The 288,358-nt window shown below is 43.1% G+C and overlaps 4 protein-coding genes, 5 long non-coding RNA genes and 1 pseudogene across 18 annotated transcripts; 7 read left to right on the forward strand and 3 right to left on the reverse strand.

Moving 5' to 3' along the window:
* Positions 1–17,865: 17,865 nt before the first annotated feature.
* LOC115206174 (alpha-2-macroglobulin) lies at positions 17,866–52,063 on the reverse strand. 2 transcript variants are annotated; one of them, XM_029772851.1, is made up of 36 exons: positions 51,860–52,063; positions 51,095–51,275; positions 50,610–50,766; positions 49,944–49,996; positions 49,009–49,029; positions 48,509–48,674; positions 48,305–48,389; positions 47,055–47,205; positions 46,806–46,926; positions 46,267–46,376; positions 45,956–46,126; positions 45,476–45,709; positions 45,195–45,261; positions 43,091–43,236; positions 41,958–42,107; positions 40,424–40,576; positions 40,128–40,215; positions 35,946–36,099; positions 30,752–30,977; positions 30,447–30,573; positions 30,201–30,322; positions 30,062–30,113; positions 29,900–29,983; positions 29,581–29,757; positions 28,579–28,654; positions 28,203–28,359; positions 27,977–28,051; positions 27,676–27,838; positions 24,416–24,606; positions 24,006–24,221; positions 23,718–23,842; positions 22,367–22,457; positions 22,148–22,216; positions 18,309–18,414; positions 18,150–18,203; positions 17,866–17,942 (listed from the first exon to the last, which is right to left on the reverse strand). In XM_029772851.1, exons 1-35 carry the CDS (start codon positions 51,943–51,945, stop codon positions 18,163–18,165), a joined length of 4,392 nt encoding a protein of 1,463 aa, XP_029628711.1. In that variant the 5' UTR covers positions 51,946–52,063; the 3' UTR covers positions 17,866–17,942; positions 18,150–18,162. The 2 variants fall into 2 exon arrangements, with proteins under 2 accessions (XP_029628711.1, XP_029628710.1); XM_029772850.1 differs by having other exon boundaries at positions 35,946–36,102.
* Positions 52,064–89,865: 37,802 nt separating this feature from the next.
* Positions 89,866–99,690, forward strand: LOC115206792 (uncharacterized; annotated as a pseudogene).
* A 1,861-nt stretch (positions 99,691–101,551) lies between these two features.
* Positions 101,552–102,372, forward strand: LOC115206196 (uncharacterized). Its single transcript, XR_003880755.1, has 3 exons — positions 101,552–101,835; positions 101,922–102,103; positions 102,284–102,372. It is a non-coding gene; the product is annotated as an uncharacterized LOC115206196 (long non-coding RNA).
* A 17,082-nt stretch (positions 102,373–119,454) lies between these two features.
* Positions 119,455–125,804, forward strand: LOC115206186 (upstream stimulatory factor 1). 6 transcript variants are annotated; one of them, XM_029772874.1, is made up of 11 exons: positions 119,455–119,609; positions 120,275–120,342; positions 120,527–120,576; positions 120,689–120,840; positions 121,018–121,131; positions 121,428–121,581; positions 122,193–122,280; positions 122,527–122,585; positions 122,729–122,841; positions 122,971–123,170; positions 125,277–125,804. In XM_029772874.1, the coding sequence occupies exons 2-10, from the start codon at positions 120,335–120,337 to the stop codon at positions 123,121–123,123; spliced, it is 891 nt and encodes a 296-aa protein (XP_029628734.1). In that variant the 5' UTR covers positions 119,455–119,609; positions 120,275–120,334; the 3' UTR covers positions 123,124–123,170; positions 125,277–125,804. The 6 variants fall into 6 exon arrangements, with proteins under 6 accessions (XP_029628734.1, XP_029628736.1, XP_029628730.1 ...); XM_029772876.1 differs by having other exon boundaries at positions 122,729–122,823; XM_029772870.1 differs by having other exon boundaries at positions 119,456–119,609; positions 123,042–123,170.
* An 896-nt stretch (positions 125,805–126,700) lies between these two features.
* Positions 126,701–141,007, forward strand: gkup (glucuronokinase with putative uridyl pyrophosphorylase). 2 transcript variants are annotated; one of them, XM_029772858.1, is made up of 23 exons: positions 126,701–126,905; positions 128,249–128,355; positions 129,919–129,963; positions 130,156–130,309; positions 130,427–130,498; positions 130,633–130,721; positions 130,866–131,022; positions 131,307–131,384; positions 134,201–134,292; positions 134,418–134,523; positions 134,658–134,737; positions 134,827–134,895; positions 135,039–135,099; positions 135,357–135,373; positions 135,566–135,623; positions 135,714–135,806; positions 135,949–136,009; positions 138,850–138,963; positions 139,230–139,287; positions 139,750–139,818; positions 140,119–140,182; positions 140,284–140,355; positions 140,681–141,007. In XM_029772858.1, the coding sequence occupies exons 1-23, from the start codon at positions 126,849–126,851 to the stop codon at positions 140,777–140,779; spliced, it is 1,872 nt and encodes a 623-aa protein (XP_029628718.1). In that variant the 5' UTR covers positions 126,701–126,848; the 3' UTR covers positions 140,780–141,007. The 2 variants fall into 2 exon arrangements, with proteins under 2 accessions (XP_029628718.1, XP_029628719.1); XM_029772859.1 differs by lacking the exon at positions 128,249–128,355 and having other exon boundaries at positions 126,829–126,905.
* A 176-nt stretch (positions 141,008–141,183) lies between these two features.
* Positions 141,184–185,488, forward strand: ubash3bb (ubiquitin associated and SH3 domain containing Bb). Of its 2 annotated transcripts, XM_029772856.1 has the most exons (14): positions 141,184–141,607; positions 161,758–161,811; positions 166,294–166,480; positions 167,081–167,279; positions 168,327–168,496; positions 168,824–169,032; positions 169,259–169,406; positions 173,875–173,998; positions 174,194–174,316; positions 174,431–174,523; positions 181,542–181,686; positions 182,831–182,937; positions 183,293–183,402; positions 183,637–185,488. In XM_029772856.1, exons 1-14 carry the CDS (start codon positions 141,480–141,482, stop codon positions 183,772–183,774), a joined length of 1,935 nt encoding a protein of 644 aa, XP_029628716.1. In that variant the 5' UTR covers positions 141,184–141,479; the 3' UTR covers positions 183,775–185,488. The 2 variants fall into 2 exon arrangements, with proteins under 2 accessions (XP_029628716.1, XP_029628717.1); XM_029772857.1 differs by lacking the exon at positions 161,758–161,811.
* On the reverse strand, positions 166,360–169,331 carry LOC115206200 (uncharacterized). The gene is made up of 3 exons (XR_003880760.1): positions 169,251–169,331; positions 169,098–169,162; positions 166,360–166,419 (listed from the first exon to the last, which is right to left on the reverse strand). It is a non-coding gene; the product is annotated as an uncharacterized LOC115206200 (long non-coding RNA).
* An 18,094-nt stretch (positions 185,489–203,582) lies between the features above and the next one.
* On the forward strand, positions 203,583–284,125 carry LOC115206197 (uncharacterized). Its single transcript, XR_003880756.1, has 4 exons — positions 203,583–203,987; positions 240,978–241,054; positions 264,185–264,244; positions 283,955–284,125. It is a non-coding gene; the product is annotated as an uncharacterized LOC115206197 (long non-coding RNA).
* On the forward strand, positions 276,117–280,793 carry LOC115206198 (uncharacterized). Of its 2 annotated transcripts, XR_003880758.1 has the most exons (3): positions 276,117–276,145; positions 276,197–276,661; positions 276,937–280,793. It is a non-coding gene; the product is annotated as an uncharacterized LOC115206198 (long non-coding RNA). The 2 variants fall into 2 exon arrangements; XR_003880757.1 differs by having other exon boundaries at positions 276,123–276,661.
* Positions 284,126–285,751: 1,626 nt separating the features above from the next.
* Positions 285,752–286,620, reverse strand: LOC115206201 (uncharacterized). The gene is made up of 2 exons (XR_003880761.1): positions 286,492–286,620; positions 285,752–285,901 (listed from the first exon to the last, which is right to left on the reverse strand). It is a non-coding gene; the product is annotated as an uncharacterized LOC115206201 (long non-coding RNA).
* Between the last annotated feature and the right edge of the window lie 1,738 nt (positions 286,621–288,358).

Here is a 288,358-nt window from a genome sequence, read left to right on the forward strand (position 1 = left end):
TATTCAGTGCATGTGACAAATAGAATTTGATTTGAAATAAATGCTTCACAGAGTTCAAGTAACAGACACATCTCAACATCAACTGTTCAGAGGAGACTGCGTGAATCAGGCCTTCATGGTCGAATTGCTGCAAAGAAACCACTACAAAAGAAACACGAGCAATGGACATTAGACCGGTAAAAATCTTTGATTTTGGCCTGGTGAGTCCAATGTATGTAAACGGATGATCTCCGCATGTGATGTTCCCACCGTGAAGCATGGAGTAGGAGGTGTGATGGTGTGGGGGTGCTTTGCCGGATGACACTGACTGTGATTTATTTAGAATTCAAGGCACACTTAACCAGCATGGCTACCATAGGATTGCAGCGATACGCCATCCGGTTTGGTTCTGGTTTTTGCTTAGTGGAACTATCATTTGTTTTTCAACAGGACAATGACTCAACACACATTCAGGCTGTGGAAGGGCTATTTGACCAAGAAGGAGAGTGATGGAGTGCTGCATCAGATGACCTAACCTCCACAATCACCTGAGCTCAACCCAATTGAGAGGGTTTGGGATGAGTTGGACCGCAGAGTAAACGAAAAGCAGCCAACAAGTGCTTAGGATGTGGGAACTCCTTCAAGACATTTGGAAAAGCATTCCAGGTGAAGCTGGTTGAGAGATTCCAAGAGTGTGTGACGCTGTCATCAAGGCAAAAGATGGCTACTTTGAAGAATCTCAAATATAAAATATATTTTGATTTGTTGAACACTTTTTTTTGGTTACATGATTCCATATGTGTTATTTCATATTTTTAATGTCTTCACTATTATTCTACATTTTAGAAAATAGTAAATATCAAGAAAAAGGAGTTTGTGTCCAAACTTTTGACTAGTACTGTAGTAAAATATGTGGTATAAAAAGTGCAATCTTAGGCGAGTACATGGGGAGCTATGTCTCTGAGGATGATCTGTCTACAGTATCTTGTCAAAATCACTGTTACAGGTCACTCTCTGGTGGTATGGGTCATTTGTTATTATGTCTATAGAGAAACATGGATAGGACCTTTATCGTCATCTATCTCATTACTATAAGATTGTACTATCTTCACCAGACAGCTAGCACGCACCTCAGGACTAGTAACAAACACTAACTCAGGTGATATCATTAGGACACGCTCTGTAGGGCGAATGTCGTGCCTAATACACCAACACACGGGCAGACGTGCCGCTCCGGCATCTCCGGGCAGACGGGCCGCTCCAGCATCTCCAGGCAGACGGGCCGCTCCGGCATCTCCGGGCAGACGGGCCGCTCCGGCGGCTCCTGACTGACGGGCAGCTCTGGCGGCTCCTGACTGACGGGCAGCTCCGGCGGCTCCTGACTGACGGGCAGCTCCGGCGACTCCTGACTGACGGGCAGCTCCGGCGACTCCTGACTGACGGGCAGCTCCGGCGACTCCTGACTGACGGGCAGCTCCGGCGACTCCTGACTGACGGGCAGCTCCGGCGACTCCTGACTGACGGGCAGCTCTGGCGACTCCTGACTGAGCCGACGCACTGGAAACCTGGTGCGTGGTGCTGGTACTGGGGTTATCAGCCTGGGAACGCGCACCTCCAGGCTAGTGCGGGGAGCGGGAACAGGACGAGTCGGACTGGGTTGACGCACTGGAAGCTTGATGCGTGGTGCTGGTACTGGAGGTATCAGCCTGGGAACACGCACCTCAGGGCTAGTGCGGGGAGCGGGAACAGGACATACCGGACTGGGCTGACGTGCTGGAAGCCAGGTGCGTGGTGCTGGTACTGGGGTTATCAGCCTGGGAACGCGCACCTCCAGGCTAGTGCGGGGAGCGGGAACAGGACGAGTCGGACTGGGTTAACGCACTGGAAGCCTGATGCGTGGTGCTGGTACTGGAGGTATCAGCCTGGGAACACGCACCTCAGGGCTAGTGCGGGGAGCAGGAACAGGACATACCGGACTGGGCTGACGTGCTGGAAGCCAGGTGCGTGGTGCTGGTACTTGACGTGCCAGACTGGGGTTTCGCACCTCCGGGCTAGTGCGGGGAGCGGGAACAGGACGAGTTGGACTGGGCTGACAAACTGGAGGCCTGGTGCGTGGTGCTGGTACTATCATCACCAGACAGCTAGCACGCACCTCAGGACTAGTAACAAACACTAACTCAGGTGATATCATTAGGACACGCTCTGTAGGGCGAATGTCGTGCCTAATACACCAACACAGTAGCTCTCTCATCCTTTTCTCCTCCAATTTTCCCATCAATTCCTTTATAGTCTCTGTTTCCTTCACCTCCCATTTTACCCCGACTAGCTCTGGTTCCATCCTCGGCTCCGCCGATCTGTCCGTGTGCCCCCCCAAAAAAAATTCTTGGGGCTGCCTCTCCGGTTTCCTCGCCAGTCGTGTACCCCGGTAGCGTTCCCGGTCCTCACCGAATTCCCCTTGCTCCTTACTCCGCTGCTTGGTCCATGCCGGAGCGGTCCGTCTTCCCGGAGATGCCGGAGCGGTCCGTCTGCCCGGAGATGCCGGATCGACCCGTCTGCCCGGAGATGCCGGAGCGACCCGTCTGCCCGGAGATGCCGGAGCGGCCCGTCTGCCTGGAGATGCCGGAGCGGCCCGTCTGCCCGGATCTGCCGGAGTGGCCTGTCTGCCAGGATCTGCCGGAGTGGCCCGCCGCGCTGGATCTGCCAGAGTGGCCCGTCTGCCCAGAGTCTGCCGATGACCCGAAACCAAGGGAGTCTAGCAGCAACCCTGAACTAAGTAAGCCTGACAATTTAAAACGAATTATGATTAACTGTATAACTAATAAGTCTGCCTATAGTGTGGAGTGGAGGAGGTCTACGTACAATCCGGAACAAGGGGAGTCTGCCTACGGCCCGAGGCTGATCGGGTCGGTCTGCATTCTGGAGGACAGTAGGCCGGAGCCTGAACCACCACCTGCATAGGTGGGTTGGGGAGGGGGGGTGTAGCACTAGTGCCGTCGGTGACGGCAGCCACCCTCCCTTCCCTCCCTTTAGTTTAGGGGGATTTTTTGTTGTTGTTGTTGTTTTGGGTTTTGTTCATTTAGGAGGTGCATCCGGGGTATGAACCTTTAGGGGGGGGGGGGGGGGGGGGGGGGTACTGTCACGTCCTGACCAGTATAAGGGTTAATTGTTATTGTAGTTTGGTCAGGACGTGGCAGAGGGTATTTGTTTTATGTGGTTCGGGGTGGTGGTTGATTTAGTAGGGCATTTGATTTATGTATTCCGGGGGTTTTGGGCACTGTGTTATGTTTATGTATTTCTATGTTTAGTCTAGTGAATCTGTTTCTATGTTTAGTTAATTGGGGTAGGGACTCTCAATTGAAGGCAGGTGTTGTCTATTTGCCTTTGATTGAGAGTCCTATATATTAGGGTGTGTTTGTAGTGGTGGGAGAATGTTTCTTGTTTAGCGTGTGTGAGCCTGACAAGACTGTTGTGTTGATCGTGAGTTCGTTGTGTTTATTATTTTGGTGTTCACTTTTGAATTTAATAAACGTCAAGATGAGCATCCACAATCCTGCTGCATTTTGGTCCTCCTTTCCCGACGACAACCGTGACATGGTGCCGGATTTGTTGACGCTCCAGTTCCGCCACCCATACAGACAGTCCGTACGTTCTTCCCTGAGAGATGGATATGGGATCTTGTGGAAGTTGGGTAAGAGCACTGCACAGTGAGGCTAACTTTGGGTGAAAGCCCTCTTAGCTCTTGCCTAATATCAACACATGCAGTAGTTGTGTAGATTAGGAACCTGTATCTCTTTAATTATTAAAGTGTATTACAGAGTAGGGGAGATTGGGGTAAGTTGAGCAATTTTTTTTACATTCATACATTTACATTTACATTTTAGTTAGCAGACGCTCTTATCCAGAGCGACTTACAGTAGTGAATGCATACATTTCATTTCATGCATTTTTTTTTTTGTACTGGCCCCCCATGGGAATCGAACCCACAACCCTGGCGTTGTACACACCATGCTCTATCAACTGAGCCTCAGTATTACTTCATCAAGGAAATTATAGTATTCTTTCTAACAAAGATGTACATATATTTCAGGATGTTGTGTATCCCTGGAAATAATCAGAATTCATGTAAACATTACAGTTTTGAAAACATAGCTTGTCCAAAAAAAGCGGTCTCTTGGCACAACTTACCCCCGGTATGTGGTAAATTGAGCCGCGTGACAGTGTAAGTTAAGTCGCCTACAAATGCCTGTACTGGATGAAATATTACCACTACCTTTCTAAAACCATGTCTATCTTTATTTCCCAAACTAAATTCAACACAATCACTTCTTTGTTAAGCATCTTTTAACACACACAACACCTAAAAAACACTTTGTACTCTTTTAATCTTACATCTAGATGTGCCGCTGGCGGAACGCCTTGCCAATATCCAATGATAACGCTGTTTAAAATCAATTTTTATGCAATTTTTCTCGTAAAATAGCGATAATATTCCGTACGGGAGACCTTGTTTTCGTTCAAACACTGAAAATAGTCTTCACATGCACGCGCACACCCGTGTCATTGTTCTCAGAATGACCACTTTCCAAAAGCCCTACTGTTTTTCGCCCAGGGACTGCAGAGTCATCATTCCCCGTTCTGGCACCTTCTGAGGGCCTATGGGAGCCTTAGAAAATGTCACGTTACAGCAGAGATCCTCTATTTTCGATAAAGAGGCTATAGAAGGCCAAGAAATGGTCAGGGAGGGCACTTCCTGGATGGAATCTTCTCAGGTTTTGGCCTGCCATATGAGTTCTTTTATACTCACAGACACCATTCAAACAGTTTTAGAAACTTTAGGGTGTTTTCTATCCAAATCAAACAATTATATGCATATTCTAGTTTCTGGGTAGGAGTAATAACCAGATTAAATCGGTTACGTTTTTTATCCGGCCGTGAAAATACTGCCCCCTATCCTAAACAGGTTAAACACTTTTACTATAGGCCAGGCCCTGTTATTACCTCATATTGTCAGGTAGCCTAGTGGTTAAGTGCATTGGCTCAGAAACTGAAAGGTTGCTGGTTTGAATCCCTGAGCTGACTAGGTGAAAAATAAGTTGATGTACCCTTGAGCAAGGCACTTAAAAGGATACTTTGAGATTTTCGCAGCAAAATTATATACTTCCACTGAGTCAGATGAACTTGTGAATACAATTTTATGTCTGTGTTCAAAATGAAGAAAGTTAGAGGTAGTTGGGTTTGTCTTTGGGTTTGTGCTAGCATGCAATACAGCTCTGGATAAGAGCGAATGCTAAAAGTAAATACATTTTTTTTTTACATTTGTTTAATGTAATATCCGAGGAATATTGCCTTGCATTATGCCTATGAAGCTGTCACGTCCTGACCAGTAAAACGGGTTATTTGTTATTGTAGTTTGGTCAGGGCGTGGCAGGGGGTGTTTGTTTTGTGTTTCGGGGTTTTGATGTATGTTCTATATTTTCTATTTCTATGTTCATTCTATGTTCCCTCTATGTTCCCTATCTATGTGTTGTATTTCTTTGTTTTGGCCTGGTATGGCTCGCAATCAGGGACAGCTGTACATCGTTGTCTCTGATTGGGAGCCATACTTAGGTAGCCCTTTTTCCACCTGTCTTTTGTGGGAAGTTGATTTTGCATTGCTGTTAGTAGCCTGCGAAACTGTTCGGTCGTTGTGTTGCTTCTTGTTTATTGTTTTTGCTTGTTCACCGTTTATATTAAAATGATGAACCCAACCCACGCTGCGCCTTGGTCTCACTCTAACGACGGACGTTACAGAAGCTCAATTTACCACATGGCGATCGACTCAACTTACCCCAAGACAAATATTTTGATTATATTTGCCCACACAGCCACAATGATGCACTTTCATGCTAGGTTTAGGACATCAAATTGAAGCTTATAGAGATCCCAACTGATGTATAGAACAATATTGCAATTATCTACTTTGGTTAAGATACAAGCATAGTGAAACCGCTAACACATTAATTTGACTTGGTGGAAATCTGTTTTATGGAACCAACTTTTTCCATATACACTGCGTTCACAATTATTAGGCAAATTGTATTCCTCGGGATTAATTTTATTGTTGAACAAACACAATGCTCTCAGTCAATCCAAAATGTTATTGAACCTCAAACCTGAATGTTTAACAAAGGAAAAGTGAGTTTTGTCTTTCTCAGGGAAATATATAAGTGTGCACAATTATTAGGCAACTGAATTACAAAAATAATTTCTCTCAAGTCACCTGTTTAATCTCAAATTTTAGAGTAAGTGTAACAGATAAGTAACACAAAATTACAATTATAACATTTTTGGCCTTTCAAAAATATTCAGTGACCAATATAGCCACCCTTATTTTCAATAACTGCCATGAGCCTCCCATCCATAGAGTCTGTCAGTTTCTTGATATGTTTCCGATCAATTTTCGCTGAAGCAGCAACCACAGCCTCCCAAATGCTGTTCAAAAAGGTGTATTGTCTTCCATCACTGTAAATCTCACGTTTGAGAAGGGCCCACAAGTTCTCAATAGGATTTAAGTCAGGTGAGGAAGGGGGCCAGGTCATTATTCAGGCATCTTTGAGGCCCTTGCTGGCTAGCCAAGCAGTGGAGTACTTGGATGCATGTGATGGAGCATTGTCCTGCATAAAGATCATGGCCTTCTAGAATGCTGAGGACTTCTTTCTGTACCACTGTTTGACGAAAGAATCTTCCAGAAACTGGCGGTAGGTTTGGGAGTTGAATTTCAGTCCATCTTCAACCCGAAAAGGTCCAACTACCTCATCCTCAATGATAGCAGCCCATACCAGTACCCATCCTTCACCTTGCTGACACCTGACTCAAAGTGGGGTCCTGTGTCCATTACTGATCCAGCCACGGGCCCATCCATTTGGTCCATCAAGAGTCACTTTCATTTCATCTGTCTATAAAACCTTTGAAAAATCTGTCTTCAGGTATTTCTTTGCCCAATCTTGACGCTTCAACTTGTGAATCTTATTCAGTGGTGGTCTTGTTTCAGTCTTCTTGACCTTGGCCATGTCTCTGAGCACTTGACACCTTGTACTTCTGAACACTCCAGGTAGGTTGCAGTTCTGGAATACGGTGGCACTGGAGGATAATGGGTTCCTGGTAGTTTGATGTTTAATTCTTCTCAAGTCTTTTGCAGTTAATTTGCGCCTTTTCTTCCCCATGCGATTTTTGCGCCCCAGTTGACTATTCACAACCAAACGTTTGAATGTCCGGTGGTCCCACTTTAATAGTTTAGCTATTTAAAGAGTGTCGCATCCGTCTGAAAGGCATTTTACATTTTTGGCTTTTCAGTGTCAGTTAAATTTATTTTTTGGCCCATTTTACCTGAGGACATGAGGCTGCCTAATAATTATGCACACCTTGATATAAGGTGTTATTCACTTTCGCCACACCCTCCCTCATTACACAAATACATATCACCTGAAAATGATTAAATCCAATAAGCATTCAAGTTTATATGGTTTGGAGTTCAAAAATGTGAATAGAAACAATGATAAGATCAGAATACTCACTTGCCTAATAATTGTGCATGCAGTGTAGTTTCTTCCTTCACAGACTCCATGAAATGATGTCCTCTTCCTAAAGATTTGGTCAAATGATTCATTTTGTGTATGGTTTCCTAGAAACAAGGGAGGCTCAACTTGGCCCACTTTTCCCTAGGCCAGATTTATCTTAGGGAAGAGGTCCTCTGACCTTAATGGTGCACGCTTAAATACATTTTTAAAAATCTAAAGAAACATTGTTCAAAGAATTAAGTCATACTCCATTGTTCTCTATGGGACACTTAGTGGCTTTCTGTTTGAACTCTGACCTCTGCATTACAGGGAGTCTGGATCAGCAGATGTGCCCCTTAAGGTTCCAGACACCATCACCCCCTGAGAGTCAGCGGCATTCTGCCTGGCCCCTGGCGGCTTCGGTCTGGCTCCTCCGGTGAAACTTACAGTTTTCCAGCCCTTCTTCCCGGAACTCCCCTTGCCTTACGCCATCATCCGTGGAGAGAACTTTGAGCTGAAGGCCACTGTGTTCAACTACCTGTCCAAGTGCCTCATGGCACGGCACTGCATCATGATCGTTTCTTGAGTTGTTTCTCGAGTTGTTTTGTTGCAGTTTGCCTAATCAGTGTTTATTTATATTTTATTACACCCAGTGTATCTGTCTTGGGTTTTCCATGTTATCATACAAGTGTTCCTCTTGGGCAGGTTTCTGTGACTCCGTTTCCCTCCTTAGACTACACTCTCACACCCCTGAATGATGTCCAGTATTCATCATGCTTGTGTGCCAATGGACGGAAGACCTTCAGTTGGACAATGGCACCCTCTGTCCTGGGTAAGTCACCAGTCTTTATTCAACTGTTCAAACAGCAGAATGGATGTTAACCTGAGTTGTGTACTCTCAGTCACCGTATTGGATGTTGTGTAACCTGTGCTGCACTCTGTCAATGTGTGTGTAGGGGATTTTAACGTCCAGAGCCTGTCCAGTCCCACGCTGTGTGTGACTGTTACGGATACAGGTATCTGTAGTGTGTATCCTGTGTGTGTATTTCTTTTCTCGCCTTCTCCCCTCACAGGTGGCAATCATCATTCCCCAATCAGTCATCAAATCAGAAGACACCTGCTCCTTTTCGCTAATCCAATCACATCCCCTTTCCCTTGGTTTAAAAACCCCTTCAGTTGTTTTCTCTACAGCTCAATCTCTCTGTCATTCAATCTATCTGTCTCAATCTCTCTGTCATTCAATCTATCTGTCATTCAATCTATCTGTCATTCAATCTCTCTGTCATTCAATCTATCTGTCATTCAATCTATCTGTCTCAATCTCTCGCTCTCTCTAGCTAGATCTCTTTTGTTTTTGTAACTACATGTCCCTTTGTCCCACCTGTAAGTATTGTATTGTTGTGGTGTTTGTTTGTTGGTGGGAAAAGGGGGTACCAAGACAAGTCGCCCATGGGCATACAATACCCGTATGAATACGTTGTCTAAGTACACTAGTTAGAACTGAGCGGACCACCCACTCTAATTTATTGGTTAGTGAGCTAGCTGTTGTTCAAGCAGGTAGACTAGCTTAGGGGTGTTTATGAATACTTATCTTTCCTTGGGTCCAGCTCAGCCCCTCTTCCCGCCCCCCTTTACCGTGTGTTTAAAAATAAACCTATAGTGTTTGACAGTAGATTTAAGTTGTCTGTGTTTTTTTGTTCTCACTGTTCCTGTTCACTATTATGATTTGTATGAGTTTTGTTAAGGGTCTCGTTTCCATCCCCCCCCCCTAGACTGCAGGGCCAAAGGGATTCGTAACAGTGACAATGAGAGTCTGAAAGTAAAGGAGAGAGGACGTATCTACACAGTCACACAGAGCCTGCTGGTGAAGGTATGTAGCCTATTGTTGTGGTGGAACTTACTGTTAGGTTGCACATACACAAAATGGTATAACTGCCAATGACTGAAAATTCTCCCTCTCTATTCATCTCCTCCAATTATCTCATTTCTCTCCTCTCTCTGTGCTCTATCACTCTCTCTTAGGCTGAGGGAACAGAGAAGACCGACACCTACAACTGGTTGCTGTGTCCAACTGGTCAGTAATGCATGAACGTTGAATGTTCACTGTGATTGAACTGATCATCTCCATTCATCTTATCATCTGTGTCCACAGGAGAAGCTCTGACAGAGGAGGTGGAACTGCAACTCCCCAAGAATGTGGTGGATGGATCTGATCGAATTTCTCTCTGTCCTGGGTAAAATAATCCCTTGTTAGAGAGACATAGTGAGTTTAGAGAGGCGTAGTGGTGAGATAAGCCATCAGGTCAAAGGAATTGTACGTACAGCTCCAAGACAGGATTGTGTCGAGGCAAAGATCTGGGGAAGGGTACCAAAAAATGTCTGCATTATTGAAGGTCCCCAAGAACACAGAGGCCTCCATCATTCTTAAATGGAAGATGCTTAGAACCACCAAGACTCTTCATAGAGCTGGCCGCCCGGGCCAAACTGAGCAATTGGGGTAGAAGGGCTTTGGTCAGGGAGGTGACCAAGAAACCGATGGTCACTCTGACAGAGCACCGGAGTTTGTCTGTGGAGATGGGAGAACCTTCCAGATTGACAACCATCTCTGCAACACTCCACCAATCAGGCTTTTATGGTAGAGTGGCCAAATGAAAGCCCCTCCTCAGTAAAAGGCACATGACAGCCCGCTTGGAGTTTGCCAAAAGGCACCGAAAGGACTCTCAGACCATGAGAAACAAGATTCTCTGGTCAGATAAAACTAATATTGAACTCTTTGGCCTGAATGCCAAGTGTCACGTCTGGAGGAAACCTGGCACCATCCTTACAGTGAAGCATGGTGGTGGCAGCATCATACTGTGGGGAAGTTTTTCAGCGGCAGGGACTGGGAGCCTAGTCAGGATGGAGGGAAAGATGAATGGAGAGATCCTTGATGAAAACATGCTCCAGAGCGCTCAGACCTCAGACTAGGGGAAGGTTCACCTTCTAACAGGACAATGACCCTAAGCACACAGCCAAGACGACGCAGGAGTGGCTTCGGGACAAGTCTCTGAGTCTCCTTCCTAACCTGGCAGAGATTGAGAGGATCTGCAGAGAAGAATGGGAGAAACTCACCAAATACAGGTGTGCCAAGTTTGCAGCGTCATACCCAAGAAGATTTGAGGTTGTAATCGCTGCCAAAGGTGCTTCAACAAAGTTCTGAGTAAAGGATCTGAATACTTATGTAAATGTAATATTTCAGTTTTTAATTTTAAAACATTTGCAAAAAAATTCTAAAAACCTGTTATTACTGGGCATTCTGTGTAGATTGATGAGGGGGAAAAAACATTTAATCAATTTTAGAATAAGGCTATAACGTAACAATGACAAATGTCAAGGGGTCTGAATACTTTTCGAATGCACTGTATACTCAGGGATGAAAGTAGATTTAATTTATTCCCAGTACGGGACCTCCTATGTGCACATGTGCTTATGGGCCTAATCAAATAATTACATTTAGAATCCCCATTAATTAAATAGGATCTTTGTGGGCCTATCCATAAAGATTTGTCATTTTACTTTTAAAATGTATTACCTTTTAATTGTGGCATAAACAGAACTTGTCATGATGTTTTCATATGATTGTCAAACAATCACTTCAAAGGGCTCCTTTACTAGGCTAGTGACGCACGTACATCAACTTGCAACATACAGTATTTCCAGCCACCTTAAAGGCTCTGCATGGTCAATCTGATGTCTGCAGTGGCCGTATAGCATTTACTGCGAAGTCAGAGCATTCATACACTACGTGACAAAAAGTATGTGGACACCTTCTCGTCGAACATCTCATTCTAAACTCCTAGGCATTAATATGGAGTTGGTCCCCCCTTTGCTGCTATAACAGCCTCCCCCATTCTGGGAAAGCTTTCCACTAGATGTTGGAACATTGCTGCGGGGACTTGCTTCCATTCAGCCTCAAGAGCCTAACTGAAGTCGGGCACTGATGTTGGGCGATTAGGCCCTGGCTCGCAGTCGGCGTTTCAATTCATCCCAAAAGTGTTCGATGGGGTTGAGGTCAGGGCTCTGTGCAGGTCAGTCTAGTCCTTCCACACCAATCTCAACAAACCATTTCTGTATAGACCTCGCTTTGTGCACGGGGGCATTGTCATGCCTTCCACAAACTGTTGCCACAAAGTTGGATGCACAGAATCGTCTACAATGTCATTGTATGCTGTAGCGTTAAGATTTCCCTTCACTGGAACTAATGGGCATAGCCCGAACCATGAAAAACAGCCCCAGACCATTATTCCTCCTCCTCAAAACTATATATATATATAGTGTAGTTCTTGCACTTTGCAGAGCGGAGATGTTGTCAAGGAAGTGAGTTTGTTTATACTGGACCTCACACCCCCACCTACTGTCAACCTATGATTAAGCACGTAACGTTCTGAATGACCAGTCAATCAGAGCCATTTCAGCTGATATTCTCGTGCACATTATTTCTTTGTTGGCCATTTTTAAATGTAACATTTGCATTTATTCACATGCGGTTGAATATGCCAAATATTTAATGTGCTTTGCGTTGTAGGTTACTTTGTGCATGACTTCTCTATTGTACTACATAATTGATACGGCATATACCTCCCCTACATTGATACGCATCAGTGGGGATTAAGAAATGAATATACGCAATGCCCACTACACCACTGTGTACTCCCCTGTAATCCCCAGTTTGTTGCAGTAAATGAGGATGTTTCATCAATCAATTTACCTGGTAAAATAAGTGTCAACCACATGGAATTATAGAGGCATCAGTTTATTTACGTAGCCTCTTTATAAGTCATTAATGCCTGACTAGGACATTTGATTGGATTAGGTCTAAAACTAGATCATCTGCATCTTGTACGTCAGGACTCGGCTTTTACAGATATGCTAAAGAAGATAATGACTTAGACACAACATTTGGAGAGAGTGGTGCAGAGGCCCAGACACTTTTCTTTTTTTTACATAGTGTAAAGCCGAGAGTCATTTTGACAGGTGGTTTGAGAGTACATGCACTGTACACTTGCACTTCTATCATCATGAGGATATGCCAGATTCCTAAGTGAACAAAATGCTTCCGACTATGCCTACAAGATCTAGTGGGGCTGATGGGGACCTAGTGGGGAAAACACACATATTTTATGGACCTGGGACAGAGAGACTAATTAAAGCCAGACCTGTATAAGTTTCTCCAACTTTCTAGAGACAAACTTGACACCGGTAACTTTTCCAGTGAAGTTAACTTCCCCAGTTACTTGAATCTTGGTCATGGACACGGTCTTGAATCTTGACTCCACCTTACTCTCCCCCTTTCAAAACACGGCTCTATGTAGGGAGAGAGGGGGCCTTACTCACACTGTACAAAAAGGCTGGAAGCCCAGAGCTATCCCTATAAGCCCCAAGCCCCCAGAAATCGTCTCCTTTAATTCTCTGTTCCCAACGCACTAGTTCCCAACGCATCAGTTCTTATTGCCTTTAGTCATACCCTTATCCTACTCCTCTTTTCCTCTGGTGATGTAGAGGTTAACCCAGGCCCTGTAGCCCCCAGTTCCACTACTATTCCCCAGGCGCTATTATTTGTTGACTTCTGTAACCGTAAAAGCGTTGGTTTCATGCATGTTATCAGAAGCCTCCTCCCTAAGTTTTGTTTTATTCACTGCTTTAGCACACTCTGCCAACCCTGATGTCCTAGCCGTGTCTGAATCCTGACTTAGGAAGGCCACCAAAAATTCTGAAATTTCCATCCCCAACTACAACATTTTCCATCAAGATAGAACTGCCAAAGGGGGTGGAGTCTAATCTACTGCAGAGAAAGTCTGCAGAGTTCTGTCATGCTATCCAGGTCTGTGCCAAACAGTTCGAGCTTCTACTTTTAAAAATCCACCTTTCCAGAAATAAGTCTCTCACCGTTGCCGCTTGTTATAGACCCCCCTCAGCCCCCAGCTGTGCCCTGGACACCATATGTGAATTAATTGCCCCCCCCCCCCCCCCCATTTATCTTCAGTTCATACTGTTAGGTGACCTAAACTGGGATATGCTTAACACCCCAGTCGTCCTACAATCTAAGCTAGATGCCCTCAATCTCTCACAAATTATCAAGGAACCTACCAGGTGCAACCCTAAATCCGTAAACACGGGCACCCTCATAGATATCATCCTGACCAACCTGCCCTCTAAATACACCTCTGCTGTCTTCAATCAGAATCTCAGCGATCACTGCCTCATTGCCTGCGTCCATAATGGGACGGCGGTCAAACAACCACACCTCTTCACTCTCAAACGCTCCCTAAAACACTTCAGCGAGCAGGCCTTACTAATTGAAGGATATTGACCTCATTCCATCAGTAGAGGATGACAGGTTATTCTTTAAAAGTCCTCACCATCTTAAATAAGCATGCCCCATTCAAAAAATTGAACTAAGAACAAATATAACCCTTGGTTCACACCAGACTTGACTGCCCTTGACCAGCACAAAAACATCCTGTGGCGTACTGCATTAGCATTGAATAGCCCCCGCAATACGCAACTTTTCAGGGAAGTCAGGAACCAATATACACAGGCAGTTAGGAAAGCAAAGGCTAGCTTTATCAAACAGAAATGTGCCTCCTGTTACTCTAAAAAGTTCTGGGACACTAAAATCCATGGAGAATAAGAGCACCGCCCTCCAGCTGCCCACTGCACTGAGGCTAAGAAACACTGTCACCACCGATAAATCTACAATAATCAAGAATTTCATTAAGCATTTTTCTACGGCTGGCCATGCTTTCCACCTGGCTACCCCTACCCCGGCCAACATCTCTGCACCCCCCACAACAACTTGCTGAAGCCTCCCCCACTTCTCCTTCACCCAAATCCAGATAGCTGATGTTCTGAAAGAGCTGCAAAATCTGGACCCCTACAAATCAGCTGGGCTAGACAATCTGGACCCTCTCTTTCTAAAATGATCAGCCGCAATTGTTGCAACCCCTATTACTAGCCTGTTCAACCACCCTTTCGTATCATCTGAGATCCCTAAAGATTGGAAAGCTGCTGCGGTCAGCCCCCTCTTCAAAGGGGGAGATACTCTATACCCAAACTGTTACAGACATATCTATCCTACCCTGCCTTTCTAAAGTCTTCGAAAGTCAAGTTAACAAATCCCACCGTACCTTCGAATCCCACCGTACCTTCGAATCCCACCGTATCTTCTCCGCTATGCAATCTGATTTCTGAGCTCGTCATGGGTGCACCTCAGCCATGCTCAAGGTCCTAAACGATATCATAACCGCCATCGATAAAAGACAGTACTGTGCAGCCGTCTTCATCTACCTGGCAAAGTATTTCGACTCTGTCAATCACCGCATTCTTAAATGACTGCTTCGCCCGGTTCACCAACTACTTCTCAGATAGAGTTCAGTGTGTCAAATCGGAGGGCCTGTTGTCTGGACCTCTGGCAGTCTCTATGGGGGTGCCACAGGGTTCAATTCTCGAAACCTCCAGACGAGCTTCAATGCCATACAACACTCCTTCCATGGCCTCCAACTGCTGTTAAATGCAAGTAAAACTAAATGCATGCTCTTCAACTGATCGCTGCCCACACCCTCCCGCCCGACTAGCATCACTACTCTGGACGTTCTGACCTAGGATATGTGGACAACTACAAATACCTAGGTGTCTGGTTAGACTGTAAACTCTCCTTCCAGACTCACATTAAGCATCTCCAATCCAAAATTAAATCTAGAATCGGCTTCCTATTTCACAACAAAGCCTCCTTCACTTATGCTGCTAAACATACCCTCGTAAAACTGACTATCCTACCGATCCTTGAGTTCGGCGATGTCATTTACAAAATAACCTCCAACACTACTCAGCAAATTGGATGTAGTTTATCACAGTGCCATCCGTTTTGTCACCAAACCCTCATATACTACCCACCACTGCAACCTGTATGCTCTCGTTGACTGGCCCTCGCTTCATATTCGTCGCCAAACCCACTGGCTCCAGGTCATCTATAAGTCTTTGCTAGGTAAAGCCCCGCCTTATCTCAGCTCACTGGTCACCATAGCAACACCCACCCGTAGCACGCGCTCCAGCAGGTATATTTCACTGGTCATCCCCAAAGCCAACTCCTGCTTTGGCCGCCTTTCCTTCCAGTTCTCTGCTGCCAATGACTGGAACGAATTGCAAAAATCACTGAAGCTGGAGACATCTCTCACTAACTTTAAGCATCAGCTGTCAGAGCAGCTTACCGATCATTTTACCTGTACACAGCCCATCTGTAAATAGCCCACCCAACTACCTCATCCCCATAGTTATTTTTGTTGTTGTTGCTCTTTGCACCCCAGTATCTCTACTTGCACATTATCTTCTGCACATCTATCACTCCAGTGTTAATGCTAAATTGTAATTATTTCACCACTATGGCCTATTTATTGCCTTACCTCCCTAATCTTACTATATTTGCACACACTGTATATAGATGTTTCTATTGTGTTATTGACTGTACGTTTGTTTATCCCATGTGTAACTCTGTTGTTTGCTTTGCTTTGCACTCACATACAAATGTTTAGAATATACATATACAGTACATCAGTCAACACTCACAATCTTGAGTAAAGAAATATACTTTTCACCAAACACATGCACCTGCTCCTATATCTCCACCGTACATGTGTACATAAATACAACGTATATGTACGTACAGTTGAAGTCGGAAGTTTAAATGTATTTGGCTAAGGTGTATGTAAATGCAGATTTTCACAATTCCTGACATTTAATCCTAGTAAAAATTCCCTGTCTTAGGTCAGTTAGGATCACCACTATTTTAAGAATGTGAAATGTCAGAATAATAGTAAAGTGATTTATTTCAGCTTTTATTTCTCCCATCACATTTCCAGTGGGTCAGAAGTTTACATACACTCAATTAGTATTTGGTAGCGTTGCCTTTAAATTGTTTAACTTGGGTAAAACGTTTCAGGTAGCCTTCCACAAGCTTCCCACAATAAGTTGTGTGAATTTTGGCCCATTCCTCCTGACAGAGCTGGTGTAACTGAGTCACGTTTGTAGGCCTCCTTGCTCAGTATGTAAACCACCTGGCCTACTTCAAACACGTACGTACATGTATGTGTACGTCAGTGGTGGTCAATGCCGTTTAAGTATGTATTTATTTATTTCTATTACAGCTTATTGGATGACTGTCATTCATATTCCATTCACCCAGTTCAATGTAACATCGATAGGGTTAGGCTACTACATGATACTCCAATTTTCCCTGTACCCATCATGAGGTTCCTACAACCTAGCCTATGAATGGAAGATTACAACATAGGTGCACACAGGTTGAGAGAAAATGAGATGACAGACAGTGACACATGGACAGACAATCATTAGTTTACCTTGACTTGGAAGAGTTCCAGTGTTGTGTTGGATAGTCATAGCCAGCTAGCTAACATAGCATCCCACTGAGGGTGTTTTGAGTAGGCTATACTAGCTAGCTGCATTTGCTTGCTAAGTAAGTGAACCTGAAAGTAAAAAAATATATACAAAATCTCTTACTTCTCCTTCATTTTTGATTAAATGAATTTCTTCGAAACTGTTCAACTATTGTCTTTCTCTCTCTTTAAGTCAACTATGCACCACATTTGAGGCACTGCAGTGCTAGCTAGCTGTAGTTTATGCTTTCAGTACTAGATTCATTCTCTTATCCTTTGGTTGGGTCGACAACACATGTCAGTTCCTGCTGCAAGAGCCCTGATAGGTTGGAGGACGTCATCCGGAAGTTGTCATAATTACGGTGTAAGTCTATGGAAGGGGGTGAAAAAAATGAGCCTCCAAGGTTTTGTATTGAAGTCAATGTACCCAGAGGAGGACGGAAGATAGCTGTCCTGTTGAGGCTACTGTGGACCTTCATTACAAAACAGTGTGTTTTAATACATTATTTGGTGACGTGAATATATTTCGTATAGTTTTATCTAAACAGGATAACTTTTGTAATGTTTTACCATTTTTATTTGTATGAAATTGCCCTTCCTCCTCCACTGGTTTACGTGACCTTTAACATTTAGGTCGTAAATCATGGTCATAAACCATTCATGTGTAGATTTTCTGTTACTACTACAGTGGTTCTAAACTTTTTTGGTTTTCCCTACTCCCAATCACATATTGCACTGCCCATGAGTCTTCCAAAGTACCCCCTGTGGATAGGCCAGGTACCCCCATGGGTACTAGTACCCCAGGATGAGACCCACTGTCTTACACAAAGCATTTCAATATTCACCTTGTCTCCTGAGCCTGCACTTTGGAACTCATTGCTTGCCACAGTGTGACAAAACTATCTGGAAAAAATGCTCAAAAATAGGGTTATAATGGAAAACTTTAATTCCAGTTACATTTGCAGGTGTGACCTCTGTTAATGTAATTTTCTTCTTACACCTGCAGAGGAGTGAATATATACTGTACATGTAAGAAATTAATGCTTTAACAAACTGACCAACGTTTTGGTAGAAGGAATATCATCATAGTTAAACTAAATAATGTATAGTACATGTATAGAGTATGCATGAATAGTATATGGGTCAGTTATATAAAAAAATCCAATAATTCATCATCATCAATAATTTCATATTTAAAATAGCTCACCAGTTTGTAACCCCTACTTGCAAGGGAAGACATATTCTGTTTCTGCCTGGTCACCTGAATGAAACCATAAGACAGATAAGTCTCGGTAAATTAATACAAGTAACCAAATGTTACTAAAAAGGAAAAATACATATTGGGGAAGGTTAGATATAAACTTACTTGGCTGGTAGTAGTCGTAGATCTTGACCACCGCTGGCTTTAGATTCTGTACTGGGAGCTCCTGTATGATGTCCAGGGTGTGGTTGAAAGGCAATAGTGATGGTAACTGTTGGGAGATTTAAAAAAAAACAAAAAAAACATATTGGTCACAATTATTGAAATGCTCTAAGCAGAAGTTTCCGTTTCAGTAACACTCTACTTGACTCCCAGCGTGTCAAGTAACAGTATTAACCATGTCATAATATGTCAGAACAGCTGACGTAACTTGTCATAACCTGTTATAATAACACTGTCATGACACATATTTAGACCTGTTGTGACATATATGTTGTTTAATGGCTGGTTATGACACCTACATAAGATTGTCAAAACCCACAAAACATACCACATATGGCAAAACATTCCATTACACTATAGCCTCCATGTTTATGTTATATACTATATACTTTTTAATTGACAGTATTATTGTAGTTGTAATTACTCTGTTGCTGATAGCTAGGATAAATGCAGGAGTAGGTTTCAGGAGCAAGTTATTTAAAATATGATGAAAGTGGCTGTAAAGAACTCATTACAACAACAACAAAGGATTTAACCTCACTAGGGTAGGGGGCAGCATTTGGAATTTTGGATGAAGAGCGTGCCCAAATTAAACTGACTGCTACTCTGGTCCAGAAGCTAGGACATGCATATAATTGGTGGATTTGGATAGAAAACACTCGAAAGTTTCAAGAAATGTTAAAATAAGGTCTGTGAGTATAACAGAACTGATATGGCAGGCGAAAACCTGAGGAAAATCTATCCAAGAAGTGCCTTTATTTTGAAATGCCTGTTTTTCCATTGAAAGCCTATCCACCATACAAAGACTTATGACGCAGTTCACGATCTCTATGCCTTCCACAACATGTGGCCAGTCTTTAGGCATTGTTTCAGCCTTTTCCTCTGAAAAATGAGGGAGAAACAGCACTTTCAATGAGTGGACAGTGGAAATTTCCAGACATGAAGCCAGCGTGTGACCGGGAGCGCCCCATTCTATTTACGAAGCTTTTGTCCGGTTGAAATATTATCGATTATTTATGACAAAAACAACTTGAGGATTGATTATAAACACCGTTTGACATGTTTCTACGAACCTTTCATCAGTCTTTTGCGACCTCACTTTGTTCCAATGGAATACTGAACAAAACGCATCAACAAAAATGAGGTTTTTGGACATAAAGAGGGACATTATCGAACAAAATGAACATTTATTGTGTAACATGGAGTCTTCGGAGTGTAACCATATGAAGATCAACCATATGAAGGGATACATTTTATCGGCATTTCTGACTTTTGTTACTCCTCTTCTTGGCTAACTGTTTGTAATGATTTGTCTGCTGGGCGCTGTTCTCAGATAATCGCATGGTTTGCTTTCGCCGTAAATCCTTTTAGAAATCTGACACAGCGGTTGGATTAACAAGAAATTTCTTTAAGCTGGTGTATAACATTTGTATCTTTTATGTATGTTTATTATGAGAATTTCTGTTTTGTTGAGTTAAGCTCTGCAATTTTACCGGATGTTGTTTGAGAGTGTTTTACTGAACAAAACGCGCTAACAAAACTGAGGTTTTGGATATAAAGAGGGACTTGATTGAACAAAACAAACATTTATTGGGTAACTGGGAGTTATGTGATTGTAACCATATGAAGATCAAAGGTAAGTGATTAATTTTATCGCTATTTCTGACTTTTGTTACTCGTCTACTTGGCTGGTTACTGTTTGTAATGATTTGTCTGCTGGGCGCTGTTCTCAGATAATTGCATGGTTATCTTTCGCCGTAAAGTCTTTTTGAAATCTGACACCGTGGTTGGATAAACAAGAAGTTCATCTTTAAAACGATGTATAACACTTCTATGTTTCATTAATTTTTATAATGAGTATTTCTGTTTTTGAATTTGGCGCTCTGCAATTTCACTGGATGTTGGCCAGGTGGGTCGGTAGCGTCCCCCCCAAGAGAGGTTATTAAGAAACAAACTTTAAAACAAAAGGAAACGTCTTGGCAGGGAAAACACTCATTTGAATAAATGTGTAAGTTTATTCAGACCCTTTACTCAGCACTTTGTTGAAGCACCTTTGACAGCGACTACTGCCTCGAGTCTTCTTGGGTATGGCGCTACAAGCTTGGCACACCTGTATTTGGGGAGTTTCTCCTGCTCCTCTCTGCAGATCCTCTCAAGCTATGTCAGGTTGGATGAGGGGCGTGGCTGCACAGCTATTACCAAGTCTCTCCAGATATGTTCAATCGCCTTCAAGTCCGGGCTCTGGCTGGGTCACTCAAGGACATTCAGAGACTTGTCTCAAAGCCACTCTTGCGTTGTCTTGGCTGTGTGCTTAGTGTCATTGTCCTGTTGGAAGGTGAACCTTCACCCCAGTCTGAGGTCCTGAGCACTCTGGAGCAGGTTTTAATCAAGGATCTCTCTGTACTTTGCTCCGTTCATCTTTCCCTCAATCCTGAATAGTCTCCCAGTTCCTGGCGCTTAAAAACATCCCCACAGCATGATGCTGTCACCACCATGCTTCACTGTAGGGATGGTGCCAGGTTTCCTCCAGACGTGATGCTTGGCATTCAGGCCAAAGAGTTAAATCTTGGTTTCATCAGACCAGAGAATCTTGTTTCTCATGGTCTGAGAGTCTTTAGGTGCCTTTTGGCAAACTGCAAGCGGGCTGTCATGTGCCTTTTACTGAGGAGTGGCTTCTGTCTGGCCACTACCATAAAAGCCTGATTGGTGGAGTGCTGCAGAGATGGTTGTCCTTCTAGAAGGTTCTCCCATCTCCACAGAGGAACTCTGGAGCTCTTTCAGAGTGACCATCGGTTTCTTGGTCACCTCCCTGACCAAGGCCCTTCTCCCCCGATTGCTCAGTTTGGCCGGGTGGCCAGCTCTAGGAAGGGTCTTGGTGGTTCCAAGCTTCTTCCATTTAAGAATGATGGAGGTCACTGTGTTCTTGGGGACCTTCAATGCTGCAGACATTTTTTGGTACCCTTCCCCAGATCTTTGCCTTGACACAATCCTGTCTCGGAGCTCTACGGAGAATTCCTTCGACCTCATGGCTTGGTTTTTTCTCTGACATTTACTGTCAACTGCGGAACCTACTATAGACAAGTGTGTGCCTTTCCAAATCATGTCCAATCAATTGAATTTACCACAAGTGGACTCCAATCAAGTTGTAGAAACATCTCAAGGATGATCAATAGAAACAGGATGCACCTGAGCAAAGGGAGCAAAGGGTCTGAATACTTACGTTAATAAGGTATTTCAGGTTTACATTTTTAATAAATTAGCAACATTTTCTGAAAACCTGTTTTCACTTTGTCATTATGGGGTTAAAAAAAGGCTGTAAACTGTGGAAAAAGTCAATACTTTCCAAATGCACTGTATGTCAAGTACATCAAAAGTACATCAAAATACATATACAGTCGCTAGTGAAAGTCTACACACTCCTTGCACATTCTTCACATTTTGCTGCCTTAAAATTAGTTTTTTTTCCTATCCTTGACAAATTTTCCAAGAGAGAGAACACATACACTAAAACAAAATGAATACATTAAACTTTTCGTGCAGGTTTAACCTCTGTTTCTTGCTCTGTATTTTCTTGCTTGAGAATCTGCTATTTTCTAAGAAGCAATTATTAAAAAAAATTGACCATTTTAATTGAAAACAATCACATTTCCAAAGTGAAAGAAAATTCAATGATTCCCAACCATATTTACTGATCTTGAGCAATTTTGACAAAAACAATGGACATATGTTGCCCTAAGAGTTGTGCAAAGTTGATAGAATGGATGATTTGCTTTTGGTCTCACCTCTGTCAAGTACATTAACACATGGTCATCTTCAGTATCAACCCGATCCACTTGAAGTGAACTCTTCAGCTGTAAAGACAAGCCATACATGTTATTCATCTTGCATTGACAACAAAGTTCATTTTCAGAAAGGTTCCCATGTGAAAGAGGCAAGAGCTACAATACATGGAAAAAGGCCACAGGTAACACCATAAAAGTATGTTATGACAAAGAACTTACCCTCCCCAAAGACTCTGGGTCTGGGGCAAACCCAGACAGCATTTTCAAATCCACTATAATCATATTGGTGGTCAGCTCCTTTCCATTGTATCTGTGAAAGAAAAGAGGCCCCTGACATCAAAGTTTGATTTTGACAAGTGCTTGTAATAATCAAATTAATGGATACTTTAATTTTCTTACTGTTAGGTACAAACTAGAAATGAAATAGCCTATACATATAGTGCCCTCTGTAATTATTGGGACAGTGAAGCCTTTTTTTATCAAACAATGACTATGAGGTTAAAGTGCAGACTGTGAGCTTTAATTTCAGTGTATTTGCATCCATACCAGGTAAACCGTTTGGAAATTACAGCACTTTTTGTACATAGTCCCCCCATTTTAGGGGACCAAAAGTAGGCTATTAGGAAAAATGTACTTATGTGTATTAAAGTAGTATAAAGTTAAGTATTTGGTCCCATATTCATAGCATATAATGACTACATCAACCTTGTGACTACAATGTGTTGGATTAATTTGCTGTTAGTTTTGGTTGTGTTCCAGATTATTTTGTGCCCAATAGAAATTAATGGAAAATTATGTATTGTGTCATTTTGGAGTAACTTTTATTGCAAATAAGAATATTTTTCTAAACACATCTATATTACAGACACAAGAGTTACAGATGCTAAAATATCACACACACACACCCCAAAAAATGCTAACGTCCCCTGTAATTGTAATGGTGAGAGGTTAGCATGTCTTGGGGGTAAGATATTTGTGCGTCTGTAACTGTCACACTCATCATTAATTCACTATTCATTCAGAATTATCCGTAATCATGGTAGCATCCATATTAATATACACGTTTTTAGAAAAATATTATATTCTTATTTACAATAAAAGTGACTCCAAAATGACAATACATTATTTACCATTCATTTCTATTGGGCACAAAATAATCTGAAACAAACAGAAAATGCATGAGTGAATATGGGACCAAGTACTTAATTTTTTATTACTTTAATACACATAAGTGAATTTGTCCCAATACTTTTGGTTCCCTAAAATAGGTGGACTCTGTACAAAAAGTGCTGTAATTTCTAAATGGGTCACCTGATATGGATGTAAATACCCTGACTTACCCTGTAAATACCCTGATTTCAAATCCACACTTTTGGATTATAGAGCCAAAATAAGAAAAACATGCTTCTTAGTCGCAATAATTACAGAGGGCACTGTAGGTATAAAAACACCAATAAAATTGGGTCAAAAACATTCTGTTAGACATGCTTCATAATAACACTTTGGAGTGTCATCAATGACCTGATTGAAATAATTCTTCAGTAAATGCAAATGTGTCATTCATTCTTACTGAGACTGGAGTTTCAGCGTGACTCTGGGTCTCAAAGAGTTGCTGTTGCAGTCCACCTCTGTCTTGACCTGGATACTGAGTGTTGTGCTGTCAGTAGGAGTAGGGATGTTGTAGTGGAGTGCCATCTGGGAAAGAGGGAAGAAGTAGTCAGGGGAACAGCTTGACATTTTTTTTTACTTTTCATAAACTAGATATCAAGCCAGACAAAGCTTCTTAAATGTTTGAACTTCACAGTAATATATAAATCAGATCTTGCAACATAGGATTGGGAGGAGTGTCTTCACTGACCTGCACTGAGGCACAAGCACTGCCCTTCACTTCCACCGTGTACTTCCCTTCTGTGTCCTGCAGCGCACTCTCCTGGTAGAGAAGCTTGTTGTTTTTGTTAACTTCAAAGAGGTGCTGTCCCCCGCTGGGAGACTGTACTGTCACTGTGCTGGTGCCCTCTCTACTGAACACCCTGGTGGAATAGAGAGCCAGGGCCTGGAGGGCCACCACTGTGTCCTAAACACAAACACCAACAGACCACAGACAAATCTGTTCAAAATGAATGGAGCTATCCCATTTTACAGAAAGGGTCATTTTACATTAGTAAAGTTCAAGAGCGGCTATTTCTTAATTCCATTCATTATCATTTATTGCCTCCATTTCAGCAGAAGTTAGTTTCATTTCGGACCAAATGTGTTTTGGAAGTATACCTGTGTGGAGGAGAAGCCTCCGTATGCGTTCTGCTGCCTCACCAGCCACCTGACGATGCGGGAGGCGTAGCCCAGGTCAGTGGCAGACAGAGGGGAGGCACTGAGGGAAGCCAGCAGAACGTAGGAGCTGATCTCCACTGCCAGGGAGGCTGAGGTCTCTGAGGAGGTCTGAGTCCAGTGCAGGAGAGCCCCTGAGGGACGAGGAACACACAGAGAGAGAGACACAGAGAGAGACACAGAGAGAGAGACAGAGAGAGAGACTAGCTTATTCATCATTATACAGAATATGACAGACACCTGAGTTCTTTGAAATACTAATTTAATTGAGACTAATGTGCCAGATGTGCAGAGGGTTTGCACTTTTGTGATTACTCCATTGCCCAGGTAAACTAAATCAAGGCAAGACAGCACAAACCTCTCTGGATTACAACCAAATTATGCGTACTATATTACATATTTGATCCCTAAAAAATACAACTTTTACATTACCATGTAGTTTACCAATAAAATGGTCTGACGATGATGTAGCCATACTCGGTATACATATCCAGAAAGAAAGAAATTCTCACTCCAATACATTCTTATAGAAAGTTAGCAAAAATAGATAAGATTTTGCTACAATGGAAAGGAAAATACCTGTCTATTTGTGGAAAAATCACCCTGATTAACTCTTTAGTTATATCCCAGTTAACCTATTTGCTTATGGTCTTGCCTATACCTAGTTACCATTCTTTAAAATTATTAGCAAAATAAATTCAATATTATTTGAAATGGCAAGCCAGACTTTGCCTTCGGAAAGTATTCAGACCCCTTGACTTTTTCCAAATTTTGTTACGTTACAGCCTTACTCTAAAATTGATCAAATAAAAAAATTCCTCAGCAATCTACACAAAATACCCCATAATGACAAAGCGAAAACAGGTTTAGACATTTTTGCAAATGTATTTCTGTTTTATTTTTAATACCTTATTTACATAAGTATTCAGACCCTTTGCTATGAGACTCGAAATTAAGCTCATGTGCATCCTGTTTCCATTGACCATACTTGAGATGTTTCTATAACTTGATTGGATTCCACCAGTGGTAAATTCAATTGATTGGACATGATTTGGAAAGGCATACACTTGTCGATAACAGGTTCCGCAGTTGACCGTGCATGTCAGAGCAAAAACCAAGCCATGATGTCGAAGGAATTGTCTGTAGAGCTCCAAGACAGGATTGTGTTGAGGCACCGATCTGGGGAAGGGTACCAAAAAATGTCTGCAGCATTGAAGGTCCCCAAGAACACGGTGGCCTCCATCATTCTTAAATGGAAGAAGCTTGGAACCACCAAGACCCTTCCTAGAGCTGGCCACCCGGCCAAACTGAGCAATCGGGGGAGAAGGGCCTTGGTCAGGGAGGTGACCAAGAAACCGATGGTCACTCTGAAAGAGCTCCAGAGTTCCTCTGTGAAGATGGGAGAACCTTCTAGAAGGACAACCATCTCTGCAGCATTGAATGTCCCCAAGAACACAGTGGTCTCCATCATTATTAAATGGAAGAATCAGGTTTTTATGGTAGAGTGGCCAGATGGAAGCCACTCCTCAGTAAAAGGCACATGACAGCCCGCTTGGAGTTTGCCAAAAGGCACCTAAAGACTCTCAGACCATGAGAAACAAGATTTTCTGGTCTGATGAAACCAAGAATGAACTCTTTGGCCTGAATGCCATGCGTCACGTCTGGAGGAAACCTGATACCATCCCTACGGTGAAGCATGGTGGTGACAGCATCATGCTGTGGGGATGTTTTTCAGCGGCAGGGACTGTGAGACTAGTCAGGATCGAGGCAAAGCTGAATGGAGCAAGGTACAGAGCGATCCTTAATGAAAACCTGCTCCAGAGTGCTCAGGACCTCAGACTGGGGTGAAGTTTCCCCTTGCAACAGGACAATGACCCTAAGCACACAGGAGTGGCATCGGGACAAGTCTCTGAATGTCCTTGAGTGACCCAGCCAGAGCCCGGACTTGAACCCGATCTAACATCTCTGGAGAGACCTGAAAATAGCCGTGCAGCGACGCTCCCCATCCACCCTGACAGAGCTTGAGAGGATCTGCAGAGAAGAATGTTAGAAACTCCCCAAATACAGATGTGCCAAGATTGTAACGTCATACCCAAGAATACTCTTGCCTGTACTCGCTGCCAAACGTGCTTCAACAAAGTACTGAGTAAAGGGTTTGAATACTTATGTAAACGTGATATTTAATTTATTTTTATTAGCAAAAATGTCAAAAAATCTGTTTTTGCTTTGTCATTATGGGGTATTGTGTGTAGATTGATGGGGGGGAATGATTTAATCAATTTTAGAATAAGACTGTAACCTTACAAACTGTGGAGAAAGTCAAGGGGTCTGAATACTTCCCGAAGGCACTGTATATAATGAATATGAATTTGGAGGGCAGAAATTAATAAATATCAAAGCATCAAACCTCTCATTAAAGGCGTGAGACATACAAAAGTAATACTTAAATCCGTACTGGCTCTCTATCAGATTAGTAAGGATGTCTCACCCCATGTTCAAGAATGGCATATTCCCTTTATTCAGATTACAACCTCTCACTTTTGGTTATTTGAAAATGAAATCATTCCAAAATATCGCTATTTTTAAAACAAGCCATAGAAAGTTGGTTGCAATTTCAGTTTAATCCACCAGAATAGACAGAACATATAATACAACAAATACTGTGGTTAAACTCAAATAAACCACACATTAAGGAAAGAAGTTCCACAAATGTACTTTTAACAAAGCACACCTGTAATTGAAATGCATTCCAGGTGATTACCTCATGAAGCTGTTTGAGAGAATGCCAAGTGTGCAAATCTGTCATCAAGGCAAAGGGTGGCTACTTTGAAGAATCTCAAATATAAAATGTTTAGATTTGTTTAACACTTTTGTGGTTACTACATGATTCCATATGTGTTATTTCATAGTTTTGATGTCTTCACTATTATTCTACATTCTACTTAGTATCAACACAATCCACTAGAAGTGAACTCCTCAGCTTTGAAGACGTCTTCACTATTATTGTACAATGTAGAAAATAACAAAAATAAAGAAAACCCCTTGAATGAGTAGGTGTGTCCAAACTTTTGACTGGTAATGTATATACTTACAAAAAAATATATGGGGGATTGGAAATAATGCAGACAATTAGATTGTAGCTTCCATCAATGTATCTATAAGCTGATCTACCCCCCCCCCCCTCCCCAAAAAGGATGTCTCACCCTCTTGTAATGCGACCGTGTCCAGGTGCTGTAGAAGTTGGGCCCGGGTCTCCATGTCCCCTGCCAGGGTAAAGGTGTAGGCCAGCAGAGCAGTAGTGTAGGTGTTGGACAAATCACTGGTGGAGTTCTTCAGGCAAGACAAACTGCCGTTCACAACAGGATCCTAGAGCACAAAATAACAGACCAGCACATTAAGAGACATGTTAGCCTGGTCTTAGATCTGCTAACGGTAACACCTATTCTTATGCTTATTTCTTTGACTATTTCCAGATAAAAAATATTTTGTGGAGATGCTACTTACCGACACTGATATGTTGAGCTCCAGCATTGAAGCAGTGATGTAGGCCGTCAGTGTGACTTCATCTGTCACCCCTCCCTACAAAACAATATGTCAAAATACTACAATGTGTATTAAACTACAATTCTGTTGAAAGCATCATTCACAACTTCATGACTGGTCTGATGAGACACACAGCTACATCTTCCATCTTCCTTCAGTTTATTATCAATTTGATATCAATAAGTACCTTCATTCTGTTATTAAAGAGTTTCCCCAATCTGACAAAACACCCATGTTTGTCTTGCTGACTTTCCAACCAAGTCGTGGACTCTTTCATTTTCGCCGGGTCAATATAAATGAAAGACTGTGCTTTGCCAAAGGATCTCAAGACAAAAGCAGTCAGCCTGAGGAAAGAGAACTAGATTTGAATGTCCCGTCATAATACCCACATAAGGTTGTCATAAACATGACTTAGAGCTTGACATTACATGCAATGACAGCTTATTTTAATTTATGTCACATCCATGGTCTGTCAGAGACAATGCCATTTGATTGGTCAATACTTAAATGAAACAAACACAGTTATAATGTGTTTACCAGTAGTTGAAAAACACTATACTCACCAAGTGTTCCCCGAGCCTTGTCCAAATGTGCTGTATGCACCATCAAAATGCTTGTAGTTCAGCTGCCTTTGGTAACCTGTCGGTGTGGTTTTAGAGTGAACAATAAAGTGACCAAGTGTTTTTTATAGTCACTGAGTGTATGCCCTAAATAGCACCCTATTCCGTATATAGTACACTACTTTTGCCAGGAAAAAATAAGTGCACTGTGTAGGGAATAGGCAGGGTAGATTACTTTCTAAAAGGTAATCAATTACAGTTACTAGTTACCTGTCCATAATTGTCATCAGTAACGTAAATTGTGGATTACCCAAACTCAGTAACGTAATCTGATTACTTTGTTACTTTGGATGACTTTCCCCTTAAGAAGCATAGAATAAGATAAAAAAAAGTATCCATCGAACACATTTGGTGACTTGTGGTCAGACATGCTCAGGTGGAACAAACTCAAACTTAAACAGCCTTTTTCAATGCTGAATTGAATGTCATTGAGGAAACAGAAAGGTGTCAATGTGTTTTTTTTTCAGCAAACATTCTTTCTGAATTTAAATTAGCAATAATCTAGATTTTGAAAAGTATCTGTAATCTGATTACAATATTTTAGCTGGTAGCTGATTACAGTGACTGTTTTTTTTTGTTAATCAGATTACATGGAACTGATTAGATGTAATCAGTTACTCCCCAACCCTGGGTGTGCCATTTGGGATGCATCCTTAATATTCTCGGATCAAATTATTTCAGTGGGAAAACATCCTGAAGTCCCTACATGTGTTGGGTCAGTGATGCACTGTTGATAAAACACTGATGTCATCTCTGCTGGAGCTCTATCATTTACATGATAGCAGGGTCGTAGTCATTAGGGTACACTGTGGTGAAATGTCAAAAAAGAATATTTAATGGAAAACAGAAAAAAAGGCTCTGATTGGACAAATCCAGCCCTGTTTCAGTCAGTTTTCTTCCGTTTGGTGTCTAATCAATACGATCTATATTTTGAGGGACTCTTACCACTAGTGAGGAACTTGTTAGCCTTGTTTCGAATTGCTGGAGTGAGCTGGTCTGTGTTCCTCAGGTACTCGAGTATGTAGATATTGGGGGCGAGGAGGGCCATATTCTGCTCTCCACACCCATACGGCATCTGCAACAGTCCATCCAGGTTCTTGAGAGCCCGACCCAGGACGTCCCCTACAGAGAAACATGGGACTTCTGTAAGACTGACCTCTTTAGCAAACAGGAGCAGCATTATCGCTGGAGAAGGGTTGCTTTTCCCACCACTATGCCTAAAAAAACTCACTACACCTCTCTAAATGATACAATGGTATATTACCCAGGACTGAGAGAGAAATTCGATCAGATCCATCCACCACATTCTTAGGGAGTTGCAGTTCCACCTCCTCTGTCAGAGCTTCTCCTGTGGACACAGATGATAAGATGAATGGAGATGATCAGTTCAATCACAGTGAACATTCAACGTTCATGCATTACTGACCAGTTGGACACAGCAACCAGTTGTAGGTGTCAGTCTTCTCTGTTCCCTCCGCCTGAGAGGAGAGGAGATTATTTTCAGTCAAAGGCACTAGATGGTATCTGTACATCAGTAAGTTCCATAACAGCAGTAGACTACATACCTTCACCAGCAGGCTCTTTGTAACTGTGTCGATTCGTCCTCTCTCTGGTACGTTCACAATCTCATTGTCACATGCAGCGTGGGACTGGACAGCCTCTGCACTAACGGACACATTCAAATCCCCTACACACACATTGACAGAGTGCAGCACAGGTTACACAACATCCAATACGGTGACTGAGAGTACACAACTCAGGTTAACATCCATTCTGCTGTTTGAACAGTTGAATAAAGACTGGTGACTTACCCAGGACAGAGGGTGCCATTGTCCAACTGAAGGTCTTCCGTCCATTGGCACACAAGCATGATGAATACTGGACATCATTCAGGGGTGTGAGAGTGTAGTCTAAGGAGGGAAACGGAGTCACAGAAACCTGCCCAAGAGGAAAACTTGTAAGATAACATGGAACACCCAAGACTGATACACTGGGTGTAATACTTTTTTTTTTTTTTTAAACCCTAACTAAGCAAACTGGAACAAAAAACAACATTTTATACAACTTGAGAAACTCATGAAACAACTCAAGAAACGATCATGATGCAGTTTCGTACCATGATGCACTTGGACAGGTAGTTGAACACAGTGGCCTTCAGCTCAAAATGCTCTCCACGGATGATGGAGTAGGGCAGGGTGAGCTCTAGGAAGAAAGGCTGGAAGACAGTGATCTCCACAGGAGGAGCCAGACCAAAGCCGCCAGGGGCCAGGCAGAATGCCTCTGTCTCCCAGGTGGTAATGGTGTCTGGGACTGTAAGGGGAATGTCTAGTGTTCCAGATTCCCTGTAATACAGAAGTCAGAGGTCAAACAGAAAGCCACTAAGTGAAAATAGAAACATTTAGCCAACGAGGTAAATTGAGCCACACTTGTTTCTAGGAAACCATACACAAAATGTATAATTTGACCAAATATTTAGTAAGAGGTCATCATTTGATGGAATCTGTAAAGGAAGAAACCACATGGAAAAAGTGGTAAGCAACTTACGTCCAAAAAACAGATATTTTACCAAGGCAAATTCATTTATTTAGGTTTCATGAGACTTGTATCTAAAGTGGATAATTAAGATTGTTCTATACATCATTTGGGGTCTCTATAAGCTACATTGGATAGATAGCACACTAGTTCCCAATACTCACGTTAATAAATAAAATAATGCTGTATTAGATTAACGTTTTTAAACATTTTAAAATAACTGGTGTTAGGGGTGAAAGTAATCCAAAAGTAATAAAATGCAATCGGATCACATTACTCATTTTGAGTAATCCATTACATTGCTGATGAATTTATTTTTCAAGTACTGTAACTACACTGCTCAAAAAAATAAAGGGAACACTTAAACAACACAATGTAACTCCAAGTCAATCACACTTCTGTGAAATCAAACTGTCCACTTAGGAAGCAACACTGATTGACAATAAATGTCACATGCTGTTGTGCAAATGGAATAGACAACAGGTGCAATTAGCAAGACACCCCCAATAAAGGAGTGGTTCTGCAGGTGGGGACCACAGACCACTTCTCAGTTCCTATGCTTCCTGGCTGATGTTTTGGTCACTTGAATGCTGGCGGTGCTTTCACTCTAGTGGTAGCATGAGACGGAGTCTACAACCCACACAAGTGGCTCAGATAGTGAAGCTCATCCAGGATGGCACATCAATGCGAGCTGTGGCAGGAAGGTTTGCTGTGTCTGTCAGCGTAGTGTCCAGAGCATGGAGGCACTACCAGGAGACAGGCCAGTACATCAGGAGACGTGGAGGAGGCCGTAGGAGGACAACAACCCAGCAGCAGGACCACTACCTCCGCCTTTGTGCAAGGAGGAGCAGGAGAAGCACTGCCAGAGCCCTGCAGGCCACAAATGTGCATGTGTCTGCTCAAACGGTCAGAAACAGACTCCATGAGGGTGATATGAGGGCCCGACGTCCACAGGTGGGGGTTGTGCTTACAGCCCAACACCGTGCAATACGTTTGGCATTTGCCAGAGAACACCAAGATTGGCAAATTCGCCACTGGCGCCCTGTGCTCTTCACAGATGAAAGCAGGTTCACACTGAGCACATGTGACAGACGTGACAGAGTCTGGAAACGCCGTGGAGAACGTTCTGCTGCCTGCAACATCCTCCAGCATGACCGGTTTGGCGGTGGGTCAGTCATGGTGTGGGGTGGCATTTCTTTGGGGGGCCGCACAGCCCTCCATGTGCTCGCCAGAGGTAGCCTGACTGCCATTAGGTACCGAGATTAGATCCTCAGACCCCTTGTGAGACCATATGCTGGTGCGGTTGGCCCTGGGTTCCTCCTAATGCAAGACAATGCTAGACCTCATGTGGCTAGAGTGTGTCAGCAGTTCCTGCAAGAGGAAGGCATTGATGCTATGGACTGGCCCGCCCGTTCCCCAGACCTGAATCCAATTGAGCACATCTGGGACATCATGTCTCGCTCCATCCACCAACGCCACGTTGCACCACAGACTGTCCAGGAGTTGGCGGATGCTTTAGTCCTGGTCTGGGAGGAGATCCCTCAGGAGACCATCCGCCACCTCATCAGGAGCATGCCCAGGCGTTGTAGGGAGGTCATACAGGCACGTGGAGGCCACACACACTACTGAGCCTCATTTTGACTTGTTTTAAGGACATTACATCAAAGTTGTATCAGCCTGTAGTGTGGTTTTCCACTTTAATTTTGAGTGTGACCAAATCCAGACCTCCATGGGTTGATAAATTGGATTTCCATTGATTATTTTTGTGTGATTTGTTGTCAGCACATTCAACTATGTAAAGAAAAAAGTATTTAATAAGATTATTTATTTCATTCAGATCTAGGATGTGTTGTTTAAGTGTTCCCTTTATTTTTTTTGAGCAGTAGATAATCAGTAACGGATTACATTTTTCAAGTCACCCGCCCAACCCTGCCCAGGCTTAATGCAAGGCGTTATCGCTGGGATATGATGTAACAGGCCTGGCCTGTGTTAAAAGTGTTTTTAAAAAAGTACAAAGCGTTTGTTAGGTTTTATACTTGTGTTACAAAATGCTTAAAACGCTTAAAAGACAAAAAAGCTGTTGTGTTTGTGTTGAATTGTGTTTCGGAAATAGAGACATGAACCAAGTTTCCATCCAACCGTTTTGCGAGCATAAAGTATGTCGGATAAACATTTTTATGGCCTGATGGAAACAGATAATTTGTCTGTAAAAATGTTCAATTCTTGACCCCCAAAAATATGCTAGACAAGGTGGGACCTTTTTGTGTCAATAAAACAAATAATGCGAGAAATGGCGGTAGAAACACTTTTATGCGCAAATATTGATACAATCAGGGGCGAAAATCTGATATCAACTTTGGAGGGGACAATTACATTAAATTTTCTCAAGAGCAATTCCTGAGGGGGACACCAAAAGTAGTGCGGTAACACATAGCCCATATTGTAATATGGTAAATGTATATTGAGGAACCAAAGAAATAAGGTGTTTGCCGTACTCCTAACTACCGGTACCCAAAACTACACAACTAATCACAACAGCAATACCATTGCCTTTAACAAATCTTAGTTCAGTCACCAGTTTAAGTTGAGAGTGGGGGTATCCATGGCATTTTTCAATTATGTTCCTATTTTACAAGTAAAAAAATGGAGAACCTTTCATAATGTTGCCAAACAAAGACTCAACAAAATTACCTGAGACTCCCTGTCTCTGCCAGTCTGTCCCTGCATATCTGTCCCCAACTCTGCTGTCTGTGTGCCATCTGTTGCCTGCTCTGCCTAATGACATTGTGAAACATTTCCATTATAATTTAATTTCTTTCTTATGAACATTTTATCAACTAGTCTTTGAGATATTAGGCTACTAGGGTTCTTACTTTGCGTTTTTGTACTGAAAAATACTCTGATGTCCGTCTTTTATTTTTCTGCCATTTTTCTACCTGGCTGGCTGGCTACACACACACAGTGTGTAGGTTATTTACAGTAGGAGATGGGCTTCTATCATCTTATCTTTTATCATTCTATTTGGGCTTCGATCTAAAAGGTAGCTAGAAAATGTGAAACGGATTAAAATGACAAGAGTTGACAGCTGTATGAGTTCACCATTTACACAACATATGCTGCAACCTTTTGTAATTTTAATAGTTTGTTTCATATTGGCTGGCTTCCAACAATAGCTGAATTTGCAAAGCTAGCGAGCACCAATTCCGTTTCAGTGGTGTTTGCTATAATCTTTGCTACCCGGGTTAAATAAAGGTGAAATAAAATAAATAAATAAAAGTTCCCATGCGACAATTTAGCTTTTGTACTGAGACCATTAAATATATTTAAGACAATGGTAGAAGAGAGTGTAGTTCTGTTCAGTTTTGACTTCAGTTTATCGCTAACCTTATCACAGGGACTTTGAAGCACTAATTTACAGTAGACACGACCCCTCTGTTACCTTGCCAACTAAGGAACTGGCAGTGGATCAAACCATTGTGAGGCAAAGGGTGGGGGGGGGGGTCGCAATCTTTTGAAACTTAAATACGCGCTATTAAGTGTCTATAATCAGCACAATTGCTTTCATTGCGTATTATTAATATTATTTAAATTACATAGTTATGTTTCAGTGATATATTGGGGGGGACAAATCATATTTTTCCCAGGATGGGGGGGTCGTGTCACCCCCGTCCCCCCCGGGATTTCCGCCCCTGGATATAATAACCATCATATCTAAGTAAAACTTGGAAATATGCGATGACATGTTGTGTGGTCCTCCCACTACGACTAGGAAAAGCATGCAGTTTATTAGGCTACAGATGAAATACATTTTGAAGAACTTCATAAGGTGGTGAAAGTGCAAGGTGATGAGGATGATGCTCCTTTCCAATAAATATTGAGGGTTTTATTCTGGTGACATGATGATCGATGCTTGGCCATCATTTGACAAATAATGTCCATAATAATCTCATCATATAGTCAATTTGATGGAAACATCTCTCCCCAATCGGATGGAAACCTAGCTATAGTTTTCAAAAGGTAGTGGTAATATTTCACTCAGTACAGAAATTTGTAGGCAGTTTACTTACCCTGTACCGTGGGGAAAGTTGTGCCAAGAGACCATTTTCTTTGGACAAGCTATGTTTTCAATACTCTAATGTTTACATTCATTCTGATTATTTCCAGGGATACACAACATCCTGAAATATATGTAGATATCTTTGTTAGAAAAAATACTATATTTCCCTTTGCGGAGTGATGTTGAATGTAAAAAATGTATACATTTACACCACGCACCCCTACTCTGTAATGCAGTTTAATGAGGTACAGGTTCCTAATCTGGACCACTAATGTATGTTTTAATATAGGCGGGTTGGTTGTTTTTCAACAAAACCGACACGTACGCAACTATGGGGCAAAATAGACGGGGTTGGCTTAGATTGTTGACAACAAGTAAACTATATTTTGCCTCCAAATGTTTATTGAAAACATAAATACATTTGTACAATGAGCACTTGCATCGTTACATTTGTTGGTTAGCTAGCTAGAGAATTTTTGCCATATTAGCATAGACATGACATGAGTCAAAACAAAACATGGTATCAATAACAAGATACAACGAGCTGAAATGAGCCACCGACTATTCCCCACATGGCAGCTTCTTGTCATTGTTACTATCTGACCGTTCCGAATCATAGCATCACACAGCCTTCTGCCTCAGCGATGCGCGCACATTATTTTTGTGACATTGTCAGCCAACCCATCTATAAGGCAACAGCCTCACTGTACAGTGCTCTTACCCAACTTCCACAAGATCCCATATCCATGTCTCGGGGAAGAACGTACGGACTGTCTGTATGGGTGGCAGAGGGGCTCCGGATATTCCAGGAAGTCCACCCTGACTCGTTAAAAGGCTGTCCATGGCTATAGGGTGGGCGTAGTGTCTGTAGGATACTACTAAAACAAAACATAGTCATTCTCGTGTTAGAATCAGCCTTGTCAAACCAGACTGAATGCTGCTTTCAACTGTGATGCATGCAGTGTTCAGACTGGTTTAATCAGGTGATGGGTTCTGACTTCTAAACGTGAAAATATGAAATATCCTTATTCATGTCACTGAGGGAGAGAGGGGAATGTAGAACATTTACATTCTGTCAGAATATGTTATTGTTAGACATCAGGGATCCTTTGGAAAGGAGAAGGGCCACAGTCTGGTACAAGTTAACAGGACAGCCGTGAGTTAGGGAGGAGTGAGGAAATTGGGCCGAGATCAGGTCAGATGAATTGAGTAAGAACAGAAATCACTAAAGTTCTGTCTAGCAACAGAGGTGTACTGGCTGTTCCGATGTGTAATGAGGAGACCCAGCATAGGAGGAAGGGTTAAATACCAGTGCTTGTGGTGCCGAAGAGGATGGCTGACGTTTTACATACCCTCAATCAGCCCGACTAACCGGTATCTGTATGTAGCCTCCCTACTTTTATTGTCTCGCTACTGTATATAGCCTCGCTACTATTATTTTTCACTGTCTTTTTACTGTTGTTTTTATTTCTTTACTTACCTATTGTTCACCTAATACCTTTTTTGCACAATTGGTTAGAGCCTGTAAGTAAGCATTTCACTGTTGTATTCGGCGCACGTGACAAATAAACTTTGATTTTATTGTGCTATTTCGTTCGTTTTTCGCGTTTGTAACTTATGTTTTAACTTATTTTGTACATAATGTTGCTGCTACCGTCTCTTATGACCAAAAATAACTTCTGTACATCAGAACTGGGATTACTCACCACAGACTGGAAGAAGCTTTTTCCTTTAACGAGTCCAACGAGAAAGATATACTGCTCTCCCGGGAACAGACCCAGATCCCCGTCATTTGCATGAAGAAAAGACGGAGGCTAAGAGGACGCAGATCATGTTGCCTTCTGAGAATCCGTAGGTGAGCGAGTAAACTCCCATTGCCATCAATTCTACTCGCTAACATGTAATCATTGGAAAATAAAAAAGGATGACCTATGATTACGATTATCCTACCAACGGGACATTAAGAATTGTAATATATTATGTTTCACTTCTGCACCGGCAGAACAGAGAAGCTACGTATGGTAAGACGAGGGGTAGGGGTGTGTGTCTTTTTGTCAATAACAGCTGGTGCTCGATGTCTAATATTAAAGTCTCAAGGTATTGCTCGCCTGAGGTAGAGTACCTTATGATAAGCTGTAGACCACACTATCTACCAAGAGAGTTCTCATCTGTATTATTCGTAGCCATCTATTTACCACCACAGACCGATTTTGGCACTAAGACCACACTCTATAAGGCCATAAGCAAACAAGAAAATGCTCACCCAGAAGCGGCGCTCCTAGTGGCCGGGGACTTTAATGCAGGCAAACTTAAATCAGTTTTACCAAATTTTTACCAGCATGTCACATGTGCAACCAGAGGGGGTAAAAAAAATTCTAGACTACCTTTACTCCACACACTGAGATGCATACAAAGCTCTCCCCCGCCCTCCATTTGCCATATCTGACCATAATTCTATCCTCCTGATTCCTGTTTACAAGCAAAAACTAAAGCAGGAAGTACCAGTGACTCGCTCAATATGGAAGTGGTCAGATGGCACGGATGCTACTCTACAGGACTGCAATGCTAGCACAGACTGGAATATGTTCTGGGATTCATCCAATGGCATTGAGGAGTATACCACCTCAGTCATCGGATTCATCAATAAGTCCATTGGCGACGTCGTCCCTACAGTGACCGTATGTAGATATCCTAACCAGAAGCCATGGATTAAAGGCAACATCCGCATCGAGCTAAAGGCTAGAGCTGCCGCTTTCAAGGAGCGGGACACTAATCTGGACGCCTATACTGCATGAAATCCTTCTATGCCCTCAGACGAACCATCAAACAAGCAAAGCGTCAATGCAGGATTAAGATTGAATCCTACTACACCGGCTCTGATGCTCGTCGGATGCGGCAAGGCTTGAAAACTATTACGGACTACAAAGGGAAACCCAGATGCGAGCTGCCCAGTGACGCGAGCCTACCAGACTAGCTGAATGTTGTTAATGCTCGCTTCGAGGCAAGTAACACTGAAGCATGCACGAGAGCACCAACTGTTCCGGATGACTGTGTGATAACGCTCTCAGTAGCCGATGTGAGCAAGACCTTTAAACAGGTCAACATTCACAAAGCAGCGGGTCCAGATGGACTACCAGAACGTGTACTCAAAGCATGCACTGACCAACTAGCAAGTGTCATCACTGACATTTTCAACCTCTCCCTAACTGAGTTTGTAATACCAACATGTTTCAAGCAGACCACCATAGTCCCTGTGCCCAAGGAAGCGAAGGTAAGCTGCCTAAATGATTACCACCTGTAGCACTCACGTCAGTGGCCATGAAGTGCTTTGAAAGGCTGGTCATGGCTCACATCAAGAGTATCCTCTCGGATACCCTAGACCCACTCCAATTCGCATACTGCCCCAACAGATCCAGATGAAGCAATCTCAATCGCACTCCACACTGCCCTTTCCCACCTGGAAAAAAAGGAACACCTATGTGACAAAGATGTTCATTGACTACAGCTCAGCGTTCAACACCATAGTGCCCACGAAAGCTCATCACTAAGCCAAGGACCCTGGGACTAAACACCTCCATCTGTAACTGGATCATGGATTTCCTGACGGGCCGCCCCCAGGTGGTAAGGGTAGGCAATAACACATCTGCCACGCTGATCCTCAACACTGGGGCCCCTCAGGGGGGTGTACTTAGTCCCCTCCTGTACTCCCTGTTCAGCCACGACTGTGTGGCCAAACACGATTCCAACACCATCATTAAGTTTGCTGATGACAGTGGTAGGCCTGATCACCGACAACCTCTCCCTCAATGTGAGCAAGACATAGGAGCTGATCGTGGACTACAGGAAAAGGGGGGGCGAACATGCCCCCATTAACATCAACGGGGCTGTAGTGGAGCAGGTCAAGAGTTTCAAGTTCCTTGGTGTCCACATCACCAACGATCGATCATGGTCCAAACACACCAAGACAGTCGTGAAGAGGGCACGACAAAACCTTTTCCCCCTCAGGAGACTGAAAAGATTGGGCATGGGTCCCCAGATCCTCAAAAAGTTCTACAGCTGCACCATCGAGAGCATCCTGACTGGTTGCATCATCGCCTGGTATGGCAACTTCTCGGCATCTGACCATAAGGTGCTACAGAGGGTAGTGTGAACGGCCCAGTATATCACTGGGGCCAAGCTTCCTGCAATCCAGGACCTATATAATAGGCGGTGTCAGAGGAAAGCCCATAAAATTGTCAGAGACTCCAGTCACCCAAGTCATAGACTGTTTTCTCTGCTACCGCACAGAAAGCGGTACCGGAGTGCCAAGTCTAGGACCAAAAGGCTCCTTAACAGCTTCTACCCCCAAGCCATAAGACTGCTGAACAATTAATCAATTGGCCACCGGACTATTACATTGACCACCCCCATCCCCCACCATTTCAATGGTACACTGCTGCTACTCGCTGCTTATTATCTATGCATAGTCACTTCACCCCTACCTACATGTACAAATTACCTCTAACCTGTACCCGCACACACTGACTCAGTACCGGTACCCTGTGTATATAGCCTCGTTAACGTTATGTTACTTTTTATAATTTTTTACTTTAGTTTATTTGGTAAATATTTTCTTAACTCTTCTTGAACTGCACTGTTGGTTAAGGGCTTGTAAGTAAGCATTTCATGGTAAGGTCTACACTTGTTGTATTCGGCGCATGTGATAAATAAAGTTTGATTTGATTTGTGTGACTATGTCTTTGTCTGTTCAGCTGTCTGACACATTGGGTGAATAAACTTGGCTTGAGCTTTTCATAGTTGTCCGTTTTTACTCTGTTATTTAGAACCTATCACAAGCTATGTTAGAATAACAAAACCCATACATTTCCCAAGATTCAAAGACGTGGTAAGGAGGACATCTCACCATAGGACTGATGGTACTCGTTCCCCTTGTAACTTAGGCAGGAAGGTACTCTTATAACCAGGTTAGTTGCCAGCTTCAGTCCCAGGTTCTAGAAATATCAGAATCACAAACAAGAGAGCTCAATATTAATGAATGTCTCAGTTTAATTTTTCTATTCTATATGCATTTTTTGCCTCAAAAGGCTACTTTAGAAATGTATAATTTAAGAAGATGAATGCATGGTAACAGAATAGTAACTGATTCTTACGAGAGAGGAAAACAGGCTTCAAGTTAAGTGAAAACAAGGCAGAAGTTACCTGAAAAACTTTCAAAGGTTCATTTTTTTGGTCAGTTGGTCCATCTGGGTATGGTATTACATATCTCCTTGGTCTTACACGTAAACATAACACTGGATCTTCAAGCTGGTAGGGAATGTATGTTGTCTCCTTGACTGGTAACAAATCAAATATCTGGAATGAGATGATAAGGAGACGTGAAATGACCTTGTTCATTGGGCACCAAACAGAAGGCAGTGACTACTTGGACTTGTCTAATAAGAAATACTCAATGTCAACAGTGAAGAGGCAACCCCCAGGATGCTGGCCTTCTAGGCAGAGTTGCAAAGAAAAAGCCATATCTCAGACTGGCCAATAAAAATAAAGTATTATGATGGGCAAAAGAATACAGACACTGGACAGAGGAACTCTGCCTAGAAGACCAGCATCCCGGAGTCGCATCTTCACTGTTGACGTTGAGACTGGTGTTTTGCGGGTAATATTTAATGAAGCTGCCAGTTGAGGACTTGTGATGCGTCTGTTTCTCAAACTAGACACTCTAATGTACTTGTCCTCTTGCTGTGCACCGGGGCCTCCCACTCCTCTTTCTATTCTGGTTAGAGCCAGTTTGCACTGTTCTGTGAAGGGAGTAGTACATAGCGTTGTACGAGATCTTCAGTTTCTTGGCAATTTCTCACATGGAATAGCTTTCATTACTCAGAACAAGAATAGACTGACGAGTTTCAGAAGAAAGGTCTTTGTTTCTGGTTATTTTGAGCCTGTAATCGAACCCACAAATGCTGATGCTCCAGATTCTCAACTAGCCTAAAGAAGACAAGTTTTATTGTTTCTTTAATCAGCACAACAGTTTTCAGCTGTGCAAATATAATTGCAAAAGGGTTTTCTAATGATCAATTAGCTAATCCAAGTTTATCATTTTAAAAGGCTAACACAACGTGCCATTGAAACACAGGAGTGATGGTTGCTGATAATGGGCCTCTGTACACCTATGTAGATATTCCATTAAAAAAATCTGCCGTTTGCAGCTACAAAAGTCATTTACAACATTAACAATGTCTACATTCTATTTCTGATCAATTTGATGTTTTTTTAAAGGACAAAAAAAAAGTGCTTTTCTGTCAAAAACAAGGACATTTCTAAATGACCCCAAACTTTTGAACGGTAGTGTATGCTGCTGGCTCATGTGAGTATAGTGTAGAGAATCATTGAACCATCTAAACCACTGTGAAATATATTTTCCATAATCCAAAATATTGGTGTTTCAGCTGTTTGAAGATGGTGTACAAAACCAAAAGTAAAATAGAAATAGCACACATAGAACAGATATATTGTTTCTTAGACTTGTATTCACGTAGATCTATAACTCACATTTCCACTTTAAGTACCAATAGGGATATGCTTTCCAGCACACCAATTGGCCCACTGTGAACAGACCCACTCCATATCTGCTGTAGTCACTTCTTATTCCCCTGAAGCTGGTTGTTGTGGCCAGCACCACAAAAGCTGTGTATATGGTGGTATGACTGTTGACATTCACTTCAGTGAGCTCTGTTACCTTGTCAGCATCCAGCCTCTTCCCTGGCTCCATGATGTGAACACTCTTGTCCACAGTACTGAGGCCACAGAGGGAGCCGGGCTGGGCGGAGAGCTGCAGGGTGTTCTCCTCCCCTGGGACTGCTTTTGAGGGTGAGAACTCCACCAACACCTGGCACACAGGACATACATACGTGTACATGATACACCTTTAGTGTCTGTTGTAAATATGTACCATTTGTGTTAAAGCGGTAGCTAGCTAGCTCGCGTACTCCCTTTAGCGTTAGCATTAGCATTGTCGTCGGGAATGCATTACTATTTAGCATGCTTATTAGCGATTAGCATCTGTTAGCTTTTGTCTGTGGTGCTAGGCTATTTTTGGTTGTAGGTCGCTCATGCTTATTATGTTTTATAATGTGTTGATCTTTCTACAATGCTCTATTGTTTATTTGTGCATCTAGCATGTGTTTGGGTCCACATAGCTTGTTTAGTTTGTTGACATGCAAATAGGCATATTTTTCCCATACTGTGCTATAGCCTAAGTTCTCCTATTATTTATTTTTTTACAGAACCACAATTAGTATCAGAGAGGGTGGTGTTGTATTTCTGTGTGTGGATCTTCATTAAACCCTTGAACTAGAACTACTGCTTCCTCGTGTTCTGAACGGGCACCTGTGGTGGTTGCTACCTGTGTCACATCCTGACCCTTGTAAGATGTAATTTTCTATAGTAGAGTAGGTCAGGGCGTGACGGGGTGTTTTTGGGTGGTTTTCTATGTTTTCTATGTTTAATTCTGGGGCTCAATTTCTATGTTTTTTTTGGGGGGGGTTGATCTCCAATTGGAGGCAGCTGGTCCTCATTGCCTCTAATTGGAGATCATATTTAAGTAGGGTTTTTTCCACCTGTGTTTGCGGGCAGTTGCATTCTGTTTAGTCTCTGTACCTGACAGAACTGTAAGTTGATCGGTTTCCGTTTGTTATTTTGTCTTTAGTGTTTTTTGAGTTAATAAATATCATAATGAGCACTCAACACGCTGCGCTTTGGTCCCCTCTCTACGACAGCCGTTACAACCAGCCTAAACTCCAGCACCTAAGTTTTTTATTGGTCCTTCGAATTCATAAACAACCCATATTTTTCACATGCATACACACACACCTTGTGTCTGAAACATTTCTCAGTGGGGAAATTCATGCTGTGGGCGATGACAGTCTCACTGGGTAGCATACTGTACACCAGGACCTGTACCAATGGTGCCATCTCTGGAACTACTGCCAACTTCAAGGTGACTTCACCCTCAGTTACTGCAAAGCAAGAGCATATGACACTGAGTACGTTTACATGCACCATAATAATTCGATAGTAAACTGATTATGGCTGAAAACAGATTATGCAATAGTCACCTTACTCTTTGTCTTAATTGGCGTAAAGCCAAAATCAAAGAAAGCATACATCGATTAAAACACCAGGGGCATATAAAACGTTGGGTATGCACAAAATATGCCCCTAAACATGCATGCCCAGTTTTCACTCAAAAGTTGGTGTTTATAAATTCTGAACTTGAAGTGAGAATGTGCTTATCCTCCTGTAAACTTCAGACCATGCGTACGCACAGTTTCTAGTGATTGAAGTACTGCATTGCAAGATGGCAAAAGTAGCATTGTGCAGGAATATGACACTCTTATTTATAACAAAAAACAGGTAGCTAAATACAATAATACTACTACTAATAATTTTCCCTTAGCGAGAAGAGCGAAAATCAATGTATTTTATCTTTGCATTCTAAAAGATGCTTATTTCTAATTATTCATTTCATTACCATGATCATTGCAGAATAAATCCTCACCTTTCTGGCTGTGATGGTTTCATAGGCTACCCCCGAAATAGCCTATAGGCCTACAGCAAGTTAGGATAGGCTACTTGAATTTCTCAAACATAATAGATATCATGCAGAATAAATTCCTCACATTTTCTGGTCATAATGAGTTCATATTCCCGAAGTAGCCATACAAGAAATTACCATGTGCATTGCTCATGTAATTGGGCCTATAAGATAGGCTATTATACTGTAATTTCATGTTTTTACTCATCGCATTGGACAGGGAGCGTGGTTTATAACATGCAGTATAATTTAACAGGTGAACAGCAGTTGATTGTTTGTATTGAAGTGTGTAGGCTACCACTGTAAGTAGGTATACTGTAGTTTTCATTTTAGACAATGTTTCAGAATTCGTGGGCAGTGCAGCATATTTATGTCTTGGAAAATAATTATGCAAAACATTATTGCATTCAAACTATATATTTTTATTTCACCTTTATTTAACCAGGTATGCCAGTTGAGAACAAGTTCTCATTTACAACTGCGACCTGCGATCTGTTTAGAGGTCCACAACAATTTTCAATTGGTTTTGTCTTTCAGAAATGGCCTGGTAGCCAACAGCAAATGTCACTGCAAAATAAATAATTCTGGCAACACCTCCAAAGACATTTGATAAAGTTCGCCATTACTATTTCCTGTCGTTACTGTCTTGGCCAAATTCCAATACCATAAAAGGTAAACGATGAGCGTTTTCTAGGCGGAGTTATAATGCTCGTTGATGCGCGCACAGTTTTATAACAGGTCTGATGTATAATCAGAAACATGCGTATGTATGGCATGCACCAAGTTTATGTATCTCAATATTTGTGTGTATGTGCAGTCTTTTCAGAAATGGTGAACGCAGATATTTAGTGTTAAATTTACGCAACGGTTATGAATGAGGCCCCCGGTTTTCTGTACAATCATTCAAATGATTAGTATTTGTAAAAACCTTATTCGGTGATGCAAACACCTTAATGGTGTTCCAGCAGTGTATTTGATCTGCTCATGTGCTAGCACCAGCCGAGCAATCTGCCTTCTTTAGCGCAAGGGAAGTGAGTTTGAATGTATGTGTTTTAGAAGTAGTTTTCACATACAAACTTTATATGTCCGAACTCAGAATCAAATATGCTTCCCAAAAATAGCATGGTCGCTGTGGTAAAATGTTTATTTTGAACTTGGCTGAACGTTTATTTATCAGTAGCCTGATTTCAGACTTCCATGTAAACAGGATTATTAGGGAAAGTGTTCTTCTTGCAAAGCATGTAAACGTTTTAATCTAAGTGTTATATTAATCTGCCTAGCCACAATAATCGCATTATTGTGCGCATGTAACTGTACACACTGTCATTGTCATCAAGCACCTCCCAGTACGTCCATAATTACTTAATAAAACTTCCTCACCAGGACTCCCCTGCTGTACAGTAACCTTCATATGTCCATGCTGAAGTATCGCCCCCCTGGATAAGGCCTGGAGGAGGGAAAAACAGTTTTCCCATCAAGTCAGGAATAAGGACATGATGAGAAATATTGGTGTTGTATAGGGACATCCTTCCTTTAAAGGTGAGAGGCTGGGACTATGTCTGAAATGACCCTGGTTAAAATAGTGCACTATGGTATAGGGTGCCATTTCGGACGCACCCTCGGTTTGCAGGTTGTCACAGCTTGTTTCTGGTTCTACTCACCAGGTAGACGACATCCACGGAGCCCTTTGGGACGGTCTCCCCTACGATAGCGTACTGGATGGCGATTGACACTTCCTCCCCACATGCCAGTGGTTTCTCCATCTTCTGAATAGCCAGAGAGCTGGACGTTTTACTGTGAGGGGAGGTGGGCTGGATCAGTGAGAGAGTGTGTTGCCCCCTGTTGAAATAGGGGACCATGTATCCAGTGTTCTCCGCTTCTGGTGTGTTGCTAACCTGGAAAGCAACAGAGGGAAGAGAGAGTATAACTAAAGGCCCAATCCCAAATCAACCCTTAGAGCTCCACCTCACCCTCTGATAGGCTAGGTGGAAGTTTCACCATATTGCTTATTATACCAATGGAATCTCCTCAGATCTCCACAAGAGCATGATAGACCTCAGGGTGTAGGGTCAATGGGGTGATTTGGGATTGAGCATAAAGAGTCTCGGAGTCTTTCAAAACCTAGAAGGAATCATACTTACTATGAGGTTAATATCCTCTTTGGGCATAGTGGTTGTGTTGAGGGAGAAACTGGCAATGCCACGACTGTCTGTGGTTAGGTTCTGGAGACGATGTGAGGACCAGCCTTTCTTCTCCAACAGGTAGACTAACATGTCAGAGATAGGTGTGTTGTTGAAGTGAACAACGTTTATCTGAGGAAAAAAGGAGGAATGTGATGCTACATGTGTCACTTACCTACCATTAGTAGTTAAGTAAACGGGAATGTCAAATAACAAATGGCATCCACAATTCAACAAAGTACAAGGAACAATAACACTGGATTTGGACTTACCTTGCCCTCGATAATTGATCCATGTTCATAGATTGTGGGTGTGTCGACAAATGTGAGTTTTCCAATCACATAGGAGAGTGCTATTTGTTTTACCTCTGACCGTGTAATACCTGTTAAAGGAAAACAAATGAGAATAGGATGGTTTATTTAACAAGAACACATGCCACCATGATGCACAATGACAGTTCACAATGCAGGAGCTCAATTGCAGTGCACCTTACACAAGATTTTGAAACATGATTAAGAACACATATACATATATATATATATATATATACACACACATATATATACACATATATATATATATATATACACACATATATATATATACATATATACACACATATACACACATATATATATACACATATATATATATATGTTTGACCGAAGGTCAAACACAGGTCTCCACAATCTAATTAAACATATTGACATCATGCCTTTCACTCTCAATAAAAAAATATGTTTTAATTTGACTGCAGGCAAATGTTGTCATCACTTTTCCCAACTCCAAATCTTTGTGATAAATGACTTGCCTGTCCCCTCCTCCTCTACTTTTGCATTAAAACTAAGCCTGTCTATGAGCATTTTCTGTCCGGCATTCTTTGTGAAAATGGACATGTTGAAGACATAAGAAGCACAGCCAGTTTGGTCCATCTGGGAAAAGCATGCAAAACCACACATTAAGAACTGATTTAAATGCATTTAACCACATCACATTTAAATGTAATATGTTGGTAAAAACAATTATACTGATGATAGTTTCTTCAGGAAAGCATACAGACCTCTATTGACTCTTTGTGGCAGGGGGCTGTATAATCAGGAACTCCTTGTTGAGTTTCCACATCAAATCTCATTGGTATAAGTACATCGTTCCTTAAAGGTCGGCACAACTCTACCTCTGCTTTTCCAGGTACAGGCTGTCCATACGTGTATCTGATTTTATTTCATAATGAAAAGCATAATAGATTTCCGACTTGGAGAGACAGTATATTATAAACCTCATATGAGACATTACAAAGGCTCATACACGCATGCTTACAACAAGTTAAAATACATTTACATTTTAGTAATTTTGCAGACGCTCCTATCCACAGCAACTTACAGTAGTGAATGCATACATTTCAAACTTTTTTTTTCTTCCCATACTGGTCCCCTGTGGGAATTGAACCCACAACCCTGGCATTGCAAACACCATTCTCTACCAACTGAGCCACACGGGACCATGCATTATTCCTGCATTTTTTTTTAAGTCAAGTACTTTCAACATTGTCAATGCATCAAGACCTGTATTGATAAAGCCTATGTGTATGAGTGCTGATCTAGGATCAGTGTAATCGTTTGGTCACATGTGCAGGGGGAGACCTGATCCTAGATCAGCAATCCTACTCTGAGATGCTTTATGACTAAAGGCCCAGCTGTTCATGTAAATGCCACTGTCCCAAACTTTTACATTTGCAGGGTACTCATAGATGCAATTTATAACATTGAGCAGTAGTAGCATTATAGGTCTTCAATTAGTATTTGTCATTAGCACAGATCTGGGTTCAAATACATGAATATTTAAGTATTTGTTTCCAAATACACTATTTCAAATACCCCTAGGAGCAAATAGACATGGGTTGAAATGTATGAAGTATTAAAATATTTGTATTTTAAATGTATTTCAGTATTTCCAAATACATTCCAATACTGAATTACTTGTATTTAAAAAAAAACATGTATTTATTCAACTTGGCAAGTCAGTTAAGAACAAATTATTATTTCCAATGACAGCCTACCCCAGCCAATTGTGCACCACAATTGGGACCAATCACAACCAGATGGGACCAATCACAGCCAGATGTGATGCAATCTAGATTTGAACCAGGTACTGCAGTGACACCTCTTACACTGAAATGCAGTGTCTTAGACCACTGCGCCACTCAGTAAATACTTACTTTTGCATTAGCGCAATGCGATTAATTAGACAGTGACATTAGTGGAGTTACACATAACAACAGTGCATTGCAAAACGGCGATAGTGTAGACTCACGTTGCACACACTTCTACTTTATACTCCTCTTGAACAATGCTGATCTCATCGGTGAGGTTCATTTTGATCTCAAACTTTGGCAAAACTAGATATAAAAGAACAGCAGTTAACTCATGAATGTTCCTGAATTGTGATTCATTGATTCAACTGCCATATCCATAATATTACCTAGCATGAAAGGTAAAATAAAGAAGCTCAACTTACCATATTTTTTTACCTTGAAGTGATGGTATATTTTGTTATCACCAATCCACACTACAATAGCATAGGATCCTATGGGTGCTTCAGAGTTCAGGGGGTGAGAAAGCTGCAGAATGTTGCCACTAGATGATGTATTGACCCACTGTCCAATCCTGTTCTGATGAATATCCTGTTTATTCATCAAAGAACAAGGGACACATTTAGCAGGGCACAACACTGTGGAACGTTCAGATACAAACATGTTATGTAGGCTAAACATGCCTGTCTGACATGTAGAATAAGGAGTCACGTCAGTTCTATTCATGGCATTTCTATCTGCAACGTTCTGAAGTTTGCTTACTGAAGGTGGCCCAGATGTGTTCACATAAAGCTGATATGGAGGCTTCTGGTAACTGCCATGTGGAAATGAATGATGACCTACCTAGCTGGTGGAGTCATTGTCTTATCATGTTGTAGTATTTAGTGACACTCATCATAAAGTAAATTACTAATAAAGGTCTTACCTCAAGTTCCACAACATTGTACTGTGAAGGGCAAGACAAAAGGTTGGTTAATGTTTAATGAATAACTCAAATTCCCCCAAAATAATCAGAGGAGCAAAGCTGTCTACAACTATAGGAATTAGGCAGGTGCTTGGGTTTGTCTCTTCAACTAAATATCACAAGTAGTATTTGCACTGGGACTTTAATATAAATTCAGTAGATTCATTCAATCTCAGGAAAAAAATCCCATACATTCCAATCTGACCTACAGTAAATGAATGGAAAATCTCATGTCCTGTGGTGAATGTTTGAGCACCCTAAAATCCACCCACACAGGTTTATTTAGAGAACCTCTGCAGAACCTTTGCACTGAGTGCTATGGGTCTCAAATGTTTGTGTAGCCTTATCAAACAGACATGGCCTAAAGAATTAGATTTTGCTCCATAGTTGTTCAAAACATTTCCCATTTCCAAAGTCTTATTGTTCATGGAGTACTAACGAGATGTGTATAACATGTTGTGGCTAGTTGATTACTGAATTAAAATAACCATTTACAGTATATTGTCCATAATAAGCCTTGTCCCTGTTCATAAGGCAGGAGCCTATGTCCTGTTTCTGTAGAGTGAAGGAGCCTGGACAGGACGCTTGTCTATTGCTGGGCATTAACCTCAATCCATCTCGTTAATGTTCAGTGCCAAGTAGAGAGGCATCTGATCCCATTCTTTGGTAAGGCTCGACACCCTAAACCTTCCATTCTCAAGGAAGACACTAACCACAAGGCCGCAGAGTTGAGTTGGTTGAACAATATCGTACATAGTGTTACATGATACCTGATTGCTACATCTATCAGACAGTAATGTGAAGTGCTCCTTGAGATTCTTCTGTATTTGTCTTTTTTTTAAGTAATTGAGATATATTGTTTTCAATATTCAATTATTCACATTTTCAAGACTCACCAGCTGATTGACAGGGCTAAAATTGGTATCCAAGGTGATCACTCTAAACTGCACTGTAAAAAGACAATGAAAAGACAAAGCGTCAATGAGAAATTTAGAAGCATAATTTAGCTAACTTTCCCATGTTTTCCAGAAATCCCTGTTGAAGGATTCCCAGATTCCAGGAATCTTTCAACCGGGATTTCTGTAAAACCTGGGATTTTTGGGAAAGTTACCAGAATTTGACAGCTACTCTGGATAGTATTTTACACTGTTGGTACTAAGGCCCCAATTCAATCAATTGCAGATGAAGGAAAACTGCACTGAGTTCACTGAAAATATTTACACTATCAATATAATTTGACTGAGAACACATTCTCATTTACAGCAATGACCTGGGGAAGAGTTACAGGGGAGAGTAGGAGTGATGAATGAGCCAATTGGAATCAACAGATAATGTCCAGGAGAAGAACAGTTTGTAACATGTGATATGTTGGCTCAATTGCCAGTGTACATATTCTGAGTGAACCCACAGCGGATTTTTTTCTTTATCTGCACCTGATGGTACTGTTTCAAGTGTCTCTGGGATGACAGAGCAAACCATCATAGAAACATGCTCCCACCTAATTGTCCTGTTTCTTAGCAAGGAGACTAATTGTGTAGGTTACTGGGTCTGTGTAAAATTACCTGTTTGTCCTGGGTTGTAGATTGGTTTATCCGTTTGGACGAATGTCATCGGGCTGTACGGTTTGATCATGACCTTTCTCTCCTCTGTCGACAGAAACGTTTCACCTCGAACCTCCACCTTAAAGTTTTGCACTTTGTCACTCTCCACATGAGGGGCCTGTCAGGGAGACAATGAACCAATAACACATGATCCAGTGTGGCTTAGTTGGTAAGAAGGTGCTGCAACAATGTCAAGGTTGTGAAGATTCAATCACTTCTCCTTTCATCAGTGTGTTTTCACAATTATTTTTCTTTAGTAGTTAATGTCATCTTTTTTATGTAAAATTTCAGCCAGAATTCCAGAAAAGTTATAGTAAGCCACCACATTTATATTTCCCATAAAATAACCTGGCATTGCACTAAAATGAAGAGATGCATCACAAAGCTAAAAAGTACTGTATACTCTTATTGGAATGGTTCTGGATGTCCACCAGTGCTGGGCTGACCTGAAACTGGAAGCAGCGGTGAAACTCTTGGTCAGAACTCTCTTGGAGAAGAATTTTGCTCTGCTCATCGGCAATCAGAGATATGGTCATGACCAGGGTCTCGTTGGGCTGCAGAAGACTAGCACAAAGCTTGGCTTCTGAGCCTGCCTGGATCACTGCAGGAATGGCTACCATGTAAACCCTAGAGAGAACATATGCATGCACAGCAGCAAACATACAGGAAAATCAGTACAAAATGAGAGTGCACCTCTAAACAAGAAACTACAGATGTAGGATCTTAATTTCACAAGTACTGTTATAGCAAAATAATCCTGCAGCAACACGATTTGAATGTTTTGTCCATAATGTTGCTTGATATGTGGTTCCGCAATTAGCTGGACAAAAGTAGGCTACAGGTTGCATGAAAGTGCAATACTTGTAAATATAACCATGTGTTAGTGCAGGTTTTCAATTAATTTATGTCAAACACAATGCTCGTCTGCATTTCCTGCGGCGCCATGCATGTAAAATGTGTGTAGAGAGTACATGTAAGAACAAAATAAAAAGCTGTAAAAACAAACGTTTATTTTGGGCCCCCCAAAAAATAAAATAATAATAATTAAGATAAAAAAAGAAAGATTCCTTTTTAAAAAGCCTATACTTATAGGTGAAATACACAGAACAAATATCTGCAGAAAGGGTAGATGAAAAACAGTTCTAAATTTGCTCAGGACGAGACGCCACGTCTGATTACTAAATTCTAACTGACTGTGCAGATTTACTTACGGTCTTGGAGTGTTTTGACAGACACAAAGCCAGTGAAAGCAGGCAAAGAATATCCATCTCCAAACGTGAAGCCCAGAAGGAACCATGACTCAATGAGAGAAATAAAAACACCAAGTCAACCTATGTCCCAGTATTCCTACTGGCAAGACCTCCCTACTGCACTGTGTAGAGTACAAGCAGACGAACTGGTGTAGCCAGGTTGAATGATTGAAGTTAAAGCCTTGTGAATGTTTGACCAATTTGTGTCAATAACAGTGATTTTCAGTGATTGGCAGATTCTCTGGCATGGAGACTACACATGCACCATCAATATACATACAGTACAGTGCAGGACATTGGCTTGCACTATGACCTGATTACATCTCAATAGTTTGCATGCAATGCCTGTTTTTTACTCTGTCCATATTAAAAATATATATTTAACTTGTCAAGTCAGTTAAGAACATCTTATTTACAATGATAGCCTATCAGGGAACAGTGGGTTAACTGCTTTGTTCATGGGGAAGAATGACAGATTTTTACCATATCAGCTCAGGGATTCAACCCTGCTACCTTTCAGTTACTGACCCAACGCTCTATCCACTAGGCTACCTGCCGCCCCTTGATAATATACAGTGGGGTCCAAAATTATTGGATCCTTTGATAAAGATGAGCAAAAAATACTATAAAATAAATAATACAAATACTGAGCTACAGTGGCAAGAAAAAGTATGTGAACCCTTTGGAATTACCTGGATTTCTGCATAAATTGGTCATAAAATTTGATCTGATCTTCATCTAAGCCATTCTGTTGATGATCTACTTCTGTGTTTTGGGTCGTTGTCCTGTTGCATCATTCAACTTCTGTTGAGCTTCAATTGGCGGACAGATAGCCTTACATTCTCCTGCAAAATGTCTTGATAAACTTGGGAATTCATTTTTCCGTCGATGATAGCAAGCTGTCCAGGCCCTGAGGAGGCAAAGCAGCCCCAAACCATGATGCTCCCTCCACCATAGTTTACAGTTGGGATGAGGTTTTGATGTTGGAGTGTTGTGTCTTTTTTCTCCACACATAGTGTTGTGTGTTCCTTCCAAACAATTCTACTTTAGTTTCATCTGTCCACAGAATATTTTGCCAGAAGCGCTGTGGAACATCTAAGTGCTCTTTTGCGAAATTCAGACGTGCAGCAATGTTTTTTTTGGACAGCAGTGGCTTCTTCCGTGGTGTCCTCCCATGAACACCATTCTTGTATAGTGTTTTACGTATCATAGACTCGTCAACAGAGATGTTAGCATGTTCCAAATATTTCTGTACGTTTTTAGCTGACACACTAGGATTCCTCTTATCCTCATTGAGCATTCTGCACTGTGCTCTTACAGTCATCTTTGCAGGACAGCCACTCCTAGGGAGCGTAGCAACAGTGCTGAACTTTCTCCATTTATAGACAATTTGTCTTACCATGTGTCGTGACGTTGTATTAGTTAATGTGACGACTGTTGCTCATCGAATGATTAACGGTTTATAATTACGTGATTAAATGAATTAAGCAATGAATCAAGCAATTATTAACTCATTAACCTGGGGCACCATGGGAACATTGTTTTGATTGAGTTTCTATTTCCCAAATTAACTCAAAGGATATCAGAATATCGATTACAACAGTCGCTAAATTAATCAGTTTCCTCTACAGTCTCATAATCTGAAAGTCGTATAATCCGGGAATCTGCACGGACCCGGGCTTTACCACTGAATTTACCACACCAATCTTAGTTGATTATTTATTTACTAGCAAGCTAAAATGATGATAAAAATGCACATACACAAAACACAGTCTAGCTATCGATTAGGACTTAGTATAACGGGCCAACACACTATGGCGCTTGTTACCCAAAATGGGGATTTTAAAGAGAGAGAAATAAAGGAAGTACACGAGAGAAATATACATTTGGGTTCATTTGTCAGCCATGCTTATTTAAAATTAGCCTTGCCCCGAACTGCCGCTCTTATGGGTCAGAATATAATGGTGTAATTACGTGTTGGAGTTCTCAGGTGGGAAGCTCCGCGTGGGTCGTTTAGGCTTCTAAATGACGAAGTTCTCCGGCGCAACTCTCTGGTTGTCCTCACGATGTCAGTGTCCTTCTTGGCTAAGTGGTCTGATCCTCACCCTTGATCGGAAAGGGGTCTTCTGAGGACAGACAGCTCTGTAGCTCAGAGCTCACAGCTTCGGCTCGAATGGTGTCGATACCACGATTCAATGGAGAGTGGAGGCTGGGTAGTTCGGCTTGAATTCACCCGCTTAGACACAGCTACTCGTCCGTAGCTCGTGTAGAAAAATATTTCTTTGTCTTCAACCTTGTGTTTCCTTTTGGGGTTCGTCGACTTTGTTAGACCTTGGCTGCAGCTTGGGGTCAATAGTCTTCTATGTTAATTCTTCACTCTCCTGTCTTATACCCTCGGGTCAGAAGTGGGTGTAACAGCCTTTAGGGCAATTCTCTGGGCGGACCAAGTAAAGGGGGCAAGGCTTAGATTTGGCTAAAAATCCGATTTTAGACACTAACTTCACATTTCATCTTTATCAAAACATTCTGTTTGATTTGGATATTTTCCAAACAGCGTACAATGTATAAACATCAGGCATATACTGGGAAAACTCTTAAAGGTACAATGTTTTCATAATAACGTCATCTCTTAACCTTTAAAAACAAATACAAAAGTTACATACATTTTAATATTCCACTTTTCGTCATAACCACCATTGTGGCTGACGGAAACCATTGTTCCAAAGTCCCTTTATTGCATGTTTAATGTTCTGAGGCCAGTTCTCCATTGTTAGGACAAAGGAATTTCTCTGTATTATGGGCATGAGGTGTCATAAAACCCCCACATCTTCAGACCCCTAGATCTCTCCTCCTCTGTTGGGGGTTTGGGAGATAATCTGTAGGGTGGTGGTCTCCTGTACCCTGACCTGATCAGGACAGTCATGACAGTCCCCCTCTGGTAGGTTCAACTTGGAATGATTCTGCATGTTGCAACCCACCATAAGAATGACCATCGGATGTCCTGGTCTGTGGATCATCAGAGCAGCCCCCCCCCTTTAGTGGTTCCCCCTGGTAGGCTTTCCGCAAGCTGTGGATCACCACCAGAATGGATCAAGGAGGTCTGGCAGTGGCTCTGTGTTCCGGCCCGTCGTCCGGTTATCCCGGTTAGTGGACCTAGGCAGTAACTTGGCAGACGTTAATAACGCACAACACTCAGGCAATACATCATTACATTTCCTCCCCAAACGAGCGGTGTCTTGGCTCTAAGGCTTCCTAAGTGTCAAAGGTAATGAAACGAAAAATTGGAATAAAAACATAAAAGTATACAAAATATGTCTACCACACCTTAATCATCTAATATGGACTATGTTCTATATATGTCCAAGGCCTTGGCTAAATAGCTCTATCATGGCATTGTCTCTAATGTCATGTCTAGGTTGATCCTACTTGCAGGTGGGTAGTTAATGCACTTGGAAAAACTTGGCCCCTGAAGGCCAAAGCTTACATTAGGGACATTACTGGGCTGACCTAGCGAGTTCGGGAGAGGAGGCTGGGACTGGGCCCTGTAAGAGGGTTTCCGGATCCATTGCCACCTTTCCAAAAATCGGGATCGCTTCCGTCCCACGGGTGATCCTAGTATAAGACCTCATTAGGTCTTCCATTGCACGTGTGCGCCTGTGTACGTAGTAGGTGCACACGCCAAGGGAAATGAGGCCAAGGATCATGGTAACAGTCCGGATACTGTCCGGCACCGTCCAAGAGCGGGCGACAGACCAATCTTTTGGTCTGTAGTCAGTCGGGTCGACTAACAGTGCCTCATCCAGTACGCTAAGATCGACAGTCATGGGTCCCTCGTACTGGATTTGGTATTGAAGGGCTTGTGGTAACTCAAGGGAACGTTTAGCAAAAGCGTCCGGCATTTCAATCTCTGTGTCTATCCGGTCGTCGGGAAGGTGGTATAGAGCGAGGTCGTCTACGTGAATAATCGCCCCCTCTGGTACCGTAACAAAAACAGTCTGGTTGGGGAGGTTTGATTGGGTGATGGAGTCATGGCGTTCGTAAGTCATAGTGGCGGACGCGAACGGTGTGTTGACCAACCATCAGTTCCCTACCACCTCCACTTGTGTGGTGGTGGCCCCATCCCTGGCTGTTAGTTTGGCTCTACAGCGTTCTTCGCTGGTGATAGCTTTAATACCACAAAGACGCTCAGTGTTATCCCTGACAAATGGTTTGCTAGGACAAAGGTAGTGGACATCTTTGGTTAGAGTACACATTAGCAGGTTAGGGGTGAGATAGAAATCTGGGTTGTTTTCCTGGTAAGCTACAACTGGGGGCGTGGCAATCTTTACGTGGGTACTGTCGCGCCAAAATCCTACATTGAGAACCGTTTTCAATCTATAGATATTCTCCAGTTCAACAACCGGCAGCGTCAGTAGAAAACCCACTTCATTACGATCAACATCAACGTGTATTGGGATGGCCGACCCCAGACTATAGGCCAAATGTGATTGTAACGGCCTTAGTGTGGTTGAAGTAGCTGAGGTCAATATGTCGTGCACCATTGAGAGGGGCACTAGATATGAGGGGATTCTATTCATGGCCAAGTGGTCCATAGAAGAGCTAACTTCACGGAGAAAATCCTCCAGTAACAACCGAACCAATTGGACATGGGCATAGTCATGGTTCATGACCTCTGCTAGCTTTCCTACAGACAGGATAGTTTTGTTCAGGAGAGTAGCGTGTGTGTTGACCACCAGAATAGTGTCCTGGAGAGACTTTCCCACATGTTGCAACCTAAGGGCCTGTGCCTTCATCTGCTGCTGGATAAGTGGCATCTCTTCAGTAATCTCCCTAACATTCCTCTTGACTGTGGCTAGACTGACTGCGTTGACGGCAGTGGTACCTAGGGCAAATAGTGACCCTACGGCTGCCCCTATCGATAGTAGCGCCCCGACGAATCGTTTTTCTCGCCTGGGCTCAGCTAGTTCTGACTGGGTTACTGTGAACTTTTGGAGTTGGGCCAACATATGGGCAGTGTCTAGCTGGGCGTGCTTAATTGCCTGGCTGGTCCAGTCAGCCCCGGCCCAACTCAAATGCGCCGCAGGTGGAATGTGTTGGCGGTACACATTCTCTGCATCTAGGCGGACATATACCCTCTGCGTGTGTACTCTGCAGTTAGTTATGAGGAGTCCTGGATCGTCGCGGAGAACGATTCCCGTAGGGGGTCCGTTCGTGATTACGTCTGCTGGGTTGGTTTTGACCAGGGCGCAGAGTGTCAGGATCATCCAAAGGAACTCCATCCTACAGAAACGCATAATCAGAGGTTGTTGGATTATTTCAGTTATTTGTATTCGTAAACAAAAATTGTTTTGACAACTATTTTTCTGTTTTTCTTATTTTTAATCAGTACAGCGCAGGACGATATCACTAGTGACAACAGATGTATATCTGGTAGCTGGGAAGAGAATAAAAGATATTAGGTGCAACGTACTGGTCTCCTGGAAGGGATCTGCTGAGGGTACTTAAGAATTTTCTTAATACCTCTGGTTTTTTTCCTAGGGTTTTTATCTATTCGGTGCTGGCTAGCACCCCTTCTATTCCCATGGGGGGAGTGTACAACTTGATTTGGTTCCGGTGGACCCACTTTAATGTGGCGTTTTGTCGACCTTTGCTGATTTTGATCTGGTAAGCTACAGGTGATAGCTTCACCACAATCTCGTGTGGCCCCGTCCAGTGGGGCAGGAACTTTGTTGCGACGCCCGCGGGTTTGGTGTATATGTAGTACCACACCTTATCTCCGACCTCGAACACCTGGTGTGAGGCTTTTTTGTCGTAATAGGTCTTGTCACCTTCTGCACTTCTTTCCAATTGTCCTTGAGCGTACGCAAAGGTAGTCTGGAGATGGTTCCGCAAGTCGGTCACGTATTGATGAGCCGTGTAGGCGGTGGCTGCGGCGACATCTCCCGGTTGGTACAGGAGATGCAGTGGAAGGGTCATTTGCCGGCCCGTCATCATCTCAAAGGGTGTCATTCCCGTAGACCTGTTGCGTGTGGCTCTGATTGCCATCAGTACCAATGGGAGTTTGAGGTCCCAATCTTTGTGGTTGGCTGCCACATATTTCCTCAAGATTCTGACAATTGATTGGTTGCTCCTTTCTACCCCCCCCGAGCTCCTAGGGTGGTACGCGATGTGGAGTTTAGCTTTGACTCCCAGGAGCTTCCACAGTTCGGTCATTACAGCTGCCGAAAAGTGGGTTCCTCTGTCGCTGTCCACGGTTTCTCCTGGCAGGCCGAAACGACTGAAAACGTGGTTTAGCAAAAGAACGGCAGTGGTTTCCGCTGTGTCATTAGTCGCCGGCAGGCACTCCACCCACTTTGTGAATGCGCAAGTCACTGTGAGGAGGTACTTGTTGCCTCTGGCAGACCTGGCAACTGGGCCGACCCAGTCGATCTGGATCGAGCTCCAGGGGTAAGACACACCCTTGCGTTGCAGGGGTGCTCTGTGAAGTGGCTTGGTGGGTTGAAACTGGCAGCAAACTAGACACCCCCTCACGTATCGTGCCACGTCTTGTTCCATGTGAGGCCAGTGGGCCACCTGTCGCAATGTTTCACATGTAGCCTTGACCCCCCTATGGCCTCCACATGGCTCGTCGTGGGCATGAGCTATCATTATCCCCCTCTGTGTTTTAGGAACCACCCACCTTCGAGCGGTGTCGGTTTCTGAAACATACACCAATAGGTCATCTACAAGTGTGAGGTGCTGTTTAGTTGCGTACAGCGAACGCAAGTCGTGTGAACCTGCCAAAGCCAGTTCGGACACTGGGTGGTTGACAGGATCCGACAGGAATGCCATCAAAGTGGCGAGGGACTCATCTTGGTGTTGCATTGCTACCAGGTCGCCATTCATGAATGAATGCGTTAGCAACACATTATGTTTGTGCGACGACGTTTTCCGTGGTGCTACATGGCTACGCGTTACCGCAGACACCATAGCTTCCTCAGTGGGTTTTTCGTCTCGAGCAGCAAACACCCAAGGGGTGCCGTGAATTGCACCAGATTTCGCCATGCTGTCAGCATGGTCGTTGCCAAGTTTGTCACGACCAGGTGATTTGGAGTGTCCCTTGACTTTCTTCCAATACACCTGTATGTCGTGTTTGGTGATGAGATCATCACAAGCTAGAATGAGCTCTTTGTTTTTCACCTCTTTACCACTTGAAGTAGTCATGTGCTTTTGTTTCCAAAACGGCAAGTGGCATAAGAAGGTGAGTCTCGCGTAGTTAGAGTCGGTGCAGATCGTCAGTTCTGCCAATTCGTGTTTCACCGCTGTTTGCAGGGTGATCAGCACGCCAGCCACTTCTGCAAACTGGCTGGTCTTGTTGCGAAGCTTAAATTGAAGTGGTTTGCACGGAATGTCGTTGTGCCATAACAATCCCACCCCAGCTTGCAAGTGGTCTAGATGGCGGTAAGAACAGCCATCTACAAATGCCATCGGCATGTCGAGACACACGTTCTCTTTGAAATAGTGATGGTTCGAAGGCAATGGCGGAGCGATGTCACGCGGGGGTGGTCCGGAGTCGGTTTCATCGTCACCACAGTGTTGACACACCGCCAAAGCACTGCCCAAAGGCAGGTTCTTTGCTTTTGCGTAGTTGATTACTACATCATGGCTCTGCAGCGTCATGAGCCAAGCCGCTATCCTGCTGTTGTGTACAGCACCCTCACGGATTCGTTGGCTTTTCAGAAAAGTCACAGGCTGGTGACATATTTCTATGATCACCTTTTGTCCGCCGACATAACTGGTGAAGTGTTTGATCGCCCAGACTGTCGACAGCAGCGCTTTTTCGCAGTCTGAGTATTTGTGTTCGGCGGGGTTGAGTGTTTTGCTCGCGTAAGCAACCACACGTTTGTCTTGGTCGTATTTTTGGTACAACCCAGCGCTAAGGCAGTGCTCTGAGAAACCGACTTCCAAAAAGAATGTCTTGTCTTTGTTGGGGTATACCAGGCAGGGTGCCTCGCAAAGCAGGTTTTTCAAGGAAGCCACCGCTTCGTTGTGAGTGACATCCCAAACGAATGGGGTGTCTTTCTGAAGAAGGTGAGTCAACGGTTTTGACAAGTCGGCGTAGTTTTCGATGAATTGACGGGAGTAATTACATACTCCCAAGAAGCTGCGCACCTCGTGAAGGTTTGTAGGTGTTTTGATGTTGCGGACTGCTTGGATTCGGTTAGACTGTGGCAGGATGCCCTCGGCACCCACCAGAAGCCCAACGTAGTTTACCTTGGTCCTGCACCATTGCCCTTTCATGATGGCCAACTTAGCCCCTGCAGTCCCGAGTTGGGTGAGAACGTGGTCCATTTCATTGAGGTGATGTGACCAAGTCTCACTTCTCATGAGAACGTCGTCCACGTAAATTATCGTCCCCCTAGAGGCTGCGTCTGGCATCGCCTTGTGCAGGAAGATGTTGAACTCTGAGGGGGAGTTCGCATACCCGAATGGGCAACGATTGAACGTGAAGAGCTTGTTCGAGAAAGAGAAAGCCAACTTGTGTTGGTCACGCGGGTCGACTGTCATGGTCCAGAAACCATTTGCCACGTCGACGGTGGAGAAGTACTTGGCGTTTGCCACCTTTGGCAACTCTTGGTCGAGCTGTGTCATTGGCCAACGAGACAACGGAACCAGTTTGTTGAGTTGTCTATAGTCAATGGTAAGACGCCATTTACCCGTTGGTTTCAGAACGGGCCACACGGGAGCACTGTACGTACTGTTACATTCCCTGATTATCCGTTTAGCTAATAAGGAATCGATAATCTCTTGTACTGCTGCGTATGCTGCGAGCGGGATTTTGTATTGTCTAACGAACGTAGGAGTTGCTCCGGGTGGCGTAGGAATACGCACCACATGGATACTCGTAACCCCGCAATCCAGCGAGTCTGTCGACCAGATCTCACTGTGTTTGTTAAACAATTCTCTCAACTGATGGCGTTCAGTGTCATTGACAAGTGCATCAGCCTCCGACAGTAGTTGTATTACCTGTGCATGGAAACCAGGATATGGTTCGGCGAAATTGTACAGGTCTTCATCGGGTGGTGACGGCATGTCACTTTTGGAAGAGTCATCGGTTGTTACCTCACAAGAGTGTACTTCGTATGCAGGAGGAGACGCAATATCATCCTCCGTGACGATGGAGTATATTAACTGGTTGCTGTCAGGATCGACATCCCGCCGGACTGCCGATGTGTCGTCCAGTGGCAATACAGGAGTTAGTGCTATTGCTTTTGACTGACAAGTAAACAGCGTCCCTCCCTCGCCATCTAGGTCTAGGGAGGACGGAAGAGGCCCAATCACAGGAACAACTAGTTCAAAATCATGGAAGGCGTAATCGATCAATGTTCCTAGCTGAGTGTGCCGAGGAATGGAAATATCCGCTTGAGTCAGATTTTGTACCAGGAGGTAAGTGGATCTAGCGGTTAGTTCCAACAGTGGGTTGCCATTGATAGTTAGCCCCAAGTCGAATAGTTTTGGAGAGGGTTGGAAGAAAGCAGTGGTGCCTTCCATCCGGTATCCGGGCGCCAGGTTCAGTCTTACAGAAACCTCTGTGGTTCTTGCCGGTATCAACATGGCGGACTCAGTTATCGTCTTGCAAGCTTCAGGAATAGTCTGCCCGGAAGCCATTCGCACCGGGTCGAAAGACAAGGCATGTTGGTTTGGCTGCGCCAAAGACCAAAGAACTTGGTGTATGGTATCAAGTTTAACACCCAATCTTACCAAAATGTCCACTCCCACATAGACTGTATGTGGGAGGTCCGCGACAACCAGTAGGTAGTGGGATAATTCCTTGGTTCCAATGCGGATCGATAGCGCACACACCCCTATTGCGGTGAGTGTTGTCTGGGGAGTCGTTCCCAGTGGAAATCTAAACGTTTTCGGCACAAGGGGATGGCAGTTAGCCGTTTTCGAAATTTCGTTGAACATTTCCAAACTGATTGCTGATTTTTCTGACCAGGTGGCCAGCCTGGTATCCTCAGCCATAGTGCCGTTTAGGCACACGCCCCCTATCAGAGGAGGGCGGTAAGTGTCGGCTGGTGAATCACCCAAGCCGCACAAGAAAACCACATGTTCGGTTAAGTTCCGAGTCGAACTCACATTGTCCTTTGCCACAAATGGCGGGCTCATGGCCAAGTTCACAGGGTTTGCGTCAGATGCTGACGTCGGACCCACGTCGTTGCACAATGTAAGGCAGGTCGCCTTGGAAGAATGCGGCGAAGTCAACGGAGTAGGCATAGGTATTTGTGACCAGATTTGATTGGTTTTCCAATCCATTAGTGGTACCAAACGGTCAATTAAATCACTCCCAATCAGCATTCGTTCGATTTCGATGCTAGTCACATACACGGGGTGTATCAGTGACACGCTTTCGAAGTTGAGTTTAAGTAGGAGACGTTTGGTTAGGGGCGAGGTAGCTTGAGTGAAACCTCGAAGATTCGTATCGCAATGTTCCGTTTTCAACCAACGTTTTGTTGGGTCCACTGCCCTTTTTAGTTCATCCAGCAAGGTTTCGGATATGAGGGAAATTGTTGAACCCGAATCTATCAGAGCGTGACAGGTCACACAGTCCTCCAGGACTGTTCTAAGGTATGGCCTGTTCGAGTTGGTTTTTCTCGTCATATCCCCAACAAAATGGAGTGGGTTGGGAGAACGGAGCGGTTTGTAATCTGCGTCGATTTCCAAGACAGATAAGTTACCTACGTGACCCAGTGGGTCCTCTATCGGAATGGTAGAGGAATCATCTGTTACAAAGCTGCTTATCTCGTGCATCTCCACCTCCGTGTCCAAGTCTGTAGACAAAACCTGCGGTCTTGTGTCTAGAACGGGCGGTACCTGGACAGGGATTCGAGTGGGGGCGGGGGTAATGGAAATGTTTGCGTCCTCTTGAATTGCATGAATTTCGGCGGACTCGGTTTCCAACGATTTTACGCCTAGTCATGAGGATTTATCCTTGTCCTCTTTCTCAAATTTCTTACGATGCAGTACATCTTTTATCAGAGCTTCTATATCATTTCGGTTAGCGTTTAAATCATTGTTGAACAATTTGTTGCCCTTGTTACGCTTATTACCCTTGTGTCCTGACCCTTTGTGAGAGTTAGGCGGAGGGGCATGTCGGCTAGGTTGATCTCTACGGGACCTGTTAGATTGGGGACGTTCATCGTAGCTATTGTTACGGCGGTGGTTGTCGGGGTGGTGGTTACTTGGTAGCCACCCCCTTTGATCGTCCTCTTTTACAGCATATGTCCCTGATGCCGCCCCTTCTAATTCGAGTGATGGTTCCCGCCTAAGCTCGAAAGTCGAGGTGTCCGGGCTCTTAGCCCGGCTTGCTTTTGATGCTTCAAAAGCGGTGCTTGCCAGCTCTCGGAGCGTCGAGATTGGCAACCCGACGTGGGCAGTAGGGCCCAAGTAGTTAATGAAGTTGGGAGACATGTTTGACAGAAAAAGTTGTTTGAACGGCAATAGGTCTTCCATTCCTGTTTCAGTGAGCATGCCAAAGTAAGCTGAACGAAGCCAGTGATAGTAGGCTTGTGGGTGTTCATTTCGAGCTTGTCTGATATTGTTAGCCAACGAACTATCGTGTTTGCGAGTCGCAGAACCACTGAATTCTATTTTCAAAACCGTGGCAAGTTTAGCATAGTCGTTTTGCACGTGTTGCTCTTGTAGACGGATGAACCTTGTCACGTGTCTGTTGGACGTTCGCTTCAAAAGATAGAGCCTGTCTGCATTCGTAGCGTTTGGGTAGCCATCCAAGGCGTCCTCTATGTCTGCTAAGAATGTCTCAGTGTCGTTTGGCTTTCCCGGAACGGGGTCGAAGAGGCGGAAGTTTTTGACGATTTTGTCAAGGCGATCCCCGCCAAGTGCGCGGGGAGCATCTGCACTCTCCCGTGGAGAATTGTCGGCCGAGAGGCCAAGAGGAAAAGTCAAGCTGTGGTTGTGTTGGCGAGGAGGCCCCAATTCACTGTGGGCCGAATGGCCAAGAGAAAGAGGCTGAAATCTCCTGTCATCTACATTCCCTCGTTCTCTTAGCTCCGGATGTGAGCTAGGTTGCTTGGTTTGGTTGTCCCGCGATAGCGCGTGACTGTTCTGGAGTTCCTCCAGATGATACCTAAGGGTGGTGTTATGCTGCATCGCAGAGTCCACCTGGGAGTTGAGGGTGTTTATTTTCGACACGTAGGTGTCGCCCTTTTTTCGCTCGGCCTCATACTTGTCTGTCATGGTTTGCAGGGAGAGGTCGCGAGTGTGGAGTGAGAGATCCAGTGATGCGATGTCCTCCTTTTGTTTAGAGGTCACATTTTCCAACTTTCTCACCTGGTCTTTCTCATCCTTCATTAAATCAGCGACTTCAATGAGTTCTGCTGTTTTGTCCTCCAACTTGGTCATTGTGTTCATTAACTGATCGTCTTTGGTCTGCAACTTTTGGAATAGAGCATTATTGCTTTGAGTGGTTTCATTCACAACTGTTTGTAGGGCATCAATTTGCTCGCCCCATTTTCTAGCTAGCTCGTCCGATTCATCTAGTTTCGCGTGGACTTCATCGTATTTAGTTTTGGCTAAGCCGAGTTGTTCTTTTAGAATACGGACTTGGTCAAGAGTTTGTTCGCGTTCTTTGTTATAAGTGTTAGACAGATCTTCCAATTTATCTGTTCTCACACACAGTTCCTCAGCTAGCAGTAGCTTATCTTTTTCGGCTTTCGATGCCAGCTCCCTGGTTCTCTCCACCTGTACCTTGAACTCCCCAGCTTCCTACTCGTGCCTCTGCTGGGCACTGAGGTACTGGTGCACTGTCCATCTCTGCTGGTGGGCATAGTTGAGGGCTAAACTGGAGAGAACCTTCACAAGGCCTCCGCCTGATGGCCTATTTTGAAGAGCGTCTGTCGCAATGTCTGCATTTTTCTCGCTTATGGCATTGAAATCTAACATTTTCAGCCACTCGGCATAGTTAGGATTTTCATCGTTGCTGAGGTCCACGATCAATCTTTCCGTGGGTGAAGGTCCACTGATTAGAGGGGAAATGGGTGGAAACCCATCTGATGGATTGCTCATTATTATGATTGTCAGTTATTTCAATTTACGTAATGTTTGGGGTTTTTAGTTGGAGGCTGCAAACACGATTTAACTCAGTTTGTAAACGTCAATGAATCATCAAGACTGGGTCAGTAATGTGAGTTGGTTATTACTGAACTTGCCAAAACAGGTTTAATTGATTAAATCGATTTTAATGATAAATCTAACCTGTATCGGCTATTTGGGAATTTTAATTTTAATTCACCTGAAAGAGTTGCTATCTCTAAGTTAACGTTGAAAAGTTTAACTATGTCTCATTGGTTAGTACACATTAGTTTGCGTATTATTCCAATAACCAACCTGGACGGTAGTGTAGCAATTTAATGTATATTAAATTGAACGAGACAATGTTATCCAATCAGTTGCGACTGGTTAGATATCGTACAGCATAACCTGAATTATTTTTTTTTTTTAAATTACTGGTGATTCTTCACCACCGGAGGTCACTGTTAACACAAGCTAAAATCGACAGGGTACCAGTGAAAATAGAATTTTACAATACTGTTAAAAAGTCTACCTAAACACCATTAAGCTGGTAAAACAGCTTTAATCTATTAATCAATTTGAATGATTAGTCAACCCCGTATAGCTAAAGGAATTAGCTTTAATTAACCTGAAGTAATTGCTATATCTAAGTTAACATTGAAAAGTTTAACTATGTCTCATTGGTTAGAACACATTAGTTTGCGTATTATTCCAATAACCAACCTGGACGGTAGTGTAGCAATTTAATGTATATTAAATTGAGCGAGACAATGATATCCAATCAGTTGAGACCGGTTAGATATCGTACAGCATAACCTGAATTATTTAAAAATAATTACTGGTGATTCTTCACCACCGGAGGTCACTGTTAACACAAGCTAAAATCGACAGGGTATCAGTGAAAATAGAATTTTACAAAACTGTTAAAAAGTCTACCTAAACACCATTAAGCTGGTAAAACAGCTTTAATCTATTAATCAATTTGAATGATTAGTCAACCCCGTATAGGCTAAAGGAATTAGCTTTAATTAACCTGAAATAGTTGCTATATCTAAGTTAACGTGGAACAGTTTAACCATGTCTCATTGGTTATGGCACATTCGTGTGTGTATTATTCCCATAACCAACCTGGAGAGGTAGTGTATCAATTTAATGTATGTATAAAATTGAACAAGACAATGATATCTAATCAGTTAAGACTGGTTTGATATCCTACAGCGTAACCTGACTTATTTCACGAAAAATGACTGGCGATTCTTCGCCAGAGGTTACGGATAGCCCAAGCTGAGGTCACACAGGATTCCCGTCTAACGCGGGAATTCACTATGAACAAAGAGGAAAACAAAAATGGCGGCTCCCCTTTGTTAGCTTAGCATCTGGCGCAAGGCTCAGCTTTCCTTGCGCGGGGTTTCCCCCTCGCCGCACAAGGGATGTTCCCTCCAACAAGGGAACGGGTTTACTTGGTGACGTCTCACGTTCAACCCTTAACCTCTCCCCGTTACACAACGCGAGAGGTAGAGAGATAATAACTTCGCTTCGGTCAAACGAATATATCTACTCTAATTTCCGTAATGGCTGGCTCATATGTCCTCTGCTCTAGGAATTACTTATGACCGAGTCAGATCACTCCTGAAAGCGATCGACAGAAATAACACTACGTTAGGCCCAACTAGTATTATTTCTCAGAATGCCTGCATCGGCTGGTACATATGCCCTAGCTCGTAGCATTCAGTAGACCCCCTTCACACTGGCTTTGGTCAGATATACAACAGGGGTCGTTCTCTCCCGACCAGTATCTGGGTCAAATGGAACGACACACACACACTTCTCTCCCGCACTAGTCCTGCCTATAGCTATTAATGGAATGTATATATATTGCTACACAATTGATATGGAATAACACAACAGTGCGGCCTAGTCCTATCTTAGATTCCTCACAGGGGGCACCATATGTCGTGACGTTGTATTAGTTAATGTGACGACTGTTGCTCATCGAATGATTAACGGTTTATAATTACGTGATTAAATGAATTAAGCAATGAATCAAGCAATTATTAACTCATTAACCTGGGGCACCATGGGAACATTGTTTTGATTGAGTTTCTATTTCCCAAATTAACTCAAAGGATATCAGAATATCGATTACAACAGTCGCTAAATTAATCAATTTCCTCTACAGTCTCATAATCTGAAAATCGTATAATCCGGGAATCTGCACGGACCCGGGCTTTACCACTGAATTTACCACACCAATCTTAGTTGATTATTTATTTACTAGCAAGCTAAAATGATGATAAAAATGCACATACACAAAACACAGTCTAGCTATTGATTAGGACTTAGTATAACGGGCCAACACACTATGGCGCTTGTTACCCAAAATGGGGATTTTAAAGAGAGAGAAAGAAAGGAAGTACACGAGAGAAATATACATTTGGGTTCATTTGGGTTCCCTACCACCTCCACTTGTGTGGTGGTGGCCCCATCCCTGGCTGTTAGTTTGGCTCTACAGCGTTCTTCGCTGGTGATAGCTTTAATACCACAAAGACGCTCAATTGCCTGGCTGGTCCAGTCAGCCCCGGCCCAACTCAAATGCGCCGCAGGTGGAATGTGTTGGCGGTACACATTCTCTGCATCTAGGCGGACATATACCCTCTGCGTGTGTACTCTGCAGTTAGTTATGAGGAGTCCTGGATCGTCGCGGAGAACGATTCCCGTAGGGGGTCTGTTCGTGATTACGTCTGCTGGGTTGGTTTTGACCAGGGCGCAGAGTGTCAGGATCATCCAAAGGAACTCCATCCTACAGAAACGCATAATCAGAGGTTGTTGGATTATTTCAGTTATTTGTATTCGTAAACAAAAATTGTTTTGACAACTATTTTTCTGTTTTTCTTATTTTTAATCAGTACAGCGCAGGACGATATCACTAGTGACAACAGATGTATATCTGGTAGCTGGGAAGAGAATAAAAGATATTAGGTGCAACGTACTGGTCTCCTGGAAGGGATCAGCTGAGGGTACTTAAGAATTTTCTTAATACCTCTGGTTTTTTTTCCTAGGGTTTTTATCTATTCGGTGCTGGCTAGCACCCCTTCTATTCCCATGGGGGGAGTGTACAACTTGATTTGGTTCCGGTGGACCCACTTTAATGTGGCGTTTTGTCGACCTTTGCTGATTTTGATCTGGTAAGCTACAGGTGATAGCTTCACCACAATCTCGTGTGGCCCCGTCCAGTGGGGCAGGAACTTTGTTGCGACGCCCGCGGGTTTGGTGTATATGTAGTACCACACCTTATCTCCGACCTCGAACACCTGGTGTGAGGCTTTTTTGTCGTAATAGGTCTTGTCACCTTCTGCACTTCTTTCCAATTGTCCTTGAGCGTACGCAAAGGTAGTCTGGAGATGGTTCCGCAAGTCGGTCACGTATTGATGAGCCGTGTAGGCGGTGGCTGCGGCGACATCTCCCGGTTGGTACAGGAGATGCAGTGGAAGGGTCATTTGCCGACCCGTCATCATCTCAAAGGGTGTCATTCCCGTAGACCTGTTGCGTGTGGCTCTGATTGCCATCAGTACCAATGGGAGTTTGAGGTCCCAATCTTTGTGGTTGGCTGCCACATATTTCCTCAAGATTCTGACAATTGATTGGTTGCTCCTTTCTACCCCCCCCGAGCTCCTAGGGTGGTACGCGATGTGGAGTTTAGCTTTGACTCCCAGGAGCTTCCACAGTTCGGTCATTACAGCTGCCGAAAAGTGGGTTCCTCTGTCGCTGTCCACGGTTTCTCCTGGCAGGCCGAAACGACTGAAAACGTGGTTTAGCAAAAGAACGGCAGTGGTTTCCGCTGTGTCATTAGTCGCCGGCAGGCACTCCACCCACTTTGTGAATGCGCAAGTCACTGTGAGGAGGTACTTGTTGCCTCTGGCAGACCTGGCAACTGGGCCGACCCAGTCGATCTGGATCGAGCTCCAGGGGTAAGACACACCCTTGCGTTGCAGGGGTGCTCTGTGAAGTGGCTTGGTGGGTTGAAACTGGCAGCAAACTAGACACCCCCTCACGTATCGTGCCACGTCTTGTTCCATGTGAGGCCAGTGGGCCACCTGTCGCAATGTTTCACATGTAGCCTTGACCCCCCTATGGCCTCCACATGGCTCGTCGTGGGCATGAGCTATCATTATCCCCCTCTGTGTTTTAGGAACCACCCACCTTCGAGCGGTGTCGGTTTCTGAAACATACGCCAATAGGTCATCTACAAGTGTGAGGTGCTGTTTAGTTGCGTACAGCGAACGCAAGTCGTGTGAACCTGCCAAAGCCAGTTCGGACACTGGGTGGTTGACAGGATCCGACAGGAATGCCATCAACGTGGCGAGGGACTCATCTTGGTGTTGCATTGCTACCAGGTCGCCATTCATGAATGAATGCGTTAGCAACACATTATGTTTGTGCGACGACGTTTTCCGTGGTGCTACATGGCTACGCGTTACCGCAGACACCATAGCTTCCTCAGTGGGTTTTTCGTCTCGAGCAGCAAACACCCAAGGGGTGCCGTGAATTGCACCAGATTTCGCCATGCTGTTAGCATGGTCGTTGCCAAGTTTGTCACGACCAGGTGATTTGGAGTGTCCCTTGACTTTCTTCCAATACACCTGTATGTCGTGTTTGGTGATGAGGTCATCACAAGCTAGAATGAGCTCTTTGTTTTTCACCTCTTTACCACTTGAAGTAGTCATGTGCTTTTGTTTCCAAAACGGCAAGTGGCATAAGAAGGTGAGTCTCGCGTAGTTAGAGTCGGTGCAGATCGCCAGTTCTGCCAATTCGTGTTTCACCGCTGTTTGCAGGGTGATCAGCACGCCAGCCACTTCTGCAAACTGGCTGGTCTTGTTGCCAAGCTGAAATTGAAGTAGTTTGCACGGAATGTCGTTGTGCCATACCAATCCCACCCCAGCTTGCAAGTGGTCTAGATGGCGGTAAGAACAGCCATCTACAAATGCCATCGGCATGTCGAGACACACGTTCTCTTTGAAATAGTGATGGTTCGAAGGCAATGGCGGAGCGATGTCACGCGGGGGTGGTCCGGAGTCGGTTTCATCGTCACCACAGTGTTGACACACCGCCAAAGCACTGCCCAAAGGCAGGTTCTTTGCTTTTGCGTAGTTGATTACTACATCATGGCTCTGCAGCGTCATGAGCCAAGCCGCTATCCTGCTGTTGTGTACAGCACCCTCACGGATTCGTTGGCTTTTCAGAAAAGTCACAGGCTGGTGACATGTTTCTATGATCACCTTTTGTCCGCCGACATAACTGGTGAAGTGTTTGATCGCCCAGACTGTCGACAGCAGCGCTTTTTCGCAGTCTGAGTATTTGTGTTCGGCGGGGTTGAGTGTTTTGCTCGCGTAAGCAACCACACGTTTGTCTTGGTCGTATTTTTGGTACAACCCAGCGCTAAGGCAGTGCTCTGAGAAACCGACTTCCAAAAAGAATGTCTTGTCTTTGTTGGGGTATACCAGGCAGGGTGCCTCGCAAAGCAGGTTTTTCAAGGAAGCCACCGCTTCGTTGTGAGTGACATCCCAAACAAATGGGGTGTCTTTCTGAAGAAGGTGAGTCAACGGTTTTGACAAGTCGGCGTAGTTTTCGATGAATTGACGGGAGTAATAACATACTCCCAAGAAGCTGCGCACCTCGTGAAGGTTTGTAGGTGTTTTGATGTTGCGGACTGCTTGGATTCGGTTAGACTGTGGCAGGATGCCCTCGGCACCCACCAGAAGCCCAACGTAGTTTACCTTGGTCCTGCACCATTGTCCTTTCATGATGGCCAACTTAGCCCCTGCAGTCCCGAGTTGGGTGAGAACGTGGTCCATTTCATTGAGGTGATGTGACCAAGTCTCACTTCTCATGAGAACGTCGTCCACGTAAATTATCGTCCCCCTAGAGGCTGCGTCTGGCATCGCCTTGTGCAGGAAGATGTTGAACTCTGAGGGGGAGTTCGCATACCCGAATGGGCAACGATTGAACGTGAAGAGCTTGTTCGAGAAAGCCAACTTGTGTTGGTCACGCGGGTCGACTGTCATGGTCCAGAAACCATTTGCCACGTCGACTGTGGAGAAGTACTTGGCGTTTGCCACCTTTGGCAACTCTTGGTCGAGCTGTGTCATTGGCCAACGAGACAACGGAACCAGTTTGTTGAGTTGTCTATAGTCAATGGTAAGACGCCATTTACCCGTTGGTTTCAGAACGGGCCACACGGGAGCGCTGTACGTACTGTTACATTCCCTGATTATCCGTTTAGCTAATAAGGAATCGATAATCTCTTGTACTGCTGCGTATGCTGCGAGCGGGATTTTGTATTGTCTAACGAACGTAGGAGTTGCTCCGGGTGGCGTAGGAATACGCACCACATGGATACCCGTAACCCCGCAATCCAGCGAGTCTGTCGACCAGATCTCACTGTGTTTGTTAAACAATTCTCTCAACTGATGGCGTTCAGTGTCATTGACAAGAGCATCAGCCTCCGACAGTAGTTGTATTACCTGTGCATGGAAACCAGGATATGGTTCGGCGACATTGTACAGGTCTTCATCGGGTGGTGACGGCATGTCACCTTTGGAAGAGTCATCGGTTGTTTTCTCACAAGAGTGTACTTCGCATGCAGGAGGAGACGCAAGATCATCCTCCGTGACGATGGAGTATATTAACAGGTTGCTGTCAGGATCGGCATCCAGCCGGAATGCCGATGTGTCGTCCAGTGGCAATACGGGAGTTAGTGCTATTGCTTTTGACTGACAAGTAAACAGCGTACCTCCCTCGCCATCTAGGTCTAGGGAGGACGGAAGAGGCCCAATCACAGGAACAACTAGTTCAAAATCATGGAAGGCGTAATCGATCAATGTTCCTAGCTGAGTGTGCCGAGGAATGGAAATATCCGCTTGAGTCAGATTTTGTACCAGGAGGTAAGTGGATCTAGCGGTTAGTTCCAACAGTGGGTTACCATTGATAGTTAGCCCCAAGTCTAATAGTTTTGGAGAGGGTTGGAAGAACGCAGTGGTGCCTTCCATCCGGTATCCGGGCGCCAGGTTCAGTCTTACAGAAACCTCTGTGGTTCTTGCCGGTATCAACATGGCGGACTCAGTTATCGTCTTGCAAGCTTCAGGAATAGTCTGCCCGGAAGCCATTCGCACCGGGTCGAAAGACAAGGCATGTTGGTTTGGCTGCGCCAAAGACCAAAGAACTTGGTGTATGGTATCAAGTTTAACACCCAATCTTACCAAAATGTCCGCTCCCACATAGACTGTATGTGGGAGGTCCGCGACAACCAGTAGGTAGTGGGATAATTCCTTGGTTCCAATGCGGATCGATAGCGCACACACCCCTATTGCGGTGAGTGTTGTCTGGGGAGTCGTTCCCAGTGGAAATCTAAACGTTTTCGGCACAAGGGGATGGCAGTTAGCCGTTTTCGAAATTTCGTTGAACATTTCCAAACTGATTGCTGATTTTTCAGACCAGGTGGCCAGCCTGGTATCCTCAGCCATAGTGCCGTTTAGGCACACGCCCCCTATCAGAGGAGGGCGGTAAGTGTCGGCTGGTGAATCACCCAAGCCGCACAAGAAAACCACATGTTCGGTTAAGTTCCGAGTCGAACTCACATTGTCCTTTGCCACAAATGGCGGGCTCATGGCCAAGTTCACAGGGTTTGCGTCAGATGCTGACGTCGGACCCACGTCGTTGCACAATGTAAGGCAGGTCGCCTTGGAAGAATGCGGCGAAGTCAACGGAGTAGGCATAGGTATTTGTGACCAGATTTGATTGGTTTTCCAATCCATTAGTGGTACCAAACGGTCAATTAAATCACTCCCAATCAGCATTCGTTCGATTTCGATGCTAGTCACATACACGGGGTGTATCAGTGACACGCTTTCGAAGTTGAGTTTAAGTAGGAGACGTTTGGTTAGGGGCGAGGTAGCTTGAGTGAAACCTCGAAGATTCGTATCGCAATGTTCCGTTTTCAACCAACGTTTTGTTGGGTCCACTGCCCTTTTTAGTTCATCCAGCAAGGTTTCGGATATGAGGGAAATTGTTGAACCCGAATCTATCAGAGCGTGACAGGTCACACAGTCCTCCAGGACTGTTCTAAGGTATGGCCTGTTCGAGTTGATTTTTCTCGTCATATCCCCAACAAAATGGAGTGGGTTGGGAGAACGGAGCGGTTTGTAATCTGCGTCGATTTCCAAGACAGATAAGTTACCTACGTGACCCAGTGGGTCCTCTATCGGAATGGTAGAGGAATCATCTGTTACAAAGCTGCTTATCTCGTGCATCTCCACCTCCGTGTCCAAGTCTGTAGACAAAACCTGCGGTCTTGTGTCTAGAACGGGCGGTACCTGGACAGGGATTCGAGTGGGGGCGGGGGTAATGGAAATGTTTGCGTCCCCTTGAATTGCATGAATTTCGGCGGACTCGGTTTCCAACGATTTTACGCCTAGTCATGAGGATTTATCCTTGTCCTCTTTCTCAAATTTCTTACGATGCAGTACATCTTTTATCAGAGCTTCTATATCATTTCGGTTAGCGTTTAAATCATTGTTGAACAATTTGTTGCCCTTGTTACGCTTATTACCCTTGTGTCCTGACCCTTTGTGAGAGTTAGGCAGAGGGGCATGTCGGCTAGGTTGATCTCTACGGGACCTGTTAGATTGGGGACGTTCATCGTAGCTATTGTTACGGCGGTGGTTGTCGGGGTGGTGGTTACTTGGTAGCCACCCCCTTTGATCGTCCTCTTTTACAGCATATGTCCCTGATGCAGCCCCTTCTAATTCGAGTGATGGTTCCCGCCTAAGCTCGAAAGTCGAGGTGTCCGGGCTCTTAGCCCGGCTTGCTTTTGATGCTTCAAAAGCGGTGCTTGCCAGCTCTCGGAGCGTCGAGATTGGCAACCCGACGTGGGCAGTAGGGCCCAAGTAGTTAATGAAGTTGGGAGACATGTTTGACAGAAAAAGTTGTTTGAACGGCAATAGGTCTTCCATTCCTGTTTCAGTGAGCATGCCAAAGTAAGCTGAACGAAGCCGGTGATAGTAGGCTTGTGGGTGTTCATTTCGAGCTTGTCTGATATTGTTAGCCAACGAACTATCGTGTTTGCGAGTCGCAGAACCACTGAATTCTATTTTCAAAACCGTGGCAAGTTTAGCATAGTCGTTTTGCACGTGTTGCTCTTGTAGACGGATGAACCTTGTCACGTGTCTGTTGGACGTTCGCTTCAAAAGATAGAGCCTGTCTGCATTCGTAGCGTTTGGGTAGCCATCCAAGGCGTCCTCTATGTCTGCTAAGAATGTCTCAGTGTCGTTTGGCTTTCCCGGAACGGGGTCGAAGAGGCGGAAGTTTTTGACGATTTTGTCAAGGCGATCCCCGCCAAGTGCGCGGGGAGCATCTGCACTCTCCCGTGGAGAATTGTCGGCCGAGAGGCCAAGAGGAAAAGTCAAGCTGTGGTTGTGTTGGCGAGGAGGCCCCAATTCACTGTGGGCCGAATGGCCAAGAGAAAGAGGCTGAAATCTCCTGTCATCTACATTCCCTCGTTCTCTTAGCTCCGGATGTGAGCTAGGTTGCTTGGTTTGGTTGTCCCGCGATAGCGCGTGACTGTTCTGGAGTTCCTCCAGATGATACCTAAGGGTGGTGTTATGCTGCATCGCAGAGTCCACCTGGGAGTTGAGGGTGTTTATTTTCGACACGTAGGTGTCACCCTTTTTTCGCTCGGCCTCATACTTATCTGTCATGGTTTGCAGGGAGAGGTCGCGAGTGTGGAGTGTTACGAACCGGCTCAGGGTTCGCAACAAAAGGGAGACAACGTGGAGACAAGGTGTATCAAAAATATATATTTATTAAATAAAGCAACTAAGAAGGTAACAATGGCATGTGTAATCAGTAATCAGTAGTGTAAGTGAGTGTGTTGCATACTTGAATGTAATAATGCAGAGTGTTGAAAGGTGCTAAAGCAAATAACCAAGAAAACCACAAAACTACACAACCAAAATCAACAAGGTGTCTGTGTGGAGAGAGTTTCCTCAATGAATGGGGAAGAGGTCCATTTATCCTGGGAAACACCTGAGCCCAGGTGTTTCCCATTTATCTGACGACCCTTCCAACTCCGCCCACCGGCCTCCTAATAAAGAAACAAGAACAAGAGAGAATACGGCAGACAGAGTGGGAGGGTCGTCACACCCCCCCCCATAAAACCGGGGACCAACAAGGACCCCGGAACAACGTATCAGCCTCTGCGTCCCAAATTTACAAGAGGTTACATGTTCATCTTCCACTTGCCCCAGCCAACCTCCTTCTCCCCAGACCTCAGCAACCTTTGTGTACAGGAAGCAACTTTTAAGAGGAAAGAAGAACACAAGACCAGGAGGGAACAGACAGGAAAGTTAGAACATGACAACCCAAACAATGATCACTCACATAACACTCAGGAACAGGGCACACAAAAGACCACATCAGCTACAAACGCAAACAACATTTCCCAACGATTCATAGTCACGCCAACGATTCATAGTCACTAAACTCATAACGAATACGAGTACAGACTAGAGGGTGTAATACAGGCAAAAATGTCATATGCCCTACTCGTCAGTGGCACCTGCCAATGGCACAATAATAGGTCAAATTTGCTCACAAACTTAGCTGCGCCGACTTGATCAACGCCATCCTCCATCTAAGGAAGAGGAAATTAATCCGGCTTAGTAACTCCGTTTACATTACGGTGGTCCGTTCCATCCGTTTTACTGACCAAGATACAGGGAGAAGCCCAACTAGAGAAAGAAGGCTCTGCTATCTTACTCTCCAGCATATAGCTGACCTCAGCATCCAGACAACGCAGTTTCTCTGCAGAAACTCTATAGTACCGCTGACGAATAGGGTCAGCATCTCCAATGTCAATATCATGCTCTATCAAGTTGGTACGTGTTGGTATATCAGAAAACAATTCTGGAAATTTCCGAATCAGATCAACCATCTCTTTTCGCTCATCAACAGGTAGATGGTTAAGAAGGTTGTCCAAAATATCCAGTGTCTCTGAATTTTTCAATCTACCTTGCAATATGCAATCGTCGGGACCAGGAACACCTTCCTCATCATGCACAGACCTAGCATGAGAAGAACCAAAGGATGTAACGGTATCAGCCAAAAGAACAGGTTTACCGTCCTCTTTAGACTCCCACTGTTCAGTCTCCGTTGAACGTGCATAATAGGGTTTTAACAAATTTACATGGCACAGTTGGTGTGCTTTTCTCCGTTCTGGAGTGGCAACTAGATAATTCTGCTCAGTGTACTGGCGCACCACTGTATATGGACCTTGAAACTTGGCTTGAAAAGGAGAACCAATAATTGGCAGCAGAGCAAGAACCTGGTCACCTGGACTAAAGTGACGAGGCTCAGTTCGACGATCAAATATGCCCTTCATCCTTTCCTGTGAAGATGATAGCTTTTCTTTCGCCATTTCACCAGCGGCATACAAGCGTCGCCGGAAATCACACACATACGATAACAAGGACTGAGGAGGCTCGGGAGACTTCCAATCATCCTGGAGAACAGATAAAAGTCCACGCACCCTATGTCCAAACACAAGGTCATTTGGACTGAAACCTGTGCTCTCCTGTGAAACCTCCCTAGCGGCTAACAGTAACCAAGGCAAACCCTCCTCCCAATCCTTATCCATCTCAGTACAATAAGCTCTCAACAAAGACTTAAGTGTTTGATGGAAACGTTCCAGTGCTCCCTGACTTTGCGCATGATAGGCGCTAGTCAAAATGTGTTTAATATGGAGCTGTTGTAAAACCTGACCAAAGAGATTAGAGGTGAAATTTGATCCTTGATCACTCTGAATGACCCTAGGGATTCCAAAAAGTGAGAAAAACTGAGTCAAAGCTTTTAACACAGACTTAGTCGTGATAGACCGGAGAGGATAAGCAGCCGGAAACCTAGTGGTCTGACACATCACAGTCAACAAGTAATTACTACCTTTTTTAGAACGAGGCAGAGGACCAACACAATCAATAATCAGGTACTCAAAAGGTTGGCTGAGTACCGGAATAGGAAACAGTGGTACCGGCTTAATAGCTTGATTAGGTTTACCAGTTAATTGACAGGTGTGACAAGTTTTGATAAACTCAGAAACATCTCTCTTCAATCCAGGCCAAAAGAAATGTCTTAATATACGATTGTAGGTTTTCCTCACACCCATATGTCCAGCAACATCATTGTGAGAAGTGGTCAAAACCAACTCACGAAGCTTAACTGGTACAACAACCTGACTAATCGCCTCCCCCAGAAAACAACTACCATGAGACATCCACTTTCTCATCAGGACATCCTCTTGGAGAAAATATCCATGTGCAACATCTCCCAACTGTTCCACAGGCACAATTTGGTCACGCAACTTCTCTAATGTGGGGTCAGTCCGTTGCGCATCGATTAGATCGGAGCGGGGTACAGTTAACGGAATAACGGGGAAAACAGTGATAGACGTCTTTGTGGTATTCTCATTTACCGACGCAGTAACTAGATCGCCATGGATCATAGAACGCGTCACTGCACACGCAGAGAACACCTCTGGGAAACTCTGCGCACTCTCATCAGGAATCCCTACAATTACCGGTGTAGTGGAAACCACTAGAGCTGGAGACACAACAGGCCACACACGCTCACCAGCCAAGTTATTCCCAAGGATAACGTCAATACCCTCAATAGGCAATGAAGGACGCACCCCCACAACAACCTCACCTTTCACCAGTCCACAATCCAACATTAATCTATGCAATGGAACTGACAGAGTGTTCAAACCTATTCCCCTAATTAGCACGCTATTCCCTGAATCAGTCTCAGCAGAGAAGGGTAACAGAGATTCCAACACAAATGATTCAGAGGCACCTGTGTCTCTTAGGATCTTCACTGGCACTAGGTTCTTACTTCCTAACAGAGACACAAAACCCTCCGTAATGAAAGGTAAATAGTCTGGATCAATATGGACTTTCACCTGCCCCTGGGCATGAGACAATGTGTCAGGAGTGAACTGATGTGGAACAGGCGCAGCTAACGCCGTAGGCTTAGATTTAACATAAGTACCTGTACTGAACTTATCCCTAGACCTAAGAACCGGACATTCGTTTTTCCAATGACCTGAGCTTTGACAGTAGTGACACTCTTGACCAAAGTCAGTTTTACCACGGGAGTCAGGCTCAACCCTAGTTGAATAAAACTCTGCCCGTGAACCAGAGTATCTCGGTGACCGAGGTCCAAATCTCTCCGAACGTCTCCACTCACTCCGTATACGGGGCTCTACAAAAACAGTTTTGTGAGTCAAAACATATTCATCTGCCAAAACCGCAGCTTCAGCGACAGTTTTAACTTTCCGTTCGTTAATATACGTGGCTATACGATCAGGGACTGTGTCCTTAAATTGCTCTAACATAATCAGCTCACACAGCCCTTGGAAAGTCATAACTGCAGAGGCGGAACACCAGCGATTAAACTGTGAAGATAATTGTCGCACAAACTCAACATGAGTTTGTTTATCATCCCTTTTTAAAGTTCTAAATCGTTGGCGGTAAGCCTCAGGAACCAATTCGTAAATCTGTAACACCGCCGTTTTAACCTTATCATAAATGACACTGTCGGCTACACTAAGAGCTGAATATGCTTCCTGCGCTTTACCAGTCAGCACACATTGCAACATCAAAGCGCGATCAGAATCAGGCCAACTCCTAGCGTTAGCAACACGCTCAAACAACAAAAAGAATGTCTCAGGATCCTTTTCATTAAACTGAGGCAACAACCGTAAATTCCCAACAATGTCAAATGTGTCCGGGGCACGACCAAAAGAGGAACGATTCCTAAGTAATTCTGGGTCACCTTCCCAGAGCAAACTCTCTCCTGAGAGCTTTCCTTCCCTAACCAACTCTAGTCGCTCTTGTTGCAGCTTGATTTTAGCACGCTCGATATCCTGTTTAAATTCCAACTCCTTTTCATATTTTAACTGATCAGCAGTCAATTCCTTTTCATGTTTTAACTGATCAGCAGCCAATTCCTTTTCATATTTCAACCGATCTGCACGCTCCATATCCTGTTTAAATTCCAATTCCTTTTCATATTTTAACTGATCAGCAGCCAATTCCTTTTCATATTTTACACGATCGTGCTCTTGCTGTAACAGAAGCAGCTCTTTCTGCTGTTCAAAAAGAAGATTACTAGGACTAACCGATGGGGCGGTAATTGTGACATATCGGGGAGACGGCGAGTCCTCAGCAGAGACTGCCCCAGTGGTAACGTCAAGAATACCACTCTCCATCAGATTGGCCTTCAATATTAACCTAATGGAATTTTTTAGACATTTATCACTAATTTCAATTTTGTAGTGTTCAGCAACCTTCAACAGCTGTTCTTTAGTACATAAGTCTAACAGTTCCTCTGATGGAAAGCGAATGAACTCGTCTACATTAGACGCCATAGTCAGATAGAGAGAAAAAAAAAAAAATCTCACTCAACCCCTCTGAGCACACCAGACCACAACAAGAGAAATAACAATCACACTGGTACCACAGAAAAGAGATGAGATATGGAGCTTCCCCAAAACCTACAATAACTCAACCCTAGTCTTCATGCAGATTTGCGGTGGGTAATTATGCACTTTAGCCCGCTGGCGAGGAAGTAACCCCCCAGCACGCTGGTAGATTCCACCAAGCCACGGATGTGCTCCCGAGACAACTGCTCAGTCCACAGACACCACACAAAAATAACAAACTTTAACAATGCCCAACATATTCCAACAATGAAACACGTCGCTAAGCCTATCAGGGGAAAAAGACTATAGCTCCAGGTAGTAAGTTTCACTACCCTAACCAAATCTCCCACCGAGGTACACAGCTGATTCTACTCACCTCAGACCAATGTTCCAACAGCGAGTACAACAAGTGTTTCCAGGCTGGGCAGAGTCCTGGAAACTAACCAATGTACTCTCTCCAACGCAGCACACAAACAAAACAACCAAAGGCAACCAGTACTGAGCACCAAACTCAAACTAACAAACAAAGCACCTCAAGTTAACATACCTCCACGTTTTCTCCCAAACACAAGTTCAAGATCCCGGATGAGCCCCCACTTGTTACGAACCGGCTCAGGGTTCGCAACAAAAGGGAGACAACGTGGAGACAAGGTGTATCAAAAATATATATTTATTAAATAAAGCAACTAAGAAGGTAACAATGGCATGTGTAATCAGTAATGTAAGTGAGTGTGTTGCATACTTGAATGTAATAATGCAGAGTGTTGAAAGGTGCTAAAGCAAATAACCAAGAAAACCACAAAACTACACAACCAAAATCAACAAGGTGTCTGTGTGGAGAGAGTTTCCTCAATGAATGGGGAAGAGGTCCATTTATCCTGGGAAACACCTGAGCCCAGGTGTTTCCCATTTATCTGACGACCCTTCCAACTCCGCCCACCGGCCTCCTAATAAAGAAACAAGAACAAGAGAGAATACGGCAGACAGAGTGGGAGGGTCGTCACAGGAGTGAGAGATCCAGTGATGCAATGTCCTCCTTTTGTTTAGAGGTCACATTTTCCAACTTTCTCACCTGGTCTTTCTCATCCTTCATTAAATCAGCGACTTCAATGAGTTCTGCTGTTTTGTCCTCCAACTTGGTCATTGTGTTCATTAACTGATCGTCTTTGGTCTGCAGCTTTTGGAATAGAGCATTATTGCTTTGAGTGGTTTCATTCACAACCGTTTGTAGGGCATCAATTTGCTCGCCCCGTTTTCTAACTAGCTCTTCCGATTCATCTAGTTTCGCGTGGACTTCATCGTATTTAGTTTTGGCTAAACCGAGTTGTTCTTTTAGAATACGGACTTGGTCAAGAGATTGTTCGCGTTCTTTGTTATAAGTGTTAGACAGATCTTCCAATTTATCTGTTCTCACACACAGTTCCTCAGCTAGCAGTAGCTTATCTTTTTCGGCTTTCGATGCCAGCTCCCTGGTTCTCTCCACCTGTACCTTGAACTCCCCAGCTTCCTGCTCGTGCCTCTGCTGGGCACTGAGGTACTGGTGCACTGTCCATCTCTGCTGGTGGGCATAGTTGAGGGCTAAACTGGAGAGAACCTTCACAAGGCCTCCGCCTGATGGTCTATTTTGAAGAGCGTCTGTCGCAATGTCTGCATTTTTCTCGCTTATGGCATTGAAATCTAACATTTTCAGCCCCTCGGCATAGTTAGGATTTGCATCGTTGCTGAGGTCCGCGATCAATCTTTCCGTGGGTGAAGGTCCACTGATTAGAGGGGAAATGGGTGGAAACCCATCTGATGGATTGCTCATTATTATGATTGTCAGTTATTTCAATTTACGTAATGTTTGGGGTTTTTAGTTGGAGGCTGCAAACACAATTTAACTCAGTTTGTAAACGTCAATGAATCATCAAGACTGGGTCCGTAATGTGAGTTGGTTATTACTGAACTTGCCAAAACAGGTTTAATTGATTAAATCGATTTTAATGATAAATCTAACCTGTATCGGCTATTTGGGAATTTTAATTCACCTGAAAGAGTTGCTATCTCTAAGTTAACGTTGAAAAGTTTAACTATGTCTCATTGGTTAGTACACATTAGTTTGCGTATTATTCCAATAACCAACCTGGACGGTAGTGTAGCAATTTAATGTGTATTAAATTGAACGAGACAATGATATCCAATCAGTTGAGACTGGTTAGATATCGTACAGCATAACCTGAATTATTTAAAAATAATTACTGGTGATTCTTCACCACCGGAGGTCACTGTTAACACAAGCTAAAATCGACAGGGTACCAGTGAAAATAGAATTTTACAATACTGTTAAAAAGTCTACCTAAACACCATTAAGCTGGTAAAACAGCTTTAATCTATTAATCAATTTGAATGATTAGTCAACCCCGTATAGCTAACGGAATTAGCTTTAATTAACCTGAAGTAATTGCTATATCTAAGTTAACATTGAAAAGTTTAACTATGTCTCATTGGTTAGAATACATTAGTTTGCGTATTATTCCAATAACCAACCTGGACGGTAGTGTAGCAATTTAATGTGTATTAAATTGAACGAGACAATGACATCCAATCAGTTGAGACCGGTTAGATATCGTACAGCATAACCTGAATTATTTAAAAATAATTACTGGTGATTCTTCACCACCGGAGGTCACTGTTAACACAAGCTAAAATTGACAGGGTATCAGTGAAAATAGAATTTTACAAAACTGTTAAAAAGTCTACCTAAACACCATTAAGCTGGTAAAACAGCTTTAATCTATTAATCAATTTGAATGATTAGTCAACCCCGTATAGGCTAAAGGGATTAGCTTTAATTAACCTGAAATAGTTGCTATATCTAAGTTAACGTGGAACAGTTTAACCATGTCTCATTGGTTATGGCACATTCGTGTGTGTATTATTCCCATAACCAACCTGGAGAGGTAGTGTATCAATTTAATGTATGTATAAAATTGAACAAGACAATGATATCTAATCAGTTAAGACTGGTTTGATATCCTACAGCGTAACCTGACTTATTTCACGAAAATTGACTGGCGATTCTTCGCCAGAGGTTACGGATAGCCCAAGCTGAGGTCACACAGGATTCCCGTCTAACGCGGGAATTCACTATGAACAAAGAGGAAAACAAAAATGGCGGCTCCCCTTTGTTAGCTTAGCATCTGGCGCAAGGCTCAGCTTTCCTTGCGCGGGGTTTCCCCCTCGCCGCACAAGGGATGTTCCCTCCAACAAGGGAACGGGTTTACTTGGTGACGTCTCACGTTCAACCCTTAACCTCTCCCCGTTACACAACGCGAGAGGTAGAGAGATAATAACTTCGCTTCGGTCAAACGAATATATCTACTCTAATTTCCGTAATGGCTGGCTCATATGTCCTCTGCTCTAGGAATTACTTATGACCGAGTCAGATCACTCCTGAAAGCGATCGACAGAAATAACACTACGTTAGGCCCAACTAGTATTATTTCTCAGAATGCCTGCATCGGCTGGTACATATGCCCTAGCTCGTAGCATTCAGTAGACCCCCTTCACACTGGCTTTGGTCAGATATACAACAGGGGTCGTTCTCTCCCGACCAGTATCTGGGTCAAATGGAACGACACACACACACTTCTCTCCCGCACTAGTCCTGCCTATAGCTATTAATGGAATGTATATATATTGCTACACAATTGATATGGAATAACACAACAGTGCGGCCTAGTCCTATCTTAGATTCCTCACAGGGGGCACCATATGTCGTGACGTTGTATTAGTTAATGTGACGACTGTTGCTCATCGAATGATTAACGGTTTATAATTACGTGATTAAATGAATTAAGCAATGAATCAAGCAATTATTAACTCATTAACCTGGGGCACCATGGGAACATTGTTTTGATTGAGTTTCTATTTCCCAAATTAACTCAAAGGATATCAGAATATCGATTACAACAGTCGCTAAATTAATCAGTTTCCTCTACAGTCTCATAATCTGAAAGTCGTATAATCCGGGAATCTGCACGGACCCGGGCTTTACCACTGAATTTACCACACCAATCTTAGTTGATTATTTATTTACTAGCAAGCTAAAATGATGATAAAAATGCACATACACAAAACACAGTCTAGCTATCGATTAGGACTTAGTATAACGGGCCAACACACTATGGCGCTTGTTACCCAAAATGGGGATTTTAAAGAGAGAGAAATAAAGGAAGTACACGAGAGAAATATACATTTGGGTTCATTTGTCAGCCATGCTTATTTAAAATTAGCCTTGCCCCGAACTGCCGCTCTTATGGGTCAGAATATAATGGTGTAATTACGTGTTGGAGTTCTCAGGTGGGAAGCTCCGCGTGGGTCGTTTAGGCTTCTAAATGACGAAGTTCTCCGGCGCAACTCTCTGGTTGTCCTCACGATGTCAGTGTCCTTCTTGGCTAAGTGGTCTGATCCTCACCCTTGATCGGAAAGGGGTCTTCTGAGGACAGACAGCTCTGTAGCTCAGAGCTCACAGCTTCGGCTCGAATGGTGTCGATACCACGATTCAATGGAGAGTGGAGGCTGGGTAGTTCGGCTTGAATTCACCCGCTTAGACACAGCTACTCGTCCGTAGCTCGTGTAGAAAAATATTTCTTTGTCTTCAACCTTGTGTTTCCTTTTGGGGTTCGTCGACTTTGTTAGACCTTGGCTGCAGCTTGGGGTCAATAGTCTTCTATGTTAATTCTTCACTCTCCTGTCTTATACCCTCGGGTCAGAAGTGGGTGTAACAGCCTTTAGGGCAATTCTCTGGGCGGACCAAGTAAAGGGGGCAAGGCTTAGATTTGGCTAAAAATCCGATTTTAGACACTAACTTCACATTTCATCTTTATCAAAACATTATGTTTGATTTGGATATTTTCCAAACAGCGTACAATGTATAAACATCAGGCATATACTGGGAAAACTCTTAAAGGTACAATGTTTTCATAATAACGTCATCTCTTAACCTTTAAAAACAAATACAAAAGTTACATACATTTTAATATTCCACTTTTCGTCATAACCACCATTGTGGCTGACGGAAACCATTGTTCCAAAGTCCCTTTATTGCATGTTTAATGTTCTGAGGCCAGTTCTCCATTGTTAGGACAAAGGAATTTCTCTGTATTATGGGCATGAGGTGTCATAAAACCCCCACATCTTCAGACCCCTAGATCTCTCCTCCTCTGTTGGGGGTTTGGGAGATAATCTGTAGGGTGGTGGTCTCCTGTACCCTGACCTGATCAGGACAGTCATGACACATGGACTGATGAACATCAAGGCTTTTAGAGATAATTGTGTAACCCTTTCCAGTTTTATGCAAGTCAACAATTCTTCTGAGATCTCTTTTGTTCGAGGCATGGTTCACATCAGGCAATGCTTCTTGTGAATAGAAAACTCAAATTTTGTGAGTTTTTTATAGCACAGGGCAGCTCTAACCAACATCTCCAATCTCTTCTCATTGATAGGACTCACATACCTTTTCCAACCTACACTGTGAATGTTTAAATTATGTACTCAATATAGACAAGAAAAATACAATAATTTGTGTGTTATTAGTTTAAGCACACTGTGTTTGTCTATTGTTGTGACTAAGATGAAGATCAGATCAAATTGTATGACTAATTTATGCAGAAATCCAGGTAATTCCAAAGGGTTCACATACTTTTTCTTGCCACTGTATATGGTATGCATTTTTTTTAAACAATTATATTATTTTCTACTAATACAATTGTTCAGAGAAATATATTTTCTATAACAAGTAATACCAAAAATCTCAAGGGTAAAAAGGATTGGATCCCCTGTTTTCAATAATCCAGCACCCTCACCTTATGAGATTGGAGAACACATTGGGAGGTATCTTAGACCATTCCTCCATACAGAATGTTTCCCGATTCTTGATATCCTTCATCTGCACTTATGGACTTTCCTCTTCAATTGAAACCACAGGTTTCTGGAGACGGAGATGGCCATTGCAAAATGTAGATTTTGTGGTCAATTAACCCTTTTTGGGGGATTTTGATTTGTACTTGGGGATATTGTCTTGCTGGAAGATTCACTTGAGGTTCATATGTGTACCAGTGAAGTGTACCTTTTGACTTTTTTGTACCTCAGGGAACAACACCGTACCCAGAGCCGACTCTACAAGGTGGCAAAGCCGGGCATGGACCCCCCCAGATAGAATTTGTGCCCCCCCAGTTTTGTTACCCCATAAACATAACAAATGTTATATGAATTACAGTGCACCTGATGACCTGTTGGACTTTGTTACATCTGCTCCTGCCACGCCCTCTACTTCTCATCCTGTGTCTCCCTAACCTGCCACCACTCCCCTAGTGCTCTCTCTCCCTCTCTCTCTGTGTGGGTGTATGTGATTGTGTGAATGGAGACAGGTGTGCTGGAGTCAGAGCAGAACCCCACCAGCTGCAACCTGTTCCATAGTCAAGACCTCTACAAATACTCAGCCCTGCCACTTCCACGCTGCCAGATTGTAGCCTCTGCTCAGTCAGTCTGCGGTTCAAGCCGTTTGTTCCTGCATAGATCTTGTTATCCTCTTGTGCCTGTTTCCCTAGCCTGATGCTGCTTTTCTCTCCGCTACAGTTCCATCTGCTCTGACTCTGGTCCCTGTCTCCAGTCCCTCGTCTCGTCAGTCCAGCTTCCCTGCCCTGGACCCCCACTCTACTGCTTCCTTGAATTCCGCTCCGGACCTGCTTACCATGCCCCTACTCCCCTTGCCCCAGCCTCAGTTTCTGGTTCCCTGCTACCCGCCCGAGCTTCCCCTGGCCTGCAACCGTATCTTACGGCAAAAAAGAGCTTCTGGATATCAGGACAGCGATCACTCACCTCGGATTAGACAAAGATTTTTTCTTCAACAAGCAGGAAGCACAGGACATTCTCCAAACATCTGACATGGCCAACATCCCGTTATTTGCAAGAGGTGGAGACGCAGGTATAGAGGACACAGAGCGGGATCCCTCGTGAGGACCCGCAGGAGGCGAGTGGGAAAGCTGCCATTACTGTCAATATTACTCACCAACGTGCAATCATTGGACAATAAATTAGACGAGGTACAATCACGAATATCCTACCAACGGGACATCAAAAACTGTAATATCCTATGTTTCACGGAATTGTGGTTGAATGACGACATGGATATTCAGGTAGTGGGATATACGCTGCACCGGCAAGATAGAACAGCACACTCCGGTAAGACGGGAGGGGGGGCAGTTTGTGCATATTTGTAAACAACAGCTGGTGCACTAAATCTAAGGAAGTCTCTAGATTTTGCTCACCTGAAGTAGAGTATATTGTTATAAATTGCAGGCCACACTACTTGCCTAGAGAGTTTTCAGCTATAATTTTTTGTGGCTGTTTATTTACCCCCACAGACAGATGCTGGCACTAAGACCACACTCAGTCAGCTGTATAAGGAAATAAGCAAACAGGAAACCACTCACCCAGAGGCGGCGCTCCTAGTGGCCAGAGGCTTTAATGCAGGGAAACTTAAATCAGTTCTACCAAATTTCTATCAACATGTTAAATGTGCAACCAGAGAGAAAATAATTCTAGATCACCTGTACTCCACACACAGAGACACGTACAAAGCTCTCCCTCGCCCTCCATTTGGTAAATCCGACCACAACTATATCCTCCTGATTCCTGCTTACAAGCAAAACTTAAAGCAGGAAGCACCAGTGACTCGGTCTATAAAAAAGTGGTCAGATGAAGCAGATGCTAAACTACAAGACTGTTTTGCTATCACAGACTGGAACATGTTCCGGGATTCTCCGATGGCATTGAGGAGTACACCACATCAGTCACTGGCTCTATCAATAAGTGCATCGAGGACGTCGTCCCCACAGTGACTGTAAGTACATACCCCAACCAGAAGCCATGGATTACAGGCTTCGCACTGAGCTAAAGGGTAGAGCTGCCGCTTTCTCTAACCTGGAAGCTTACAAGAAATCCTGCTATGCCCTGCGACGAACCATCAAACAGGCAAAGCGTCAATACAGGGCTAAGATTGAATCATTCTACACCGGCTCCGACGCTCGTCTTATGTGGCAGGGCTTGCAAACTATTACAGACTATAAAGGGAAGCACAGCCGCGAGCTACCCAGTGACACGACCCTACCAGATGAGCTAAATCACTTCTATGCTCGCTTCGAGGCAAGCAACACTGAGGCATGCATGAGAGCATCAGCTGTTCCGGACGACTGTGTGATCACGCTCTGCGTAGCTGACGTGAGTAAGACCTTTAAACAGGTCAACATACACAAGGCTGCGGGGCCAGACGGATTACCAGGATGTGTGTTCTGGGCATGTGCTGACTGGCAGGTGTCTTCACTGACATTTTCAACATGTCCCTGATTGAGTCTGTAAAACCAACATGTTTCAGGCAGACCACCATAGTCCCTGTGCACAAGAACACAAAGGCAACCTGCCTAAATGACTACAGACCCGTAGCACTCACGTCCGTAGTCATGAAGTGCTTTGAAAAGCTGGTAATGGCTCACATCAACACCATTATCCCAGAAACCCTAGACCCACTCCAATTTGCATACCGCCCAAACAGATCCACAGATGATGCAATCTCTATTGCAGTCCACACTGCCCTTTCCCACCTGGACAAAAGGCACACTTATGTGAGAATGATATTCATTGACTACAGCTCAGCGTTCAACACCATAGTAACCTCAAAGCTCATCACTAAGCTAAGGATACTGGGACTAAACACCTCCCTCTGCAACTGGATCCTGGACTTCCTGACGGGCCGCCCCCAGCTGGTGAGGGTAGGTAGCAACACATCTGGCACGCTGATCCTCAACACTGGAGCTCCCCAGGGGTGCGTGCTCAGTCCCCTCCTATACTCCTTGTTCACCTACGACTGCATGGCCAGGCACGACTCCAACACCATCATTAAGTTTGCAGACGACACAACAGATGTAGGCCTGATCAACGACGAGACAGCCTATAGGGAGGAGGTCAGAGACCTGGTCGGGTGGTGCCAAGACAACAACCTCTCCCTCAGCGTGATCACGACTAAGGAGATGATTGTGGACTACAGGAAAAAGAGGACCGAGCATGCCCCCATTCTCATCGACGGGGCTGCAGTGGAGCAGGTTGAGAGCTTCAGGTTCCTTGGTGTTCACACCACCAACAAATTAACATGGTCCAAGCACACCAAGACAGTCGTGAAGAGGGCACGACAAAACCTATTCCCCCTCAGGAGACTGAAAATATTTGGCATGGATCCTCAGATCCTCAAAAGTTAATTCAGCTGTACCATCGAGAGCGTTCTGACTGGTTGCATCACTGCCTGGTCTGGCAACTGCTCGTCCTTCGACTACAAGGCATTACAGAGGGTAGAGTGAACGGCCCAGTACATCACTGGGGCCACGCATCCTGCCATCCAGGACCTCTATAGCAGGCAGTGTCAGAGGAAGGCCCTAAAAATTGTCAGACTCCAGCCACCCTAGTCATAGACTGTTCTCTCTGCTACAGCACAGCAAGCGGTACCGGAGCGCCAAGTCTAGGTCCAAGAGGCTTCTAAACAGCTTCTACTCCCAAGCCATAAGACTCCTGAACATCTAGTCAAATGGCCACCCAGACTATTTGCAGTGCCCCCCCACACACACCCTCTTTACACCACTGCTACTCTCTGTTGTCTTCTATGCATAGTCAATGTAATAACTCTACCTACATGTACATACTACCTCAAATAACCGGTGGCCCCGCACATTGACTCTGTATCGGTACCCCCTGTATATAGTCTCGCTATTGTTATTTCACTGCTGCTCTTTAATTACTTGTTACTTTTAGCTCTTATTCTTATCTGTATTTTTTTAAATGCATTGTTGGTTAGGTGCTCGTAAGTAAGCATTTCCCTGTAAGGTCTACACTTGTTGTATTCGGCGCATGTGACTAATAAAATTTGATTTGAACTAGACAAAAACATCAAGAGGACCATGACATAACGTTCTAAGAACGTCCTAAAAACATTCTTGGGCACGTCCCTGGAACAAACCTGGAACAGCAAAAAACTTGCAGTGGACCATGACTGTTTAAATTGAATTAATGTAAATGATGCATTTTAAAGTAATGTATTCTCATTGATGTGTTCACATGTGAATTTCATGGGTTTTTTTTCGTATCGGAACCACAGATCAAGCAACATTATGGACTAAACGGTCAAATCCTGTTGCTACAGGATCATTTTTCTATGACAATACTGGTCAAATTAAGATCCTACATTACATCTGTAGTTTCTTGTTTAGAGGTGCCCTATCATTTTGTACAGATTTTCCTGTGTGTTTGTTGGTGTGTGTATGGTCTCTGTAGTGTTTACATGGTAGCCATTCTTGCAGGCTCAGAGGCCAAGCTTTGTGCTAGTCTTCTGCAGCCCAACGAGACCCTGGTCATGACCATATCTCTGATTGCCGATGAGCAGAGCAAAATTCTTCTCCAAGAGAGTTCTGACCAAGAGTTTCACCGCTGCTTCCAGTTTCAGGTCAGCCCAGCACTGGTGGACATCCAGAACCATTCCAATAAGAGTATACAGTACTTTTTAGCTTTGTGATGCATCTCTTCATTTTAGTGCAATGCTATCTTATTTGATGGGAAATATCAATGTGGTGGCCTACCAAAACTTTTCTGGGATTCAAGCTGAAATTTGATGTAAAAAGTATGACGACAACTACTAAAGAAAAATAATTTTGAAAACACACTGATGAAAGGAGAAGTGATTGAATCTTCACAACCTTGACATTGTTGCAGCACCTTCTTACCAACTAAGCCACACTGGATCATGTATTATTGGTTCATTGTCTCCCTGACAGGCCCCTCATGTGGAGAGTGACAAAGTGCAAAACTTTAAGGTGGAGGTTCGAGGTGAAACGTTTCTGTCGACAGAGGAGAGAAAGGTCATGATTAAACCCTACAGTCCGATGATATTCATCCAAACGGATAAACCAATCTACAACCCGGGACACACAGGTAATTTTACACAGAGCCAGTACACAGTCTGTTGGACTGGTTTGGTCTGTCATCACATGTTGCTCCTAAAGGACATTTGAAACAGGACAGTAAAGGTGCAGATAACAAAAAAATTCCACTGCAGGTTCACTCAGGATATGTACACTGGAGTTTGAACCAACATACCCCATGTTACAAGCTGTTCCTCTCCTGGACATTATCATTGGATATTGATAGTGTAAATATTTTCAGCGAACTCGCAGTGCAGTTTTCCTTTATCTGCAATTGGGGTCTTAGTACCAACGGTGAAAAATATTTTTCAGAGTAGCGGTCGAAAGTTTGTCTTGCAAAATTCTGGTAACTTTCCCGAAAATCCCAGGTTTTCTAGAAATCCCGGTTGAAAGATTCCTGGAGTCTGGAAATCCTTCAATGGGGATTTCTGGAAAACCAATTAAAGTTAGCAAAATGATGCTTCTAAAACTCTCATTGAGCGCTTGTCTTTGTCTTTTTTTTATTGCCTTTTTACAGTGCAGTTTAGAGTGATCACCTTGGATACCAGTTTTAGCCCTGTCAATCAGCTGGTGGGTGTTGAAAATGTGAAATATTGAAAACATTGATATATTTGGTCTTCCTTTAGAACAGTACACTATTTCAAACAAAAAGAGAGATACAAGGATCACAACATCATAATACTGTGCGATAGACATGGCAATCAGCTATTATGTAAAACTATGTACAGTGTTGTTCAACCAAATGGTTACAGTGCCCCCCTTATGGTTAAAGTGTCCGCCCTGAGAATGGAAGCTTGGGGGTTCTTATACATCGCATTAGTACTCCATGAACAATAAGGCTTCGGGAATGAGAAATGTTTTGAACAACTATTGGACAAAATCCAAATCTTTAGCTCATGTTATCTGTTTGATAAGGCTACACAAACAGTTGAGACATAGCACTCAATGCAAACATACTGTGTTTGCATGTCTGCAGAGGTAAGTAAACCTTTATGGGCTGATTTGAAGGTCCTCAAATATTTACCACAGGACATGGGGTTTTCCATTCATATAGGTCAGATTGGAATGTATGACAATGTTTTTCCTGAGATTGAGTTAATCTACTGAATTGACATTAAAGTCCCAGTGCTACTTGTAATGTTGAAGAGACAAAGCCAATCACCTGCCTAGTTCATATAGTTGTATACATTTGCTAAATGCGGAAGACACGTTTCAGTTGAAGGCATTCAGTTGTACAACTGACTAGGTATCTCCCTTTCTGTTGATTTTTGGGAATATGAGAGTTATTCATTAAACATTAGCCAATATTTTGTATTGCCCTTCACAGTACAACATTGTGTAACTTGAGGTAAGACCCTTATTAGTCTGTCAATTTATGATGAGTGTCACTCAATACTACAACATGATAAGACGATGACTCCACCAGCTAGGTAGGTCATCATTCATTTCCACATGGCAGTTACCAGAAGCCTCCATATCAGCTTTATGTGATCACATCTGGGCCACCTTCAGTAAGCAAACTTCAGAACATTGCAGATAGAAATGTCATGAATAGAACTGACGTGACTCCTTATTCTACATGTCAGACAGGCATGTTTGGCCTACATAACATATTTGTATCTGAACATTCCACAAGGTTGTGCCCTGCTCAATGTGTCTCTTGTTCTATGAATAAGCAGGATGTTCATCAGAACAGGATTGGACAGTGGGTCAGTACTTCATCCAGTGGCATCATTCTGCAGCTTTCTCATTCTGCAGCTTTCGAGTAAAGATGACCACACCTGTGGAAAAGTTCACTATGGTGATGGGCCTGTCACCGAACTTGTCAGTTCCCGTCCTCCTTGGTCGTGACTGCCCAGTCTTCCACGGGTTGTGGACCAATGCGGAGAAGCATGAGAGGGGCCGACAAGATAGGAGGAGCTCACAGCACCGCATGGGCCTGGCACATAACCTGGTTGCCCACGATAAACTCCGGGGGGGAAAAGTAAGCCACACGGGGTGACTAGCCGGTCTACTAGGGGAACAGGAAGCAGGATGAGGAGTCCACATGATTGCTGCGGCGGGTCTTCGAAGAGACGTCCAGTGATGAGACGTGCCACGGAATCGAGAGCCAAGGGGAAGTGGGATCCAGCCAGGCAGACGAGGATAGGAGGCAGGAGGAAAGAGAACTGCTTCGACAGATCTTCGCAGAGTCCACACCAGAGGAGTCCTGGCCGGGGTTTGGCATGGAGACCAACGATGGCGACATAGATCGCCCCCACCCCCACCCTGTCCGACAGCTACAGCAGTTTCCCTTTCCGAAGACCTTATGAGTCCGTTTGGCCCAATAGCGAGATCCGGAGGTGCAAAGGCTTATGGCCAAAGTGGCAGTTATTGATGGGAAGAGGCTACAGGATGAGGGTGAGTTACGTTTCCCATATTTTGCCATACGTAACGGCCTAATTTATTGGGTACGTAGGAGAAGGGAGGGGGAGTTCGAACTATTGGTAGTACAGAGGTCATATCAAGACACTGTGCTGCACTTGGCCCTCTCCCATGTCTTGGGCGGACATTTAGGACGGGAGAAAACGTCTGAGAGGGTACTCACCCGGTTCTACTGGCCGGGGGTGACCAGAGACTTAGCCAAGTATTGCAGGTCATGCAACAAGTGTCAATGTATGGCCCCCAGGGCCCATTTTCGCAATCCCCTGGTATCTCTTCCCATTATAGAAACCCCATTCGAAACTATTGCCATGGACCTAGTGGGGCCACTGCCACGGTCAGCCCGAGGACAAAATACATCCTCGTAGTAGTGGACTACGCAATCAAATATCCCAAAGCTATTCCAAAACGCACCATGGCAACGAAAGGCATAGCCAAGGAGCTGGTCATGTTTTTGCGAGTAGGATTACCCTCGACTATTTTAACAGATCAAGGCACTCCCTTTATGTCCCGGCTCATGAAAGGCCTACAGTTGAAGTCGGAAGTTTACATACACTGAGCCAAATACATTTAAACTCAGTTTCTCATAATTCCTGACATTTAATCCTAGTAAAAATTCCCTGCCTTAGGGCATTTAGGATCACCACTTTAATTTAAGAATGTGAAATGTCAAAATAATGGCAGAGAGAATAATTTATTTCAGCTTTTATTTCTTTCTTCACATTCCCAGTGGGTCAGAAGTTTACATACACTCAATTAGTATTTGGTAGCATTGCCTTTAAATTGTTTCACTTGGGTCAACTGTTTCAGGTAGCCTTCCACAAACTTCCCACAATAAGTTGGGTGAATTCTGGCCCATTCCTCCTGACAGAGCTGGTGTAACTGAGTCAGGTTTTTAGGCCTCCTTGCTCACACACGCTTTTTCAGTTCTGCCCACATTTTCTATAGGTTTGAGGTCAGGGCGTTGTGATGGCCACTCCAATACCTTGACTTTGTTGTCCTTAAGCCATTTTGCCACAACTTTGGAAGGATGCTTGGGGTCATTGTCCATTTGGAAGACCCATTTGCGACCAAGCTTTAACTTCCTGACTGATGTCTTGAGACGTTGCTTCAATATATCCACATAATTGTCCTTCCTCATGATGCCATCTATTTTGTGAAGTGCACCAGTCCCTCCTGCAGCAAAGCACCCCCATAACATGATGCTGCCACGCCTGTGCTTCACGGTTGGGATGGTGTTCTTCAGCTTGCAAGCTTCCACCTTTTTCCTCCAAATATAACGATGGTCATTATGGCCAACAGTTCTATTTTTGTTTCTTCAGACCAGAGGACATTTCTCCAAAAAGTATGATCTTTGTCCCCATGTGCAGTTGCAAACCGTAGTCTGGCTTTTTTATGGCGGTTTTGGAGCAGTGGCTTCTTCCTTGCTGAGAGGCCTTTCAGGTTATGTCGATATACCAATAGTGGATATAGATAGTGGATATAGATACTTTTGTACCTGTTTCCTCCAGCATCTTCACAAGGTCCTTTGCTGTTGTTCTGGGATTGATTTGCAGTTTTCGCACCAAAGTACGTTCATCTCTAGGAGACAGAACGTGTCTCCTTCTTGAGCAGTATGATGGCTGCGTGGTCCCATGGTGTTTATACTTGCGTACTATTGTTTGTACAGATGAACGTGGTACCTTCAGGCGTTTGGAAATTGCTCCCAAGGATGAACCAGACTTGTGGAGGTCTACAATTTGTTTTCGGAGGTCTTGGCTGATTTCTTTTGATTTTCCCATGATGTCAAGCAAAGAGGCACTGCGTTTGAAGGTAGGCCTTGAAATGCATCCACAGGTACACCTCTAATTGACTCAAATGTTGTCAATTAGCCTATCAGAAGCTTCTAAAGCCATGTCATCATTTTCTGGAATTTTCCAAGCTGTTTAAAGGCACAGTCAACTTAGTGTATGTAAACTTCTGACCCACTGGAATTGTGATACAGTGAATTATAAGTGAAATAATCTGTCTGTAAACATATGTTGGAAAAATGACTTGTGTTATGCACAAAGTAGATGTCCTAACCAACTTGCCAAAACTATAGTTTATTAACAAGAAATTTGTGGAGTGGTTGAAAAACTAGTTTTAATGACTCCAACCTAAGTGTATGTAAACTTCTGACTTCAACTGTATGTAAGCTATACAGTGTATAGCAGATTAGAACGAGTGTTTATCACCCCCAGACAGACAGACTGTGCGAGAGGCTGAATAAAACCATCATGAGCATGTTAACCTGTTGAGGACAGACGTTCCGCTAGCGGAACCCCGTTCCGCCTGCGGAACCCCTAGCCAACAGCCAATGGCATCGCACGGCGCGAAATACAAAACCAACAAAAATTCCACAATTCAATTTTCTCAATCAACTATTTTACACCATTTTAAAGATAAGACTCTCGTTAATCTGACCACCATTGTCCGATTTCAAAAAGGCTTTACAGCGAAAGCAAAACATTAGATTATGTTAGGAGAGTTCATAGACACAAATAATCACACAGCCATTTTCCAAGCAAGCATATATGTCACATAAACCCAAATAACAGCTAAATGCAGCACTAACCTTTGATGATCTTCATCAGATGACACTCCTAGGACATTATGTTATACAATACATGCATGTTTTGTTCAATCAAGTTCATATTTATATCAAAAACCAGCTTTTTACATTAGCATGTGATGTTCAGAACTAGCATACCCACCAAAAACTTCCGGTGAATTTACTAAATTACTCATGATAAACGTTGACAAAATACATAACAATTATTTTAAGAATTATAGATACTGAACTCCTTTATGCAATCGCGGTGTCCGATTTTAAAATAGCTTTTCGGCGAAAGCACATTTTGCAATATTCTGAGTACATAGCTCGGACATCACGGCTAGCTATTTTGACATCCGCCAACTTCGGGGTCACCTAAACTCAGAATTACTATTAGAAAAATTTGATTACCTTTGCTGTTCTTCATCAGAATGCACTCCCAGGATTTCTACTTCAACAACAAATGTTGTTTTGGTTCCAAATAATCCATAGTTATATCCAAATACCTCAGTTTTGTTTGTGCGTTCAGGTCACTATCCGAAGGGTAACGCGCGAGTGCATTTCGTGACAAAAAATGTCAAAATATTCCATTACCGTACTTAGAAGCATGTCAAACGCTGTTTAAAATCAATTTTTATGCAATTTTTCTCGTAAAATAGCGATAATATTCCAACCGGGCAACGTTGTATTCATTCAAAGACTGAAAGAAAAACATGGCGAGTTCTCGTGACCGCACATCTCCAGTCTCACTGTCCCCAGGCTGAACACTTACAAATTCTGCTCCTATACTTTGCCCAGAGACTGCAGACACCCCATTCCACTTTCTGCCGGCTTTAGAGAGCCAATGGAAGCCTTAAAAAGTGTCACGTTACAGCACAGATGCTGTAATGTCGATAGAAATGCAACAGAAGGACAACAAATTGTCAGACAGGGCACTTCCTGTATGGAATCTTCTCAGGTTTTGGCCTGCCATATGAGTTCTGTTATACTCACAGACACCATTCAAACAGTTTTAGAAACTTTAGAGTGTTTTCTATCCAAATCTACTAAGTATATGCATATTCTAGTTTCTGGGCAGGAGTAATAACCAGATTAAATCGGGTACGTTTTTTTATCCGGCCGTGAACATACTGCCCCCTATCCCAAAGAAGTTAAGATGTGTAGTGGATAAGGACGGGAAAATTGGGACATGCTGTTACCCCACCTTATGTTTGCCCTGCGCGAAGTTCCTCAAGCCTCTACCGGGTTCTCCCCCTTCAAGTTGTTGTACGGGCGACCATGCAGAGGCATTTTGAGTTTAGCAAAAGAAGCCTGGGAGAACCAACCATGTCCCTACCACTCGTTCATTGAGCACGTAGTCCTAATGCGGGCTATTGTCAAGTCCCGTTAGCCCCGGAAGACCGCCACAAGACCGCCTTTTCCACACTGGAGGGGCTTTTCCAATACGTCCAGATGCCGTTCGGTCTCCCTGAAACAGCGGCAACGTTCCAACGACTGATTGATACCCTGCTTAGACCCCATCAGGCTTACGCAGCCGCCCATAGTGACGATGTCGTCATACACACGGAGGACTGGGACGACCACCTCAACAAGGTATGAGCTGTGTTGGCGAGCCTGGAGGCGGCCAGGCTTACGGCCAATCCTAAGTGCTACCTAGGCTTAAAACAAAGCGGAATACTTGGGGTGCGCTATTGGCAGTGGCCTCATCAAACCCCAGAAGGAGAAAACACAGGCGGTGCGGGAGTGGCCCAGGCCCGCTAACAAGAAGGTGGTGCACGCCTTCCTGGGACTGACAGGATACTACCGGTGCTTCATACCGAACTATTCCACTATAGCAGTGCCACTGACCGACCTGAGACGAAAATCAGAACCAGTGCGGGTGGTATGGACCTACAGGGCAGAAAAAGCTTTTAATGAACTTAAAACTGTTATGCACAAACCCTGTTTTGAGGATGCCAGACTTTAACATTCCTTTTACTGTATTCACAGACGCATCAGACACAGGGATAGGGGCCGTGTTGTCGCAGGGGGAGGAGGAACACCCCATTGTGTATATCAGCCAGCCGTAAGCTGTCCCCAAGGGAGCGAAACTATACTACTGTGGAGAGAGAGGCGCTGGCGATTTAAATGGGCGCTAGGGTATCTGAAGTACTGCCTCCTGCGGAGAAGTTTCCGCCTGGTCACCGACCATGCCCCGCTCAAGTGGATGGCGGGACAGAGGGACAACAATAGCCGGATAACAAGGTGGTTCCTAGTACTGCAGCCGTTTAAATTCGAGGTGGTTCACAAGCCCGGAAAACTACACGGTAACGCGGATGAGCTTTCTCGCCGAGACCTGATAGGTCCGGCTGGCGTGAGCCCCCCTTGGTCTGGCCTGAGCGGGGGATGTGTGAGCGATCAGCCAAATCAAGTGGGCCGACTGCGCCCTCTCCTGGAGGTGGGCGGAGGTACAGCCGCTACTGATGAGCTCCCCTGAGGCCAATTGACTGATTATTGTTTGTGCTCTCTTAAAAGTCAAATGAAAACATATTTTTTTATTGAGAGTGAATGGCATGATGTCATTATATTTAATTACATCATGAAGGCCTGTGTGTTTGACCTTCAGTGCTACATCATAATGTTATATTTTTTTTATTAATGTCTTCTTTTTTTAAATCATGTTTTAAAATATTATGTAAGCTGCACTACATTTCAGTTTCTACATTGTGAACTGCCATTGTGCATCATGGTGGCATGTGTTCTTGTTAAATAAACCATCCTATTCTCATTTGTTTTCCTTTAACAGGTATTACAGTCAGAGGGAAAACACATAGCACTCTCCTATGTGATTGGTCGACACACCCGAAATCTAAGAACATGGATCAATTATCGAGGGCAAGGTAAGTCCAAATCCAGTGTTATTGTTCCTTGTACTTTGTTGAATTGTGGATGCCATTTGTTCTTTGACATTTCTGTTTACTTAACTACTAATGGTAGGTAACAGTGACACATGTAGCATCACATTCCTCCTTTTTTCCTCAGATAAACGTTGTTCACTTCAACAACACACCTATCTCTGACATGTTAGTCTACCTGTTGGAGAAGAAAGGCTGGTCCTCACATCGTCTCCAGAACCTAACCACAGACAGTCGTGGCATTGCCAGTTTCTCCCTCAACACAACCACTATGCCCAAAGAGGATATTAACCTCATAGTAAGTATGATTCCTTCTAGGTTTTGAAAGACTCCGAGACTCTTTATGCTCAATCCCAAATCACCCCATTGACCCTACACCCTGAGGTCTATCATGCTCTTGTGGAGATCTGAGGAGATTCCATTGGTATAATAAGCAATATGGTGAAACTTCCACCTAGCCTATCAGAGGGTGAGGTGGAGCTCTAAGGGTTGATTTGGGATTGGGCCTTTAGTTATACTCTCTCTTCCCTCTGTTGCTTTCCAGGTTAGCAACACACCAGAAGCGGAGAACACTGGATACATGGTCCCCTATTTCAACAGGGGGCAACACACTCTCTCACTGATCCAGCCCACCTCCCCTCACAGTAAAACGTCCAGCTCTCTGGCTATTCAGAAGATGGAGAAACCACTGGCATGTGGGGAGGAAGTGTCAATCACCATCCAGTACGCTATCGTAGGGGAGACCGTCCCAAAGGGCTCCGTGGATGTCGTCTACCTGGTGAGTAGAACCAGAAACAAGTTGTGACAACCTGCAAACCCAGGGTGCGTCTGAAATGGCACCCTATTCCATAGTGCACTATTCTAACCAGGGTCATTTCAGACATAGTCCCAGCCTCTCACCTTTAAAGGAAGGATACAACACCAATATTCCTCATCATGTCCTTATTCCTGACTTGATGGGAAAACTGTTTTTCCCTCCTCCAGGCCTTATCCAGGGGGGCGATACTTCAGCATGGACATATGAAGGTTACTGTACAGCAGGGGAGTCCTGGTGAGGAAGTTTTATTAAGTAATTATGGACGTACTGGGAGGTGCTTGATGACAATGACAGTGTGACATGTGCTTACGTTGCAGTAACTGAGGGTGAAGTCACCTTGGCAGTGGTTCCAGAGATGGCGTCGTTGGTACAGGTCCTGGTGTACAGTATGCTACCCAGAGAGACTGTCATCGCCTACAACATGAACTTCCCCACTGAGAAATGCTTCAGGCACAATCCTCAGTGACTTCCTCATATCCTCAGTGACTTCACATCACAATGATATTGTGAATATTTTTTGGAAGGTATAAAAAGTGTCAGGTATTTCCATGCACATAAATATCATACCTTGTGTAAAGGTGTATAATGTACCCTTATGTATGTCCTGTGTGCCAGGTGTTGGTGGAGTTCTCACCCTCAAAAGCAGTCCCAGGGGAGGAGAACACCCTGCAGCTCTCCGCCCAGCCCGGCTCCCTCTGTGGCCTCAGTACTGTGGACAATGGACAAGAGTGTTCACATCATGGAGCCAGGGAAGAGGCTGGATGCTGACAAGGTAACAGAGCTCACTGAAGTGAATGTCAACAGTCATACCACCATATAAACAGCTTTTGTGGTGCTGGCCACAACAACCAGCTTCAGGGGAATAAGAAGTGACTACAGCAGACTTTGAGTGGGTCTGTTCACAGTGGGCCATTTGGTATGCTTTCATCTACTGGAAAGCATATCCCAATTGGTACTTTATGAGTTCATACTAGTTGTGTTCATTAGGGCATGGAAAGAAATTTGAAAATGTTTAGCAACTGAAAACAAAGTGACAAGTCTAAGTAGTCCCTGCATTCTGGTTGGTGCCCAATAAACACGACAAGGTCATTTCATGTCTCACAGATATTTGATATGCTACCAGTCAAGGAGACAACATATATTTAATACAAGCTTGAAGATTCATTAGCTTGTTTACGTGTAAGACCAAGGAGATATGTAATACCATACCCAGATGGACCACCTGAGGAGAAAAATGACCCTTATGAAGTTTTTCTGGTAACTTCTGCTTTGTTTCCTGTTAGCTTCAAGCCTCTTTTCCTCCCTTGTAAAAGAAATTCACCGTACTGTCACCAAGCATTCCTCTTCTTAGATTATGATTTGCTAAAATAGATTGTTTGAGGCTAAAAAAGCTCATATAGAGGCTACTGTTTAAGGCTACGAAGCCCATGAAACTGGCCTGTGAAAGTCTTGATGTGTTTACCAAGCTCAGAGAAGACCTTGTGTGCCTCTGCTACTCTATCATAGCCTCTCTTTCGCCCTTGTACATATTTATCTTTATCTTTTTTGTCAACGTACCTCTTCAGTGTCATTCAGTCAGTTTTTTCATTCCTTGCTGCTCCATATGAAAAAAAGAATAGTTTACTATAGAATACTACAGTACACTGTAGAATACTATACTACACACTGTAGTATCCATCGATCATATGCAGTACTTACTATAGGATGTTGTAGAATAGGGTAGTATTATCCACAAAAAGAACACTGTAGTAAATACTACAGTAATGTCCACAAAAACACAACAGTTTTTATACCACAGAATTTAATTAGCATTTACCCTGCTAATTCCCCTCCCCCATATCACATTTGTGCCACCGTTAAGTGAGAAACCTACCATAAATTGTGTTCCCTACAGGTTATAATTCAGAGCTTCTGCTCTTCTCTATAACCTATCTGTTCAGACCCCAGTCCTACCGACCTATAGGTTATGGAACATTTGCTCTTGTTGTATTTCTCCCATAGGTTTCCTGAAGGAGAAAGCCTCCACTTTTATATGTTGTGATAATTGCGTTGTTAGCTCCATAAGCAGTTAGTTCATATGCCTTGACACTGTGATAGGCCGAGACAATAAGAAATACATTCAACCACACCTTTGTTTGATCACAAAACTGTCCAGTGAAGTCCACAAAGCATATTGCATGTAACAAACAGTTGAATGATCAAGCAACTTAATGTTTCTGACATTTTCAGACTAGTAAACAACTATTGATTTAGAATCCGAGTTACCGTACGCAAGTCACAAAGAAAATAGGAGCTGCCTCCACTATTCCAGCACCACATCAACATCATCAAATAACCTCTGCTTAGTCTAATACAATGACAAATCAAATATACCAAAAAGCGATTCAGCCCAATCAACTTAAGGTAAATATTAAGGTAAATGTGATGTGGCTGTCCATGGTTCCCGATTTCTGTCTTTGTGTGTGCTCCTCGTCCCTCAGGGGGTTTCCTGCACTGGACTCAGACCTCCTCAGAGACCTCAGCCTCCCTGGCAGTGGAGATCAGCTCCTACGTTCTGCTGGCTTCCCTCAGTGCCTCCCCTCTGTCTACCACTGACCTGGGCTAGTCACTCTAGTAACTGATCAATGTAAACATCTACCCTTTCTGTAAATGGGGTATATTCTTTCATTTTGAACTGATTTACTTGTGATTTGTTGGCGTGTGGCCCTCCAGGCCCTGGCTCTCTATTCCACCAGGGTGTTCAGTAGAGAGGGCGCCAGCACAGTGACAGTACAGTCTCCCAGTGGGGGACAGCACCTCTTCAATGTGAATCAAAACAACAAGCTTCTTTACCAAGAGAGGGCGCTGCAGGACACAGAATGGAAGTGAAGGGCAGTGCTTGTGCCTCAGTGCATGTCAGTGAAAACACATCTCTCCTCCCAATCCAGTTGTGTATATATTACTGTGAATTTCAAACTTAAAGATCTTTTCTGGCTTGATTTCTAGTTTATGAAATGGTCATTCTTTTTCTATCTTATAAAATGGTTATTTTTAGGCAACCTTGTCCCCCTGACTACTTCTTCCCTCTTTCCCAGTTGGCTCTCCACTACAACATCCCTACTCCTACTGACAGCACAACACTCAGTATCCAGGTGAAGACAGAGGTGGACTGCAACAGTAACACTTTGAGACCCAGAGTCCCGCTAAAACTCCAGTCTCAGTAAGAATGAATGACACATTTACAGAAGCATTCTTTCAATACGTTTATTAATGACACTCCAAAGTGTTATTATGGAGCATGTCTAACAGAATGGATTTGACCCAAATCACTTGCTTTCATTATGCCTATGTATAGATTATTTCACTTTTAATTTGTAGCTAGGCTTGGATCAGTAACAGTAATAAAACAGATCTGATCTTTTTATGGCCAATAATCAAAGTATCCATTCATTTGATTATTACAAGCACTTGTCAAAATCAAACTTTGATGTCAGGGGCCTCTTTTCTTTCACAGATACAATGGAAAGGAGCTGACCACCAATATGATTATAGTGGATTTGAAAATGCTGTCTGGGTTTGCCCCAGACCCAGAGTCTTTGGGGAGGGGGAGTTTTTTTGTTGTTGATAACATACATTTATGGTGTTACCTGTGACCTTTTCCATGTAGCTCTTTCCTCTTTCATCTGTGAACCTTACTGAAACGGAATGTTTTTGTCCATGCAATATGAATAATCAGTGAACTGCTTGTCTTCAAAGCTGAGGAGTTCACTTCTAGTGGATTGTGTTGATACTAAAGATGACCATGTTTTAACGTACTTGACAGGGGTGAGACCAAAACCACCCATCAGTGTGAAACAGTGTACATAGTACTCGCAATGGAATTCATTTGAAATAATATATACAGTACCAGTCAAAAGTTTGGACACACCTACTCATTCCAGGGTTTTTCTTTATTTTTAACATTCTTTACATTGTAGAATGATAGCGAAGACATCAAAACTATGAAATAACACATATGGAATAATGTGGTAACCAAAAAAGTGTTAAACAAATTTGAGATTCTTCAATGTAGCCACCCTTTGCCTTGATGACAGTTCAGAGGAGACTGTGAATCTGTCCTTCATGGTTGAATTGCTGTAAAGAAACCACTAGTAAAGGACACCAATAAGAAGAGACTTGCTCAGGGCCAGAAACACGAGCAATGGACATTAGACCGGTGGAAATCTGTCCTTTTGTCACGGTTGTCGTAAGGATTGGACCAAAATGCAGCGGGAATATGTATACTCATCTTCTTTTTATTTGAAGAAGGAGAAACAACTAAATACGTATACAAACAAGAACAAAACGAAACAGTCCTGTCAGGTGCAACAAACACTAAACAAGGAACAACTACCCACAAAATCCCACAGAAAAACACCCCTCTTAAATAGGACCTTCAATTAGAAGCAACGAGGAGCAGCTGCTTCCAATTGAAGGTCCACCCAATAAACATCACATAGAAATAGACATACTAGAACTAACATAGAAATAGACTAACAAAAAACATAGCCCAACAAACCCCGAAACACTCTAAACAAACACCCCCTGCCACGTCCTGACCAAACTACAATAACAAATAACCCCTTATACTGGTCAGGACGAGACACCTTTGGTCTGATGAGTCCAAATTTGAGATTTTTGGTTCCAACCGCCATATCTTTGTGAGATGCAGAGTAGGTGAATGGATGATCTCTGCATGTGTGGTTCCCACCGTGAAGCATGGAGGAGGAGGTGTGATGGTAAGGGGGTGCTTTGCTTGTGACACTGTCTGATTTATTTTGAATTCAAGGCACACTTAACCAGCATGGCTACCACAGCCTTCTGCAGCGATATGGCATCCCATCTGGTTTGCACCTATTGGGGCTATCATTTGTTTTTCAACAGGACAATGACCCAACACACCTCCAGGCTGTGTAAGGGCTATTTGACCAAGAAGGAGAGTGATGGAGTGCTGTATCAGATGACCTGGCATCCACAATCACCCGACCTCAACCCCAATTGAGATGGTTTGGGATGAGTTGGACCGCAGAGTGAAGGAAAAGCAGCCAACAAGTGCTCAGCATATGTGGGAACTCCTTCAAGACTGTTGGACAAGAATTCCAGGTGAAGCCGGTTAAGAGAATGCCAAGAGTGTGCAAAACTGTCATCAAGGCAAAGGGTGGCTACTTTGAAGAATCTAAAATCTAAAATATATTTTGATTTGTTGAACACTTTTTTGGTTGCTTCGTGTTTTCATGTGTTATTTCGTAGTCTTGATGTCTTCACTATTATTCTACAATGTAGAATATAGTAAAAAATAAAGCATAACTCTTGAATGAGTAGGTTTGTCAAAACTTTTGACTGGTACTGTATATTTTGATGTACTTGTCGTGACATAACTCTACTCTGAAATTATTTGCGTAGAATGTCCTTCAGTCAGCAAAACTGAAATTACACTTCTGCATAGAGAGTTTAAATAATTGTGACCAATCCCTATTCCTACCTTTCAACCACACCCTGGACATCATACAGGAGCTCCCAGTACAGAATCTAAAGCCAGCAGTGGCCAAGATCTACAACTTCTACCATCCAAGTAAATGAATATCTAACCCTCACCAAGATGTATTTTTCCCTCTTCTTTTTAGTAACATTTGGTTAACTTGTGTTCATTTACAGAGAATTACCTGTCTTATGGTTTTATTCAGGTGACCAGGCAGAGACAGAATATGACTTCCCTTGCAAGTAGGGGTTACAAGCTGCTGTCCTATTTTAAATCTAGAATTATCGGTCATCCTTTATAGCTGACCCATATACTATACATGTACTATAAATTATTTCATTTAACTGAGTCAATATTCCTTTTACCTAAATGCTGGTCAGTTTGTTAAAGCATTCATTCCTTACATGTATCTATCTGTCATTGTATTTACCCCTCTGCAGATATAAGAAGAATTACATTCACAGAGGTCACACCTGCAATCCCTGAGACATATTTTAAGCTCTAAAGTAAACTATGTAACTGGAATTAAAGTTTTTCATTAACTCCATTCTTGAGCATTTTTTCCAGCGTTTTGCGTGTAGGTTTTGATGGAACTCATTGCTTGCCACAGTGTGACAAGGTGTAGGCTCAGGAGAAAAGGTGACTATTGAAAGGCTTTATGTAAGACAGTGGGTCTCATCCTGGGGTACTAGTACCTGTGGGGGTACCTGGCCTATCCACAGGGGGTACTTGGGAAGACTTATGAGCAGAGCAATATGTGATTGGGGTACAGTAAACAAAAAAGGTTGAGAACCACTGTTCTCGACCACATCAAAGGGCAAAAAAAACGATCCCTTCTGAAACAAATTATCGCAGCTCTCTGCATTTTAACAAATACAATGTGCTGTTAATCGGTGTTGCCAAATATACAAAGGTGTGTAGGCCAATGCTCTTTCTCAATTTTGCAGGTTCTCATCTTTTTTCTTCCTCCATCTGTAATCATCATGGACCCCCTATAGTAATAATAAAGGCGTGGTTCTCTTTTATTTCTCATCAGGGAATGGGATCCAGGAAATCCACTCACTCTAAATTCCATCAACAAGGGGATGTCCTGTCCTGATCAAACCCATAATGAGTCCTGGCTATAATCTCCATTATGAATTTCTCCTAATAATTTATTGAGCTAATGGTGTGGACAAGGCATGGAAAGATGTAGTCGAAAACACAAATCCATTTAGAGAAGAGTAATAGAACAATTGAGAACACAAACAGATATACCCACAAAACAGATACAATAGAGCCCTGTTGTTGACAACACAGCTCACTAAATATATCAAAACTTATGAGAATTATGAACATATGAGTACGCTGTGAAAAACAATACTTTTGAAGAGCAGCAAGACTCTTCATGACCTAAAAATTGCGAAATTAAAAACGTCCTTGTTATGGGTTAACAAGTGTACCTGCTGAGCTGATATCAAGAAAGAGTATTCAATCACACTCCACTTTAGATGTCAATACAATACATCCTGTTTTTTTGCTCAGAGAAGATGCAACTCAAGCCCACTTGATTGGACAGTAGCTCTTTAAACCCCATCCCCCCCTCCCAACTCCTCTTATTTTTCCTCCTGCTCTCTTCATTTGTGCCCTGCCCAGCCTACAACAGTGATTCTCAGATTTCTGGGCTCTTATATTGCCATTGCTGAAGCAAGAACCACATTAACATCGAAGACAACCCTGAAATACAATCAACAGTGACAACGGTAAGATAATACATTTCCCACTTGAAATATTGCATGGAAATAAACCTGTTGAATGGAGGAACTGTCTTGGAAACACTCCAGCCAAATTCTAAACAATACAAAATGTTAACATGTACTCTTTGGGATCATAATACTATGGAAAACATGCTTTTCAGAGATGCTGTACAAGTAATAAATACAACTCATGGATAGCTATTCTATTTCCATTTTTAAATCCTCAAAATGGGAAAAGACATGGAGATATTCACTGGTAACAAGCTTCCCATCTCTGATCATTTAACATCATTTACAGTTTCTAGTGCCTTTGACTTCCTGTCTATTTAATCCCGATTAGATAAACAATGGCAGGAATTCTTGAACGATTTGAAGATCAATGGATAAGAATATCACACCCAATTCAGTGGTTACTGTTAAGGGTAAAAGGAAAACTGTATTCTAACCAAAAGTTATTTTAGAACAATGTTGTCGATTTTCAAAAGAGTCCACAAGACAAAAGGAACACTGTTGCCTCTTGCAAAACAATAAATATGTTTTCAAAACGTAGTTCCCTTCTCAAAACACAAATACATTAATCAAAACTATTATACTGTCAAAATTGCTAATACATTCATCAAAAGAACACAACTGCCTGCAAAAAGATGACTGCAACCATACTTATCTTGGCGCAGACAAAACAGAAAGTTAGTCTGTCTTCAAAGATCCATGTAGATCAATACAGTTTCTTGGCAGTCACTAAATCATGATGATCAAAATTGGAACTAAAACTATCCAAAAGTTCAATTATGGGCAGTTACTCACCTTTTATGCATATTTCAAACAATTTCAGGACTAGTAACCGAAAGGTTGCAAGATCGAATCCCTGAGCTGACAAGGTAAAAATCTGTTGTTCTGCCTCTGAACAAGGCAGTTAACCCACTGTTCCTAGGCTGTCATTGAAAATAAGAATTTGTTCTTAACTGACTTGCCTAGTTAAATAAAGGTCAAATAAAAATAAAATATTATTCCTGATTAAAAAAAATAAGCACATTGTGTGCAGGATTCATTCATTGGTATCATCACAATTGTAACGGCGTCGTAGGAAGTGGACCAAAATGCAGCGGGTACGTGAATATTTACTTTATTACGAACACCACACAAAAACAACAAACGAAAACCCGAATGACAGCTAACAGTTCTGCAGGCTAAACATAGCAGCGCACGAATACAACTTCCCACAAAGGGACAGGTGAAACAGGGCTACCTAAGTATGACTCTCAATCAGCTACAACGATGTACAGCTGTTCCTGATTGAGAGCCAGAAAGAAATACACAACATAGAAAACCATAGAAATACAAAACAAGAACATTACCCAAAAACCCCGGAACACATAAATCAAACACCCCTCTTACATAAATACATATCCCATTAAACAAAACAAATACCCCCTGCCACGTCCTGACCAAACTACAATAACCAATAACCCCTTATACTGGTCAGGACAGTACCCCCCCCCCCCCCCCCCCCCCCCCCCAAAGGTGCAGACCCCGGATGCACCTCACACAAAAATAAACACAAAATAAACCCCCCCAAACTAAAGGGAGGGAAGGGAGGGTGGCTGCCGTCACCGACGGTTCCCGTGCTACACCCCTCCCCAATCCTCCTACTGTGGAGGTGGCTCAGGCTCTGGCCTTAGTCCCCCACCTAACCTGTCCACCCCCGCTGAATACATCTGGCTGAGGCACGTCGCTGTAGACCTCGGGCTGAAGCACTTCGCTGTAGACCTCGGGCAGACGGACGATTCTGGGAGCTCCGGACTGTAGGGCGACTCTGGCTGCGCCGATTCCGGACTGTCGTCGGAAGCTCTGGACGGGGACTACGCACTGAACGCCTGATGCGTGGGGCTGGTAGTGGAGGTACCAGACTGGAGACACGCACCCCAAGGCTAGTGCGAGGAGCAGGAACAGGACGAGTTGGACTGGGCTGACGCACTGGAGGCCTGGTGCGTGGTGCTGGCTTTGGATGTGCCAGACTGGAAACACGCACCTCAGGGCTAGTGCGGGGAGCAGGAACAGGACGAGTTGGACTGGGCTGACGCACTGGAGGCCTGGTGCGTGTTGCTGGCTTTGGATGTGCCAGACTGGAAACACGCACCTCACGGCTAGTGCGAGGAGCGGGAACAGGATACACTGGACCGTGAAGGCGCACTGCCGGTCTCGAGCGCAGTACTGGCTCCACCCTTACTGGCTGGATGCCCGCTTCCCCCTGGCAAATGCGGGGTGCTGGCACCGCGCACACCGGCCTGTGAATGCTCAGTCTTGAAGCCGTGCGCATCACCCCATAGCACGGGGCCTGACCAGTAACAAGCTGCCTCCGATAAGCACGGGGAGTTGGCTTGGGGCTTAACCCTGGCCCAGCCAAACTACCCGTGTGCCCCCCCCAAAACATTTATTGGGGCTGCCTCTCATGCATCCTACGTTGGGCTCGCTCTTCGCTCCACTTTCGCCGTTCCTCCCTCGCTGTCTCCACCCGTTTCCATGGCAGGGTCTTGTCCCCTGCCATTACCTCCTCCCATGTCCAAAATGTCCTCCACTCCCTTCTCTCCCTGGCCCAGGATCGTTCCTCTTCCTGGGCCCGCTGCTTGGTCCGTTGGTGGTGGGAAGTTCTGTAACGGCCGTCGTAGGAAGTGGACCAAAATGCAGCGGGTACGTGAATGCTCATATTTACTTTATTACGAACACCACACAAAACGAAACCACGAACAACAGCTAACAGTCCTGCAGGCTAAACATAGCAGCGCACAAATACAACTTCCCACAAAGGGACAGGTGAAACAGGGCTACCTAAGTATGACTCTCAATCAGCTACAACGATGTACAGCTGTTCCTGATTGAGAGCCATACCAGGCCAACACAAAGAAATACACAACATAGAAAAACATAGAAATACAAAACAAGAACATTACCCAAAAACCCCGGAACACATAAATCAAACACCCCTCTTACATAAATACATATCCCATTAAACCCCGAACCACATAAAACAAATACCCTCTGCCACGTCCTGACCAAACTACAATAACCAATAACCCCTTATACTGGTCAGGATGTGACAACAATACTATTCCATGTATTCAGTACATAGCCTGGATTGTTCATATTTTTGTAGACTTTCCATTTGCGTACAAAAACACAATCCACAAAAGAAATAAGAAAGGTGAATCACAGAAGATTGGTGCACCTTAATTGGGGAGGACGGTCTTGTGGTAATGGCTGGAGTGGTATATATAGAATGGTATCAAATACGTCAAACACATGGTTTGATACCATTCCATCTGCGCCGTTCCAGCCATTATTATGAGCCGCCCTCTCCTCAGTAGCCTCCACTGAGGTGAATACAATGGAGAAACGTATATGCCTCAATCTACACTAAAATAATGGAAGGTCACAATGTTGGAGAGTATAACTTAGGAGTAACCCAAAGTTATGTAGAAGTAACCCAACTTCATTCTCTGCATGTCCGCAATATTGTAAAATATCATACATTGCTGTTCTGCTATAGATACATTTCAACAGAGATCCAAAAATTATTTGTACACAATTGAGAAAAATTGTAAGACTAGGACAGCTGTAGTCAATGTTGGATACAGTAATGCATTGTTGACCCAACCACCATGTAGGCTCATGGGGGTTACTCAATCACCTGTGGACTACCCGCCTGGGCTACTGCAACTCACTGTTGGCTGGGTTCCCCTCTTGTGCCATCAAACCAATGCAACTTATCCAGAATACTGCAGCACTCCTGCTTTTCAACCTTCCTAAGTTCTCTCATGTCAGCCCGCTCCTCTGCACACTCCACTGGCTTCAAGTCGAAGCTCGCATCCACTACAAGACCATGGTGCTTACCTACGGAACAGAAAGAGGAACTGCCCCTCCCTTCAGGCTATGCTCAAACCCTTCACCCCAACCCAAGCACTCCATTCTGTCACCTCAGGTATCTTGGCACTCCCACCCCTAAAGGAGGGCAGATCCCGCTCAGCCCAGTCCAAGCTCTTCTCTGTCCTGGCACCCCAATGTTGGAACCAGCTTCCCCCTGAAGCTAGGACAGCAGAGTCCCTGCCCATCTTTCAAAAACATCTGTAAAAATTACTTCTCCAAACAGTATCTTAAATAATCCTCCTCACCCCACCCCTCCCCCTTCTAGTTCTAACTCTACTGATAGCTACTTTATGGAGGAAAAATGTACTTTCTATGCCTGTGATTTGTGGTTGTCCCACCTAGCTATCTTAAGATGAGTCGCTCTGGATAATAGCGTATACTAAATGACTAAAATGTAAATAGATAGATATTCAGACTTATAGTCAGGATTATGGGGATAGCTTCAACTTGCCTTCAACCTTGTGATGGGCGGAAATGTTGCCCCATGCTCAGACCTATCCAATTGTTTTAGAGTTCAGATCTACAGGTAGTTCCTAGAGGTCAGGCTCGAGTTGGAATTCAGAACCAGTGTGTTTTATCTCCCACAGAGCAACACTGGGGCGTCGGGAACATGTTCCTCTTTTCCACAACACTTCTCTTCCTGTTTCTGGGTGGGTAAGCTAGGAAGCTCCAGACCAGTGCTGCACGCACAACAAGCTCATAAATCAGGAGAATCCCTGTAATCAAATCTGTCTGCTGATTGAATTACCTCGCTAGATGCATGTTGGACTTTGTCATGCTTTTCTTTTTTCTCCACTTGTTAAATTCATATAAAGACATTATTTCATATAAAGATACATACGTTCTCTTTGCATCACATTTATACCTGTATGGGGGCTATTAGAAATGTCAGGCTTTCACATGCACACTATAACAAGTAATGTGATGAAGGAGGACTGTTTGTTACATTCTCTTAAAGGGACATTACACTTTCAAATCAAAGTTTGTCAGATGTTTTCAGAGCTCCAAAGTAGTCTAATGTCAAGACAAAACCATTTCCCACAACATTGGCTGAGTGTAGATCCACCTATATGCCTCCACCCTAAGTGAGTGGAAAAGATAGGCACTGAATAAAACCAGAGAATTAGATGGTGCTTATCTTTTCCATTCATTTGGGATTGAGGCATATAGCGGGATCTTCACAACAGATGGTCTAGGGTGTTGACATGCAGTACAAGTCAAAAGTTTGGACACACCTACTCATTCAAGGGTTTTTCTTTATTTTTACAATTTTCTACATTGTACAATAATAGTGAAGACGTCTTCAAAGCTGAGGAGTTCACTTCTAGTGGATTGTGTTGATACTAAAGATGGCCATGTTTTAACGTACTTGACAGGGGTGAGACCAAAACCACCCATCAGTTTGAAACAGTGTACATAGTACTCGCAATGGAATTCATTTGAAATAATATATACAGTACCAGTCAAAATTTTGGACACACCTACTCATTTTCTACATTGTAGAATAATAGTGAAGACGACATCAAAACTATACTCAGCAAAAAAAGAAATGTCCCTTTTTCAGGACCCTTTCTTTCAAAGATAATTCGTAAAAATCCAAATAACTTCACAGATCTTCATTGTAAAGGGCTTGAACACTGTTTCCCATGCTTGATCAATGAACCATAAACAATTAATGAACGTGCACCTGTGGAACAGTCGTTAAGACACTAACAGCTTTACAGACGGTAGGCAATTAAGGTCACAGTTCTGAAAACTTAGGACACTAAAGAAGCTTTTCTACTGACTCTGAAAAACACCAAAAGAAAGATGCCCAGGGTCCCTGCTCATCTGCGTGAACGTGCCTTAGGCATGCTGCAAGGAGGCATGAGGACTGCAGATGTGGCCAGGGCAATAAATTGCAATGTCCGTACTGTGAGACGCCTAAGACAGCGCTACAGGGAGACAGGACAGACAGCTGATCGCCCTCGCAGTGGCAAACCACGTGTAACAACACCTGCACAGGATCGGTACATCCAAATATCACACCTGCGGGACAGGTACAGGATGGCAACAACAACTGCCCAAGTTACACCAAGAACACACAATCCCTCCATCAGTGCTCAGACTGTCCACAATAGGCTGAGAGAGGCTGGACTGAGGGCTTGTAGGCCTATTGTAAGGCAAGTCCTCACCAGACATCCCCGGCAACAACGTCGCCTATTGGCACAAACCCACCGTCGCTGGACCAGACAGGACTGGCAAAAGGTGCTCTTCATTGATGAGTCGCGGTTTTGTCTCACCAGGGGTAATGGTCGGATTTGCGTTTATTGTCGAAGGAATGAGCGTTACACCGAGGCCTGTACTCTTTTCTTAAAAAAATATTTAAATTAAAAAATATATATATATTTCACCTTTATTTAACCAGGTAGGCAAGTTGAGAACAAGTTCTCATTTACAACTGCGACCTGGCCAAGATAAAGCAAAGCAGTGTGACACAGACAACAACACAGAGTTACACATGGAGTAAACAATAAACAAGCCAATAACCTAGCATAGACTTATAGATGACCTGGAGCCAGTGGATCTGGCTACGAATACGTAGCGAGGGCCAGCCGACTAGAGCATACAGGTCACAGTGGTGGGTGGTATAAGGTGATTTGGTAACAAAACGGATGGCACTGTGATAGACTGCATCCAGTTTGCTGAGTAGAGTAATGGAAGCTATTTTGTAGATGACATCGTCGAAGTCGAGGATCGGTAGGATAGTCAGTTTTACTAGGGTAAGTTTGGCGGCATGAGTGAAGGAGGCTTTGTTGCAAAATAGAAAGCCGATTCTAGATTTGATTTTGGATTGGAGATGTTTAATATGAGTCTGGAAGGAGAGTTTACAGTCTAACCAGACACTTAGGTATTTATAGTTGTCCACATATTCTAGGTCGGAACCGTCCAGGGTGGTGATGCTAGTCGGGCGGGCTGGTGCGGGCAGCGAATGGTTGAAAAGCATGCATTTGGTTTTACTAGTGTTTAAGAGCAGTTGGAGGCCACAGAAGGAGTGTTGTATGGCATTGAAGTGCGTTTGGAGGTTTGTTAGCACAATCGAGCGGGATCGATTTGGAGGTGGAGGGTCCATCATGGCCTGAGGCGGTGTGTCACAGCAATATCGGACTGAGCTTGTTGTCATTGCAGGCAATCTCAATGCTGTGCGTTACAAGGTAGATATCCTCCTCCCTCATGGGGTACCCTTCCTGCAGGCTCATCCTGACATGACCCTCCAGCATGACAATGCCACCAGCCATACTGCTCGTTCTGTGCATGATTTCCTGCAAGACAGAAATGTCAGTGTTCTGCCATGGCCAGCGAAGAGCCCGGATCTCAATCCCATTGAGCACGCCTGGGACCAGTTGGATTGGAGGGTGAGGGCTAGGGCCATTCCCCCCAGAAATGTCCGGGAACTTGCATGTGCCTTGGTGGAAGAGTGGGGTAACATCTCACAGCAAGAACTGGCAAATCTGGTGCAGTCCACGAGGAGGAGATGCACTGCAGTACTTAATGCAGCTGGTGGCCACACCAGATACTGACTGTTACTTTTGATTTTGACCCCGCTTTGTTCAGGGACACATTATTCTATTTCTGTTAGTCACATGTCTGTGGAACTGGTTCAGTTTATGTCTCAGTTGTTGAATCTTATGTTCATACAAATATTTACTTCTTAAGTTTGCTGAAAATAAACACAGTTGACAGTGAGAGAGGTTTCTTTTTTTTGCTGAGTTTATGAAATAACAAATATGGAATCATGTAGTAACCAAAAAAGTATTAAACAAACCAAAATATATTTTAGATTCTTCAAAGTAGCCACCCTTTGCCTTGATGACAGCTTTGCACACTCTTGGCATTCTCTCAACCAGCTTCATGAGGTAGTCACCTAGAATGCATTTCAATTAACAGGTATGCCTTGTTCAATGTTAATTTCTGGAATTTCTTTCCTTCTTAAAACGTTTGAGCCAATCAGTTGTGTTGTGACAAGGTAGGGGTGGTATACAGAAGACCAAGTCCATATTAAGGCAAGAACAGCTCAAATAAGCAAAGAGAAATGACAGACCATCATTACTTTAAGACATGAAGGTCAGTCAATCCGGAAAGTTTCTTCAAGTGCAGTAGCAAAAACCATCAAGAGCTAAGATGTAACTGGCTCTCCACAGGAAAGGAAGACCCAGAGTTACCTATGCTGCAGAGGATAAGTTCATTAGAGTTACCAGCCTCAGAAATTACATCCCAAATAAATGCTTCATAGATTTCAAGTAAAAGACACATCTCAACATCAAATGTTCAGAGGAGACTGTGTGAATCAGACCTTCATTTTTTATTTCATTTAACTAGGCAAGTCAGTTAAGAACAAATTCTTATTTTACAATGACAGCCTACATCAGCCAAACCCAGACAATGCTAGGCCAATTGTTCCCCACCCTATGGGACTCCCGATCACAGCAGGTTATAATACAGCCCAGGATCAAACCAGGGTCTGTAGTGACACCTCTAGCACTGAGATGCAGGGCCTTAGACCACTGCACCACTTAGGAGCCCCCTGGTTGAATTGCTGCAAAGAAACCACTACTAAAGGACACCAATAAGAAGAAGTGACTTGCTTGGGCCAAGAAACACAAGCAATGGACAATAGACTGGGGGAAATCTGTCCTTTGGTCTGATGAGTCCACATTTTTGTGTGAGACGCAGAGTAGGTGAACGGATGATCTCTGCATGTGTGGTTCCGACCCTTAAGCATGGAGGAGGAGGTGTGGGGTACTTTGCTGGTGACACTGTCTGTGATTTTTTTTTGAATTCAAGGCACACTTAACCAGCATGGCTACCACAGCATTCTGCAGTGATACGCCATCCTATCTGGTTTGTGCTTAGTGGGAATATCATTTGTTTTTCAACAGGACAATGACCCAACACACCTCCAAGCTGTGTAAGGGCCATTTGACCAAGGAGAGTGATGGAGTGCTGTATCAGATGACCTGGCCTCCACAATCACCTGACCTCAACCCAATTGAGATGGTTTGGGATGAGTTGGACCGCAGAGTGAAGGAAAAGCAGCCAACAAGTGCTTAGCATATGTGGGAACTCCTTCAAGACTGTTGGAAAAGCATTCCAGGTGAAGCTGGTTAAGTAAATACCAAGAGTGTGCAAAGCTGTCATCAATGCAAAGGGTAGCTACTTTGAAAGTGTTTAACACTTTTTTGGTTACTCCATGATTCCATATGTGTTATTTAATAGTTTTGATGTCTTCAATTTATTCTACAATGTAGAAAATAGTCAAAATAAAGAAAGAACATTGAATGAGTAGGTGTGTCCAAACTTTTTACTGGTACTGTATGTATCTCAACATTAGTCTACTTTTGAGGTCTAAAAACATCGGACAAACTTTCATTTATGAGTGAAATGTCCCTTTAACCTTTTACTGTATCAACACATGGAGTTGTTATTAAAACCAAATGATGCAGTATTGTAAGTCTTTGTATGTCTTGTACTTTCAGTCACCTGTTCACCAGAGAAGAAAGGTGATTTTGGAAAACTTACTGCCTGTATCACTGAAAACAACAGCCTCATGTTGGAATGCGAGTACCCACCATGTCCCGAGTCACCGCCCTTTGATTGTGACTTCCTCACCACAGAGGATGGGGTCCTGTTGGGGAGCTCTCACAACAACTTTCAGATGACAAATGACTCAACCTTTCACATTACAGCAAAAGGTCGGTGCCGGCTTATTCTCATTGGCCATGCCCTAACTCATTTCAACGAGATAAAGAGTTATAACTGTACTTTGATACGGAGAGGTAGAGAAGAGAGGAAGAACATCACTATAAACTACATAAACCCCCACAAAAAACGTGAGTATAAATCAAAAGAATACATAAATACAGGTGAAATTACTTATAGACCTACAGGTAACTGCCAAAATAATGGAAACACTTGAGTAAATGAGGGATACAAAGTATTTTGAAAGCAGGTGCTTCCAAACAGGTGTGGTATCTGAGTTAATTAAGCAATTATCATCCCATCATGCTTAGGGTCATGTATAAAATTGCTGCGCAGGACATTATTTTGGCTATCATGGCTATGCCCCCATAGGATAGCAATGCCCCCATCCATAGGGTATGAGTGGTCACTGAATGGTTTGATGAACATGAAAACGATGTAAGCAATATGCCATGGCCGTCTCAATCATCAGATCTCAACCCAATTGGATTCCTATGGGAGATTCTGGAGCAGCGCTTGAGACAGCGTTTCCACCACTATCAACAAAACACCAAATTATGGAATTTCTCATGGAAGAATGGTATCATATCCATCCAAGAGTTGCAGACACTTGTAGAATCTATGCCAAGGTGCATTGAAGCTGTTCTGGCTCGTGATGGCCGAACGCCCTCACGACACTTTATGTTGGTGTTTCCTTTATTTTGGCAGTTACCTGTATTTGCCTTTTGAAGCAATGCCAGCTACGTTATGACATTGTATAATAAGACAAAAATGTATGTCAGTTTAAAAAAAAAACGCTATTCCAGTCTTATGGACAAAGTTCATAAGATCTCTATTTCAAATATATTTCTGAAATCTAGCATGACCTGCATGCATTCCTATGTATTGTCAAAAGGCACATATGACTGGGGAAAGTTGCAATGCAGCCCTAAAAGCTTGATGAAATTAGGTGGATAAAAACAAACGATGATAGCTGAGTGGAAAAAACACCAATGTCCACTATATAACAGGAACACAGATTAGACCTACCGCTGAAGAGAGAACTCATCCTGACAATATTCCTCAAGTGGATGACTTTGTACATGTTAATGAACACAATAACCTTCCTCTCCCCAGAACACATCAAACCTTGCTCTACCATGGGGTGGATGTTGCATCAAGCTCCCACCCTGCTATGGCCTGTGGTATTCATGTCACTGTGGAAGATCCTCTCCTGAATGCACAACCTACCCTTACAAGCTGAAGCTCAACTCTGTCTGAATTAGGCCACTCTGTACAATTCATGACATGACAAATAAAAATGAAATATAAATATTTTGCCTTCCTGTGGCCTAATTTAAAATAAAACAATCAACATTTGGAGTGATTTTCTGTTGAGTAGATTATTGTAAATCTTGCCATATAGGCCTAGTGAATCCCTTACTCTCAAACAGACAACCTCAGTGACTCCAGTCTGTTCTAACATAGGCAACATGGGCAGCCACCCAGGGCGGCATCTTGTCGGGGACGGCACGGGGCGCCTGCACAAAAACATTTGGAATGGTGACATTTGCGCGATCGGTTTTCTATCGCTCATTTGCACGTCACGTCAATGATATCATGTCACCGTGTGGGACTGTGGGTCAACTAACCTTGTCGGAGTGGGCGCCCTGATTCTAGTTTGTGAGCTAGGCAGGCTATTGCCTGGGAAGGTCTCCCACTCAGAAGTACAAGATGGGGAGGGGGGTTGGTTGACCTCAGGTCTCCCCACTGGAAGCCTGAGGTAGAGGGAGCGGGGGAATCTATCAAATAGCGCACCTCTAACTTTGTACAGTACTAATGCAATTAGTAAAATCCCTCACACTACGAAATGCTACCAAATAAAGCACAATTCATTCATAATACTGTGAATATATAGTTTCACAGACATATTGTTGCATTTTTTTTCTGGTTTGTGCGAAATGGTTAAGAATAATATAAAACCAGTCTGCACACCACCAAGGTGAATTGGTTTAGTCTTGACTCTTGGTTGACAGTGTTGGGGGATGGGTAATGTATTTACGTGCCAAATCAACACAAATTTGTTTCTATTTGTCTTTGTTACTTCTTTTTTATATTTATGAGTCTTATTTATCTATACATTTTTATATTTATATAGTTTTAAATGTTATGATTTTTATTTGTGTTGTTCCAAATGTCTGAATAAAAATGAGTTAGTGCAGAATGGTGGGGGGGGGTTCGCCCAGGGAGCCATACAAGCTAGAACTGCCACTGATAATATACATGCATAAGACAACAATCCACAACAAGCATTATGAAGACATGTATGGAGTAACATACATTTTATAAAATAGATTACGTTCGATAGTTCAAAGACTAGTTCAACGTGACTGGCAAAACGCTGGACGGCGCCCGTGGCTCGAACCCCTTTGCAGAGGTAGAGGACGTTTCTGGTAGAGAAAGTGTTCGAAGTAACCACTGAGCTACACCAGCGCAATATCTCTGAGTCACATTCTTGCTAAACATGTTTAAACATGGAGTAGCATATACAATGCATTGCAACAGGATGTTGACATCATCGCGGTTTATGTATAATAAACGAATTTCCCATACGAAATATTGCGCTGGTTTAGCTCAGTGGTTACTTCGAACACTTTCTCTATCAGAAACGTCCTCTACCTCTGCAAAGGGGTTCGAACCACGGGCGCCGTCCAGCGTTTTGCCAGTCACTTTTTCATCACTGTAGCGAACATTTGATTTTTTGAGTGGGAAAATAAAGACTACAACGAAACAAGAGTTTATAGTGTATGCATACCAGGTATCATTCATTTGGGAATTTAGTGAACCCCTTTGGCCAAAAATAACGTTTAGTTAATGTAGCCTACCTCCCCACTGTCCCAGATCCAGCTCGGTTTTAATGTGTCGCCTTCTATGATTTATAGCTACCACTTCTAAATAAAACAATCCATATTTAGAATTTTTTTTGTTAAGTAGCTAGATAACTGTAAACTCGCCAGTCATATTTTCCTCACTTGATGGGCATTGAGCGGGAAAATAGAGACTACGACAAAACAAGACAGAGTTACGGTGCATGCAGGCATCATTCGTTTGGGAATTTAGATTCACTTTCACATAAATGTCTATGATACAAAGTTGTGAAACAGTGAACCCCTTCGGCCAAAATAACTTCTAATGTAGGCTACTTGCCCACGGTCCCAGATTCAGGATCGGTTATATATTGTGTCTCCTTCTGATTTATATCAGGGGTGTGGTTAGAATGCTGATCCAAGATCTGCACAGTTGATGAAGCCCGGTAAAGATGGCCACAACACTAGATCTGTTTGATTTATTTTAACAGGCGCAGTTCCGAGGAGCAGTGGTATGGTAAAGAGGCCAAATCTGCTCAATGAGCGCGCCAGGCGAGGTAAATTAAGCGCACCTAAAATGTTGTACATGCGCAGACCATACAGTCATTGGCGCAGACAGACAGTAATGTTGACAAACAACTGGGGAGAGGCCAATTGCACGGTAAATTAAATATTCCGATCTTGTATGTAGCTATTGTACAAAGACTGTATTCTCTATGCAATTAAATGTTTCAAGCAGCGTTATACAAATGCCAAATGTTCGACATTTGCCTGGCTTTATTACTGGCTAAATAGCTAGTTTACGTTAATTCACAACATTAGCTAGTAGCAGCTAGCTATAGCGAAGGTGCTTTGTTGAACTGACCCGTCGCAGCTTGAAGGAACCGCTGGAATAATGCAGCTTGCTACATATTCGTAACTTATACAATTAAATATCAGTATGTGTGTTGGTTAGCTACTACTTTAGCACGCTGGATTTGGCATTTCGAATTTTGACATTTAGCTTCAGCTGTTTGCATGACGTCTTCGGCAATGAACTGATCTGGAAAGTTTCAGGGTAACAGTAGTTATTTGCTGAATGGGGTTCCAAGCTCGCGGCTACATTGTAGGGGGCAACATCGACTGTAACTACCGAAGGGGCCTAAAGAGTACTGTTATCACTCCAATCAAACATACGGTATAGCTGGTCCCTTGAAGGCTTTCTAGATGGATACACGCCGAGCCAGTACCAATGTTTGGAAATCAGAGGTTTCAGGTTTGTGATTGGGTATCTATAGCCTAGTTTGTTTTCCCCAAAAGATTACCAACTTGACCTTTTTCCTCAAGCCTGTTTAGCTCCCGGGTGAATGAAGGAGATTCTCTTTCCAGTTGACACTGTCTGTGAAAATGAAGGGGTGAGCTAACAATGCATTGATTTAAACATAATTAATTTGAACCAAAGCTACTTCCACATGATTTGTTGTAATGAATTTGAGGGTTGGGCTGGATGGTCATATTCTAGCACAAGTTGAAAGAGCGGTGTGTTACTGTATATTTGTTACTGTGTATTAACATTGTGCTTCTCATTTTTTTATGTAGTCAACAGAAAAGCCCAGACCCGGATGAAAGTGCACATGTCATTGAAGAAGGTAATGTCACGTAGAAAGGAAATAACGACCCTCAAAACATCAGAAGACAAGACACCCATAGTATTTTCTTGCTGATATTATAGAGACTGTATTCTGATTTGTGCTTCACCAGGTGCAGTGGCTACAGCAGATGACCCATCAGCTGCCATCGCCACCATTCAGTCTGCCGCCACCTTCTCCTCAGAGCATCCCATAAAGTATCTATTCAAGACGGAGGGAGCTGGGGGGCAGGTAGGGGAGCTGTACTACCCTCCCGGTGGGCAGGTACAGTTGGGGAAAGTATACTGTACAGGGCTCACTAGATCTAGCCGAAGTCCCTGAGCTGGAGCTCTGAGCCCATCCAATGCCCATCCAAGGTTTTCTAAGGCTCAGTCTTCTGTCATTACTAATGACCGATTTGATGTTTTGCTCAACAAACCTGTGTGTTTTATTTTGCTGAAGGTGACATACAGAGTTATCCAGGTGTCTGATGGACAGTTGGAGGCTCAAAGTGATGGAGCCACAGCGGTCAGTGTGCTAACTGGATTTCCTGCAGCCACACAGCCTGTGACCCAGGTGAGAATTTATACGAGCAGGACTTGGGGCCCTCCCAGCTGGAAACACTGGTTGAAATTATGTCAAAATAAGTAATTTCAACTTGTTTTTGGTTGTAATTACGTACATTTCAACCAGTTTTGCCCACCAGGCTTGTAGTATTTGATTAAATTCGGATTCTGTAAATCAAACATAGCATTGTTTTTAATCTGGGATAGCAAAGATGATCTACTCTATTCTATTCCTCTACTTCTACTACTCACTGTATACAGTTTCGATTGTTATTCAACACTGACAAAGGTGTCCTCTTGCTGTAGGCTTTGTACTCTCAGTCCGAGGGGTTGGAGGGGGACGGCACTGAGACGCATTACACCTACTACCCTGCAACCATCGCTGATGCTTCACCAGGCACCATGGTAACCAGCGTGGTGCAGGCATCTGATACACATCTAAGTCAGAGCACTCCCACTGGTGAGGAGATGGAGACTCAATCACATAGAATTACTAGATAGGATCTATTCATTCTATTTCTATGTTCCATCAGGTTGGGCATTTCCAATGTACTTTCCATTTTGATTGCCATTTGATATTGATTCAGTTAGAGTACCAGTCAAATATGGACATAATATGGACTTGGTCTTTTACCAAATATGACTATCTTCTGTATACCAACCCTACCATGTCACAACACAACTGATTGGCTCAAATGCATTAAGGAAAGAAATTCCACAAATTAACTTTTAACAAGGCACACCCATTAATTGAAATGCATTCCAGGTGACAACCTCATGAAGCTGGTTGAGAGAATGCCAAGAGTGCAAAGCTGTCATCAAAGCAAAGGGTGGCTACTTTGAAGAATCTCAAATATAACATATTTTTTTATTTGTTTAACACTCTTTTTGGTTACTACATGATTCCGTATGTATTATTTCATAGTGTTGATGTCTTTGCTATTATTCTACAATGTGGAAAATAGTACAAATAAAGAAAAACCCTTAAATGAGTAGGTGTGTCCAAACCTTTGACTGGTACTGTATATTGACAATTTGGATTGAAGGAAGCAAGGGACTTCTTTGTTTCAGGGCAGTTGTATGTGATGATGTCCCCCCAGGAAGTGCTGACGGGAGCCAACCAGAGGTCCATTGCACCTCGCACACAACCTCACAACACGTAAGCTGCCATTTTGATCAGTACAGTAGGTACTGGACTGGAGAAGCCAGGAGAGTCATCACAGTTACCATACTAGTTAGTCACACTGTCCTGTGTCCATTCATGAGTTTCTTTGTGTTGGGATTTTAGTTATCCTTGTTACTGTTTTAGCTGCACATATGGATGTGTGCATGTGTATGCTGTGTATGCCAACAGTTTTCATGGTAATATCTGTTTATTCATGTCTATACTAATTGTGTCTTGTAGAAAATCAGAGGTCCCACGCACTTCTAGAGATGACAAAAGACGAGCCCAGCACAACGAGGGTGAGACCTAGATACCCATCATACAATACTTCATATGAAATGTCTCTTAAATGCTAGTTGGATTTGGATGTCACCATGTGCACAGAATCATATGTTGCCCTGCCTACCTACTCAAATATGTTATTGTGTAATTTGTCTTCAAGTTGAACGTAGACGTAGGGACAAGATCAACAACTGGATTGTCACGCTCTCAAAGACCATCCCAGACTGCAACATTGACCCTACCAAGTCAGGGCAGGTCAGTATCAGCAATGAGGTCAGTATCACCATAAAATGGGTCACTGTCAAATCTCATGGGTATGGCCAGGAGTTTTTCCTGACCATGTCACCTGACTAGAAAAAACTTAGCTATAAAAAGGAGTACCAAGAGTTTTTTTCTTGTCAGAACACATTCTCAGGAAAAACCTCCTGGCCCTACATGGGAGAGGGTGACACAGTCTTTGCATTTTGGTCCAGAGTAAAGGTGGGATCCTCTCCAAAGCCTGTGACTATATCCAGGAGCTTCGGCAGAACAACCTCAGACTGGGGGATGACCTAAGCACCCTGGATAGGCTCAGAATGGACAACCAATTACTGAGGCAAGAGGTAAGAAACTATGATTGTGTTTACACAATTCTGATATTTTGCCCAATTATTGTAGAAAGAGCTAATTGGTCAAAATACCAAAAAGTGGGAAAAGATCGGAATTGGGCTGCCTGTGTAAACGCAGCCTACTTTAATTCGTTCACGCTTTGTAATAGGTTCAAATTTGGTTCTGATTTTGATGATCAGGCTGTAGGATTAGTGAGTGAGAGATTTTTGTGCTATCAATCCTGTTCACCTACTAACTGCAACACTAATCGTATGCAATCACACAGAACCACAGAAAACATTTTGACTACATTGTAGTCGGACTGCGCAGCGTCACTGATCTACAGTCGTGGCCAAAAGTTTTGAGAATGACACAAATATTAATTTTCACAACGTCTGCTGCCTCAGTTTGTATGATGGTAATTTGCATATACTCCAGAATGGTATGAAGAGTGATCAGATGAATTGCAATTAATTGCAAAGTCCCTCTTTGCCATGCAAATTAACTGAACCCCCCCCCCCAAAAAAATGTCCACTGCATTTCAGCCCTGCCACAAAAGGACCAGCTGACATCATGTCAGTGATTCTCTCGTTAACACAGGTGTGAGTGTTGACGAGGACAAGGCTGGAGATCACTCTGTCATGCTGATTGAGTTCGAATAACAGACTGGAAGCTTCAAAAGGAGGGCGGTGCTTGGAATCATTGTTCTTCCTCTGTCAATCATGGTTACCTGCAAGGAAACACGTGCCGTCATCATTGCTTTTCACAAAAAGGGCTTCACAGGCAAGGATATTGCTGCCAGTAAGATTGCACCTAAATCAACCATTTGTCGGATCATCAAGAACTTCAAGGAGAGCGGTTCAATTGTTGTGAAGAAGGCTTCAGGGCACCCAAGAAAGTCCAGCAACCGCCAGGACCATCTCCTAAAGTTGATTCAGCTGTGGGATCGGGGCACCACCAGTACAGAGCTTGCTCAGGAATGGCAGCAGGCAGGTGTGAGTGCATCTGCACGCACAGTGAGGCAAAGACTTTTGGAGGATGGCCTTGTGTCAAGAAGGGCAGCAAAGAAGCCACTTCTCTCCAGGAAAAACATCAGGGACAGACTGATATTCTGCAAAAGGTACAGGGATTGGACTGCTGAGGACTGGGGTAAAGTCATTTTCTCTGATGAATCCCCCTTCCGATTGTTTAGGGCATCTGGAAAAAAGCTTGTCCGGAGAAGACAAGGTGAGCGCTACCGTCAGTCCTGTGTCATGCCAACAGTAAAGCATCCTGAGACCATTCATGTGTGGGGTTGCTTCTCAGCCAAGGGAGTGGGCTCACTCACAATTTTGCCTAAGAACACAGCCATGAATAAAGAATGGTACCAACACATCCTCCGAGAGCAACTTCTCCCAACCATCCAGGAACAGTTTGGTGACGAACAATGCCTTTTCCAGCATGATGAAGCACCTTGCCATAAGGCAAAAGTGATAACTAAGTGGCTCGGGGAACAAAATATCGATATTTTGGGTCCATGGCCAGGAAAGTCCCCAGACCTTAATCCCATTGAGAACTTGTGGTCAATCCTCAAGAGGCAGGTGGACAAACAAACTCCAAGCATTGATTATGCAAGAATGGGCAGCCATCAGCCAGGATGTGGCCCAGAAGTTAATTGACAGCATGCCAGGGCAGATTGCAGAAGTCTTGAAAAAGAAGGGTCAACACTGCAAATATTGACTCTTTGCATCAACTTCATGTAATTGTCAATAAAAGCCTTTGACACTTATGAAATGCTTGTAATTATACTTCAGTATTCCATAGTAACATCTGACAAAAATATTTAAAGACACTGAAGCAGCGAACTTTGTGAAAATTAATATTTGTGTCATTCTCTAAACTTTTGGCCACGAGTGTACAAATCACCTCGCATCCAAACAACTTATTAACTACTTATAAAGTGATCGAGGTTAGGGGTTCTGCACCTCGTCGTGCTCAAACTGTACCCCTCAAACATGCTGAAAATGTAACTTGCAAACAAAATACCAAACCGAAATAGCAACAACTTTTCACGAAAATCCATGCATCAGATGTAACAATAGGTTTTGTTTGAGCTGCTTTTCTCATCTAATTTTGCACAGGTAGAAGACTGGAAATCCAAGAACCAGATTCTGAGGAACCAGCTGCGACAGAATGGCATTGTTGGAGCAGCAATCGCAGACCCTCAGTGAGGAGCAGCAAGGGTAGTCAGGGGAGAATATCTCAGTGGAGGAATGGAACTTTGGACCTCAAACTAAAAGAAAATTCTCACTACAAAAACTTCACTACGAAATCAGTCTGAAGGAGTTTGCAAGATAGGTCATTAAATGGCCATATTTTACATAAGGAAAACCTTGTTCGCTCTTGTAAGTAAAGATTCTTCCCGCAAGCTCTTCAGCTGTTATGTACATAATTGTTTAGCTTTTTTACCTTTTTGACACAATTGTGCTTTGTTGTATCAGCTATATATACTAACTCTTAGTATAGGTTTCAAAATACATTTGACACATCTAGAGTATCAGATGTCCCCACTTGCAGAAATGACTCAGAACTTTGTTTTTCTAAACTTGTCAGCGGGAAATGTATTATAATGATATATATTGTAATAAAGGATCTTTGTATTGATAAATTATGATGGAACTTCATATTTGAGTGGAAAAACTTCATGGGATTGAGAGCTTTCTGTTTAGTTTACTTATTGAATCAAATCAAATTTTATTGGTCACATACACATGATTAGCAGATGTTATTGCGGGTGTAGCGAAATGCTTGTGCTTCTAGCTCCGACAGTGCAGTAATATCTAATATCTATCAAATTACACAACATATACACACAAATCTAAGTAGGAATGAATTAAGACTATATATGGATGAGCGATGTCAGAGCGGAACGGACTAAGATACAGTAGAATAGTATAGAAAAAAACAGTATATATATGAGATATGTAAGCATTATTAAGTGAATGAGATACTGTAGAATAGTATAGAAAACAGTATATACACATGAGATGAGTACTGTCAGTTATGTAAACATTAAGTGACAGATACCATAGAATACAGTATAATACATATGAGATGCGTGCCAGATATGTTAACATTATTAAAGTGACTAGTGTTACATTCCTTAAAGTGGCCAGTGATTCCTAGTCTATGCCTATAGGCAGAAGCCTCTAATGTGCTAGTGATGGCTGTATTACAGTCTGATGGCCTTGAGATAGAAGCTGTTTTTCAGTCCCGGGCCCAGCTTTGATGTACTTGTACTGACCTAGCCTTCTGGATGATAGCGGGGTGAACAGGCTCGGGTGGTTGAATCTACTAAGAACATCAGTGGTATCATTCAGAGTTTTCATTTAATCATTGGCTAACCTATTACATAATGTATGATTGTCATTATAATTTTTTAGAAAACAAATTTACGAGTAATATGGATGTACTAACTATATTTTCAATAGTTGTACTGTTTCCTGAGTGCATGCAATTTATGTGAACTCGCCGGCAGGGGGTCATCATTCGGAGATACTGGCGCTTTAAGAATGAGGCTACAGTGTCGCAGTCCTGTCGTCACAGTTCAACGTGAAATTGTATGGTAAACAATTTTACTATTTATTGTACCGAATCGCATAAACCAAGGTATTTGATGTCGTTTACACGCGAATAAGACAAGGGCCAAGAAAATGATCTGCATTTTATTGGTAGCTGGCCACGGCACTGTTCTAGAAACTCAGATAAAGGTAAGTTGTTTATGTGAGCAGACGAGGTTTGGGTGCAGAGGTCGTATAACTTACATGGTTAATTTCACAACACAAGCAGGTCAATGCACACAAAAACATACACTGCACTTAAATAATACCAAATCCAAATCAGACTTACCGCCGAACAAGGTAGACTAACTGCCAAAATAATTGAAAGATGTAGTTTATTCCTGAACGTTTTCTCAGGAAGAAAAAGGGATGTTCAATGACACAACGTTCAGTCAGTCTTGGAGTGTTATATACAGTGCATTCAAAGTTTTCAGACCCATTGACTTTTTCCACATTTTGTTACATTTCTGCCTTATTTTAAAATGGATTACATTGTTTTTTCCCCTCACCAATCTACACACAATACCCCATAAACACAAAGCAAAAATTTTTTGTTGTTGAAATTTGCAAATGTATAGGTCTGAGGTCCTGAGCGCTCTGGAGCAAGTTTTCATCAAGGATCTCTCTGTACTTTGCTCCGTTCATCTTTCCCTCGATCCTGACTAGTCTCCCAGTCCCTGCCGCTGAAAAACATCCCCACAGCACGATGCTGCCACCACCATGCTTCACCTAAGGGATGGTACCATGTTTCCTCCAGACGTGATGCTTGGCATTCAGGCCAAAGAGTTCAATCTTGGTTTCATCAGAACAGAGAATCTTGTTTCTGTTGTTCTGACAGTCCTTTAGGTGCCTTTTGGCAAACTCCAAGCGGGCTGTCATGTGCCTTTTACTGAGGAGTGGCTTCCTTCTGGCCACTCTACAATAAAGGCCTAATTGGTGGAGTGCTGCAGAGATGGTTGTCCTGGAAGGTTCTCCCATCTCCACAGAGGAACTCTGGAGCTCTGTCAGAGTGACCATCGGGTTTTTGGTCACCTCCCTGACCAAGACCCTTCTCCCCCGATTGCTCAGTTTGGCCGGGCGACCGGCACTAGGAGGAGTCTTGATAGTTCCAAACTTCTTCCATTTAGGAATTATGGAGGCCACTGTGTTCTTCAGGACCTTCAATGCTGCAGAAATGTTTTGGTACCCTTCCCTAGATCCCTAGATCTGTAACATAACACAATGTGGAAAAAGGGAACGGGTCAGAATACTTTCTGAATGCACTGTAAGTCTCTTTTTTTCCTATTCACCTTTATGACTGTAGGGCAGGCTGAGCTGTGTGTGTGAGCGAGGGAGAGAGTGATAACTGGTCACTATGCTATAGGCCTGCTGAAGTATGTCCAAGTATCAACATATTTTGGAGAATATTATTTTAAGAGGAGTAAATAAAGTTCTACGGTGTGCAACAACTTCCAAACCCACATCCCTTCGCTCCTTATTTGTGATTTCTCTAGAATGATGTCACTGGTTTGTATGGACAGCTGACTGGGGTGCCAAAGGCATTGTTGCCTGGGATAGGAGGAAAGAAAATCCTGGACTTCTGGTGGGAGACAGTGAACACGTGAGTAATCAGTCAAATGAATGACTGTCGACTGCCCTTACAGTTTTCCTGTACAACATGTCTTGTACTCAGTCCCAGTTGACATAATTACATTATTAAATCCCTTTAACTTTGGAATACAGTGCCTTTGGAAAGTATTCAGACCCTTTGACCTTTTCCACATTTTGTTATGTTATAGCCTTATTCTAAAATGGATAAAATAAAAAAACATTCTCAGCATTCTACGCACAATACCCCATAATGACAAATAGAAATCCTTGAGATGTTTCTTCAACTTGATCGTAGTATACCTGTGGTAAATTCAATTGATTGGACATGATTTGGAAAGGCACACACCTGTCTATATACACCTGTCACAGTTTACAGTGCACGTCAGAGCAAAAACCAAGCCATGAGGTTGAAGGAATTCTCCGTAGAGCTCCGAGACAGGATTGTGTCGAGGCACAGATCTAGGGAAGGGTACCAAAACACTTCTGCAGCATTGAAGGTCCCCAGAACACAGTGGCCTCCACCATTCTTAAATGGAAGAAGTTTGGAACCTCCAATTCTTCCAAGAGCTGGCCGCCCAGCCAAACTGAGCAATTGGGGGAGAAGGGCCTTGGTCAGGGAGGTGTCCAAGAACCGGATGGTCACTCTGACAGAGCTCTGGAGTTCCTCTGTGGAGATGGGAGAACCTTCCAGAAGGACAACCATCTCTGCAGCACTCCATCAATCAGGCCTTTTTATGGTAGAGTGGCCAGACGGAAGCCACTCCTCAGTAAAAGGCACATGACAGCCCGCTTGGAGTTTGCCAAAAGGCACCTAAAGACTCTCATACCATGAGAAACAAGCGTCACGTCTGGAGGAAACTTGGCACCATCCCTACGGTGAAACAAATGGTAGCAGAATCATGCTGTGGGGATGTTTTTCAGTGGCAGGGACCGGGAGACTAGTCAGGATTGAGGCAAAGATGAACGGAGCAAAGTACAGAGAGATCCTTGATGAAAACCTGCTCCAGAGCGCTCAGGACCTCAGATTAGGGTGAAGGTTCACCTTCCAACAGAACAACAACCCTAAGCACACAGCCAAGACAATGCAGGTGTCGCTTCGGGACAAGTCTCTGAATTTCCTTGAGTGGCCCAGCCAGAGTTTGGACTTGAACCCGATCAAACGTCTCTGGAGAGACCTGAAAATAGCTGTGCAGGATTGCTCCCCATCCAACCTGACAGAGCTCGAGAGGATCTGCAGAGAAGAATGGGAGAAACTCCCCAAATACAGGTGTGCCAAGCTTGTAGCGTCATACCCAAGAAGACTCTAGGCTGTAATTGCTGCCAAAGGTGCTTCATTAAAGTACTGAGTAAAGGGTCTGAATTCTTATTTAAATGTAATATTTCTTATTTTTTTCATAAATTAGCAAACATTTCAAAAAATGTTTTTTGCTTTGTCATTATGGGCTATTGTGTGTAGATTGAGGGGACAACAACTATTTAATCAATTTTAGAATCAGGCTGTAACTTAACAAAATATGGAAAAAGTCAAGGGGTCTGAGTACTTTCCAAATGCACTGTATGTATTTCTTTCCAGGCGGCAGTTGTTCAGTGAGGTCTATCTGGTCACAAACGCAGACAAGTAAGTACAGTAACATGTAGTAACAGTGTTGACACTTGCTGTATTTCATCATAGCAGACTGAACTGATCCTGCCTCCCATGTATTTACATTTAAGCCAATTGTATTGGGAGTTGTTGTCCTATGAGCTGGGAATGATTGATTTTATATACCAGTTACTGCTTAGCTGTTCCCCTATATGTCTCCCATTCCAGGTATAAGCACTATGAGCGCTGGGCAACGGCCAATGATTTCCCTGTGGAGAATGTAGTGAACGACGGCAGCACAACCCTTGAGGGCCGGCTAGGAGCAGTGGCTGACCTGGAGCTCGCCATCCACAGCCGCAAGCTGCAAGACGATATCATGGTGGTACGGCACGGCACTGATCCTAGATGTCACTTCATTATCATTTTATAATTTCCTAACTGTGTATTGAAATGTTCCATTGTGTGGGGATTATTTTTCAAACAACGTGTTTGTGGACAGATTGCAGGCGATATGCTCTGTGCAGACCAGAACTTTGATATTGCTCAGGTTCTCAGCTTCTTCAGGTCCAAGGTAAGATAACATATGTGCTCCTTCTGGTGAATAACAACATATACCTCACCTCTGAGAAACTGTAACCACACTCATAGCAGAGTAGGTTTGTTTACATGTTAGTTTACATGTTAGTATCTCTCTATTTGACTTAGCCTGGAGAGTTGGCCATATACTATGAGCTAGAGGAGGGAGAGAAGAGCAGCTCCAGGGGTATAGTGGAGGTATGCCCTGAGACCCACAGGTAGGCAACAGGAAAAATAATCTTTGGCACAACTTATCTTGATGCCAGTATATTGTTGATAACAGTACTCCCATTTGATCACTGTATGGGTAATTTGCCACCAACAGAAAAGTCTAAAAGACTGGGTATCTCTGTGTACTTCAGGATATCTCGCTTCCTTGAGAAGCCACAGGACGGAGTGACAGCATTGCGTCTGGCCAGTGTGGTGTTCTACTGCCTTCGCAAAGCCACACTGCCTTACCTCTCAGATTTCCTCACCCTGCAGCCACAAGCTCAAGACAGGACCTTTGGCAGGTTCTGGGTCAGTATAAGGACTGTGAACATGGGAATCTTTGGGTTTGGGCTCAGTTCAGTTTTCAATTCAGTGACTTCCGGAAGTGAATTGAAATTCAATTAATTAATTGAAAATTGTCTGTTGTTTTATATGAGGATTTTCTAGTCATGATTTGAATATCAATTCACTTTCTGAATTGAAAACTGGATTGACCCCAACCCAGGTTATTTCTGTATCGTTAGTACTATCTATCAAATTGGTTAGCAACTAACACTCACATCACGAGACTCACTGTTTGTCTTTTCACCCAGGAGTGGATCATCAATGAGCAGAAGTTACCTGTGTTTGGCATGAAACTGCCCACAGGGTTCCAGCTCATTGGACAAGTGGTGGGTTGCTTTTTTCCCCACCCATACAGACTACTGTTGATTAACCGAATATTCTAATTACATTTACATTACATTTAAGTCATTTAGCAGACGCTCTTATCCAGAGCGACTTACAAATTGGTGCATTCACCTATAATATCCAGTAGAACAACCACTTTACAATAGTGCATCTAAATCTTTTAAAGGGGGGGGGGGGGGGGTTAGAAGGATTACTTTATCCTATCCCAGGTATTCCTTAAAGAGGTGGGGTTTCAGGTGTCTCCGGAAGGTGGTGATTGACTCCGCTGTCCTGGCATCGTGAGGGAGCTTGTTCCACCATTGGGGTGCCAGAGCAGCAAACAGTTTTGACTGGGCTGAGCGGGAACTGTGCTTCCTCAGAGGTAGGGAGGCGAGCAGGCCAGAGGTGGATGAACGCAGTGCCCTTGTTTGGGTGTAGGGCCTGATCAGAGCCTGAAGGTACGGAGGTGCCGTTCCCCTCACAGCTCCGTAGGCAAGCACCATGGTCTTGTAGCGGATGCGAGCTTCAACTGGAAGCCAGTGGAGAGAGCGGAGGAGCGGGGGTGACGTGAGAGAACTTGGGAAGGTTGAACACCAGACGGGCTGCGGCGTTCTGGATGAGTTGTAGGGGTTTGATGGCACAGGCAGGGAGCCCAGCCAACAGCGAGTTGCAGTAATCCAGACGGGAGATGACAAGTGCCTGGATTAGGACCTGCGCCGCTTCCTGTGTGAGGCAGGGTCGTACTCTGCGAATGTTGTAGAGCATGAACCTACAGGATCGGGTCACCGCCTTGATGTTAGTGGAGAACGACAGGGTGTTGTCCAGGATCACGCCAAGGTTCTTAGCACTCTGGGAGGAGGACACAAGGGAGTTGTCAACCGTGATGGCGAGATCATGGAACGGGCAGTCCTTCCCCGGGAGGAAGAGCAGCTCCGTCTTGCCGAGGTTCAGCTTGAGGTGGTGATCCGTCATCCACACTGATATGTCTGCCAGACATGCAGAGATGCGATTCGCCACCTGGTTGTCAGAAGGGGGAAAGGAGAAGATTAATTGTGTGTCGTCTGCATAGCAATGATAGGAGAGACCGTGTGAGGATATGACAGAGCCAAGTGACTTGGTGTATAGCGAGAATAGGAGAGGGCCTAGAACAGAGCCCTGGGGGACGCCAGTGGTGAGAGCACGTGGTGCGGAGACAGATTCTCGCCACGCCACCTGGTAGGAGCGACCTGTCAGGTAGGACGCAATCCAAGCGTGGGCCGCGCCGGAGATGCCCAGCTCGGAGAGGGTGGAGAGGAGGATCTGATGGTTCACAGTATCAAAGGCAGCAGATAGGTCTAGAAGGATGAGAGCAGAGGAGAGAGAGTTAGCTTTAGCAGTGCGGAGAGCCTCCGTGACACAGAGAAGAGCAGTCTCAGTTGAATGCCCAGTCTTGAAACCTGACTGATTAGGATCAAGAAGGTCGTTCTGAGAGAGATAGCAGGAGAGCTGGCCAAGGACGGCACGTTCAAGAGTTTTGGAGAGAAAAGAAAGAAGGGATACTGGTCTGTAGTTGTTGACATCGGAGGGATCGAGTGTAGGTTTTTTCAGAAGGGGTGCAACTCTCGCTCTCTTGAAGACGGAAGGGACGTAGCCAGCGGTCAAGGATGAGTTGATGAGCGAGGTGAGGTAGGGGAGAAGGTCTCCGGAAATGGTCTGGAGAAGAGAGGAGGGGATAGGGTCAAGTGGGCAGGTTGTTGGGCGGCCGGCCGTCACAAGACGCGAGATTTCATCTGGAGAGAGAGGGGAGAAAGAGGTCAAAGCACAGGGTAGGGCAGTGTGAGCAGGACCAGCGGTGTCGCTTGACTTAGCAAACGAGGATCGGATGTCGTCAACCTTCTTTTCAAAATGGTTGACGAAGTCATCCACAGTGAGGGAGGAGGGGGAGGAGGATTCAGGAGGGAGGAGAAGGTAGCAAAAAGCTTCCTAGGGTTAGAGGCAGATGCTTGGAATTTAGAGTGGTAGAAAGTGGCTTTAGCAGCAGAGACAGAAGAGGAAAATGTAGAGAGGAGGGAGTGAAAGGATGCCAGGTCCGCAGGGAGGCGAGTTTTCCTCCATTTCCGCTCGGCTGCCCGGAGCCCTGTTCTGTGAGCTCGCAGTGAGTCGTCGAGCCACGGAGCAGGAGGGGAGGACCGAGCCGGCCTGGAGGATAGGGGACAGAGAAAATCAAAGGATGCAGAGAGGGAGGAGAGGAGGGTTGAGGAGGCAGAATCAGGAGATAGGTTGGAGAAGGTTTGAGCAGAGGGAAGAGATGATAGGATGGAAGAGGAGAGAGTAGCGGGAGAGAGAGAGCGAAGGTTGGGACGGCGCAATACCATCCGAGTAGGGGCAGAGTGAGAAGTTTTTGATGAGAGCGAGAGGGAAAAGGATACAAGGTAGTGGTCGGAGACTTGGAGGGGAGTTGCAATGAGATTAGTGGAAGAACAGCATCTAGTAAAGATGAGGTCAAGCGTATTACCTGCCTTGTGAGTAGGGGGGGAAGGTGAGAGGGTGAGGTCAAAAGAGGAGAGGAGTGGAAAGAAGGAGGCAGAGAGGAATGAGTCGAAGGTAGACGTGGGGAGGTTAAAGTCACCCAGAACTGTGAGAGGTGAGCCATCCTCAGGAAAGGAATTGTCACTATTGTGTAAGTTTCAGGTCAAGTTGTTATGACATGAGATATGTAACTCTCCACTGGAGAGCATGTGAATAGATTGACAATCATTTAGATTATCATCTCTATTGAAAAGAGTGATTTGATGATGATGTATATTGACGATATGTATTTATCTTCTGGATATCACAGGGGCTGTCAGACTACACCAAGTGGCTTGCCCACTATTCTGCCCAGCAACAGCAATGCCCTGCCAAACCTATAACATGCCGCTCGTACGCAAGGTAGATTGCACCGCTACAAAGACTTTATGAAAAATAGTATTGATGGGTTGTTCTCTTACCTTTTGGACTATCTTCAGTGATATTTCAGTGAATGTAAGCTAACATCATCTTTCACTTCCTCATAGAGTTGGACTGATGGGGAATCCTTCTGACGGCTTCAATGGAAAAACGATCGCCATGACTATCTCCAACTTCTGGGCTGAGGTCACACTCATGGAGAGCCAGACCCTGGTAACAGTCAGGCTTTACTCCAGTTAATATACACGGCAGGACAATACAAAATGCGTAGTGTCATCTCTGATCAAATGTTAATGTATTCAACCATAAAGATGGCATGATTGATATATTTGCTCTGTTTTCTTCAGGTTCTTCTGCCTCATCCGCTCAATGATCCGACTGAATTTGGAAGCTTGCAGGATCTGTATTGTATCAGCCGTAAGGAGGGGTCAGTGTAAAAGCCCTAATGCAACACATGCATGCAGGATGTTTACATGATGAATTCCCAAACCTTATTGATATTCTTTTGATCTACAGGTACTTGGGAGGTCTACGGTTACTCCAGGCTACCTGTAAGAAGTTTTACCAGTTCTGCTCAAAACAAGGGTGAGAAAAAATGTCATTGGAGCCAGTAACAGCAAATGCAGAGTGTTCAATAACTCTGGTGTGTGTGGGGGGGCTACAGCTGAACATTCTGATTCTGACATGGTTAGTGCTCATTTGAGTCCCCTGTATGCTTTCTTTGGCAGTATTGCTTTGACGAAGCAGAACTTCACTCTCAAGTATGATACCAACATTCCTCGCCAGGTGGTAAGTGTCTACACTACAGTCTCTAAATGTAAAGGCTCACTCTGTAATATTTAGTAGATGTTTTTGTTCATTTGAATTAATGATACCCATTCATTCTTGAAGAATATCACTTATAAATGTCTCATGAGCCTAGTTCATGACAGTGTACCCTGAGAGATCTATATGAATACTGTTTTCAATTATGTTAGGCCAAAAGGCTAGTGATAATGTTACTGACTGATTTAATTATTATTTCCCCCCTCTCTGCTTTGTTGAAGGGCCTGGCTGGAAGTAGGTAAGTGCTGCCTGGTGAACTGTTATTTTTCTTCCATATTTTATAGATTAACCATATACTAATCAATATTTCTTCTGAGTCATATACTTATACCTTTTTTGGTCTTGTCATCTTTTCAGGCTCAAACTCCCTTTGTTCATAATTACATTTCTGTTTATTTATACAATTTTCTAACGTTCTCTTCTCTAACAGTGCAATAGTGTCTGCCACCCTGAAGTGTCTGATGAAATTCTACAACATCACAGAAAGTGTAAGAAGAAGAACATGTTACTCTGGAGTTCACTCTAATCATGTGCCAAATGATCAACCTGTGTTTGTTGTTTTGTTCTGTTTGCCCTAGGACCTTCCCAAACCCACCAGGGCCAACTTCATCCTCAACGTCGAGACGGATGAACTCTTCATCACTGCTGGTCTTCAGGACAGAGTTGTGCAGGTCAGCAATGAAAAGACAACACTCCCCTTTTCACACTACTAAGCTGAGCCACGCCGAGCTGAGCCGAGCTGGACTGTACTGTCCTGGCCTGGTTACTGTAAAGTTTGTTTTTCTGACAAAAATGTTCTTCTTTTCATTGCAGGTCTATGAGGGCTTGGTCTACATGGACTTTAGCAAACAACTGATGGATGAACAGGGATATGGTATTTGAAATGTGCAGTCTCAATAGCTGTTATGGCACATAACATATTTTATGAACTCCTATACATAATAAGGACTGCCAGTATATTAACGCAAATAATAATGCTGAATACAGCAGTGAGCAGCAATGAACAGGGTTCTCAGACAGGGTTCACAGGATGTCAGAAATGACATAAGATCAGTCTCATAACAAAGCAAGCACTCTATCCTGTAGGAACTATCTTCCTTTATGTGCAGCCAGTGAAAGCATTACCATGTCTATCTCTCAGTACTACAAGGATGACGCAAGTGAAGTTAAGTCTGGTGCTGTAGGTTGGTTATCTTGGAATGCAGCAGGTAATCATACTTAATGTATTGAGTTGTATATATGAATATTTATAAATATATACTATATTCACTGAGTGTACAAAACCGTAAGAACACATGCTCTTTTCATGGTATAGACTGACTAGGTGAATCCAGGTGAAAGCTATGATCCATTATTGATGTCACTTGTGAAATCCACTTCAATCAGTGTAGATGAAGGGGAGGAGACTGGTTAAAGAAGGATTTTTAAGCCTTGAGACATGTATTGTGTACATGTGCCATTCAGAGGGTGAATGGGCAGGACAAAATATTTAAGTGCCTTTGAGCGGGGTATGGTAGTAGGTGCCAGGTGCACCGGTTTGTGATAAGAACTGCAACGCTGCTGAGTTCTTCACGCTCAACAGTTTCCCATGTGTATCAAGAATGGTCCACCACCCAAAGGACATCCAGCCAACTTGACACAACTATGGGAAGCATTGGAGTCAACATGGGACAGCATCCCTGTGGAATGCTTTCGACACCTTGTCCCAATGAATTAAGGTGGTTTTGAGGGCAAAAGTGGAACGTGCAACTCAATATTAGGAAGGTGTTCCTAATGCTTGTACACTTCCAGTTTCTTATTTATACCACATAATAGGGCAACAATATGTGATTATACAGATATACTAATCACAATATTTCACATTGTTCGTCTGCATAATTCAAATCTAACATTCATTTGCATGAGACAAAGTCCACTTGATCACTAGTTATTGCTCTAGTATCCTCTGGTGCCACAGGTGCCAATGCCATTTATAGTGCCACCAACAGGTCTGGTGCAGCCATCTAAGGTTGCAGTGACTTCATATTCACACAGCTTCTAAGGACATATACATAAGATTTACATACCAAATGTCATGGCCCCATTTCCATCGGTTCAGTTCTTATAGCCCTGGTGTGATATGCTGCCATCTAGTGGTGTGGCATACCCAACTTTGAATGCAGCAACTAATCATTCACAAATTAATTAGAGGCTAATTCATTGAGTCTATATATCAAATCTGGAGTCAATCTGATGTATGGTTCACGAGAAGAAGATTTATAAAGTATTTTAAAGCATTAGCATATGTGCTAATGCCAATCTATAGGTACAGTGCGGCCATATTTGAATGCATTTTTTTTTTCTCAAGACTTGTATAATGAGATATCAATACCAAATTCAGTGTGGTTCATCTTAGGGACATCCATGATAGCGACAACCCGTTTCAAGTTGATAGGCCACTGTGGTGTTGATTTACAGTAGTTTAAGTGGACGCATGAAATCAGATTTTTTATTTGTCAATAGCTCAGCCATCTTTTGTAGCTTTTCTCAAACTAGTTAAGACGTACCATCGGCCTTCATTCCACATTTGGTGTCATTTGGTCCTATGGTTCATGAGAAGAAGGTTTTTGAAGTATTTATTTTACATATTGTAGCACATTAGCATATGTGCTAATATGCTTCTACTGTTATAGTGTTGCCATCTTTGAATGCATCAACGTCATTTCTCAAAATCTTTATGGACTATTGTTACAAGTCCAAAGACCAGATTTGGAGTGAATCTGACATTTAGTCAATGAGAAGATGTATTATTATGATTTTAAGCAATAGCGTTACAAAGTAAAATAAGTATTAATAGTTTCCTTATTTTTTAAAGATATCAATGCCAAACTTAACATGGTTCATCATAGTAATGACTTTGATGACCCTAAAATGTTTCAAATTGATAGGCCATTGTGGAGTAGATTTACGAAGGATTTAAATGAACACGTAAAATCAGATTTCCTGATTATTCAATAACTAGCTATCTCTTAACTAATCCCTTATCTTTTCTCAAACTAAGTTAAGAAATGTACCATGGACCAACATATTGAATTTGGTTCATGAGAGGAAAAATTTCCAAGATGGAGGAAAATCTATTATGCTGGACCGTATGGGTCCTTGAGGCAAATTTGTTCAACATGAGGAAAGACACCTTCATACAAAGAGTCAAGTCTCTACGTCAAACCGGGCAATGGACATTAGGGTTTAATTGAGACTGCTTATAATAGTGCCACCTATAGGCCAATCGATGCCATTCTTTTTGATCAAGTTACTCATGGCCTCTAATTTCGGTGTGCCAAATTAAGAAAAAAGTTACCAATCAATGCTTAACAACTGTGAACCCCTGCAGGGATGTCAGACTCATTCCACTGAGGTTTTTGTTTTTTCCTTTCAATTAAGACCTTAATTCATCAGTCAAGTACAAGGGTGGAGGAAAACCCGCAGACACTCAGCCCTCCATGGAATGAGTTTGACACATCTGCAGCCTAATGATTGATTAATGATAATGATTTTTGAAAGGTAATTCATTCTTTAGGGCTATGGGAGTTTTGCATGCGAGTTTAAGGCACCTGTGCATATCTTTGTGTGCATCCTCTTACATATATCTAGAGCTGAACATGTATGTATACATTATGAAACTGAGTTTACAATGAACCTTTTACATGTTGATGTTTGTGTGTTGACTGTACACAGGGGATTACATTCCTATGGACATGAGCAGCTTGCCACCGTTCTGGTTAGCTTATCTGAGTGATCCCAGTGACTCTGGTCGGATTCACAGCAATGTCAGACAGCGCTGGCTCAACGGTAAGGAACATACATACATACATACGTACATACATACACGCGCACACACACACACACACACACACACGCACTGTAAGCTCGGTTGGCAGGCAGCAATGTTTACCGAGGTCAGGGTCAATTCCATTTGGAATTTCAGTTTACTTCCTGTATTAAATTATCACTTCATAGATTTTAAACTGTAGGCTAGAGGAATCAGATGATAATAAACAGGAATAACTTTGTTCTCTATCTGTATTTAGTCCCTCTGTTCACCTCCTTTTTTTCAGGAGAAGCTGAAGTGGTTGAGGCCATGAAGTCTTTTGCGGCGCTCACAGATCAAGCCAGGTTTGTGTAAGATGTTTGGAGGCTGACAGGATGAGTGGCAGTAGTGCCCCTGGTGCGATAGCAAAGGCACAACACCAGTGGATGGTAGTCATGGGTAAGGAACCAGCAGCCCTCCGGTGCTGGTCTGCCCGTCTAACCTCTGTCTACATACTCCCCCACAAAGTTATTGCGTGTCTCTTTGATATGGCTTAATCATGCCATCTAGGATCTTAAGCACAACAAATTCGTAACATATAAAAATAATCATATTTATTTGCAGGACGTAACATATCATCATATCATATCATATGAAATGGATGATGTAGTACAAAATTTGACTTGGTTACGCAAAAAACGGGGACCGCTTTTGGCTCGTAAGCACCACTTAAAACCACTGGCTGAAATGATACAAACGTTTGAGAGTGCATCTTTAAGTGAGCATTACCTGGTAATGAAACGGTTGGGTTCTCTTGTCCTCCACAGGGTTGCGCTGCAGGGAATGGACTGGAGCAGGCTGGCCCAGTTGATGGATGAGAACTTTGCACTGCGACGGTAAAGACAAGCGTGACATCCTTTGAGTCTGTCATTGGTTTGAGGAAGTTAATCTCTTTGCTCCCATGAAGATGTTGGTTTTTTATATTTGTGACCTTGGAAAGATAAAACATTATCAGCAACTGTCATAGGGCCAGAAGATTTTCCTGACCCACATGGCTTGATCAGCAAAAACTCTTGGCCCTAAAGAGTTAATTTTCATCACCGAACAGCATGATTTTACGTAGTAAGATATACAGTAAGTACACATCATTGTTCACACAGGAAACCACTAATACTGGAACGATCTCTGTCCTATAGGTCTGTGTACACAGAAGACTGTTTGGGACCAGGCAATCTCAAGATGGTGCAACTGGCAAGACAGGTAAAGTATAGAGTTAAAATGTCCAAGATTATCTTATCTTTTCCTAGGATGTTTCTTTGTAGTTTTTGTTTATCGTTCGGTGTGTTTGCTTGCCAATGCAGTTTGGCTCAGCTGCGAAACTACCCGGCAGTGGTGGTGCTGTAGTGGGCTTGTGTCTGGACCAAGTAAGACTGGTAAGACTTATACTTTCACGTCTTAAACAGCAATGTATACTGTATGCTCTGTGGAATCATTGGAAAAGAGATTGTGTTTCATACTTTGGTCACTTTATTTTGATAGTCCCGTATAAATGGTTAATTGATGCTCAAGCTATCAACTGCAACTCTGTTATATAACTTGACTTAACTTGATACACCACAGCTTCCTAGGGTTAGGGCTAAAGTTTGATAGTTACTTGAGCATCTATAAACGGGTCTGTCTGTAGACCTACGTAGACTATCCAAATCCAGTGTTACCGATACAGTAGTAATGCTGTGCATGTCTTTGCTTTGACACTAGGTGGAGATGAGGAAAGCATTCCAAGAGGCTGGCTGTGTGTTCTGTGTGATTGTGCCATATAACCCATCTGGTACCATTGGAACCAACAGCCAAGACTGATTTTAAATTATCTATAATGGGCATCTTAATAATCAATCAAGTGTAAAATCTGTAGCTAAGATGACACATATTTTTCTGTTCATGTGGGCAAATTTGTAGCCCATCATTTCCTGTATGAATGGATTATGATGAGACCGTTGTGCCTTGGCTTGAGTCATTTTATAAATTGAACACATTTGTATTTTTATGAACATTGAATAAATATGGTTTATTAATTTATTATGCAAATGCAGTGTGAGTAGCCTAATTTCACTTATTTATTTAATCTACCATATTAGGCTGGGTCTAACGTTACTCTGTATTACATATTGCTCACTTCATCTAAAATTCCCTTTATTTTGGAATCAAACGTAACCTAACGTTTTGAGGACACATTGTAAACATCAAAGCTATACTGAATGGGCTATTATTATGCCACTCTGCCAATTATTATTAGGCTACTGTAATTAGGACACTCCTTGGGTCGCTGACAGAGTACAGGCGAAAATTCATGATAGATCCTGTGCACTCTGCACGTAACTCTGCTTTTTATACACAAAACGCAGCAGCAGACATCATTTGAGTTTCTGGGGGCGGGGAGGAGGGAGCGCTAGCGACCACATTGCTACAATAATAATCGGTTGTAGTCTATTAGTTATCTTTCTCCACCGCTCGCTACAGTACCCTAGACTGGATCTGAAAACCAATGGAATCCTGAATCATGGCTGCAAAAGAGGATCTCTACAGCAAAATCATCCCGCGAAGACTCCGGCCGAAAGTACCTGGCACTGTGAAATATGGATCGAATTTGGACGTCCTCTTATCGATGGGTTTCCCCAAAACCAGGGCGTAAGTAGGCTACGTGTATAACACGCTCTACTGACACTTTATCGGAGTCACTCTTGGAGGTGGACACTAGCGCTTTAGGTACAGTTTTGGCATTAGTTAAAATGACAATTTGTATTTGGTTAAAAATACAATGTTTCCTGACGCGCTGTCCTATTTCACCTTTAAGGCAATTTATTGATCTCCATATTCTTTCTCACCATATGCAATTTGCTGGCAGCGTCCTACTTTTCCTCATGACCAGAAACTCTCACACAACATGGACTCAGGGGTAATGGGTAGACATAACATAGTAAACGAAAATCCAGGACACTCAAATTAGTATGATATGTTGCGTTTGGTATGGTATTAATTTGTTGATCCATTTTGTATGAAATGTTACGTTTGGTATGGTATTAATTTGTTGATCCATTTTGTATGATATGTTACAAATGACACTTCGTATGATAAACTATATATACAAAATATGTGGACACCCTTTCAAATTAGTCGATTAGGCTATTTCAGCCACCCCCGTTGCTGAGCACACAGCCATGCAATCTCCATAGACAAACATTGGCAGTAGAATGGCCTTACTGATGTGGCACCGTTGTAGGATGACACCTTTCCAACAAGTCAGTTCTCAAATGTCTGCCCTGCTAGAGCTTCCCCGGCCGATTGTATGTGCTGTTATTGTGAAGTGGAAACGTCTAGCAACAGCGGAGAAGTGGTAGGCCACACAAGCTCACAGAACAGGACTGCTGAGTCCTGAAGCGCATAGCTCGTAGAAATCGTCTGACCTCGGTTGCATCACTCACTACTGAGTTCCAAACTGCCTCTGAAACAATTACTGTTTGTCGGGAGCTTCATGAAATGGGTTTCCATGGCCGAGCAGCCGCACACAAGCCTAAGATCACCATGCGCAATGCCAAGTGTCGGCTGGAATGGTGTAAATCTCGTTGCCATTGAACTGGAGGCTGTTATAGCAGCCTCCTGAACAAGGCAGTTAACCCACTGTTCCCCGGTAGGCCGTCATTGTAAATAATAATTTGCTCTTAACTGACTTGCCAAGTTAAATAAAGGTAAAAAATAAATGGCAGGCCTAAAGTTCAGGAGTAAAAATGGACTTACTCTGTATGTAATAATAGTCTTTAACATGCTTTTTGAATGACTACCTCATCTCTGTACCCCACACATACAATTATCTGTAAGGTCCCTCAGTCGAGCAGTGAATTTCAAACACAGATTTAACCACAAAGACCAGGGAGGTTTTTCAGTGCCTCACAACGAAGGGCACCTATTGGTAGATGGGTAAAAAAAAACAGACATGAAATATCCCTTTTGAGCATGGTGAAGATATTAATTACACTTTGGATGGTGTATCAATACACCCTGTCACTACGAAGATATAGGTCGTCCTTCCTTAGTCAGTTGGAAACCGCTCAGCAATTTCACCATGGTGACTTTAAAACAGAGTTTAATGGCTGTGATAGAAAACTGAGGATGGATCAACAACATTGTAGTTACTCCACAATACTAACCTAAATGACAGAGTAAAAATAAGGAAGCCTGTACAGAATGCAAATATTCCAAAAAATGCATCCTGTTTGCAATAAGGCACTAAAGTAAAACTGCTGAAAATGTGGCAAAGAAATAAAATGTATGTCCTGAATACAAAGCGTTATGTTTGGGACAAATTCAACACAACACTGAGTACCACTCTTCATATTTTCAAGCATGGTGGTGGCTGCATCATGTTATGTGTATGCTCATTATCGGGAAGGACTAGGGAGTTTTAAGTAACAGTCTGGTCTCATAGACTAGACGTAACAATCTGGGCCACTCAAATTAGTATGATATGGTAGCCCTTTTCCCACGTACCCGTATACGTGTTGAAAATTGTGGATTTGGGCACTAATAAGCACCTAAATTAGAACTTAGTGGCTGCTATACATGATGTCAGAGCTCTGGCTCTGCATTTCACAGCGCTGTATGGGTTTTACAAGCAGCCCATGAGTCATTTCATGTGACCACTAACGGTTGATTAAAAAACAAAATCCAACACTAGAAAATCAAGACAAACAACCAACACCTTTAAAACAAGCAATCCAAACATTGCGTGTTCGAATCTCATCACGGACAATTATAGCATTTTAGCAAATGATCAACTTTGCAACTACTTACAACTTACTAACTAAACCTTCCCCTAACCTAAAACCCTTTAACTTGTCTTTTAAACTTAACGCCCAACCCCTAGTTTAGTTAACGTTAGCCACCTAGCTAACATTAGCCACAACAGTTCGGAATTCATAACGTATCATACGTACTGCAAATTCGGAATATATTGTACAAGGTGGAATTTGTAACACATACGAATTGTAATTCGTGGCATATTAAATGGATCCACAAATGAATGCATACAATACCAAACGTAACATATCATACAAAATTGAGTGTCCTTGATTTTCGTTTACTATATTACATCTACCAATGAGTCCAGGTTGTAAGTAACCTCCTGTCTATGTAACCATACCAAACATCATTATACCCTGATGAAGACAGCTTGTCTGTTGAAACGTTGGTTATTCAATTATTGCATCTGAGCTCCTAGAGTGTGCGTCTGTCCTTTTCTTTTTCAAGCGTTCTACTCCGCTAGCCAGCACCTCACCTAAAGAGGTGTGCGTTTCTTTCTTCTCCAGATTAACCATACCAAACCATACCAAACATATCATATCATTTTTTGGTTACTATACTATGTCTAGTCTAGTCTATGGTGCTTAATAGGCATTGATGGTAGTTGGTGGAGACTGTAGATAAGCTGTAATTCTTATAAATACTGATGGCATTGATGAGATGAGAGACTTCACTTACACAGATATACTAGCCTACAGAAAACATTTATGTCTGGAAGAAACTGAAATTGCATGACATTTATGAAAAGTGTGTGTGTATGAGAGAGAGAGAGAGAGAGAGAGAGAGAGAGAGTCATATGGATCATGCTCAATCTGATCTGAATGGACTGACTGTTCTTGATGTGACCAAATTACTGCAGCACAATGTACAACTGTTATGTCAGCTGGGTCCTCACTAGGAGAGACTCACAGACAGACCCACCATGTAAGGAAGCAGTTGTCCTAATGTCACCATTATAGAGAGTAAATACATTGTTAACTTTTAAACCTACATCAATTGCATCATTTCTATGTGATCAGGATCACAACCCAAATCCATTTTTCAGTAAAATAATAAATGTGCTTCCCAGTGGTTATGATCATAGTTATTCACAATAGTATTGTTTTATATCTCCCACCTTTAAGTCCCGGTCTGAAATCTGTATTATCTCCTAGACATTGAGGTCAGATGTCATAGGGAGTCTGTTGTGAGTTACACGCTGAATGGACACAGACAGTACGCATGCACACACACACACACACACACGTCAGAAGGAATGCCTCGAGGCTCCCTTTGTCAGCAGAGAAAGAAAGAAAGAGGGAGAGAGAATGCCTAGAAGCTGTGAGAGACGCCACAAGCTCTTTTACATTGGACAGCCCATGACTGCTTGGCCCTGACAGAGCAAGTTATGAATAGCCTCTTCCTCCCTCTCTCAAGCATTGACCCCCTACATTTCCTGACCGACTTAAAGGGACATGCCCTAGGAGATTTGTCATATCTGCCTGCCACCGATGTCACTGACTAGCGTTTTGATTCAGGGAGGGGGAGGGGGACAATGCAGATGGGGAACAAAGCTGGGTTAGCATCAACAGACATTTACTAGAACCTCTCTGATGGGATGAACCACAGTAGCTACAGTGTGTGAGAGAGATCACTGAGGAGTGAAAGAGCAAAAGCAATGTACCGAATAACATCTGGGATGTTGAAACCCACAGTCACGAGGTGCTGTTTTTCAGACTTGCTTTCTGCACATAGTCATTTTTCCAAACATACAACCCTTCAGCAGGGTTTTGATTCCAGTTGTAACCAGGGGTGCGTGCTGTGCACTCCCAAAACAAAGATAAATATAGCTGCAAGCAGCCATTCACGCTTTGGCCCCATAGCTCCACCATCAAGACAAATTGGCCACATTTCCCTTGGATGAGCTACTCCAACACCATCATTCAGTTTGCTGACGACACAACGGTGGTAGGCCTGATCACCGCCAACTTTCAGACAGCCTATAGGGAGGAGGACAGTGTGGTGCCAGGACAACAACCTCACTCCCAATGTGAGCAAGACAAAGGAGTTGATCATGGACTATAGGAAAAGGAGGGCTGAACACGCCCCCATTAACATCGACGGGACTGAAGTGGAGCAGGTCGAGAGTTTCAAGTTCCTTGGTGTCCACATCACCAACAAACTACCATGGTCCAAACACACCAAGACAGTCGTGAAGAGGGCACGACAACACCTTTACCCCCTCAGGAGACTGAAAAGATTTGGCATGGGTCCCCAGATCCTCAAAAAGTTATCCAACTGCACCATCGAGAGCATCTTGACCGGTTGCATCATCGCCTGGTATGGCAACTGCTCGGAATCTGACCATAAGGCGCTATAGAGGGACCTATGTACCGACCTTTCAATTGCGTGTTATAGCGCCACCATCTCGCCAGTTGGCATGGCATTGCATGAGATTATGTGGCCCATGGGCCTTTACCATTATGCCAAGTTGCACCCTCCCCTAGGCTTTACCATTTCACTGGAATTTGCATCTTTGACTAAATCCACGGAGAACCAGAATAATACATGCCTACAAATATAATAGGGTTTCACACAGCTTCGCTGCTTGAACCCCTAATGAATATCAATTTTTTAGGGCACCCCCAAGAGCCAATGATTTGACCCTGTACTTGAGGCTCCTCGGTTGGTTCTGTAGAGACACTGGGACACTGAGACTCAGTATACTGGTGTAGTTGTTGTGTTTAAAGTACAACTCTGCCCTTGGGGGGGAAAAGCCCTCTCTCATTTCACTTCAATGTCTGTTTGGTGTTAGTTCCTTTTGATTTGGTTGATAGTAAATGATGCACTAAACATACAACACAAGAATAGAGGGTATAAAACAATGACCAGAGGGTATGAAACAATGACCAGATACCCTATTTTCTGCCAGTGACTGACATCCCAGTCTACAAACAAATTACTCTTTTGGTTTGCATTTACATTAAGGGTTCAAAACAATACAGCCTCAGAGATGCTTTTGTCAAATGCTGCCCTTGAGGTTTGTCGTTTCTCCCTCAGTATCTGCTATGACTGACTAAAACAGTGTTAATTCATTGGAACACGGGACAGAGTTGAGCCCTGGTACAGTTTTGATTTTTGATTTGATTTCGACACCAATGGCGACAGCTAGTCTGGAATGGAGCATTATTCTTCTACTTGGTTTAAGCTGATGATGACCAAAAATATATTTAGTAAGACATAGCCTATTTATAACAATACATTTACTCTATATCTGTATTCTGTATAACTATGTACTGTATTTCTTATCATGTTTTGATGATTATATTTACTCCAAGGAAAATCGGGAAAAGAGTAGGTGTATAATATCTTATTATTCTGCACATGACTCTTCTCCAGGGACGTTCACCACACATTCCCGGTGTTGTAGTAAATGCGGCTTTCAGCAATTAGCTACGTTCACCGCATAATCCAAAATTGCAATGCACTGCAGCTTCCAGGGATATTTCTGGCACATACGATTTGGTTCAGCGCAGGCAAACACTGTTTTTGAGATCTCTGAACATTGCAGCGTAGTCGCAGTTCAAGTAACACAGTATGTTACGAATGCTGTCTTAGCACATTTCCCCTGTTTCTGAGCAGTTTACTTTATACTTTATTTTACATCTCCACACCTCTATAATGTTCTGAGTATTTGCTGGGGAGGTTTGTGGAAAATGGTGGAAATATTGTGGTCCCTATGTGCTGTTCCTGCCTTGCCTTCCGCTGTGATGATGAGCGGGACTTTGTGAGGCTGAGGCAGCAGGAAGCCATATCTGTTAACTGTGGCTGGAAAGTCTGAAGTGTTGGAACGTGTGTGGACATCACAGGGGCTGACACAGTGGAACCTGTCTACTTTCAAGGGGATCGCTGTAGCTGCCTCCCCCTTCTTAGGCAGCGTCATTGGATGGAGAAAGAACACTTATTATCCATGATGAGAAAAGATGATGGAAATGTTTTTTGTTGTTATTTTTTTGTTCAGGTCATTTTCTCTGTCTTTGAAATAGTTTTGTAAATGAGAGTTCCTTGGATTGCTTTGTGTAACGTGTCAGTCGGGTTCACATGTTTACCACTGGAGCCTTTAGGCATTTTATCATACATATTGAAATTCTAAGAGCAGGGGTTAAGTTTACAGGCCAACTTTGCACTAACGCTGCATTAACGCCACGTCACTGTCACTCTTTATCAGGAGGATCATGCTAGGGTGTGTACATGTCATGTGTTTCCTTCCTAAGAGAGGTACATCTCTGAAGATAACTGATGATAACCCTCATGTCCCTAATGCCTTTAAAACGCTGTCTGGAAACTCAGGGCACCAGATAATGTAATCATTGTTCTCCAACATCACGCAACATGACCAGTTAAAGAGGCTATGCAGAACCTTTGGATAGAAATATTGTCCTGAAATGACCTCAATTGGTCAGCAAGTGGCACACCTCCCTACACCTATGAGCAAAAATATATTATTTGATTAAAACTAAGAATTTGTGTGGTTTCATGAGATAAGAAATTGATTCATATTATATCATGAACCTCAGCCAAGATTGAAGCCAAAATTGAACGTAAACAATTAGCAAACAACTAAACCTCCATAGTGTATCTTTGCTCTGTCCAGACGCTCAGATACCAAATCATGTCGTCATTGTTGTTTCCAATATCATGCAGTAGGGTCAGTTAAGAAGACTCTTCTTCAAAATCCCGTGGGTGACCTGCACAAAGGCCAGTCTGCGTGTGCCAGTCTGCTCTCCTCAATACTGCCTATTGTCTCTCCAGGCTGACGACTTTGACGAGGCCTGGCCACAGTTGCTGACATACCCGCAGGTGCCCGCCTTGGCATATTTTGGGACTGACAGCTGTGCTCCTTCTGTCCCCTCTGCTACAAGTACCGTCTCTGCCCCTCTCTCAGTCCCCGTGGCCTGCGAGGCAGCTGTTGTTTGCATTAAGGCATACGGGGCTCGTTCAGAGTGAGACTGACAGTGTTGCATCTGTTCAGTGATGCCACCAGCGACGGACCACTTGGAGCTTTGCAACAGACACATGGGAGACCAAGCACATATACAGTCCAGCTTTTTTGTCCCTTCCCCTCACACAGGCACGAGCAGTAACAGACCTAATCCTGCTTGGAAATGTGTGGATGCAATTTGGTCTGTTGTTAATTGCATTTTTGCTAGCCATCCTTTTTCCCCCTTTATGTATTTGACTGTGTGTGTGTGTGTGTGTACTCTGTGTGTGTGTGTGTGTGTGTGTATTCTGTGTATGTGTGTCTGTGTGCGTCTGTGTGTGTGTGTTTAGTTGTGGCCGGGCCATATGTGTCTGTGCTACCTTTGCCAGAACTGCGACAGGCAATCCAAGAGCTAGTGCCCTTCCAGCCTCATGCTTCCAGCCTCGTGCTTCCAGCCTCGTGCTTCCAGCCTCGTGCTTCCAGCCTCGTGGTTCCAGCCTCATGCTTCCAGCCTCATGCTTCCAGCCTCATGCTTCCAGCCTCATCCACTGACTGGAGTCACTATGTGAGGGAGCTCCAACTCCTTGCCAGTTCTCTGTAGATTGGGTCCAAATGATCAGAAATTAAATCACAATTGATGCACTTTTACTTACAAGCCAAATTTTATATGATGACGGCGCGTGCGTGAATGATGAAATGATTACATCAAAATGCATTTGCCCTCACTGTGTGCCTATGCAATGGTATTCTGATGCCCAAATGTGAGGGAGGCAGCCTACTTTATCATTGTTATGTACACAGTACATGGCTACTCTATGTATGCTGGTAACATTGTTATACATATTTTATGTCTAGCATACTGTATCCAGCTTTCACCGACCGCCCCACTAGCAATGTGAAAAACAAAGGTGTGTACCAACCCAGAGTCAAAAACAACTCACTGGAGAAACATCAATGTGTTTTCTAGACTAAATGATGTCATTAGGCTTAGTTACAGAGATACCCTTGTTTTCTGTGACCGTAGAATAGGCACTGAACAAGAGGTGGTTTCTTAGCTCTGTAGTAGAGCCGTAATGACAAGGCAAGTGTGTTTGAGGCTTGGTTTGGCAAGCACAAGCTACTTACAGTTGTAGGGCATCTTTTATGGGCTGTGGCTGTGCACACTGTCTTCCTGAACTAGATAGTTCATATCTGAACTGGATGGTTCCTTCCTTAACCAGCAGTCTCTTCATCTGAGTTTTATCAAATAGGCTAGCATTTGAATGTATAACACATGCCATATGTACAGATGCGTTCCTATTTTTATACAACAGTTCCCTTACTATGAAAATATGCAAGAGTATCTATTTTACACCATGACAGACAATAGAGACATGCAACAGCATTTTATTTAATTCAATGTGTATTAGAGTGGTATTCTACTCTAGGCCTAGGTGCTCAGGTGGACTATATTGTCTGTGGGGAAGGAAAGCTGTGTTTAGTGCTCTCGTTCGTAAAAAACAGTTCACTGACTGTTTGATTCTATGTTTCCAGGCATACAGTATTAAATTAATATTGCTCATCATTCCTGCATAATAAATGTGTTTTCCTTTACACTTGACTAATAATTGAAAAAGTAAAAACAGTTCAAGGTGCAAAAATGCACACGTTTTATGGTTCTGAATATTTCAGTGCAATATTGTTTTTACACATTTATGTCAAATTGAGAAGAAAGGCAGAATTGTTGTGTTCCAATATTCATGTGAAGAAGTTCAACAGTAGCCACTTATCAATGTTATATATTTGGAATATTACATAGTTAAGCACAATTTTTGTCTGGGTCAAATTGTTTGACCACCGTTGTGTGTAACCTGTAATTTGTTTTGTGTTCACTGGTTTTGTGGAGACACAAATTGGCACTGGCTGCATTAGTAGATATAATGAGGCAAGAGAAACACTTTTGTGAATCGTTTGCAGTTTATGGATTACAGCTTTGTGAAAACAAACAGTGGATAAGTAAAGGCCTCCCTCACAAATAATTAGAGCATAATTGTAGCATGGTAGATAATTGCAGTCAGTGTGGTAGAGCACAGTTGGGGAATTTTGTCTGAACAGTAAGTCCTTCGTTTACCCCTCGAGTCTTCCTCTAGACATCAATGAAATGCATAATGAGAGAAAAACACAGCAGAGAATTAGTTGTCAGTAAAAGCCTCACTGATGTTGCTCAGGGGGCTCTGAATCCAGCGAGAGTCTGCATGTGAGTGAGGGATTACAATATTCTACATTGACACGTTGTTATTGATAATAATGTGTGTGTGTGTGTGTGTGTGTGTGTGTGTGTGTGTGTGTGTGTGTGTGTGTGTGTGTGTGTATGTGTGTGTGTGCCTGCCTGAGTGTATGTGTGTACGTGTGTAAGCCACAGGGCAATAAGAAGTGTTATTCCAATGTTCCAATGCCGTTTAAATTGGTTCAACTTAATTCAAATCATTAAATTGAGAACCTCTAACTTTCAATTCAAAACACATCTTCTGCACAGCTCCTGTGAGTAGATCAACAAAGACCTCTCTCGAGTTATTATACTACTTCCTTGTGTTTCGGTTTAGCTGTCTGAGAGTAGAGGCAGGCAGACACATAGCGGCTGTAACAATGTACAGGAAAACATGATTGGTTCTATTAATGTTAGGAGGACGGAATTCTCCCCCCATCACAGCACAATGCAGGGGGAAACAAAGTCTCCCAGAACAAATACAACCTTCCGTGAATAGAACAGAGAGAGAGAGAGAGAGAGAGAGAGAGAGAGAGAGAGAGAGAGAGAGAGAGAGAGAGAGAGAGAGAGAGAGAGAGAGAGAGAGAGAGAGAGAGAGCTAGAGCTAGGTAGCTAGTGTGACAAGGTCTCTGGCAGGTTTGTAAACAGGAACTGTCCGGATGCAGGGGCCAGAGCCATGGGATTTCCCCACACAGCTGAGGTGGGAGGGGTGAGAGTGCGTCTGTCTGGGTGGTGGCGTTTGGTGTTGAAATGGTATGGAATGTCCTGGGGAGACATTTCCTGTGAATCGCTGATGGGTGGTGTGTGTATGAATGAATGGATGGGGATGATGGAGCACAACTGTTGTCAGACAATGAGGTGGGGCCATTGAATATCCAAAATTTGCCATTGCTCCGATCATCCCCCACTGAGATAGCCAGGGTTATAAAGTGAAAGCACATTTTTATAATAGATTTCACTCGTCTGATACTGACAGGCTATAATAAATATTAACTCAACCTCCATTGTCTTTAGTTCACCCATTTCCAGCAATACAGCTTTCTATTTTATAGTGCAGTAATGATCAGCGTGTCACCCTTTTGAAAACAGATAAGTGCCAGAGAGAGAGAGATCAGAAATATCTCAGGCACTTAATTTAAGGCTTGGCCATCCCATTTGTGGCTTTTTTCCTTCCTTCCTGGTGAGTCATGTGTCATGTGACATCACACTGTCTGTCTGCTGCCCTGGTTGGCCAAGAGTAGACTGGGAGGAGAAGAAGCCAGGGGGAATAATCATAAACGCAGTAGCGTTCTGAGCTGTAAATATTACATTGGAAGGCTTTAGTGCACATGGTAACTTTGGAATGAAACAAGGGCCCTGTTTGAATATTTAAGAAATACATCCTTCCCCTCCTCCTTTTGTTGACTTAGGCCATGATTCAATACAAGGCGTGTTGTAGAGCAGCACACTAGACAGCTGACAATCCACCTTTTAAAAGTCATTTCCTCTACGTTTGAGGAGATCGCATTCATGATAAACACTGGAAATATCGTCTTAAACATTACTTTTAAAAGGCGTATTGTCGGCTGTCTATTGTGCTGCCTGACTAAAACGTGCCCTGAGTTGAAACCCAGCCTTAATGCCCTATATTGCTATTGCTGTCTGAGCCTGGCCTGATCACCTTGACATTTCATTGTCTCCTTGTTCATCTTGTGGTCTTCACAACACCTTTTGGGTATCAATTGTTCCTTATGATTCAGTCTTTCAACACGTGGAAATAAAGTGACTAAAGTTCAGCTTACAGGCTGACTAACTAACCCCTGGTTTCCTCAGCTTCATAGTTAATTATTTTTCAAAACCTTTGGACAATATTAGTCATTGTCTCCATGTGTACTTGTTTTTCTGCCCCGTTATGTGGGCAGTCATACATTATGTTTGTCAGAAGGAGTAATGTAATGTTCTCTACAGTGCTGCATAAGGACGTATTTGGGTTTTTTGTACACCTCAAAAACACGCACGGCGCGCACGCACACAGACACACACACACACACTCTGGGGACTATACAATACATACGTACATGAGTGAGCTGATTGTGGGGGCGTCCTGCTTAGTGCCTTGTCTGTTCCTCTTCCTGTCTGGAGAAGCTCACAGGATCTCTCTGGTTGGAAAATCTCACTTTCATAACGTAGTGGGCGTTAAACAAAGCGAGTGGTTTTCTCACCTTCAAGAATGTATAGTTTGTGTGATGCAATAATTTACAACCACTGAGTGTGATCTTAATAACATGCAATCCATGTAACACAAGGCGAAACAATCGACTGAAAAGTATTATATGGGTTGTTGTCACGACTTCTGCCGAAGTCGATGCCCCTCTTTGTTCGGGTGGTGCTCGGCGGTCGACGTCACCGGTCTTCTAGCCATCATTGATCTATTTTTCATGTTCCATTGGTTTTGTCTTGTCTTCCTACACACCTGTTTCCAATCCCATTCATTACATGTTGTGTATTTAACCCTCTGTTTTCCCTCATGTCCTTGTCAGAGATTGTTTGTTGTTGTGTGCTCGTGTTGTTGGATTGGTGCTCGACGGGTTATTGTACCCATGTTTATTGTATTATGTACTTTGGTTTTGGAGTTTGTTTTAACTTTATTAAACTACTCCAGTTACACCAAGTTTGTTTCTCCTGCGCCTGACTTCCCTGCCACCTACACACACGACGTGACAATTGTATATTATGCTGCATTGTCAGTGGTATATCAATTGATTATGGAATGGTAGATTATCTATCTAGGCTGTAAGCATTGTACTATTAATAATGACAAACTGTTTTCCAATGCACATGCACTGTTTATTGTATTGCAGGGTACTGTATAGTGATAGGGGGAACAATCGATACAGTTACATATCGAGATATTATTGTTGACAGTATTATTTTGCCGCTGGTGTGCTGTACCTGCACCAAACTCCAGTATATTTCCTTCATAGCTTGTTTCCCATCTTCTTATTAAAAAATGAGCCAATTTGTTTTCAGTGCTTTTATTTCCATGACTGATCAAAACTGGTTTTCTTATGGCTCTCTCTTGTCCCTCTGCAGCAGACACACGATGAGCAGTATGTTTGGCACATCAAATCGCAGTAAAATCCCAGTAATTCATTGTAATACACATAGATACGAGAGAATCGCTATACATATCGTATCGGGAGGTCCGTGGCAATTCCCAGCACTAGTACTGTGTGTGGGTTTCCATGGGTATAGAAATACACTAGAACAGATCATGAAGCATGGACTGAGAGAAGCTGACTTCCCATGTCGCTCAATACACTCTAGTAGAGGATGTATTTCTACGCTATTTGAACAGTTATCCTTGCACTACTCTCGGCACCCACAACCAAGCCACTAGATGTTAAGGTTGTCACGAGAGATTGTTGTATACAGTGCATTCCAGAAGGAATTCAGACCCCTTGACTTTTTCCACGCTTTGTTAGATTACAGCCTTATTCTAAAATGGATGAAATTGTTGTTTTTTTACTCATCAATCTACACACAATACCCCATAATGACAAAGCAAATACAGGTTTTGAGAATTTCTTTGTACATTTTTAAATGAAATATCTCATTTACATACGTTTTCAGACGATTTACTCAGTACTTTGTTGAAGCACTTTTGGTAGCGATTACAACCTCGAGTGTACTTTGGTATGACGCTACACATTTGTCACTCCTGTATTTGGGGAGTTTCTCCCATTCTTCTCTGCAGATCCTCTCAAGCTCTGTCAAGTTGGATGGGGAGCATTGCTGCACAGAATTTTTCAGGTCTCTCCAGAGATGTTCGATCAGGTTCAAGTCTGGACTCTGGCTGGGCCACTCAAGGAAATTCAGAGACTTGTCCCGAAGCCACTCCTGCGTTGTCTTGGCTGTGTGCTTAGGGTCGTTGTCCTGTTGGAAGGTGAACCTTCGCCCCAGTCTGAGGTCCTGAGCGCTCTGGAGCAGGATCTCACTGTACTTTGCTCTGTTCATCTTTCACTCAATCCTGACTAGTCTCCCTGCCCCTGCCGCTGAAAAACATCCCCACAGCATGATGCTGCCACTACCATGATTCACCATAAGGATGGTGCCAGATTTCCTCCAGACGTGATGCTTCACATTCAGGCCAAAGAGTTCAATCTTGTTTCTCATGTTATGAGAATCCTTTAGGTGCCTTTTGGCAAACTCCAAGCAAGCTGTTGTGCCTTTCACTGAGAAGTGGCTTCCGTCTGGTCGCTCTACCATAAAGGCGTGATTGCTGGAGTGCTGCAGAGATGATTGTCCTTCTGGAAGGGTCTCCCATCTCCACAGAGGAACTCTGGAGCTCTGTCAAAGTGACCATTGTCAGGGAGGTGACCAAGAACCCAAAGGCCCTTCTCCCCGAATGCTCAGTCTGGCCGGGCAGACAGCTCTAGGAAGAGTCTTGGTGTTTCCGAACTTCTTCCATTTAAGAATGATGGAGGCCACTGTGTTCTTGGGGACCTTCAATGCTGCAGAAATTTGTGGGACTCTTCCACAGATCTGTTCCTCGTCACAATCCTTGCTCTACGGGCAATTCCTTCGACCTCATGGCTTGGTTTTTGCTCTGACATGTACTGTCAACTGTGGGACCTTATATAGACTAGGTGCCTTACCAAATCATGTCCAATCAATTGGATTTACCACAGTTGGACTCCAATCAAGTTGTAGAAACATCTCAAGGATGATCAATGGAAACAGGATGCACCTGAACTCAATTTCAAGTCTCATAGCAAAGGGTCTGAATACTTATGTAAATAAGGTATCTCCATTTTTAATTTTTGGGAAATTTGCAAAAATTTGTCATTATGGGGTATTGTGTGTAGATTGATGAGGAACAAAATTATTGTATCAATTTCAGAAGAAGGCTGTAATGTAACAAAATGGGGAAAAAGAGAAGGGGTCTGAATACTTTACAAATGCACTGTATGATATGAAGAGACTCTTAGAGAGTGGTAACTTGGGGTATGGTGAGCAGGCTCTCACGGACGGTCTTCTACGTTGTTTTCCCCGATACTTTGATCAGTTGCAGACAACATCGTATGCTTTGAAATGTATATATTTATTTAGTTATTCCTAGAGAGATTGGACAAAAATTTGATTAGCTCGCAAAACAGAATGTTGTGCAGGATCTGTACTTCATCCGTTCTGGAAGAAACTGGATCCCACTGGATCCTAGCCTCTCGGTTCCCTTCAACCCAAACTCACAGAGCAAAATGTAGTTGATTACAAGTGCACATGGACCTGTGGGATGGTTGATGTCATGTCGTTGTAGGACAGGTGTGATAGGTTGGGAAACTGAGAGGAAGACATGGGTGTGTGTGGGTAATAGTGTAAATGAATACCTCAGGATGAAGCTCTTCCATGCTACAGACACACAACAGTCTAATAACTCTTCAAATAGAATTCAAATACAGTCATAATGATATTCATTTCAATTCCATTTCTAAATTGATCCCAGCCCTGGTAAAACAACTTTACTTTCTTGGAACTTCATTTATTGTAACAGCCCTAGGGGAAAATAAAGTTGAATTGAATTCAAATTAATTCAGGGACCAGAAAAAAACAGAAGTTAGGGTCAGTTAAGAGTCAGTTTCTTACACCATGTTCATACTTGAGGTTGTTCTCATCCTACTGTGGTGGACGACCACACCACAGCCCTGCTGGCTTTCAGTGTCTCTGTCAACTTCACCTATGATGTGTTCACATGTGGCCGTGATCTAGCAGCCACACTGATTCTCTCTTCATTCCAGCCGTTCCCGTTGATTGCAAGGCGTATGATCTTCACCTTTAAATACCAGTAACCACAGCTTATTTTACACTTCATTCAGATCTGAGAAAGACCGACCACGTTGTCCTCAGCTGATGTACTTCTGAGGCTTTTCCTGTCAGAAACATATGAAGTGTGGATGGGGAAGCACTGCGATACTCGTGGGAGTTTCATTTCAGCGCAGCCCATAGACAGCCTGACAGGGAGAAGGCTCTCGCTACCTGTTTCAGTAGGTTGGGCTGAGGCCTGTGCAGTTCACAGGGGATCTCTAGAACAGAGAGCAAGCCACAAGTCAAAAGCAGCTGGCTGTTTTTTCCATTGTGGTCGGAACTATTCTGAGCTGAATGTAGCTGAACTCATACAACTGTGGCTTTTGTATGTATGATTGTGTTATGCACCTAACATATTCAGTTAGAGTGATGATATCGCTAAACCTCTGATTCTCACTTGGTACATAGGCCACATTTAGCTTCCACTCTGCTCCTTAGACCTGAAGACTAGCTACCTCAACTAATGCCCAGGTTTTAGCTCAGTCTAACTCAGTTTTAGGTTGGGCACCCAGTTGATCTGGCAACTATAGCCCCCTTTAAAGTAACTGTCCATTGTTTCCAGATTTCTATGAAATATGACCTATAATTAATTCCAATATAAGTGAAATAGTTTTTTAATTAAGCATGTTAAAAAGCAGCTTTTCTGTGTTGGAATGGTGTGGGCGTATATGGTCCTTAAAAATATTCATGCGAGTAGACTGATTGGCCGGCTCATCCGCCTCAGGAGGATGACATTTGAAACGGTCTGTTTGAGAGTCAAGTTTGAGGTGTTTAAAAAATATATATTTATTTGTTTATTTATGCTTTGGCCACAAATACAACTACAGGATGAGTCAACAAAATTATTGTTGTAAGAGTTAACAGAATAACAGAGATTTCCACTGGACAGTTACTTTAAAGAAGTACAAGTAGTAAACTATCCCACTTGAGTGGGAATTCTGTTGATAGGCAAGATTAATATAACAATGGCAGATTTTGAGGATGAAGAGAAGGAGGAACGAGCGATCAGGGATTGTGTGGGATCCTCAGCGGAAGCACGGAGCTGTGGTTATTGACTCAAGTTTCTGTTTGCAGATTACATCTGAACAATCTCCCTTTTCAGCTGTGAGGTCGTTCTTCCAGATGACCTGGCACTTGGGGATTCCCTAGGGGCATCTGCTGGGGAAAGTGATGCAGGAGAAGAAGGCAACACATCTCTGGGGCACTCTACCTCTGTTGCGTGGAGTATGATGAAATACTGAAGAGACACATGCACACATTGAGTTTGTTGTTCCTATGTACAGTGGGGAGAACAAGTATTTGATACACTGCCGATTTTGCGGGTTTTCCTACTTACAAAGCATATAGAGGTCTTTAATTTTTATCATAGGTACACTTCAACTGTGAGAGACGGAATCTAAAACAAAAATCCAGAAAATCACATTGTATGATTTTTAAGTAATTAATTTGCATTTTATTGCATGACATAAGTATTTGATACATCAGAAAAGCAGAACTTAATATTTGGTACAGAAACCTTTGTTTGCAATTACAGAGATCATACGTTTCCTGTAGTTCTTGACCAGGTTTGCACACACTGCAGCAGGGATTTTGGCCCACTCCTCCATACAGACCTTCTCCAGATCCTTCAGGTTTCGGGGCTGTTGCTGGGCAATACGGACTTTCAGCTCCCTCCAAAGATTTTCTATTGGGTTCAGGTCTGGAGACTGGCTAGGCCACTCCAGGACCTTGCGATGCTTCTTACGGAGCCACTCCTTAGTTGCCCTGGCTGTGTGTTTTGGGTCGTTGTCATGCTGGAAGACCTAGCCACGACCCATCTTCAATGCTCTTACTGAGGGAAGGAGGTTGTTGGCCAAGATCTCGCGATACATGGCCCCATCCATCCTCCCCTCAATACGGTGCAGTCGTCCTGTCCCCTTTGCAGAAAAACATCCCCAAAGAATGATGTTTCCACCTCCCTGCTTCACGGTTGGGATGGTGTTCTTGGGGTTGTACTCATCCTTCTTCTTCCTCCAAACACGGCGAGTGGAGTTTAGACCAAAAACCTCTATTTTTGTCTCATCAAACCACATGACCTTCCTCCATTCCTCCTCTGGATCACCCAGATGGTCATTGGCAAACTTCAGACGGGCCTGGACATGCGCTGGCTTGAGCAGGGGGACCTTGCGTGCGCTGCAGGATTTTAATCCATGACGGCGTAGTGTGTTACTAATGGTTTTCTTTGAGAATGTGGTCCCAGCTCTCTTCAGGTCATTGACCAGGTCCTGCCGTGTAGTTCTGGGCTGATCCCTCACCTTCCTCATGATCATTGATGCTCCACGAGGTGAGATCTTGCATGAAGCCCCAGACTGAGGGTGATTGACCGTCATCTTGAACTTCTTCTATTTTCTAATAATTGCGCCAACAGTTGTTGCCTTCTCACCAAGCTGCTTGCCTATTGTCCTGTAGCCCATCCCAGCCTTGTGCAGGTCTACAATTTTATCCCTGACGTCCTTCCACAGCTCTCTGGTCCTGGCCATTGTGGAGAGGTTGGAGTCTGTTTGATTGTGTGGACAGGTGTCTTTTATACAGGTAACGAGTTCAAACAGGTGCAGTTAATACAGGTAATGAGTGGAGAACAGGAGGGCTTCTTAAAGAAAAACTAACAGGTCTGTGAGAGCCGGAATTCTTACTGGTTGGTAGGTGATCAAATACTTATGTCATGCAATAAAATGCAAATTAATTACTTAAAAATCATACAATGTGATTTTCTGGATTTTTGTTTTAGATTCTGTCTCTCACAGTTGAAGTGTACCTATGATAAAAATTAAAGACCTCTATATGCTTTGTAAGTAGGAAAACCCGCAAAATCGGCAGTGTATCAAATACTTGTTCTCCCCACTGTATTTGCTCTCCCATACCCTTTTGACACTATTGTGTCAACATGTGTGCAGGTACAGAAGTGAGCTGAACTGGAGCAATATTGTATTTGGTGCCAGACCACTTTTAAGTGTAGTCATGCCCTGTCCAAACCAGACCTAGATCAGAGCCCTGAGACACTCTGCATCCCTCCCATTAGTCAGAAATGTACATAAACATTTACATTGGAGAGGGTCTCTGCACCACCTGGTCTCACTACTGGTGTCTGCCAGGTCTCGGTACTAGGTCCTCTCTTGTTCTCCACCACTGCGGGTGCCATGGAGATTATAGTCCCCAGAGTGGAAAATCGCATTAGCGATTTCCACGTTTTTTCCCCCCTTCCCTTGAGTAGTCTCTAATTAGATTCTGAGGGCCTAATAAGAATAATTGAATCAGCATGCTCCCTCCACTGCTTGTTAACCAGGCCTCCAGGTGTTGCCGGATTTAGGGAGCTGTCTCACAACGCAGCAGTAGAGGTAGTCATTTCGTCACATACTGTGCAGTCTGCCATTTTGGAGAGTGACTGAGCATGTGTGTCTATTTTCATAGATGAATTGATTTTGACATTTGAAATGGCTGAATGGAAATTATGTGAGGTGTGTTGTTTATTTCACACCTCTGTGTTTAAGTCACACTCATACAATATTGAGTAATCTCCTCCACACTTATTAGTGTCTTATTAAAACTGTATGATTAGCTTAGCATATCTGTCTATATCAGACAGAACTGTTTAGGCCATCATTGTAAATAAGAAGTTCTTAACTAACTTACCTAGTTAAATAAAGGTTAAATAAAAAATAGATATAATAATAAAGGCTGTGCTACTCCTGCTAAACCATACTCTCCATGACTAAAGGTTCAGCCTCCAGGACTGTTTTGAGTCCACTGACTGGGTAGCCCTGACGGACAGCGCCGATGACCTGGAAGAGGCAGTGGATACTGTCTCTGAGTACATCCATTTCTGTGAGGATCTCGTTATTCCCGAAAAGAAAGTCAACATCTTCCCCAGTAATAAACCGTGGGTAACTCAGGAATTAAAAGAGCTTCTCAACCCGAAAAAGTGAGTGTTTAAATCAGGTGGCAGTGACAAGGAAAGGAAAAATATTCAGAGGCATCTCAAAAGCAAAATGAAAGAGTGCAAGGCAGCATACAAAGACAAATTAGAAAACCTTTTCAAGGACAAGGACAGTATGAAAGTCTGGAAAGGGCTACAAACCATCACAGGCACAAACCAAAGAGACAATGTATGACCGTCGAAAATGACCTTGCTTTTGCAAATGATTTGAACAGTTTCTATTGTAGGTTTGACAGAAAGTGGCCTTGGACAGTATAGAAAGAATACCAGCTGTTGATATACAGATCTCTGTGAATGACATCAAGCAACACTTTCAACGTGTCAACCCACGAAAATCATATGGTCCTGATGGCATCATGAACAAGGCACTGCAGGCATGCGCAGACCAGCTCACGTTACCCTTCCAGAAGCTGTTCCAGCTGTCACTGAACAGTGGGATAATTCCAGACTCATGGAAGAAGTCGCTGATTTTCCCAATACCTAAAAACAACAGGCCAAACCAATTGGCATACCGTGCCTCCAGGGGTGTTGATGATGCACTACTGGACATGCTGAACAATATCTACCAACGTTTAGAAGAAGTTTAGTGTATGAACTCTTCCTCAGTATTGCTTATTACCACTGTGTGAATTTGTGTCTCCCAAATGGCACCCTTTCCCCTATATTGTGCACTACTTTTGATGTGGTCCAATAGGCAATAGGGTGCCATTTGGGATGAAGCCTTTGTCACTTATCTGAGTCAAATAGGGAACAGAGATGGTGAACTCTGACTTTGTCCCTCTCAGGATGGCTATAATGAGAAGTGAGATTCAGAACACCATACAACATTTGTTAAATAATATTTTAGTAGCAATGTCACAATATACCATAAGGGGATGCAAATAAGGAAATTGCATACAAGCATTGGAAATAAAACCTACAAAGGGAAGCATTGTAGCCATCACTGTTTTCTGTCTTTGCAGATTGAAGGCACTAGTATCAACAGGAGGCAGGAGTGTACAGACAGCATGTGACTGGTGAGTTCTAACACACACATGAATACACTCCCAGAGATTTTTTATTTTTATTTATTTTTTATTTCACCTTTATTTAACCAGGTAGGCACATTGAGAACAAGTTCTCATTTACAACTGCGACCTGGCCAAGATAAAGCCAAGCAGTTCGACACATACAACAACACAGAGTTACACATGGAGTAAAACAAACATACGGTCAATAATACAGTAGAAAAATAAGTCTATATACAATGTGAGCAAATGAGGTGAGATAAGGGAGGTAAAGGCAATAAATAGGCCATGGTGGCGAAGTAAATACTACATAGCAAGTAAAACACTGGAATGGTAGATTTGCAGTAGATGAATGTGCAAAGTAGAAATACTGGGGTGCAAAGGAGCAAAATAAATAAATAAATACAGTAGGGGAAGAGGTAGTTGTTTGGGCTATTTATAGATGGGCTATGTACAGGTGCAGCGATCTGTGAGCTGCTCTGACAACTGGTGCTTAAAGCTAGTGAGGGAGATAAGTGTTTCCAGTTTCAGAGATTTTTGTAGTTCGTTCCGGTCATTGGCAGCAGAGAACTGGAAGGAGAGGCTATCACGTTCGTCGTAAAGATGGGACCAAGGCGCAGCGGGAATGTGAATACTCATCTTCTTTATTGTGAAGAAAACCAAAATAAACACTTAATCAAAAACAACGACGAGAAACAGTCCTGTAAGGAACACAGCTTACACATACCGAACAACTACCCACAAAAACCCATGAAAAAACACCCCTACTAAATAGGACCTTCAATTAGAGGCAATGAGAAACAGCTGCCTCCAATTGAAGGTCAAACCAATAAACTAAGCATAGAAATAGATAAACTAGACACAGACATAGAAATAGACTAACATAGAACATTAACCAAAAAACCCTGAAACACATAAACAAACACCCCCTGCCACGTCCTGACCAAACTACAAAAACAAATAACCTCTACTGGTCAGGACGTGACAGAGGCGGCCAAAGGAGGAATTGGCTTTGGGGGTGACCAGTGAGATATACCTGCTGGAGCGCGTGCTATGGGTGGGTGCTGCTATGGTGACCAGCGAGCTGAGATAAGGGGGGACTTTACCTAGCAGGGTCTTGTAGATGACCTGGAGCCAGTGGGTTTGGCGACGAGTATGAAGCGAGGGCCAGCCAATGAGAGCGTACAGGTCGCAGTGGTGGGTAGTATATGGGGCTTTGGTGACAAAACGGATGGCACTGTGATAGACTGCATCCAATTTATTGAGTAGGGTATTGGAGGCTATTTTGTAAATTACATCGCCGAAGTCGAGGATCGGTAGGATGGTCAGTTTTACGAGGGTATGTTTGGCAGCATGAGTGAAGGATGCTTTGTTGCGAAATAGGAAGCCAATTCTAGATTTAATTTTGGATTGGAGATGTTTGATGTGAGTCTGGAAGGAGAGTTTACAGTCTAACCAGACACCTAGGTATTTGTAGTTGTCCACATATTCTAAGTCAGAACCGGGCAGGTGCAGGCAGCGATCGGTTCAAGAGCATGCAATTAGTTTTACTTGTATTTAAGAGCAGTTGGAGACCACGGAAGGAGAGTTGTATGGCATTGAAGCTCGTCTGGAGGGTTGTTAACACAGTGTCCAAAGAAGGGCCAGAAGTATACAGAATGGTGTCGTCTGCGTAGAGGTGGATCAGAGACTCACCAGCAGCAAGAGCGACATCATTGATGTATACAGAGAAGAGAGTCGGCCCAAGAATTGAACCCTGTGGCACCCCCATAGAGACTGCCAGAGGCCCGGACAACAGGCCCTCCGATTTGACACACTGAACTCAATCAGAGAAGTAGTTGGTGAACCAGGCGAGGCAATCATTTGAGAAACCAAGGCTGTTGAGTCTGCCGATGAGGATGTGGTGACTGACAGAGTCGAAAGCCTTGGCCAGGTCAATGAATACAACTGCACAGTATTGTTTCTTATCGATGGCGGTTATGATGTCGTTTAGGACCTTGAGCGTGGCTGAGGTGCACCCATGACCAGCTCTGAAACCAGATTGCATAGCGGAGAAGGTACGGTGGTATTCGAAATGGTCGGTAATCTGTTTGTTAACTTGGCTTTCGAAGACCTTAGAAAGACAGGGTAGGATAGATATAGGTCTGTAGCAGTTTGGGTCTAGAGTGTCACCCCCTTTGAAGAAGGGGATGACCGCAGCTGCTGTCCAATCTTTGGGAATCTCAGACGACACGAAAGAGAGGTTGAACAGACTAGTAATAGGGGTTGCAACAATTTCGGCAGATAATTTTAGAAAGAAAGGGTCCAGATTGTCTAGTCCGGCTGATTTGTAGGGGTCCAGATTTTGTAGCTCTTTCAGAACATCAGCTGTCTGGATTTGGGAGGAGAAATGGGGAAGGCTTGGGCGAGTTGCTGTGGGGGGTGCAGTGCTGTTGACCGGGGTAGGGGTAGCCAGGTGGAAAGCATGTCCAGCTGAAGAAAAATGCTTATTGAAATTCTCAATTATAGTGGATTTATCGGTGGTGACAGAGTTTCCTATCCTCAGTGCAGTGGGCAGCTGGGAGGAGGTGCTCTTATTCTCCATGGACTTTACAGTGTCCCAGAACTTTTTTGAGTTTGTGTTGCAGGAAGCAAGCTTCTGCTTGAAAAAGCTAGCCTTGGCTTTCTAACTGCCTGTGTATATTGGTTTCTAACTTCCCTGAAAAGTTGCATATCACGGGGGCAGTTCGATGCTAATGCAGAACGCCACAGGATGTTTTTGTGTTGGTTAAAGGCAGCCAGGTCTGGAGAGAACCAAGGGCTATATCTGTTCCTGGTTCGAAATTTATTGAATGGGGCATGCTTATTTAAGATGGTGAGGAAGGCATTTAAAAAAAATAACCAGGCATCCTTTACTGACGGGATGAGGTCAATATCCTTCCAGGATACCCAGGCCAGGTCGACTAGAAAGGCCTGCTCGCTGAAGTGTTTCAGGGAGCGTTTGACAGTGATGAGTGGAGGTCGTTTTTTACCGCTGACCCATTACGGATGCAGGCAATGAGGCAGTGATCGCTGAGATCTTGGTTGAAAACAGCGGAGGTGTATTTAGAGGGCAAGTTGGTAGGATGATATCTATGAGGGTGCCCGTGTTTATGGCTTTGGGGTTGTACCTGGTAGGTTCGTTGATAATTTGTGTGAGATTGAGGGCATCAAGCTTAGGTTGGAGGATGGCCGGGGTGTTAAGCATGTCTCAGTTTAGGTCACCTAGCAGCAAGATCTCTGAAGATAGATGGGGGCAATCAGTTCACATATGGTGTCCAGAGCACAGCTGGGGGCAGAGGGTGGTCTATAGCAAGCGGCAACGGTGAGAGACTTGTTTTTAGAGAGGTGGATTTTTAAAAGTAGAAGTTCAAATTGTTTGGGTACAGACCTGGATAGTAGGACAGAACTCTGCAGGCTATCTCTGCAGTAGATTGCAACACCGCCCCCTTTGGCCGTTCTATCTTGTCTGAAAATGTTGAAGTTAGGGATGGAGATTTCAGAGTTTTTGGTGGTCTTCCAAAGCCAGGATTCAGACATGGCTAGGACATCCGGGTTGGCGGAGTGTGCTAAAGCAGTGAACAAAACAAACTTAGGGAGGAGGCTTCTAATGTTAACATGCATGAAACCAAGGCTATTACGCTTACAGAAGTCATCAAAAGAGAGTGCCTGGGGAATAGGAGTGGAGCTAGGCACAGCAGGGCCTAGGAGTAGGATAAGGCTACGGCTAAAAGCTATGAGAATTGGTCGTCTAGGACGTCCGGAACAGAGAGTAAAAGGAGCAGGTTTCTGGGGGCGATAAAATAGCTCCAATGTATAATGTACAGACAAAGATATGAGATGACCCATGTTGAACTGTGATAATGTTATGTAAGTGTTATGCTGCCCTCTGCTGTACTGCGTATGTGTGTACTCTTACTATTTAGCCAGGTGTGAATGACTATAATTCTTTCAAGGCACACTGCAGTCAAAAACTAGATGTTCTAGTGTTTTATATATATTTCCACACTATGAGGTTGAAATAATACTGTGAAATTGTGAAAGTTATGATAATGCCCTTTTAGTGTAAAAGCTGTTTGAAAAGACTGCCTGAAATGTCTGCTTGTTTTTGTGGGATGGAGTTTTGGCCTGCCTGGTGACATCACTAGGTGGTAAATTAGTTAATAGACCAGTAAGAAAGAGAGTTCCAAACCTCTCTGCCAATATCAGATGTTTTTCCGTTTTCCCCTACCTACTCAGACCACTCCCAGACAGTCCTAGCTAAATTCTTGCTTGGCTCTTTTCTAAGAAGGTATTTTTTGCTTTGTTTTCAATTAAAATTGTAAAAAATAATCACAGTAAGGTACTTAATTTTTACCCAGAAATGATTTGATATTGAGATAAAAACAGCTACATTGGAGCCCCCCCCCACCCACCTTCTACCTCAGCCATTGTTAAGCCTCCTCCTCCTCTTCTTCTCCTGCTCTTCCTCAGGCTGTTCTCACATGTGGATGACCCCTTCCTGGATGACCCGTTGCCCAGAGAGTATGTCCTGTACCTGCGCCCTAGCGGACCCCTGCAGAATCAGCTCCATCACTTCTGGCAGCAGTCCCGCGTCACCTGCGGAAAGAACAAGGCCCACAACATCTTCCCCCACATCACACTCTGCCAGTTCTTCATGGTGAGCCTAGGGGGAAATGACACGCCTCACACTCATACATCAACACTTGGATGCTCCTCTAATTTAGCTCACCATGAAGTATTATGATTATGTTACTTAACATTGACGTATTTTAACATTTTAATTAAACCTACACTCACAAAGGCGTTCTTTAGCTGTCCCAATAGGAGAACCCTTTAAAAAATGCTTTTTGGTTCCAGTTAGAACCCTTTTGAGTTCCATGTAGAACCCTCTGTTTAAAGGGTTCTACATGGAACCCAAAATAGTTCTAACTGTAACCAAAAAGTGTTCTACCTGTAACTGAAAAGGCTTCTCCTATGGGGACTGTGAAGAACTCTTTTGTAACCCTTTTTTCTAAGTGTGTATTTATCCAGGAAGTCCTGTTGAGGTCAAGAGACTGTATCATCTGTCTAGTACGAGCCAGTTTCCCAGACACAGATGAATCCTAGTCCCGGACAAAAACGTGCTTTTAATGGTGATTCTCAATTGAGCAGACTTCTAAGTCCAGGACTAGACTAATCTGTGTTTGGAGAACTGGCACTAAATGTTGATGTAAGACTCAGTGTTTGTGTGGTACTCAGACTCTACCCTGACCCCCAGTGTGCAGACAACAAGGTGGACGCCCTGTTGGAGGCCCTGCAGGCCACGGTGGGCCAATGGAGGGGTCGTTTCCCTAGCCCCCTGCCCCTGGAGCTCTACACCTCCTTCAACTTCATAGGCCTCTTTGTTGAGGAGCAGATCGCAGAGGTCCTCAAGCAGTTTGCTGCTGACTTTGCTTCCGAGGCTGCCAGAAAAGCTGGTAGGGACTCTCTCTGCCTGTGACACCTGGACACACACCCAGTCTCCAGAATGCATGCACTCAGCTCTCCAGAATATTCTCGGCTGTCTCCTGCCAATTGTTGCACATTCATTGTTTCATTGTGTAAATTGTTGGCACTTTGATTGTTTATTTTTTATCAATCAACATTACATGGGCCTAGTAAATGTAGCATTAATCTCCTTCATTTGGTTACATACATTTCTGTTAATACATGTATTACAGTCATTTACCGTTCTCATTATCGGAGTGGAAACGTTATTTGCAGAGTTCACAACCTGCTACACTTGTGAGAAACGCGGTTTGGTCTATTTCATAACCATCATTTAGGAGTTTTGTCGATTTTTTTCATTGACTTTTGTGTGTGTGTGTGTGTGTGTGTGTGATTTCTCTGTTCTGATAACGTTGAGGGTGAGCGCGCGCCTGAGCACGCAACCTGCTGAGTTGATACAATGTTGCACTTCACTAAGGATAGCTCAAGACAGATAGAAAGTGAGGCAGATAGGAGTAGAGATTTTCATCAGGATATTTTTTACTGTTTTTATTTGTTGGCTTTAGGCCTATGTATTTTACTTAGTTGAAAGTGGAAGGTATAGGCTTACTGTTGCATTGGCCTATAGTTCCATGGCACGCAGATAGGTAGAAATGGTAGGATAAATTGTAAGCTTCCCCAAACTTGAAACTCACGAGCTGCCTACAATCTTAGAAAAAAGGGTTCCAAAAGAGGAGAACCCTTTTTGGTTCCTGGTAGAACCCTTTTTGGTTCCATGTTAGGACCCTCTGTGGAACGGGTTCTACATTGAACCCAAATGGGGTTCTACCTGAAACCAAAAAGGGTTCTTCAAAGGGTTCTCCTATAGGGACAGCCTTCAGTACCCTTTTGGGTTCTAGATAGCACCTTTTTTTCTAAGAGTGTATGGTCTTTATCATAACACCCATTAAGAAAATTTGTGCGCGCGCAAGCACACAGGATTGACTTTCTTCATATTCATTACCTTTATTCACTCGTTCCTCCTCTCTCTGTCTCAGATGTCCATTTAGAGCCCCATAAGAAGCAGCTCCATGTGACGTTAGCCTACCACTTCCCCACCAGTCACCTGACCTCCCTGGAAAAGCTGGCTAAGGGAATCGAGGTGAAGCTAGGCTGTGATTGGCTGGCTGTTCTTTTTTCCCGGGACATACGGTTTGCCAATCATGAGGTAATAATAACCACTTTGTTTTCTGATGCAAACCCTGTCCACCTTCATTTCACATCCAATACTACTCTTGTATTTTCTACTAATCAGTACCATGACATGGACCTTGTACCTTTTACAATACAAGCTCATGAGGCATTTATAATAAGTGATATTCTTCAAGAATCAATGGGTATATACAGTATAATTCATTTTGAAACGGCTGTAAATATCAGAGTGACCCTTTACGAGCTTGCCCATTTAGACCTAAAGCCTTGCATTGTACTGTATTATGGTGCTAGATAAGGCGTGGGTGTACTCAAGCTGTGTCCTTCCCTCCCTCTGTTGCAGACACTGCGCGTGATGTATCCCTACGCCCCTCAGAATGAGGATGAGCTGGAGCTGGTCCCGGGCGACTTTGTCTTCATGTCTCCCTTGGAGCAGAACAACACTAGCGAGGGCTGGGTCTACGGGTCCTCCCTGGCCACGGGGCTGTCCGGCCTATTGCCTGAGAACTACGTCAGCCGGGCAGACGAGTGTGACACCTGGGTCTTTCACGGGTGAGCTCTCAAGAATGTGCTGTGCCAGTTTGAGAATGTATTATTTTCACCAGCCTCTTACTTACAGCTCTCGGTCCAGAACATGGGGGCTGGGGCCAATTCCATTTCAATTCATTCAATCCCGAAGGAACTGTAGAAGAGCATGGAGAGTTCTGCTCAGAAGTCAGTAGTGATGAATGAGTAGTAGTGAGTATGTGTGTTAACTCTTGTCCTCTAACCTGTGCAGATCACACTCCTTCTTCAGTTGCTCCGCCCCATTGGACAAAGTGAGCAGGGAAAGGGGCCTATTCGATGGGCTGCTGGACAGCCGTTTCCTCGACAACACAAGCGCTGGAGACACACCCACCTTGAGCCTCATCTGTCATCCCATGCAGGTACTGGACAGAAGGAAGTCTATTTAACTTCTATGGGCTACACAGCCAGTGAAATATCAGGGCGGCAAATTCAAAAACAACAAAATGTCATAATTCAACTTTCTCAAACATACGACTATTTTACACCATTTTAAAGATACACGTCTCCTTGATGTAACCGCATTGTCCGATTTCAAAAAGGCTTTACAGCGAAAGCAAAACATTAGATTATGTTAGGAGAGTACATAGACAAAACTAATCACACAGCCATTTTCCAAGCAAGGACATGTGTCAATAAAACCCAAAGGGAAATGAAGCACTAACCTTTGACGATCTTCATCAGATGACACTCCTAGGATATTAAGTTACACAATACATGTATGTTTTGTTCGATAAAGTTCATATTTATATCCAAAAACAGCATTTTACATTGGCGCGTGATGTTCAGAAAATATTTTGCCTCCAATACTGCCGGTGAATCAGCACAACAATTTACAAAAATACTCATCATAAACGTTGATAAAATATTAAACTGTTATTCAAAGAATTATAGATGAACATCTCCTTTATGCAACCGCTGTGACAGATTTCAAAAAAGCTTCATGAGGAAAGCACACTTTGCAATAATCTGAGTACTGCGCTCAGAAAAATACACCAGGCAATACAGATACCCGCCATTTTGGAGTCATCTAAAATCATAAATAGCATTAGAAATATTCACTTACCTTTGATGATCTTCATCAGAAGTGTAACGGCTGTCTGTGGAAAGAGTAGACCAAGGTGCAGCGGAGTTAGTGTTCATCTTCAGGAATTTATTAAACAACGTGAACACTATACAAAAACAAGAAAACCGACAGCCAAACAGTACTGTCAGGTGCAAACACGAAACAGAAACAATCCCCCACAAAACCCAAAGGAAAAACAGGCTCCTTATGTGTGACTCCCAATCAGCAACAACGAACGACAGCTGTGCCTGATTGGGAACCACACACGGCCCAAAACAAAGAAATTCAAAACCATAGAAAAATGAACATAGAACGCCCACCCAATGTAACACCCTGGCCTAACCAAAAATAAAGAACAAAAACCCCTCTCTATGGCCAGGGCATTACAGTACCCCCCCAAAGGTGCGGACTCCGGCCGCAAAACCTGACTCTGAAGGGGAGGGTCCGGGTGGGCCTTCTTACGGCAGCGGCTCAGGTGTGGGACGTGGCCTCCGCTCCACCCTCGGCGTCGCCCACTTAGGTGGCGCCCCTGGCCACGCCGGAGGACTGGTGGGCGACCCTGACTGCGCCCGGCTGGCGGGCGATTCTGGCTGCGCCCGGCTGGCGGTCGACCCTGGCTGCGCCCAGCTGGCGGGCGACCCTGGCTGCGCCCGGCTGGCGGGTGACCCTGGCTGCGCCCGGCTGGCGGGCGACCCTGGCTGCACCCGGCTTGCGGGCGACCCTGGCTGCGCCTGGCTGGCGGGTGACCCTGGCGGCTCCGGCGGCTCCGGGCTGGCGGGCGGCTCCGAGCTGGCGGGCGGCCCTGGCGGCTCCGGGTTGGCGGGCGGCCCTGGCGGCTCCGGGCTGGAGGGCGGCTGGCCCTGGGCGCAGGCACAGGACTCACCAGGCTGGGGAGACATGAAGGAAGCCTGGCCCTGGGCGCAGGCACAGGACTCACCAGGCTGGCGGGCGGCTCTGGCGGCTCCGGACAGGCGGGCGGCTCTGGCGGCTCTGGCCTGGCGGGTGGCTCTGGCGGCTCTGGCGGCTCTGGCCCAGGATTCACAAGGCTGGGGAGACATGAAGGAGGCCTGGCCCTGGGCGCAAGCACAGGACTCACCAGGCTGGGGAGACATGAAGGAGGCCTGGCCCTGGACGCAGGCACAGGACTCACCAGGCTGGGGAGACATGAAGGAGGCCTGGCCCTGGGCGCAGGCACAGGACTCACCAGGCTGGGGAGACATGAAGGAGGCCTGGCCCTGGGCGCAGGCACAGGACTCACCAGGCTGGCGGGCGGCTCTGGCGGCTCCGGACAGGCGGGCGGCTCTGGCGGCTCCGGACAGGCGGGCGGCTCTGGCGGCTCCGGACTGGCGGGCGGCTCTGGCGGCTCCGGACTGGCGGGCGGTTCTGGCAGCTCCGGACTGGCGGGCGGCTCTGGCGGCTCCGGACTGGTGGGCGGCTCTGGCGGCTCCGGACTGGCGAGACCCACTGGAGGCCTAGTCCTAGGAGGAGGCACAGGACGGACCAGGATGGGGAGACCCACTGGAGGCCTGGTCCTAGGAGGAGGCACAGGACGGACCAGGATGGGGAGACCCACTGGAGGCCTGGACCGAGGAGGAGGCACAGGATAAACCGGGCTGTGGGGGAGCACTGGAGTTCTGGTACTTAGGCTATTTACCCACACTCCAGGCTGAATGCCCACTTTGGCCCGGCACGGGCGGAGCGCAGTCATTGGGCAAACTGGACCCTTCCAGCGCCCTGGAGACACAGTGCGCAGAGCCGGTGCAGGATAACCTGGACCGAAAAGGCGCACTGGAGACCAGATGCGCTGAGCCGGCACAATCCGTCCTGGCTCGATGCCTGCACTCGCATGGCACTTGCGGGGGGCTGGCCTATAGCGCACCGGGCTATGCACGCGCACTGGAGACACCGTGCGCTTCACAGCATAACACGGTGCCTTACCAGTACCACGCTGCCTGCCGTAAGCACGGGGAGTTGGCTCAGGTCTCCAACCTGACTCTGCCACAATCCCCGTGTGCCCCCCCCAAAAAAAATGTTTGGGGCTGCCTCTTGTGCCTGTTGCGCTCCCTTGCCTCATACCAGCGCCTCTCCGCTCTCGCTGCCTCGATCTCCCACTGCGGGCGGCGATACTCCCCAGCTTGAGCCCATGGTCCTTTACCGTCCGGTATCTCCTCCCATGTCCACGAGTCCTGAACGCTCTTCTCCTGGTGCTGCTCCTTCCTCCGCTGCTTGGTCCTTTTCTGGTGGGGGATTCTGTAACGGCTGTCTGTGGAAAGAGTAGACCAAGGTGCAGCGGAGTTAGTGTTCATCTTCAGGAATTTATTAAACAACGTGAACACTATACAAAAACAAGAAAACCGACAGCCAAACAGTACTGTCAGGTGCAAACACGAAACAGAAACAATCCCTCACAAAACCCAAAGGGAAAACAGGCTCCTTATGTGTGCCTCCCAATCAGTAACAACGAACGACAGCTGTGCCTGATTGGGAGCCACACATGGCCCAAAACAAAGAAATACAATACCATAGAAAAATGAACATAGAACGCCCACCCAATGTAACACCCTGGCCTAACCAAAATAAAGAACAAAAACCCCTCTCTATGGCCAGGGCGTTACAAGAAGGCACTTCCAGAAATCCCAGGTCCACAATAAATGTTGTTTTGTTCGATAAAGTCCATAATTTATGTCCAAATAACTCCTTGTTGTTTGCGCGTTCAGTAATGTAGGAAGCGTGCTGAAAATTTCACATCAAAAAGTTATATTTACGTTCGTTGAAACATGCCAAACATTGTAAAACATCAATCTTTAGGGCCTTTTTAACATAAAACTTCAGTAATATTCCAACGGGACGATTCCAATTTCTTGAAAAACGTTATGGAACACAGCTACCTCCTCACGTGAATGCGCGTAATTGTGGCCTGTCATTCTCTCGGTCATCAGACTCCAGGAGGTCTTGTTCACTTTCTGTTGACTGCAAAAGCCTGAAACACGTTCTAAAGACTGTTGACATCTAGTGGAAGCCTTAGGAAGTGCAAATTGAACCCTAAGTCACTGTATACTGAATAGGCCCAGTCTTGAAAACCTACTATCTACTTCCTGGTTGGATTTTTTCTCAGGTTTTTGCCTGCCATATGAGTTCTGTTATACTCACAGACACCATTCAAACCGTTTTAGAAACTTCAGAGTGTTTTCTATCCAAATCTACTAATAATATGCATATTCTAGTTTCTGAGCCAGAGTAGTAACCTGTTTAAATTGGGTACGTTTTTCATCCGGCCGTGAAAATACTGCCCCCTAGCCCAGACAGGTTAACTGAACCATACGTTTGTGATTTTTAGGGCCAGGAGCTTTTCCTGATCAGGATAACTAGTGCCTAGCATTTAATCCTGATCATGAAAAAGGATTATTATTATTCTTGAAGAATGACTTTAATTCAAGGTTATTATAGTAAACGAAAACAAATCATGAAAAAATTATTTAGTAATTAACAAACAGGTTTGAAAAACTAAAACTATACGGAAACTATTATCTTTGACTCCAAAAACTAACAAAAATATAATAAAAACAATCATGAATTATGTTCAGTTTTAGTTTGTACGTTTTTTTTCTCACAATAAAATGTTAAATAAAAACAAATATAAAAAGACAAAACTCTAATACCCTTGCTTCAGTAGCAAAGCTGTTTTTCTGGTGTACTGATCAATTCTCGAAAATGTTGGGAAATGTTATGGATTTGATGCCCGAATTCACTGTATTGTTTCTTAGGTGCTTCGGGTCAGCAGCAATCACTCTCGGCTGCCCAAGCGGACCCTGTTTGTCTGCCGGCACGGTGAGCGGATGGATGTGGTGTTTGGGAAACACTGGCTTTCACTGTGCTCTGATTCCAAAGGTGAGGAGAGTCAGACCAATGGTACTGGAGATGCAATTCTAAAAGCAAGTGTGCTTTCAAAGGAGTCATACATTTTGAGTTTGGATGAATCTGTTTGTATGAATCTGATGTTTTGGATAGATAAAGGAGCAGTATTGTTTGTAGGTTTTGAAACCATAACAGTAGTGTGCTGGGTTGTGGTGTTCTGTTCTACAGGTAGATATGTGCGCACTAACCTGAACATGCCAGTCAGCCTGCCCATGTGGAGTGGAGGACACAGAGATTACAACATGGACACCCCCATCACTGTGTTTGGTTCCACACAAGCACGAATAGTGGGTATGTGGTTGACAACACATAGTAGTAGGCTATGTTATCTGCCCAATTCCATATCTCATGTTTCATTGCAGCGTGATAACAATCTATTCCCCTGTCTGTCTGTCTGTGTTGCAGGCGAGGCGTTGTTGGAGAGCAACACAGTGATAGACTTTGTGTACTGTTCACCCTCTCTGCGCTGTGTCCAGACTGCTCAGAACATCCTCAAAGGTAACTAGCATATAGCTACTTGCAACTACAAATCCTATTTAGGATTTTTTTTTAAACATATCCATAATCCTCTCTAGCACTTCAAATAAAATCAAATCAAATGTATTTATATAGCCCTTCGTATATCAGCTGAAATCTCAAAGTGCTGTACAGAAACCCAGCCTAAAACCCCAAACAGCAAGCAATGCATGTGAAAGAAGCACGGTGGCTAGGAAAAACTCCCTAGGAAAAACTCCCTAGAAAGGCCAAAAACCTAGGAAGAAACCTAGAGAGGAACCAGGCTATGAGGGGTGGCCAGTCCTCTTCTGGCTGTGCCGGGTGGATATTATAACAGAACATGGTCAAGATGTTAAAATGTTCATAAATGACCAGCATGGTCAAATAATAATAATCATAGTAGTTGTCGAGGGTGCAACAAGCACGTCCGGTGAACAGGTCAGGGTTCCGTAGCCACAGTTGAAACTGGAGCAGCAGCATGGCCAGGTGGACTGGGGACAGCAAGGAGTCATCATGCCAGGTAGTCCCGAGGCATGGTCCTAGGGCTCAGGTCCTCCGAGAGAAAGAAAGAAAGAGAGAAAGAGAGAAAGAGAGAAAGAGAGAACACTTGATGAAGACTTAAAGGGGCAATCTGCAGTTGCTACATCCATTTTGAGGCTGAGGTTGGAGTGTTGTGGCGTCTGTTCTTGCAGCGACACGGTCATTTGTGCTCGTCTCTTCCTGTTTTTGCTTTTCTGTTTAACCTCACTAGGGCGTGTGGGACGCTAGCGTCCCACCTGGCCAACATCCAGTGAAATTGCAGAGCGCCAAATTCAAAAACAGAAATACTCATTAGAAAAATTCAGAAAACATACAAGTGTTATACATGGGTTTAAAGATTAACTTCTTGTTAATCCAACCACGATGTCAGATTTCAAAAAGACTTTACGGCGGAAGCATACCATGCGATTATTTGAGAAAAGCGCCCAGCAGACAAATCATTACAAACAGTTAGCAGCCAAGAAGAGGAGTAACAAAAGTCAGAAATAGCGATAAAATGTATCTCTTAACTTTGATGATCTTCATATGTTTGCACTCACAAGACTCCCATTTACTCAATAAATGTTTGTTTTGTTCGATCAAGTCCCTCTTTATATAAAAAAACCTCAGTTTTGTTAGCGCGTTTTGTTCAGTAAAACACTGTCTCAAACAACAGCTGGTGAAATTGCAGAGCGTGAAACTCAACAAAACAGAAATTCTCATAATAAACATACACAAAAGATACAAATGTTATACACTAGCTTAAAGATAAACTAATTGTTAATCCAACCGCTGTGTCAGATTTCAAAAAGGCTTTAAGGCGAAAGCAAACCATGCGATTATGTTAGGACAGCTCCTAGCCACAAAACACCATACAGACATTTTCCAGCCAAGGAGAGGACTCACAAAAGTCAGAAATAGCGATAATCACTTACCTTTGATGACCTTCATCTGGTGGCACTCCCAGGACTCCACGTTACACAATAAATGTTTGTTTTGTTCGATAATGTCCCTCTTTATGTCCAAAAACCTCAGTTTTGTTGGTGCGTTTAGTTCAGTAATCCAAAGGCACAAAGCGCGCTCTCAACATCCAGACGAAAAGTCAAAAAAGTACAATAAAAGTTTGTAGAAACATGTCAAACGATGTTTACAATCAATCCTCAGGTTGTTTTTGTCATAAATCATCAATAATATTTCAACCGGACCAAAGCTTCGTCAATAGAAAAGGAGAAACAAGAAAGGCGCACTCCCGATCACACGCTGGACTCATGTCTGGAAATTTCCACTGTCCACTCATTGAAAGTGCTGTATCACCCTCATTTTTCAGAGTAAAATCCTGAAACAATGCCTAAAGACTGGCCACATGTAGAAGAAGCCATAGAGTTCATGAACTGGGTCCTAAGTCTTTGTATGGTGGATAGGTTTTCAATGGAAAAACAGCCTTTCAAAATAATAGTAATTCCTGGATGGATTTCCCTCAGGTTTTCGCCAGCTATATCAGTTCTGTTATACTCACAGACATTATTTTAACAGTTTTGGAAACTTTACAGTGTTTTCTATCCAAATCTACCAATTACATGCATATCCTAGCTTCTGGGCCGAGTAGCAGGCAGTTTAATTTGGGCACGCTTTTCATCCAAAATTCCGAATGCTGCCCCCTACCCTAGTGAAGTTAAAGTGTTTTAAAGTTGCGATCTACCTCAACCAACCAAGTTTTTAGTGGTATTAAATCAGATAATTAATAATGAGGCAAATAGCAGTACTTTGGCTGTTAGTTTAATCCGTTTTTGTGAAACGCACCAAACAAGCTGTCGACCTAGCCCTTAATGGATACAGCGAGCCGCAACAGCGGCTATCATACACAAGTGATGTCCTGCTTAATTTCCGACCCTTTGCTGAAAGTCTACACTGCAATGGAATACCACCATTAATACAATCAACGTGTTCCCAATGAAACGCTTCTAAACCAATGAAGTGTGGCAGTAGAGGAGGAATTCAGAAAGGTTTTTGCCTGCCATATGAGTTCTGTTATACTCACAGACACCATTCAAACAGTTTTAGAAACTTCAGAGTGGTTTCTATCCAAATCTACTAATAATATGCATATTCTCGTTTCTGGGCAAGAGTAGTAACCAGTTTAAATCGGGTACGTTTTTTCATCCGGCCGTGAAAATACTGCCCCCTATCCATATCAGGTTAATCCCATAGAAAATCTGTGGAGGGAGCTGAAGGTTCGAGTTGCCAAACGTCATCCTCAAAACCTTAATGACTTAGAGAAGATCTGCAAAGAGGAGTGGGACAAAATCCCTCCTGAGATGTGTGCAAAACTGGTGGCCAACTACAAGAAACGTCTGACCTCTGTGATTGCCAACAAGGGTTTTGTACTAAGTCATGTTTTGCAGAGGGGTCAAATACTTATTTCCCTCATTAAAATGCAAATCAATTTATAACATTTTTGACATGCGTTTTTCTGGATTTTTTTGTTGTTATTCTGTCTCTCACTGTTCAAATAAACCTACCATTAAAATTATAGACTGATCATTTCTTTGTCAGTGGGCAAACGTACAAAATCAGCAGGGGATCAAATACTTTTTTCCCTCACTGTATATATTCCCCCATTTGGGTGGATTCTCCTCTCTAAACATTACATCTTTATTGATAGGCAGGAAGTGATACGGGCAATAAACTGTTCCTTCTCCCTTAATGTGACCTGACCTGACCTCGACCCCCTTACTCACTAAACCACATCTCTCCCTCCTTATCAGTGTCTGCCACATGTGATTACCTTTACTCATTACATTCCAAGCTTAATTTCCTCCACCATATACATTCCTCCTACAGATAACCATTAACTTCTGGTGTAGGCCCTTAGATTATAGCACTCAATATTTCAATAGGATACCTGATAATTAACAATATTCCAAGTTTAGCCAGAACTCATCAGTACACAAACGATTACCAAGCCTCTGACGCAGCACACATTTTTTTTTAATATGCAGACGCCACCACTGTGGAGGGTTTCCTCCACCCAGACCAAGCCTCTCTTCAAGGTTATGATAGAGGAACTGCAACATTTGTCCAGTGGTGTGCAGATAACTTTCTTGAAATAAACGTTAAGAAAACAAAAGAGATGGAAATTGATTTCAGAAGGAACAAAATTCCACTACCCCCTACGAAGATCAATGGGGAATCAGTCGATAGAGTGACCACATATAAGTACCTGGGAATCTAAATAGACAATACACTGAAATTCAATGACTGTGCCTTTGCAAAGATAAAGAAATTGCAACAGATAATGTTTTTTTTATGCAAACTGAACCATTTTAATGATGACCGCCATATCTTACAAATGTTCTATAAATCTGTTCAGAGTGTGCTGTATTTTAGTCTGATATGCGTGTTCGGAAACATGCAAGTAAATGACCAAGTCAAGCTTCAGCGCTTGATTAAGACGGTGGGAACGATAATTGGTATAGACCAAGAATCAGCCACCAACCTGTACACAAAACTCATCCTCCTAAAACTTAAAAGCATTTTACAGGACAGTACTCATCCCCTTCACTCAAAACTCAGTCACAGCAGCAGCCGGATAAGGGGAAAGAGACTTCTTCAAAAGAAAACGAAAACAGATAGATATGGGGACTCTTTTATTCCAACAGCCATTAGGCTGTTTAATAGATAGTCTGTTTGTCCCTCCAGTATATAGTATATTGCACTTTCACTTTAAATGTGTAGCTATTGCACTTTGAATGAATTATTTTGTGTAGTTTCTGTGTTTTCATGTTTTATGTACTTTTATGTGTTTTATGTCTTTTTAAGCACATGACCAAATGAATTTCCCCCTGGTGGGATAGTAAAGTTGATCTGAATCTAATTATATGTAAACAATCTAATGTATAAATGCTTCATAAGCTTACCAACTGTCGTACCCCATCAGAACCAAAATATGTTTTTTTTACTTGAATGTTTGTAAACGTAAACATACACTGTATAGCCTACAAACATGGTTAAAAATATAATTTGATATCATGGATGGTCAGTTCTTGCATCCATACCTCTGTCCATAGCTTTGAAAATGGTTACATTTCTCCGGCCCCATCCCGAAACAGTGGCAGGGTGTACGCTTTGTTATTGTTTCAACCATGTGGCTCAGTTGGTAGAGCATGGTGTTTGCATGGGTTCGATTCCCACGGGGGGCCAGTACAAAAAAAACAAAAAAACATTTTTAAATACATGAAATGAAAATGAAATGTATGTATTCACTACTGTAAGTCGCTCTGGATAAGAGCGTCTGCTAAATGACTAAAATGGAAAATGGAAATGTAACCATGGATTGCCCCTTTAGTGGTTGAAATGTTGTCAATAAACATAGTTGAGAGCATATAATGTGGTCTGGTACTGTCCAGAGCCCCACCCCCCAACCCTTTCCCCTGAAGTACTTACTGTATGTAGATCTGAGAGGGGTTTGATACCATTAGTCAATATGGTAGTAGTTCCCTTTCCTTCTGATGGGCAGTAGCGGTGCGTGGGTAAAATCACTGGGGAAGACAGAAAAAAAAGCCATATTAAAACCTATGTGTTGTGATAATTGCGTTGTTTGCTCTATAACCGGTTAGTTCATATACCTTGCCACCGTGATATATAGTCCTAAGGCCCAGACAATAAGAAGACACAGTGGCAGAATAATTTCAACTGCACCTTTGTTTCATCACAAAACCGGACTCCACAAAGCATATTGCATGTAACAAACAGTGACCAACAGCAAGTTAATGTTCCAACATTTTCAGAATACAAAACAACTATTGATTTAGAACCATAAAAGAGTTACTGCAAATCGCAAAGAAAACAGTAGCTGCCTCCACTATTCCAGCACCATTTCAACTTCAACATATCAACATCATCTCACCTATGCTTAGTCTAATACAGTCTAAAAGATACCAAAAACTATTTAGTCCAATCAACGTAAGCTAAATATGATGCGGCTGTCCATGGTTCTGATTTCTGTGTGTGTGTGTGTGTGTGTGTGTGTGTGTGTGTGTGTGTGTGTGTGTGTGTGTGTGTGTGTGTCTGCGTGCACGTTCGTGCAAGTAGAAAAAACATGTTGGCTCACCCTACTTGTAGAGAAACAGCAATGCCATCCTCCTCTCTTTCATACTGTGTCATACAGTACACGCTTTAATTTTTTGTTGTCCTAGGCAACCTGGCTAAAATGCTTACTCGCTAGCCTAACTTCCTTTCATGGGCAACGTTAGCTAGTTAACGTAAACCTTCTACATCTAGCAAAATATTGAACGTCCATCCTCTCAGGCCAGGGGGACAATGTATGAATGAATGGTTGGATCAGAATTTCCGTTATAATCATTGGCCAGTACAGATAATTAAGTAAAACCACAAGTCCAAATCCCTATCTCCATCCATGGCTAATTTAGGAAAGGAACAATTTTTAGCTAGCTAGCTTGCCACCGGAGGACAACAACACGAGATGCAACAATTCCATTTTTTTTTCTGTCAATGACGTATGCTCTCAATGTGATTTGACGCCAAATCCAAACTGGCTTCCCTTGAGACTTTTTTTGTTGCGCCAGGACCATTCACAATTGAGCTCACTCAGTTTAGCTATTATTTTATATGGGTGGCAACAATGCCATACTCTTTTGGACCAAACAGTATCAGATAGATGGCCTACACATACAGAGACAGAAGGGCGCTGTTTCGCTCGCTCGGATGCATTCTCCGGTGAAATACATTCAGCCTCTTGTGAACTGAAGGAGAATTATGAAGCACAGAGAGCCGAAAGATGAATATATATATATATATATATATATATATATTAGAAAATTATTATTATATATACAGTACCAGTCAAAAGTTTGGACACACCTACTGATTCCAGTATTTTTGTTTATTTTAACTCATTTCTGCATTGTAGAGTAATAGTGAAGACATCAAAACTATGAAATAACACACATGGAATCATGTAGTAACCTATTTTTTTTTAAACAAATCAACTGGCTCTCATGAGGACTGCTGAAGGAAAGAGTGTACAAAGCTGTCATCAATGCAAAGGGTGGCTACTTCAAAGATTCTCAAATATAAAATCTATTTTATTTAACTTTTTTGGTTACTACATGATTCCATATGTGTTATTTCATAGTTTTGATGTAAATATATATATATATATTTTGTTGATGTGTGTGTATATATATATATATATATATATATATATATATATATATATATATATATATATATATATATAGTAAAAATGTTGGTATCCATGAATATACGCCACTGCTGATAGATTAAGGGAAATTGTCTCCATATCGCTTACATTAATCCGATCGTTTCAATCCAATGCTTTCAGATCTACATAAGTGCCTAGGGGCTAGGGACTAGCGGCTAGGGGACTACGGGTTGTTTTTGGACAGGGCTTCTGTGTGTAGTGTAGCAGAGGCTGCAGTCTTCCTCTTTTGCTGATGTGCCTCTCTGTCTCCCCTTGCAGGTCTGCAGCAGGATGGCAAGCTGAAGATCAGAGTGGAGCCAGGGCTATTCGAGTGGACCAAGTGGGTCTCTGGGAGCTCTCTTCCTACCTGGATCCCTCCCACAGACCTGGCTGCATCCCACTTCACTGTTGACACAACATACAGGTGATACAGGCAAGAGTATTTCCTGATTCACCTACAACCTGTACTCTTACTGGCCATTTACACTATACAAGCGTCCCTCGTCTAGCCACGCTAGCCTCGCCCTCATGTGGGTGCAAACAAGCTTGAAAGCAAGCTAGGTAGTGCTACGTATCAACAGCTATTGTCAGCCAATCTAGTAGGGGTTGGAAGCTATGGTAAGATTTGATTGGTCACTCGCATAGCGATATCACCGAGGATTTGAAGAAAATTCTGCCTACCCTTTCCAGCTTCCACGCCCACTCCGGTTCTTTTCCTTTCCTTACATTGAAAATGAACAGTGGTGTAAAGTACTTAAGTAAAAATACTTGAAAGTTATTTTTGGAGTATCTGTACTTTACTATTTATATTTTTGACATATTTTACTTTTACTTCATACATTCCGAACGAAAGTACTCATTACATTTTGAATGCTTAGCTGGACAGAAAAATTGTCTAATTCACACACTTATCAAGAGAACATTCCTGCCTCTGATCTGATCTGGCAGATTCACTAAACACATGCTTCGTTTGTAACTTAAGTTCTGAGTTTTGGAGTGTGCCGTGCGCCTGGTTATGTGTAAATTAAAAAAATAAGAAAATGGTGCCGTCTGATTTGCTTAATATAAGGAATTTGAAATGATTTATACCTTTTTCTTTTGATACTTAAGTATATATAAAACCAAATACTTTTCGACTTTTACTCAAGTTGGTATTTTACTGGGTGACTTTCACTTTTACTTGAGTCATTTTCTATTAAGGTATCTTTACTTTTAGTCAAATATGAAAATAGGGTACTTTTCACACCACTGAAAGTGAACGGCTTCCAATGTTTCACAGCACGATGCCACTTCCATGTGTAAACGCAGAGTTAGGCCCAACCCCTCTAGCCTTGGACCTAGGCACAGCTATAAAGAAACCAGATATATTCAAATAATATGGTCAACATTCCATTAAGACTATCATAGAATATGATGGAGCTACTACGATATTGCCTATGCTTATTTAATTCCTTCTGACCTACGTACATGAAGTAGTAAAGGTAGGGGCTAAGGTTTGTTACTGGACGGGGCCAGAGCCTTTTCAGCCATACCTCTGTCTCACATGTTCTCACTGTTTCTTCCCACAGACCTCTCATACCGATAAGCAAACTTAGCGTGTCGGAGTCCTATGACACGTACATGAGCCGGAGCTACCAAGTGACCAAAGACATTCTGTCTGACTGCAAAAACATGGGTAATAAAGATGCAGGGTTCAGTCACTGCTGTGGCTTTGGATGGGATGTGAATAAAAAAAAACATTCCTGGGTTCAATTAGTACTTATCTTTCAAATCCTTTAGCTGTCCTCGATTGAACTTGCCTGGCGCAATGGAATCAACGGATTCCAAAACGGATCCCAAAAGTGCAAACACTTCTCATCTCCCACTCCACTCTAGACAGGCTCAATCAAACGCTCAGGGTATTTGAAAGAAAACAAATACTTTTTTAACCCAGATGTGATACAGAAACATCATGTGTGGGATGGACATTGGGATTCATTTGGTCCGGGTTGTTCTTCCGTTCCCTCATTTCCTCATCTCCCACTCTGTAGGAAACAACATACTGATTGTTGCCCACGCTTCCTCTCTGGAGGCTTGCACGCGACAGCTCCAGGGCCGTAGCCCCCAGACCTCCAAGGACTTCATCCAAGTAGTCAGGAAGGTCAGCTGGAGTTTATTTTACTCGCTCAATGTGATCTTTTCTTTTGATCTCATTGTGTCTTCCCCCTCACTCTTTTTCACTCTTACTTTCACTCTATGCCGGTCTCTCTGTACCTGTGTTTCTGCCTGTGTTTCTGTCTGTCTCTCTCTCTGTCTGCCTTTCTCTTTCTCCCCCCTGCCTTTCCACCCGTACTGCCTTTGTTGCGGCTGACGAGAGCCTCTTTCCCTCCTGTAGATCCCCTACCTGGGTTTCTGTTCCTGTGAGGAGCAGGGCGACACAGGGGTCTGGCAGCTGGTGAACCCGCCCATCCTGCCCCTCACACATGGACCCAACCACAGCTTCAACTGGAAGGAGACCCTCCTTCAGGAATGACATCCGCTTCCATGGAGAGCAGACTTGCTCAGCCCCATCCTGAGGCTTTAGTTTCTGCTCAAATAACAGTGAGAGACCCCACCAGAGTCAATGGGTGGTTGGACCTGGATGTACTGTACTGTACATATTGTCATTTGACAGTATTGTTGACATTTCTAATTTGACAGTATTGTTGTTAGTGAGAGCAGAGAGAGAAGAGAGTGAAATTGGAGAGGGCAGGGCTACCGTAAGTCTCAGGGCCTGGTTGATTGTGGAGGCTATCACTCAGCAGGCTACAGCAAGCACATGGACCATTACATATGACGCCACTGCGAGTCAACAGTGTGCCAGAAGGGAGTCACAAGGTTGAGAACATTGACCTAAAAAAAATGAGCAGAATTGTTTGTGTTTTGAAAAGCAATTGCATTCCTTGTCCCGCTTGCAGATTAACTGTTGACGAGGGCAAACGTTATCCTCAAAAGCCCTTGACTGTAGCCGCAAGTCATCTCACAGATGTTTCCCAGCGTGGAATCTGTGTTTCTGTGTGTATAAAGTTGATCTCGTTGGGGGAAAAAACCTGCTAAACTTAATCCATGCTCTCTTGAATACTGTACGTACAACCACTTATTCATCCATTTAAACGGATTGCAGTGTGGTCAGTATGATATCTTTTATGACTTTATGGTCACGTTGTATGCTGGTTGTATGAAAACGTTTTGTTAACGTAAGTAACCAGAAAAATACGTCTTCGCCTGGTTGTAATGTGTTATGTGACAAGATAACAACCAACATATGACATATTTACTATGACATCTTGAGCTCGTCATAAAAAATACATCTTTATGTGGTAACCGAGACTAGTTGGAAATCTGGTTGTATGACTTCTTCACAACCAGAAAACTGGTTTACAACCAGTTTACAACCAGAAAATGATGTCATTAAAGACAGCATGTGCCAAATGTTTTTCACTGGGTGGCTTGTCACCTGGTTTGTTTGAAACAGTCTCGATGGCACAAAGTGCACTATTGACAATCACAGGTGAGCCTTGGTGAGGCTGGTGGAATAACCAGTAGTTAGGAACTTGTATGTGTTTGTTTTACCTAATGTAAGGTCTTATGGCAGAATAGTTGTTGACCACTGCACTAGAAAACATCTTTCAGTCTTCCAGTTGTGAAATATCATATACAAAAGACCTGTCCCATGGTAGGGAAATACATGTTTTTCTCAGGTGTAGATTTCATTATGACCTTATACAGTATGTGCATTTCATTGGGCCATGAAAATTGTTGTGAGTGCCTCTTAAGATTTAACCTGATTTCTCTTGATGTCTCAGTGATGTCAGAGAGATGTTCTCTGCTCATTGAGTCAGCTTTTGTTTAGCCTCATCTAAATCTATCTGATCTAGTCTTTCTGCAAATAATGATTATTAAGGAGGCTCTAAAACAATGCTCTGATGCTGTTCTTCCATTGATACATGCAAGTACAATACTTACACGTACAATTACAAATTTGTGAAAAGGCGTCAGTGAGGAACAAAGCAAGCCTACATCAGAGGTTAGCCACATGCACTGTTGAGGAAACCCTGGAAACCTAAAAACTGAGGAGGAAGCCATCTGTGTCAATTTGTGTTAATTTATTTTCTCCAATATTATATTTCCAAATGTATATAATTTAAGAAATAGATTTTTCACAAAAATGCTATAGTTTAGAGGACTAGTGGGCTAAGATGTGCAAAGATTGAAATGAAAACAAACTGATTGAAGGAGGAGATGATACAGTATTCCCTGTATATTCAGATATGAGCATCTCTGAGGTGGGTTCTTTATTTTGTTTCAAATATTGTCTGAATCCCCCCCCCCCCCCCCCCATATGATACTGACAGTATCACTGTTTCAGATATGTAGAAGTTACATATCAAATAAAAAAAAGTCAGGTCATTTTGTTGTGTATTGTTATCTTTTTTGGGGGGGATAGAGAATTCCTTCAACAGTTTGTTCAATACGTAGTATTATGGTTTAGCCACTAGGTGTAAGTGTAAGACCTTTGGAGTTGACTACATACAGTATCTTAGGTGGAAAATGAGCCTGAAGCAGAGGCGTCGTGCCCATATGGGGCACAAGGGCATGCACCCCCTCAGATTTGTCTTTTTTGTTTCAGATGTTAAATTAACTACTAAACTTAATTTTTAAGTCCACGTTTTATCATCATTATTTATAAAAATGATCTGTCAGCTGTATTTTGTGGAGGGGGTACACTTACTGGACCAGGTAAAGAGTACCCCCACCCACATATAATTGAACAGGTAAAGAGGTATGCTTAGATAACCTATGCAGGAAAATATACATAATTTTACATAGAATTAGGCATAATGATTATGGCTCTAGATTGCAGGAAAAATATGTTTCAGGTGTTCTCCATCATTACGTACTTTGTGCCCCCTTTAAAATAATAGGTGCATGACATCCCTGCCTGAAGTGATTTAAAAACAAAGACATCCTTAGAAAAGGTAGCTGGCAGTAGACATAAATAACAAACTGAAAGGAATAAGATACTGTGATATTGTGTAAAATAAAAAATACAAATCTTTCAAGCTTTTGGTGAGATGGATTTCTGGCCTGCCTGGTGACATCAACAGGAGGTAAATTAGACCAATAAGAAAGAGAGTACCAAACCTCTCTGCCAATAACAGATAGTTTTCACTTTTCCCCTCCCCACTCAGACCACTCCCAGACAGTCCTAGCTAAAAATTTTATTGAAAACAATCACATTAAGGTACTTAATTGTTACTCAGAAATGATATGATACTAGGATCAAAACAGCTGTGTTAGACCTTTAAAGGGATACGTCAGGATTTTGGCAATTTTTATGTCTCTGTCCAGTATAAGGGAAGTTAGAGGTAGTTTTGTGAGACAATGCTAACTAGCGAAGCGCAATGACTGGAAGTCTATGTACCCATAGACTTTAGCAATTGCACTAGCGCTAGTTAGCAACTTCCTTCAAACTGCACACAGGGACATAACAATGGTATCCACAAATTCATCTGACTCTGAGGAAGTAGAGGGGCCTCATTGCTAAAATCCTGAAGTATCTCTTTAAGTCAGGTTAAGCAACCCAAGCCGGGTGAAACCAGACTGAGCTCTTCCGTCAGTCTGATTTACCAGGTAAAAGTGACCATATCACACCAAATGATGATAGCCACACACGTAATCATGCATACTAGTAGGCTATACAGCCCCACAGTGGAGGTGTCATAATACCCATAAAACCTAGCGGTCAAACAGGGAAATGATTCTAAGAATTTTTCCACCATTCATTTTTCCCATATGGAATTTTAGAAACACTTAAAATAAGGGCTGTGTTTCGTGTAGGCTTACCCTGGCGTGAAGTTTTGATAACCATGTAAATCTCTCTCGGACAAGGTGACTTTTATCAATATATTCGGCTCTATTTACTATCAGAATCGAAAATGCTAATTAGCATCAAAGTAGACATCATGCAAGACTACAAATCCCTGCAAGCTCCTGCACGTCATCTCTACCTGACACCTTTGCCTTCAGGTATTGTGTCAGTATAAAACTTGCACAAGACAGTTCCCAGAATTGTCAATTTAAAGAAATGTAGCCAATGTATTCATTACTAAATGTAGCTAACATTAGATAGTTAATCCAGAGATTCTTACCTTTGCCTCGATTCTTCAGTCTTGTCCAGATCATCGTGACATTTGTAGTTCTTTATGATAGCCACATTAGCAGCTAATTAGCCTTTCATTTTGAAGGGGGTAAATACAGGCCTTGTCCTAGGAGATTTATATGGTTGTCAAAATGTCACCCCAGGTTAAGCCTACACAAAATACAGCCCTTATTTGAAGTGTTTCTAAAATACCCTATGGGAATGGTGGAAATATGATTGGAACCATTTCCTCATACTGTGGTACTCTATGGTATCACAGTATGACAAATCTGACAACCAACTCATACCTCTGATTATGTGCATAAAACTTCCATGAGAGTCAATTGTGTATCAATCATCTTGTTTAATTTTGTTGGGAAATAAACAGCATCCTTCTTTCAATAGCATCTTTCTCACTTGTTGAGTCCTTATCTCTATATAATTAGAGACCCAAATGCAACATTTATTTACTCTGACATTGGGTTATTGTTGCACAGACTTCCAATTATATTTTGTGGCCTGCTCACCCCTATTTACTCCAGCGTATAAATACACCTGGGGCTTTGGGGCTCTGGTTTCAGACACTGTTTCAGCACCGGCAGCAGCTTAAAAAGCCTGGCCAATGAGTTCATCCGAGCTGGGGATATTCGATCTCTGCCACTCTTGTCCTGATTTAACCTGAACTCTCCTTTAATGAGCCAGTCCTCCCCCATCCCCAACAGAACTCTGATTTGTAGGCCAAATTAAATGTTTTAGTTAGAATTTTGGTTTGTGCTATGATTGCCCTCTTCTAAAATATCTAAAGTAGACATAGGAAATGAGAGAAGTGATGCATTGACCCACTTGGATGTAAACAGGACTTTTTATTACCTAGGGCTAAAATCTCCACTTAGCAAAGCATCATCTACTACTGCAGTGCAGAAAAACTCAGAAACAATCTGAAAACAAACAAGTTTCTATTAAATCTCCCAGACAGACAGATGCTTATTGATGCATGAATTTTTTGTTGTTGCTGAATATACAACTTTGTTGAAAACCTCTGTATAGAAATAGGTCAACAACATAATGTTTTATTGAGGAAATTGATATCAAGGTAGATATCAGTTAGATATACCTAGGTAGATATTCAACATAAATATAGAGTTCAATTAAGAATTTTGTTGAACAACATGATGTAAGGACATTTCGTGTTTTGTGTCCTAACCTTCCTGTCAAAACAAGAGTGATGTTTTACCTTTGACATAATCTCTCAAAAGTCTTTCAGAGTTTAATCTATTCCCCATCTACAGTAGTATAGAGATCCGGGGTGTCTAGGTCGCATGTTCTCCTCCTTTGTTTCCCTTCAAATTGAAGAACAGCACTTTTGTGTGTATCTATTAATTATTTGGGGTTTGCAGTTACTTTTTATTAGAAATGATGTCTTTTTAGTTTAGCAAGATTTAACTTGCTTTGCTGTGCTTCCCTTTTTGTTTCCTCTACTTGATTTATTGTAGACTCCTGCCCCTTGTCTGGTCACCTTGGAGACGGGAGTTGGTCAAGGTCTGCCACAACTGTGCCTGTTGACTAACAAGCTACCTGAGCTACTTAAAATTGAGCTTTTAGTCCACTCTGGGCCTGCTGCAGGAGGGAGAAGTCACCACCAACACAAACACCACCACCACCTTCCCCCAGCTGCCGCCTACCTGGAACCAGATGCTGTCTAGCATGCAGTTAAGGGACAGTCGACCCCTTAACCTGTGTGAGTGTGGTATGTCTGTCTCACATCATTGTGGAGTTTTCCTTAAATCAAATCAAATCAAATTTTATTGGTCACATACACGTGTTTAGCAGATGTTATTGCGGGTGTAGCGAAATGCTTGTGTTTCTAGCTCCAACAGTGCAGTAATATCTAACAAGTAATATCTAACAATTTCACAACAATACACACAATACACACACATCCAAAGCAAAGGAATGTAATTAAGAATATATAAATATTTGGACGAGCAATGTCGGAAGGGCATAGACTAAGATACAGTAGAATAGAATAGAATACAGTATAAGATGAGTAATACAAAATATGTAAACATTATTAAAGTGACCAGTGATTTCAAGTCTATGTATATAGCGCAGAAGCCTCTAGGGTGCTACTGATGGCTTTTTAACAGTCTGATGGCCTTGAGATATAAGCTGTTTTTCAGTCTCTCATTCCCAACTTTGATGCACCTGTACTGACCTCACCTTCTGGATGATAGCGGGGTGAACAGGCAGTGGCTCGGGTGGTTGTTGTCCTGGATGATCTTTTTGGCCTTCCTGTGACATCGGGTGCTGTAGGTGTCCTGGAGGGAAGGTAGTTTGCCCCCGGTGATGGGTTGGGCAGACCGCACCACCCTCTGGAGAGCCCTGCGCTTCCGTCTTATTCTGAAGGCAGCTCTGACTTGAGGACAGAAACAAATGTGATTAGTTAATTTTAGGAAACAAATGTGATCGGTTCAGTTTAGGGTTATGGGTTGAAGTTAGGTTAGAAAACCAAATTGCACTATGTTGATCAAGGAAAACTTCACTCAACTCTGTAGTGAACTCATAGACAAATTGTTTTCTGTGGATAGATGCTGGCTTTGGCATCAGTGTACAACCAATTACAGGGACCCACCAGGGTTACTGCACACTCCAATCTCCACAAACTCAGCCTGGAAGAGCAGACCTGTGCTGCCTCTGAAGAACTATGTTTTTGCATGTTTCTAGTAATGCCAATGTTTACAGTACATGGGCTGATGTCGACTTTGAAAAAACTCCTATCCCCGCTGGATTGGGCTGTGTCGGTATCACTTCCGAAGCTCTTCTATTGATCGTGTTTATCCTCTGTGATTGCTATATTCCAGTCTCTCATTAGTCTGATGTTGATTAATTTGTTTAGCCTTTTGTTTAATGCCAAGCTCTAAACCACACCAATTCCTCACGGATGTCTGAGGGACCCAAATAAATGGCTCACTGTTTATCTTCTCTTATTGCCTGAAACCTAATTTGAATTGGACAAGATACAGGATGAGTGTTATTTTTAGGGAACTTCCACAAGAGTACACTATGCTCATTTATTGACCAATATTTAAAAAAGGAAAATGTTGGAAGTTGTTTATCGCATTGGTCTACACCCCAAATAATGGTTTTGAAAAGGTGTGACTGAGATAGAATCCTGGCAACGGTATTATTACAACTGCCAGGTCGCAGTTGTACTTGAGAACTTGTTCTCAACTGGCCTACCTGGTTAAATAAAGCTGAAATAAAAAATCAAAATCAAAATTAATTTGGGAATCATGCTTGTACCAAGTTTCATGCTTTTATGAAATGATTTCTATATTGTTTTTCACATATCGCCTGGACTATGTATACATAATGGTACTATCATGTTGTATGTGTGAATGCAAATATAGTCGGTAGCTTTGCGTTGATTATTGCCATTCCTCACAATATGTGTTGAAGATGCCATATTATTTGGACAATGTAGTGAATGTAGTGGCTACAGACCTTTTCTAATTCCAGTGCATTTCTCATACAACACTATCAATTAAATGAAGCATCCGCAGCTGAAGAACTACCAGGCTTTAGATTGTACATTTATGATATTGACTTAGGGGTTTTGTACAGATGTCTTTCAGGCAGATATTGATTATCAGAAAATAAATAATAGATCCTCATGAAATAATGAAGTAGTTGCAATTGATTAGAACGCATTTATTAAGCCCTTACTCCATATGCAATCAACCTTTTTCCATAGGCCTACTCCACAGTCACATTCATTGTTTGTTGCCTTAAATTTCTTGATTTATGGAGTGATAGGCCACGGAAGAGGCTGATAAAAGCACAGGCGATTTCATTCCTCTAAAAAAAACAAGTCATTATTGGGGAGCAGTGAATCTTTGCAATCTAATAGTGCTCTCGGTGTTCTTCTCAAGCTTTTAAACTAATTCGTGATTGATCGCTAATTATCGGTGACGGAGCCTCTCGAGACAGCTGTACTTCCCACCTCAAACATCCCCCCGCCTTTTCTCTGATTGAAAGAGCTATAACTTTCAAACGGTCGACTCTGCTCGTTGTTTGGTTGAGTCAATAGACTTCAAGACGTTTGAATAATCATTGTGCCCTTTCCCAATAAAGAAGGTTGTTTCACCACAATAAAGCATCAGGCACCCAATATTACCTGCTGGATGGTGCAATAATGGAAAGTACTGCTAAATAACCTAACAATTTAGCATGAAATACATCAGTATTGCATTGTTATAACAATTGAATATGGTTCCATAGCCTAGGCTACTGTTGCTTCCAAGGTAAATATCCTAGACCTAGAAGATCGCTAAACATGTACCAATATCACAGTGAAATGGTAAAAGAAACGACTCCTAATTGGCTAAATATTGATTGCCGTGAGTCAAAAATGTTGGCTCAAGAACCCCTGGACTTGTTCCCTGTCCAGGCGGCACGTGACAGGAGTTGCTCTCAATGGCCAGCGCAATTGATGTGAGCTATTTGGATGTGAATCGCCATTCTCCCACTAAGTAAAACATTAAGAATGGGTGTCCTCAATGACAATGAATTTGTTTTCAGCGCTAGATCAATTGAGGTCTGCTTTCGTCTGCCTTGAAATCTATTCGCCAATTGCATTGCCTCGAGCCTTAGGATAGGCTATAAAAGTGGACTTCGTTTTTCAAGCAGTATAAAGGCTAGCCTGCATCAGTGATGCTGGCAAACTCAGTTGTAGGCTAGTCTACCATAACAAGTGACCAAAGAATATCTCCTGACCATTCTCTGACAAAATTAGGGACCAAAGAGGACCAAACTATGCGCTGCACTTGACGCGTAGGCTAAGCGATAGGCTATATTACCAGGTAGGTAATGCTATACCATTCTTGATTTATTGGCCTATTTGATTATTAAAGGCTGTAATAATAATAATGGTATGATAATAATGCTGATAATGATAATAATAATGGCCTAATTATTAATCAATTAAAGTTTCAGTAATCAGGCAATTAACGCAAAAATGTAGGTCGAAATCTGGGTCTATGTTTATTGTCTGCCTATATTGTTTGAATTCAGGTGGCTATGGTAAACATAATCAAGAGGTCATTTCAGCATGATTTCGGCTTTTTGTGTCTCAACGTTCTGATTGTTTCCAGGAAAGTTTATATTTGCAAAATATATGGTGTTCAAGATTAAAGGGGTCTTTTGGCAATAATAAGGTGTACACTTTACATACAGTACATCATTGATAAATTTGAAATAAGGCCCCCTCTTATTGAATGGACTTTCTGCAAATGTTTGGGTGCCGACTGAATCAGTGGAGAGACTGGTTGTATATGCAGGTATTCTAATGCAGTGAGGGGTGTGAGGTTATAATTTATATTTCTAGTTGTTTCTAGAATGAACTTTGTGGCTTTAACTGGCGTTGACATCGATAAATGATCAGGCATGGACGTTCGTCAAATGACATATGAGTGATAGAAAATCTGAAAGCGAAATGCCTGTGAAATTTGGTGCAATTTGAATCCTGTGGGGGTCACTGGAGAGCCATCTTGTGTGGTAGGCATGACGCTCCAACCCCTCTAGGCGAGCTGGCTGCCCTCAACAATCCAGTCAGTGTTGTTGGTTGCTCTGGTCCGAACTATATTGTAGGCTGTCTTGGACTTTAGGACCTACTGTAGAGAACGCTGTTCAATTGGCTCTGATGAAGGTTTATGTTTTGATTATCTTTGAACTGTTATTTCATGGTAATTTATGTCATTGTATTTGCACAACTGTGCATGTTGTTATTACCCTTATAAAAAAATGTCAGTTTTTAAACAGGAGTAAAAGTGCAGTTACTGCAGTCAACTTTTTTGGACCAGTAATTGCAGAATAACTGCACAGTAACTTCAGTTATACTGCAAAATTACTGCAGTAAAAAAAACGTTTATTTTGTTACGTTTTCCTAATTAATCGACACACAATAACCCATAATGACAAAGCGAAAACAGGTTTTTAGATTTCTTTTTGCAAATGTATAAAAAAACAAAAAACAGATACCTTATTTACATAAATATTCAGACACTGGTATGAGACTCGAAATTGAGCTCAGGTGCATCCTGTTTCCATTGATCATCCTTGAGATGGTTCTACAATTGATAGAGTCCACCTGTGGTAAATTGAATTGATTGGACATGATTTGGAAAGGCACTCACCTGTCTATTTAAGGCTCCACAGTTGACAGTGCATGTCAGAGAAAAAAGCAAGTCATGCGGTCGAAGGAATTGTCCATAGAGCTTCGAGACAGCATTGTGTCGAGACACAAATCTGGGGAAGGGTACAAAAACATTTCTGCAGCATTGAAGGTCCCCAAGAACACAGTGGCCTCCATCATTCTTAAATGGAAGAAGTTTGGAACCACCAAGACTCTTCATAGAGCTGGCCGCCCGGCCAAACTGAGCAATCGGGGGAGAATGGCCTTGGTCAGGGAGGTGACCATGAACTTGATGGTCACTCTGACAGAGCTCCAGAGTTCCTCTGTGGAGATAGGAGAACCTTCCAGAAGGACAACCATCTCTGCAGCACTCCATCAATCAGGCCTTTATGGTAGAATGGCCAGACGGAAGCCACTCCTCAGTAAAAGGAACATGACAGCCCACTTGGAGTTTGCCAAAAGGCACCTAAAGGACTCTCAGACCATAAGAAATACGATTCTCTGTTCTGATTAAACCAAGATTGAACTCTTTGGCCTGAATGCCAAGCATCATGTCTGGAGGAAACCTGGCACCATCCTTATGGTGAAGCATGGTGGTGGCAGCATCATGCTGTGGGGATGTTTTTCTGCGGCAGGGACCGGGAGACTAGTCAGGATCAAGGGAAAGATGAACGGAGCAAAGTACAAAGATCCTTGTTGAAAACCTTCTCTAGATCACTCAGGACCTCAGACTGGGGCGAAGGTTCACCTTCCAACAGGACAACGACCCTAAGCACACAGCCAAGACAACGCAGAAGTGGCTTCGGGACAAGTCTCTGAATGTCCTTGAGTGGCCCAGCCAAAGGCCGGATCTGAACCCGATCGAACATCTCTGGAGAGACCTGAAAATAGCTGTGCAGTGACGCTCCCCATCCAACCTGACATTGCTTGAGAGGATCTTCAGAGAAGAATGGGAGAAACTCCCCAAGTACAGGTGTGCCAAGATTTGTACTGTCATACCCAATAAGACTTGAGGCTGATATCGCTGCCAAAGGTGCTTCAGTAAATATTTTGTATTGTATTGTGCCTTTATTTAACTAGGCAAGTCAGTTAAGAACAAATTCTTATTTTTAATGACAGCCTAGGAACAGTGGGTTATCTGCCTTGTTCAGGGGCAGAACGACAGATTTTTACCTTGTCAGTTCGGGTACTGAGTAAAAGGTACTGAGTAAAGGGTCTGAATACTTATGTAAATGTGATATTTCAAAAAAAATGTTTTTGGTTTGTCATTATGGGGTGTTGTGTGTAGATTGATGAGGAAGAAAAATAATTTAATCCATTTAAGAATAAGGCTGTAAAATAACAAAATGTTGAAAAAGTCAAGGGGTCTGAATACTTTCAAAATGCACTGTATTCTTGGAAAGAATGTACAGTAAGTAGGCCTATATTTGTATTTCCCCCACAATGAAATCACGGAGGGGACTGTGCATCGGTCTCAGTCCATCCGTTTGTACATAAGTCACACGTGATATCTCAGACAGCACTGACCCAATTTTGACAAAACTTGGGTGAATGATGCACCTTGCCTTACAGATCAATCATTTACTAAATTACGCTGATTGGCGCAAGGGGGGCACTGCATCATTCGTGGGGGACTACATGTTGCCTTTTTTTGATCATGGTTAGTGATACATCCTGCAGTCATACGAGGCAGAAAGTACTCACCAAGCTGTCACCAAGCTCTCTCTCTCGCGAGACTGATCGGAGAGGTCGTGTGTAGAGCTCTGTCATTTTTCTTGACATAATTTCTTTCTTATTTCTATTTTAATGGTGGAGGGGTAAAACATTGTTATTGTCTGTCACAATGAAATCGGAAGGGGTACTATGGATCTGTCTCTGTCCGTTCGTATGTTAGTCACACGCAATATCTCAGACACCATTGGCCCGATTTTGACGAAACTTGGGTGAGTGATGTGTCTTGCCATAGAGATCCGGCATTTACAAAATGACAAATTTCAGGAGACAACATGTTTATGGTTGTAAAATTGTATTTAACATGCAGGTATGCATTAATGTTGTATAACTTGTTATAATGTCTTATAACACTACTGTATGTACAATACCGTTTTTTTTCTTCCAAGATGGCGTAGCAGTGGGGATATCTGTTTTGATTGTCTTGTCCCGTCCCTTGTATATATAGTTTTTCTTCGTATATATTTCGTATATATTTGTATAATTTTTTAAATCTAATTTTCCATCTACGGACTGAACACACTCTCCTGCAACCTGCCTCACCCAATGTGGTGTGGATCTGCTATTTGTAGACTTTTGAACTGGAACCCCCTTCTGAAGCTAGCCAGCTAACTAGCTACTAGCTAGTAGTCAGTTAGCCACTACTAGCGGTCATCACCCGTTACTCGGACTGCCAGCCTCAGCCCGGGCAACTCTTGCCAGCCTGCACAGCGCGATATCTACCCAGAGCATATCGGACTGCTTTTCTCTACTACATCTCCGGATTCCTACCGCAAGCTCTGAACCTTTACTCTGGATCATCGCAGCTAGCTAGCTGCTATCCGAGTGGCTACTCCTGTCTAACGTCTCTGTCCTGAAGCAAGCACCAGTTAGCCTGGAGCTAGCCTCGAACTAGGCCCATCTCCCGGCTAGCCCGAAGAGATTCCATCAAGCAATCCCTGGGCTTCAATTACCTCTTTTGCCAATTGGCCGGGACCCTTTGCTGCTGACACGGAGCCCCGCCGATCCATCACGACTGGTCTACCGACGTAACCGTCCGAGGGGGTTTCTGTCCCGAAGCAAGTACCAGTTAGCCTGGAGCTAGCCTCGAGTTAGGCCCATCTCCTGGCTAGCCGAAGAATTCCATCAGATAATTCCTGGGCTTCAATACCTCTTCTGCCAATTGGCCTGGACCCTTTGCTGCTGACACGGACTCCCGCCGATCCATCACGACTGGTCTGCCGACGTAACCGTCCGAGGGGGTTTCAACAGACTCTCCCATTGCGACATCCCCCTGAGGCCCATCTGCTAGCTTGCTGCTAGCCCCGGCCTGCTAGCTGTCTGAATCATCGTGCCTCCAGCTCGCCTAGCTACTCACTGGACCCTATGATCACTCGGCTACACATGCCTCTCCCTAATGTCAATATGCCTTGTCTATTACTGTTTTGGTTAGTAATGTTTGTCTTATTTCACTGTAGAGCCTCTAGCGCTGCTCAATATACCTTAGCTAGCCCTTATGTTCCACCCCCCACACATGCGGTGACCGCACCTGGCTTAAATGGTGCCTCAAGAGACAAAACCTCTCTCATCGTCACTCAATGCGTAGGCTTACCTACACTGTACTCACAGCCTACCATACCCTTGTCTGTACATTATGCCTTGAATCTATTCTTCTGCGCCCAGAAACCTGCTCCTTTTACTCTCGGTTCCGAACGCACTAGACGACCACTTCTTTTATCCTTTAGCCGTACCCTCATCCTACTCCTCCTTTGTTCATCTGGTGATGTAGAGGTTAACCCAGGCCCTGCAGCCCCCAGCATCACTCCCATTCCCCAGGCGCTCTCATTTGTTGGCTTCTGTAACTATAAAAGCATTGGTTTCATGCATGTTAACATTAGAAGCCTTCTCCCTAAATTTGTTTTATTCACTGCTTTAGCACACTCCACCAACCCGGATGTCCTAGCCGTGTCTTAATCCTGGCTTAAGGAGGCCACCAAAAATCCTGAAATTTCCATCCCTAACTATAACATTTTCCGACAAGATAGAACTGCCAAAGGGGGCGGAGTTGCAATCTACTGCAGAGATATCCTGCAGAGTTCTGTCATACTATCCAGGTCTGTGCCCAAACAATTCGAGCTTCTACTTTTAAAAATCCACCTTTCGGGAAACAAGTCTCTCACCGTTGCCGCTTGTTATCGGCCCCCAGTTGTGTCCTGGACACCATATGTGAATTGATCGCCCCCCATCTACCTCATCCCGTCAGTAGAGGATACCTGGTTGCTCTTCAAAAGTGCTTTCCTCTCCATCTTAATGCCCCATTCAAAAAATTTAGAACTAAGAACAGATATAGCCCCTTGGTTCACGCCAGACTTGACTGCCCTTGACCAGCACAAAAACATCCTATGGCGTTCTGCATTAGCATCGAATATGCAACTTTTCAGGGAAGTCAGGAACCAATATACTCAGTCAGTTAGGAAAGCTAAGGCTAGCTTTTTCAAAGAGAAATTTGCTTCCTGTAGTACAAATTCCAAAAAGTTTTGGGACACTGTAAAGTCCATGGAGAATAAGAGCACCTCCTCCCAGCTGCCCACTGCACTGAGGATAGGAAACACTGTCACCACTGATAAATCTACGATAATTGATCATTTCAATAAGCATTTTTCCTCGGTTGGCCATACTTTCACCTGGCTACTGTCACGGTTGTCGTCTGGAATGGAGGACCAAAACGCAGCAGGAATGTGGATGCTCATCTTGTATATTTATTTAAGTAACAAGAACACCAAAAAACAACAAAACAAAACGAAACGAACTCACGAACAACGAAACAGTCTTGTCAGGCACACTCAGCAAAACAAGAAACAATCTCCCACAAACACTAAATCAAACAATTACCCATATATAGGACTCTCAATCAGAGGCAACGAGAAAGCACCTGCCTCCAATTGAGAGTCCAACCCCCCCATTAACCTAAACATGGAAATATACCAACACAGAAAGAACATAGAAGTACAAAACATAGAACATAAACCAAAACCCGGAAATAATAAATCAAACGCCCTACTAAATAAACCACCACCCCGAACCACATAAAACAAATACCCTCTGCCACGTCCTGACCAAACTAAAATAACAAATAACCCTTATACTGGTCAGGACGTGACAGCTACCCCTACCCTGGCCAACATCTCCGCACCCCCTGCAGTAACTTGACCATCCTACCGATCCTTGACCTCGGCGATGTCATTTACAAAATAGCCCCCAACACTCTACCCAGCAAACTGGATGTAGTCTGTCACAGTGCCATCCGTTTTATCACCAAAGCCCCCTATACTACCCACCACAGCAACCTGTATGCTCTCGTTGACTGGCCCTCGCTTCATATTCGTCGCCAAACCCACTGGCTCCAGGTCATCTATAAGTCTTTGCTAGGTAAAGCCCCGCCTTATCTCAGCTCACTGGTCACCATAGCAACACCCACCCGTAGCAGCGCTCCAGCAGGTATATTGCGCTGGTCATCCCCAAAGCCAACACTTCCTTTGGCCGCCTTTCCTTCCAGTTCTCTGCTGCCAATGACTGGAACGAATTGCAGAAATCTCTGAAGCTGGAGTCTTATTTCTTCCTCTCTAATTGTAAGCATCAGCTGTCTGACCAGCTTACCGATCACTGTACCTGTACACAGCCAATCTGTGAATATCACACCCGTCTACCTCATCCCCATATTATTACTTACCCTTTTGCTCTTTTGCACCCCAGTATCTCTACTTGCACATCATCATCTGCACATCTTTCACTCCAGTATTAATGCTAAATTGTAATTATTTTCGCCTCTAGTGCTAATTTATTGCCTACCTCCCTACTCTTCTACATTTGCACACACCGTACATATATTTTTTAAAATTTATTTTCTTTTGTGTTATTGACTGTATGTTTGTTTATGTGTAACTCTGTGTTGTTGTTTTTGTTGCACTGCTTTGCTTTATCTTGGCCAGGTCGCAGTTGTAAATGAGAACTTGTTCCCAACTGGCCTACATGGTTAAATGAAGGTGAAATAAATAAAAAATTGTAATAGGCCTACAATATTTCTGTATGAAAATTCAACTGACTCAAAATGTCTTGGATCACTATGAGATAATTAACGCGGAGAGCCTGGATACAGCCCTCAGCCGTGATATTTTGACTATATACCACAAACCCCCGAGGTTCCTTATTGCTATTATGAACTGTTTACCAACGTAATTAGTACAGTATACATGCCCTTAGCCGTGGTATATTGGCCTTATACCAAAAACCCCAGAGGTGCCTTATTGCTATTATAAACTGGTTACAAACGTAATTAGAAGAGTAAAAATGTATGTTTTGTCATACCAATGGTATACTGTCTGATATACCACGGCTTTCAGTCAAGCAGCATTCAGGGCTCGAACTACCCAGTTTATATTTATATTTATACCATGGTATTGTTGAATGCTCGTTTCTGATTGGCTTGAAGGACATTCTAGAGCGTGCATTATTTCCATAACGCACAGTATATTTGCTCGTGAGAATTCAATGGTTATAGTTCATTCTTACATGTTCTATGTTTGAGTTACTTTTGAAAGCAATAGTGAATTGAGAACATTATTGTCATTGTTGAATTCGATTTTCGTAATAGCACGCTGGGACTGATGGTTTGGTTAGCTAAACTAGCAAGTCTGTTTGTTTGGTTACCAAGGTAACTACTGTCTCTCTAGTAAACATTTATAGCGGCAAAAGTGTTATATGGCTGTGCCCCTGCCCAGTCATGTGAAATCCATAGACTAGGGCCGAATTAATTGACTGATTTTCTTATATTAACTGGAACTCAGCAAAATATTAGAAATTGATGCGTGTTGCGTTTATATTTTAGTTCAGTATACATGCTCTTGTCAAGTCTTGCAATGCAATATAATGCATTAACACTACAGGTGTTAAGCTGTATTGAGCTTGGTTTTTCACAAACAATGCCCTATATCAAGGTAATGGTACAAATAATATTTCCTTAAGGCACAAAATTGATCCAGAAGTAAATATTGCAGCAATGTTATGTAAAGTAAGTTGGGGAAGTTGACTTGAGATCTGTGGGTAATGGGAATGCTTGTGCATTATCAATACATGCAGTTAACTAATAACACAGATATCAGTAGCTGTATATCAATTAATTGCTCTGTCAATACATACAGTGGACTCGGAGGTTAGGTCCTTATACAGTAGCAATTATCAGTAGAATGCAACGTATTTCCTCTCCATCTCCCTCATTTTACTATTGCTATGGGGACTTTCCACAAAGAAAACACAGCAGACCTTAGTGAACCTTTCTTGACCCCTTCTTTCTTTATGGTAGAAGTGGTCATTGACAGGCCAAACATGTTTTCTCCTCAATGTTTCCAAGTCAACTACCGCTCTCGACAACAAGCACTAGGCTTGCTCACAAACTCTTAAGATCAGATTGCTCTGAGCTCCAATTTAAATGGCTCTTGGCTTTAGGTTCTCTGCGCACCGCTTAGACATGTATTTTCTTTCTTGGTTCTTGATTTATTGATTTAAAGAGAGGGAAATATACTACCGTGGACTACCATGATTATGGGGTTTTAGGCACTTGATGGTCAAAAACAAACAATGGACTTTACACATGTATTTGCACAGGAACAGGTGGATGTTAAGTGTGGTCCATTAACAGCATGTTGTTGCCGCCTGCCTTCCCTTTTCAGTGCCAGACTTCAGTTGACAAGCAGTGCGTTTGGGTGAACTAATGCGTTCGGCCATTTCATTTCATTACAGACTGACACTGCTGCACATTGTAAGGCTCAGCCCCTTCTGGGCTGCTCTTAATGACAGTGCTTTGTTCTCGATGCACAGCTTGTCGGCACACAATGTCAGAGGTCATGTTCGGCCTCCAGCCCCCAGACCTCTGTAAAAGAAAGCTAATGAGGCAGCATGGAGCTAAGAGGGACTGGCCACTCTCCTACTGGGGCTCTCCTGAAGCTCAGATAGGCATAGCAAGCCCTATCTTTGAAGCCCTCTTGGCTCAGGGTTTTAGCTTCAGTCACTTTGTTGATGATTCGCCTCCTTCTCGCCCCAGGTCCTGTTAATGACCAAAACTACCTCAATCCTAATCAATCCTTAAAGCGTAAATCATAGTCCATAGACGCCGAGACGCGCTAGTCCGGCATCCCGTTGTGACATACAGTAGTGACTCGGCTCTGAGAAAACGTCAAGGGATGAGCAGCTCAAACACACACCTTCAAAAATGAAGGGGGGAGGGTAATTAATTAGTAGCTAGGACCCTTCTCCCCCCTAGCCTGTCTGCCTGTCTGCTCCCTGGCAAGTTGGAGCACCACCCTGACATCACCATATTGACCTGTGCTTTCCCACGACCTTTCATTGACTTTTGATCTCTAGGACCAGTCCACAGCCGTCTGGAGCTCAGGCTTGACTGATACCCCCTTCCCCCGATCCTCTTCCCCATCTTGTCCCCCCCATATTAACGGACTTGGGTCAGCATGGAGGAGTCTTGAGATTACACAGGCACCTAACTGCATAACATGGTCTCAGAAGATAAACAACTTAAATGAATAACCAATAATTCTACCTTTCGGCTGTATTAGGCAGTTAAGTAATTTAGTTCTGGAAGACATATTGTTTTATGTAATGGTGTTAAGGTGGCTCAGTGTTTAAAGAATGCTTAGGTTGTTGTCAGTGCATTATATGCCATGTGTACTGGTCAGTGTTAGTGCTCCCTGTTCAGGATTATAGCTCGCTTCTTCTCTCAGTGTGCAATGTAATCACTCTCTTCAGAATGACTCTCTGTTACCCCGGCCTCTGCTATCAGCCCAGTGTGGCAACGTACACTGCACTGATTCCAGGGTGTGTGTGTGTGTGTGTGTGTGTGTGTGTGTGTGTGTGTGTGTGTGTGTGTGTGTGTGTGTGTGTGTGTGTGTGTGTGTGTGTGTGTGTGTCTGTATGTGTGTTCAGGGGAACAGTGATAAGTGGTGGGAGTAAGTAACCCATCTGTGTGAGGTAGTGGTGTGGGACACAGTGAACAGTAAGCTGAAGTCCTGCTGGATCACCAGTCTGATGCCAAATAGGGGGCTCACACATAGGAAGAGATTATGTTGTTATCAGTCAAGCCCAGATATAAGGGACCAGCGAGAGAGAGAGAGAGAGATACATAGATATATGATTGTTTAAAATGTTCTGTTTTTATAAAGCATTTGCAAGCAATTGTGTTTTTGTGATGACTCACAAGGAAGGAGTTGTGTGAGGAGATATGTTGGGGAAATGAGAAAGGTCACATTTGACATCATTCTGACCTTATTTATGACTTGACCTATGGAACACTGGACTGGTTCTAGTCTTAGAGACCATCATATCAACTATCATTCCTGTTTAGACTTCACAGAGAGATGAAAAGACTGTTGCAAGTGATCTGAATTGAAAATTAGCTTGAGGCTATGAGTTCCAGTAAGTAGAGCACATCTTGCTCCAATATTACTAAAATACTGTTTCCACAGTCTGTCTGTCTTTATGTTTGTCTGTCAGGGGAGGGCTATGCTTGTTGATCCAGAGGTGGGCATCTTCCTTGGTGGGTAAGGCAAATCGCTTGACTTTGGTATGAGAGTAGCATTCCTGATTCCTGTTCAACTGAGAGACAGGCATGAGGAGGGAGGGAGGGAGATAGAGAGAAAGAAACACAGAGAGAGAGAGAGTTTCCCTCAGATTACACAGACCCACAAAGAATTTGAAAACAAATCCAATTTTGATAAACTCCCATATCTATTGGGTGAAATACCACAATGTGAAACACAGCTGCAAGATTTGTGACTTGTTGCCACGAGAACAGGGCGACCAGTGAAGAACAAACACCATTGTAAATACGACTTATATATATATATATATATATATATATATATATATATATATATATATATGTTATTTTATTTTCCCTATTTGCAACACATTACAACACTGTATATATACATAATATGACATTTGAAATGTCTTTATTCTTTTGTAACTTTTGTAAATGTAATATTTACTGTAAATATTTTATTGTTTATTTCACTTTTGTTTATTATTTTTTTCACTTGCTTTGGCAATGTAAACATATGTTTCCCATGCCATTAAAGCCTTTTGAATTTAATTTAATTGTTAGAAAGAGAGAGAGAGAGAGAGATAGAGAGGAGGGGAAGCCAGGGATTGGAAAGGAAGTAATGTTCATTTAAAAGTGTGCTTCTCAGTTCTGGGCATGCTCAGTGGGGCTTGGCTCTGCTCTACCAGCTCCAGCCTCTAAATTTGAACAGGAGGGAGGTGAGGTGACTGTGTCCAAGCAGACTTTAGTGCCACACACTCTCTGTCTCTGACAGGCTCTCTCGCTGCACAGCTCTCTCTTTTTGTGTTCTTTGCCCCTTTTCTTTGGTGTGGAGAGACGGCTAGGGGAAGACAGCTTCAACTAGACAAAACAACTGAAAGAAGAAAGAAAATGAAGAGGGAAAAAATGAACAGAGTTTGTCTGTTTATTTCCTCCACTGACTTTGCCTCAGAAACAGCGGATCTGGAGGGACTAACTTCAAAAGAAAGGCAAGAGGGAGCTGGTGTGAAATATGAGCAGGAAGGAGAGATGAGAAACATGGGGTCTTCTGTTAAGGTCAGTACTATGAGGTTCTCAAGCAAGGGACAAGAGTTCCCTTTTCATGCATTTTTCCTGGTTATTGCACAGTTATTTTATCTAATGTTTGCTTGTATCTGGTGCTATACGGTGCTTGTGGGCAAATCCTTATTGGTTGAGAATTGTGCAATGTTACAGGGTGGGCGGACGAACACGTGGACTCTCTCTTTATGCCCTTCAGTGTTGCTGAGTGGCACCTACTGTAGTCTGTTACTGGTTTAGCTGCCTGCATTCTACCACAGCATATTATGTGACCATTTTGTGTGGAGACTTCAGACGTTTGCATGTCTTGGAATAGGAGTCCACAACCTTAGCCGTAGAGGGATTTGTCTTGGTGTCTTGACTGAAACCACGTGGTTATGATGGAGGAAACATCACTTTGAGAAATGACTACAGCGTGGACGTGCAGGTTGTATCTATGGAGGTCAGGGAGGTTGTTTTTTGTCGTGGTCAATAGCACTAGCAGAGCAATATGTAATGATATAGTACATGGCTCTGGTCAATATCATTTGACAGTGGTCAATGAATGAGTGAAAACTGTTTTTCTTGACTACACTCGTAGGATAAAAGGTGCCATCTAGAACCTAAAAGTGTTCTTCGACTATGGCTGCCCCATAGGAGAACCCTTTGAAGAACGCCTTGTGGTTCCAGGTAGAACCCTTTTGGTTCCAGGTAGAACCCTTTACACAGAGGGTTGTACAGTTCTACCTGGAACCAAAAAGGGTTCTACCTGAAACCAAAAAGGGTTCTCCTATGGGGACAGCCGAAGGACCCAGTTGGGACCCTTTTTTCTAAGAGTGTAGAGTACATTTATTGTTTTGTTGATTCACTACCACGCATTCAGATGTCATCAAACAAATGATCATAGTTGGCGTACAGACAGTCATGCTGCAGCCTTGAATGATTGCCTATTTTCAACTCAGATGACTTATCCTAACACACTCAATGTCACAATGTTATATCCCTATTTCATTCTATTTTATTCTACTCTATTCTCTATTACAAGAACTTCAGCATAGTAGTGGAATAATTCGCCCTGAAATCATCAGACTTGTTTGAATAACCTGTCATTGTATTGCAGTAATAAACAGCATCTTGGTATGATCACCTGAGAGAGAGAATACAATAATGAACTTGTCATTTGACTATTCGTAGTATTAGGCAGTTTATCTGACTGTGTGAATACTGAAGGTATAATTCGTGGGTCGTGTTCGTTCGGTTTCAAATGAAACAAAAGGGACTGAAACAGGAGTGGGACTACCTCCATAAGAAATGCACATTTTAGTTTTTAGTTTTTAACTTGTTTTCCGGTGTGTGCCCTAATGAACACTGCCCAGGTATATCCCAGCATGTTTCATGCGTTGCTACTGGTTGGTGTCAGTGGTGACCTCCCCACGGACGTTGTGTTGCCAGATGTATAATTTATGCCTCTAGAACTGGGGCAGAATATGTCACCGGGGGAGAGTGCTAGTGCTGATAGAGCTGAACATCGTGTACATTACCCTATAACCTCCTTGTTATTTACTCACTAAATAAGGCAAAAAAATAATCATGCTTTTGTGGGTTTCTGAATTTCCAGACAACATGTAACACTGATAGTATTTCAGGACCTTTCCTAAATTAGGTATTTGGTATCTGTTTAGTTCATTCCAAGCTCATAGTGGTTCTGGTTGTAACTTTCCAATACATACTGTGACAGAAATTCAGCAACATACAGAGGATGCAATATTATCTAACAGATGTGCCCTCTCTTACTATATAGATGTAGATATATCCTAGTATCATAGTCAGCTATGACGCCTGTTCACTAACATTTTCGGAGAAACCTGTTGTTGATCGCCCTTCCATTCTCTAAGTCAGTCTAGTCCTTTCTTTGGTCGTGACAGAGAAAGTTAATGGGGGGAAAAAACCCTTGGGTACTGACAGCTGTGTCTCTCATTTCCTCCTATTGGCTAAGGTGTGTTAGAGATGAGCGGTGGTTTCAGTACAATGAACATGCTGTTTGGTAACTGTGGCATACCAGACATATTTATCCTTCCCACCTACCCCACTGTTAGGCTCTGACTGAAACAGGCATTCCTTTGAAACACCCTGTTGTCCTCTTTACACTGAGTATTCATGTTAGTTCAACAGACTCCCATGACTATGAACCACCAGTGACACTATGGATACCTAGTCAGTTGGTCAACTGAATGCGTTCAACTGAAATGTGTCTTGCCCATTTAGCCCAAACCCTCGGAATCAGAGAGGTGTAGTGTGCTGCCTTTAATCGACATTCACAGCACCAAGATGTTTTGTTGGGGGTTAACTGCCTTCCTCAAGGGCAGAACTATCAAGGTGAGACCCAAATGCAGACACAGGAGGCAGATGGTTAGAGTCTTACAATGTTTATTAATACAAAGAGGTGGGCAAGAGAATGGTCGTGGACAGGCAAAAGGTCAAAACCAGGAGGTACAGAGTGGCAGACAGGCTCGTGGTCAAGGCAGGCAGAATGGTCAGGCAGGCGGGTACAAAGTCCAGAAACAGGCCAGGGTCAAAACCGGGAGGACTAGAAAAAGGAGAATGCAAAAAGCAGGAGAATGGGAAAACCACTGGTTGACTTGGAAACATACAAGACGAACTGGCACAGAGAGACAGGAAACACAGGGATAAATACACTGGGGAAAATAAGCGACACCTGGATGGGGTGGAGACAATCACAAGGACAGGTGAAACAGATCAGGGTGTGACAAGAACAGCAAATGTTTCCACCACCTCCACCACCTTACTGCCCCAATGCTCTTAACCACTAGGCATAGTTTGACAGATAGCAGGCTTGTTATTGCCTGATGAATCCCCAAGAGGATATGATTCATCTGTGAATCATTTCATACATTAAAAAAAATTTGTTCATCTTGAAGCAGAGACATGTTAGGCTGGTTTTGACCAAATGACAGCAGTGATTATGAGTAAAGTAAAAGATTAAAACGGAATGTTTTCAGATGTGATAGTGGACATGATCAAATTAGACATTATTGTCTATCTCATAAGCTTAACTACAGTTGTAAAAGCCATCATTGGCATTGTTTTAGACATAGTAATATACTCGGGTAGCCTCACTTAGGCCATGAGCCAGGGAAGCAGCTCACAATTGGGATGAGTAGAAACCTCATGGGGTCCAACTCTCCCCAGAGAACTCCAATAAAGATTTCTCATTAAACATCACCCCATAGGGCGAGCCAGGGGAAGGAGAATGGAGGCCAGAGGTCTGGGGAGGCATGAGGCCAGGCCTTGGCCAATTGGGCTCTGGTCAAAAGTAGTGCACTATGTAGGGAAAAGGGTGCCATTAGGGATGCCACCCTGCTCTGAAGTGCACAGTGAATGCCAACCCAATCTTTTCCCTCTGTAGGCCCAGGATCATTCAAGCAGTATGAAGCCATATTCTCTGAAAGAGCTGTGAACTTGTCAACTCCCTTCGGCTCCCTGTCACATTTAGTTGTTTGTTACTTTTCGGTCCTGGGGTGAGGGACATTGAAATGCTCCAATGACTATTGGCCTCCATTCATTGGGACAAGGGCTAGTATGATGGTTGGAAATAGATGCATCAATCTAATGCCACTTCTCTGGGTGTTGCCACATCTCTCCTGGGGAGAGGACAAAGGCTAGGGCATGATGGGTAGACAGATGCATGATGGGAGCAGGGCAGCCTCTCATCACCATGGTGATCCTAACAATGAAGCCAGAGCTTAGATGGGCAGACACTGAAGTATCCCATCTGGGGAGTCCTGAGTCTTGGTACAAGTGGCTGATATTCAAATTGCAACCTCAAGGAGGATTGTTCAATGTTTTAAACCATGTTTTCGAGAATTGTTGTGTGGTAATGAGATTGAAGGGTAGAAAGAGGCTTATAGGTGGGAAGATGGTGGAGTGGAATGATTATTTTTATTTCAGTATGAGCTGCACGGCAAGTTTCCATCTGACACGGTGGCTGTTACTGTCTGGAGGACCATTTAATGAGAAGGAGAGGGGTGAGCGGGAGCAAGGCTTGAAAACGAACAGTGTCTTGCTAGCAGATCCGCATCAGTGGTTAAGCAAGGTTATCTCAGTGACATCAGGGCTGTGTTATGAATACGAGGGAAAAGGATTCAATTGTCTGTTGACATAAAGCTAACGGCATGCCTGCAGAGGGAACATAAACCCAGAATATTGTGCTTTATTGGAGGTCAACATTGGTCCATCTTAGTTAGTTGACTCAAATATGTTTTTTCCATAAAGGTGAGTAGCCGATAGGCCTACTTTCTACTTGCTAACAGAAGGTGGACATATTTGACGCACACAATACAACGACAGTTGTTTTCAACAGTCGTTTGGTATAGATTGTGTCAATTGTTCTTGGTTGCGGTTTGCGGTTTACGCTGTGTAGGAGTTATCTGGGCTTTGTGAAAGGCGAAACAATCTTCGGAAGCACCTGGGTCACTTATCTGTGTGGCTTCTCATTTTCAGAGAGCTGAGCCTTTTTGATTGACTGACCCTGGAGAGATCCTGTGGCAATGCACTTCCTCTGAAACCTGTATCAATCTGCCATCTCTCTTCTGTTATTATCTGCTCTTTCCCTTTCACTGTACTGCTGTAGCTTGTCATATAACATCATCATACCAGTAATTCTGCACTGATATAATCAGTCCAAGTGTTCAAAATGCACTTTTCTGGTTGAAAATGAGTCGTAAGGACCCTGCTTGACAATGAGCCTAAGGACCCTGGGACTAAACACCTCCTTCTGCATCTCGATCCTGGACTTCCTGATGGGCCTCCCCCAGGTGGTAAGGGTAGGCAACAACACATCTGCCATGCTGATCCTCAACATGGGGGCCCCACAGGGGTGCGTGCTTAGTCCCCTCCTGTACTCCCTGTTCACCCATGACTACGTGGCCAAGCGCGACTCCAACACCATCATTAAGTTTGCTGACGACACAACGGTGGTAGGCCTGATCACCGACAACGATGAAACAGCCTATAGGGAGGAGGTCAGAGACAACAACCTCTCCTTCAATGTGATCAAGACAAAGGCGATGATCGTTGATTACAGGAAAAGAAGGTCTGAACACGCCCCCCCCCATTCACATCAACGGGGCTGTAGTGGAGCGGGTCGAGAGTTTCAAGTTCCTTAGTGTCCACATCACCAACGAACTATCATGGTCCAAACGTACCAAGACAGTCGTGAAGAGGGCACGACAAAACCTTATCCCCCCTCAGGAGACTGAAAAGATTTGGCATGGGTCCCCAGATCCTCAAAAAGTTCTACAGCTGTACCATCCAGAGCATCCTGACCGGTTGCATCAGCGCCTGGTATGGCAGCTGCTCGGCATCTGACCGTAAGGCGCTATAGAGGGTCGTACGTGCGGACCAGTACATCACTGGGGCCAAGCTTCCTGCCATTTAGGACCTATATGCTAAGCATTGTCAGAGGAAGGCCCCAAACATGATCAAATCAAATTTTATTTGTCACATACACATGGTTAGCAGATGTTAATGCGAGTGTAGCAAAATGCTTGTGCTTCTAGTTCCGACAGTGCAGTAATATCTAACAAGTAATCAAAAAATTCCCCAACAACTACCTAATACACACAAATCTAAAGCGGTGAATGAAAATATGTACATGTAAGTATATGGATGAGCGATGGCCGAGCGGCATAGGCAAGGTGCAATAGATGGTATAAAATACAGTATATACATGTGATATGAGTAATGTAAGATATGTAAACATTATTAAAGTGGCATTATTTAGAGTGCATTGTTTAAAGTGACTAGTGATCCATTTATTTAAGTGGCCTGTGATTGGGTCTCAATGTAGGCAGCAGCCTCTCTGAGTTAGTGATTTCTGTTTAGCAGTCTGATGGCCTTGAGATATAAGCTGTTTTTCAGTCTCTCGGTCCCAGCTTTCATGTACCTGTACTGACCTCGCCTTCTGGATGGTAGCGGTGTGAACAGGGAATCAAAGACGCCATTCACCCAAGTCCTTGACTGTTCTCTCTGCTACCGCACGGCAAGCGGTACCAGAGTGCCAAGTCTAGGACCAAAAGGCTCCTTAACAGCTTCTACCCCCAAGACATAAGACTGCTGAAGAATTAATCAAATGGCCACCCGGACTATATACATTGACACCCCTTTGTTTTTACACTGCTGCCACTCACTGTTTATTATCTATGCATAGTCACTTTTCCATACCTACATGTACAAATTACCTCTAACCTGTACCCCCGCACATTGACTCAGTACCGGTACCCCCTGTATATAGCCTTGTTATTGTTATTTTATTGTATTACATTTTTTACTTTATTTTTTTTTGTGAATATTTTCTTAACTCTTTCTTGAACTGTATTGTTGGCTTGTAAGTAAGCATTTCACTGTAAGGTTGTATTCAGCGCATGTGACTAATAACATTTGATTTGATTATTTTGGGTCTAAAATGGTATACCATTGGATGAATGTGATAAATGTTATAAAGTTTATATCTCAGTTGTAGCTTATATACCTGGTGTGTCCGTCTGTCTGCCTGTTCCAGACAGAGGTGTGTGAGATGGAATGCTGGGTCTGGGTATGGGCTACTTTGCCCTCTCTCTATCTCGCTCTCTTCTGCTTGGGGTGATACTCACAGGTTGGCTCTTTATGGGGAGGCTGGGGCTCAGACAGTGGAGATTTATAGAGATGATAAAAGCAGTGGAGGAGAGCAATAATGGCACAGCATAGATGGATGCTCCTCCAAGCCCTGTCCACTCACATCTCATAGGACATAATCTACCTCAGACAGACAGACATACTTTTCTGTGCCTCATAAGGTGTTTGTGGGAATCAGGTGCTTGTCTGGGTGAAAAGATACTGGTGATTTTCAAAAAATGTAAGAAGATAGCAACTAGATAATATGTAACAAAGACTGATATGTATTGTGCCTTTGAAATGTTGCCTCTCCCTGCAGCTCACTCTCTTGCTCTCAGCTCACTCTCTTGCTCTCAGCTCACTCTCTTGCTCTCAGCTCACTCTCTTGCTCTCAGCTCACTCTCTTGCTCTCAGCTCACTCTCTTGCTCTCACTTCTCTGACAATAATATGAATTTTTTTTTTATGCAGGAGTGGTGTGTAACTGGCAGACAGGGTGAGGATAGGGGGGGATGAGAGAGAGAGAGAGGGGGGTGGATAATGGACACGAAGGGAACAGATTTACAGAGCTTTGTTTCATGTTGAGGACTGGAAGGCCAAATATAACATACTGTATGTCCACAGCAGCCAATGTCTTTGACTTTCATATACCTCTTCCTGCCTGCCTGCCGCATTATTTCAGAGGTCAAGTCACTATTCACAAGGTCCAAGTCTCAATTAGAACGGGTCGTGTTTCGAGTTAAATCCAAGTGGTGCATTCTAAGAGCAAATCGAGTCGAGTGAAGTAAAAGAGAATGTATACATGCATTGACTACAAATCATTGTCTATTTATGAAGGCTACCAGACAGCCCTTTTCATTATTTCGATTATTCAATAATACATTTTAACAATTCCAAATGCAAGCTTCAAAAGTAAATTATCAATTTCAAGCAATTTTGACATACCAAAAGACCAGTAATTGACACTTGATCCCTCATTGCTGGTGAGCTTCCCAATTAAACAGTTTATATTCTTGATCCCCCAAAATGTTTGGAGCTGCATATGTACTTATGGCAATCCTCTCTCCCTACAATTTGGCATTTGCGCTGCTTCCGATCCAATCAGCAATATGTTCAATGGCTACCCAACCTGTGTTGATTGACAGTTTGCTGTTCCAATCAAATGCCCGAGTGTGCGTTTCACTAGCCAATCGGTTGTAAAAACAATTGGCAAGTGTGTTGCTGTGGCTGCAGTCTCCGGCTGCGTGGAGAGTAATCCACAGATCATTTAAAGGCATCGGTCTCAAGTCAAAGTCTCGAGTCTTGAGGCTTCAAGTCTCAAGTTATTTTATTTTCTATCTAGTTGAATCTCAAGTCATCAAATTTGTGACGAGACAAACTCGAGTCCACACCTCTGCTGTAATTTCCTCCTTTCCCTACTCCTGCCCCAGTCTCTCACTTAAGGTTGGGTCATTGCATTTTTTTCGTGACACTGTTGGATGTGTTGTTACCACACATGGGCATTGTGGTTGTCGTTGGTTTCCGAATGAACTGTTTTGCTTATCACATTGGACCCCACTTGCACTGCTAGAATTTCTTTGATGAGTTAGTGATCTCTCTGTGTCTTTATCTCCCTTCCCCTCTCTTTCCCTGTCCTCCTCTCCTGCTTCATCTCCCTTCCCCTCTCCTGCTTCATCTCCCTTCCCCTCTCCTGCTTCATCTCCCTTTCCATTTCTTCCTCTAACCAGCTGGAGCTGAGGGTGGAGAGAGCGTGCCCTTTTGTTAGTGGGCTGAGAGTAAGGTCAGTGTGGTTGACTCCCCCGCCCTTTCCCAGATAAACTCAATGAATAGTATCATCCTGGGGACTGCTGGGTAGGCAGATTAACCAATGAGTCTCTCACAGTAAATGACTACACCAGGAATTGTTTGGCCTTTTTCACCTTAGCTTTACCACCATTAACACAACTGAAAATAAGAGCAACTGAACTGTCATGACTTTGATTTAGATGCGTTGAATATTACTGCCAATAGGCACTTTCTTCAGGAAATGTATGGTCTTTGCGCTGATACATTTAATTAGATAAATTCAACCAAATTTCAGACATATAGACAGTGAGAAAAAAAGCCTTTGCAATGTTTTTGTGTATCCAATTATATTTGCCAAAATGTGTGTGCAACGTTGGAGCAACATGTTTTTGGGCGTAGCTCTTTGTCACAGAGTGTCACCCTGTAAAGAGATCTGAATGAAAGGGCATAGTTTGTTTTCACAGTAACTGAAACTGATGAAAGGAGGAGAGTCGGCCAAGGGCACACTGTGAGCAGTGTTCGGTCACTCTCCCTTTCCCTCATCTCTCTTTGCTTTTAGTTCCTTTTTGGACCATTCAGATGCTAATAGAGGTCAGGAGATGAGGTGGTTCTCACGTTCAACTTGAAACTTGGGTCCTTTGTGTGGCTGTGGCTCAAGCTGCTGGGACAGAAGCCAGAGTTGAAATGAAAGTCTGTTGAAATTCCCCAATGGGATTGGCCTTGGGCTGGGGCATGGGCTGGCTTTACAGGCTGGGGCTGACCACCTGGGGAAGGTCTGGTCGGGGTTGGCCTTTGGCTTTTCTAGACTTGCCTAAGTTTGGGCTTGGGTTGCTGATTTGGTCTGAGTTTGGAGTTTGGTTGAGCTAGGGTTTGAGCTTGTGCTGGAACTTTGCAGAGGCTGGGGTCTGGGGTTTGGGCTGGGGTTGTGGTAGGGAGCTGGGCTTTAGGCTCTAGAGCTGCCAAGGATGAACATATTAGGGATATGTTGGACCTTTGGACAATTATTATTCAGTAAAAGTAAGAACAGGGCCTCCTGAGTGGCGCAGAGATCGTCACTACACGCCCGGGTTCGATCCCAGGCTGTATCACAACTGGCCTTGATCGGGAGTCCCATAGGGCGGTGCACAATTGGCCCAGTGTTGTTCGGGTTAGGGGAGAGTTTGGCCGTGGGGGGCTCATCGCGCTCTAGCGACTCCTAGTGATGGGCCGGGCGCCTGTAGACTGACCTCGGTCATCAGTTGAACGGTGTTTCCTCCAACACATTGGTGCGGCTGACTTCCGGGTTAAGCGGGTGGGTGTTCCGGGTTTGGCGGGTCATGTTTCGGAGGACGAATGACTTGCCCGTTGGGGAGTTGCAGCGATGAGACAAGATCGAAATTGGGGAGAAAAAGGAAGATCAGTAGCTAAACAGCAGATTGGGGATGATCAGTGTTTCTGTGGATACTTGCAGATCCACAGAATTTAAGAGGACTCTTATTTAACTTTTATTTAACTAGGCAAGTCAGTTAAGAGCAAATTCTTCTTTACAATGACGGCCTACCTGGCCAAACCCAGACGACGCTGGGGAAATTATGCGCCGCCCTATGGGACTCCCAATCACGGCCGGTTGTGATACAGCTTGGACTCGGACCAGGGTCTGTAGTGACGCCTCTAGCACTGAGATGCAGCGCCTTAGACCGCTGCGCCACTCTGGAGCCTGAAATACAGTAACAAAATACATATTTTGAGCTCCTACATTTTTCTTGTACATAGGCCTCTAAATAGCTTCTGGAGTTAGGAGTTTGCATCCATTTCAGTTCTGACGGGTTGTCATTGTTAACTTTGTAAGCATGATTAACCACTTTGCCAAGCCTCGCAATCATGGGTCATTTTTAGAAACTCCATCAGAATTGCATGGCCAATATGCAAGAGACAAATGACACGTGAAATTTCAGCGGAGGTGGTAGTAAAGGCAGTCAGCTGAAGGTTGGTGGCAGATATGTGGTTGTTTTGGAAAAGTACTTCTTTAGGTTATACTTACATTTTAGGAGAACAGAGAGTTTTATGAGAGTCCATTCTCTGTGTTGTTACCTTGAGGATTCAGAGATTTCCTCAGTAGGGAAACATGAATTGCATGAATTACTGCCCATGCCCTTGGGTGTGCTGAAACAGGCAGTGATTGCTGCATTTGCCCTGCGGCTAGGCTAGTGGTATCTATCAATAATATAGTGATATAGAACCCGTGTTTGCGTAAGCCAGGAGTTGAGAAGTTAAATAACTGAATGGTATCATTAAAGCTTAGTTAGAAGGAAAACAAGGCTGCCCAGCCACAAGCGGTTGAATGTTTATTATAGAGGTCGACTGATTATGATTTTTCAACACAGATACCGATACCGATTATTGGAGGACCAAAAAAAGCCGATATCGATTAATCGGACGATTTTGATATATATATTTGTATTAAATGACGATTACAACAATACTGAATGAACAATCGACACTTTTATTTTAAGTTAACATAATAGATAAATAAAATCAATTTAGTAAATAAATAATGAAACATGTTCAATTTGGTTTAAATAATGCAAAAACACAGTGTTGGAGAAGAAAGTAAAAGTGCAGTATGTGCCATGTAAGAAAGCTAACGTTTAAGTTCCTTGCTCAGAACATGAGAACATATGAAAGCTGGTGGTTCCTTTTAACATGAGTCTTCAATATTCCCAGGTAAGAAGTTTTAGGTTGTAGTTATTATAGGAATTATAGGACTATTTCTCTCTATACCATTTGTATTTCATATACCTTTGACTGTTGGATGTTCTTATAGGCACTTTAGTATTGCCAGCCTAATCTCGGGAGTTGATAGGCTTGAAGTCATAAACAGCGCTGTGCTTCAAGCATTGCTAAGAGCTGCTGTTTGAATGAATGCTTACAAGCCTGCTGCTGCCTACCACCGCTCAGTCAGACTGCTCAATCAATATTAAATATCAATTATAATATAATAAACACACAGAAATACGAGCCTTTGTTCATTAATATGGTCAAATCCGGAAACTATCCTTTCGAAAACAAAATGTTTATTCTTTCAGTGAAGTAAGGAAACGTTCCGTATTTTATCTAACGGGTGGCATCCCTAAGTCTAAATGTTCCTGTTACGTTGCACAACCTTCAATGTTATGTCATAATTACGGAAAATTCTGGCAAATTAATTACGGTCTTTGTTAGGAATAAATGGCCTTTCAACAGTTCGCAACGAGCCAGGCGGCCCAAACTGCTGCATATACCCTGACTCTGCTTGCACTGAACGCAAAAGAAGTGACACAATTTCCCTAGTTAATATTGCCTGCTAACATGAATTTATTTTAACTAAATATGCAGGTTTAAAAAATATATACTTGTATATTGAATTTAAGAAAGGCATTGATGTTTATGGTTTGGTACATTATTGCAACGATTGTGCTTTTTTCGTGAATGTGCTTTTGTTAAATCATCACCCTTTTGGCGAAGTTGAAGTAGGTTGTGATTCTATGATAAATTAACAGGCACCGCATTGATTATATGCAACGCAGAACAAGCTAGTTAACCTATTAATATCATCAACCATGTGTAGTTAACTAGTGATTAAGTTAAGATTGATTGTTTTTTTATAAAATAAGTTTAATGCTAGCTAGCAACTTACCTTGGCTCCTTGCAGCCACAAGGTCCTTTTGATGCTGCACACGCGTAACAGGTGGTCAGCCTGCCACATAGTCTCCTCATGGATTGCAATGTAAGCGGCCGTAATTGGCGTCCAAAAAGGTCAATTACCTATTGTTGTGAAAACTTGAAATCGACCCTAAATGCCGATTAATCGGTTGACCTCTAGTTTATTATTTTGTTCATCATCACCTTCTTCGCTAAAAAATCTAGGCAGCTCCACAAAACAATAGTCATCATCTTAACGGAAAAGGGTTGAACGCTAATCTGAAGTTGACAACATAAAACTACCTTCATAGAAAATGACTGAAGTTAAAGAGAAAGTCACCCAGTAAAATACTGCTTGAATAAAAGTCGAAAAGTATTTGGTTTTCAATATACTTAAGTATCAAAAGTAAATGTATAAATCATTTCATATTCCTTATATTACGCAAAACAGACAGCACGATTTTCTTGTTATTTTATTTCACGAAATAGCCAGGGGCACACTCCAGCACTCTGACAATTTACAAATGAATAATTTGTGTTTAGTGAGTCTGCCAGATCAGAGGCAGTAGAGATGGCCAGGGATGTTCTCTTGGTAAGTGCGTGAATTGGACCATTTTCCTGTCCTGCTAAGCATGTGAAATGTAACAAGTACTTTTGGGTGTCAGGGAAAATGTATGGAGTAAAAATTACATTATTTTCTTTAGGAATGTAGTGGAGAAAGAAGTAAAAGTTGTCAAAATTATACTGTAAATAGTAAAGTAAAGTACAGATATCCTAAAAAAATTCTTACGTCTTACTTTAAAGTATTTTTACTGACTAAGTACTTTACACCACTGTGTGTAAGCAGTATGCTACCTACCATGCTGGAATATTTATGCCCGAGCCACACGAAGCACAGTAAGAACATAGGAGCCTTTATAAAGGTGGCCCATTTTGGTTTGGTGGAAAGAAAAGTGAACTAGCTGCATTCTTAAACATAAATAACAAACCTCCCCCGTCCTGACGGAGTTCGTTGAGGGGGCTGATCTCGACACCCACAACACTCTGACAGCGGTTAGGCAGGGTGGCACGAGATTGATAGGGAAATATTTATTCCTTTTTGTTCTGAAATCCTGGCGGCGGACCAAACATCACAGATGATGTTTGTTTTGTCATAGGGCGTGAGTGGCAATGGGCACCGAATCTGTCTCGTAGGGCGTTGTGGAATGACTGATGTTTTCTCCCGCCCCAACACAGCTGCCGTCTATAGACCAACATCACACATACCCACGTATACACTTTACTTACTTGACTTTATTACATGTATTTTTACAGGGACCATGCACATTAATCGACATTTCTCTAAAAGTGCCGGTTTTAGCCAGCAGGCTAATTTTGAACTGCACACACACACACAAACACACAAACACACACAGGCGCTCACATACAGCACCTCAGGGCATGAAGACACACCACTGTTCATAAAACACTACTTCTCTTAGCTCACCATACACAATATACCCTTCAGGACCAACATGCAGGTTGGTCATATAATATTCACCTCTTTTCATAAGACAATAACACTACACACAGATGATGAAGGCCTAGGTTGAAAAAAATATCTAAGTTATCAAAGTAGATCAATTTGATTTTATATACAGCCTTTACTGTGTGTGTATGTGTGTGTGTGTTTCTGTGTGTCTGTGTGTCTGTGTGTCTGTGTGTCTGTGTGTCTGTGTGTGTAATGGCTTTTTTGTCTTGTGTAATTCGTTCAGATAATAGGTCCTTGCCACTCATAAGCCCTATCATATCAGATCGTTTAGCGTCCATCTTGTGTGCTCCATATTCAACGTGTTCAGCTGTCTCAATGTGCAGCGGCCATTCTGACAGCATCAGTACAAGTGAAGGAGAGGAACGGAGAGAGCTATTCATCTCCAGGACCATTTTTTTTATTTCACCATCCAAAAATGACTGCTACTCAGACATTCGCTTTCGTGACAGGTAATTATTTACGTCTGGAGCTCCAGCCGTACACCTCCCTCCTCCTCCTCCTCTGCTTCCTCCCCAGCCATCTCTCTCAGGGCCCTGGCTGGCAAATGAGTTTCAGCTCAGCCCCAGCTGCCCCAGATAAGTGAGAGGTATGTGGGGCAGCGGTGGGTGCTGCTTTTGGTGTGTGGGTCCTGGTCTCCTCTCCCTTCCTGTCACTGGGATCGGGGAGCCTGTGGGCCTGGGCCAGTTCCCGCTCATGTTTTATCATATGTTTAGTGGGAAGTGAGAGATGGAAGGGAGGAGGGAGAGACCGGGACGAAAACGTAGCTAATCAGTGACAGTCGCCCTCCTCTCATTATATGGAGTCAAAAGCATTTCCCAGAGTCTGACTAGATACTGTATAAATATGTGCTTTCTAAAGCAACATCAACATTTAAGGCCATGTGGCAAACCATAATGCAGACACTAGGGAGGGGGGTGTGAACATGCTGGTCTGGGCAGAGGAGATGTAGTCGTTGTTTGTGTTCGTCTGTAAGTTGTTGTTCGTATGTTATTTTTATATTTGGTGTAAACAGATCTAGGGATGAGTCCCAAATTGCTCCCTATTCCCGGGGCTCTGGTCAAATGGAGTGCACTATATAGAGAATAGGGTGTCATTTGAGATGCGGTCTAGACTAGAGAACAGTCGGCTCCCCCAGGTTAAGTGTCTCTTTGTACAGCGCCTCAGGGGCTCATATCAGGTTCCTCCCCAATCCCAAATCTACTGATGATACTTAAACAGGGGACAGGTGTGATTTGTTTGTTGCCGATGGGGTTTTGGACATTAGAGACACAGGACACAGATAGTGAAGCAGAGGACCGGTCAGTCGGTCCATTGCTGGTAGACTGCTGGTGACATTGCAACTCATCCTGGCTCCAGCTTTTGTCAGGTTGTTTTGTCGAGAGAGAGAGAGAGAGGAGTGCAGTGAGAGGCGGCTTTGTGTGGTAGTGCCTCCGACGCATGGCAAGGAGCGATGGCAAGGACGGGCGCATCGCACAGGGAAAAGCAGAGCTCTTTTTACAGCGTTAACGGTCTGTCTGCCTGTCTGTCTGAGTCCATCTGTCTGTCTGTGTCCGTCTGTATACTTCACTCGACACGCCTTTGCCTGTCTTCAAAAGAATGATCTCCATCACAATATTTTATCTTTCCAGTATTGCTCTCAATGAATTATGACGTCTACTGTAGATTGTCAGGCCTCGACAATATATCTATATATCTGTGAATTGCAGTCATTATTTCTAAGATCTGGATGCCAACTGAAAATGTACTGTGGGGTCTTTATGTTGCATGTCTTAGTCGCTTCACATGTAGCATTGAAATCACACAGAGGAGTCTAAGGTACCTTTGGAAAGGTAGTGTATGTCATAGCTGTAAGATGAAGTGCATCTAAGGAGTATGTTTTCAAGTACACTTGTGAGGACCAGTGTCAAGATATGTAATGAAAACTGAAGTTAATTGATTTTCTACCGGATCTCAAAGAAGCTCTCTGAGATTGTATGCCTACTTCAGAACCTGCTAGACTCATTCTGTATGGAACACAGGCTTTCAGGATTCACATGTGAAAAGCTACTGCTGTTCTTTGATCAAAGTACCTCATTCTTTCATCAAAATAGAGGCATTCTGTAGAACAGTGGTCTACTGTATATCTCTGGGTGTAGCTTTAATGGTTCCCACACACTTAACTGGATTCTCTCCCCAAACATGTCAGCCTGAGTTAGTCAGCAAATTAATAGGTGCAGAAATGCGAAGGAAAGCCTGATCCCTCTCTCACTTTAATCGATCTGACTACAGTGACACTAAGTGCAGGATTGTGTGTGTTTGTTTATGTGTGTGTGTGTGTGTGTGTGTGTGTGTGTGTGTGTGTGTGTTTGTTTATGTGTGTGTGTGTGTGTGTGTGTGTGTGTGTGTGTGTGTGTGTGTGTGTGTGTGTGTGTGTGTGTGTGTGTGTGTGTGTGTGTGTGTGTGTGTGTGTGTGTTGGGAGATAAGAGATTGCATTTGTGTTTGTGTGTGTTAGTCCTATGAGAGGGAGAGAGCGTGAGAGTGTGCGTGTGTGCGTGCATGTGTGTGTGTGCATGTGCATGTAAGTGTGTGCGTGCGCACGTATGCGTGTGTGTGGTGGGTGTGATTGATGGCCCTGCACACACAGTGCGTCACACGCAAACACACTCCGCTTTGGCTGGGTGCAGATGTGCTGCTCTCCTCTGCAGCCTGCACTCGGACCCACCATTGTTATTACTTATTCTCCCCAGCGCTGGGGGAATGGCAGGCTCTGAATGCAGAGCGCCCGCACGGCTCCACAGCTGTGCAGTTTCACACATGGTGCTGTGTATCGATACTAGTCAAAAGACACTGTATTGATCAACACATCTGGAAGGTGGTCAACACTGCATGAGCTCACTGCTCGTTTACCACCACCACCAATACGGGCGGCCATCTTGTCTTCATGCTAATTATTGCAGTGCTTTTGTCACCTTGGTGCAAAGACAATAGTCTGCCGGTGAGATGTAAAAGGCCTGTTGTAATGAAATGAGGCCTGTTTAGCTGTGATGTATCACTTTAATTACACTTAGTTACAAAGTGCCTCCACCTGATTTGATGTTTTCGAACACAGCTTGGCTTTTAGTTGCTGCCCCAAAATGATCCCAAAAAGCTAGTATCTTATTCGTGAAAGATGCACCAAGTAAGTTTTCCACCCATGCTATGTTTACGAAGAATGTTGTTTTATGTCGACTTGTGAGCGAACTCTGAATGAACTCTCCTTTCTGAGGGATTTGAACAGACATAAAGGAGATTCGTTCTCTCTCTTTTTTGGGGTGGCTTTTTTCCCTGCCGTTTCTACCGAAATATCCATTGAAATCTCTCTCCCCAGACAGTTTCTGTCTGGTCTGGACTAATCATGTTGAGAGCGGTTGCTTTATGAGGCTTGCCTCAACCGCGGAGCTGTGGATTCGCTGGAACATCATGCATCAATGGTTTTCACATTTTTTACTTCACAACAAAAAAATACAACAAAAAAACCTAGACATTACACAAATACACCTTTATCTCCCCTCCACATCCCACCCACAGGACTTGCTTAAGTACATATCTTAAAGGAATGATTTTATACTGTCAAGTGTTGTAGTCCATATGTTAATATTCTCCGATTTTGCACCATGCAGTCAAGAAATACGCAGTTCAAGTTGAGCAACAGTATGTCCATTAATAAATAATTACATTTCTGGTGGTACAGAGTGTGTGGGGCTTGCCATTGTAAGGCAACCATTCTCTTGGCTGCTGTTTAGCTGGAAAATCCTTCTCTGCTTGTATGTTAAATTCAGTGAACACAAAATGCCTGATAATGATGAAGGAGAAAACCAGAAGGAGAAAACCTCTGGGTACTTCCAGACTATGGACAAATGAGTCAGCAGTTCCCAGGGGGCAGAGCATACAGACAGGGGGGAATTTATGTTCATCTGGAATTATTTTATTTTTTTTGTCACATATGGGAAAAATTGTAGTGAGTAATATGGTGATTTGGGTTTGTAGATGAGAAGGTGACAGAACATCATGACATATATGATCATGCTATGATATTGTAATAATAGCAGGTCTTGTGTTGTGTTCAATTGTCCTCAAGTGAAAGCTCTGGTGGTAATAAAAAGTTACGTTTTCGCGGAATGTTGCTGTGATGTCGTCATCCTCATGAATGATCACGATCTAATAACTAATTAAAGTAGGATTAACATATTTTAGAAGGGGGCGGAAAGTTTCCATCACCTTCCCGGGTGATGAAAGATTGTCTGAGAAAAGAACCACAGAAAGTTTGTCACTGGTAACACTTTATTTACTTAATGCCGATATGTATAATGCTTCATTAGGCCTACTTGTTATAAACATGCATGAGCCTTTATGATAAATCTTATAATATGTTTTCCCCCTCTATGTCACTTGACTCAAAATGGCTGCTATTTATTCCGAATCATTGTGAGATGATAATAACATATCATGAGGAGGTCATACTACTTATGACAAGTCTTACAATGCATTTTAATCATAATACATTATACCAGCGTTAAAGTAAGCAAGTTGGCTAACACCTCGAAGAGTATAACTCATTAATATGAGTCTACGTCCCTCTCAACAAACTCTTTCCTTGGGTTTTTGGTCAAACGGCTGGCGATGGCTCTTCAGTGCACTGTGTCGGGGCCCATAGCTGCTGTGAATCAGACAGAGACACATCTCAATTTTCCTCTGAGACAGCTGCAGTGGGGAATATAAATAATACATGGAGTACAAGTGAAGACTTTAGAAGTATCGAGCAGCCTTATTCCTCTGGGCATGTGCACCAGACACCTCATTTATTCCTGGCCTCGCCTTGACTCTCCCTCCCTCTTTCTCTCTCTTTCTTTCTCACTCTCTTTTTTCTCTCTCTGTCTCCTTACCTCTGTCTCTCTCTCTATCTCTCTTTCTTTCTTTCCCTCTCTTCATCTCTGTCTTCCTGTCTCTTCTCTCTCTTCATCTCTCCCTTCCTCTTTCTCCCTGTCTTTGGAACCATACTGACCCCATCATCATCACACACATCATATTTGTACACAACCTGCATGCATATGATATGGCCATGCTGTCAGACTATACCTTGTAGTTTTTTAGTATTTTTGTTTTATTTAACTAGGCAAGTCAGTTAAGAACAAATTCTTATTTATAATGACGGCCTACCCCAGCCAGACCCTAACCCGGACAACATTGGCCAATTGTGCACAGCCCTATGGGACTCCCAATCACGGCCAGTTGTGATAAAGCCTGGAATCGAACCAGGGTCTGTAGTGACACCTCAAGCACTGAGATGCAGTGCCTTAGACCGCTGCACCACTCGGGAGCAGTAACATTATTCAAAGGGAATAATTAGATCACATACATTTTAATGATATATATATATATATATAGATATCTATTAGATATACGATCTATAATATATTTATGTTTAATTAAATTATACTGTATGGATCACAGATAGTTACAACTGACAGACATTTCTTCAGAAATTGTAGATTTAACACAGACCTGATAAACAAATCCCATAAATATTGTATTGGTCTGTTTTGGACCACAGGTTGAACATGAAGAGCAGGTAAGAATAGTTTTGACTTGGCTACTGTGTATTTCTATGTATTTTTATCATTTTCTAATCAAATCCTACATCCTAGTCTTTAAGAGACGGTAAATGCTAAGACTACATAGTCTCTCCTCCATTGCCATGTACAGTATTTGCCTTACCAAGTTCACTAGAAAAGTTCCTCCTGCAATGTAACACATTTCCTCCTGGTTTCCTCTCTCTGCTAAACCGTTAAAACCAAGCTTTTTTCTTGGCTTGGTCTGTCTGTATGAAACTACAGATGCAGGATTTTAATTTGAGCGAGTTTGCTACAGCAGGAAAATAATCCTGCAACAACATGAAATGTGAATTATATTTATTGGATATTTTTGTAGGGGTTGATGCATTTTTCGTAAGAGAAAATCAAGTCTGAAATTTCAAAGTGGAAATTATAAACTTCAGAAGCCTTTTTAAACCTTCATTTTTACATTTCCTGCATTTCAGGAAAGTTCTCCTGCAATAGGGTGTTCAAAATAAGTTCCTACACCTGTATGCAAAGCCCCTGTAGCTACAATATATTGTGGAACGGGCATAACTGTCTGTTACACTTTTACCAAGGGAATTGTTACTGCCCATAGTGCACAGCCAAGCTGCGATTGTTTGAGAAAAATGGAAGTGTGTCTGTTCTGTCGGGGTAGCATAGCGGAGGTGCTATTGTCTGCACCATACCTTTGTTCTCCTGTGTTTCCCAGTTTCCCATGTCCTATAGGCTCCTGTTGAGTGATTGGTGGGAGAAATGTAATGAGCTGCTGAGGACAGGTCTTCACACCTGACCCGGTGCCTTATTAAAACACACTGGATGCATGCATGAGCAGATGCACACACGCACGTGTATGCACACACACAGGTACACGCACTCAGACACGCAATCACGCCCCCCCCACACATGCATACACACACTCAGACAAACACACACTCAGACACACACACTCAGACACACACACTCAGACACACACACACAAACACACTCAGACACACACTCAGACACTCAGGCACACACACACTTAGACACACACACACACACACACTCAGACACACACACACACACTCAGACACACACACACTCAGACACACACACACACTCACTCATTGGCACTACTTATACTTGCTGTTATACTTGTGAGTGAAAAGGGAGGGAGGGGGACAAGAAAGTCCTTATGCCGCAACTGTGTAGAGAAGCAGGAAGGATTCAGCGGAAACAACAGCAAAACATCAACAGCTGAGCTGACCATCTCACACTCCTTTCCTTTTCTATGTCATCTCCAACCTTGACCGGACAATGACCGCAAGCAGGGGGAAAAACACTTCCCATATTCCGAAAAGTGCGCAGGGCTGAATATGAAAATACGTAACAGTACTCATCGCATTACGGTCGCGGTACTCTGTCCCAAACTTTGTGACGGATTACTATGCAAAAATTCGGAAAATGAATGAAACACACAAACAACAAAGAGGCGGACAAAAGGTGAGCGCAGTTCGCCGATCTTACCTTACCATTCATCCTAACCCCCTTTTTTTCCCTCCACTATCCCCTGCTTGCTCTCTCTATTCTTTCTGTTCTTCCGATCTTCTTGCCATTGTCTGTGTCCAGCATAGTCTGTCTGGTTGAATGCGGGTGTCATGGAGAGGGAGCAAAGGTTCTGGCATTTGGGGAAGGCATTGTCAAAGCCACGGCTATCTATTGTGTCTGTGTGCCTGACCCTCCTTCTCTCTCTCTCTCCCTCCGCTCTCCCAATCCTGGGCCTCTCTCGGCTCTGGAGCGAGGGATTGATAGAGAGAGAGAGAGAAAGGAAGAAGAGAAGCGTGGCGTCAATTTGGCAGCTGCCCGGTGCCCAGCTGCATTGGAAACCTCCTGCCGCCTCTTCTTTTGCGGTGGTTCCCTCCCGGAGTGGTTTGTTTTTGGGGACGGGTGTCCTGAGTGGGTGTCTGGCTACACTCCCCTGTGGCAGGGCTGGCTGCTGGGGCTGTAAATGTGGCTGTACCCCCTAGGGGGCTGAGGAATGGAGGTCTGGCCAGAGCTCTGAGGCACTGGCCCCCAGGTCTACTGCTCGGAGCCTGAGTGAGTTCTCCCTCTCGCTCTCCCGTCGTCCCCTATCCCCTTAGCCGGTAGCTGAACTGCCAAAACCACCACCTTGTCTCTCTCTCATCCCCCTTTTCCAGCTCTTCGCAGGGTTAAGATACTTTTTAATTATCTCTTACCTGTCAGTTGTTACTAATGTTTCCCTTAAATTGAGTGTTAAAATGTAGTGTTAGAGCTGTTCACCTATAGGGAGCGTGGGACTAAAGAGTGCATGCTTCTGTTTAGTAAATCACTGAGCATTTTGAGGCCATTGGTAAACGGATCCAAACAACCACCAGTCACACACTCATGCACAATGTGTCAGTTTGGACCTTTTGTATTGTTACTGTAAGTCAGGACTTTTACCAAAGAATACACAACTATGAAGGATAGCTCAACCTTTGGATGCAAAGCACACATCCTCCTCTCATTTCCTGTCTCTGTCTGTGACTGGATTTTATTGCTGTAGACATTCATAATTTGAAGGACAGAGCTCAAGTACTTAACTGATAGATTTAAATTGACTCAAATTGTTCTGAATTGAATTATATGTTACACCAAAGAACAAACGTTTGCTTTACAGTGATATTGAAACATGTTGATGAAATTGAAAGTTGGTAAAAAGTGAGTGAATTTGATGGTTCAGTTAATTTGTATAGTCTGGTGCCTGTTTGTTCGCCATAAGCTGCTGTTGTTTTTGTTTCTAAATGTTTACTGTTCTTTTAAAAACAGTTTTGAATGAAAATATACTGTGACATTGTAGCTGTCATCTGAAGCTAGGAAAATGCCTTTTCAATCTCCTATATTTCAGCTTCTGAAATGTAAAAATGCAACTTTGTAACTCACCCTATCGTCTTAGTGCCTCATGATATTCCTCAGCTTTAGTCAGCAGATTTAAAATGGATGAAATCTTTTTCAGGATTTTGCCATATTCCTCCCCTGCAGTTCAGTATTAGATTTGTTTTTGTCAGGGGGTGCGCAGTTGATCTCCTACCAACTGGTGTTGCAATGCAGCAGTCTGAAGCTAAATTGATTAAACAGTCTGGAACGCCACACAACCGATAGTCTCACACTCAGGTTTGATTTGCTGGGATTACATTCTAGCTGGTGCCAGATGTGAGGATTTTCAAATGGTCATCTTTGCATCAAAATCCTTATAGCCTGATCCTTATAACCTGATCCTTATAGCCTGATCCTTATAACCTGATCCTTATAACCTGATCCTTATAGCCTGATCCTTATAACCTGATCCTTATAGCCTGATCCTTATAGCCTGATCCTTATAACCTGATCCTTATAGCCTGATCCTTATAACCTGATCCTTATAGCCTGATCCTTATAACCTGATCCTTATAGCCTGATCCTTATAGCCTGATCCTTATAACCTGATCCTTATAGCCTGATCCTTATAACCTGATCCTTATAGCCTGATCCTTATAACCTGATCCTTATAGCCTGATCCTTATAGCCTGATCCTTATAGCCTGATCCTTATAACCTGATCCTTATAACCTGATCCTTATAGCCTGATCCTTATAGCCTGATCCTTATAACCTGATCCTTATAGCCTGATCCTTATAACCTGATCCTTATAGCCTGATCCTTATAGCCTGATCCTTATAGCCTGATCCTTATAACCTGATCCTTATAGCCTGATCCTTATAACCTGATCCTTATAGCCTGATCCTTATAACCTGATCCTTATAGCCTGATCCTTATAGCCTGATCCTTATAGCCTGATCCTTATAACCTGATCCTTATAGCCTGATCCTTATTGCACATAATGGCATGGCAGATGAAACAGAAACTATTTCTGCAATCAATCATTTGGAATAAAAAACATTTGATTGTTTTATGTGGATTTAATGTGATTTGTTATCACAATTACTAAGGCTTCCGAAAGAGCGCAGTCTGAACTCTTTGGTTCTGAGGTGAGCCCTGTTATATATACTACTAAAACACTGGCAAATACATTTTCCTTTTCTTTTGTTGAGAAATTGTGTGATAGTTTAGCCACAAAAAAAGTGTTTGATGGAAAACTAAGGGAGAATAGAGAGAGATAGACAGAGAGGGGGAGAGAAACGTTTGTACTTTACAAATTGGAAGTACAATTAAATATACATATTTTTAATATAGCATAAAGCAAATATCTTTACATTGACGTATTCTTTTAACTCAGTGAATTTTGTAGGATTACATGTTGAAAAAACCCTTTAGAATTCTATAGTGTGTAGTCAGTAAACTATATACTTTCTTCATTATAGCCTCTGATATTGTAAGAATACTTTTAACTGAGAGATAATATTACATGTTATTTACAAAAGTGGACAGATTCATTTAGTTTCCAAATGTTCTTACCGAAAGTGTTAGTGCTCGGCGTTGTGGAATCTGCAGTGCAGATGTGTGCTGTGAATAGAGTGTAGTATGTCTGACTGTCCAGGAGAGGGAAAGGAAATCTTTATTCAGTGAATGAAAATCTCCCCGATGAACTGCACTTCTGATCGTCCCAGCTCTTAGACCCAGTACAGCAGACCAGTACTCATTTTCACAAAACTTGTCAGTTTAAGAGTGCTGGTCTAGGATCAGCTCCTCCCTGTCCATGTCATTTTATTTATTAAGGGCTTTATGAATACAGGCCCAGATCTGAGAGAGGCCTGGTTGATTAGGATCTAGGATCAGCTCCTCCCTGTCCATGTCATTTTATTTATTAAGGGCTTTATGAATACAGGCCCAGATCTGAGAGAGGCCTGGTTGATTAGGATCTAGGATCAGCTCCTCCCTGTCCATGTCATTTTATTTATTAAGGGCTTTATGAATACAGGCCCAGATCTGAGAGAGGCCTGGTTGATTAGGATCTAGGATCAGCTCCTCCCTGTCCATGTCATTTTATTTATTAAGGGCTTTATGAATACAGGCCCAGATCTGAGAGAGGCCTGGTTGATTAGGATCTAGGATCAGCTCCTCCCTGTCCATGTCATTTTATTTATTAAGGGCTTTATGAATACAGGCCCAGATCTGAGAGAGGCCTGGTTGATTAGGATCTAGGATCAGCTCCTCCCTGTCCATGTCATTTTATTTATTAAGGGCTTTATGAATACAGGCCCAGATCTGAGAGAGGCCTGGTTGATTAGGATCTAGGATCAGCTCCTCCCTGTCCATGTCATTTTATTTATTAAGGGCTTTATGAATACAGGCCCAGATCTGAGAGAGGCCTGGTTGATTTATTGGTAGAGGGGCTCTATCATGAAACAATTGTATCTTTGGCCAAGCAGTTTTTTTATGCTTTCTTAAATAACATTTCTTAAATAACCTTTCTTAAATAACCTTTTTTTTAAATGACCTTTCTTCAATAATTGTGAGCAATATACATGAATGGTGAACGGCATATTTCTGCCTAGTATTAAGCCAAAGTCATGTTTAGTCAAGGACATGATATAGAATTTCTACTTAACACATATTTCTATAATAATGATACAAGGATTTTGTAAAGAGTTTGGTTTTTAAAGTTGAGATTATTCCATAGGAACTACTTACTGTACTATCTCTCTTCATTAGAAATGAAAACCAACTTTATGAACGAGATCCTTATGGAATGTTTCAGGTGGTGTTTTTTTTATACCAGATAATTGGTTTGAATTGTACAATGACATACTAACAAATAGCATTACATTTGTAGTGATTGGAATAAAATTGTACTGAAGACTGTTCGATGGAAAATATATATATATATTTTAAATACTACAGTAAATGTAAAATAAACAGAATTAAATAAATATAAATACCAATATCAATATTTTCTAGTTTTACCATAGGCTCCGGGTTTTCAGAATTGTTAAGCCAAGCTAGTTTTTATGTAGAATCTCGCTTTGTGAGTTTTACATAAAAAAATAAATGAAATTCACTCTGCAGAATGTACAATTGTTTTTGACATGATTGGAGTGTTGGACGTCCTTTTCCATGTGTCTCCAGAGGCACAGAGAAATATGTGTTTGATTACCAGATCTAACTCTGCTCCTTAGAGTTTTTCCCCAACTTTTCAACACATAAATTATTAACGTTAAATAAACCACACATCTAGCAAACGTACAAAAATCTGTACTAGATCCCAGGCTGTAGATAATAAACACTGTCAGCCTGTTGCTTTTCTTCACAGATAATGCAAAGTTTGTGATGATTCAAAAGCCTGGTTGAAGTGATAGTGTAGTGTTGCATTGGTTCAGCGGTAGAGTAGAGTAGAGCAGGACGGGACTGTATGGCACAAAGAGGGACGGGACGTTGATTTGTTCCACGTTCTGTTAGCCCCCTCGTTCCCCCCTGGCGCCCCATCTCTCTCTCTCTCTCTCTTCCCTCTCTCTCTCTCTCTCTCTCTCTTCCCCCTCTCTCTCTCTCTCTCTCTCTCTCTCTCTCTCTCTCTCTCTCTCTGTCTCTCGCTCTCTCTCTTTCCCGAGCAGTGTAAACACACAGCTCCAGAGGAATGTTGGACTCTCTGACCTCACAGCAAACACTCTGGTGCAGTTCACTCGGTTCAGCCTGGCCGTGCTGTGCTCCGAGTGCAGCCAGCCCCTCTCCCCTCGCCTCGCCCCTCTCCCCTCGCCACTCCTCTCCTATTTGACTCAGTGAGAGACAGAGAGAGAGAGGGAATGAGGGAGGCAGAGAGAAACAGAGCGGCCAGATTCCTTCCTGCTCTTGCTCTCTCTCCGTGGCGGGCGGGCGGACCCCATTGTGTGCAGTGCCTGGCACACATGAACAGACCCCCCCCCCCCCACTTCTGCACACTGCAACCTCCCTTCTCCAATGCCCCCCTTCTCCCTCTCCCCTTTAACTGTCACTCCCCACAACTCCCCATTACGTCCACACAGAGCCCCACCACAGTGGCTTGCACTTCCTGGAAATATGCTATATGGTACGGAGACGCAGGTAGTGTCCCTGCCTGGGCGGTTGGTTGTGCACTGATAGGCAGCTGAAAAGCATTGAAAAGCAAAGGGTTACTGCCTTACTGGTGTTTGTATTTGCCTGTGATTTGGACCTCTCCCCATAGTGTTAGATTGTGTAGCTTATCTTTCTGTGTCGCAGGAGAAGCAGAACCTTTAAGCTGCTTCCTGACCATGCAGTCACCATGCAGTCACCATGCAGTCACCACCAGCGAACTGACAGACAGGAGTGGATCAGATGAAGTTAGATCAAAGCAGACCTCATCTGTCAGTGTGTGTAAAGGTAGTGTAAAATGAATGTTTGACCTTCTCTCTTTCTCTCCCTCTGTCTGAGCCAGCCAGACTGGGCTCAGCCATTTTTAGCAGACACAGTAAGCCATCCCTACACGCATACTGTACATGCACACAGACCAATGTGCCCGCATGCACACTCGCACATGTGTGTACACACAGATTTATGCTTGTACACATACACCACACACACACAACTGCCGAGGCTGCAGGGCTAATAGTTAATGTGTCTGGGATGGGTGGGGAAGCTGTCAGGGCAGTGAGCACAGTGAGCCACACATGCATTCCACTGGTCTACCTCTCATACAATAGACAGGTATGACAAATGTGTTTTTTTTTCTCACTTTGCTAAAAGTGTTTTCACTGTAGTTTCCTTAGGTACTGTCACAATTTACCCAGAGATTTCATTTTATGAACCTAGTTTACCCTTGGATTCATTTTATGAACATTATTTACCCTGGGATTCATTTTATGAACATTATTTACCCTGGGATTTCATTTTATGAACCTAGTTAACCCTGGGATTTCATTTTCTGAACATTATTTACACTGGGATTTAATTTTATGAACCTAGTTTACACTGGGGTTTCATTTTATGAACATTATTTACCCCGGGATTTCATTTTTTGAACCTAGATTATCCTGGGATTTCATTTTATGAACATTATTTACCCTGGGGTTTCATTTTATGAACATTATTTACCCTGGGGTTTCATTTTCTGAACATTATTTACCCTGGGATTTCATTTTATGAACCTAGTTTACCCTGGGATTTCATTTTATGAACATTATTTACCCTGGTGTTTCATTTTCTGAACATTATTTACCCTGGGATTTCATTTTCTGAACCTAGTTTACCCTGGGATTTCATTTTCTGAACATTATTTACAATGGGATTTCATTTTATGAACCTAGTTTACCCTGGGGTTTCATTTTATGAACATTATTTACCCTGGGGTTTCATTTTCTGAGCATTATTTACCCTGGGATTTCATTTTATGAACCTAGTTTACCCTGGGATTTCATTTTCTGAACATTATTTACTCTGGGATTTCATTTTATGAACCTAGTTTACCCTGGGATTTCAATTTATGAACTTAGTTTACCCTGGAATTTCATTTTATGAACATTATTTACCCTGGGATTTCATTTTATGAACCTAGTTTACCCTGGGGTTTCATTTTATGAACATTATTTACTCTGGGATTTCATTTTATGAACCTACAGAGACATATGTTACAATTCTACGACGCATTTTATGATCCCTAATATCATTTTCCACTAGTATGTCTACGTTATGCCATCACCATTTAAATCATGTTTGCAGTGTAGGCCTACACCCTAAGAATGACTGGATTATCTTGGCTGTTACATCCTCTCTGTCTATGGTTGCTTCCCAAATGGCACCCTGTTTGCTTTTTAGTTCATAATATAGGACATAGGGTGCCACTTGGGACGCATCCTCTGTCTATGGAGATGGCTGGGGAAGAGGGTGGGCGCCAAGCAGCTAGCTACAAGACTCGTCATATTTCTTTAAGCTGAGTAAACGCAGTTCGGAGTTTGGGAGCCGGAGATACCAGGGAAGAACTTCACCTGAACAAAGAGGCTGGTTGTGTTGGCGCTCCACCAGGGGCTTGATCTCTGTGAGCTGTCATTTAACAGAGAAAAGGACAGTGTTCAGTAGAGGGATGGAGGGAGGGATGGATGGATGTAGAGAGGGATGTAGAGAGGGATGGAGGAATGGATGTAGAGAGGGATGGAGGGATGGATGTAAAGAGGGATGGAGGGAGGGATGTAGAGAGGGATGTAAAGAGGGATGGAGGGAGGGATATATAGAAAGGGATGGATGTAGAGAGGGATGGTGGGAGGGATGTAAAGAGGGATGGAGGGAGGGATGTAGAGAGGGATGGAGGGAGGGATGTAAAGAGGGATGGAGGGAGGGATGTAAAGAGGGATGGAGGGAGGGATGTAAAGAGGGATGGAGGGAGGGATGTAGAGAGGGATGTAAAGAGGGATGGAGGGAGGGATATATAGAGAGGGATGGATGTAGAGAGGGATGGTGGGAGGGATGTAAAGAGAGATGGAGGGAGGGATGTAGAGAGGGATGGAGGGAGGGGTATATAGAGAGGGATGGATGTAGAGAGGGATGGTGGGAGGGATGTAAAGAGGGATGGAGGGAGGGATGTAAAGAGGGATGGAGGGAGGGATGTAAAGAGGGATGGAGGGAGGGATGTAGAGAGGGATGTAAAGAGGGATGGAGGGAGGGATATATAGAGAGGGATGGATGTAGAGAGGGATGGTGGGAGGGATGTAAAGAGGGATGGAGGGAGGGATGTAGAGAGGGATGGACGGAGGGATGTAAAGAGGGATGGAGGGAGGGATGTAAAGAGGGATGGAGGGAGGGATGTAGAGAGGGATGTAAAGAGGGATGGAGGGAGGGATATATAGAAAGGGATGGATGTAGAGAGGGATGGTGGGAGGGATGTAAAGAGGGATGGAGGGAGGGATGTAGAGAGGGATGGAGGGAGGGGTATATAGAGAGGGATGGATGTAGAGAGGGATGGTGGGAGGGATGTAAAGAGGGATGGAGGGAGGGATGTAAAGAGGGATGGAGGGAGGGATGTAGAGAGGGATGGATGTAGAGAGGAATGTAAAGAGGGATGGAGGGAGGGATGTAGAGAGGGACGTAAAGAGGGAAAGATCCCAGATTTTCCCATCATATGATTTTTCTCACATGATCTTTTTCAATAAGCAAAACCTCAGCACAGCACAGCAACCCTATCTAAACAGTCATTTCAAGATGTCCGCCAGTTTTATTTGCTCATGACCATCTGCTGTGTCATTGTCAAATTGTATGTAATTATGTTTTTAGATGATGATTTTTGTTGTCATCGTGAACCTGACTGATCAGAAGCCTAACCCAGTTTTTTTTGTATAGCATTGAACCTGGTATGGTTCTTTCTGGAGAATCATTTGTTAAAGGGGACAGAGGGGTTACTCTGTCCTCTGCTGGTGGATGTTGGCCAGTGCAACAGGTTCATGACCAGAAAGTGGAATTAAGAGTAGTGAAAGTGTTCCTTTTCGGTATAATTTGGTTCAAGTCAATATAGATTTAAGGTGATCATATGACAGCGATTCCTTTTGATTTTCATTACAGAGGGAAAATTATGATTGTTGCACTTGTTGTACATTTCCCTTAAGTTGAACTTTTGTTGCATGTTGAGTAAAAGTCAGCTACTTCACAGAAGTATAGTAAATCCATACAAATATACCTTCATAAATATTCATGACATGGCTGTTATGGCTTTATCATTATAATTATCTGTGGCTACCTTCCTCCTCAAACCTTTAACACCTGGATTCCTTGTATTGCGGCTATGCGAATGAGAAGCACACCATTTAAAGTAAATTATGCATATTAACACTGAGTAAATATGTATGTCAATGTATATGAATGTACCTATGTACTGAATATGTCTATGGGTGTGAATATGTATGTGCACGTTTGAAGCCAATGCAAGCAGCCAGTGACCGTAGACTAGGAGGAGGACTGATGGCCAGGCAAAGAGAACCAGATGGCTGGAAATATAGGCTGCTAAATTATTCATCAGGTTTGGAGCCTTGGGATGGATGGGAAGCTAGCTAGAGTGGACGGTTTTATTAGCTAGGAGTCGGTGGAGGACACAGAGAGGGGGGCAATGAGGTGGGGGGAAGACAAAGAGGGGGAGAGGGAGTGAGAGAGTGGAGAGGGAGAGATACTGTAGACCGTCTAGATACAAGCTGTTCTGCACTCATAGTTAAGTGTGACTAAATTGAACATCATTCCCTTTTTATGCACTTTTCTCTCTTATGTGTAGTCTGAACTTGAACTTAAGCTGAAAATAACTTGCTATTCACACGCTATTCATTCGGCTTGGAGATCTAAGAAATGAAGGTGTGGCGGAGTTGTCTACAGATACGCCGTATTCTGACCTCACACACAAGGTCGAGCAAACCTGCTAGTTCCAATTGGGAAAAGCATCTGCTTTATTTTTTTTTAAATAACAGCATTCTCCATGCACTATCATTTATAAGTTGATAAGACTAGAGCTATTGATAAGAGCTAGGTAATTAATCTATTGGGCCCCTTTTCCACAGTTAAGTAGGCTATAAATAGATGTGCCATTATTCAGAATTGTAATTGTGTGACCTCATAATTTGCGTGGATGAAATTTGGACACCCAAGATAAAGGTTTCTGTTGGGCTGAACCTGCCGAGTTGATGCATGCACTTCAAAATGTTTTAATTATATACGCGGGTTTTCTCCATTTTATTTTTATCATATTAAATATTAGTCACTATCGGGAGCCACCGTCAGTAAATCCCACATACATTTATAACTGTAACTTTAGTGTTCGTTTTCTTCCATTCGTAGCTTACATTTCCCACCATTCCATTGGCCTTTCCTTCCTCTGTGACGTCTGTGTAGTTGTTCCTGAGGGTCACTAGTGTTACTGGATCATATTAGGCTAACGCTGTGCAGTAATTTAGGACATGTAGCCTATTAGAATCATTATGGAACAGACCACACGTAGCAGGTTAAACATGGGGCCTGGTGTAGGGTTCGTACAGTTCTATGATTAGTCAGAATTAGGGTAGATTTATAGGACTATTGTTCATCCTCTATTGTACACTTTTTTCCACCTTCCAATATTTCATGAAAAACTATACATTCTAAAAACATTTAACAAGACTAGGCCAATGAAAGAGGACATAGACACAACTTTTAACTTTGAAAATGTGCCTAAATAATCTACAAGATCAGAGTATTTATTAATCTACCAGTTGGTGCAGAAACAGAGACGAAGATGCATTAATGGCATCCTTTTATTGATCCCTACTTTCTGAACTCTTCTCTCAATGTATTATAATTAATGTACATTGTTTTTAATGGGATGGGTTAAGATAAATGTACTGAAAACTCCAAGAGAAAATCTGTTGGCCGGTAAGTGGGAGGGTATTCAGCAGTTTAATTAAATGTATTCAGCGCTCGCCAGGGGAACCACGCCTGCAAAGCCCATTACTCACCTGCATAAGGTATTTATCTGAGAAATGCCTAGGAAAGGCGAACATTTCCTAAGTCAGAATCGGCCCCTTACTGTTCAGCATGTTGTCTGCATTACTTTAAATGGGATCAGCATAATTACACACAATGTTTCAAGAGAGGCTTGTTACATGGTGTTTAAGTAATATGGCATTTCACTTTATTCATGATACATTTTCCCTGCATGCTGCATCCGATGCATGACACGTTAAGTGTATTATTATTTACCTTGGTCCCGATTCAGATGCTTTTCCTACACACGTTTTTCCTACACACTTCCAGATAGTTGTTATTCAGACTTATCTTATGCAGGTGCATAACAGGCTTTACAGGCATGGTTCGCTTGCAAGTGCTGAATACATTTAATTCAACCCCTGAAAAGCCTCCCACTTGCTGGCCAACAGATTTTCTCGTGGAGTTTAAGTTCAAGGTCAGAATACGCTCAGAGAGAGAAGTGCATTAAAAGGGAATTCCATTCCATTTACGTGCATTTAACTCGGGTCGGAATTACCTCCCTTGTGAATGACATACAGTGACTTCAAAAAGTTTTCACACCCCTTAACCGCATAATAAGTTGCAAGGACTCATTCCATGTTCAATAATAGTGGTTAACTTACATTTTTTATAACTACCCCATCTCTGTACCCCACACATACAATTATCTGTAAGGTCCCTCAATCGAGTATTGAATTTCAAGCACAGATTCAACCATAAAGACCAGGAAGGTTTTTCAATGCCTCACAAAGAAGGGCACCGATTGATAAATGTGTGTAAAAAAAAAAAAGCAGACGCTGAATATCTGTTTGAGCATGGGGAAATTATTAATTAGGCTTTTGATGGTGTATCAATACATCCAGTCACTCAGTTGCTGGAGAGGAAGGAAACTGCTCTGGGATTTCACCATGAGACTAATGATGATTTTAAAACAGTTACAGAGTTTAATGTTTGTGATATGAGAAAACATTGTAGTTACTCCACAATACTAAGCTAAATAACAGAGTGAAACAAAGGAAGCCTGTACAGAATTGTCACGTCCTGACCAGTAAAGGGGTTATTTGTTATTGTAGTTTGGTCAGGACGTGGCAGGGGGTGTTTGTTTAGAGTGTTTCGGGGTTTGTTGGGCTATGTTCTTATGTAAGAGGGGTGTTTGTTTTATGTGTTTCGGGGTTTGTGGTTAATGTTCTATGTTAGTATATTTCTATGTTCGTTCTAGTCTTTCTATTTCTATGTTTAGTTAATGGGGTTGACCTTCAATTGGAAGCAGCTGCTCCTAGTTGCTTCTAATTGAAGGTCCTATTTAAGAGGGGTGTTTTTCTATGGGATTTTGTGGGTAGTTGTTCCTTGTTTAGTGTTTGTGCACCTGACAAGACTGTTATCATCGTTATTTTTGTATACGTGTGTTTTGTTTTGGTTTTCCTTCTTTCTTCCGAAAAAAAGAAGATGAGTATATATATTCCCGCTGCATTTTGGTCCAATCCTTACGACAACCGTGACAAGAATAGAATATTCCAAAACATGCATCCTGTTTGCAACAAAGCACTTAAATACTGCAATAATGTGGGAAAGACATTTTTGTCCTGAATACAAAGTGTTATGTTTGGGGCAAATTCAACACAACACATCACTGAGTACCACTCTTCATATTTTCAAGCATGGCGGTGGCTGTATCATGTTATGGGTATGCTCGTCATCGGGAAGGACTAGGGAGTTTTTCAGGATAAAAATAAACGGAAATACAGCTATAAGCATAGGCAAAATCCTAGAGGAAAACCTGGTTCAGTCTGTTTTGCAACAGACACTGGGCGAGTTGCTGACCAAGACGACATTGAATGTTCCTGAGTGACCTGGTTACAGTTTTAACTTAAATTGGTTTGAAAATCTATGGCAAAACTTGAAAATGGCTGTCCAGCAATGCTCAACAATCAACTTGATAGAGCTTGATTTGAGAAGTTTTAAAAGAATAATGATCAAATATTGTACAATCCAGGTGTGCAAAGCTCTTAGAGACTTACCCAAAAAGACTCACAGCTGTTGTTGCCATCAATGGTGCTTCTACAATTATTGGCTCAGGGGTGTGAATATTTCATTTTCAATACATTTGAAAACATTTCTAAAAACATGTTTTCACTTTGTCATTATGGGGTGTTGTGTGTAGATGAGTGAGAAAAATGTGGAATAAATCAAGGTTTATCACTACTTTCTGACGGCATTGTACATACAAGTGACATAATTCTGTCCTTCTGTCCCTCTATATGGGTAACATGCATTCTCACTCTGATGCGCTCTCACTCTGTCACTCTCAGTCACACACACACACACACACACACACACACACACACAAATCAAATTGTATTTGCCTCATGCGCCGAATACAACAAGTGTAGACTTTACTGTGAAATGCTTGCTTATGTGCCCTTCCCAACGATGCAGAGTTTTAAAAAAATTGAAGAAAATAAAAATAGTAATTTAATACACAAGAATGGAGCTATATACAGAGAGAGCACAGACACACACACACACACACACACACACACACACTCACATAAACAAACAGACATACACACACACACACACACACACTCACTCCTCTGTGGAAGGCTCAGCTCAGGGGAAATAGAGCAGAGAGGAAGCTGAGAGCCTTCACTGAGCAAGGGCTGTCTGGTGTCATGGCAACTAGTGTGGATTAGCCCACCCTCCCTCCATCAGGCAGAGAGTGAGAGAGTGTGAGAGAGCGATAGAAGGTGGGGTGGGGGGTACAGGTATGTCTGTATTAGCCTATGTATTTTTATAGATCAAATATATTTGAGAATGTAAATAAATCTGGGATATTTTAAAGGATGTGATGAATCTGAATACTGTAGCAGAGGGAGAGGAAAGGAAGGTACCAACCTGAAGGTAGCTACAAGCTAGCTATAGCTTTGTGCTCTGGGTGGGTGTCCTATAAAAGATAGGGGTGTTGAACTCATTTTGCCCCGCGGGCTGCATTCGGTCTTCAACAAGGTCTGGAGGGCCCCACTGAAAATTGGTTATATTTCCTTGCCATCAACATTAGCAAAAAAATTGTATTCTAAACATAGTTTTTGGAATTTTCGATACTCCCTAACTAGCTTTCATTTCAGTGATTCATTTTAAAGTATACTGCGTTTGTTTCCCCCTCAAAAAAATATATACAGTACAGTATATATATATATATATATATATATATATATATATATATATATATATATATTTTTTTTTAATCTAACCACCCTCGGGCTGGATTGGAGCCCCTATGTTTGACACTCATTGGATAGAGTGATAGACAGGGGGGAGAGGCGTGGAAACCTCAGATAGAAGAGATGCTGAGGAGAAACAGGGATGGAAGGTTGGCAGAAAGGATGGAGAATTAAGTGGAGCGATACTAGGAGTCGGGAACGAGGGAAGGCGACGAAGACAGGACAGGAGGGAGGGTGTAGTGGAGAAAGAGAGGCATAGAGGAGAGTGGGACATTGGGTCATTTGAGGACACACAAAAAAACTTCTCTCATACTGACATCTCTCACAGCCCCCCATGATGACTGCGTTACACCCCGGCTTCAGAATGGAGCCATCCTCACCCTCAGTCCTCACCAGCCACAAATTGGGACAGGGGTTTTGTCTGAAATGGAACCCTATTCCCTAGTCCATATACTGTAGTATACTTTGTTTTGTGCTCTGGTCAAAAGCACTGCAATATAGGGAATAGGGTACCATTTAGGATACAATCAGGTTGACAAGCTGTTATACCAGTGGGGATCTACAGAACACACACATTCACAGTTAAAATGTTCCTGAAATAGCCATTATTTTCCCCCTTTCCCTGTTTACCCTACACTCAGTATGACATCATTACCTGCTCTGGTATACATAACCATTACACATTACCTTACATCTTACACCGGTGGCTGTGTCTTCTAGTCCAGACAGAGGAGCGCTCTACTGTTGACAGTCAATCCGTGTCTGAGTCATGACCAGGCCACACATAATTACACAACACCGCTATAGACATTAACTCAAAGTACATGGCATTAACTTTTCCTTTGATTACCTGTGTTACCAGGTAGGCTGGGAGGGAAAACGCAGAGGCCGTCAGTAAAGCAGAGAGGCTGTCTAGTGAAAGACTAGCGGTGTAGTGCATGGTTATTGGCTAATGGACGCCCAGTAGGAGCCTCACTGTAATAGCTCTCTGGTTACACCACCGCTACTTGGAATTCAAGGTCATAATTAAGACCTTTTATTACAAAAGGCTTTAAAATTAGAACAGAATCCACTCCAATAAAAGCAACCGCCGGCTAATTCAGAGAGAGAGGTTTTTTTTCTCTGTGTTTTTGAAGCGGTGCCCAGAATAGACCACTTGTCTTGAGAAATGTACAGAGAAAAACATTCAAAATTTGAATTTCCCCTTTGAAGGATTCACAGATTTTTCCGGGAATATGCAACATGCCAGGAATGAACGGAATTGCATTTTTATTTGGGTTGTAATTATTACAATAAAGATGATAACTGTAAAACACTACTTGTTTCCACTGTATTCTACATCGTGGCTGCCTAATGTAGTCGAGAATGTAGTATGTCGTGCAACAATCATTTACATCATCAGAACTGTTTTATGAAATGTTCACTCTGTCAATGTGAAGATCATATTTGAAACCATCTGTTTTTCCTCTATTGAAATGAGTACACTGTGTAAACCACCTTCTCTCTGCATGTGATTCAGCAGTTCTGTGCATAGACTGAAACTAGTGAAGCATCAAGTGAGAAGTGTATGAAAACAGATACTGCTCATCTGTCTTAGTCCCTTTATGCCATATACACTGAGAATACCAAACATTAGGAACACCTTTCTAATATTGAGTTGCACCCCCTTTTGCCCTCAGAACAGCCTCGATTCATCGGGGCACAAGGGGTTGATTCCAGTGCGTCCCACAGTTTTGTCAAGTTGGCTGGATGTCCTTTTGGTGGTGGACCATTCTTGATACAAACGGGAAACTGTTGAGCATGAAAAACCCAGCAGCGTTGCAGTTCTTGACACAAACCGGTGCGCCTGGCTCCTACTACCATACCCCGTTTTAAAGGCCCTTAAATATTTTGTCTTGCCCATTCACTCTGAATGGCTCACAGACACAATCCATGTCTCAATTGTTTCATGGCTTAAAAATCCTTCTTTAACCCGTCTCCTCCCCGTCATCTACACTGATTGAAGTGGATTTAACAAGTGATATCAGTAAGGAATCATAGCTTCACTTGGATTAACCTGGGCAGTCTGTCATGGAAAGAGCAGGTATTCTTAATGTTTTGTACACTCAGTATATATCAATATAGTGGCATGATGATAAGATATATGCCTGTTTCATGTTGTGTGTCTTTCAGGAACCAGAGACAGTATCCACAGAAGCTATGAGCGGAAGAGAGCAGCCTCACAAGATCATTAACACCACTTCTGGACTGTAAGTAGAGTATTCTTAGCTGGGTCATTCCAGGAAAAGAGTGCCTTTTGCGTCCCTTTGATATTTTAAGTAGAAATTGTGCACCAATATTTGATTTAAAACCCTGCTATATTAAATTAAGTGCCCTGGAGAATTCACTACTTTTGAAATGTGAGTAAAGAAAACTAAAGTGACAAAATTCTGCATTTTTACATTTCCCTCTGTGACTTCAGGATTTTAACCCACTTAACCACAACCTTGTAAAGCCCTCTTTTTTTTGCTTTGACAAAGTAATTTCTGAAGAGTATTATTTATTTCATGTGATTAGTGATTCATTTACGTCTGTCACTGATTTTATGGTCAACCCTGTTACGTGAACTGAACTCTCTTTTTAAAATGGTGAAACTATTCCTTTTTAAATATTTTGTTAAAGAAACATTGAACATCTAAAACTCAAATCATAGTGTAAAAGCAGGTGAGCTGGTTCTACTCTTTTTGGCCATTATCTGGTGTTTTGTGGCAGAAAACGTCTACCCTGTTACCCATAGATAGACAGGCTACAAATGTTTTAACAATTGCATTTTTTTGTGAGGCTTGCATTCAATTGCTACTCCCTGTTGCACACAACAAGCTTCCATTCCCCCTGTCACAAGGGGATTTATGACTGATTTAAGATGAAATCGTCAACCCTGTTACTGTCAACCCTGTTACTGTCAACCCTGTTACTTTATTTGGCACTTAATAGACAATTACTATAGTATTTTTTTATTTGACCTTTCGAGATGGGAAAATGTGTTTGTATTAAGTTGAACATGTGCTCTTTATGATAGAATGTTAAAATTAGGTGAAATCAAACGTTACTTTGGACAAAAATACACTTCTCAAAAGGCTACTTTAACCAAACCGCATTTCAAGTGTACCTGTAGAATCTGTAGTGGAGCAGTCCTTGGAGCTCGCCACCCTGCTGGAATGTACCTTGAACGGTCTACTGAGATGGTAAACAAACACAGTGAAGGGTCTGGGCCTCCTCCCTCAGTGTCTCCTGTCTTCCTTTCAGCTCTGTTCAGCTGCTGCAGCTATTCCCTCTCTGTGGTCATCAGCCTATGAATACAACAGCTGCCACTGACAGCCTTCCCATGGCACATGTATAGACACACACATGCACACACACACGAGCACATGCACACACACACGAGCACATGCACACACACACGAGCACATGCATGCATGCACTCTCGCACACATGCATGCACAGAAAATACACACTTGCGTATGCACATTCACTCTCATGCACACAAGCACATGCATAGACTTAGGCATGCATGAATGCACAGAGGAACTTGCATGCACGCTTGCACACACACACATGCATGCACACGCACACACTTGCACACACACAGACACACACAAACACAGACATGCACACAGACAGACACATACACTATATATACAAAAGTATGTGGACACCCCTTCAAATGAGTGGATTCGGCTGACAGGTGTATAAAATCGAGCACACAGCCAAACATTGGCTGTCGAATGGCCTTACTGAAGGGCTCAGTGACTTTCAATGTGGCACCGTCATAGGATGCCACCTTTCCAACAAGTCAGTTTGTCAAATTTCTGCCCTGCTAGAGTTGCCCCGGTCAACTATAAGTGCTGTTATTGTGAAGTGGAAACGTCTAGGACAGGTTTTTTCTTATCCGCTGGTGGTTTTATTTGGCCCCCCAAGTTTTCTGAGCAAAAAATACAATAAAAAAAAGTTGGACATAAAAGACCATAAAAACACCAGGAAATCAGCTCCAAGTGATTTTAATTTAATAAATCTGTTCCCAAGTATTCCCACGCATAATAAAGAGACACATGATCAAATCAAATAAAATTGTATTTGTCACATGCACCGAATACAACAAGTGTAGACCTTACCGTGAAATGGTTACTTACAAGCCCTTAACCAACAACGCAGTTCAAGAAATAGAGTTAAGAAAATATTTACTAAATAAACTAAAGTAAAACATTAAATAAAAGTAACACAATAACAATAACTAGGCTATATACAGGGGGTACCGGTACCGAGTCGATGTGTGGGGGTACAGGTTAGTCGAGGTCATTTGTACATGTAGGTAGGGGTAAAGTGACTGACTATGCATAGATAATAAACAGCGAGTAATAGCAGTGTAAAAACTTGCCGTAGAAGCTGGTAAGGAGCCTTTTGGGCCTAGACATGGCGCTCCGGTACCGCTTGCCGTGCGGTAGCAGATAGAACAGTCTATGACTTGGGTGACTGGAGTCTTTCACAATTTTTTGGGCCTTCCTCTGACACCGCCTAGTATATAGGTCCTGGATGGCAGGAAGCTTGGCGCATGTGATGTACTGGGCTGTAGGCACTACCCTCTGTAGCGCCTTACGGTCGGATGCAGAGCAGTTGCCGTACCAGGCGGTGATGCAATCGGTCAGAATGCTCTCAATGGTGCAGCTGTAGAACTTTTTTAGGATCTGGGGACCCATGCCAAATCTTTTCAGTCTCCTGAGGGGGAACAGGTGTTGATAGTTTGTTGGTGATGTGGACACCATGGAACTTGAAACTCTCGACCTGCTCCACTACAGCCCCGTTGATGTGAATGGGGGCGTGTTCGACCCTCCTTTTCCTGTAGTCCACGATAATCTCCTTTGTCTTGCTCATGTTGAGGGAGAGGTTGTTGTCCTGGCACCACACTGCCAGGTCTCTGACCTCCTTCCAAAAGGCTGTCTCATCGTTGTCAGTGATCAGGCCTACAGTACCATAGTTTTTACATTTTATTTAAAATATAACATTTATTTAAGTATGCAAGTCAGATTTTTACCTTGTCAGCTCGGGGATTTGATCCAGAAACCTTGCGGTTACTGGCCCAATGCTCTAACCACTGGGCTACCTACCGCCTTGTGTCATCGGCAAACTTAATGATGGTGTTGGAGTCGTGCTTGGCCACTCAGTCGCGGGTGAACAGGGAGTACAGGAGGGGACTAAGCACGGACCCCTGAGGGGCCCCCGTGTTGAGGATTAGCGTGGCATATGTGTTGTTGCCTACCCATATTACCTGGGGGTGGCCCGTCAGGAAGTCCAGGATCCAGTTGCAGAGGGAGGTGTTTAGTCCCAGGTTCCTTAGCTTAGTGATGAGCTTTGTGGGCGCTATGGTGTTGAACTCCGAGTTGTAGTCAATGAATAGCATTCTCACATAGGTGTTCCTTTTGTCCAAGTGGGAAAGGCCACTGTTGAATGCGATTGAGATTGTGTCATCTGTGGATCTCTTGGGGTGGTATGCAAATTGGAGTGGGTCTAGGGTTTCTGGGATAATGGTGTTGATGTGAGCCATGACCAGCCTTTCAAAGCACTTCATGGCTACCGACGTGAGTGCTATGGGGCGGTAGTCATTTAAGCAGGTTAACTTCATATACAAATGTAAGCAAGGTTTGAAATTATGATGTTTTAGTCAATCATTATATCTGCTTGGGCTTCTTGCGGTCAATTTGCAGTCTACAAATTATTAGTAATTATGTTCCGGCCCCCCGACCATCCGCAGCTAAATCTAGTTGATGATCCCTGGTCTAGGAGAAACAATGGCTCAGCTGTGAAGTGGTACAGTAGGCCACCAAACTCATAGAACTGGACCCCCGAGTGCTGAAGCACGTAAAAATCGTCTGTCCTCGGTTGCAACACTCACTTCCGAGTTCCAAACTGCCTCTGGAAGCAACGACAGCACAAGAACTGTTCGTCAGGAGCTTCATGAAATGGGATTCCATGGCCGAGCAGGCGCACACAAGCCTAAGATCACCATGCGCAATGACAAGCATCGTTGGGTTGGAGTGGTGTAAAGCTCACCGCCATTGGAGCAGTGGTAACGTGTTCTCTGGAGTAATTAATCACGCTTCACTATCTGGCTGTCTGACCGGCAAATCTGGGTTCGATGGATACCAGGAGAACGCTACCTACCCCAATGCATAGTGCCAACTGTAAAGTTTGGTGGATGAGGAGTAATGATCTTGGGCTGTTTTTCATGTTTCAGGCTAGGCCCTTTAGTTCTAGTAAAGGGAAATCTTAACGCTACAGCATACAATGACATTCTAGATGATTCTGTGCTTCCAACTTTGTGGCAACAGTTTGGGGAATGCCCTTTCTTGTTTCAGTATGACAATGCCCCCATGCACAAATCGAGGTCCATACAGAAATGGCTTTTCGAGATCATTGTGGAAGAACTTGACTGGCCTGCACAGAGCCCTGACCTCAACCCCAATGAACACCTTTGGGATGAATTGGAACACCAACTGCGAGCCAAGCCTAATCCTCACTAATGCTCGTGTGGCTGAATGGAAGCAAGTCCCTGCAGCAATGTACCAACATCTAGTGGAAAGCCTTCCCAGAAGAGTGGAAGCTGTTATAGCAGCAAAGGGGGGACCAACTCCATATTAATACCCATGATTTTGGAATGAGATGTTCGACGAACAAGTGTCCACATACTTTGGGTCGTGTTGTGTATGTCAATTACCATACCAAACCACAAGTACCGTATAATGATAGTCCTCATTACGTGGATGTTATTTGTGAGCAATAACACAATCCCTGTACCAACACACAATACTGACACCAGCAGAGTTTGCCTGCTGCCCCTGACAGCAGCAGCTGGACCAGTCCTATACAGTGAGGGAAAAAAGTATTTGATCCTCTGCTGATTTTGTATGTTTGCCCACTTGACAAAGAAATGATCAGTCTATAATTTTAATGGTAGGTTTATTTGAACAGTGAGAGACAGAATAACAACAACAAAAATCCAGAAAAACGCATGTCAAAAATGTTATAAATTGACTTGCATTTTAATGAGGGAAATAGGTATTTGACCGCCTCTCAATCAGAAAGATTTCTGGCTCCCAGGTGTCTTTTATACAGGTAACGAGCTGAGACTAGGAGCACACTCTTAAAGGGAGTGCTCCTAATCTCAGCTTGTTACCTGTATAAAAGACACCTGTCCACAGAAGCAATCAATCAATTAGATTCCAAACTCTCCACCATGGCCAAGACCAAAGAGCTCTCCAAGGATGTCAGGGACAAGCTTGTAGACCTACACAAGGCTGGAATGGGCTACAAGACCGTCACGCTTGGTGAGAAGGTGACAACAGTTGGTGCGATTATTTGCAAATGGAAGAAACACAAAAGAACTATCAATCTCCCTCGGCCTGGGGCTCCATGCAAGATCTCACCTTGTGGAGTTGCAATGATCATGAGAACGGTGCGGAATCAGCCCAGAACTACACGGGAGGATCTTGTCAATGATCTCAAGGCAGCTGGGACCATTGTCACCAAGAAAACAATTGGTAACATACTACGCCGTGAAGGACTGAAATCCTGCAGCGCCTGCAAGGTCCCCCTGCTCAAGAAAGCACATATACATGCCCTTCTGAAGTTTGCCAATGAACATCTGAATGATTCAGAGGACAACTGGGTGAAAGTGTTGTGGTCAGATGAGACCAAAATTGAGCTCTTTGGCATCAACTCAACTCGCCGTGTTTGGAGGAGGAGGAATGCTGCCTATGACCCCAAGAAAACCATCCCCACCGTCAAACATGGAGGTGTAAACATTATGCTTTTGGGGTGTTTTTCTGCTAAGGGGACAGGACAACTTCACCGCATCAAAGGGACGATGGACGGGGCCATGTACCGTCAAATCTTGGTTGAGAACGTGGATGGGTATTCCAGCATGACAATGGATGGGTATGACAATGACCCAAAACACACAGCCAAGGCAACAAATGAGTGGCTCAAGAAGAAGCACAAGGTCCTGGATTGGCCTAGCCAGTCTCCAGACCTTATTCCAATAGAAAATCTGTGGAGGGAGCTGAAGGTTCGAGTTGCCAAACATCAGCCTTAATGACTTGGAGAAGATCTGCAAAGAGGAGTGGGACAAAATCCCTCCTGCGATGTGTGCAAACCTGGTGGCCAACTACAAGAAATGTCTGACCTCTGTGATTACCAACAAGGGTTTTGCCACCAAGTACTAAGTCATGTTTTGCAGAGGGGTCAAATACTTATTTCCCTCATTAAAATGCAAATCATTTTATAACATTTTTCACATGCGTTTTTCTGGATTTTTTTGTTGTTATTCTGTCTCTCACTGTTCAGATAAAACTACCATTAAAATTATAGACTGATCATTTCTTTGTCAATGGGCAAATGTACAAAATCAGCAGGGGATCAAATACTTTTTTCCCTCACTGTACCTTTAGTATTCATAATTTAAAATGCAGTCTGTTTATTGTTTTTGGCATCTCCCACTAACCAGCCTCAAGTACATGTCGTATACAACACTTGCAACCACAGACATCCATTACAATTCTTTGTAAATGAACAATGGATTGAGCAGATGAACGCTTGAAAGGCTTTGACTGAGTGAGCGTGGCAAACAATCCCAGGCATTAACCTGGTGCGGAGGAGGAGGAGTCATTGCAAGGTTAAAGCCCAGCAGCACGTCGTAGAAGAGAGAGAAGTGGGATAAAGACCTGGTGCCAGGAATACATTTTGATGATGGCGGGAAAGGCCAAGTGCCTCTAGCAAATTGCTTTGGGGTTACAGAGATAATGCTGAAAGCTTTAAGCTGAGGGGTTTTCAGTCTGGGGCCTAGAGCCACTGTTTACTGCAGCTCATGGCTACTGCAGCTGCTAGAGAGAGAGAGACAGAGAGAGAGATGGCATCTTGGATGTTGTCCCTGATCCAAGGCAGGATGGGCGACGTGGGTTGTAGGATACGTCAGACCAGCCTGGCATACGTTGTCTGTACCCGACAACACACCACTAGAGCTGATGTGGGATTTGGGGGTGGGGTGTTTTGAAGAGGAAGGGGTTGGGTGTGTGCGTGCCCCTGTGCGTGTGTGTCCATCACTAATGTGTATGTGTGTCCACGTGTATGCGTGTGTTTGTGTGTAGAAATGCCATGCCCAATGCAGCGCTGCTGGCTCCAGAAGGTTAGCCATGCCCAACACAGCGGGAGCTGCCAGTGCTGAGCTGTCTGGCACTTCTGCAGGGCATTGATTAAGTGGCACACAACAGCACAGCACAGCGCTACTGCCTCACCTGCCATTAGCTGAGCCAGTGCCAGCCAATACCCACGCATGAGTCAGGGAGTATTGGCGTGATTCGAGACAGACTATCAGCCAATAAGAGCTGACTGTGTTTTGTGGCAGAGAGAGAAAGAGGGTGGAAGAGAGAGGGGGGAGTGGGGGAATGAGAGTGAGAGAAAGAGAGAGAGGAGGAGAGAGAATGAAAAGAGAGGAAGAGAGAAAGGGAATTAGAGAGAGCCTTTGAAATGGTGACAGAGAGGAGCTGATTACAGGGAGACATGGATCTCAAATCAAATTTTATTTGTCACATGCGCCGAATACAACAGGTGTAGACCTTACAGTGAAATGCTTACTTTACAAGCCCCTAACCAACAACGCAGTTTTAAGAAAAATACCTAAAAAAAATACGAAATAAAAGTAACAAATAATTAAAGAGCTGCAGCAAATAACAATAGCGAGGCTATATACATGGGGTACCGGTACAGAGTCGAGGTAATTGAGGTAATATGTACATGCAGGCAGAGTTATTAAAGTGACTATGCATAGATGATAATAACAGAGAGTAGCAGCAGCGTTGTTTGGAGATTAAATGTACGATGGCACATTTTGAATATTTTCGAGAGGCTTTAATGAACCTGGCAAAGTGAAAATGAGTTATTGAAACCTAATGAGGGAAGTTAAGCACCAAACTTTTAATGCATAACTTTTGTGAATAGTTACCGCTGATATGGCGGCGAACCTCTGCAAAGCAGCAATATCTAGGCTCCAACAATAGATAATTAAACAAAGAAGAAACAACTATGATTACAGCTCATGGTTTTATTGGCATTAACATACAACTCTACTGAAACAGAGCAGTTCTGAGCATGTTTCAGATGAAGGATTTTACTATGGGAACAGCTGTTGACTTGTCAGTTTAAAAAGGGCTCAATGTAATATAGTCTACTGTATCTGTTCCACCTCATAGCATCCGTCTAGCTCTGCACTCTCTCTTCTGGCATGGCATGGTGCTGTGCATTACCAGGCCTCCATAGCAAGACCACCAGCGCAGTTCCCTGGGCAGTCAGGGAGTCTGATAATCTGTCATTACCCAATAAGAGCTGGGGGACTTCCATTGCCTCTTAAAACAAGAATGTCTGCATTTTTCTTTTTGATAGAGGATGTGGTTGTCAATTCTACTCAAAATCCTAATACCCAGTACAGTCATTGTTTCATTGGTTTATGTTGCATACTACTTGGTATGCTGTGGTCAGAGAAACACTATTAATCCAGATAATAATGGCAAAGAGTGTGGCATGTCTAGCGTCTACATCGCTTACCAAAGGTTTGATGTTTGTCATGAGTGAATCAGACTTTAAGGAAAGAAATAGTAGAGACCATGACCTGAAACGTTGTAGACACTGGTAGTGTAACGTTAGGTAGACCAGGGGTTCTGAAACTTTTGGGAACCAGGGAACCCTTTTGTGATAGCAAATTCATCAGGGAACCCCTTATAATCAGAACACAACTCGAGTGAGATAAAAATAGCATACAAGGAGTTCTACTATGACTTTGGCAGTGCGTGGCCGGATGAACCAAGTCTTGGACCCTGGGAAGGAACATGTTAAAGGCCCGCCTCTTGGCATCGGAGAGAAATGTTGCAGGTTTCAAGCGATTTTTCAATTCTACAAATTTTGGGGCAGAGATGGGGCAGAGATACTTTTTGTTGTTACAGCTTTAAAGCAAATATCCTGCAATTTTTTTAAATTGCCATGAGGCAGAGATAAAGAAATACAGTTTTAAAGCTTAAATTACATTGCATTGATGTTATTATTATTTTTAACTGGACTATAAGAATTATTGAGTTGAACAATGTATGGAGTTCTGTGGAAGTCAATATCCCTATGAACCTCCCAGGGCAATGTGGGCTCCTGAGTGGTGCAGCGGTCTAAGGCACTGCATCTCAGTGCAAAAGGCGTCACTACAGTCCCTGGTTCAAATCCAGACTGTGCCACATCTGGCTGTAATTGGGCGGGTTAGGGCGGTGCATAGTTGGGCCGGGGTAGGCAGTCTTTGTGAATAAGAATTTGTTCTTAACTAGTTACATTTAAAAAATATATATGTAGCTCCTTTAACATTAATAAGTTGTATTGTATTACAACCTCAAAACTTGTTCCACGATACCTTTGCCAAAATTTGTTGAATCTGTTGTTGTTAGTAATATTCATTAAAACATATATGTAATTATATATATATACTGACCCCCTGCAGTACCTCCCCAAGGGGTCCGCGGACCCTTCTTTGAGAACCCGCGAAGTAAGCCATGCCTGTAAACTGTAATTCAGTTGAGTCCAAAGATGCGGACACCCCATAGTCTGTTGCCCATTGTGACATACAGTGCATTCGGAAAGTATTCAGACCCCTTGACCCTTTCCACAGGCATTTTTAATTTTTTTGCTAAAATGTATAAAAACCTGTTTTCACTTTGTCAATATGAGGTATTGTATGTAGATTGATGAGGATTATACTTTTTTTAAATCCATTTTAGAATAAGGCTGTAACGTAACAAAATGTGGAAAAAGTTAAATGGTCTGAATACTTTCCGAATGCACTGTACTGTAGCTACAGTACACTGCTCTGAGACCCCGTACATCCCCAAAATTCCCAACCAGTGGGGTTCTGCATACGCGTCTTCTATTCATTTGAATGGGGTGAAGGTTGGAGAAATTGCAGCGAAAAGTATGAAAGCCAACGGTCCGATATTCTAGAATAGTGCTGTACAGATGCGTACACGTTCTTGGAATCTAATAAATGCTTAAGGCCGACCCGGGATTCAATCCCCAACAACAATGACACTTTGTGCTAATGAAGCTAGCATTCTAACCATTACCCTACCAAAACCATGGTCATGGTTGGTGAGGACAAAATACCAGGTGTTAGCTAACATGCTAAACACTACCGCACCGTTCCTAACACACACAGCTAACTTCTTCCCATCTGCTAAACTAGTTGATCAAACAGAATTATCAACCCGTGATTGATAGCAGTAACCTTGATTTCCTCTGTATGTACTGAAGAATAGCTTGTATTCATTATTCAACTCTGTTAGCTCGCTGAGCTCAAGCCTAGGCATTCGTTCGGGGAGCGAACAACAAGTCTCAGACAAGGTTACTCAACACACTACCGTGGCTTACCGAATCACCTTCATTATTACACTCATACTAGTTTTCACCTCTCTGAAATTGGAATTCGACTTCGCGGAATGATGCAAGCCTTTGTCTCCCCACATTGTACGGGGAGTACGATCGTACCCGGTAGTGGAACATTAGGATTTTCCAACTGCTGATTAGTCGCGGCCCTCCATGTCTGTTAATTTTCTCATCGCCCCTTGAGTTTGAAGAATTCTCTCATCCAGCCTTTGATCTTATCTATTCCCTCCCTCTCTCCCTCTCCTGACCTCACCACCCCTCCCTTCTTCTCCCTTTCCCTCCCTCTACCTCTCCTCCCCTCCTCTCTCCACAGACCGAGCCTGCCTGCCAGAGCATTATAAACTAGAATTCTGCTGGATCCTCTCAGGATGTGACCTGCACTTCTTTATGAAAGGATTTTCCATTATGTCCTGTAGCCTTGTGTCTGTGTCTGTGTCTGTGTGTGTGTGTGTGTGTGTGTGTGTGTGTGTGTGTGTGTGTGTGTGTGTGTGTGTGTGTGTGTGTGTGTGTGTGTGTGTGTGTGTGTGTGTGTGTGTGTCTGTGTGTGTGTCTGTGTGTGTGTGTGTGTGTGTGTTCATGATCTGATACTGACACAACCCGCTGAAACACATCCCTGTATGGAACATTAGAACCACATACAGTGTGTGGTACAGTGTTAGAACTCGCTTCCATTTATACAGTACAGAAAAAACACCGGATACAGTACCTTCGAAAAGTATTCAGACCCCTTAACATTTTCCACATTTTGTTACATTACAGCCTTATTCTAAAATAGATTTAAAAAACCAGAAATACCTTATTTACATAAGTATTCAGACCCTTTGCAATGAGACTTGAAATTGAGCTCAGCTGCATCCTGTTTCCATTGATCATCCTTGAGATGTTTCTACAACTTGATTGGAGTCCACCTGTGGTAAATTGAACTGATTAGACATGATTCTGAATGGCACACACCTGTCTAAATAAGGTCCCACAGTTGACAGTGCATGTCAGAGCAAAAACCAAGCCATGAGGTCGAAGAAATTGTCCGTAGAGCTCCGAGACAGGATTGTGTCGAAGCACAGATCTGGGGAAGGGTACCAAAACATTTCTGCAGCATTGAAGGTCCCCAAGAACACAGTGGCCATTTGGAACCACCAAGACTCTTTCTAGAGCTGGCTGCCCGGCCAAACTGAGCAATCGGGGGAGAAGGGCCTTGGTCAGGGAGGTGACCAAGTACCTGATGGTCACTCTGACAGAGCTCCAGAGATCCTCTGTGGAGATGGGAGAACCTTCAGAAGGACAACCATCTCTGCAGCTCTCAACCAATCAGGCCTTTATAGAGTGGCCAGATGGAAGCCACTCCTCAGTAAAAGGCACATAACAGCCCACTTGGAGTTTGCCAAAGGGCACCTAAAGGACTCTGACCATGAGAAACAAGATTCTCTGGTCTGATAAAACCAAGATTGAACTCTTTGGCCTGAATGCCAAGCGTCACTATCATTTCTGGAGGAAACTTGGCACCATGCCTATGGTGAAGCATGGTGGTGGCAGCATCATGCTGTGGGGATGTTTTTCAGGGGCAGGGACTGGGAGACTAGTCAAGATCGGGGGAAAAAAGAATGGAGCAAAAAACAAAGAGATCCTTGATGAAAACCTGCTCCAGAGCGCTCAGGACCTCAGACTGGGGCGAAGGTTCACCTTTCAACAGAACAACGACCCTAAGCACAGCCAAGACAACGCACAAGTGTTTTCAGGACAAGTCTCTGAATGTCCTTGAGTGGCCCAGCCAGAGCAAACATCTCTGGAGAGACCTGAAATTAGCTGTGCAGAGACGCTCCCCATCCAACTTGACGGAGAGCTTGAGAGGATCTGCAGAGAAGAATGGGAGAAACTCCCCAAATACAGGTGTGTCGAGCTTGTAGTGTCATACCCAAGAAGACTCGAGGCTGTAATCGTTGCCAAAGGTGCTTCAACAAAGCACTGAGTAAAGGGTCTGAATACTCATGTAAATGTGATATTTCAGTTTTTATTTGTATTTTTTGCAAAGAAATCTAGAAACCTTTTTTTGCTTTGTCATTATGGGTTATTGTGTGTAGATTGATGAGTAAAAAATACTATTTAATCGATTTTAGAATAAGTATGTAACGTATAAAAAATGTGTAAAAAGTCAAGGGGTCTGAATTGTTTCTGAATGCACTGTAACGGTACGATAATCCTGACCAAGAACTAGCATGAAACATTATATTGAAGAAAACCGATATACACACACACACACACACACACACACACACACACACACACACACACACACAGTGGGAGCAGGTTCTAACAGCCCCTGGCAGGTCCTGTGCCTCGACCCTGCTGCTCTAGTTGGGAGCGGTGAGGTTGCTGCAGAAGAAACAATGGAGCTCTTTGTGCTGTCGGCTCTCTGGCTCTGAGAGAGAGCTGCAAAATGTCTCCCCCAGATGAAACTGCATATTGTTTCCCAGTGAGAGCTGCTCAGTTTTCTCCGTCTGTCCCCCTGGACACCACTCATACCCCCCAGGCCACAGCACTGCCTCTTCCTGGTTGCTCTGCTTTCTGTCAGACCCACTGGCCTTCCCTTCGTCTGCTGCTTCTCTTGCTGCCCTGCACCACTTATGTTATACTGTAAATACCACACACGCACACACACACATATACACACACTTAAACATTTCAGTCCATATGCATTCACACATGCACACACACACATACAAATGCATGCACATGCACACACACACATACAAATGCATGCACATACACACACATGCATGTATGAAAACTTATACTGTACATGCTCACACATGTACACACGCACAAACACACATACACACATACACGTGCGCATCATCAGCAATCCCTCAAGGGTAATCTCTTCCTCACAGGTTTTTTAGGGGGCTTGATTGTTGTGGGTCCAGCCGATTTTGGAGTCTCAGACCTGTCTACAGACGCTGCAAGTGAGTTTTGGAGGGGAGGGGAATGGGTTTCTTGGCGGGTTGGTCTGTGCGTTTTTGTCGTTTTTTCAATGGCCGGTGTGGTGCAGGTGTCCTCATAACCCCTAAGAGTCTAAGCCTTTGACCATCTTAATACCAACATATTTAGCATACATGGATTAATAACTGGGGTCATTTTGACCCCAATAAAAAATTATTGGAAAAAGCAACAATCATAAAGCAATATCAACTTCATTCCTAGCAAAACATCATTAGACATGTAAATAATGTTATACAGAATAAATAATTACCAACACAGACTGTTATTTTTGCACAATTACAGACAATTAGCATTTTCTGTCAAACAAAAATTAATGTGCAGCTTTTTTCTAAATAAAAAGTAAATGTACTTTTTTGTCATACTTGTGGTTAAATACAACTGCCATTTAAAGGGGCAGTACACAAAAATGTGAAATATACTTAATTTTATTGACAAAAAGTGATTCATCCATTGAGCCTGAGAGACAATGAACAAAAATATGCATTCGTTTTGGTTATTTACTTACCCCACAGCCAGCATTAGCATCGCTGCTCGTGAAACAACCCAAATACCATAACAAGTTTCAAATATAGAATATTGAAGGGTATATAGGAATTCCCACAAAAGTCCATACTAATACAGAAACATGAAACAATTATTTTTGATTTATTATGAACAAGTTTATTGACAAAGTCATGAAAAATTTGAAGAATTGAATAAACCACCTTTGGGCTATGATCAAAATGACCCCATTCGGTAGTTTGAGGGTTAAACAGACGGATTTTGCTGAGGATTTTTGTATTATGCTAATTAGATTCCCTCACTGACGTGGACATCGACCTGAAGTTGTTTGGGCAGCCTTGAGTCAGCATGCAGACACAGTATCCTGTCCATTGGAGTGCCCGATGATTTAGGATTCTTTGCTGGGGATGTTTGCCTGGGTCAGGACGCTGACGTTGGTCCGTCAATCCTCCCATCTGATGCTCAGTATTTCCCTCTAGAACTATTCATGCTGGTGCTCCAGTTTTTTAAGGTACCTTCTGTAGGACACACACACACACGCACCATGTTTTGTGACGTATTGTACTGAATGTAATCATAGTTCCTATTTACGCCCTCTTTGTGTTACATGTAGAAAGGAGAATCACACTTTGAGCTAGTTTGCTGTTTTCAAGGCTTGACTTCATGTAAACAATGACAAAAGAGAAAAGGTTGCTACTTTGGTAGAACTGTGCTGGTTTTAGACCTTTTACACCAGTTTCAATCAGACAAGTTCCACCTCAACTCTAATATACTGAACAAAAATTTAAAAAAACACAACATGCAACATTTTCTATATTTTTCCTGAGTTACAGTTCATATAAGGAAATAAGGACATTTTTATAAATTCATCAGGCCCTAATCTATGGATTTCACATGACTGGGCAGGGGTGCAGCCATGGGTGGGCCTGGGAGGACATAGGCCCACCCACTTGGCAGAAAGGTCCTCCCACCGTGGAGCCAGTGCCAGCCAATCAGAATGAGTTTTTCACCACAAAAGGGCTTTATTACAGACAGAAATACTCCTTAGCCCCCCCCCCCCCCCCAACGATCCCGCAGGTGAAGAAGCCGGATGTGGCGTCCTGGGCTGGCGTGGTTACATCTGGTCTGCGGTTGTGAGGTTGGACGTTCTGCCAAATTCTCTAAACAACATTGGAGACAGCTTATGGTAGAGAAATAGAACCACATTCCACTGTGGAGATCCGGTGTTGGAGGGATTTCTATTGCATTTTGTCCACTTTTTATATATTTTGTTGTTGTCAAACGTGGACCACACTGCTTGTCACCAATGTAGACTCAGAGTAAGTGAGGAAAATAATGTCCTTCTCAGGGCAAGTATGAGCCTCATCATTTCATACCACTTCTATGTTATTTTTCCTTGGAGTAGCATAAATAACACCCTATTCTTTTGCTTTGCCTATGGGCCATGTACACTTGCCAGTGGTTATATTCAAGATAGGGAGAGAATCTGTGCGCTTCGGCCTAACGGCTCTGTAAGATCAACTCCGAACCTCGCTAATCACTTTATACGCTGTACTTTTTTATGTGTGAAGAGTGAAGACTCCAAAGTAGCTCTTTCCACGAAATCCAGTTTCAACTCTGACTGTATTCTGTTTGTACTGGGTTTGACAGCTTCATTTGTGAAGTGTCTCAATTAAGGGGAATATTTCTCCCGACATATCTGCATAGCCAAGCTGTCTCTGTAGCACATAAAATCCTGGGCTTAAGGAAGTCATCACACACCTTTCAGAGTCTGCAAAGAGACGCCAGCTAAAAATAGCCAGACAGAACCCCAACGCTGGTTATTGCTCGTCGTCGCCCCCAGACAGTTGTATTTGCATATCTTTTATGTGTTTTTTCCTCCTTTTTTAACAGTTTTGATTCCCTGCCTTGAGCAGAGCAAGCCTGTCGTATAGGGATCCTCTGGGGGGGGTGGGGGGGGGGTTGAAAAGCAGTCGACAGTTGGGTAATTAAAGATTTGCGAAAGCCGAGCCTTTGCTTTTTTCCCTCCCTGTATTTCCTTTCAGCTCTCTTTTGGAAAGTGTAACGGTTCTGTCTGGGTTTATCAGAGGGATGGTATATTGAGTCCAGAGAGCTAGCCATCTGGTCCTGCCGCCACCACTCCCTCTCTCTGCAGCTACAGTAGTAATGTGACGGTGAGAACCCGGTGGCTTCTCAACTCTCCCCAACACCAACGCCCTCTCACAGCTCAGTGTCAAGAAAAACTGAGGATCAGCTAGCAACACAGCTAGCCTTTTAGTCTGGCTGATCAACGGCCCTGTCAGACTCTGTCCAACTGCCTCACGTGGACAAGTGTTTTTCAGACTTCTACAGTGCAACGGTATCATGTAATATGGAGAGAATATTTGAAGTAAGGTTAGTCTGACAATGAAGCTTCCTCAAGTAAAGAGAAACAGCGAATGACTAGGCTTGGATGGATATGTAGCATAATACATAGTACTACAGCTATATGTTTGTTGTACAGCCAACAGCAATTAAGATGTCTGTCAGTTTTAAACATCGCTGCTAGCAAACACTACAGTTTGTCAGCTCTGAGAGATTTTGCCAGGACTTCTCGCTAGACATATCTTTAGTGCTTACTTCAAGGTCGTAGCACATGTTACTCAGTATCTGTTACAAATATTGAATTATATCCACTCGTATTTTAGGGATTTAAGCAAGTCATATCCAAATAAAGGAGAAATTGAATTATTGAAGTGGTTGCTCTTGCCTTCTCCAGCTGGAAGACTTGAAACTTAAAATAACAACAAAAGGTGGTACTGCTCCTCTTGGTTAATCTTGTGCGCAAGTAAATCTGCCATTAATACGTAACTCCTCTGAAAAGGATCTAAATGTGATTAAATGCAGATTATGGAAACATTATGGAAACTCACTGACTAAGCACTGCTCTTTTCTGAGATTCAGAAACTGGCCATTTTCATGATTATTATTATTAGTGGGCTCTAGCTGTCCTTGAGGACTTGTGTCCTTTGGATAAAAAGATGGAGAATGTGCATCACAGTGCCAGCTTTTACCATGTGGCATTGTTGAATTTATGCAGCATTTCTTTGTGAAGCTACATATTTTCTATGAAAATAAATGTTCATTCCGATTGTGCTTGCACCCACTCAGCCTTGGCCATCGGGATTCAACATGATTAACCAATTATTGCTTTGCTATCATGCTCAGTTTGACGCTGACCACCCGAAATTCGGATTGAGAAGTGTAACCGGTAATTAAGAGAAGCAACAGAGCAGAAAGTATTTGTCTCCGTTTGGAATTTACAATGTGTGTCTGCACTAGAGTGACAGGATTATTATACTGAACCAAATATGGGATTTTCTTTACATAAAATCCCTACCAAGAAATCGGCAACCCATTTTCCATATATTTTCATTCTTGTTGAAGTGTAGCTCCAGGGGGATATTGGGTTGGCCTGTGCAGAGTTTTATGAGATCTGTTGGTTACTGTTTGGAATGTGCTACTGGATTCTTTTCGTGGTTGTGTGTTTGTTATTGCCCACTATGTTTTTCATTGGCCATCAAATGGAGGGCACAAAGATGAGTTGTTTCATGGTGCTGCTGTTCCACAGTTTCCCATATCGTAGTTGTTGGCATCGTCATGAATTACAACCATTTTAGCAAATGTCACTGAACATATTGTTTGTGAGTTTATTGCAAGTGTTTATGATGCATTTAAGTGGTGTAAGAATAATGAGAAAGTTTTATTTTTTCGACTTGGAAAAACAATATGAACGGCCCTCCAAGCTGAATGACCCTCCACATTTTCACATTTTCTAACCTTAATAATGTAGCTATTTAGCTAGTTTAACTATATTGTCAATGTTAGCAAGCTAATTTATGATTGGCAACATTAGCTTGCTCAGCTTCTGCTCATACTGTAATGGCTAGCTATCTCATTACACCGACCAAGCAATTTATGATTTCACCAACTAGAAAATGAGATTCAGAGTAACATTTGAATGCAGCATTACATGCTAGCTTCTCTTCCCTCTTCTATGGAACAGACCGTGACAATGACCCTGTTATACCATACCGTATCTCTAACATTGTACATCCATAGTAAGATCTCTGAGTTTTTCAGAGGGGCTATCAGACGGGCATTCTTTTAGACTTGCTCAAGCAGTCTGTCCCCGCAGGCAGGGAGGTGGTGCTAAGCGGAGCTCTCTGTGGTCAGCCAGTAAATCAGTCATCCAGCCATTCAGCCAGTCGGTCATTCAGCCAGTCAGTCAATCAGTGGAATAGTCGGGTAGCCAGCCAGTAAGTCAGTCATCCAACCAGTCAGTCAGTCATCTAGCCAAGCACTAAACAGCCAGCCAGTCAGTCAGTGGAGTAGTTGGGCACCCAGCGAGCTGGGGAGCTTGGGCGCCAGTTGAACAGTCAGTCACTGGCACAGATCCACTTGTCCCATCGCTGTTGCCCTAGGGGAAAACACTCAGTGGCTTTTTATGCTTTATCAGCATGGCGCTGCCTACTGCCTTCTGGAGGTCTCTTAAAACAGATACACAAATAAATGGAGTGTATGGAAATAGCTGTCCTCTCATCTGGAGCCAAGCTGTCCCATCACGCTGATCAAGGTCATTGTCTTTAATGAGACAGGGGGCTGTGATGGCCTCCTCCACTCAACTTTTGTTGAAGTCTGCAAATGTTGCTTTTTAAGCTTTTTCCAAAATAGATCAAACACATTATTGGAGGTTAAAACAGTATCAAATGGGAATAATGTATTTCAGTGTATTTTTGTGTCATTTTCTCTTCAGAACTCTTTGTACATTAAGCGGTCACAGTCCCTTTCTCATAGACATGACTGACCCTAATTTCCATCTGGGTTGGGACTGAACATGTTGCTGTGTACTTAGATAGATCATGTCCTAACCCCCTCTGTGTGTCACTTCTTAAACATTTTAGGTGGCCATTAAAAGCCTTCTGTAGTGCTATAGTGTGTACAGTGCATTCGGAAACTATTAAGACCCCTTGACTTTTTCCACATATTGTTAAGTTACAGCCTTATTCTAAAATGGATTAAATTGTTTTTTTTCTCTCATCAATACCCCATTATGACAAAGCAAAAACTGTTTTTTTTACATTTTTGCAAATGTATTAAAAATGAAAACTTGCTTTGTTGAAGCACCTTTGTCAGATATTACAGCCTCGAGTCTTCTTGGGTATGACGCTACAAGCTTGGCACACCTGTATTTGGGGAGTTTCTCCTATTCTTCTCTGCAGATCCTGTCAAGCTCTAACATAAAGGCTGATTGGTGGAGTACTGCAGAGATGGTTGTCCTTCTGGAAGGTTCTCCCTTCTCCACAGAGGAACTCTGGAGCTCTGTCAGAGTGACCATTGGGTTCTTGGTCACCTCCCTGACCAAGGCCCTTCTCCCCCGATTGATTGGTTTGGCCGGCGGCCAGCTCTAGGAAGAGTCTTGGTGGTTCCAAACTTCTTCCATTTAAAAATGATGGAGGCCACTGTGTTCTTGGGGACCTTTAATGTTGCAAAAAGTTTTTGGTACCCCTCCCCAGATCTGTGCCCCAACACAATCCTGTCTCGGATCTCAATAGACAATTCCTTTGACCTCATGGCTTGGTTTTTGCTCTGACATGCACTGTCAACTGTGGGACCTTATATAGACAGGTGTGTGCCTTTCCAAATCATGTCCAATCAATTGAATTGACCACAGGTGGACTCCAATCACTCCAATCTCAAGGATGATCAAAGCAGCTCAGTTTCGAGGTATTATTTGTTTTATTTTTTATTTTGTGCAAAAATGACAAAAAACAGTTTTTGCTTTGTCATTATGGGGTATTGTGTGTAGATTGATGAGGAAAATGTTATTTAATCAATTTTAGAATAAGGCTGTAACATAACAAAATGTGGAAAAAGTGAAGGGGTCTGAATACTTTCCAAATGCACTGTATACGTGGTTGTGTTGGAATGATAGCGATGGTGATGTTTCAGACCACTTTTTGTCTTACTAATCTACATTAGGTAACACTCTGTTTGAGGGTACCTTACATAAGGACTTAATAACACATCCATAAGCAGTAAAGCATATGCCATCAACCAAACTGCTAGGGAGCAAGGATAGCTACCAGCCAAGATTGGAGACAAAGCTAGAGATGAACACCAACATTAGTGAACATAATCCTATACCATGCATTTGGATCATCGGAGAACTACAATTTACCATACCATACCATACATGCTGCGATTTCCCTGGGGTACAGTCTTTTTCCTTGTCTCTACTTTGGTTGCTCTTTCGATGGCTTCCCGCCATGCTGTCACAGGATTATGTGTAGAACCCAGAGCCTAGCCGACCACAGGATTATATGTAGAACCCGGAGCCTAGTAGACCACAGGATTATGTGTAGAACCCAGAGCCTAGCAGACCACATGATTATGTGTAGAACCCAGAGCCTAGCAGACCACAGGATTATGTGTAGAACCCAGAGCCTATCCGACCACAGGATTATGTGTAGAACCCAGAGCCTAGCAGACCACAGGATTATGTGTAGAACCCAGAGCCTAGCCGACCACAGGATAATGTGTAGAACCCAGAGCCTAGCAGACTACAGGATTATGTGTAGAACCCAGAGCCTAGCCAACCTCGGGAATATGTGTAGAACCCAGAGCCTAGCAGACCACAAGATAATGTGTAGAACCCAGAACCTAGCAGACCACAAGATAATGTGTAGAACCCAGAACCTAGCAGACCACAGGATTATGTGTAGAACCCAGAACCTAGCGGACCTCACAGGCCTATGTGTAGAGCCCAGAGCCTAGCCAATCTGGAACAGACGATACTCTCTTGGTACTTCAGGCATTGAGGATAATTAGTTGGGTTTTATTATGTGCAGAGGTCACAGGCTGAGTATGTGAAGTAGCCTACGTCAAAAGAAAGAGTCAACGCAAGTCTGTTAAGCGAGTCTGTTAAGAGCTTTTGATTGCGCTACTAGTGCTGCATACAATTGACCACCGAAGGCTCTCCTGGTGTCATGTGATCAAGTGCATTTCAAAGACTAAGTGGGAGTTTGTCATTTCACTGTCATTTCAGGAAAATTCCTGAAATATCCTCTGTCGTGCGATATTACATGGAGGAAGTGTTACTTGAATTCTTCTTTGCTTGTGGTTTTCGATATGTTATTAATTTGCCTTAATGCAAATGAGCAGTGGGAAATGTTATTGTCGCTATACTGTACTCCCCTCCATTAGCCAAACGAGTCAACAACCTGCTCAGCTATACCGCTGCAGCATGGTCACATAGTCTATCGCTAATAATATACACAGCGCGGTAGGGACACATGGTCCATCACTAATGGTATACACAGCGCTGTAGGGTCACATGGTCTATCGCTAATAATATACACAGCGCTGTAGGGTCAAATGGTCCATTGCTAATGGTATACACAGCGCTGTAGGGTCACATGGTCTATCGCTAATAATATACACAGCGCTGTAGGGTCACATGGTCCATCGCTAATGGTATACACAGCGCTGTAGGGTCACATGGTCCATCGCTAATGGTATACACAGCGCTGTAAGGTCACATGGTCCATCGCTAATGGTATACACAGCGCTGTAGGGTCACATGGTCCATCGCTAATGGTATACACAGCGCTGTAGGGTCACATGGTCCATCGCTAATGGTATACACAGCGCTGTAGGGTCACATGGTCCATCGCTAATGGTATACACAGCGCTGTAGGGTCACATGGTCTATCGCTAATAATATACACAGCGCTGTAGGGTCACATGGTCCATCGCTAATGGTATACACAACGCTGTAGGGTCACATGGTCCATCGCTAATGGTATACACAGCGCTGTAGGGTCACATGGTCTATCGCTAATAATATACACAGCGCTGTAGGGTCACATGGTCCATCGCTAATGGTATACACAGCGCTGTAGGGTCACATGGTCCATCGCTAATGGTATACACAGCGCTGTAGAGTCACATGGTCCATCGCTAATGGTATACACAGCGCTGTAGGGTCACATGGTCCATCGCTAATGGTATACACAGCGCTGTAGGGTCACATGGTCTATCGCTAATGGTATACACAGCGCTGTAGGGTCACATGGTCCATCGCTAATAATATACACAGCGCTGTAGGGTCACATGGTCTATCGCTAATAATATACACAGCGCTGTAGGGTCACATGGTCCATCGCTAATGGTATACACAGCGCTGTAGGGTCACATGGTCCATCGCTAATGGTATACACAGCGCTGTAAGGTCACATGGTCCATCGCTAATGGTATACACAGCGCTGTAGGGTCACATGGTCCATCGCTAATGGTATACACAGCGCTGTAGGGTCACATGGTCCATCGCTAATGGTATACACAGCGCTGTAGGGTCACATGGTCCATCGCTAATGGTATACACAGCGCTGTAGGGTCACATGGTCTATCGCTAATAATATACACAGCGCTGTAGGGTCACATGGTCCATCGCTAATGGTATACACAACGCTGTAGGGTCACATGGTCCATCGCTAATGGTATACACAGCGCTGTAGGGTCACATGGTCTATCGCTAATAATATACACAGCGCTGTAGGGTCACATGGTCCATCGCTAATGGTATACACAGCGCTGTAGGGTCACATGGTCCATCGCTAATGGTATACACAGCGCTGTAGGGTCACATGGTCCATCGCTAATGGTATACACAGCGCTGTAGGGTCACATGGTCCATCGCTAATGGTATACACAGCGCTGTAGGGTCACATGGTCTATCGCTAATAATATACACAGCGCTGTAGGGTCACATGGTCCATCGCTAATAATATACACAGCGCTGTAGGGTCACATGGTCCATCGCTAATAATATACACAGCGCTGTAGGGTCACATGGTCTATCGCTAATAATATACACAGCGCTGTAGGGTCACATGGTCCATCGCTAATGGTATACACAACGCTGTAGGGTCACATGGTCCATCGCTAATGGTATACACAGCGCTGTAGGGTCACATGGTCCATCGCTAATGGTATACACAACGCTGTAGGGTCACATGGTCCATCGCTAATGGTATACACAGCGCTGTAGGGTCACATGGTCCATCGCTAATGGTATACACAGCGCTGTAGGGTCACGTGGTCCATCGCTAATGGTATACACAGCGCTGTAGGGTCACGTGGTCCATCGCTAATGGTATACACAACGCTGTAGGGTCACGTGGGTTGATATGATGATATGGTACTGTACATTATTTCATCTATTTTCTGGAAGCTTTTCCGTTATATGCTTTGGCCCATATACTATAGAGAAAATGTTATATTTAATTCTGTTCTTTGGCCTGTTTCACCTGATCTGACCAGACCTTTGTTTCCATTTGCAGATGCTGTATTCTAGAGGCTGTGGACTGAGGAGAGACTGAGAGAGAGACGAGTGTAAGCAGGTCAGTGCATGTTTTCTCTAATCCCACTGTTTGAGTGCCCTTTGTGAGGATGCCCATTTCATCATTTTGTTCCGGTATATGATAATATGGCTAGGATCATGATATCTAGGTCTACTCTGAAACTCTCCGTGTCTTTGTTTTCCCTACTTTGATTCATACTCAGTAATTATTTTGTCGACCTGACCCTACTCTATCAAAATGTGATTTCCGACTGTGCATACGATGAATTGTAAAGTTACGTGAGGTTTTATCGGAAATACTGTATGTCAGCAATCGAAATGACTAGGTAAAGGTATTTATTATAATCAGCTGTGGGTCACCTGTTTAGCATGACCAAAAATTACTGAAGAGCTGAAAGTCATTCATCTCTCTAGTCACTTCCATTGACACGCAAAACCCAAGTCTCCAGTCCAAACCCTTCTCAAACCCGTCCAATGCCTGTCCACAAGGATGTCTCTAGTCCTTTTGTATATCGATTGAGGACACAATCCTCTCCTTTCTCTCTTTCTCTCTTTCCAGCGCTCTCATCCTTTGAAACCACTGGTACTGACCTTGAGAAAGATTCCACCTCCAAAAGAAGAGGAGAGACGAGAGAGAGAGAGTCAGAGACAGAGAGAGACAGAGAGAGACAGAGAGAGACAGAGAGAGACAGAGAGACAGAGAGAGAGAGAGTCAGAGACAGTCAGAGACAGAGAGAGACAGAGAGACAGAGAGAGACAAGACAGAGAGACAGAGAGAGACGAGAGAGAGAGTCAGACAGAGACAGAGCGAGACAGAGAGAGACAGAGAGTCAGAGACAGTCAGAGTCAGAGAGAGCGAGAGAGAGAGAGAGAGAGAAGGGGAGAGAGTTATGTGAAGCCCCACTGCAATAGAGGAGGTCACAGCACAAAGACATGGCTGGCTCAGCATTCTGTTAGCAGCCTGTTTAGCTTGGCCTGGTCTGGCCTGGCCTGGCCTCGTTTAGCCTGAGAAGATGCTCCTGTGAACACAAAGACCCCCTTGGATGCCCTCTTGGGGGTACACACTGCCCTCTTTTCTCTGTCTCTCTGCCCCCCAGAGCTGCATCGGGGGCCGTTTTAATAATCTCACTCACTGTGTGGTCGCTGGCTGATCAGAGCCCATGAAGAGGTATTGTGGGATTGAGGAGCCCTCGAAACGACGAGAGCTCATCATAGTATGCGGAAGCCAAAATCTTATCTACATTTAAGCGCAATGATGTCAAAAGCTGATATAGTATAATGTCTTACAAAGTGTTACAGCTCTTATGGAATCATCCTTGCTTTTTTTCCCGTCAACCTGTGTGGGTATTCAACCTTCGAAATCTTTATTGATTCAGACAATGGGCACGTTGGGGGAAAAAATATCCATGCGCTTCCTAAATTCCAAACACTTTCTGCAGGACATTCAGTACTGCTTGAAAGAGTGAGTGGGAGTGAGTGAGTTTACAATAGTACCTACTGAGGGCCGTTGGCACCACTTGACCAGTGTGTGTGTGTGTGTGTGTGTGTGTGTGTGTGTGTGTGTGTGTGTGTGTGTGTGTGTTGCTCTGGTCTGGTACAAAGGCTCCTTACCTCATGGCATTGGCATTCCCTGAGAGAATGAGCAGGAACAGAGAGAGGGAGCAGGCACACACTGGGGGTATTCATAGGGCCCGTCCCCACGGGAAGGAGCCAGGCTTGAGTATTAGCCCCTATTAAAAAACAAAGCTAGTCCAGCAGGGGCCTGGCACGATGGAAAGACACAGAGAATGGGAGGAAGAGAAGAAGTGAGAGGGGTATATGGGTTCTGGTCAAAGTGTCATCAGCCTTTTGGACAGAGACAGAGGAAGGGAGAGGAAGGGAGGGGTATTATATGTTTAATGTATTTATTTAACCTTTATTTAACTAGGCAAGTCAGTTAAGAACAAATTCTTATTTACAAAGACGGCCTACCTCGGCCAAACCCTAACAACGCTGGGCCAATTGTGCACCACCTAATGGGACTCCAAATCACAGCCGGTTGTGATACAGCCTGGAATTGAACCAGGGTCTGTATTGACACCTCTAGCTGGGATGCAGTGCCTTAGACCGCTGCACCACTCGGGAGCCATTAAAAAAAGAGAAAAAATAATAATAATAACCTTTACAAATATGGTTCAGGTCTAAGTGTCGTCAGTCTTTTGAACCACTCTCACATCATACTGTGTACTGTAGATATGTCAGGAAGGCTCACAGAACATGTTCATGTGATTATTATCAACGCATAACCCCATAACTGACTGTGTGGGCAGCATCTGGTCTAGTACCAAAACAAATGCAATTTTCAGTATCAATTAAGTTTTGTAATTTTTCAAAAGCTATCATATACCCACCACCGCTATTGTTTTAAAGAACAGCTTTTATTTTTCTGAGAAAGGGGTCTCTAGAGGTTGAGAGTTGGAGGTCTTTAAAACCGTACTGTAGTTTGTGTCAAGATGACAGAGCTCTGTTTTCATGTGTGATGGAATACAATTTAGAGACCTTGTCCTTTTAGCGGAATCCCCCAGGCTCTTCTAATCGGAAAACGTTCCCTTCGACAATTAATGGGAAACATGTGTTTTGAGGGAAGCCAGCAAACTCTCTCCCAAGTTCGACTCTCAGTAGCAAGAGAAATACGGACCATCGCCATAAGCCTACAGTATATGATAACGAGAGTTAGGGTGAATATTTCCAAATCCTGACACTCACTGCATACACTCTTAGACGAAAAGGTGGTATCTAGAACCTAAAACGGTTCTTGGGCTGTCCCCATAATAGAACCCTTTTGGGTTCCCTAACCCTTACCCTTTCCACAAAGGGTTCTACATGGAACCCAAAAGAGTTCTACCTGGAATCAAAAAGGGTTCTCCTATGGGGACAGACAAATAACCCTTTTGGAGCCCTATTTTCTAAGAGTGTACAGACACACAGTATCTCTACAGTTGTAGATAGTGATTGAGATTAACCTAGCTGACACCCCCTGATTTTCTGGGCAGATACTCTATCCTGTACCCCACAGGAGACTGGTGAGGGGAGGACGGTCATAATGATGGATGGAATAAATGGAACGATATTAAAAAACATAAAAACCATGTGTTTGATACCATTCCATTAACTCCATTATAGCCATACTATAAGCCCAACCTCCCGAATGAAGATGCCACCAGCCACCTGTGCTCTACCCAGTGCGTGCATGCCTGTGTACATCATTCCTAATGGTAAAGTTTAAGTGAAAATCCCAGTGGTGCCTCCAGCCCTGCCTACCTTAGGATCCCACTAGCTCTACTGTTGGTTGCTGCTGTCTTAGAGGTCCTGGAAGTGATTCACAGAAGAGAAATGATGTGCCTCCTCCAGATCTTGAGGAGAGAGAGGAAGTTGTGGGCTCCCCACAGCAGGTGCAGACCTTCAGGTCACACATTCATTACTCAGTAATGGCTCTCCTAGCCCCAGCCATAGCAGAGGCTGAGGGTCTCAAATTACATATTACACATACAATCAAAATATGCGCAAAATGAAATGCATTCAAAACTCTATAGTCTTTCTCAACCCAGGCCTCACACTTTGGATGTTTATTTATAATCATGTGTTTTTTGTTCCAAAATTGTTTTGTTCATTTTGTAGAGGGGATACCCACACGAAATGCAAGTAAGGATGTTAGCTAGCAAGTTTTCAGGGTTTGAAACCGGTCTGGGAGAGTCTTAGTTTATAGGCTTATGGTTGTCAATCAAAGGAAAGTAAGGACTATGGACTCAACAGAGGACATGGCCATTGTCATGAGTGAAGGAGAGGAGCGGGGGGGGACCAGTACTATCCACTACCAGAGCCACACCTATATATTGAACTATTTTTGGCTCTGGTCAAAAGTAGCCTAGTGCACTATAAGGCAAGTAAGTTGTGACTTACTTACGAATGACTCTGGTTAAAAGTAGTGCACTATAAGCAATAGGAAGTAGTACACTACATGCGGAATAGGGTGTGATTGGAGACACAGTCCATCTCTCCTTCCTCCCTGCCTCCTACCTCAACAGACAGGCTAAGTAGCATGCACTGCAGCCTCTCCTCTCCAGGTAGCTAGCCAGCATAAAGCCTTTCTTCCCACATCTGGAGGCAGCACTGAGCCAGCAGTCTCAGCTCTTAACATTCCTGGCATGCTTATTCCCAGGGCCAGGCACCCTCTCTCTCGCTTGCTGGCTGTCTTTTGTCAGGATCGAGTAGCATAAATTACTGTGTCCTCAAACAACCCATGTACATTCAGACATGTGCTGATGGAGACCCGCATTGGCAACCAGCTATGACCCCCAGTGCCAGCAGCCATTTTCCATCTCCAAAGCAGCATTTATCGATTCATCGATGGTTTATATATGCGAGGCCTTCCAGATGAACAGAATTCTTCTGTGTTTACACCTTTCTGAGAATGGATAATTGAGATCAATATCAGTTTTCAACAGATTTGAATGAACTGGTACTGTGCTACCCTCACTTTGTCCTGTACAGTGTGGTGAGATGCACTATTAGTAAGCTGTAAAACCCTTGCTATACTATAGTCAATCTAAATTGTCCTCAACAACATCTACAGCTGAAGTGGGAAGTTTACATACACCTTAGCCAAATACATTTAAACTCAGCTTTTCACAATTCCTGACATTTAATCCTAGTAAAAATTCCCTGTCTTAGGTCAGTTAGGATCACCACTTTATTTTAAGAACGTGAAATATCAGAATAATAGTAGAGAGAATGATTTATTTCAGCTTTTATTTCTTTCGTCACATTCCCAGTGGGTCAGAAGTTTACATACACTCAATTAGTATTTGGTAGCACTGCCTTTAAATTGTTTAACTTGGGTCAAACGTTACAGGTAGCCTTCCACAAGCTTCCCACAATAAGTTGGGTGAATTTTGTCCCATTCCTCCTGACAGAGCTGGTGTACCTGAGTCAGGTTTGTAGGCCTCCTTGCTCGCACGCGCTTTTTCAGTTTTGTATAGGATTGAGGTTAGGGCTTTGTGATGGCCACTCCAATACCTTGACTTTGTTGTCCTTAAGCCATTTTGCCACAACTTTGGAAGTATGCTTGGGGTCAATGTCCATTTGGAAGACCCATTTGCGACCAAGCTTTAACTTCCTGACTGATGTCTTGAGATGTTGCTTCAATATAGCAACATAATTTTCCATCCTCATGATGCCATCTATTTTGTGAAGTGCACCAGTCCCTCCTGCAGCAAAGCACCCACACAACATGATGCTGCCACCCCCGTGCTTCCCAATTGGGATGGTGTTCTTCGGCTTGCAAGCCTCCCCCTTTTTCCTCCAAACATAATGATGGTCATTATGGCCAAACAGTTCTATTTTTGTTTCAACAGACCAGAGGACATTTCTTCAAAAAGTCCAATCTTTGTCCCCATGTGCAGTTGCAAACCGTAGTCTTGCTTTATTATGGCGGTTTTGGAGCAGTGGCTTCTTCCTTGCTAAGTGGCCTTTCAGGTTATGTCGATATAGGACTCATTTTACTGTGGATATAGATACTTTTGTACCTGTTTCCTCCAGCATCTTCACAAGGTCCTTTGCTGTTGTTCTTGGATTGATTTGCACTTTTCACACCAAAGTGCGTTCATCTCTAGGAGACAGAACGCGTCTCCTTCCTGAGCGGTATGACGCCTACGTGGTCCCATAGTGTTTATACTTGCGTACTCTTCTTTGTACAGATTAACGTGGTCCCTTCAGGCGTTTGGAAATTGCTCCCAAGGATGAACCAGACTTGTGGAGGTCTACAATTTTTTTTCTGAGGTCTTGGCTGATTTCTTTTGATTTTCCCATGATGTCAAGCAAAGAGGCACTGCGTTTGAAGGTAGGCCTTGAAATGCATCCACAGGTACGCCTCCAATTGACTAAAATGATGTCAGTTAGCCTATCAGAAGCTTCTACAGCCATGACGGAATTTTCTGGAATTTTCCAAGCTGTTTAAAGGCACAGTCAACTTAGTGTATGTAAACTTCTGACCCACTGGAATTGTGATACAGTGAATTATAAGTTAAATAATGTGTCTGATAACAATTGTTGGAAAAATGACTTGTGTCATGCACAAAGTAGATGTCCTAACAGACTTGCCAAAACTATAGTTTGTTAACAAGAAATTTGTGGAGTGATTGAAAAATGAGTTTTAATGACTCCAACGTAAGTGTATGTAAACTTCTAACTTCAACTGTATGTGCTCCAAGAAATAGTTGAAAGCTATGTAGTGATTTTCTGGGAATAAAAATGGCTAGAGCCAGTTTCCTTTGGGTTTAGTACTTACTGACAAACTATAAGACCTTCCAATTAGACCCCGACCGATATGTTTATTTGGGTTCGATACCAACTTAGATTTTTTGGGGGGACAAAACGTACCGATATATCTGCCCATATACTGTTTTACAGCAAGGAAATGTAAAAGTTGCCTTTTCAACACCGACTTCATAAATTTCCATCCTAATGAGCAATTGTCCAATAACTATGCTTAACATGTTGATTTCAATAATGACAATAATGACACGTGAGGAGAATGGCCTCACATTTTCAGATAAGCATGAGATACCCTTTTTTCATCCTATTTATCGGTGTAATAATCGTTGTTATTATTATTATCGTTATTTGTATTTGGCCAAGCACACACACAGAGACACGCACAGCGACACACACACACACACACACACACACACACACACACACACACACACACACACACACACACACACACACACACACACACACACACACACACACACACACATACACATACACATACACATATACACACACACACACACATACACATACACATATACACACACACATGCACACTAATGGGTTCTTGCATTTCACATTTTTACCTAATTGGCTACTTTTTGGAAGATGCTCCGTTGATCAGGGGCCAGAGTCGGGGGCTGGGATTGGGGCCCGGGGCCCTCCTGCATGGTATTGAGTTCCAGTGTGGTGGCTGCAGAGCCACCTGTTGCCCTGAGAATGATAATCTGGCTCAGCTGGAACCTCTTTGGTCCCATTCTCCCTATCTTCCCTGCTGGCTTCCCCCCTGTCCTGTGTGCGCCAGATGTGCACTGTCTTTGTGTTCCGAAACAACCCCCGGAGAATGAGAAGTCCATTACGAAACAAGTTATGCATATGTTACTTTTTTTCCTCATTGTTTGGTTTCTCGAAGGCCACCCCTCTTGGAATGATGGACTTGTGCTATACTGTAGCCACATCTTGCAAACTATTTTTGCTATTCAGACCTCGAAGAGGGATTTCTGGCATGGCTATAGACAAGTATGTATTTCCGTGCTTGGTTAGAAAGGTTTTTGGAAGGATGAAAGAGAAACACTTGACAGGGTATGGGCTCATAATGAGGGCATTTACATGAAAAATTTACTTTTTGTACCAAGCAGCAAGTTATTCTCATGGACAGATGCAAGAATTCCATTATGTAATGTAAAATAATGGGAATGTAGCATATCATATCTTTCCATGGCATTAAAATACTGGATTTTTTAACATCCACTAATAGCTGTTATTAAGTCAGGATCATATTTCCTTGTAAGCTATTATAAGGGAGTGCTTATGATGCATTATAACTATCATAATGCCTTTTAACTTGCTGGCTTTAAATAAACCATTACAGATTTTTGCTTTGTGTACACCCAGTACCCATCACACACCATCTAACATATCTCTTACCATTTACTTTGCAGTGGCTGTCAGGTGCATGATGGGAAGTGGGCTGGCAGGGGACAGCAGTGTGGTGGAGGACCAGAATCAATTGGCAGTGTAATGAGATGGCGACGCGCCAGGTTGCCATGGAGCTCACTTGGGCTGTCCTTCACAGGAGGATTTGTAAATGAGAGAGAGAGAGAGAGAGAGAGAGAGAGAGAGAGAGAGAGAGAGAGAGAGAGAAAGGCAGAGAGAGAGGTAAAGGGATGAAGAAAGGCAGAAAGAGGGGTAAAGGGATGAAGAAAGGCAGAGAGAGGGGTAAAGGGATGAAGAAAGGCAGAGAGAGAGGTAAAGGGATGAAGAAAGGCAGAGAGAGAGGTAAAGAGATGAAGAAAGACAGAGAGAAAAAGAAAGGAGGACTGAGATAGTGGGAAAAGGTCTGTGTATAGTGAAAATAAAGCCTGTTATGGGTTGAGAGGGTTGTTATGGAGAAGAGATGAAGAATGAGTTAAAGAGAAATGAAAAGACTACAGTAAGAATCTGTGTGTGTTCTGATGCTGTTATCCCAACGGCTTGAACTGTTTGCCCTTGAATTGCTTTTGGGCATACTGAATTTGTAGTTTTAAACCTAATCTGATGTTCAGAAAGAAAAGAAAGGAACCTACCTTGTCTGCCGGTATTGATTTCTTTCCCCTGTTCCTTCTCTCTTGCCAAAAGCATCGCTGCTTTCTCTTCAAATGGAATGGAATTAGTCTGTTTGATTTCAATGTAAATACGCACATCGCTTCATCATGTTGACGTGTCAATCAGGGCTGCTATGCAATATGTGGGAGAGCAGTTTGTGTCACAACAGTGTCACTACCACAACAAAATACAACTTTGTTTTGGTATTGACAGTTTCGGGTGTGACAATTAATACCTCTTTTCCAATTTTCCAAATAACTGTTGCTAATACATTATATGGTCGACACTATTTGTGACAGCTGCTGATGACTGCCATGTATAAATGGAATTTGCTATCCGCTTCACCGTCTTCGAATACTTATTTTGGCCCTTGACTCATGTGCAGATTCAAATCAAATCAAATTGTATTTGTAGCATACACGTGTGTAGCAGATGTTATTGCAGGTGTAGCGAAATGCTTGTGTTTCTAGCTCCAACAGTGCAGTAATATCTAACAGTTCACAACAATACACATAATGCACACAAACCTCAAAATAAAGGAATGGAATGAAAGAATATATAAATATTAGGATGAGCAATGTCCGAGTGGCATAGACTAAAATACAGTAGAATAAACACTGTATATACTTATGAGATGACTAAAGCAGTATGTAAACATGATTAAAGTGACTAGTGTTCCAAGTCTATGTATATGGGGCAGCAACCTCTAAGGTGCAGGGTTAAGTAACCGTATGGAAGCTGCCTAGTGATGGCAATTTAACAGTCTGTTGGCCACTGTATTGGCAGGATATATTTTTGTTGTGTTTCTGTTCACACACACACACACACACACACACACACACACACACACACACACACACACACACACACACACACACACACACACACACACACACACACACACACCTAAAGCTCATTACAGTTGCCAACTGCTACTGTACCTGTCAATCCATATTGGGCCATAACACTCCCTGGTGTTATCAAGCACCACTTCTGTGATTGGACAAAACTGATACTTTCAATTACTCTCATTGATGCTCTGTCTCCTCCTCCTCCCTTCCACCTCCTCCTCCTCTTCCTCCTCATCCTCCTCCTAGATATAGGTCCAAGCAGCTAGCTAATATGGCCGACAACATTTGTTGCCAGTGACTGTTTTTTTCTCTCTCTCCTGACTAGCAACTACAGCTAATGACGGGCTTGCTGAGTAGAGAGGGAGGGCTGTGAAAGGACAGACTGTCGGCGGTGGCAGTCGCCCGCAACACCAGCTGTGCCCTCTCCCACTGGGCACTGACACTCATTTGGGCCAGGTCATCTAGGGACACACAGAGAGAGAGAGAGCGAGAGTGAGAGAGAGAGAGAGCGAGAGAGAGAGAGAGAGATGGGGAAGAAAAGTGGGAGAGGTAAAGAGACACAGATTGAGGGAGGGAGGGAGGGAGCAGAGAGGGAAAGCTGACTGACTGACTCCCTGTAGAAAAGGCAGGAGCGGGAAGAGAGGTTAGGATCCTGGTTTTGAATTTGTGGGTTTGGGTGTGCGTCTGCCTCTGGCTCTTCTGGTCTATGTGCCACAGGGCTGGACAGACAGACAGCCAGGCAGTGGCGATAGAACAGATCTCACAGTCACTGGAGAACAAGAGCACACTTCATCCCTCTGCATCCTTCCATACATTGGCTCATATGGCCCTCTCCAGCTTGGCTGGGGTCCGATGATCCTCTTAGTGGTGTCCTGTCTCCATTCCAGACAGACACATTCCTCAGACGTTGATGACGATCCCAGATAACAATCATAAACTCATGAGGAGAATTTTAGACTATACTAATCAATGCCAACTCATGCTAATTGACATCCCTGGGGTGAGCGATTGTGGCTTGGAAAACTTTTGGCGCTGCTGTGTGGATTAATTCAAGGCATTGGTGGAGGGCTGCCGCAGTAGTGCGTGAGTGGAATATCAGAGAGAGCGAGAGGGGCAGAAGAGGGAGAGGGTGGAAATTTGGAAGGGGTGGGACACAGTGTCTTCTTACTGTAATTGAACATAAAGACAATCACTCATTGGCTGCATGCACTCATCGCTTATTTATTGTAATGCACATGTAACACCATTTCCCCTCCACCCTTTGTTACAATTGAGCATGCAGAACACTGTGAATGCTGGTTGCTGGTTCACGTTTATTTCTAATGGGTATTCTTCATTGTGTTCTGTTGTTATCATAGAATTAGGAATGAGTCATTTAATAGGACCTCTTTGGTTGTTGTGCTCCATTTGCTGGCTGTGTGTGAATACCCTCAAGTAAACACTGTGCCGGCTGTCTGTCTGTCTGTCTGGCTGTCTGTCTGGCAGCCCGGGGTTATGCCCATATCAGCGTGTCAGCGTCAGGTTATTGAAGGGGAAACGGAGGCTAGCATTCAGAGAAGTCGGGAACACTTTACTTAACGCCTATATGCATTATGATTTGGTCGTAATGGTCGTGATGCATTATAAGACTTGTCCTAAGCATTCATAACCTCCTTATAGTGTCTTATTACCAGCCATTGTAGAAATACATTGATACATAGAAAGACATTATATGCCTTGATATAACACACGTTAAAGACTCATACATGCTAATAACAAGTTAATAAGCATTTCTCTGTGTGTGTGTGTGTGTGTGTGTGTGTGTGTGTGTGTGTGTGTGTGTGTGTGTGTGTGTGTGTGTGTGTGTGTGTGTGTGTGTGTGTGTGTGTGTGTGTGTGCGTGCTGTCTGAACACTGATGGTGATAGCCCACACTCGATAACAGTGCAGGGCAACTAATACTTTATGCCATCATTGTTTTTCTTGACGGCTTATTTTGGGTTTGTCGCTCGTGATTTATATGCGTGTGCATTGCTCAATGCTATATTTATTCACCTCAGATTGTTAGATGTGCTACAACATGGATGTAATCCAGTGATATACTGTACAGCACAGTGACAGGGTGACACAGGCACTATAACCTGAACCATACTGTATGGGAGCTCAGATGGAAAAAATGGATTCCTTTTTCATTGAAATACACACACACACATGTCAATAGATATCAGCAGTGTGTGTTTAGTTTAGTTCAGAATAGCAGGTGGACACATGGGTTAGCAGTAGGAGTGATATTGTATCTGAAGCTACTTCCAAACTGTGGGGGGAACGGTTTGCATCTATGTGAAGGGATCTGCTACAGTAATGAATACCAAGCTGCCAAAATGACTTCTTCTTTTCTATCAGTCTGGGGCCAAAGCAAACTGCAGATTGGGTATTTATTTTTGGTGCAGGGAAGTCTTCCAGAAGTGTGTGTGTGTGTGTGTGTGTGTGTGTGTGTGTGTGTGTGTGTGTGTGTGTGTGTGTGTGTGTGTGTGTGTGTGTGTGTGTGTGTGTGTGTGTGTGTGTGTGTGTGTGTGTGTGTGTGTGTGTGTGTGTGTGTGTGTGTGTGCGCATGTGTCTGTGCCCATGTGGTTGTGTGCATGTCTATGCTTGTGTGTGTATTTGTTGGGAGGTGTGGGGGAACGGCAGAGGTGTGTGTGTTGGGGGGAGGACTGTGGTGTACCTGGGCTCTCTCTCTCCAGCTGGGAAAGAGAAGCGTTAACGGAAGGTGTACCTGGGCTCTCTCTCTCCAGCTGGGAAAGAGAAGCGTTAACGGAAGGTGTACCTGGGCTCTCTCTCTCCAGCTGGGAAAGAGAAGCGTTAACGGAAGGTGTACCTGGGCTCTCTCTCTCCAGCTGGGAAAGAGAAGCGTTAACGGAAGGTGTACCTGGGCTCTCTCTCTCCAGCTGGGAAAGAGAAGCGTTAACGGAAGGAAGGGGCGAGGTTAAAGAGGAGAAGGGGCTGGGGCACAACTCCATTTTCCCTTTCGACGAATTTCCACAGTCTCTTCTTTCTTTCGCTTTTATTCAACAGAGTGAGGCAGTGAAAGAGAGCAATAGAGAGAGAGAGAGAGAGATAGAGAGAGAGAGAGAGAGAGAGTGAAAGAGAGAATCAAGACCATTTTTTTAAGACTCGATCTTGGCTTTCTTACAAACAGATGTTGCCTGTCATTTGGCCGTTAAGCAGGCACCCGGTTAGTAGAACACAGAGGTTTTACTGGCTGAAAATATTTGTTCTTTCTTATTTATCGTTTCATTATCATGATGAAAATCGAACTCTTATAAACAGGGAAATCTATCTTTGTTATTTCGTTTTTTGTCTTTTAGTTCTCTCAGCCAGCTTTCCTTCCTCTTCCTTCCTCTCTCTCTCTGCCTATTTTTCTTTGTCTCACTCTTTCTCTCTTTTCTATTGCCTTTTTGATGGGTTCGTTAGTTGCATGTTTGTGTTTTGTTTCCTTGTGGGTCACAGTGGACCTTCTGCCAAGTGCTGTAGGCGCCCTGAGTAGAGAGAGAAAACATTTGGAAACAATAAAAAGACAATCGGTAAGTCATTATTAACATGCTTTCAAGCTCGCTGGTGCTTCTTCCTCGTCTTCCAGCTTTCTCTCTCCCTCTCTCTCTCATATAGTTTCTCCAACCTCACTGTTTCAACCGTAGCTATAAATTTCTCTTTTTGTGGTGTTTCCACTTTTCAGTGTAGCGTTAGGGCCTACCTGTTCCTGGATGTACGTTTTGTTTGCATTTCTAGGCATTTCGATGACGTGTCGCGTACCTACCTCTCTTTGAATCTCCCTGCGTTTCAGATTGTCTTAGTGTTGTTGTGTTTGCTTGCTGTCGAGCGATGGTGGTGGTGGCTGTAGCGATCCCAGGGTCTGTGCTCTGTGCTCTGTTCTGTCTCTCTGAGAGTGTGTTCACGGTAGCACCCTGGTGCATTTAACCTCTCCACCCCCATGCAGGGGCGAGGGGCTCTGCTCCACTGGGTCTGATGCTAGGGCTTCTAGGGTGTGGTTGGCCCCCGCTGCCCCCTTTGTCCCACTATTCTCAAGGTGTCTTTTAACTTCTTGGCACAGCTCCACTAACACAGTTTGAAGAACTTGGCAGCAGCTTCAAAGTCAAATCTGTTGATTTCAACTCAAGTGGAGGGAAACAAGAAGGAAACCAACTTTGGGCTCTGAAAGTTCAAATTGACTTATTCTTTTAGGCCACTTGTCACTTCACAGTAACACATAGAATTATCTGCTAAAATATCTGTCGTACATCCTCATTTTGATCAATAAAATGTTTCTCATATGGTATTTTTATCTATGAAGAGGTGGATGGATTATCTTAACAATTTCAGAACGGTAGAAAACCAATGCATGACGTGAAGCATGCAATTCCATTTCGATCCATTGAAGTCTATTCAATTCAAGTTGCACCTTGAAGAATTTCTGTTTTGGTTTGTTAACTATATACAAGCAACGATTCCAATATATTTCTTCAATGTGATTTGTGTAGGTGGTAGAAAAATGGGTCAACACACTGATACAGCTGGGGTGAGGCATTTTAGTCTTAAGCTTTGTAGTGTTCGTGTGATTTAATGAACAACTGTTTCCTGGGGATGTGCTCTCACTACTGTGAGGAGGCCGGTAAAATAAACAGCAGATTGGTTTGTGGGACTCAAAGTCTAAAGAACAAGTAATGAAATATCATAAATATGGATATTGGAGATGACTGCAGTTAGCCCTCTTTGAAATATAATGTAATTAATACACAAACAGCAGTACCTCTTTAAAGGAGTTTTTCGATTGCAGCAATACTATTTTGTCATCCTCCACTTAGTTTAGTTAGCAACAATACATTTGAGAAAGGCAATGTTAATTATCCCCAAATGATGGAAATGATTATGAAACACAATCATGCGCAATTATGAAACACAATCATCAAAGACACCTTGTTCACAATCACTTGTCAAGATAAACTTTCCAAAAGGTACAATGATTAACAAATTAGTTGATTTACTAAATTCATTCTCTGTCCATGTAGGATGGGGACCACTCAAATCTGCATAGTTTATGGCTTATATTAGGTTGGGAGTGTCCAATTTGATCAGTTCCCAAAGAAGCAATGTATTTGTAGTAAATCCTCACGAGAGATGTGTTACATGTTTTATTGCTATCAATGCAATTGAATTGAGTTACTTTGATTGCTAGGTTAGACATGATTTTCTGGGAAGATACTGTACTGAACAAGAGGCTTTTTGAGAGTACATCTATGCCCAAGTACTTGTTTGATCAATTAGTCTGATTGATCAAACGTTTTCTCAAACATTTTCTTTAGGTTTTACTGTTGTATGAAAACAGACAATTAGAATCTATGGCTAGAAATATGAACTAGTAATGGTCTTTACAGCAAAGGAGGGTTGGATTTTTGAGGAGTTGGACTTTTCCAAATAGGCGATACAACATAGTTAGAAGCACTGATTGTAAGCCTTAGTGCTATCTGGAATCAGCCTTAATGCTATCTGGAATCAGCCTTAGTGCTATCTGGAATCAGCCTTAATGCTATCTGGAATCAGCCTTTATGCTATCTGGAATCAGCCTTAGTGCTATCTGGAATCAGCCTTAGTGATAACACTGAGCTGCGTGCTTGCAATTGAAGAAGAAGACTGAATTATGTTTTAGCGGATTGGGTTAGAACGAAAATTTGCGTAAAGTATCTATTTCTGAATTAGTGGTTTGGAGTGCTTTGAGAATCTATTCATAGCAGAAAAGGGTGCTTTTGAAATTCCTGTACATATATTTTTTTGAGGTGAAACTCCATTCAAATATCACACATCCTCTCAAGTTTTTATTATGATTTACTCCATTTTCAGTTCAGCACTCAATGTGTAAGCCCAGAGTGACACTTGAGCAATAAGTGGGTAATTTCTTTAGAATTGCAATGTATTTTGACTATCCATGTACCTAGTATGAAAACCTCAGTTTAAGCAAATGTGTTAAGAAGTAATCATTGACAAAGAGATATTGAGAACTATAATTGTTTACTTAGAATTGACTGTAACTTCGGATCAAATAGAATTTTGTGTGATTAGACTTTTCTAAGTAATTATTTTTCCAGGTGATGTGGCAGCCTTACTGTATCCTAACACATATCTTCTACATAATAAACTTGTCATTGGAAACACTGATATTCTATTTCATAATATTGTCCTAATATAAGAGGAGACTATATTCACTGAAGTCACTATAGTAACCTCATTCATAACAATTACAAATATAATTTATTGTAATTTCCATGACACTGTTGCAAGATTATATGTTAAATAGTAGTTAATAAATGGTTCATAAATTCTGTCATATTTAAAAATTAAAATAAATTAAAATACTGGATGATAAAACAATTTGCATATTACCTTTTGCCATTGATAAAGGTGTAGATAAGCCTGCTAAGTTATGTTATTATTATTATTGCCCCAAGGTATTTCCTCCTTGTGGATCCGATTAGTCACCATATCAAGCTTATCTGTGAGAATATTATTTTGATAACAAGTGGTTTCATCATGTTATTAGGTATTGTATACTCTTGACTCCTTAGTGTAGATTGACCCAACGTATGGATGGAAGAAACCTGCCCACAGCCACAAACCCGTAGATCCGAACTTGTGCTAACTGACCTCACAAGCTTGATTCTATAGGTCTCTGTCTGTGTGGCCCGTACAGCTGACCTTCACCCAAACTGTTGCACTCTTGAAACCATGAGTATTAGTGTGAACCAATAAGACGGCATTCTTCTCTATGTCTTTGTAATGAGACAGGTCCAGGCACTAAAATATTAGGAATGGTGGTGCAGTACATTGGTGGAATGTCTCTCCTCTATTTAAAGATTGGCAATTTAGAAGATTCGTATTCAGACGCTTACAGTATCCAGAGCAGCTTAAAGTTCACCCAGTAGGCTACATTTAGTACACGTTATTGTAAGCCGTGCAGGAATCGAACCAACAACTCTGGCATTGCCAGCAGCACCATGCTCTAACCCACTGAGCCATTGCGACCACAATTTGCAACTCATTGTCATCGCTGTCCCTTGCTACCCAGTGACTCCAGGACTGCGGTACTGCTTGCTCCCAGGCTGAGGTAGTAGGTTGTATAGTTGAGAATTACACCCCGGGAGATAGCTGTACAACCTCCTAGCTTTCCCTGTGGTATGCACAACTCCTGCACATGGGGCAGCCTACTGCAAAAAGGCAACAACTTGACAGGCATGATGACTCAGCATCTCCACCACGCCAAACCTCGAACTGAGAGGTTGGGTTGAGAGAGAGAGAGAGAGAGAGAGAGAGAGAGAGACAGAGAGAGACAGAGAGAGACAGAGAGAGACAGAGAGAGAGAGAAGTGCTCAACTCAACAAGTTTTTAAGTTTCCACTTGTTAACCTAGGTTTTCTTAAAAAAGTGTCCTAGTATTGGTCCCACTTTATTTATGAAGAGTTTATAAATGTTTTGTAGTTTATTCATATTTATTGATGGTGAAGGAATCCTTTAAAGATTATAACAGTTATAACTTGGTTGAAATTGTATAATCGTGATTAGTGGTATAGCAGATACATGCAGCGATGTGCTAGCCGAAGCACTCTGGCAAACTGAACAGTCTATAAACTACTTAAAAACCCTTTATAAAACCCTGCTAAATAGGATACCTTCATGTAAAGCCTTGCCAACGTATTTTAGTTGAATCACAATGACTTCATTAGGTCTGTCTAAGACTACTTGATATAGCCACCAGGAATGGATGGTCAAGAAATTGAATATTCTTGATAATTCATCATATCATTTTGCTTCCAATTGTTATGAATTTATTTTGAGTCTTGAATATTGCTATAATGTGTCTGGTCTCAGGGCTTAGAGATCCGATCTGTTTAATAAAGGACCACAGTTGAAATGACTGACTAGTAGAGTAGAAGTCCAGTTGAGATTCGAATCCATTTTATTTGAAAGTGACAGTGCATTTAGATGTGCTACAATCTCCTCTTCCGCTTATTTTCATACATGTCATCTCTCTGAGAGGTAACATAGATGAGCAACACAGTTAACAGAAATGCTCCAATACACCTGACTAAACAATAAGCAGAAATTGCTAACAATTTGTCACCAAATTGTTATCAATAAACCAATTAGGCACATTTGGGCAGACTTGATACAACATTTTGAACAGTAATGCAATGGTTCATTGGATCAGTCTAAAACGTTGCACGTACACTGCTGCCATCTAGCGGCCGAAATCTAAATTGTGCCTAGAGTCCTAAGTCATATAATGCCCTTTCTCTTGCATTTCAAAGATGATGGGAGGAAGAAAAAAAAACAAGTTTTTTTGTTTGTATTATTTTTTACCAGATCTAATGTGTTATATTCTCCTACATTAATTTTACATTTCCACAAACTTCAAAGTGTTTCCTTTCAAATGGTATCAAGAATATGCATATCCTTGCTTCAGGTCCTGAGCTACTGGCAGTTAGATTTGTGTATGCCATTTTAGGCGAAAATTGGGGGAAAAAACGGTTCGATCCTTAAGAGAAGGTTGCTGATACTACTAGTAATTTACAGTAGACGTGTGTATGTGAGCCGCTCATCAAAAATCTATGCATAAACCCGTAACTATTTTGCATTCCTGGGTTTTTTTCAATATAGGGCACTCAATTAAAACATTTTGCAACAACGTATTTCAGTCCACGTTATTTTTTCAACATTTCCATTTACTTTAACAGTCTTTCACTGTACTCACACTATATTTAAGCAATAATGCCTGAGGGGGTGTGGTATATGGCCAATATAGCACAGCTAAGGGCTGTTCTTATGACAGCTAAGGGGCTTTATTGCTATTATAAACTGGTTACCAACAGAATTAGATCAGTAAAAATAAATGTTTTGTCATACCCGTGGTATACCACGGCTGTCAACCAATCAGCATTCAGGGCTTGAACCACCCTGTTTATAATAAATATTCCGTTTACAATTCAGTTGTGATTGAAAGCCAAGCATACACAGCTTTGTTGAGACCAGGCTTACTCTACTGCTAATGTACTCCGGTGGGAGAGTTATGATAGACCTTTTACTCCATAAATAAAGTACTTTGCCATATTTACCAAACCTATTAATGCAAAACAAAACATGCAATTCCAAAGAAAATTGATAGAGACAAATGTGACATCTACCTTTAAGATTTTAGATAATATATATAATATATTCATTGAATGATTTCATATTTCCACTCCTTACTATCCTTTTGGAGATTACTGTATGTGAGAATCTATAGGTCTGTAAGAAACCTGCCGTGTAGGCTATCGCCTTCTAAGAATGTGTGAGAGAAGCTGCACTATAGGATTTACTATTCCTTTGAAAGATATAACAAAGTCCCTGTACTGTATATATAATCTGTTGAAGCCTGCAAGCCATCTCCCTCCCTGTCTCCCAATCCTGGATTTGGAGTATCCAGTTATTGGTTGTTGTAATAGAGCAAAAGGCTGCCCCCTGTTGGTCAAACCACTGTGCTGTCAGACAGTTGGAGACTGAGGTTTAGGCAGTGACTACCTGGGCAAATGAAAAGAACAATGAGACTGCATCTCAAGGTTCAGATATATTCTAAATGCGCAGTATAGTGTACGTGTGTGCGTGTGTGTGTGTGTGTGTGCGCGCGCGCTCGCACACACGTGAGCATGTTCGTACATACATACCAGCATGTGCACCAGCGTGTGTGTGACTGTGTGTGCGTGCCTGTGTGTGTGTGTGTGCCTGTGCGTGTGCGTGTGTTTTGGGGGTGGCTGTCAGGGCCTGTGTGCTGTGTAATCTCAGCCGTGATGCACTAATCCAAACCAGATCAGTGTGTGTGAGAGGGTCCAGAGCACTGTCGGGTGAGCCGCTCGGCGCAGCTCTCTTTGCTGCTAATCATAGCCAAAGGAAAAGAGATGTGACAGACAAACAAGTGTTTCAGCCCAGGACCTCCACTCCAAGGCGCGTCTGTGCACTCAATCATTTTTTTCTCTTTTGATAATGAATCGTCTTTTCAACACATTGGTTCACCGTTCTCTGTGCTCAAACACATTATGATTTAAGGCATGTACAATGGTTCAATTCCATTGTAGCTATGTTGAGGACTTGTTAAAGTGTAAAGTGTTGTCAAGGCAAGCTACTACGTTGTAATTGTAGAAGCTACAGTAGACCAAAATATCTAGAAAGATCTCTTACTTATACCTGAATCATGGATTGTGAATTAGAACTTGAATTCATGTTCAGTAACAGACTTAAAAAATCCCTGAAAATACCTATGTGTTCATGCCAACCATATTTATTTATTTGTAAGATTTGATAGGGATGTGCTTAGTTGTCTTTGTAATATTTTAAATTGTGTTTATAGCAGTGCTTTTATCAATATCAAACTTCACTGTAGATTTTTCAATAGTGAATGTCCACCCTACTGAATCAGCATCATCTTTTTCTTACCTCCTTCCCCATAGAAATATGAACACAGAAGTACAGTTTCCATCATCCGACATTCACATTAACCACCATCTATAAACCTGACTTACAGTATGTTGCTGTACACATCTGTTAGTGTTTAACTGTGACTGCCTCTGTACAGAATGCATCTTTGTAAAGCATTTATGAATAAAAACATCCACAACAAATTGAACTTCCCTCTACTGCTTTGACAGGATACTGTCCTCCTGCTCTTGTCAGCCTGAGGGACACATGTCAATCGCACTCACCACATGTAGCCTACTCTGTTTCAGACACCTACCTACACAATATTGTGTTACCGTGGTGTGCTACGTTTGATTGTGTTTGTGTTGTACACTTTGGCGTATTGTATGACGTAGGCTGGTTTCTTTTTCAGGTCTGGGTCTGTGCTGAACAACATTGATTGCTGGGTCTGTGCTGTACAGTACGCCCTGCATCATTTCTACATGTACCACCAGCAGACTAAATTAGAGCACTGCATCATCTCCAATCAATCATCATCCTCCCAGGTGCAATAGCATTTTTTGTTTGTCTTGTTGCTTGTTTTATTCCTTTTTGCGTGACTTAATCCAGCCATGCTGCGTACAGACACAGTATGTATGTCTGTTAGTGTGTGTGTGTGTGTGTGTGTGTGTGTGTGTGTGTGTGTGTGTGTGTGTGTGTGTGTGTGTGTGTGTGTGTGTGTGTGTGTGTGTGTGTGTGTGTGTGTGTGTGTGTGTGTATGGACAAGTCTTTGTCTGTTTGCTGTGGGTTCTCGGCGCCTGTCAAAGCCAGTCTAATATTAGCGCCTCAGTGAATACTGTCTGTATCTGGACTGGACGAAAGGATGGTGATAAATGAGGATAGCTGCGGTGGAGAAGGGCTGGGGGGGGGGGCACGGGCGCTCTCTAAACGGGAGGGAAAATTAGAAAGTGGTAGCATCAGGCTTTTTTTAAGTGAGAGAGAGAGAGAACCGTCGGCACTGAGCCTTCATTGCACTGCTACAGTCCAAACAGGAGAAGCCAATACAATGCACAGTCTGGGAGACAGCAGTCAAAGAGGATTGGAGATTAGTTAGCCGGAGCAGACGCACCCAGAGAGGGAAAGATGGAGAGAGAGACTGAGCAGAGAGAAAGGAAGAGGGCAGTGTGGTCTAGGGGATTTTTTTTCTCTCCCCGTCGTTGAATTGAGTCTACATTGTGTTGTACGTCGCCAGCCTCCCCCTCAGCTATATTTGTCCCTCCCCCATCATCTCTCCCCCTCTCTTTCCACTCTCCGTATCAAAGCCTGGGGGAGCCAGTAGAGATTAAATGTAGCCTCTATAAGCCAAGCACATCATGTAGCTATGTTTCTATGGCCTGCTCTCTCTCGCCCCTCTCTCTTGCTCTCTTTCTGCTCTCTCTCTCTCCCCTCTCATTCTCTTTTTGAAGGATAGTGTTAATGATGTCGGGCATGTGTGAGGTAGTGAGGCAGTGAGTGAGAGAGAGCGAGAGAGAGAAAGAGAGAGAGAAAGAGAGAAAACGAGAGACGGAGAGGGAGGGAGGGAAAGTGAGAGAGAACGTATGAGACAGAGAGGATACATGCAAGAAGAAAATCAAGGAAAACTGAGGATTTGTTGACGGGAAACGGACTTAACTAAAACACTGAAAAGGTGGAAAAGCAAGAGGCGGCCGACTTTCTCATTCCTCCTCCTCCTCCTCCTCCTCCTCTCCCTCCGCCTCCTCCTCCTCTCTCTCTGTCTCTATCTGTCTCTCTGGCTGATACAGCAGAGAAGTGGGCCTCTTGCTTTAAATTATTACAGCTGTACAGGCAAATTAATGGATGATATTTCAAAATTTATTTGGAAAAGCATTTTTTCATCTCCTGCCTTTCAACACAGATGCATGAAGACGAGAGCGGGGGACCTGGGATTCAGTTTTATTTTTTCCTTTCTCCTTTCTTCCAATTTTGCATGTGTTTCTGTTCTGCACTGAGAGAGAGAGGGAGAGAGACAGAGTGAGAGAGAGAGAGAGAGGGGGGGGTGAAATATTTTTTTTTATCAATGTTAGCGAGGGAAGCAGAACAGCAGTAACATCCATTGATGCATTTTGTCTTTTAATTATTTCGGAGATTTTTTTTGCTCTTGTGACATATATGACAACAAACTATACATTTTCTTCTAACCTGAACTGGATATGAAATAGGGACATACAACCAAGTTAACAGCAGCGAAACAAAGTGAGTGAGCGTGTGTTCCTCCTCTCCTCTCTCTCTCAGTGAGCCAACAGACTGGTATGCTTCACTGGTGCTGTGGCCCTGGCTGCAAGCGGTGGTAGGGCTCACTCTCATCCTCTCTTCCAACTCTCTATTCTGTCTCCTTTTTTCAGACCTGCCATCTTTTTATTGTTATTCTGAACTTTTCACTTCACCTAAACTCCTGGGAGTAGCCTCTCGTTTTCTCCGACTCATCTCCCTCTCTCTCTCTCCCTCTCTCTCTCTTTCTGTCTGCACATGGTGGATTCTTCATCAGCCTCACCACCCATTCTCTCTCCTCCTTTTTTTATATCCGTCCTACCGTCGGTTCGCTTCGTCTCCTTGTCATCGACTGACCCATCGCTCCCCACTCGTGCCACTTTCACCCTGTAACCGTCTACAAAGCCTGCAAGATCTTGTCCGAAACCTTGTCGACATGAGTTTAAACCCGAGTTCGTTTCTCTCTCTCTCTTTCTCTGTGTGTCGAGCAGGCAACAAGGAACAAGGGTTGCTGCCTCCTCATTCCGAACCAGACGTCGGTGAGTTGATTGAAGCCGTTTTCCTGCCGCACTCTTGTTTATTTATCAATCGATATTTCCTAATCTATGGCTGTAGATTGAGACTGCCTACCTCCCTGTCTCAAAATGGTCGTGGTAGGTTCAGTGAGGATTCATATTCAGCCATCCTCGTGCACATCCAGATCATTGCTCTGCCCTCCTAATATTGAAATGAAATGAGTCACGTGAATGTTTCAAGATAAACTGACTTTGTGTTCTTTTCCTTGGGTATTCTGTATAGTAGTTTTGAATCGTTGGTTGGTGTGCGTACTGCTGGCTGCTGAACCAGGATTTGGTCTGGCCATCCCTTAATAACTAGCAGCTGCAGCCTGGGAATAGAGTGCATGGGAGCTTAAGGAACCGAAGGCTAGTGTTGGGTTTACCTGGAGTCAGGAGCATTTTTCAAAGTGCTGTATTGTTTTGTCCAGGGGGTTGGGAGGGAGAGAGGGAGAGAGGGAGAGAGGGAGAGAGAGAGAGAGAGAGAGAGAGAGAGAGAGAGAGAGAGAGAGAGAGAGAGTGTCGGTGGGAGGCGGGGGTCTCCAGAGAGAGGGAGGGGGAGGGGGAGATTGGTCGATGTTGTGTCTGGCTTACGGTTGCACTTGTTGTATGTTACAGGCAGAGAGGCAGAGAAGGGGGGGATGCGTTGCACAAATACCTCATGGAAGGAAGCCTTTATTGTCATGAATATCGTGTGTTTGTTTCTAGTCTATTTGGTACTCTCAAGCCAGCATGATTAATTCAAATCACAGTCTGTCTGGGAGTAGAAATAGTACAACTATAAAATGTGCCTCTCGCAATCCCTGAGACCCTAACTTGTGACGTTGTGCTCTCATGTCCACGGGTTAGGCTCTCGGGAGCTGGGAGTGGTGCGCTGTCGTCCCGTCCGTGGCTCTCTCTGCAAGACAAAGGCGTTTCAGACTGTCAAACGTACATAGACACTATATTGTCGGAGAATGAAAACCGTCTGGAAAGAAAAGGGGGAAAAGGTTAGCTGGAATCAGGCGGCAGTGTGTGGGGGGGGGGGGGGGGGGGGGTTGAAGGAATGCCGGCTCGAGGGTCATGTGACACAATGGTGGGTTGAAATCAGCTGAGGAATCTTTGTGGTGGGGTGGAAGATGGAGGGGGGAGCTTGCGTTACCAAGCTAACGTTACCAATCCTTGACTTTAAGCTAACATTACCAATCCTGGACATGTGAACGTTTAAGCTAACGTTACCAATCCTGGACATGTGAACGTTTAAGCTAACGTTACCAATCCTGGACATGTGAACGTTTAAGCTAACGTTACCAATCCTGGACATGTGAACGTTTAAGCTAACGTTACCAATCCTGGACTTTAAGCTAACGTTACCAATACTGGACATGTGAACGTTTAAGCTAACGTTACCAATACTGGACATGTGAACGTTTAAGCTAACGTTACCAATCCTGGACATGTGAACGTTTAAGCTAACGTTACCAATCCTAGACTTTAAGCTAACGTTACCAATCCTGGACTTTAAGCTAACGTTACCAATACTGGACATGTGAACGTTTAAGCTAACGTTACCAATCCTGGACATGTGAACGTTTAAGCTAACATTACCAATCCTAGACTTTAAGCTAACGTTACCAATCCTGGACATGTGAACGT

Source organism: Salmo trutta, chromosome 13 (genome assembly GCF_901001165.1).
Source record: "Salmo trutta chromosome 13, fSalTru1.1, whole genome shotgun sequence".
In the NCBI taxonomy this organism is placed as follows: domain Eukaryota; kingdom Metazoa; phylum Chordata; class Actinopteri; order Salmoniformes; family Salmonidae; genus Salmo; species Salmo trutta.

Coding starts and splice junctions, on each gene's coding strand:
- LOC115206174 (XM_029772850.1), bottom strand. CDS start 51,945: ATGGTTCCTTCTGGGCTTCACGTTTGGAGATGGATATTCTTTGCCTGC. Junction 50,767..51,094: donor ACCGCTGCTTCCAGTTTCAG/GTCAGCCCAGCA, acceptor TCTCCCTGACAG/GCCCCTCATGTGGAGAGTGA. Junction 22,217..22,366: donor ACCCAGAGTCTTTGGGGAGG/GTAAGTTCTTTG, acceptor TTGTCTTTACAG/CTGAAGAGTTCACTTCAAGT.
- LOC115206186 (XM_029772870.1), top strand. Junction 121,582..122,192: donor AAGTCAGAGCACTCCCACTG/GTGAGGAGATGG, acceptor TCTTTGTTTCAG/GGCAGTTGTATGTGATGATG. Junction 123,171..125,276: donor ACCAATTACTGAGGCAAGAG/GTAAGAAACTAT, acceptor AATTTTGCACAG/GTAGAAGACTGGAAATCCAA.
- gkup (XM_029772858.1), top strand. CDS start 126,849: ATGATCTGCATTTTATTGGTAGCTGGCCACGGCACTGTTCTAGAAACT. Junction 131,023..131,306: donor GGACCTTTGGCAGGTTCTGG/GTCAGTATAAGG, acceptor CTTTTCACCCAG/GAGTGGATCATCAATGAGCA. Junction 138,964..139,229: donor CAGACAGCGCTGGCTCAACG/GTAAGGAACATA, acceptor CCTTTTTTTCAG/GAGAAGCTGAAGTGGTTGAG.
- ubash3bb (XM_029772856.1), top strand. CDS start 141,480: ATGGCTGCAAAAGAGGATCTCTACAGCAAAATCATCCCGCGAAGACTC. Junction 141,608..161,757: donor GGTTTCCCCAAAACCAGGGC/GTAAGTAGGCTA, acceptor CTGTCTTTGCAG/ATTGAAGGCACTAGTATCAA. Junction 166,481..167,080: donor CACTCTGCCAGTTCTTCATG/GTGAGCCTAGGG, acceptor CCTGACCCCCAG/TGTGCAGACAACAAGGTGGA.